A 288,358-nucleotide genomic window follows, 5' to 3' on the forward strand; every position below is an offset into this window, starting at 1 on the left:
GTTGTATGTCCCATAGCAACAGTGTGCATGTATAATCACAGCTTTCTATTCAGACAACTCCGTTTTTTATGTGAATGGGGGGAAAAATCCCATAGCTCTTTTAAAAATTTTTTGTACAGAGCTATTTGCATATCAACTTGCTTCTTTATATAGACTGCTATAAAAGTTGCATCTGAGCACGGTTTTAACTCCTGATGGAACAGACTGTTGCTGGGTAAGTGTCAGTCTCAGTGGCTGAAAGAAGGCATGGGTAGCAGCGCCCAGGTTGGTAAAGAAGGCGTCCGGGGTGGGGTGGGCCCAGCACGTTGCCAGAGCATTCCAAGGGGGTTGAGGTGGGAGGACAACTGGGCGCAGTGTCAGATTTGTGGAAGGTGTGGGGCATGTCCTGGTGGAAGAAGAGCAGCCCAGGGGGTGGTGAAGGAGCGTTAGCAGGGGCAAGATGGCACCCACATGGGAATATAGACAGACGGGTGTGGACTGGCGGCCTCCTAGCTGAGCGAGAAAGCATCCACCTGACAGGGCAACCTGGTGTAGCCCTTCAGAGTGGATCTTGATTATCTGCCAGTCATAGAAATACCACACTCCTTCACCAGGAAATGGGCATGTGACCTTGTTTGGGCCTAGGATACATGAAGAGAAGCACTCAGGGAAAGGTCTCAAGATCGGCTTCCTCTCTAGTAGGAAGGTGACAATGGAAAACAGGCCCTCTTCTTCCTCTCCACAGTGACGTGTCAGAATGTGGAACCTGCAACTGCTGCCACTGCCGTGTGATGAGGGAAGGCGGCCTGAAAAGAAAGCCAGCTTAGAGGAGCGTGGGGTTCAAAGGCAACAGAGAGCTGGCGCTCTGGCCCTGACCACATGGGGCCTAGAACTGCTCTCTTTTTGGATGTATTAATGGAGGCAAGACATTTCTTTACTGTTCAAACAAGTAGATCTTAGTGTCCTGATATTATAATGAAAGACACCCTAATTGATAAAAATAATTTACTCCAAAGTTAGCACCTATCATTGCCAATCAGTCAGTCTGCTAGTGGTTCTGTGCCTGATGAATCAGAGGGACTTATATTCTGGGTTATTGGAAGCAACAACTGGGATCATTTATAGATAAACAATATAAGATGCAGGGCTTAAAAGCTGCCCTGGGAAGAAACAGACTTTATGATTTCCTAGTGGGTCTCTCTCATGCAAAACCCCAGTCAATAGCCTCAGGGTCATTCCACCAGTTAACTTAAGTTTCTTCAATGTTCTTAATTAATATAAAATATGAACTTGTTATGTTACCATAGCTATACAGCTTAGGTGTGATCCATATCTAAGTAACAAAATGAAGTTAATAAAAAATAGTTTATGCAAATCAGAATAGTGTATGGGGGAAAAATGAGATAAGAGGAAAAATAGCTGTAAGGTAAGAAGTTAGGCTATGGAAGCCATAATTTCTTAGTAAAGAAACTGTCAAGTTTACCATTCTAAGACTGTTCTTGGTAAATTTTCTTGTCAAGGGACTTCCGAAAGGTAATTCCTGAATTTTTAGAAAAACCGGAACCAAAAAAATACCAAGAGAACATCTCAAAGAACAGAATCATTTTGATAGTAGAAATCATTTTCAGCATGGGCCACACCAAGATAAACAACTATGGGATTGTACATGTAATACCTTGAGTCATTAATTTGTAAAGGGCAATGATCGGAAATAGGGATTTTCTTCACCAAAAGACATCCTAGTTACTAAAGCTATGATACAAAACATATCAAAAGTCAACAAAAGAAAATTGAAAAGGAATGTATGTAATTACAGCAAAGACAGGATGCATGACATTTTTCAGCACCTAATATTACAATAGGTGGATGGATTAACTAACTATACAAACCGACTTAGAAAATATTGAAAAGATTATTTAAAGTAACGTCATATAAAGGGCTTAGTTGACTTCCTTTTGTCAAATGATACTCACACTTTAGTGAAAATATTTTAAAAGTTTATGAGCAAAAGTAGGAATGCAGTAAAAATAGTTTTAGACCACCTACATTTATCACACATTAAGTTACACAACACATTCCTTTTAGTAAATGCTCTTTTTTTAATTATTGATTTCAGAGACGAAGGGGAGGGATAGAGAGATAGAAACATCAACGATGAGAGAGAATCATCAATTGGCTGCCTCCTGCATGCCCCACACTGGGGATCCAGGCTGCAACCAGGGCATGTGCCCTTGACCGGAATTGAACCTGGGACCCTTCAGCCTGCAGGCCGATGCTCTATCCACCAAGCCAAACCAGCTAGGGCAGTAAATGTGCTTTTTAAACATTCATTCCAGTTACAGATAGAAAATGCAAACAGGGTTATGGTGTTTAAATTAATTTTTCAAGTTCTTGGCAGCTGTCCAATAACTTTAATGTACATATTTAGAGAGGAAAAGAGATAGAAAACAATTCTACCAGAAATAATTTCAAATGTTTCTATTAGTTCTTAGTTTGGGAGTTGGGGGTCAGGCAGGGAGGTCAATAGACACAAGCCCTAGATAAGTGTTACAGTAAAAACTAGAGCCATTGTGGGCAAGATGTAGACCAAAGAAATATGTGTACTTAAAAATGCCATGATATTATGAGGTACACCTGCAAGGAAATATTCCCACATTCACTGACTTGGTCAGACTTGATTTAAAGTAGAGGGATCTAATGCAAATCAGCTTCTAACAAAGGGGAAGTACGTTGACTTGCATAGGCAAACTGCAGTGAAGGCAAGGGGAGGAGGTAGCTAGAACCAAGACTCAAACACCATTAGAATTGGTCTCTTGCTTTGTATGTTAGTTTTATCTTCTACTGTTAGTTCCACTTTCTATATAGATAGAAACATGGCTGATGGCAGCTTCTAAGCTCACACACTAACAGCTTATTGATAAGATAATGAAAAGGTTCTAGGGAAAGATTCTGATTGGCCTGGCTTGTGTGATTGACCAATAGTGTGGCTAGGGTTGTGAGGTCTACTTAGGTTTAGATACCCACCTTTAGACCAAAAACTATGGCCAGGAAGGTGGGTCATGCAGACCCTATTCTAAATCACTGGCTCTTTAACCAAAGCTCTCATTATATGGATAAGATAGAAAAGAATACTGAAATAATAATACCTGTAGGATAAATTAGAATTAGCATTAACTAGAGAAGGGATAAAAACAATCTGTAGAAAATCATCAGGTTATAAAGACAACCTATAAAATGGGAGAAAATATTTGCAAACCATGTATCTGACAACCAGCTGGTATTCAGAATATATAAAGAGCTCTTACAACTCAACAACCAAAAAATAAAATAATTTTTAAATGGGCAAAGGTATTAAATAGGTATTTCTCCAAAGAACATATACAAATAGCCAACAAACACATGAAAAAGATACTCAATCATTAGTCATTAAGTCAATGAAAACTGAAATCATAACGTGTGGGCAAGGACTAGGGAATTTCAAACCCTCATACATTACTAGCAGAAGTAAAATGGTGAGACCACTGTAGTAAACAGTTTGGTGGCTCTTCAAAAAATTAAACATAGAAAAACCATATGACCCAGTAATTCAACTTTTAGGCACATACCTAAAAGTATTGAAAGCATGTGTTCAAACCAAGATTTGTAAATAAATGAATGTAGCAGCACTATTCTCAATAGCCAAAAGGTAGAAACAACCCAAGTGTTCATCAATGGATGATTGGATAAACAAAATGTTCATACAATGGAATATTATTCAGCCTTAAAAGGGACAAATTACTGATACATGCTAAAACTTATATGAATCTCAAAAATATTCTAAGTGAAAGAACCTAGACATAAAATGTCACATATTGTATGGTTCCATTTATATAAAATACCCATAACAAGTAAATTCATAGACATACGAAGAAGATTAGTAATTGCCAGGGTTAGGGGAAGGGAGGAATGAGGAACAGTTGCTTAATGGGTAAGGGGACTTCTTTGGGGGTGATTAAAGTGTTTTGGAACTACATAGAGGTAATGGTTGCACAACATCGACAATGCACTAACTGCCACTGAATTGTGCAATCAAAAACGGTTCATTTCTATGTTATGTGAATTTCACCTCAATAAAAAAAAAAAATGTTTTTAAATCATCAGCATATAATCTTTAAGCCCCTCTCATTTTCTAGACAGAAACACTGTAAGTCTTCAAAAAGAATTTTAGTGCTTTTAAATATAAATAGCTACTTTACAGGTAATATTCTAATTTCATAATACTTGATTTTCTCCATAGGGGTGATTCTTAGGAAGGTGATGTCTTCATTATCCCACTACAGAATATGCCTTTTGTATCCGGAATTTTTTTTTCAAATTGTAAGACAAAGCTTATTTAGAAAGTTACAGAGGTGGTAGAAATGAGCCAGCTGGGCTGTGGAGGCTCAGGAAACAAGTTACAGAAGCTAAAGAAGGGCCCTTGGAGCTTAGGAGAGGGAAAGGCCTTGCGGGAAAGAAGCGGGGAAGAGAAAAGCACTCCCCCAGAGGGAGAGCCTCTCATTTTTTCCTTGTTCATGATATTGGACTATCACTAGTTTTCTATACCTGATCTATACTCTCTCATCCTGAAAGGAATATGTAAGTCACATAATTATATACTTACTAAATAAACAGGCTATTATTTTAAATTCAAATAAAAACAAGCCAATATCATTGGCTTCACTGAATAATACTAAGGTGACTGTTAGCGGTGGAAACTCTAATCCAGTGGTTCTCAACCTTGGCTGCACATTAGAATCACCTGGGAATCTTTTTAAAATACTGATTTCTGGGCCTCATCCTCCGGAAATTCTGTTTCTTTGTTATGGGGTTAGGCCACAACATTAGTAACAAAGAAACGGAATTTCCGGAGGATGAGGCCAGGAATCTGCATTTTAAAAAGATTCCAAGGTGATTCTAATGTGCAGCCAAGGTTGAGAACCACTGCTCTAATCAAACTAGTGGAAGCAAAAAGGGGAATGTGAATGAAATCTGTAGGAAAGGCAGACCTCAGTGGTGATTGGAGCCTCCCTCTGTCTTTAGCTCCTAATTCTGTGACTCGGTGTGCTGGCTTTACTCTCAGCCCAGCTCCTTTACAAGGCTGGGAACATGCCTGGCAGCACTCAGGTTATGTCTCAGTTTGTTCTAATCACCCCTATTCACCTCTTTGGTTAGGGAGGGATTCCCACCATAGGCTTGTGGGGATGACCAAATGCACGGCACCTGACTCAGGGAAGATGAGATTGGTAGCAGTGTATCCTTCAAGTCACCTATAGTCACAGCCCAGGCAAGGAGTTCGCTGTGTACCTACCATGCAGGACCACACAGGAGTTGCACTCTCAAGCAAAGTGAACAACCAGCGGCTTTGGAGGGAACAGCCAGCAGCTGTGGGAGGCAGGCTTTGTGGTAATATGAGGGTGGGGTGCCGTGGATCCCACACAAGGATGTGATTGGGTTGCTTAAATAATTCTGTTGGCTGGCAGGGAACTTAAACCTGCTACTCAGGGATAAGCATCAATTACATCTGGTCTGTTTGATAAGGAGGGCTGCTCGTCTGGGGGACTCTGTGGGAGCAGTAGGAAGGCAGCTTGCAGTTAGGTTGGGTGAGGTCCTCCCTGTTTCAGAGATTAAGGCAGCACATAGCAAGAATTTAAGGCCTCAAACCACACAGCTTCACCACAAGGAATAGACTCCTCCTTTCCCCTTAGTTCAGATTTGAAACATCCAGGGGGGCTTATTCCCCTTACTCTGGCATGGATCGTATGCCTACCTTCAATGCCAGGAGTTTAGAGAGTGATTATCAGTGTCACTGAGCCATAAGACTGAGAATAAAGTTGTGTCCCCAAAGAATCACTTCTGTTTTCATAAGATGACTGTGATCAAAGGGCACCGTAATTTCTACCCACAACGTGTCCCTTTCCTTTGCTTTTTCTCCTCCTTTCTCTCTTACCTGTTTCTCTACATTTCTTTTCTCTTCTCTTTTCTCTTTTCTTCTCTTCAACCTCTGTCTCCTCTCCTCTTCTCTCCACCCTTCTTTTCTTTTTCTTCTCCTGTCTCTTTCTCCCTCTACTTTTCTTCTGTTTTCTCTCACTCTCCCTTATCCTCCACCCGTTTTTAAACAGTTCATGCCTGCAAACGCCACCCACAGACATCCCTTATTCGAGCAGTAGGGATCTAGTGGTCATCAGCTTGATTTCTGCTTCTTACCTGCATTATTACCCAGATCATCAGGTAAAGGGTAAAAAATTGGGCAGAGCCCAAATTAGCCATTAGTCTATCTTTTCTCCCCAAGTTTATGGAAAATTTCCAAGCTTATTAGAAAGTGTACTCTAATTGTGAAAACAAAGTTTCTTTCTTTGTTATAATCTAAAATAGATTTATAAAACAAAAATTGTTTTTTAAAACTTTAGCGGTATTAAATTTGCAGTGCAAAACCTCTCAATGCCTTTGTACTTTTCCTGAGAACGATTTCTTCTGAATTGCTTTTCAACATGTAGTACCTCTAATTGAAATGATTACTGAACCTTTCTGTCCTATTCACTTTGTGTGAAAAGGTGGTAATGAAAGCATCATTAATGAAAACCTAGCTGAAAAAAGGCCGTAAAGAGCACACAGTTAACATGGTCAATAAGGTAGTTTGGAATTATGTGCTCAGGTAATTGAAACAGTTCAAGTTCTAAGAAAATAATACAGTGGGGCCTTGACTTACGAGTTTAATTCGTTCCGTGACGGAGCTCATAACTTAAATTACTCGTGTGTCAAATCAAAAGTGAACGAGTGAGACACGTGATGCTGGGCTGATGTTGTGGCGTTCACTGTGACGTTCACTGCGCCAACTAGCGGTGGGGTATCTGAAGCTGGCTCGTACCCCAAATTTTAGCTCGCAACTCAAAGCAAAAAATCTGCCGAAAGACGGCTCATATCTCTAAAAACTCGTTAGTCGGGACACTCGTAAGTCAAGGCCCCACTGTAGTAACATCCTTAACGAACCATTTGAATGACAGCCAATATCAAGCAGAACCAAATACAATTAAAATAGGCTTAAAGCAATGGGTACCTGTACTATTTGCTTCCTCTCTCTCTTTCCTTGCAGGATGTCTTGTTCATATCCCCAGACCCTGGCCAGTGTGTGGTTTGTAGTAGGGACTCAGTGAATTTCAGTGCCTGCCTGACTGAATGAATGAATAAATGAAGAAGTCATCTAAAATAGCTTCCTTGTGCATTGAGAAGAGCACTTTTAATGGCCTGATGGCCCAAGACGGCCACACATTGAACCCAGGCTTCCTGGAGCATGTTTGGGAGTCTCTCCCTCCCTGCCACTGTACTATGCAGATAAGAGGGAAAAGGACTCTGTCCCCAAGAATCCTGGATGCTACCTCCAACGGTGAGTCTGCAAAACTAATCGAGGCCCAAAAGAAAACTTACTTCCAAGCTTAGTCATCATTCTAAAGTTTACCTAAAAAATCATAAGAATGGGAGAAGAAAATCTCAGCAGTTTCATATCCTTGAGTTAGAGAGAGTCTCAGAAGAACCCATATAATGATAGAGGTGAGGCCTAACCACAAGATAACACCTCAAATTTCACAAAATAATAGTGCTTCATACTGTTCCATTTTAAAAAATATATAGCACATTTGAAAAGTTTTCGTAAGCAGATGAGAAAAATATAAATTGACTTGGTAATAGTATTCATTCTGGCAAATGATTTTTTTTAAATCAATTCTCAATTTAGATTAAGTTGTAGCTTAGTAAAAATCTCTTTTAAATTATCCTCTAACTAAAATTTTGTCTATGATGATAAAAGAGTTTAATTTATTTTTACATTTAAACTTGTGGTTGCATGTAGATAACATTCCAAGAATAAATTTGTCTTTCCAGATTTAAATATTAATCTGAAAATTTCCAGGATGGGAATTCTGTCAAATTTTTACTATGTATAATGAAAAGGACAGGGATTCTTTTGAGAAGAATGGAATTTGACCAAAGAGGACCACCTTTTTGGTTTTCTGTATATTTTTAATTTAAATATATATGTGTGTGTGTGTGTGTACACACACACACACACCTCATGTCTATTATATAATACATAATAATATACATATATGTATAATTAGATGTCTATTGCTGCATGGCAAATTACCTCAAAATCTAGCAGCTTAAGACAACAAACTTTATTTTGTCCATTTCTGGAATCTGAGTTTGGCTCAGCTGAGTGCCTCTGGCTTAGAGTCTCGCAGAGGCTGCCATCCAGGCCAGGCCTATTGTCTTCTCAAGGCTCCACTTGGGAGGATCTGCTTCCAAACTGACTCACCTGGCTATTGTCAAGCTCCAGGTCCTCTCTGGCTGTTGGCCAGGCACATCAACACCTTGGATATGGGCCTCCCACAACATGGTAACTGGTTTAGCTCAGAGTGGACCAGAGAACAAGAGAAAAGGTGTCCAAGACAGAAGACACTGTCTTTTCTGTAACCTTCTCTCAGAAGTGATATCCCATCCTTTCTGCCATATTCCATTGATTAGAAATGAGTTCACATGCAAGGGGAGGGGATTAGTTACACAAGTATGAGAAAACCAGAAGGTAGGGGTCACTGGGTTCTTGTAGAGTTAGTCTACTGTGTGTGTACATGTGTGTATATGCATGTGAATACACACACACACACACACACACATACACACACATACCCACCTAAATAAACCCACACATTTATGGAGATAAATAATTTATGCTTCAAATACCTGGTTGTTATATCCAACGTGTGATAAAATGAAGCATTCCTGCTAGCATAACAAGACTATCTATAGAGTCTTGCAAAGCTGTCTTCCTTTGCTCTCCTCTCCCTGGCTAATGCCTGTTGCCCTTCACACTGTTAAAATAAACTTCATTTCTCTATCTCCAAAGTACCCTTTCATGAATCTCTCAGGTTCAGGACCAAGGCGCTATCACGCAGTGCTCTAAGTCTTGCCATTTTTTGAGTTATTGGCATGGTGGTGCATTCGGAGGTAATAGGGGAAGCATTAGTCTCTCCACAGCCCCATGGCACACGTCATTATCAGGGTTCTGAAGGAATACTGTCCACGTGTAGTATTTCTTAAACTCTCTCAGGAAAGCAGCCATTTCCACTTCCTTCTTACATACCTTGTTTTCTCTCAAAATGCACACACCATCCTCCAAACTTCTACCTGTATTGGAACAGGAAGTGCTTCGGGTTTGGAAACATTCCTTTACTGTCTGGAATAGCTAGAAATCTCAAGACAGAACCCCCGCTTAACCAAATAATATAATTTTGAATTCCAAACCTGTGTTTCCTTTACTGTGATTTTACATTTTCTCCCAAGTACAGTGAGCCCCCATGTCTAAGCTCTGTCTATCACTCCAAACAGCCGCTCTTTGACTACCCCTTGGGCCGAGGGGAGCACATGCCCAGAAGTGCTCCCCTAGTTACAGGGTGTGAAAAAGGTGAGGAAGGCAAGAACTCCAGGTGAGTCCATCTGCTTGGTTCATGGGATGGTGGTATTGGTGGGGGGTGAGTCCAGAGGACAGCCTTAACAGGACTCTCTAAATCATGGAGCCCAGGAAAGAAGGTCCATTACCTGAAATTAGAGATGGTACTGGGTGGAAAAGTCATATAAATCATAAAAATTATTTTTATTGTAAGATTTCATTGCATGATGTCATTTAAATTACTAACCTTTCTCTCACTTTGCTTAGTTTAGACCTGACGAGTTACTGATAGAAGTTTATCCTAAGCTGTCAGTAAGCCTGCCTGACCTTATCTTTATGATAAGGGAGAGAGACATTATCTTTATTATGCTGCACAATAAAAACAAAACACAAAAAGCATCTGCCCTTCCAAGACACTGTCTCTACCTTCCAAGCATGTTCCCTACACAAATATCCTAAAATATAGTCCTGAAAAAGGCAGTCACTGCCTCTTCTCCTAAAATGTGCAGTAACATGAAAGACTCATAGAGAATTCCATGAATTCCCAACATTCTATTGTCATTTTCATTTTGTGTAAACAGACAAAAAACGATAGCTATAATTAAAATGTTACTTTATTTAAACTTAGAACAGTGAAAATTGTGGTGCTGTGGTCATCAAATAACGTAAGAAGATATACCTTTCTTTGCATGTAAGAAGATTTTATTGTGACTGAGATATTGCTCATTCTCTGCTCCTTCTACATGGTAGAAAATGGCTGGTAATTATTATTTTATCTAATAAATATTTTTTTACTCACTTAGAAAAATAACATCCAAACTGATGACTGGAATTGTTAACAAAATTAGAAAGAGAGTTTTAAAAAATATGTAGTTTTAATGATAGCTATCATATGCACATTTTCTTCCTCATACATTTTTCACTGGGAAATTATTCTTAAAAACAATTACATATCAACATCTCAGCAAGAATCTTCTGCTCTGTGAACAATGCATACCACCTTTCTAGGAAAGTATAATTAAATAATAGATTTTTATTTTAGCTAAACTTCCCACTTCTCAATTTTCCTACTGAAGAAACTGAGGACCAGAGACATTAAGTGACTCAAAGGTGGCCAACAACTAGTTAATGTCAGAGCTGAGACTAAACCCCACATGCCCTGACTTGGAGCACAAGCTCTTTCTTCTTTTCCAAATCCACATCCATGATATGCTAGAGCTTTCAAACTGGGGTATGCATACCCCTGCAGGCAGTGGCGGCGTGCCAGAGCGGCAAAGCCACAGGATAAACACAGGGTGTCTTGCTTCAGTGTAAATATTGCTCAAAGATTGGAGGGGAGTTAGGGGGGAACCACTTTACTTTTATATTAAAACAAGATTGATTGTAAAGGAGAATGTACCTTTTACGTGAATTTTTTAAATTTCAGGCTGGATTCCTCAGGCCATAATCCCACCCCATGGAGGTAAACGTTCTCTCTGCTCACTCTGCCTGGGATGCTTCTTTTGTGAAAATTGTGTACCATCACTGTGAGGATGTCTAGGCAGGATCTTTCATCCAAAAAGTACCTTTCCTAACCTCCGTTTTTCACATCCCATAATTAAATTTGCATTATTTTAGTCCTCATGATCAGTTAAATTGTAATTTTGGGGGGAGATGGAACACATTAAGACCTTATAAGAAATGAGTTATTTTCTTAAAAACAGAGCTGGATTTGTTTATTTACTTGTTTGTTGTTTTCTCTTCTTAATCAATGTAAATTTTAAAGATTTAAACAAAAAGTCAAGGCTAAACATTTTAATGTGATTTTAGTAGAAATCAGGTGGTTAGTAGTTTACTTCTGTAAAAGACTCTCAAAGTATTTTTGCATATGATTCTAAAACTCACATTTGAGTATGAATGAAATTGATCAAGTATTATACATGTCCATGTTTCCATGTGGCTTATTCATGAATGATATCTGAAATGCTGTAACACATATTAACAGCAAAAATGGGAGACAAAAGACCAGTAAACTATCTTACACATTTTTCTCAGTGGACCATTCCTCTCATTCGATTTTTATTTATGAGATAAAAACCATTTAAATAGTAGTTCTCAGATTATTACTCTCTCCACAGTGACTTGGAGGACTTTTACCCTCCCAGCCCCACCAGGCTGAAATATTTTGTGAAGTACTAAAATAGCGTGTGCTTGATTTCTCCAGTGACATATTTTTGATGCTCTATTCTAACACTAGAATTTTTATATGCAAGTAGCCTGATTCATTTAAAAAAAAACTGTATTTAGTTCTTAGGTTTCAAGTTCAAATTGGGAACCAAGAAACCAACTGGTTCCATTAAATCAACATGTATGGAATGCAGTGTGTCAATTCCTGACAGAAGATAGCGATGGCACAGACAGAGTCCTGCCTCCTAAGCTTCCCAAGCGAGAGGGGAACCAAGTTCATATAAATAAGATCGTAAGACAGTGTGCACTAGAGGTACCAATAGAACTTGGGGAGACATCAAGTCTAGCTAAATAGTGGCTAATCGAACCCATTTTCTGCCAGAGGAAGGACTCCTCAGCTACTGAACCAATATGTGTTTACTGTTGGTCAATAAATTCAGCAAAGTGTTCTTTTTTCCTTGGCACCCGGAGCCTAGGGGTGCCTGGATACTGCCACCCCTATCTCCATCACAGGACTCTAGGGTGAGGCAGTGGCGCACACACCCCTATCTCCATCCCAGGACTCTAGGGTGAGGCAGTGGCGCACACAAAAATCAGGAAAATAAATCTTAATGCAATGTTTTTGCAAAACATCCATAATAAAAAACTTCAAAATTTTAAGTAAAGACAGGATCAACAGAACTGATTTTTTCCCCCTTTTGTCTCAAGTTCCAATAGGATTTCACCACCCCTACCCTCCACACATGACCAGTGGTCACCAGGCACATCTAATGTTAAGAATCTAAATTTTCTGATATTCTGCTCTCAAATCAATAAAATTGTTAGTATTGGGGGTCTGCCGTTGGGGTCCGCTGACCCACTCTGGCATAGCTGATCACTCGCTCTGCGGCACCCACAGAAAGCACCGCGCGCAAGGGAAACCACCACGTGGTGGGGCTGCAAGGACCCCACGTGCAAACGTCACAGAAGTCAGGATTTGGCTTCAAATCTCCCTGGTTTGGATTGGCTTTTAGTCGGCAAGATTGTGGTAACTGTTGGTAACAGTGGGAACAATGAGCTGCGGGCCAGACTGGGTCAGTCATAGGTGCCGCGGGCCGCCCTGGCGTCCTGATGGCCTGGGATCCGAAGCATCCGCCCCGCTCCTCCCGACTCTCCACGAGCCTAGCGAGGGCTCCAGGACGTGCCCTGGAGGTCAGCCACAGGGTAAGGGGCACCCCCTTCCCCAGACCAAGAGCCTCTCGGGTCCTTGCCCGAAGGGCCCAGCCAGCCTGAGGCTGCCCCAGGGGTCTGTGGCGGAGGGGGTGGAGCATTGGGACCGCACGCTTCCACTAAGGACTGGAGGCTGCCCCTGATACACACTAACCGACGTGCACGGACCTCTTCCTACTCACCACCTACTGCATATATAATTATGGCAGTTTAGAAAGTAGGTAACAGAGCCGTACATTTGGGCCTTGACTCTCCAAAATTATATATATCCCCTAAAATGTTGTCCCCCTAAAGTGCAAACTGAGGAGGGAAGGTTCTCTGAGGAATCATACAGAGTTGAAGGCAGTTAAGATAATGGCTTAAAGAATACACTCCAGTGAGGAAAAATGTCAAAAATAGGCAACATGGGAGCTAGCAAAGGGTCCTAGAGTTCTGGAACTTGTCTGCAAGGGCTGGGGACTCCCAGGAGTACAAAGCCCAGAGTTCTGTAATGAGCTGAAGGCTAAGTCCTAACTATCCAGTGGTGCATGTGTGGTGCATGACGCTATAGGAATGTATCTATTATTGCAGTACGTAAACCGTCAAAGAGAGGGTAGTTCCTTCTATGGATTGAAATACACATAGATTAAAAAGCCCACGATTTTCAAACTTTTTTCTATTTTCTCTAGATCCCAAGGTGTCAGGCAGTGGAGGAAGCTGCTACCATCCTCCCTGTTCTAGAACTACCCACACCCCAATTCTGTGTTGGATTGTTTTTTTCCCCGGTCTGTTAATCAGTTAATTTGAAATCTGACTTTTCCCCCTCATCAGGTTACTGACATTGCTTCACAAATTCAATACCTTTTCTGGGTAATATCCTCTTCCACCTTATGCAACTGCAGGTTCAAATTCTACCTTCTTGAAATTCACTCACTCAGCTCCTATTGTCTTTTTGTTTCTCCTAACTCTACAACTGTCCTTTTTCTGTCCCCTTACCAAACTTGCCTCCCTCCTCCTCTTTCTAAAGGCAGATACCTCACAAGAATCTTACCTGGGCCCCACTCTCTCCTCTGGGCTGACCTGACTTGCCAGACTGTACCTACTCTGAAATCTCTGGTGAGATCCCTCGTCCACTTGCAGCTCTCTGCTGGATACCTTAGCCTGTTTGTTCCACCAGCGCCTCAGACCCAGCATTTCCAGGCTGAATTTGTCCTCTCTAACCAATAGTCACCTTTATCATCATCATGTTACCACATTACCATCATCACCTGGGACTCCCCTGGCCTTCTTCTCCACCTCCAGCTACTTGCCAGTTCCCCTTTGCTCTCTCTGCACATCCCATGCCAGAGCTGTTCACTGCTCATTCCCACTTGCCACTATCCCAGGGCAGGCTCATCTGCTCTTGCTTTGATTTTACAGAGGCAGCCTTGCTTCCTGTCTGCACTTCTCTGCACCCGAGGCCATCATGCATGTCATTGCAAGTCATCTTCCTGGGGCCTAGTTTTTTTCCCCACATCTTTTCTCCAGTTTAAAAATTCTGTCTCCTATTTCCCTATAACTGCAGAATTGAGTCCGGTGATTTTAAAATAACTTGATAATGGATATTGTTAAAAGCATTGATGTAGTTGTCTTGGTAAAAATCAGAATCTTGTTGGACTTACACTGATTTCACCATGCAGTTAGTATATATATTTCATATACATGTGCATATATATGTATGTATATGTATATCATGAAATAAAATTAATTTTAAATGGTAAATTACATAAACTATGTGATTTTAAGTTAGAGTTTTTAGGCCTGTAAAGTTTTGCTTGCACGCTAAGTATACTCTTTGAGCTTAAATTTCAAAGTTAGCACAAATAATATGACCCCAAATCATCTTTCTTAATTTATTTCTCACAGTTGCCTTCCATGTGCCTTTCGTTGTAGCCAAAGGCTGCACAGCCCCGTACTCTTCAAATTTTCTTCCTCACATCTTCTCTTTTGTGTAATTACTTCTCTCTGACTAAAACATCCACCCATCCATATCCTAGTTCTAATTTATCCTTGCCCTTTCAAGCCCACCCCAACTGAAATCTCAGCATTCCCAGGCTGAATTCACCAGAGTATATTTGGTGAATTGTCAGAGCTCTTAACAACCTTCCTTTGCAGTGTTTGATGGATAAATGGGCAGATAAGGTGTAGTTCATACATGCAATGGAATATTATTCAGCCTTAAAAAGGAAGGAAATTCTGACACACACTACAACATAGATGATTCTTTTTAAATATATATATTTTATTGATTTTTTACAGAGAGGAAGGGAGAGGGATAGAGAGTTAGAAACATCGATGAGAGAGAAACCTTAGCTGCCTCTTACACATCCCCTACTGTGCCTGCAGCCAAGGTACATGCTTTTGACTGGAATCAAACCAGGGACCCTTGAGTCTGCAGGCTGACGCTCTATCCACTGAGCCAAACCAGTTAGGGCAACATAGATGATTCTTGAAGACATTATGCTAAGTGAAATAAGCCAGTCACAAAAGGGGAAAAACTTGTGATTCTACTTCCATGGGGTACTCAGTGTAGTCAAATTCATAGGAATGGAAAGTAGAAGGGTGGTTGCCAGGGGATGGGGAGGGAGGAAATGCGGAGTTAGTGTTTACTGGGTGCAGAGTCTCATTTGAGAAGATGAAAACCTTCTGGAAATGGATAGTGGAGATGGTTGCACAGCAGTGTGAATGTGCTGAACTGTAGGGTTAAAGTAGTAAGTTCTATATTATGTATGTTTTACCACAATAAAAAAAAAAAAAAAAACTCTCTCAGGGGAAGAATGCTTGTTGTGCTTCTTTAGATGAAAGGAATATACTGCTAATGAAGTTGTGTGTTGATTGGGAATTGGAGCTGTTCCACAGTGGAGTCACTGAAACTTGAAACCTCTTGGCCCATCTTTGTGTTCTTTGGCACTTTGGCATTAATACATGATTCCAGATTCATAGGAAATTTTTGGTTGGAAAGAAACATCATGATCAAAATCTGTGTAAATAAATAATTGATTACGCCAGTGGTTTCTGAATTATGCTGATAGTTTCAATTTCCCTTTTCATCTCTTAATTTTCAAAACTGAATTTAAATCCTTAATCATTCTGTGGCTAAACTTTTCAAAATGCGTATTAATCTCTGATTACTAAATTAATATGTGCTTATTATAAAATATTCAAACATTATTAAAAAGTATATTGTTTAGAAAGTGAAAGCTCCCCATGATCTCAAGTGATAACTGTTGTTTACAATTTGGAGTGTGTGTATTTTATGTGCATATTAATGTATAGTAATGAAAATATTGTTACTCTTTCACATATCCTGCCAATGGAATTGTTACTTAAAAATACATTTCTGATATTATTATATGATCAGATATCCATCTCATATTTTTAGCTACTGTGCAGTATTCTATTGTGAAGCTACATCTTAATTTAAATCATATACCAGTTAATGGGACATATATCATAACTCTGATAATGTATGCTGAGGTGAGCAATGATATTCAATTTTGTGTGTGTGTTTGTGTACCACTGTGTTTCTGAGTGCTAGACGTGGAATGACGGAATCAAGTTAAAAGCACATTTATAATTTTAATAGGTAGCTGATAAATTTTAATTCTACCTTGGCTGGCCTTTAACATCTCAAATACTTTGGCAAAGTTGCAATTGACCCTATATAAGCTGAAGGTTTAGATATTTCAGTTAAAGTACCCAGATGAAGATATGTAAGCCTGATGTATTGGGTTTTTCCAATTCCCAGATTCAGCTTGCTTGTTAGAGTAACAAAATACCTTGATGGAAATGCCAATACCTGATCCAATGAACTCTCTAAGTCTCAAGATTCAGCTTGCATAACAGGGTAACTAAGAAAGTTTAGGACAATAAATTAGCAGCTGTTCCCCATCCCTAGGATATCTACCTTCATCACTTCTTTAGATATGTTCTCATCCCATTAAATCTAACTCCTCTTAAAGTCCTCTACTAAATAACAAAACCATTGTCAAAACTTCATAAATCACTTACTGACATTACAACCTCACCACCCACAACAAATCCCAGTTGAAATTTGGTGATTGTTTTGACTCTGATAATTACAATGTTTGTCAGAGTCCAGAAGTGCAATGACTATACTTTCCACTTTTGTTGTGTCTTGTTAGGTTTATTCCTTCATGGAAAATTACAGACAGGCTTTAATTTTTCCATATAATCTTAGGCCATGTGGCCTATAAATGTTATTTTATAATTTAGCAAAGGACCACAAAAGAAAAACAAAGTACCTAACTAGTTGTTGTTGGATTTGTATTTTCAAAACAAAGCTTATGGGAATAAAAATTGCTTCTTCTTCACCAAAAATTCCCACGGTGCAAGATGTTAGTAATTCATGAAAATTAAAGACATGATTTCTTTGCAAAGAAAGGGCAATGACATTTATTCACTCGTTCATTCATTTGTGTGACATTTATTGAGAATTTACAGGGTGCCAGTTCCTGTATGGAAATGTACATTATAGTCCCTTCACCTCCAACCTTGATATTGTCTTCTGTAAATATGGAAAACCTACCAAATATAAATTCTTTGTGTTTGAAGGAACATTTAAGAATATTTAAAGACTAAATCACTCTACCTCATAGAGAATGAAAACTTGTTTTTGCAGTATATGTACACATATTTTTTTCTCTTTGATTAAAAATTATTTAACACATCTGTGCCCAGGGTTAAGGATAATGAAATTCAACCACAAAAATGATTAAATAATATATAATTGTAGTGTTGGAATTTATCAGTTTAGAGTGGTTGCCTCCATATTCACCTTTCCTTTGATCTCCTTGTAGACCTTATTGTTATTGACTTCAAATGTCTCCGTATTTTTGCTCAGTGGAATGTGCCTTGACAGAGTAATTATATGTTATCAGGCAGTTGAAGATCAACTAAAGATATGTGGCCACAAGAGGGATGTTGATGTCTTTGAGCTGTTCCTTTCTCAAAAGTAAGTGTACTTTAGGTAAGAAATAGAAGAGCATCGATTATAATGTTTCACAGATTCAAATGTTCTTTTCCAGTCCTACCTCACCCCCACTCACTCCTATCCAAAGACTGGATGGGAAAGTACCACACTCTAATTACTTTACCACTTATTGGAGTCACAATCTCTACTGGAGAGGCAGAACAGTGGAATGGATGAGAACAAAGATTATGGAGCCAGGCTAAGTTTAATCCCAGTTCTGCCTCTTCCATCTGGGTGATCTTTGTCAAATTTAGCAAAAAAAACTATGGAATATACAATTATATATGAACTAGAGGCCCAGTGCACTAATTCGTGCTTGGGTGTGGGGTCCTGAGGAAGGGTGAGGGTGGGAGTGGGGGAGCCCAAGACGCAATTGGCTCTCTGGGCAAGTGGTGGGACACCCTTGCTGGCCGGAATCCGTCTCGCTGACATTTTCTGACATTCCTGCCGGTTGTCAGGAGCCACTTGGCGGCCGCTTTTATATTGTTTCTTCCTTATGGAGCATCTAGGGAGGGGAAGTGGCCGCAGTGCCCAAGGCTGACTTCCAGGAGGTCATGCCAGTGGCACTGGTCTGTCAGTGCCTGGCCCATTCTCTGGAAATTGGACCTGCAGGACTACTGAGGGAGTGAGTGACTGCCACTGGGCTAGTGGGCTGCAGGGATGAGTTGGTCAGCTCAGTGGTGCTCCTGCTGTGGGAGCGCACTGACCACCAGGGGGCAGCTCCTGCATTAAGCGTCTGCCCCCTGGTGGTCAGTGCATGTCATAGCGACCAGTCGACCAGTCATTCAATCATTCGGTCACTTAGGCTTTTATATATATACTAGAGGCCCGTTGCATGAAGATTCGCGCAATAGGCCTTCCTTCCCCTGGCTGCTGGCACTGGTTTCCTCCTGCACCTGGGACCCAGGCCTTTGCTCTGGCTGCAGCAGCGAGGCTAGGCTTCTCCACTCCGGCTGCAGTGGAGAAGCCAGGCCAGAGTGGAGAAGCCAAACCTCTTCAGTCTTCAGTCATCTTCAGTCTTCGCTTGGTGCCTGCATATGCAAATTAACCGCCATCTTTGTTGGGTTAATTTGCATACTCATACTGATTGGCTGGTGGGCATAGTGGAATGACACCAATTTGCATGTTTCTCTTTTATTAGTGTAGATAGATTTTAGAGAAACAAATGAATATATATATTTTTAGGTTAAGTATGTCCCACGCTGCATTTGCTGTTACTCTGAAATTCACAAACTGGGTGTGCTATATTTTATCTGGGAATCCGATCACCTGTATACATATAACAATACTACCTGCTTCACAGGATTGTTGTGAGGATTAGGTGAATGAGTAGTTGGGGAGGGCCTGGTACACAGTAAGTATTCAATGAGCATTAGTACAGTTAATATGATTACTACTACTAGAGAAGAATGACTCATTATACCCGTATACTATAAAAATAACTCCTACCTAACAATCCCTGTACTGTTATTGGTAAGTGGGAAAACCTCTCCTTTTTATAATAACCTTCTTTGATTCCACTCCAACTCCCCAAGGTGGCACATGGCAAAAGTCACTGTGCTCTGCAGAGCAGTCGCCATGCCTGAGATAGATGCCAGGAGGAGGGGGAAGGAGAAGTTATGGGTTGGATTGGACTCTGACAGTACAGTGTGTACTAGCCAAGTGACACCTGTGCAGTCAGTTTGCATTTCAATAATGATGACCCTATTCTTCCCTTCAAGCTTTTTAATCTCTGTGACTTTTATGCATTTAAAAAAAATAAACAATAAATTTCTACTCATATGTAATTTATGGAACTCAGTTACTCTTTAAAGATAATGTTCTATTTGCTCTGGCCAGGTGGCTCAGTTGGTTGGAGCATTGTCCAGTGCACCAAAAAGGTTGTGGGTTAAATTTCTGGTTAGGGCACAGAGAGGAGGCAACCAATTGATGTTTCTCTCTCCCCCTCTCTCTCTCTTTCTCTCACTTCCTCTCTCTCTAAAATCAATAAAAACATATCCTTGGATGAGGATTTTTTTTTTTAATGTTCTACTTTATCAATGAAGTTAATCACTTTACCTCTGGTAATTGAAGGAAATTGTTTATTAATAAACATGTTTCTTTTTGTTATATATAAATATTTTTTTAATGTATTAGTGCAGAGAAAAAAATATTTATCTTTACTGTGGCCCTGAATCTCTTGGAAGCAAGGGAATAAATAACTGGCCAATTTAAGATTTTTAAATATATATTTTATTATGTTACAGGTATGGTAGATAATTCTGACACACTTAGGGTCATGCTTTGAACCTTTCTATATAGATTAGCTACTTTTACAACAACAATCAATATTTTATGTGATCAAATGATGGCACGTTGGCATTTCATGATTTTAACAACTTTACACTATTGACCTAATGGGTAAGTAGATAACAAAAAAAGATTTAAAGTATTAGGAAGAAATTAGAAATATTTATCTTCTGACAGTGGGTAATTAGTGGTCTTCTCAATTAAAGGACAACACATTTTTTATCCTAAGTTTGCCACAAAAAAACAAAAAACAAAAACCAAACCAAAAAAAGTTGCACAGTCCAGATGCCAGTAAACTGGGTTATTTGCCTGTCTCTGTTGAGCTTGGAAAATGGAAAGCATCTTACCAATGACTCCTGGAGAAATCACTGAGAACACATACTGTGGCAGATGTTCTTTAGACAATACCAGCTACTGAATGTAAAAAGGAGAGGATGACAGGTCAGCATTTTATAATACCAAATCTACTGATTCAGGCAAAGTCACCCAGAGAAGCTAAACCCATTGAATAAATAGTTATTAAGTAATGAGATATGCACATAGCCTCTGAGTTTTGCCCCACATATTACTTTTCAATGACAAAATTTGTACTTTTTATAGTGGAGAGACCTGGCAGATACAGGCTTAACCCAGTGACTGACCTTTTAGCTTCACCAACAGTGGGACAAGCAGCAGCATTTGTCTCCCGATGTGATGCGGTAATTACCTCCTTTGTTACTGAAAAATGGTCTACCTTAGATTTAATCATGAGGACGTAACCAGGCAAATCAATAATGTGAGACATTCTACCATACAGCTGTCCTGGACTCTTCAAAAGTCAATGTTAAGGGGAAAAAAGAAAAGTGGCCGCTCTAAATTTAAGACTCTGTGATTTTACCAACTGAAAAAGCCATGCATGAGTGTTGATAGGGTTATGAATTGAAACAAACTGTAAAATATAGGAGGCAACAGGGACAATTTGAATATGAACAGTATATTAGATGATATGAATGAATTCAATTTCATTTTCCTAGGTGTGATAATGGTATTGTGGTTATACAGGAGAATGTCCCTATTTAAGGATGTGCTTGAAGAATTTAGTAGTGAGAGCCCTGCAATAATAATCTGCAATTTATTTTCAAATGATTCCCCCAGGAAATGATCAACCAATAAGTAGATATGTTATATAGGTAAGAGAGGGTGAGTGGCAAAAACATTAAAAATGATAAGTGCTATATAAGCATTCATTATATGATTCCTTCACCTTTTCTTAGATTTGAAAGTTTTCAATATAAAAATTTGATAAGAGGGGCTTCTCTTGTTTAGAAATGTTTACATGATTTAAGAAATATATTTGCTTAAAAAATTAGGACAATAATTAGTCCCTCAGTGTCGCTTGGTTAAAGAAATATAAATGTGAAAGTATGTTGCCACATGAGTTAATGTAGGTAATATTAGTTAACATTAATATTTTTAAATTGCTTAGAAAAGTGCCTGGCACACAGGGTATGCTCTATATATGTGTGATAGAGACATCTGTGTGCATACTGAGCCTGGGCCCACAATTTCTGCCCTGAGAAGTAGAAGAGATCTGAATACCTTAGCCCACAGCCGCCACTCACAGGCTTTGCCTCTTTGCTGACAGCTCCCCATCCACAGCCATGCCTGTCCCTTAGCTGAGTGAGCTGCACCAACAACAAGGCCCAGTTCAAGAAGGATGGGCAATATTTTGACCTCATCCTATATAATAAATAGCTAATATGCTAATTAGACGGAACAATGGAACAACCTTCCATACGTTTTTCCGGACAACCTTCCAGACAAAGCCAGGGCTGTGAAGGCCGAGCCCCTGGCACACATTTTGTACATTGGGCCTCTAGTAGTCAATAAACAACAAAGGGAGAATAAAGCACTTTACTCCGTCTCTGTCTCTTGGTGCACTGCAATCTCCATATCTTAAACCCAGTCTGGCCAAGATCTGGGCAAACCCAAAGTAACAAGCCTGCAGACACTGTTGAAGCAGGAGCTAATGGCATTTCTCACATTTACCTGTGAGTTCAATGTCTGCTGCCCTTTTATCCCTCTCCCCTCACCCCAGTAAAATCGTTTCTTTAAATTGAGATTCCAATAAATTAAATCATAACGAGGTATCAATTTCTACTAATGTGATAAAATGCTCCCCTTTAAGTATTTGTTTTAACTGGCTAACAAAATCTTAATCCAAATGAATGAAGTATTAAAAATGGAAGTTTGGAAAATAACATGTAAGTGCCAACAATTTTGAAAGGACAAAGAAAGAAGTTGATTCAGTTACTCCAAAGTCATACTATAAATATCCTGCCTTACCTACAACTGAACTAATCATTGCTAATATTTACTTTCTTTTTCAGGGAGCTGACAGATGTTATTGATCTTTCTAGGTTTAGAAAATTAAAATACTTATGGCTGCATCATAACAAGGTAACATATTTTATCTCTAAATGTCTCTATAATTAAGTTTTAATAGAGCTAATTTTTAAAAGTATTATTTTCTATACCTAATTTAAACTTAGGTGAGAAAGTTTATATGCATATATGTATGTATTTGAATAGCACAGTTTGCGAGATATTATTATACCACAACTGCTTGTGTCTCCATGTCCTGTCAAAGCTGTTCAGAGGAGCTATTCCTTCCAGTCCCATGGCTTTTCTCACCTCTCCTATGTCATTAGAAATCTTACAGTTCATTTGAATTATAGTCACAGTTCAGAAATAAGAATGTCTAGGAGAATATATTAATCAACTTTTGATCTTCATTCATAAATGAAATATCCCCTCACCTTTTCTCCCATACCCAGCTAAGCCTGGTGGCAGAGTGCCACCTGCCTTCTTTATCAGCTTAAGGAGGTGTGGTGGGTTTTCATTCCTTCTCACCTTCACCCCAATCTTCTCCATAATTGGTATGGAATCTCTAGGAATGGGGAGATGTGGAGGTAGAGGAAAGGCAAGGGAGAAAGTTATTTGGTTTGCACCCTCTGGTACTAAAAGAAAATTGAGTTTTTTCTCTTAATGGGTTATTGAGAAGCTTTCCTACTAGGTTACTCCAACTGTAATTCCTCTCTTCTGGCCACTTCTGACCACCCCTCACCACTTATTCCAGTGGTACTTACAACTGAATGTCTCCTGGCCTTGACAACACACCCTCTTGGGCAGGGTCTCTTTTATCCTGCCCCAGATCAATATTCCTACAACTGTCTCCCATGCAGTTCCCGGGGCTCACACACCTTTGTCCTGCTATCAGGGGTTAAGGGGGGGGGAGGGTTACCCTCAGTTGCTACCCATGCTGATCTAGCCTCCTCAGTAAGTGCCACACACTAAGCTATCATGTCCCCAGCTGCAGGGACACCCTTCAAGGTCACTGAGTGTGGCCCCTATATCTTCTCTTAGAGGCTAGCATTTAGGAGGCCACACCTCCCCCAGAGTGGGAGCCTGGGGGGCTCTAAGCCATCTCCAAGTCAAAGAGCAGGACTGAACCAAAATGCAGACCCAGTCATTACAGTTAGCTGGTCAGTAAGTTGGTTATCCTCAACTTTCAAAAATTTGAGTTTCCAGCAGCTTTCATTTTACTCATTGTAAATCCATTATACCATCTTAGCATTTTGAATTTAGACTTTCAAATGCCAGCTAAATAGAAAAAGGTTTCTTGAGTTTTCAGCAATAGTGTGCTTATCAAGCAGTAGTCCAGACTCACAGCATTGAATCTTGAAGCAGCCATGTTCATGAAAGTATTTCAATATCACATTGCATTTTCAGTCTTTTTTACAACCAAGTAAAGGGAAAATGAAAGAGCTCCTAGTATTAAGTGCAAGCACAAGTCTCATAAGCTTGAAATAATTTCTAGAAGAACAAACACAAATAGCTCTGAGACCCAGCCAGCTAACGACTGAAATGGAAAGTACTTGCACTACTTAAGGGCACAGAAGTTCAAAACGCTTTATAGCACTTTGCCAAAAACCATCCTGGGTCACAGTGGTCGACCTCTGATGAGAAAAAGATGGAAATCGCAGGGCATGGCAGAAGTGACTAATCTTTGTGTCTCATGTGTGCTCCTTGTGGCGTTCAGTTTTAAAGGGAGGAACAAGTACAGCTGTTGGCAATAGGTCTAAAGAGAGAGGTGATTAGGAACTCTGTAATTTTTTTTGGAGTTCTGGCAGTGGACACCATCCAACTTCCAACCAGTCATTGAATGTTCATGCAGTTGACTGGCAGATACGTTATGTACATACGAAGGGATTATGTATACTGTCAACTGTTTTACTCTCTTTTGTTTTTGAAGGGGGATTGGTAGGGAAGGGATGTAACAACAGGCAGTATTCACTTCTTGTACTAGATTCTTTATGTTCAACAAACTAGCTATATTATTTCCGAAATCACCATCACTTAACTTTGTTTTTAGACCTATGCACCAGGAGGTCACAAGCTCAACTCCCAGTCAGGGGACATGCCTAGGTTGCGGGCTCGATCCCCAGCAGGGGACGTGCAGGAGGCAACTGATTGATGTTTCTTTCTCATGTTTCTCTCTTATCAATGTTTCTATCTCTCTCTCCCTCTCTCTTCCTCTCTCTCTCTAAAATCAATTAAAATATTTTTAAAAAATACTTTTTTAGCCCACATAACACTGAAAGGAGAGCCTACCCAAAATAAGTTTTAAGTGGTTGTGGATAAGTGAATAAGTTGTTGTGGTTTTCTTATTGGTCAATAACTTACTGGTTGCTAAGCTACCACACTTCATGAAAAATTAAAAAAAATTTTCAAGATCCAAAACTTTAATGGGCATATTAGCTATGATAGGACTTCCTCGGAGGGCCTTTGTTTCCTCTGGATATCTTCTTGCCTGGATGTGAAGCCAGGAATCATCCTGCTGACTTGAGACTGGATCCAACACTGAGAGAAAAGCAGAGCCCAGAGAAGCACTGAGAGACTAGGAGGCGGAGGCTCTCACAAGCCCTGGACCTCCTGGTGCGACATAAATGTATGTTCGAATTTAAGTGCCAGTATGCGCTGAGCTTAGGAGTTACTTGGAGCCAGTAGCATCCTATCTGGTACAGCTTCTTCTGTACTTACACTTAGGCCATTGGTAGAATCCTAAATAATAAAAGCCCAGTGACCATAATGGCAGAATGACCAGAATAACCGCTCAACCAGTCACTGTGAGGTGCACTGACCACCTCTTGGTCCCTCCCCCCCCTCCTCTCCCCGCCCCCCCCCCCCCCCCCCCCCCCCCGCAGCCAGCAGGCTCTGATTGCCGGATGGCAAACGGGGAGCCAGGATGGGTGGTGGTGGGAAGGGCAGGACTGGTGAGTAGGTGGAATGGCCGACCTCTTGGCCCCTCCCCCGGCCCGCAGGCTCCGATCACCACATGGCGAATGGGAAACTGGGGTGGGTGGCAGGGGATGTGGGAGGTGCCAGGCCAAGGCCCCTACACTGCTGGTTGCCCCACACACAGAGGCCAACCCACGGCAGGGTTGGGGCCATGAGTGGGCGGGACCAGCTGACCTCTCAGTCCCTCCCTCCCCCAGCTGTTAGGCTCCCATTGCCTGATGGCAAACAGGGAACCCGGTGGGTGGTAGCAGGGGGCAAGACTGGCTGCCAGAAGCCAGGGAAGATGGCCCTGATCAAAGGCTAGGCCTAGGGACCATACCATGCACAATTTTATGTGCCGGGCTTCTAGTTTAACAATAAATGTGATGGTACCTGTTCTAGTGATAAAAACAGGAAGTGCAGAGAGAGTGGCTGGTGAGGACATTGCATTTGCAAACTGTGTGGAGTGGAATGAGAGAAAGCAGTTGTCTTGGGAGGCAATGACTGTAGCCTGCTGTGCTTGGAGCCCTGCATACTAAAAGGGTGAATACTTCTACCCTTTAGTATCTAGTGGATGATAAACACTTCTGGTCTGACCCTGGACTAGCAAACTAAATTGGTACAGGTTGTTTCTAAGGACCTCCAATGCCCCAACTTGCCTAGGTTTGCTCAGGTGACTCTGGTTCCTTCATTATGCTCTCTGAGGGCTGGTTTTCCCCTCATACTGCATAGATATTCACTAGTTCTGCTCCTCCTCCCTTTATGGGTCACATTTTTCTAACCTCGCCTGGTTTGATAAGTGGGAGACAGCTGCACTCAGGCCATCTCAGGACTCCCTTCCATGGCCCATCTTCTAATCTAGCGGGCCTGAGTGGGGCAATTTTTGGTCCACAGTTTATCCCTTCCAACTTTTCATAAGAAGTTGAGTCTGCTTAAGCAATTGATCTAAGTGATTTATTTGTCTTTTAGACTACAGTTAAGTTGTGTTCTGGTTCATTACCTCAAAAATTTTTTCAGATATTTAATAATAAGCCTGTAATATTGCTAGCACAGTGCTAGTATTTTCCTATTTCTGGAAGAACCAGCAGTACTTTGGTAGTTTAATTTGTCTCAGATTAGAATAAGCTTTTGATTAAAAAAGCAAACAAACAAACAAACAAAAAAACACGGCATAATGCCTTACCATGCAGCTGTCCAAAATGGAATCTGAGTTTCTTCCCTGTAGCAAAAACCAGTCGACAAAGTTTACAAACTAAATTTAAATGAAAATACCTCTTCTAGCAAAGTCATTGCTTATAAACTTCATTATCTGAAAAATAATTGAAATACTTATTTATAACATTTTCCACGCAAGCTGACTAGAGAATGACTGGACTGAAGTAAACAAAATTGCCTTAAAAAAAGATCCTGAGCTTATTCTTCTACGCCATTATGATGTTGTTTCTCATTTCCCAGACATTAGTACATATTGAAAATTTGCTAGTGAGCAGAAACTTATGTGTTTTAGGAAGGAATATTGGTGTTCAAGACTAGTAAACCACAATTTTAAAATTGAAATACTTATTTTTAATGTGCTGTTTTAAGTATTTTCAAAGAATTCTTTGAATTGCAGTACTCATTTTCAGGTAGTTTTCTGAGCTTTGTATCATGAATTTTAGTTGGTTCCTTTAATCAGGTTTGGGTATACATATTTTAATTGTTTATTTATACATACCCTACCTTGTTCAAAAAAACCATTTAGAGCAGCACAAACCCCATGGTAGAGTATAAGACCTGTGAATGAATAAAACGCACTAGCATGCATTCCATATAATTTGGGTACGTGTGTGTTTCTGTTACCTCGGGGCAACATTAATTATATCCCTCATGTCAACTTTGTTAAAAGAATCATATTTTGCCAAATATTTAAAACCTCCTCAAAAAAGTAAGTCAAGGTAAATAACCTAAATAAGATCTCAATGCATGGTTGTGAAATTCATAGATATGTGCACTATATATTTGGCTATTCTTAAAAATGATTTATCTCAGGAATGTAACCTATTTTTGGAAAAGAGCTTATACAAAAATTTTAGTAACATGGAATAAAGAAGGGAAAACATGAGAATGAAAGTCTGCTTATACTGAATAAAATATTTGTAATACATTTTTATAGTATAGATTGTATTTTTAAGTATTGTACATACTTTAAACCAAGCTACACATGAACTTTTTTTGATTAACTGGATAGGAAAACCATGAAAATAAATTTAGGAATCTTGGAAATGTATTGCAATTTTTCTTTTTTATTTCCTATGTAATTTTGTATATTGCTAAAATTCTCCCCAACTAATACTTAGTTTTATGTAAATTTAAGAAATAATGTAATTCCGTTATTCCGTATACAGTAATAGATCCTTTTAAATATCACGATTATAGAATTTTTCAGAATTTCATCGTGTTGTTTAATCACTGATCTATAGTTCTTTGCTCCTAGGTGTTAACCTTAGTACCACTGACTTTTCGAACTGGATGATTCTTGATTGTGGGGGCTGTTCTATGCATTTTTGAATGTTTAGTAGCATCGCTGGCCTCTACCTGCTGCATCTAGAAAACTTCCCCCCAGAAGTGACAACTTAAAATATTTCTAGACATTCACAAATGCCCCTTGGGGAGAGATTGCCCACCCAATTCAGTGGACATAGTGATCTATAGAAGCCTAAGTCAAAACATGTCATTCTTCTGCTCCAAACCTCCAATGATTTCCTGTTAATTTCAGCCAACTTCTTACACGAACCCTCAAGGCCCCACACAAGTAGACCCTGATGACATCTGACCTCATTCCTCACCTTCGCTTCCTGGCTCACTGGGATCCAGCCACACCAGGCACTGTACTGTCCCTGGCCTGTGCACTGGCTAGACCCCAGGTGCTCCTCTTACATGCCCCTTCATCAAGAGTTTGTTCAAGCCCGGCCAGTGTGGCTCAGTGGTTGAGCACTGAGGTCACGGTTCAATTCCTAGTCAGGGCATATGCCTGGGTAGTGAACTCCATACCAGCAGAAGGCAGCCAATCAATGATTCTCTCTCTTGATGTTTCTATTCGTCTCTCCCTCTCCCCTCCTCTCTCTGAAATCAGTAAAAACGTATTTTAAAAAAGAGTTTGTTCAAATATTACCTCCTCTTTAAGGTCTAGTCTGACCAACTCATCTAGAATATAACACTACCTTAATACTAGCACTCCAAATATCTATACTTTCCAGATCCAATGAGTCTGTATAGGAAAGAATGTGCGAAATACTTTTAGAGCAAAATGTCTAGCTTTTACAGAAGCTTTGGAAACCATGCAAGGGTTCAGATATGGTAAGAGGGGTTTATATTAAATTATCTAAAAACATCCTTTATACCACACTGTCCTCAAAGACAATCGAGATGTAAATTCATAGCCCAGACCAAAGGTCACAAATAATTAAAAATAACAGCAAACATCTAATTTCTATGATCCACATAGATAAAAGCCTAATATGCAAAGTGTCCCCTCAGGAGTTCAGTCGCTCGCTATGACATGTGCTGACCACCAGGGGAAGGCTCCGGCCAGCAGCCAGAAGGCCCCGATCGGCCCTGATCACTGGCCAGGCACCAAGCCTTTAGTCTTACTATAATTTTATATGCATATGGATATATAATTATTGTAGAAAGTAAATTGTTCTCTAACTCTCATTTTCAGCTCCATGAAATAACATTTCTAACTAGAAACTATTGTCTGACAGAATTGTATCTAAACAACAATGCAATTATTGAAATAGAAGGTATGTCTAAATTTTCTCTATTGATTGAATGAATTTTCAGTTAAGTAATAACTTTTAACTTTGCCATTACTAATGGCATGCAAAAATCTGTTTTAACATTCCTGTTGAAAATATATGATGGAATCTATTAATTTTTAGCATTATATGCATTCATTTTAAGAAATGTTCTTTTAATTACAGTTTTTTTTAAAAATATATATATTTTATTGATTTTTTACAGAGAGGAAGGGTGAAGGAAAGAGAGTTAGAAACATTGATGAGAGAGAAACACCGATCAGCTGCCTCCTGCGCACTCCCTACTGGGTATGTGCCCGCAACCAAGGTACATGCCCTTGATGGGAATCAAACCGGGGACCCTTGAGTCCTCAGGCCGGTGCTCTACTTTTAATGCAATCTTGTCTTGTGTCTTGATATTCAAAAGGTAAATGAAAATTTTAACAGAAATTTTGCCATTTTATTGCACAGTTGGACACAAACTATATACCATGGAAACACATTTTAACAATATTTGGGAGCATTTATAAATATAACAACTTTATAAATAGTCTTAATGTTTTTTATTGGTTGTAATTTTTACCAGTCAAATTTTTTCATTATGAATTAATTTTATATGTGCAACAATCTCTAAACTGACAATTTCAAACCAGGTATAAAAATACATGATGTACTATGTTCATGAAATATGAAGAGGTACAACACAAAACATTTTTCTTTAATATTATTATAATAGAATCAAAATGTCAAATTTTAATATCTGCCATGTCCCATGAAGGAAGAAAATTTTGCCAATTAAGGTATGATGTGGCTATCACAAATTTAGAATCAACAAAAATGATATGAATATTTGGTTCTGTATAGTGTAAAGAAAATATTTTGGGAGGGTTTTTTTTTATTGTTGACTCTATTATAGATGTTCCCATTCTCCTCATGTTCCTTCTCCATCCAGCCCCTACACCCCACCCTTCCCTCTGACCATCACCATAGGTTGTCTGTGTCCATGGGTTATGCATATATGTTCTTTGACTAATCCCTTCACCTTTGGGGAAAGATATTGAATTGAATGAGTATTCCCTTGATTGGCATTATAAATCTAAGTAACATTGGCAAAATAGGACAAAACAAAAAAGAAAATTAAAGAAAATAACCCTTCTAAAATAAAATAAATCATTACTACAGAAAAAAAAAGCTGTAAAACAAAAACACTGAAAAGAAATTGATTCTACATTACCACTTTATACTCAATTAATTGAATTCTTATGTTTTGTTCTATTCTTAATGGTAATTCATAATATTATTGATAATAATTCTTTCACCAGCTGTAATGTATTCTTTTAGCATGTTTAATTGGCATTAAAAGTATTTAAAGTCTTGTAAAAAATTTTTTTTAGGCCTGCACTATTTGCCTTCGTTGCACATACTCCTGCTGCACCACAATGAGTTAACAAACATCGATGCAACAGTGAAGGAATTAAAGGGAATGCTAAATCTGAAGATCCTAAGTATTAATTTGCACTTTTATATGGCTATAAGTTAAAATAGTAAAACACAGGACATTTTTTAATTTTCTTATTTAAATTAGATCAATAACTAAAATACTTAGATATTCCTGAAAACAAGACTAGATCTTGTTCCTTTTAAAAATATGTTTTGGAAAGAATAATAGGTAGGAAAAAAATTTTTTGTGGAGTTATATGGCATGCCAAATGAAAGTGACAAAAGATGTTTTACACATTTACATCAGTGGTTTGGGTTTTAGCTCAGAAGTAAGTTTTAGCACATATTATATGATTCCATTTATATGACATGGCCATCTATCAAGAAAGCAATACTGACAGGGAACTATTTTAAAATTGATCAGTGTTTTCCCAGGGCAGGGGCATGAGGGGACTGGGATGTGACAGCTAAAGTACTAGGGGTGTGGGGTTTCTTTTTGTGATGATGAACATGCTCTAAAATTGACTGTGGTGATGGTTGCCCAGCTCTGTAAGTATACTAAAAAGTATGAATTATGTATACTTAAAGTGGATGAATTACATTCATAAAGCTGACAGCCCCCCCCCCCAAATAAATTTGTATTTAAGCTTTAACTGGGTGAACAGCAAACTTCATTCATGAATACTGAATCACACCCAGCAAGAAACTGGCCTCAGTATTGGAAGGAAGCATAAGTATGAAATAGATTGGAAAAACAAATAATACACGGTTCCTACTCTCAATAAGCTTATAGTATTGGAGGGTAAATAAATCCATACACAATTGCATTACAGGCCAAACGGTTCTAGATGTGCTGAGGGAAAAGACGCTCAGAACAATGAATGGGTTTTCAAACTTTAGAGTTTGAAAACTTTTTAAAATAATGTCGTGAAATGAATGTTGTTTCTCTCCTATTCATTTTCCATTCATTTCTCAAAATTGTCTGAGATAGTATTTTGAATACATGTAAACTGATATTGATGGTGGAGGTTCTAATCAGATCAATACATTAATAGTGATCAAAGTTTTCATATATTTTCAGTGTTAATCAGTTGTATGTGCTGTATTTAGGAGAAATGATTCATGTGCTTATAAGTGAATTCTTTAAACCCAAATGTTAAGATTACACCAAGTTCATGGCAATTTCATGCTTACTTTTGTGATGTGAGAAGGTCTGTGAAAGACTCAGAATTTGCTTGCAAGTTTGAATTATCTGGCCCTTCTGTGCTGAACAAATGCTTTTGTGATTAAAAGACTGGTCATGCTAGACCCGGAATTCTCACTTATCTTCACTTTTCTATAAAATGGGCTAATAGCCACTTCTCAGGATTGCTTCGACTATTCAGCTATTTCCGTAAAAGCTATTTTTTTAAAAAAGCATTTTTTTAAAATATATTTTTTATTGATTTTTCACAGAGAGGAAGGGAGAGAGAGAGAGTCAGAAACATCGATGAGAGAGAAACATCGATCAGCTGCCTCCTGCACATTTCCCACTGGGGATGTGCCCGCAGCCCAGGTACATGCCCTTGACCGGAATCGAACCTGGGACCTTTCAGTCCGCAGGCTGACACTCTATCCACTGTGCCAAACCGGTTTTGGCTTAAAAAGCATTTTTTGACATTAATGCTATTTTGAAGTAGCAACAAAAACAAAAATTACTTTATTGTGGATTTGTTAATTAGATAATGGGTTAAGATGCCCAATTTAGAAATTCTGCTGAATAGTAAATAAATTAAAAATATAACTGACCTTTTAAATAATAATCATTATAATAACATATTGAATGTCTTTCCTGTTGAGAAAATGCTTTCTTAGAATATTCTGATTCAAATCTTCGCGGAAATCCTTTGACATAATTAGAAATATTCCCTCTTTAGTGGTGAAAATACAAGGCTCAGAGCTTTAAACAAACTACTAAGAAATGCTGAAACTTACAATTGTGCCTCGTTTTTTCCCCCCATTATTATTTATTCATTCATTCAACAAATATTTATCACTTATTCATTTGTTAAATGATGATTCAATGAATATTTATCATGTATCACAATGTGGCACTCTGCTAGATGGGGACACAAAAGTGAACAGAAAAGACCTTCTCTGGACCTTTATGGAACTTGCAGTTTTATGACTCTCAGGCTAAGTATTTCTTGGAGTTGAAAGGGCTTGATTCAAAACTAATTGGATAATTTGCTCAAGGTAAGAACTCAGTCTAAGCAAACTTATTTTACAATATGGAATTTGGAGGTTAGCCATCAAGGTTTCCCCGGTCAGAGTCAACAAGATAATGTGCCGGCCCCAGGAATGAGGGGGTCTCCATCAGCCCCGGGCGGCTTGTCTGTGGAGTGTGTATTTGAACACTGAACTGTGTCAGTCCTGAGTGTGGCAAAGGAGTGCCTTTTCTCAACCTGGTAATACAATGTCCATAGTATTACCTATCACAACAGCTTAAGAGACCTCTACTCGAAATCATAATGATGGAATTCAAGTTCTAGGACGGTAATCATTCCAACTGAGAATCTTGTAGTGGAATCATATTTTAAAATGGAGAAAATGCTGTGCCCAATTAACAAATAAAAAGCATTTTTTAAAAACTTTTGGGAGCAAGTTTGCACATTTTGAGCATTTGCCCCATTTTCATTCAAGAAATTATATGGGAAAAAATATTTGCATTTACTAAACTGATAACTGTATTTGTGCAGTAATGTCCTCAGATTTTCTATAAACCTCGTTTGCAATCACAGATTAGATTCAGCTCATTAGCTATGAGAAGTTCATGTATTTTGAAATGTTTAAAATTTTTGTCTTTCCAAGTTGTAAAACCATATAAAATGCTAAAGTGTTATTATTCCACTTCAAGTGCAAGTTCTTCCGAGGGTGAGAAGATTGCCTGAAGGTAAACCTCTAATCCATTTCAGCATGCACCCTACACTGGCATTTCTGAGAACTGCCAAGAGATGGCCCAGGAGACCCACGCCTGGGAACTTCAGGGAGGCCTGAAACCAGCAGCAGAGTGTGAGGTCCTGGAAACTGGATTCCTGACTTCCTAGCTAAGTCAGGAGGGCCCCACCTCTTCTCTCCAGGCGGTCTACCTTTCCACGCCCTCTTTCCCCAGCTCCATTTCCTCCTCCCTTCCCAGCTCCAGGCTCCTACAGCAGGCTCTGCCTGTGTCATTTACTAACTTTCAGGCCCCTGCTTTTCTCCTGGCACAGAGGGAACACAACACCAACAGCAAGAAAGTCCTTACGTATTTGTGCTCTTAAACTTTCAGTCTCTGCATGTCTCTCCAATTTTCTCTGTTTCATTAGCTTCACTATTGGAGAGGATACTTAGATGCCGGCATTGCATAATGTTTAAGACTTGCTTCTTAGCACAGCTATAAGGATTCACCACTGAAAACAGAGAGTGCCCTTTCCAACATAGGGTCTTCATTTCCCACAGGTTCTGTTCTTCGAGGTTTTCTACCTCTCCTCATCGGGCAAACAGCCAGGGAATGAGGAGGGGTACTCAGAGATCAGGGTGGGACTGCGATCTCAGAGGTCTCTTCATTTAGACCTCTTTTACCTGAAATTGCCTTCAAGGTAGCCCCCCCCCCCCAATAACAAAACAGGACAGTCCCCCACTAGTAAGAGCCAGCTGGGTTTTTCACTGCTGTATGTCCTGAAGAAGAAAATATCATGACCCCTCCACTGTGTTCGGCACTACCAGGGGTCCTCAAACTACAGCCCGCGGGCCACATGCGAATACAAATATTGTATTTGTTCCCGTTTTGTTTTTTTACTTCAACATAAGATATGTGCAGTGTGCATAGGAATTTGTTCATAGTTTTTTTTTTAAACTATAGCCTGGCCCTCCAACATTCTGAGGGACAGTGAACTGGCTCCCTGTTTAAAAAGTTTGAGGACCCCTGGTTCAGATCCTGCTTTAGCGGTATTCAGTGGCCACAGAGTTTAGTTAAAGTAAGATGGTGATGATCATGGAGATGATGACCTTACTAAGTAACCTTGAACCAGAACCTTAAAATCTTGGTGTCTGATCACTGGCATCCGAACTTCCTCCATGGCTGTTCTGTGTAGGCACACAATACAGCTGCTTTCAGCTTCTCTCTATCATTTTCCCCATGTGTCAGAACAGATAGGTTGGTACATTATAAATTACATCAACTTCCTTCAAAGGTGGTCTTAAATACATTTGGGTTCATTTAAATTATGATTTTAAATTTTCTTTTAAAAGTTTAAGCACGTCCACTGAAGCCAATTAATTAGACGACCTTTTTTTTCCTCTTCTGTTTCAATAATAAGTAGATTCACACATATGACTCATGTAACTCAAGTGTGTGCAGTAAGGTAGTAGAGACATTTTGATATATTGTGTGAATGTAAATTGCTTAGACTCAGAATCCCAAATTAAGATAAGCAAGACAGTGCTGGCGCCACTGAGGTGTACTCTATAAGTAGCCTAGAGGGAAGGCGGATTAACTAGTATTAACCTATTGAAAGTGAAAGTGTAAGCAATTTTGCTTCATACTTTCTAAAGGAATGTACCCCATACATCACGGAAGGCTTTTAGAACTTTCAGACACAGGAAACCAGTTTCATATCTTAGAAACTTAATTTATGGTAATTTTAGTAACATCAATCCAAAACTCATAAATCCAAAATGTGAAATGCTTAAAAGTATAGAAGGAGAAGAAAAAAAAAAGACAGTTAAAAATAAGATTGCTTCCTTCTCAAATTGAAGACCTAAGGAAAAAGTGAAGAAGAATAAAGATGAAATGCCTTTCAAATTATTTAATTTTATTTATTTTTTTAAAGTTAATTCAAGCAGAGCGTGGGCTTAATAGCAGAGTTTTCAGACTTACTGTCACTTAGCTTTTATTTTAGGATGAGATGAATGTGGAACCATAATAAGCACATCGGATTTTTAGTATTGAGACATTTTCTTAAACTAATGTAATAGCAGTAAATCCAAATCTGAAGCCAGAAGTGGGTTTGTTTTTTTGTTTTGTTTTTTTTCATGTTTACATAAAGATGTTACTTAACTAAGCACTAGGAGAAAAAGCCAAGAAAAGAAATGAAATGGTAGCCAAGCCATTGTGGCTCAATGGTTGGGGAACATGCCCTGTTGCCACCTGGATCCCCAGTAGGGGGCATGCAGGAGTCAGCTGATCAATGAGTCTCTGTCATTAATGTTTCTATCTCTCTCTCCCTCTCCTTTTTTCTCTGAAATCAATAAATATATATATATTTTTAAAATAAAATAAAAAAGAGATGATATGGTAATGTGCTCAGAGGGAAAAGAATATATGCAAGGTAGACGGAAGTAATGTCACTGGAAGATGTTGGTACGTCTTCCATTAACTTCATATGCAAAGGCCAATTCTGCTCTCAGCTGCTATAATGAATGAGAGGATTACAAGGTGTCAGATGTGATTCTCCAAGATAGGAACCAGAGAAGACTTTTGCACTAAAGAATATGTGACTTTTTCTCCCTCCTAAACTCTCATTAAAAACAATTGTGTTTCGCTTTTATGTCCTTAAAGAGTGTCCTTTTTCTATTCTCTTTCTGGCTCAAACTACAATACATGATCCCTGTGGATCTTTTTAAATCTGTGCTTATTACTGGTTTAATATACATCCATTCTATTCCCTGTCCTGTAGTTATAATTATTTGTTACCACTTTAAATTCCTTCTCTTTTAAGATGAAAATTCAAGCCAGTTTTGCCCTACTTAAGAAATCTTGAAAATTTCATTTTTTTCCTCTCATTAACTCCCAATACATACATATTTTCTTTCTTTAGTTTTTTTTTTTTTTGTCATTCTACATTGTCTTTTATGCCTTTCCTCAGTCTTAAAACTTTTGTTTATGATGCACCAGGTGTCTTCCATTGCCTACTTTAAATCCTTCTAAAAAAAAAAACTCATGTTTTCCCCAGGGAATAGCTATATGTAATGATTTTATTAGTCATAAACGTTTGTACAACAAATATTAGAACATTTGATTAACTACCAAGACAATGCCCAGATGATTTACTTTTTTAGTTTTTATCTAAATAGTTTATTGTGTTTTAAGCATGCCCTCCCATCTTTAGGTTGCAAAAGTGTTAATAAGTTTTTTGTGGATTTCTAATGCTTAATATTTTCATGATTTTATCAAGCCTGCTTGTATTTTATAGATAGTCAGATGCTACAGCAGTGCTGCTTAGTTTAATATGTACATTAAAAGAGCCTCATTGTTGAGAGTGGACTAGTAATTGTACACTAACTGGAGCTCTTTCTGCTACTGCCATCTAGTGGTCCTCCCTAGATGTATTTTCCAGAAGTACATTTTTTAAAATTTATTTATTTTTATTTTTTTAGAAAATGCATGTAGGCAGAATTCAATAGCTCTAGATATCCAACTGGAAGTCATAAAAGTTTTATTTTACATTGTATTGAGAAACCCTGTTTAATACTACCTAAATAAGAATAGGGAAAATACCTTTTCCATTAAAATAAAACCTTCACAACTTCCTAGTTGAAGATTTTTTTAAATGTTCCAAATGCTGATACCTAAGGAATATGACGTCAGAAGTGCTAGGAACTCTTCTACACCCACATACCTCCCACACCCTGCCACTGTATTAGCCAGCATGGCTCGTGAGGTGTCCCAGCATCTGTACACAGGGAATCAGAGCCTCCTGCACCTGGCCAGAGATAGACGGGATGCAACATCCACACCTGCTCATCTCTGCTCCTGCTCAGATCAGAAGCTGCTACTGGCATTTAATATTCTGAACTATGTGCAATGGTTACTCAATGGAGAAAGAAAACTATTAGAGCAGTGCCCAGCATCTCTGCCCATCTCTACACAGGCATCCCTGTGACTTTTGACGCTGGAAGAAGAGAATCAAGTGAACAGATACTTGTATTTGATAAAGAGCAGCATCAAGACCCCTGATAGCTAGTTCTTCCTGACTAATTAGCTTATGGATGTGTTAAAAGTTTTCTCACATATTGCGGATTTCAGCCAACAATATGTCCCCTGCATTTCGCACAGTTCCTAGTAGACAAGAAGCACTCAAAATATTTGTTGAATGAATGAACTGGACAGGAAAAGTGCTCCTCTGAATAAGGAAGGTTTTGCTGAGGATATTGGTTCGGTCTGTGAAGCAGAGCTCAACATGTCCTTATGTTTTACATGCATCCTGTGATTGTCCATATTTCACCAAGTGATAAATGAAACTAATTTTGAAATCTGACATCTTTGCAGGTCTCTACCAAAACCCTTTTTGCCAGTATAACCTGTATCGTTTATATATCATCTACCACCTTCCAGGAGTAGAGTTTCTTGACCGAAATCGTAAGGACACCTTTTTCTTGCAGAGAAATATTTGAGAGGCAGTCATAATTGAGTGATTTAAAACATCTTGAATATCTTTGAAAATAAATTTCTGTGTGAATGAAAGTTTGAAGATGATCGTTGGAAGGTTTGCTCTATGAAACCTGCCCGACTTTAGGAATGTATGCCTCTTGACCACTGTCTTGGAAAGGCCATCTAATTGAGTGTGAGGCTGGGTCTCTGGATTCTGCTTTAGACACTAGTGTCTAAATCATTTACCCACTGGTACCTTAATTTCTTATTTCAAAAATGAGAGAACTGGACTAAATCTCTTAACATCTATTTAAGTTCTAAAAATCATGTCCTTTGAAATTCTGTAAACATATATATTAAAATGCATATAATCAATGATAACTTCTTTATGAATATATCTTTAGACATTGTAGATAAACCAGTATGTCTGATTCATATAAGCCACAAAAATGGTCAGTGCATTACGTTATACATTTTCGGAGGCCTGCTTTATCCATCTGTCTACTCACATTTCTGTCTCTAAGTTTGAACATTCTTAATAATTACTGAGCACCTTCTTAATGAGGATTTATCAAAACCTTATGTTTATGCCTTCTCTTCCCATAGCCTGGAGGAAAGGAGGGATATATCAGAGTTGTGATGTCAGTCATCCATGGTGATGTGTTAGAAAGGGCCTGGGAGACGTTAGGGTTGATCATGCCTATGACCTGAGGGGCATATATTGGGCTCTTGTAAGATTATGGGAATGACTGTGATAGCCCTTCACAAGTTAGTTTTGACAAGATGTTCACATATAGTAATTCAGATAAAAATACAAGTGTCCCCCCAAAAATGTATACTTTAACAGTTGTTAGCTCAATTTTAAAAACAAAATGTGTTTTAATAAACACTGCCTTTATAATTATTCAAAATGTGTGTATACATTTTTGGGGGACACCCTATATTTTTGAAGATGTTCAAATCTGTTTTGAATTACTCTGCATAACTATTTATAATGCTATGCAATAACATTACTTTTTGCATTTTTAGAAGTTACAGAAAAAGAAAGAAGATCAATGATTACCATTTTTAACCATAAAAAGGCTCATATTCTTCAGTCAATAGCATTCAGAGGAAAAGTAGATGCCTCATGGAATCCTAGATCACCTTTTAAGCAAAAACCAGCCAAGACAGTACCTACAGGTATTTTGCAAAAAAAAAAAAAAAAAAGAAATTATAATTTCTCAAACTTTTGGGTAATTTGATAATAATAGTAACTGTAATTTACAATAAGTAAAATACCAACACAGTGAAACAAATATTTTTTATTTAGTCAAATTAAAGGGATATTCAATTCTTATCTTTATTTACATAAATTAAATGAGATAATATAATAATACCAAGATATTGCACTGAATTCCTTACCCCAGTATCTAGCACAGTATAAAGGGATCAATTAGTAAGCTACAGTTGTTATTATACCACTATCACTAGACAGTTTCACCAATTAAGGCTATAAGTTTTTGATAATATAGAAAACACTAGAGGCCTGGTGCACAACATTCAGCCCAGTCTGCACCCTCTTCAATCCGGGACCCTTTGGGTGATGTCCGACTGCCAGCTTAGGCCCCCAGGGATTGGGCCTAAGCCGGCAGTCAGACATCCCTCTCACAATCCTGGACCACTGGCTCCTAACCACCCACCTGTCTGCCTGCCTGATCACGCCTAACTGCCTCCCCGCCAGCCTGGTTGCCCCACACAGCCTGCTGCTCAGTCATTTGGTCACCCCTCACTAACCCCCCTGCTGGCCTGGTCACTCTACACAGCCTGCTGCTCGGTTGTTCATTCAGTTGCGATGGTTACTTAGGCGTTTATATAGATAGATATTCAGGAGAAATAAAGATCATCCATAATTTCTCCACCCAGAAATAAGCAGTTAATATTTTGGTTATTATATGCAAGTATAACAAATATATCCTGATATTTTATTAATTGGAATTAATTTCTTGTATGTAACAAATCCAACTGTAGTGATTTACACAAATAGAGGTTTATGTTTCTCACATAGTAAAGAAGTACAAAGGTAGGGTTTCAGGTTAGTGTAAAGTTCATTGATGTCATTAGTGTTCAAGAATGTAACTATCTTTTATTCTACTATTCTTAGTGTGCTTTATGGTTAGAAGGTGGTTGCTGCACCATCAGGCATCATAAAGAGGGATTTAAAAAGATACAAAGACAAAAACCTTTTCCTCATGACACTTTGCAAGCATACATTTGAAAATGAAAATACATTCTAGAACAGATTTTCTAAAAACAAGGGGAAAAATATGAAATTGGAAAAGAGTTTTGAAGAAATTACCCAGAATGCAGCTGAGAGAAAGGTATAGAAAATTAGCTGTTGAGATAAGCAAATATTAGAAAGATAAGGTTCAATGTAAGTTTAATAATCCTGAAGGGAGAAAAACATAGATAAATTGGGCAGAAGATAATGTTTGAAGTAATAATGATGAGAATTTTCCAAATTTGGTAAATGATATAAATCCTTAGATTCATCAGACAAAATTATTCCAAAGACATAAGACTAATAACAACAAAAATCCACATCAAAGGCAAAATTATCTTAAAATAGAGAGGAAATGTAAATTTACCTACAAAAGAATAATTTGTAGATTCACAACAAGCTTCCCAACTGCAATTATGGAAGTCAGAAAATAGTGATCTAATACCTTTAAAATGCTAAGGAAAAGTGATAGTCAGCCAAGAATTTTATAACCAGCTAAATTATTATTAAAGACAGAGCAAGAAAAGAAGAAAAAAAAAATGAGGGCAAAATCGGGACTTTTCCCTTAACTATTGTGACATTTTTTAATATAGAAAAAGTTGAAAGAATGTTAAATACCTGTTTATGCCCATGTATATTCAATAGTAATATTCTGCCATATTCACCACCCTCCATTTAGACTTTGCCTTATGTAAACTGGAAAAATAAAAGTATCGTTGAACCATTTAAATACTTCAGTCACAGACATTATGACATTTCACTCCTAATTTGGCCTGGAAATTTTAAAATGACATTATCCTATAGAGCCACAATGCCATTATCACATCTAAGAAAAGTAACATTTGTATTATTGAATATGTAATCCATATTCAAATTTTCCTAGCCCCGAGATGGCTTCCATAGCTGCTTCTTCAAGCCAGAATTCAGTCAAGATTCATCATTACAGTGGGCTATTATGGCTCTCTAATCTCTTTTAATTTAGAATGGATTCCAAAATTGTTTCCCCAACTTTTGACTTTTCGAAGAGACCAGGCCAGTTATAACAATGTAATTTGCATGATTGTTTCCACCAAGTGTCATTTAACTTGTTGCGTTATCCCTACATGTCCCATAGAATAGAAGGACTGCCTGGAGGATATATTCTGGATGCAAAAGAGTATAGTGTAAAGCAGTGGTTCTCCAAGTGTGGTCCCCAAACCAGCTGCAGCAGCAACACTTAGCAACTATTGGTTACAAATGCTAATTCTTGCCCCAGATGAGAGCTACTAAGTTAGAAATTACTCCAGGTTGGGACCCAGGAAGCTGTGCTTTAACTAGCCTTCCACGTGATCTGTGCATAGTACAGTTAGAGAACAACCGGTGCAGAGGCAAGAGCACGAGCTTTGAAGTCAGATTCCCCTGGGTTTGAGCACCGTCTCTGCTAGTCAGTCAAAGTGGTATTTTGGACATTAATTTGCTTCAACTTTCTGATCTGTGGGAGACTTGAGTTGGCACTTGTTAAGGGAAGGATGCCATGAGCTCCTCTCTTAAGGAAGAGTCTGCGTGCTCCCTGCTGCTTATGGATTGGCACGAGCTCGCACTGTGGGCTTTGGTGGCCTAACAGGTGCTGCTACATTCCATCTCTAGCCTGGCATTAGGTCTTCTGAAGAGGAATAAACAACGCAATGACAGTCTCTGCAAGATACCAGAAGAAGGCCAAGCTTTGAGGACTAGCTTTTGAGCGCCAGGGCTAGGGAAGATGGAGATTCTTGTGATCTAGGATTTGTTTATTCCATTTCTTTGAAGTTAATGCCAAGAATCCAAATGGTTTAAACTGCCCTAAATATGTCTCCTCATTTGGTCTATTATTCCATTTGTAAATGCATGTGCCTATCTAAAAAAAAAAAAAAAAAAAAAAAATCCGTTTCTGTACTTGAGACTCAGTATCTCAATGATAAAAAATTCCCACTTGGATTCTATTGTTAAATAAATTGATTAAGCATTCTGTCCTCAGAGTTTTGAGAAGTATATTGCATTTACAAATCTGCCACAAAACCTAAGACAAACCAAAGGCATTATATCTAAGAGACAGTTTCAATGTAGGGTTTGGTATCAAGGTTTATTTGTTTTTGATGGATTGAATTATTCACTGAAATTCTTGCTCGAAAACCAGAGACCTGTGCTCTTGACTTTTTCTCTACAGCACTGCTCAATTGTTTTAAAATGCTAAGTAAAACATTTGAAAGATACTAATTTAGAAATTATTTTTTTTAGATTTTGCATTTGGGAATAGTGTAGACAAGTAAGTGATTTTAACTTCATTATTGGATTATTTATTTCATAATTCTGCTGACCCACCTAAATTACTCCCACTTCCCAAAGTATATTTTAAGTAAATTAAAAAAAAAAATGACTATCTCTTCAATAGATAGAAAAAAATTGCTGTCTTTCTGTGATAAATGAGTTCAAGCTATGTATTCATATTTGCCATATTTACACTTTAATGTTATTTTTATAACCTAAAATAAATGAAAATGTGCTGGATTTGTAAAAAATTAAAACAATAACTATTAGCTATTATAGATGAGAGTCTTTATCTTTCTTGTTTACTGTTCCCCTAAATATGCCCAGTGACAGCAATTATTAATATTTCATACTCACTGGAATTTACATTTTCAGAAGCAAATACTTCATTAAACTATGAAAAATATTTCAAATTTGTGAATATTGATGAATTTAAAAATCATTGCTCTCTTTTAATTTTTAACTTAGGAATTTTGTTTTAATTCAGTGTTGAAAAATATTATCCCCAAGCACATTTATAAAATATAGCACGATATAGGAACTATTCCAACAAAATATATACAAAATACTAATATGCATACAAGATCTAGAAATAGTTTAATCCTTTCATTTAACACTGGTTTAAAACATGAATGTATACATTTGTGAAACCTAAACTGTAATAGCTGATCCCAAATATGGTCAAAAACTCTATTATTAAAATAAACAATATACATAATAAAAATAGCATTACTTCTCCTGAAAGTCATTTGTCAGTAGAGCCCAAAATATATTTGTTAGTGGCACTATAGAAAATGTGGCATTGATATATTTAAATTAAAAATTCATTTTGATCTAATTGACATTTTTCTGACATAATTGCCATTTTTTCAGAATTGTGTTTGATGACCCAGAAGATGCTGTTTTTGTCAGGTCCGTGAAGAGATCAGCGATGGCTTTTACCTCTCTGAACTGGAACACAGTTCCCAAACGGGAGGAAAAATACCTCGAAGACAAAGGTGCAAAACCTGCTCAGATGCTCACAATTACACTGAGATAACCCCTGGTATTTCTCGGAACCCTGGTGGTTATCAGTTGTGTATTAAACTTCTCCATGATTAGCGTTGTTATTATGACGTTATTTGAAACATTTAAATAAAAACATAAACGCTATAATGAACAACATAAACTGATGAACAAAAACAGATCCAGAGACAGAGAAGCATGGATCAGACCATCAAACCTCAGAGGGAAAGTAGGGGAGGGGGAGGGTAAGGGGGAGAGATCAATCCAAGGACTTGTATGCATGCATATAGGCCTAACCAATGGACACAGACAACGGGGCGGTGAGTGCATGGGGCGAGGGGAGGGGGGTATTGGGGGGATAAGGACACATGTAATAATCAGTAAAGAAATTTAAAAAATAAGAAAAAGAAACGCAAATAATGAAAAATTCCTACATTTGATGTTATGTTTTCGTTGAGGTAAAACGTGTATATAGAAATGTATACAAATCATAAGAGCTCAACTCAGCAAATTTTCAAACAACGAACACGTCCATGTAACTGGACCAAGAACTAGAACATTGCCGACACTCCAAAAGCCTCCTCGTTCTTGTCACCAGTACTGTTACTCATTACTACCCACACTTCAAAAGTAATCCCTGTCCTGATTTCTAAAGTGTACATGAATTGTGTCTGTTTTTGAAAGGCATATTAATGGGATCACAAAAGTGGCATTATTTTTTTGTCTGGCTCCTTTTACTCAGCATTGTAAAATTCACCCATGTTGTTGCTAATAGCAGTAATTCCATTGTTCTCATTGCTGCACAGTCTTGCATGGTATGATTATACCACAATTCGCTAATCCAGTCTGCTGTGTTGGAGGCATTTGTCATTTGTATGTGGGCTAATAATCTGAGCTTAGCCTAGCCAGAAGAATGCTACCAGTGGAAGGAGAAACTAGAAAAGCTTTCAGCAGTTGTGTGGGACTGAGACACAAAACCGGACGGTTAAGGTAACTCAAACACATCACTGGTTGGCTCTGAGATAAAGAGCAATGATCCAAAGCTTATAAAAAGCAGGGTGACATTTCCCCCTTCGCTGGTGCTTAGAACCACCACATTCTGTTACATAGATTTAGAGGGTGCGGCAACATTCGGTTTACAGTTCTTCATGTGGAAAACAATACAATAATTAGTAAATAATAATACAAGAATAAACTCTGTTTTGCACACTCAGAGCTGGAAACCTGCTTTTGCCTCACCCTGACTATAGAAGTGGGCTGAGATCAGCATGGGCAGGGGATGGGAGCCTGGAGGGAGCAGTGAGCTGTCAGTGGGAATCTGTAATCAACATTTACCTGTGGGCCCCTAAGATCCTATGCACAGCCAGGGTCTGCAATTCCCATGTGCTCCCTGGAAGAAGGTGACAGCTGAGAGAAAGGAGTTTGGCATTGATGTGGGTGCGTGGCTGATAGCAAGGCACACATGATGGTGTGGCTTCCAAATTAGGTCACAGACAGAATCAAAATGTTCTCCTGTTCTCTCTCCTAGATCATGAAACTCTGCAGAAAGCCAGCGGCCATGTGTGAGGACACTAAGGCAGTCCTCTGAGGAGCTGCCTGAGGCCTCCTTCCCAAAGCCAGGGAGGAGCTAAGGCCTGCCCACAACGATGTCAGCTGCAAGTCATCCTCCCGACCCAGTTAAAGCCTCAGATGACTGCAGCCCTGGCTGAAAGCTGCTCTGCACCCTCCTGAGAAACCCCAAGCCAGAACCACCCAGTTAAGCGGCTCCTGTATGTCTGGCCGGCTGAAACTGTATGAGATAATGCTTACTGAGGCTTCCAATTAATAAGTTTTTGGGGTAACTGGTTACACAGTAATAAGCAATACAGTAATCACCCCGCATCATCCATGGTGCTAGAAACATTAGCTGGCAGTAAGGATGCCTTGTGAAGTGTCTGGCAAGCTCTGAGCGTCACAGTCCAGTCTTCAGGGGTTCCTGAATAAGGTCTCACCATCAGCGGCAGAGAACTAGTCACTGTTGAGTTAGGTCTAGGCATGCTACTGCATCCCTTCTAGCACTGGGAGCCTGGCCATTAGCCATCAAGTAACAGTTTGATCAAAGCTACTCCTCAGGAGCTGAGTGTATCAGACCCACCACGCAATAACGTTGGCCAGGTATAGCAACAATCCATTTCATGATGGAAATGTTTATTTAAATAGGGTCAGGTTTAAGCTGGTCCATGAGTTGCATAAGTATTAATTTTTAATTAGATTTGTAATAAGTTTAAGGATGGGATATTGTAATTTCCAGATGAACCACAAACAGAGTAGTAAAAGAATGTGTAGTTTGGTATTTTTAAGTTTATAATCACTTGAAAAGGATGAAAAGTGTATTCCAATTACAAAAATATGGTTAGGAATTTTTACTTAATCTCCTTTTAAATATTTCATTTGAATGAAAAGACTTGCTTTAAAATGCACTCAATACTGAACATTTTTATTCAATAATGAAGGGCTACTAAGTGTCTGAGATTGAAAAACACAGTACTTGGGGAGAATCACAAAATAGAAAAGACATGATTTTAGTTATATAACCTAAAACTCTACAAAATGGAAGATGCAACTGAGAGGGTGCTTTTAAGATATGTTGGAATAGTAAGACTGTGCTTAATCCTACAGGTTCTATATTTGAAATGTTTCTTAATAGCATCTACTTATATAAAAACCATGGGTGGTGTTCATCACATCCAGAAGAACTGCTGCGACCAAGCAAAAGGAAGTCAGTCCTGCAGGGGTTGTCTTGGCAACGACTGCACCCTTCCTCCTGTTTCCCAGAGCTGTTTCCTGTAAGGGCGGGGTTTGAGGCAGGAATCCGCCCTGGGAGTGTGGAGGCAGATCCTTCTAAAGTGTGCCACATGCCAGCACAGCCAGGGATGAACCTGAGTGGGGGCAGCTGAAAGGCTTAGAAAAGACAGACAAGAGAATGAAAGCCAGATCTCAGGTCTCAGTGGGACGCTGCTTCTCTGAGAGACAGCAACCATGCCCAGAGCCATGCCTTTATTTTATAGCAGATGCTACGAGACAAAGTAAGGGCATGACCAAGATGTTTGCAACATTCTCCTGGGTTTCAATCCTACTCAACTACATGCACCTGAACTCTATCAAGCCTACATCACTCAGGCACATGGGGCCACATGTTCGGACCATAGGATCAAGCTTACAACTACAGCTGTTGGCTATAATTGTGCTGGGAGGGCCCTGCCCTCCAAGTTGGGACTTGCACGTGGCAATGAGAGGACTGTGCCCTCTCATCAGTCCAAGGCTTGAACCTGTCCAAAACACTATAGCGGCTCCCCACAATAAAGTTTTAATTCTGTTTCTTTGTTACTAATGTTGCGGCCCCACCCCATAACAAAGAAACAATTTCCGGAGATGAGGCCCAGGAATCAGAATTTTTAAAAGATTCTCAGGTGTTTCTAATGTGCAGCCAAGGTTGAGAACCACTGCTATAGATAATATTAAAATATATATCTAAACGTGCAATTCTGTCCAAAAAATCAGCATGTTCAAAAATTAAATGAAGAAAATTTGGATATACTAAATGGAGATTTTCACACATATTTGAGTAATGATCCCATTGATTCCACAGATGATGCTGAAGAGAAAAATTTTCCCATCGAATTTAATAGTATTACTCCTTTGGGAATGCCGTTTCATAAATTAAAATTGAAAGTGGGTGCAATCATCATGCTATTGAGAAATCTCAATAGTAAATGGGGTCTTTGTAATGGTACCAGATTTATTATCAAAAGATTACGACCTAACATTATCGAAGCTGAAGTATTAATAGGATCTGCAGAGGGAGAGGCTGTTCTGCTTCCAAGAATTAATTTATCCCCATCTGACACTGGCCTCCCATTTAAATTGATTTGACAACGGTTTCCCGTGATGCCAGCATTTGCGATGACTATTAATAAATCACAAGGACAAACTCTAGACAGAGTAGGCATATTCCTACCTGAACCCGTTTTTGCACATGGCCAGTTATATGTTGCTTTCTCTCGAGTTTGAAGAGCATGTGATGTTAAAGTTCTAAGTACTTCATAACAAGGGAAATTAGTCAAGCACTCTGAAAGTGTTTTCACTCTTAATTTGGTGTACAGGGAGATATTAGAATAAGTTTAATCACTTTATCAGTCATTGTTTGCATCAGTTGTTTTCATAACATGTTTTTGTTGTTTTCATATCATGTTTTTGTTGTTTTCATGTTTTTGTCGTTTTTATATCATGCCTCTGTTGTTATATCCTTTTGTTACTGTTTATTAATAAGTTTACATATGATTTTCATATACATTTTACTAATTTCCTTTCATCTCTCACACTTCTATTATAGAGAAAGGGCAAATAGCAATATTAAAATATCTCTGCTAATTAAATTCCCCTTTTTAAAAAAATATATATTTTATTGATTTTTTACAGAGAGGAAGGGAGAGGGATAGAGTTAGAAACATTGATGAGAGAGAAACATCAATCAGCTGCCTCCTGCACACTCCCCACTGGGGATGTGCCCAGAACCAAAGTACATGCCCTTAACCAGAATCGAACCTGGGACTCTTGAGTCCGCAGGCCGATGGTCAATCCACTGAGCCAAACCAGTTAGGGCAATTAATTCCCTTTTAATGTGCACAAATTTCGTGCACCGGGCTACTAGTCTGTATGATAAAAGCCTAAGCGACCTTATGGCGGAACGACCAGAACGACCAGTTGCCATGATGCACACTGACCACCAGGGGCAGATGCTCAGCGCAGGAGCTGCCCCCTAGGAGTCAGTGTGCTCTCACAGGGGGAGTGCCGCTCAGCCAGAAGCTGGGCTCATAGCTGGCAAGCGCAGCAGACGTTAAGGAGCGAGGGGTCCCGAACTGCAAGAGGGCACAGGCTGGGCTGAGGGACCCCTCTTCTCCCCCCAGTGCACAAATTCCGTGCATTGAGCCTCTAGTATTGAAAAGAATTCTACATGGTTAAAAAAAAATAACTGGACTAATCACCTGTTTTGATGGTGTAATAATGGAAACATCTACTATTTTTGGTTATTTGTGACAAAGGAGTATAACCAGAACCAATCTCATTTTCTCTTAAATCCCATTTTCTGACCCCCCCTTTCCTGAAATACATTCATGGAAAAATTGTGATACTGATACCGTTTATATGTGAGGCCCTCTTTGTCCAAGTTCCTATGTTGGTTATAGCTGTGTTAGAGTTCTGGTTTATATCAACATTCATTTCAATAAGGGGAAAAGTACCTCTGCATTGCCACATTTCTGGATTTTCCTATTTCCTTCTGCTTTTTTTAGTAACTCTCCATGGTATCCAAAGACACGGACCATGATGGTAAAACAGAATGTCAACACAAATCCAAAACAACGATGAAAAATCAGGGACCTCAGGTAAAAACACATTTGTGGGCCAGGGCTGCCTGGGAGGACTATTTTACTATCCAAGGTTTATCTGTGTGCAGATGAGGTACCTTGATGGAGGCTTGTCATGACTGACAAGTTCAGACAAACTCTGCCTGCTGCATTCCTAACCACTTACCACGTTTACTCACATGCAGCATGGTATAGGATGCTCCAAAGACGTATGTGTTTTAAGGAAAGAGAGAACCAGCAAGATAGAATAATTTGATCAGTGAAGTGAAGTGAGAATTCTAGTTGTTTTTATTTGCAATTGTACATATTAAAACAATTATTGGCCCTGGCCAGGTAGCTCAGTTGGTGAGAGCATCATCCCGATATGCCAAGGTTGCTGGTTTGATTCCTGGTCAAGGCGCATAAAAGAATCAACAAATGAATGCATAAATAAGTGGAACAGCAAATCGATGTTTTTTCTCTCTCTCAAATCAATAAGTTAAAAACAAACAAAAAGCAATTACTACTTTGGTCTCCAATATCTGCTAAGTTTTCTAATCTGTGCTACCCCTGAGCAATAAACTATGAAACAAGATGTGAGTTGGTTATATTAATAGGCACAGTTTATTTTACAATCAACACAAGAAACTGTGTAACACAGCGCTGTCTTCAGCCATCGCACTCTAACTATGTTTAAATACTGCACTCTAAAAACTGATGCTGGAACATTCTATAAAGAACAATTATACGCCAGTTTCTGGACAGGAAGGGCCACATGAAAAGCTTGCAGGAAGATAAAAGTCAACCTTTCAAGTGGAATATGGCACATGAGTTAGTTTTACAATTATGGAAACTAGGTTTAGCCATTATTGAGTAAAAAATGTCTTTTACTGCACGAGCTGAGATAACTCTGGTGATGCCTTAGTGCCTCCTGGGAACCTGGTATTTCTGAAGGTACAGACACTGTATGTAGATAAAACATCACTGCAGGAAGTACATACAGTTCAGACTGCTCAGGATAATTCTATAGAAAACTATAATTAGCTGGACTCTGGCAGAAATCTTTAAACACACAGCCTTTCTTCATTTCCTTATATCCTACTACATAGAACTTCACTATTGTAAATGCTATTTATATGCATTTTATTCACACAAAAGTTATTTTTTTTAACTACCCATCTTTGTCGCTGTAACATTTTTTTCTTAAAAACTTCCTCTCTCCTACACCTGTCTGACTTCACCCTTTGTTTCCTGGAACCTCTATTTCTTCTTTAAGGAGATTTTCTTCCATTTGAGAACAACTGCTGGAAAGCTGGGCTCCGAAAGGAAGTAAAATGTTTCTCCTGTATTTTGAAAATTAATTTTTTTGCATAGGAATATCTGTCAAATTATGGAACAGAAATCAGGGGAAATTAGGGCAGGGTAGACACAGCTTTGCTGGCAAGCATCTATCTATTCTAGGAAATGCTGCCAAGGTGCTGTGCACTGTCACAGGCAATGGGGACAATCCCACGAGTTCTCCAGCCCCTGCAGGGTGAGGACTGTCTGTGGTCTGGCTTTTACTCCTCAGATGCCAGTGGACCTGCAGTAGCCTCCTGTGAGCATTCCAAGCCAGCATCACACTGCAGAGAGGCCTTCTCCCCTTCCTCAGGGCCCTTAGCATCGCAGTCCTCCTGGGGCACTGCCGGTCCGGCCTCTGGCTGCTCTTCAGTAACACCATTCGAATCGACGTCGAGTTTGCTATCTGCTAAAAAGAAAAATGTCATTTTCCTTTCACTTTCTGTATATTATTTCATCTTCATAATAACCACATGAGGGAAATTATCTCTATTATCATTATTTTATAGGTGGGGAAACTGAGGAGAGAGGGTTTAGGGTTCACTAACTTGCTCAAAGTTCCACAGCTAGAAAAGCAACAAAACTGGCATTTGAACTCAGGACTCTGGCTCTAAAGCCAGGCCTTGAAATCATGACTGTTGTTTGGGATCTGACAAAGTCTGTTTTCGAATACAGCTTCGCCATGAATTAACTTGATGCCTATAGGTTACTGTCTGTACAAAGTTGTTTCCTTACCTACAAAGTCAGGGATAGTAAAACCTATCCTACATTTGTGGCAAATAACGGTGTTTGTAACACTTAGAATAGTGTGTGGCTGTGCTGATGTTTAGCAGCTGGGAGTTCCCACACTGGCGACAATCTCAATCTCTTGCAACCTGTATAGAACATGACCAGTTGTTTCTCGCTGTCCTCGACACATAGGATACAAGTTTCATCAGAAAACAGGCAAAAGCATGGCCATCAGAAAGCCTGACTATTCTCTTCAGTTTACTTATACAAATTAGACTTAATTTTTTACCGATTATGCAATCCCACTAATTGTGTTTCTCAATCAAATGGTAAAGGGGACATGGTACCTTGAGGGGTGAAAGGAGGAAGTGTTTAGTATCAAAGTCACCTGGGCAACCTTTTCAAACTACAAGCACTCCATAGAATGCATGATATATACTCTGGGGCTCGGCATAGGAGTGGGGGCAGTTCTCCCCCAATATTACTGAAACAATTCACTGTTTCTGACCAAGATAAGTCATACACTTTTGAGAAAAAATACTATGGAACTCATTGCTCTGACACTTATAGAAATATAATCTGTGCATTATTAGATCTGCAATTCCATTGGATTTCATAAATCTGCTCTAATTTCACCTGCAGTTTTTAAATTAAGAAATGTAAAGGCTTCCAATCTTGAAATACTTGGTTAGCCATTAGGGGAAATTTAATTATTCCCTTATTCAAAGCCTTAAAATCCTTTGTGAGCAGAATGTAAGTAAATGCTCATTAAGAGTCCCACAGTTCCAGGGCAGTCAGAAAGTAGAATGTGGAATAAAATCAGAATTTTATGTCCTTTGTTTTCCAGTGACACTAGGCTGACTATATCCTATAAATTATCCCCCAAAAGCAGGGATTCAAAATAGGGACACAGTTGAGACCACACAGAAGTTTGATCCTTACACTAGTCACCCAAGCTTCATTAGTCCCCAGAGAAAACTCAGCTCCTGGGGGCCCTGTGTTAATATCATCCATCACTCCCTCCCCACTAAGCCACAGTGCCAGCTCGGCTTTTATATACGTACTGTTCTCCTCTTCACTCTTTTCTTTGGCAGCCTCCAATTGTTGCTTCTCATAAATGTCCTTGAGATTCTTACAGATTTTCTTATGTGCAAACCAGTGTGTTTTCTGGCAGGTTTGGTTGCAATATATTACCTGAAAAGCAATTTAAGGTTTATTTGCACTTAAGAGCTACGATTACAGGATTTTTCCATTATGACATTAAACCAAGAGCCTCGCTGTGAAAATATTAAGTTTTCTATACTTTGTTTTGAAACCATGATGTGTGCATGTGTACTGACTTATATTTTTAATTTTTAGCTTACACTTTATGACAATAATGGATATATAACAAACGGTCTATGAAAGACTCTTTAACAAATGATTTATCTGAGAACCTACTATGTTCCTGAATTGGTAAAGTGCAATTGTTGTCCCAGAGGAAGCTACGGTCAAAAAAGAGCAGGATGAGGCTGCATGTAGGGGCCTAGTACAGGATGAACCGCAATGGGAACACAGAGGAAGCAAGGACTCACGCTAGCTGGGAGTCAGCAGACAAAGAAATGGGAAAAGCATTCCAAGTGTAGGGACTTTCTTGTACAAAAATGCAGGAAAGGGGAAGTAAATGACATGTTCAAGGACAATAAGAGTTTTGAGTAAATGAAGCTTAGACTTTTGCAAGATAATATGCCAAGCATTTCAGTAGCCCCTTAAACATAAATGGCGTTGTAGGTTGTATTACTGGCTCTAGTTCTTCATCCAAATGCTTTCCCATGTGACTGTAAAGTTCTTATTACTTGAGAGGAAAACTGACTTTAAATTTGGCCATGTGACTTGTTTGGGCCCAAGGAATGAGATAGCATGGTAGTTTTAAGGCTAGACCTTAAGAGCCTCATATGTGTTTCTATTTGTGGACTTATACTTCTGCCATCACCACGAGAACATGCTCAGCCAGGCCTGCTGGTCCAAGGAGGATGAGCTACCTGGAACAGAATGTTTCTGGCTGAGCTCAGCCAACCACAAACATGGGAGAAATAATGATTGTTGTTTTAGATACTGAATTTCGGAGTGTTTTTATATGCAACAATAGTTAGCCTATATAGACGGTCTCATTTAATTCTCACAACTCTAGCCCATTTCACACACAAGGAAACTGAGACTCAGAGAAGTAGGAAATTACAGGAGATGAGGCTGGAGAAGTATTTTACAACAGAATGTAATGGGTTACAGAAGAATGTGCTGAAGAATGTCAACCTTAAAACAATAAGAAATTAACATTCTCTACAGGGTAAAGTGAATGTACAGACACATGCATGTGCGCAATATCTGAATGTAAGAAAAACACAAGCAGATATTACTGTAAAAAATTATCTTTACAATTTTTTCAGAAGTAGGTAGTATAGTCCAGAAAGCTTAAAGATTGGTAACCATCACAAGGAAGTTATAGTTTTATAAAGAAGAGTTGATGAAGAGATAATAAATAGTTCAAGTCAGTATCAGAATATTTAAGATTGTACACTTATGAATGAATTGTCTTATTCTAGGTTCTCTGCACAGCCTCGGTCCCCTATGTATGGCCTTTCTCTTATTTGCTCATATCCATTCATTTATTCATATCCTTTCTTCTTTGGGGTAGTCAGCACAGAAGTTGGGGCAGTCTGGGCATTTGGCAGAAGATAGAGCACAGAACTACACTTATCCTTAGCTCTCTTCCAAATTACTTTTCAGTATTAGATGCAATATTTTACAGCTAATGTATTAGAACTTATTAGAAAATTAATATCTATCACTATATTTTCAGAATATTAAAAATCAATTATCAACTTGAATGAAATCTAAACCAGTTGTCAATGAATTTCAAAGAACTTCATTCTTACCATTTTGCATACTGAGCATCTTTTACTCGCTCCCTTTTCTCCACAGGTGGTACAAAACTCAACATCCACAAAACCCACCTGACCAGTGATGGCTTGAGTAAGTACAGAGAATGCAGTGGGATCAGAACCCTAGAATGGGTATAAAGAAGAGAAAACAACTCTCTAAAACGACCATGGATAGACTACTGAGATGAAACTTCATGAACAATGTTATCTAAAAGCAGACACACAAAAGACAAAGTCATTAAGGTTAGCGACTACATTGACTTCATCAAGACAAGATGACAAACACCCTTTTGATTATACCATTTTCTACATAAAGTATATGGGAGGTAAATCATGACTCCAAATATTCACAAGAAAAAGTTGGTCCTCTTCTAGAATAAACGTTTTTTCAATTAGGATTACCCAATAAGCCCACAAAGATTTCAGATACAGGACAATGAACTCAGTGGGATTTTCTTAGAACATTGTTTTACACTGTTCTGTATACTCAAGATAGTCAAACGAAATATTCAAAAGATTTAAGAAGTATTTTAAAGTAGCACTCATTTTGAAATTGTTATGCTCCTTCTGAAAACATAATGACTGGGTTTCCTTTTATATTAAAGTGCTAAGAATTCTCTGTAGGAATGAAGATAGTGTAATGGCAAGAAAAAATGGGTGAAATGAAACCTCAGATACTAGATATTTAAGTTAATATATTTTACCAGGAATAAAGGTCTATAGAAGTTGTGCTCAAATGATGGTGTGCATTAGAGAACTTGCTTAAAATTCAAATCAATCCGTCATCCCATACCTTCTAAATTAGAATCTCTAAAGATGTGGTGGTCCACGTACTTGCTTTATTACAGATAATTCTGAAATACACTGAAAGTTTGAGAATTACTGGTACTTAATGTTACACTAAATACTTATTAGTCCATGTAATTTTATTGCCTCAAAAGTAGAGTACTGAATTAGACAATAATCTGGTCCACAAATGAACAGAATATGATATATTTAACAGATCTATAACAATTACATTTTAATGTTCAAATATTATTTCACAAAGTAACTAAGACATGTTCAAAATTTCCCCCCAAAACTGAACTTTAGTGGGAATCAGAACACAGTAACAGTCTCAGATGTAACCAAAGATAAAACTAAAGGATAGTTTGCTAGAAGAGTGGCTGTTAATCTGAATTATTGCTTCAGAAAAAAATTGATGACATAGCTGAGTAACCACATGGAATCTTTGTCACTACTGGATGACAAGAACTCTTTCTTGCTATATAAAATCTTGTCATCTACTTGTTAAATAAGAATCTGTTTAGGTATCAAAGCTCTACCCACGGAAGACAGTCAGACTAAAAACAAATAGGTTACTATATCCAGAGTATCTTATAAAATCAGAGACCTTGGCCAGCCTTCCAGAAGTTAAGACATAATCTATGAATTGATAAAGCAAATAGTTTTAACAGTATAATCTGTTACAAGGCTGGAACAACATTTCTCACACTTCCTGCTGAACTTTGTGACAGAGCCAGAACTCCACACTAGGCAGAGGGAATCAAAACCTCTGCAGCAGGGCCCTGGTGAGCACTGTGAGAAGGGGCCAGAGGTGACCCCCAAGGGAGCCAGCTAAAGAACCACCATGCTTTGAGGGAGGTTAGCACTTCAACGCTTATAAACTTGCAATATCACAAAACCCATCAGGAAGTAAACAGTGGCTATCTGGGACACTCACAACCACAGGCATTCCAGATAAGTACTTTTTCAGAGAGCAGAATATATAACTCTTAAAGAACAAAAAAATTTGAAGAGAAATTTTTCTAAAATGCACTAAATCCTACTTTATGAATAAACCTTTTATCGATGGCTCAGATCACTAGGATAAATAATCAGTGTACTCCATAAACTCTAACTACAATATTCTATAAATACAGGGCTAAGATGCATTGTTGACCCCTACACTGACCTGCTTTGACTTTTTTTTAAAGTACTCTGAACTGCTATTTTTAGTTTTTCTGTTTTCATCCTTGAAGGCAGAATGTCAACTACCACTTGTTAGTGCTGGAAATACCCCATAGCAGCCATTTCTAGTTGTTTATCTGCTAGTCATCCCCCCAACTTTCTTGCTAATAGAAGCATAATTTTGTTTGCAGCAGCAGTATTTAGACCAGCCAAAAATACTTCTTCTCCCAGACTCCTGAGCAGCTAAGAGTGGTCATGCAGCACAGGCAGCGGGGTTCTGGGACAGCCTGCTTCCCAGCCATATACCCCATTCCTTCTTTTCTGCCTGGGATAGAAATGTGAGCTCGGGAAAGAGCATCAGAAGCCTTGCAACCATGAGGCCATGAGCATGAGTATGAAAATCTATACAGCTAAAGAATATTGCGTGGGAAAATGTTTGGGTTCCCAATCTACTTATTTTTGAGCCACTGGTCCAGATCTGGTCTGCCTACTTTGGGGCTTCTAAGTAAATAAATAAATAAGTCCTTATTTACTTAATTCATGGTTAGCTGGAGTTTTAATATGTACAGTCAAACACACTCATGATTAATAAACCACCCTCATAACTAGCTAACTTTAATCTCCCAAAAGCTTAAGCATTAAATAGTCAAGTATATTAAACAGATAAAGCATCTCCATGGGAAATCATGGTGAGCTCTCATGCATTAATCAACGCATGAGATTCATGAGATCATCTTGTCTGTGCAGGTCTTTCTATTTTGTGGTTCTGAATAGGTGAAGTCTTACTGTAAAAGGAGCACCTGGAACCCATTTCTAGTCCTGATGTTATGTTTCACACTGAAAAAGATACAGCACCCTACGGATGCAGAGAAGGAGCAACATTGCCACTGGAAGGGAGGAAGCCATGGATGGGACGAGTGTCAGGATCAATTTCTTGCCTAATAGACAAAGGCTGATAAAGGATTTGACTGAAATGTATAAAAGCATGACTTGTATAGAAAAGGTGAACAGATACCTATTCAAAACAGTGAAGGCAGGAAGTGTCCTATGAAACACTGCTTAAATAAATATAGGACAAAAGGGTAGTAAGTCCTTTAAAGAGCAGATAAAGTTAAAATTTACTTCCCATAGCTGCAAAGTATAAATAGATTTCTTTTTTTAAAAATGGAAAATTTGTAAAGTCAGAGGCAGTAAGGTCGACTATAAGAATTTGGAACATACTGTGAGATAGTTTATTAGGACATACAATGAGCCACGGCTCATCCCTTCACCTCTCCACCCAAAACCATCAACCTGTCCAAAACCATCAACCTGTCCAAAACCATCAACCTGGACAATCAATTCCTACTTTCATCTAATGAGGACCTTGTCCTAGTTTTTCAAAAATTACCATGAACATGTGTGTATCTGTATGACATAGAGGATGTGTACCCACCTTTCCAGGTTCACAGAGGTATTTAAAATGCAGGTCACTATAACCATCTAGACTCCAACAGAGGGAATTACTGTTTATTAAACCACAAGATATAAATGGAAGAAAAGGATCAGAGGAGGGAAATGGATAAACAAACAGGGTTAACTGGAAAACCTATCTCCACATTTGTTCCTGAAAATTTTCTAAAATAACAATCCCTCTTATTAAATAATTAATTAATACTAAAAAGAACCTGCTTCTAATTGTACAAAATATACTGGTTAGGTCTTCCTGCTGGAGCGAACTTAGTGATAAGAGCCTTACAATTTCAACGGGAGCGATGCTTCGCACCAGCTGCTGGAGGAGTGTAGCTTCACAGTAAGGAAATTTTCTGATACTTTCTCTAATGATCTTTTCTTGATATATCGGAAAGCCATCCGAAGGTCGGCCTTTTAATAAGCTGAAAGATAGTTTTCAAACAGTAATTGGAGTTGGATCACTCAGCATTTCCTCCCAGCTGAACCCATGAACTTTTAGTAGTTTCTTCTTGGCTATTTAAGATTGTCATTGTCTATTCAAATCATGGTCAGACTAGATTCAAATTGCTGTTCTGCCGCCGGGTCAGTAGAGGCCTCGTCAGCTCTATTTATGCAAGTGACCCCTGCCATAAAGCACAAGGAACACTGCTATCAGACTCGCTAGTTACTTATTACCATGTCAGTTATTTGTACAAAGAATGAAAACTCTCAGCAAGTCACACCCTTCCGACTGAGTTCACTTTTTCTCAGGAAAACTAGAACTTGATCCTGGTGGTTAGAGAACAAAGGTAACACACAGCTGTCCCAGGTACAGTCACGGAGACACACAGTGCCGTGATGAATCCAGGGCACCACCTGTGGCACAGCACACCTGTCCTCACACTTGCACTTGGGCTACTTTCTAGCTGTCTGACCTATGCGTGCTATTTCACCTCTCCAAACCTCAGATTCCTCGCTTGTAATGGGGGATAACAAAGCCCTGTAGAGAGCACAGAACAGAATGATCAGTCTACAGTCTAAGTATAAAATTGTCCCTGTTTCTTGCAGACTGAAGGTGATCCCAACGGTAACAAACTGCTACTAAAATACTTAAACTTTAAATCTATAACGAGTCTTCATATAATGAAACATTCTGTATTTTATACGTGGCATGATAAAAACAGTACCTTTTGATCAGAGTATCCAATTTATTCTCTCCATCTTTTAAGAAGTTAATGCATTTCTGAAAGATGCAGCTGATGTAATGCATTTTCATAGCCAATACTTCATTCATGTCACTTTGCTTCATACATTTCTCACAAATCAAATCCATCACCTTGTGGCACTTGTTCAGAGCTGCTTCTTCTGCCAGCAGAGGATTCTCATTTATAAGCATCACGATCTAGAAGAAATTCTAGTGAGACTTTTCTGTATAAAAATTAGGTACTCACTTTTAGTTGATTTCCAAAGATTACCAAGGAGTCTTTCTTATAGCCACAGACTTACTACATTAATTCAAATTAGAATGCAAATGGCCTTGATCAAAGTTAAAAAACTAATACAGAAGGACCCTGATTTTTGGAATTTTTTGAACTCTTTATGTCAAAGTTACGTGAGCTGCCATCTATGGTGTTAGCTGGCTACTCAGAGTCATGGTTTTAGTATCTGTTAAAAGTACTTTATTACTAAAGATAAAAATGGTATATTTGCACACCCTTTATATATAGAATCAAATCAACAAGTGATCACTTCTTTTAGTTAACATAATTGAGCTTTAGAATTTCATGGCTAAAAGAATTACAACTCTCATTAACTCTTACTAATTTTAAGGAAATGACATTTTTATAGAAATAAGTACAAATGAAAGGTGTATTATTTTCTGATTAACTACATTTCTCTGTGGAGATTTTCTCTATATCTTCTAGCATCCATAATAATGAAAAATAGATCAAAAGGAAAGCAAAAATAGCTTTAAAAGGAGGAATATTAGAGTAATTAAATCTGATGCTTTATGAGTCCCAAACTTCCCATATATGCCCAAATTAAGCTCAAACTTAGTGTAGTGAGGAGTATTCTTTTTTTTTTTTTTACCAACTTTGTTATAGGGTAGATAACATGCAGTAGGTCTGCAGAGAACAGCTGTAAAAATCCAGTGGCATAACAGTAATGTAAACATGTGTGTAACATGGGCACAATTGCATACACTGAGCAGAAAGTCAGTATTTGTTAACCAACATGTTACAGCTAAATATCTATCCCAGATAATGTAAATGTTAGGGAAGAACAGGTAGCAGATTTCATGAATTAGATCCTTTTCTTTAGACATGAAGAAAGATAATTTGTTAACTTAAGTAAAACACAGGACTAGTCTCCTACTCAGAAGTTTTATATAGATTAGGCGTTCTTGTGAAATTAAAATTATTTTTACACTACTAGATTAATATATAATCTTTTATTTTACTTAAAATAGCACTCAATAATAAATTATTAGAGTTCATGAAATAAGTATAATCAGAATCCCTGTTGGTAAATTTGCTAACAACTTTCCCTACCATAACACATATCAAAAATTAACTGTGGTAGTGAAGACTCATGAATTAGCTGTTTATATTTCTGCAGTCAACTACAATCATTTGGAGATGTTTATTCAATACTTTTATATACAGCATTTATAATGAAAGCATAGGATCTTACACCAAGATCTTCAAGAAAACCTCAAACAGAATCTAGATTAATGTGTGTGTTTTTGTTAAGACATTAGGCTTTATTTATTCATAATATACAGCAATATATACAAAAAATGTTACATCACCACAGCTCTACCATGAGCTTACAGAAAATTTACATAGCTGCACACAAAATGATAATACTTGAACTAGTTCGCTCCCTTTAATCACTGTGATGTTATAAGTTAATACATTATAAAGAACTCCTTATTATTAATTATTATGGAGAAATAAATATATTCTTACAGGTATAAAAAGCAGATATAGCTTATCTCCCAGAGAATGGCTACTTTAGAATATGTTTAAACAATGGCATTTTGAATTCTTTTTTTCATTTTGACCAATTCTGTGCTTAAAAATCATTTAACAATTAAAAATGGGCTCATTTGCGCATATCTGCCTTCTAACAACGTAGAGGCCCTGTTCAACTCCTGTCATTTTTCCTGTGAACCTGATTTTCTCCTTTCTAACCTCTGTATTCTGGGCAGCAGCATAATTCCCAAGTCCCTGTTGAAAACAAACATCCTTATTACTGTAGCAGGCACTTAACCTCGATGCAAATGTAGCTGTGTCCGGTGCATTGTAGCAAAAAGATGAATTGCGTATTAAGGATTTCTGTGCGTATTTTTAAAGGTCTTTAGCTTTATAGAGTGGCTGTTAATTACATTTTTATAAGGCTCCCCTTGAAAACCAATGCCAGTTTGAAAAGGGGTAAAACAATGAAAATGGGCCACCACAAAAGCAACTGGGTAGCTATTATCCAAAGTGTGGGTAAAAGAAAGGTTTTCAAGTGAATAGAGCATTTATCCATATAAAAAGCCAGGTCTGCTCTGAAGGAAGGTACTATAATCATAGAATAGTAGCTCTTATAAAACCAATGCTTTAAAAAATATAATGTAGGCTATTTCAGTTTATATACTTTTATAATTTATTACCTATCTAAATATGCTCTTAATCTGATTTACTCAAAATAATTGGAGGTGCCATAATTCTTAGGACATTTAATCCTGAGAGACCAGTTTCCATGTAAACATCAAAAATTATTCCACAGGCTCCATTATTGCATAACTGAAATTACTGCAATCTCAAGGGGGTGGAAACAAAGATAAAAATGCAGGAACTTCTTCAAATCAACCTAAACCAGAATTGTCCAATAATGCTCAGGCTACTGAGGAGACAACAGGCTCTGTAAAACAACACATTCTCTACATTGAGAAATACTGTGTCCCCAAGAAAAATCCTACTTCTCATCCCAGCCTGCCTCCTCCTAATAGAAAGAATGCCATGGTGGTGTAGTTGCTGCCACCTGGGTGCTGGGTGGATAAGAACTACTGATTCAGAAGAGGCTAAATATTTGTTAAAGATTAAATTCTAAGGCCCATATACTCTCCAGTAGAAATGCAAACATGTGATTCACAGCTGAATTTCCTTTTTGCCTACATGGGATCACAAGTTTGCCTCTAGTGTTTTTTTCAGAATGTTACAGAAAACATTTAAGTTTTGAAAAATAAAAACAGCATAGACTCTACTTGTCAGTTTTATAGGAAAGATCTGCTACTTTATCATCTCTACTGATGGCTCAGAAAATTAATTGGGGTGAAGAGCCAAATAACAGGTATATTTTGTTCATTCGTTTCTTGAGCTTCAAAGTCTATAAGTAAAGGGATGCATCACTAAAGTATTAAGATTATATACAATATGGGACTTATATCTTCAAATGAGTATGCACCATCAAAAAGGCTTATGAGAATTGTCCACTTATATTAATGGTATTCCGTTTATTCCACAGATTCCTCTTTTGTACTAGGCTTGTAAGGAAATCTATTTCACTACAGTATAGCAACACCTTGTATTAAGGGAAAACCTCAATTTTTGACCCAACGTTGCTCACTAAACAGCTCTGAATTACTATCAAATCTATACGTTATGAATGAAGACTACAACAGACATTGAAATTTGATAAAGGACAGCCTTACTGTAGCACACATGGAGTTTTTTGTAATGACTCATTAAAGAAATTATACTCATTTGGCTTGATTAAACATTATTTTTCAAACAAACAGAAAGGCTGTATATAAAATATGAAGAAAACAGCAGTGAAAATAGTTCAGAACAGCTCTTGAAGTTTCCCCAGTTAAGCCATTTGAACTTCTGGGTTGGTCTACAAAGTTTAAAAATCTGTGTGATTTAATCTAAGAACTGTATTACGTAAAGTCATCAAATAGGTACTTGCGTTAAAAAATGTGTTCATGACTACATGTCAGACAGAACATTTCGTAGAAGGCCAGTTATTATAGTGGATGCTGTTGGTGCCCCGCCCAGATCCTGTCTGCAGGTCTGTGCACCAGGTCCCTGCTGCTGGGAGTGTTGGCTGCTTTGGGCTCAGAGCTGCCTCCTTCCCCAGGGACCTTCATCCAAAGGGAGCCACCTGACTTGGCACTATCTGGGAGGCCGTCCTTTCCCTCTGGGGATAGGCCTCAGCCAATGACTGATGTGAAAGCCTGGCTCCCTGCCTCTCCAGAGCCATTAACGGTGCAGAGCTCCCTGTGAGAGGGAAGCGGAGGCTTGGCTTCAGCTGAATCCACCTCTTTGCTTAGCTTTTCTTCCTCTCTAGTCTTCACTCTGCTCCAGGTTTCAAGTGAAAGCACTCCTTCACTGTATCAACTGAACAAGAGCCCATTGCAAGCTCTGCATCTACAAAACCCAACCCAAGACAATTATGATCCTACTAGAGGCCTGGTGCACAAAATTCATGCATGGGGGCGGTGGGGGGTCCCTCAGACTGGCCTGCATCCTCTCGCAATCCAGGACTCCTCGGGGGATGTCCGACTGCCGGTTTACAGGCCTAAACCAGCAGTCAGACATCCCTCTCGCAATCCGGGACACTACATGCACCAGTAACCATACTTTTCATACAGGTGAAAGGGATCTTGCTGTTGTATGGGCATCTACATTTTTTTGCCCTGATTATAAAAAGTAGTATATAACATGATCCTTCTGAGGCAATAGTACCATTTTCCCCATCCTATGGGTACAAAAACTGAAGCAGAGAGAAGTAATTGGCTTTGTCACACAGTTTTAAATGTCAGAATCAGGGCTCACCACAAAATGTGCAAGCCAGAGTCCATGCATGTCATTGCTGCATCATCCTGTTTTTTCAGTCTTGCCAGGTTTTAATTTTTAAATCTAAGAGACTATGCCCAATATATAGGGTAGGGTCCCTAGGCCTGGCCGGCGATCAGGGCTTATCTGTGGGGCAACCAGCAGGGCAATCGGGGGACCCACACTGGCACCTGCCTTGGCTGGTGGCCTGGCGCCGCTTCCTCACCAGCCCCACCCCCCGATCGCCCCACCGCTGCCGCTGGTCGCCTCCCTCTGTCCGCTGGCACCCACCTTGGCTGGCCTGGCACCACCTGCTCTCTGGCCCCGCCACCCGCCAACCAGTCGTTCTGCTGGTCATGTTCTGCTGGTCATTCTGCCGTTCGGTCAATTTGCATATTAGGGTTTTATATAGGTAGATATAAGAACAGCTTAGACTCTGAAGCAATCTACATATATAAAAGCCTAAGTGACCATTACAACGAAACAACCGGAACAACTAGTCGCTATGACACACACTGACCACCAGGGGGCACACGCTCAACACAGGAGCTGCCCCCTGGTGGTCAGTTTGCTCCCACAGCAGGAGCACCACTCAGCTAGAAGCTGGGCTCACAGCTGGCAAGCACAGCTGCAGTGGTGGGAGCCTTTCCGGCCTCCATGGCAGTACTGAGAAGCAAGTGGTAAGGAGCAAGCAACGAGTGGTTAGGAGCGCGGAGTGCCAAGCGCCGAGCACTGAGCCCTACTCGGGCTCCTCCCTAGCTGCCTGCTGCTTCCCACACTGCTACATCCGTCAAGCCAGGCCAAAACTGGCAGTCCAACATCCCCCGAGGGGTCCCAGATTGCGAGAGGGTGCAATCCAGGCTGAGGGACCCCCAACCGGTGTACAAATCCATGCACTGGGTCTCTTGTATTTAAATAAAAAGCAAATACAATAAACACTACACTACCTTGACAGGATGAAGATTTGTTGTGGTGATAACTTTGTGCAGTGGGCCTGCCAACTTTGGGGGCAGTTTTGGCTCTTTATCCAGTCCCTGGGGTTTAGTGTAATAATCCAGTCTCTCTCGAGGAAAGAAATTGTTGATTACAGTTACACAATCGTGTTGACCTTTTAACAGAAAAATAGGAAATTTGTTACTTTATTATTCACAGTAAGACATTTTCCAATTTTTAAATTAATGAATGCTGCTCTGTTTTCTTGTGTGGTAAAATGCACATACATCTTTAATTTTCAGGAAAGAAGAGAAGAGGAGGAGAGGTAAAAGGTTTGGGGGAACATTTAAAGCGTGCTTTGTGAAGTCAAGAAATAATCTCCTTTTAAAGACACAGAATCTCTACTATGTATGAAGATTATGAGGATTGCAAAAAGGGCAGTGTTCAACTTATAATTTTTTACCCCAGTTTACAAAGATTGCTTATAATTTAAATGTCTCTTCTTCCACCTTTACACAAATGATGGTCATTATTCCCTAATCACATCTGGCTTTCGTTACATAGAAATTTAAATTGATAGAGCTTTTCTTATCATAATTAGTATTCATATTAGTAACCTAACCTCCCCTCTCCTGGAATTGGAGAAAAGCTGGCCTTTATGAAATAAACTAGAGAAAAAGCTTTTGCTCCCATAAGCCTGGAATCCATATTATGGTTCTCACAGGTCTCTAAGCCACTTTTCTAAGCCATACCTAGTGGTAAAAATAGTTCTAAAAGAAAAATGTTGTGAAACCGCTCCTAAAATATATGAAAACAGACATAAGAAGATTTAAAGATAAAGGGATGAGAGGAAAATGAAGAATTAGCATGTAACTTTATCTTCTCATCAGTCCCCCAATAGCTTAGTCAGAAATAGCCCTGTAGGCAGTTGAAAATATAAAAATACTGGCTATATAATAATCACACTGTCACAGGACTGGGGGCTTCTTAAGATTACACCTTTTTTGCCGAAACTGGTTTGGCTCAGTGGATAGAGCGTCGGCCTGTGGACTGAAAGGTCCCAGGTTCGATTCCGGTCAAGGGCATGTACCTGGGTTGCGGGCACATCCCCAGTGGGAGATGTGCAGGAGGCAGCTGATCGATGTTTCTCTCTCATCGATGTTTCTAACTTTCTCTCTCTCTCCCTTCCTCTCTGTGAAAAATCAATAAAATATATTTAAAAAAAAAAAGAAAAGATTACACCTTTGGGAGAAAGAACAAATATTACGTTACTTTTTACAAGATTAATCTCTTTCATTTCAGGTAGTGCTGAGATTATTTTGACATTTAAGTTTAACTCATCTGCTAATAATTTATATAAGAATAATATATATATTAAAAGTTTATCATTATAAATATAAATTTTCACTTAATTTATATCTAAAATTTTATAGTCAAAAGTATTAAGTAGTTTTACTGATTTTTAATTTATGAGTTTTGAATGCATACTAATGAAGCAGTAATATTAACATACAAAACAAATGCTGGGAGTTGGGAGAAGCTTCCATATTGAGAAATGAATAATTTATAAAGGAAAATAAATCAAATTCTCATTTGCAAAATCAGGATTAAGAAAACTGTGGAGTAACTTCTACATGTGATTGTGAGAAAAGAACAACGGTACATGAATCATGAAACTAGCCAAGATATGACTCACATTCTCCACAGAGAAAGATAGTTTTGGTTATGATGAGTTTCAAACAAAATACAACCTACATACCATCTGAGAAGGCCTGTCACTAAAACCTAACTGGATCAAGAAGAAAGAGGAAACAGTGGAGAACAGCAGCCTTGGCAACAGAGAGCATCGGAATGGGTGGAGAGGATGACTGAGGAATTATACTGCTGACCATGGGAATTACTGAGCGAAGTAAGGAGGTACACTCTGCTAACATGTTAGTACTAAAGATGTTACACTCTCAGCAAAGTCCACAGCTAGTGGTGCTGATGGCGGAGGAAAGAAAAGTCCTGCTGCCTATAAAACCAGAATAGAGGATGTGAAGAAATAAATGAGTTTTAAGGTTTTCCTCTTATTGGGGTGGTTAAATGGGTAAATACAGGCCTTTGGGGGTGGGACACAGAGTATAGTTTGTTCTTATTTTTAGATGATAAATGAGAACTATGAGTTTAATCAGGAGTGTTGTGAATAGGAAAGCAAGCACTAGTGGAATGGGAAACATTTTTTTAAAAACTATGTATCTTTATTGTTGAAAGTATTACAGATTTCCCATTCTTTTGTCCCACTGATCTCCCCACCCTGCCCACACACACACCCCAGACCTTATCTGAACTATTGTCTGTGTCGATGGGTTATGCATATATGCATAGAAGTTTTTCCCCCATCCTGATCATTCAAGTCAATAAAAGGAGAAATAAAATGTACTCTAACATAACCAGACAATCACATTGACAAAGAAACACACACACAACTACCATGTAAAATGTAGAGTAAAAAACTGAGGTAAAAGAGTAAAAGATGAGGAGACAATTAAGTTTATCAGTATTTAAGTGAAATATGCATAAGCTAAATGAATACCTTTTAAAAGAGAGAAAATATCTTTTGAGTTATAAAACGGAATCCACCTATCTATATATATAAAAGCCTAAGTGACTGGCTGACTGTTTGACCATCCAATTGGTAGCTATGATGCGCACTGACCACCAGGGGGCAGACGCTCAATGAAGGAGTAGAAACCACAGGCATGGAAGCATGGAACAGACTGATGAATCTTAGAGAGAAGGGGGAAGGGGGGAAGTCAGGAAGAGATTAACCAAAGATCTTATATGCATACTAGAGGCCCAGTGCACAATTCATGCACTGGTGGGGTCCCTCAGCCTGGCCTGTGCCCTCTCACGATCCAGGACCCCTCAAGGGATGTCGGAGAGCTGGTTTCAGCCTGATCCCCGCTGGCCAGGCCGAGGGACCCTACCGGTGCATGAATCCGTGCACCGGGCCTCTAGTATGTTTATAAATAATATAGGTATAATACTAGTTATGAAATAATAAAAATTGAAAACAAAAGGATGGGCAAAGAGATATTGACAAAATATTAAAAACAAAAAAGAAATCAGAAATGGCTATATTATCAGAAAAATTAGAACTAAAATTTAAGACAGAGTGGAATTATGTAATGATAAAACCAAAAGCAAATCATAATAAAAAGTGAAAAGCTGAAAATATTTCCATTAAAAAAACAATACATGCCAATTATCATTATTATTATTGCTTGTTACTTTGAAGCCTGAAGCTAATTCAAATAGAAAATAAAACAAAACTGAATAGCTATAAAACCCAGGAGACTTAGAAAAAATGACAATAAAAAAATCAATAGCTATGGGAAGATAAGTATTTCTCTGAAGCTTGCACAACAAGGTCATACCTTTCTCCAATCCTTCTGAAATTGAATTAAAATAATACTTGTTCTCACGGAGCTATCATAAAGTGACTCCATGACTGTCCAACCTGATCAATGGTAGCTACTATTAGTTTTATAAATTGACAGTAAAATTTAACAAAATATACAGATATGATACCCCACATCTGACTAATTTCCATTCTATCTTACCTTAAATGTTATTTCTCTCAAAACCCCTTAGAATAAGGATAGAAGATCCCTTTTTTTGATGTGTTTCTATGGAACTCTTAAGTGGTCCCTTAGCGTATGCTGTTTCACAATGCCCATCACCACTATTGGCCTCAAGTGCCATGAACACATGAACAGCCTCTGTCTTGTTCACCAATGTAATCAAAGCACCTAGAGTGATGCAGGGTATATAGGTTGTGAACATTACGTATTTGTTTCATGAATTATTAGTCCTCACAAAGCCACTTACTGTACTCCCTATGTCAGATGTTTATAGCTTTTCTATTAATGGACTCTCCTAACTGCCAATTTAGTGTGGCCAAACTACCAATGATCAAATATTCACTCCCACTCTCTTCTAAACCCTCTACATTATTTCCAGTAACAGGATTAACACATCAAGAAATATTGACCACACACAATAAATATTTGTTGTTGATGATGATAATGAAGCAGCTATATATTATTAATGCTTCTTCCTACAAAAGAATCATATTGCTATAACTATTATTAACAACAGTAATGATGGCATTTATTCAGTTACTTGTAAAGCTCTATTGTCTCATTTGATGCTTTCCATAACCATGTAAACATATTACAATGAGGAAATTGAAGGTCAGAATCATTAAGTAACATGCAACTGAGTAACACAGCCAGAATTTAAACTGAACACTGTTGACTTCACAGTTCATGATCTTATACATTGAACTACTTCCTTTAGAGAAATAAAATATTCAAAGCATTCGACTGCAACTGAAATAACTCCACCATTCTCTGTATCTTACAAAGTGGACATTCAACAGAGCTTGTTCATTTTCTCCAAAGTATCATGAGTATTTAATTAAGTTAGACAATATCTAGTGGGCTAAAAACATTTTTTTAAAAAATAAACATGACAGTATTTGTTCTTTGAGAAGCAAAGTGGTATTCTTTCCATGGAGAAAATTTGGGGTGTAACCTCATGTAAAACTGCCATCAAATAACTCACCCACAAAGGCTGCCATCTGAGCTGCTGTCCTTCCTACGGAGTTGACAACATCTGTCTCGGCACCAGCTTCCAACATTGCCCACGTGATGTCTTTATTACCTAGGGTTTTTAAAGGGGACATATTTGTTAATATTAAGGAATGTGCAATTCAAATACTCCCTATCAAATTATCTGTAACCTTTTCGTCACCATCTTTTAGATTTTCATTTTTTTGGATATTTTCACCTTTTTCTAAAATATAAATCATAACTATAGTAAAGAGTAAAATGCTAGAAGAACCTATTAGAAATTAAACTTGTTTTCTAGAAACACATCAGGCAATACAAAAATTGAGTAGACATACCATTTTTTTTTTTAACCGAACAAAATATATTTATTTTTCCTAATGATGTTTAGTACAAAGTAAAAACAAAAACATAGATGAATAAAAGTCTTTACTTAATATCTACTAACCCACCTCATCTTTCACACCGTCAGGCCCTGGGACAACTATTAACAGTTGGGGGTATACTTTTCTATAATTTTTTCTCGATAACCATCATTTGCATTTATTCTATTTGCATTCTACCACTCATGGAATCATTACAGATATTTAGCTATTATAAATTGTACTCAGTGAACAGCATTTTTCATTAATTTTTGCAGTTTGAACTACAATTTCCTTAGGAACAGTTCCTGGAAAAATACTGTGGGAGCAAAGGTTACACATATTTTAAATGCATTTTTTCAGGCTGCCTTCCAGCAAGGCTGGGCTGATGTGCACGCCCGAAAACAGTGCAAAAAAGTTCCTATGCCAATGCTGGGCATTGTCACTCTTCCTTAACCTCTGCCAATGTGGTGAAAAATAACCTATGTTTGTTAGCCAGTTTTACTTCTTTATTCTTTTCAATTTTCTGTTTCATTTTCTACTGCAGTATTTGCCATTTCTAATTGATTTATAAAAACCTTTCATATATAATAATGTGATCCTTTAAAATGTATAATAAGTATTTTCCTTAGTTTCTCATTTGTATTTTAACTGTATATGAGGTATACCCTATATATAGAAATTTTAAAATTATATGTAATCAAAGTGGTTGTCCTTTTGAATTCTATATTTTATGTCATGCTTAGAAATGCTTTTCAATTCTAGGATTATAAAAATAGAGATTACTGCTTTTAAAATATAATATTATAGTCCATCTTCAGTTCCTTAAAAAATGGCAACAATTTCACATAACTCCATTTAATTTTAGGTAATATTTCCCAACTGTCTTTCTTTAGCAAATCATAAGCAACATGAGTCAAAGTCAGTTTCTAAATAGATCCTCCAATTTAGTAGAAAAATGCCAGTGATGCAAACACACAGCTCCAGCAGAGCAGATCTTTCCTCAAGAGAACAAGATAGACAACATCAAAAAAACCAACTTGAAAGGAATAACTGATCCAGCTCTTCAACGCTACACAAAATACAGAGTATACGGGGTGGGCAAAAGTAGGTCTACCGCTGTTCATATGGAAAGTAGTACAATAACTAACAACAATACAAGAATAAACTCTATTTCCTGTATTCACAACTGCAAATCTACTTTGTCCCACACTGTATGTTATCAATACAAAAAATTGATTGATTTAAATTAAAAAGAAATCAACAAATTAACTGTACCTTTCAGATACAATTTTTCAAAAATCAATTCCCACCATTATTTTCCATTTAGAATTGACCTTAAAATTACTATAATAAAAATGCATTTCATTGAAAAGTATATATATACTAGAGGCCTGGTGCACAAAAATTTGTGCACTCGCGGGGAAGGGGTGGTCCCTCAGCCCGGCCTGTGCCCTCTCGCAGTCTGGGACCCCTCGGGAGATAATGACCTGCTGGTTTAGGCCTGCTCCCGGGTGGCAGAGGGCAGGCCCAATCCCTAGGTGCAGCCCCTGGTCGGGCTCAGAGCAGGGCCGATTGGGGAGTTGGGGTGCCGCCCCCTGTCATGCACAGAGCAGGGCGGATTGGGAGGTTGCGATGCCACCCTCAGTTATGCTCAGGGTAGGGCCGATTGGGGGGTTGGGGCACCGCCCCGTCACACTCAAGGCAGGGTCGATGGGGAGGTTGCGGCGCCACCCCGTCACGCACAGAGCAGGGCCCATTGGGGGTTGGGGAGCTCCCCCCTGTCACTCACAGAGTAGGGCCGATAGGGGAGTTGGGGCACCGCCCTCTGTCACACACAGAGCAGGGCAGATCAGGGGGTTGGGGCGCCGCACCCTGTCACACTCAGGGCAGGGCTGATGGGGAGGTTATGGCTCTACCCCGTCACACACAGAGCAGGGCCCATCGTGGTGGTGGTGGGGGGGGGGGGGGTTGGGGCGCCGCACCCTGTCACACACAGAGCCACAGGGCGATCAGTGGGTTGGGGAGCTCCCCCCTATCAGGCACAGAGCAGGGCCGATCAGGGGGTTGGGGCACCTTCCCCTGTCACGAACAGCGCAGGGCCGATAGGGAGGTTGTGGCCCCACCCCCTGTCACACACAGAGCCACAGGGCGATCAGGGGGTTTGGGCGCTGCCCCCTGTCACGTTGATCCCGGTGCCAGGAGGCCTCGCGGCTCTGCTATCCCGGTGCTGGGAGGCATATTACCCTTTTATTATATAGGATAGAGGCCTGGTGCACGTGTGGGGGCCGGCTGGTTTGCCCTGAAGGGTGTCCTGGATCAGGGTGGGGGTCCCCACTGGGGTGCCTGGCCAGTCTGGGTGAGGGGCTGAGGGCTGTTTTCAGGCTGGCGGGTGACGGAAGCTCCCAACCGCTCCTTTTTTTCTTTCTTTTTTTTTTATTCTGGGCCAGCTTTAGCTCTAAGGCTCCAGCTCTTAGGCCTCCGCTGCTGAAAACAGGTATCTGGTCTGTTTCGGTTCTATAATCAAAACAATGTATAACTCCAGCTCTGAGATCCCGGCTTGCTGAAAGCAGGTTTCTGGGGTTTTGTTTAGCTTCTAAATTTGTTACAGTGTTTCAAACTGCAGGCTCAGAGGCCGGCAAGGCAGTCGGGGAACGTTGGTTTCCTCTGTCACTGAAGCCAGCAAGCCTCATGTTAGTTTCAAGCTGCCTGGATGCCGGCCATCATCTTGGCTGGCAGTTAATTTGCATATCGCCCTGATTAGCCAATGGGAAGGGTAGCGGTCTTACGCTAATTATCATGTTTCTCTTTTATTAGATAGGATATGTACTTACAATAAATTTGTGTAGGTAACTAACAATACTAATATTCTTATATAATAAAAGGGTAATATGCAAATTGACCCTAATAGCAGAACGATCAGAACGACTGCTTGACCAGTCACTATGAGGAGCACTGACCACCTCTCGGTCACTTTCCCAGGCTGGCAGGTTCCCATCGCCCGTTGACGAACAGGGAACTGGGGTGGGTGGCAGCAGGGATCAGGACCAACAGTCAGCAGCTCGGGAAGATGGCCCTGATCACAGGCCAGCCCTAGGGACCATACCCGTGCACGAATTTTGTGCTCCGGGCCTCTAGTATTAGAATAAATACTAAAACTTCACCAGAAAGTGCTGCAAACATGAGGGCTGTGTATCCATGTTCATGTTGATGACAATTTACGTCAGCTCCATGTCGCAAAAGTAATTTGCACATATCAAGTTTTCCTTTATATGCAGCATGCATTAAAGGAGTCATTCCATTCTGTAATAGAAAGAAAAAAATGTATTAATTTTACTTATTTGTCTTAAGTTACCTATGAGCAATTCCTGCAATTATATTAAAAACAAACATGTATTAATAAATTTATCTTTACAATCTATAAAGTATTTTTATATTTACTTTCACACTTGGATCTTCCACAAACTGCTGAGGAAAAAAGATGGTTTTATTACTTTATTATTTTATTTTTTTACAGATTAGCAAATAGACTCAGAGAAGATTTGCTCATCCTCACATAACTACTCAAATGGCCAGGGCAGGGACCAGAACCCAGGGCTCTCATCTCTACCACACATTCTTAGTTACTGGGGAAACAAATGAACAAGCAGATACAAATGCACTAAAAATAATAATAATGAGGAAAAAAACCTCAAAACAAATAGAATGCCTACCAAAGGAAAAATTGAATAAAGTATGAGAAAAACAAGATGCAGGAATGTACTTTATAGTGGTATCATTTTTAAAACAATGCTCTCTTAAACTACATTTATATTTTGATCATATACATGATTTGTTCATATATATATTGTATGAATACAGAGAAATGGTTGGTAGTATTTACACTAGACTACCCTATTAGTCTCTGCATGTTTTTGCATATCCAATAAAACAACCAACCTCACATATACTGGGTTCTGGGTACCTAATACTATTTGGTAGATAAATGAGCAAGCTGTTTCCTGTAAGTTAATTTTCTCAGTAACCAAGAATACTCTGTAAATTCTACAAGTGCTGGAATTTCTAAGTTGTTTAGGATGGAAACCTCTCTAAAACACAAAATCTCTTACCTTTGTAAATTTTAGCACACTAACATAATTTGAATTGTTCCTGATGAATGCAGATTATTATTTTGAACACAGCCATCAATATTTTCAGAGGGCTGTTGATGTGAGAATTATAGGGAAGGTAGGACCTTTCAGGTGGCTGTACAAGAGGCAACTGAATGGGAGTAGTCAAAGTTTCTTGAGAGTAGTAATGGAAAAATGTTAAGATTCCAACTTTAAGAGTCCCCTAGTTGGGTGTGTCTATAAGGATGTGGTATTTAAATGTTGGGAGTGGTTTGGGTGGGTGTGGGTAATCAGAATCTCAATGTACAGAGGCACCTTTAAGAGAGTGGGAATGGACTATATGCTCATTACCTTTTGAAGGAGATCATTAGGGTGGTAACCCCTAAAGGATGATATAACCTGTACATCAGAAGCTGGTGTGTAGCCTGGTGGGGAAGAAAGGACACAGTACAGATGGGCACTCAGTCACCCAGCAATCCAACCTACAGTGACAGGTTCTCAGGCTGAGGGAATGACTCCAAGACTACAGAACTGCCCTATAATCTAAAAAAAAGTAATAATTTTTTTTTCAAATTTAGCTTTCAACACAATGTGATAATGTGCTTATGAGCAAAGGAGATGTGCAAAGCTTTTGGATCTTATATTACAAACTGACCTCATTTTTTATGTATGCTTGTGTTTTAAACTGTCATCTCTGTTAATCACATTAGACAATTCATCTATTTGTTCCCTGCTTCCAGATATTCCCTTTCTTCTCATTAAAAAAACAAAAATGTTTTATTTCTTTCATTTTGTTTTTCTCTTTGGTGTTTCTTGTTTACCAGCTGTCTTCTTAGCAATGACTGGTTTTCAGAGTCAACCAATGAGAGAACATCTTTCCAAAGAGGCAGTGAGCTATTCCAATCATGCCATTTGCTATGCAATCTCTGAACCCGTTTGTGTCATAACACAATGTATTTTTTCCCATATCAAATTTTTTGATAGATGTAGTGTTTTCAGTTCTAAATAGTAGGAAATCTTTACTTCTATTTCTTCTTCTACCCAAGAATTAGATTTTTTTTTTTAAATTTCAGGTTATATGTTTTATTATCTGATCATATTTTTGTTCATTTTCAATGTATTCTATTGCATTTGGTGAATTTGTCTGAAATTAGCTAAAATTTCCTTTAAAAATAGTATAATACATAGACTAATTAGTAATGTTCCATGTAAAAAGAAAATGTTCTATTTTTTCTGTCTTATACATAGGACACAGACTGATAATTAGGTTATTCACATTTTCTGTTTCTGTCTCTGAATTACTTTTTTCCTACTTCATCTGTTGGTTTCTGAAAGGTGCTATTGTGGTCTTACAAATTTCTCCTTTCAATTTTCTTTTTTTATGAACATTAAAGCTTTAAAGTTCGTAAGTGAAGGCTTAAGACTGGTATGTTCTTGGTGGATTATTAATGTAATATATAAGAAAGACTTTTGACCTATTAAATATTTGTTTGCTTTAAACTTTATTTTGTGATATTAAGTTTGCTAGACATGTGCAGGTCAAGGGTTAACAAAACCCCTTCCCTTCTGCATGAGAAACCACTGAGTTAACTTTCTCGCACTAGAACTGTGCTGTATAACAGAATAACCACACACAGATATTGGCAGAGATTGGACAGCTCAGAATAGACCTTACCATCATCTCAGAGTTATTTTGGACAGCAAGTGTTCTAGAAAGCTCAGTGTAGGTTTAGTTACCTTTCCCTAGAAGTAGAGTTGCTGAATCAAAGGTACACACATTTAAAAATCACACAAATTCTAAAATTTTCTCCAGAATGTGATGCCAATTTATATCTAACTAGAGGCCCGGTGTATGAAAATTCATGTACTCAGGGCGGTCCCTCAGCCTGGCCTGCACCCTTTTGCAGACCAGGAGCCTTTGGGGAATGTCTGCCTGACAGCTTAGGTCTGCTCCCCTCGGACCTAAGCTGAAGTCTGGCATCCCTCTAAGGGAGGCGACCCATGGGCAATTGGGGCCGGCGCCAGCGGGTGGGCGAGCGGCCGGGCCCGCCCCCCATCTCCCTGCCGCCACCGCCACCACCGCTGGTGGCCTCCCTTTGCAGGAGGTGACCGGCAGGGCAATGGGGAGACAGCACCAGCCAGTGAGCAGCCAGCCCCACCCCTCCCTGATTGCCCCTCCACCACCGCCCCCCAGTCACTGTCCCCTCCCTCTGCCCACTGGCACCCGCCTTGGCTGGCCTGGTGTCGCCTACTCGCCAGCTCTGCCCCCTGACAACCAGTAATTCTGCCATTCAGTCAATTTGCATATTAGGCTTGTATTATATAGGATTCATTAGCATATAAAAGTCCACTGTTTCCCACATTTCACAAGAAATGATATAATTTTGGTTTAATTTGCAATTATTTGATTACTAATACAATTAAACATGTTTTTACATGCTTATTTGTTTTCTGTGGCCTGTGTGCTTACATTTGGTTTAGGTATAAGCATAACTTGAGAACAAATTCTAGAAAAACAATTCTTATTAGATTTTATATATTGTCCATTCTCACAGGTAGTAAGACACTTCATTAAAAATTTTACCTCATCCAAACAGTTGACACGAACATTCTTGTTGGCTAATAATGTTCCAGCTTCTTGGACAGTACCTATTAAATAAATAAGTAAATAAATAAATAAGTAAATAAATAAATAAAAGGTTACTTATCACTAGAATAGAAAAAAATCTAACATTGAAGAAATAAATTAAAGGCTTATCTGTAAAATTAAGATTAGTCAGGTTAGGTTGTTAAGGAGTATCACTCACACACTATTTATTCCACAAAGTAATTATCCAGAATAAAAAATTTATAGAAACTAAAATAGCCCCATCTTATTTTTATTCCCACTGATCTTAAAGTACATTAAATCAGCCACATTTTCCTTTTGGCAGTAATACAATAACCACAAAGCATAAGATTCTTAATACTGAAACAAATCTTAAAGTGCATCTAGTCCAACCCATCATTTAAATACCAGTCAATGTAATAATTGGAGTTAAACATATAATCACTATTTATGTACTTGGTCACCATAGGCCCTGCGAACTGATGGCATGCTTATAATAGAACTCTTGGTTTGGAAAGGCTTAGGTAAACATATCTTTAAAGGCTGGTACTACATAAAAGTGCCCTCATACTGAAAGTCCTCTGATGTAATCCTGAAGGTCAGTCCTCTGTACATTTGAAAACCAGGTGTAATTAGGCCACAACTGTCAGGTTTTTCCAGTCTTCTGTGAGGCATATGATAGAAGCACGTAGCTGCAGGAGAGAATGTTGCTATTATCATCATCATAAATGAGAGTCAGCCACATATTCTGCCAAAACAATTCTGGTTTGACTGGGAAGAGAACAATGAAACTGAATGTTCTCAGGGAGAAAGGATGAGATAAGCCTCTCTTCCAAAAGGACATAAAATAGGAACAGCACCCACTAAGAGTTATTTTTTCTCTTTAACTTTGGAATTACAGTTCAAGAATGTGCTAAATTCTGCTAGTCTTCCAGTGAAAGATGGACTACAGAATAAAGATAAGCATGCTTCTCTCTCCCTGGCCTGTTTCTACGGCAAGTCATACGGTTGCTGTTCACCAACATGGAATAGATGGAGAAATGTCTCCTTGACTGAGAAGAGAAATAGATCTGCTGGCGAAATGTCAAGTGAATCATCTCCAAGTCCCTGGATTGTGACAGCAGCTATTTTGTCAATAGTGCATTGTCTGACCCCATACCCCATCTGCAGGGTCACAAAATGAGAGGGGAAAACCTCCCAGCATGTAAGCACATGGAACCTATCCATCCATGTGACTTCCTATCAGAGCCTTTTTCACAAATATTTGTAGAGTGGAATTAAAATAATAAAAACTCCCACACCCCAGTGTTACTTGAGGAAGATGCTCCAGCTGAATCCCACTGGCCTCCAAGGAATAACAGGTTATTTTCCATCTGATCAGGAGATGATTCTGCAGTAAAGGAAGAATACTATAGGGATTGTGAGCATGTCAAGGCCTGCCAGGTATTAGGGGAGGATACAGATTACAGTTGTAAACATTTGGCTCACATTAGAGAACAGACCAATGATTTTATAAACTGTTTAGCTCAACGGCCAACAATCTAAGTTAAATCTGTCCTGTTAGGGAGTGATTAAAAATAACCAATAAAATGTGAGGCACGCACACACACCACTGCATACCAGTGAGCCTTCTGAAATGCAGGGACCAGGATGAGAATTTTTTTTCTGAAATGGTTTTGGCTTCTATAATAATAAAGGCATAATATGCTAATTAGACCAGACATCCTTCCAGGCGACCATCTGGATGAAGCCGTGGCAGCGAGGGCCTGAGCCCCTTGCACGAATTTCGTGCATCGGGCCTCTAGTATAGAGAATAAAAACATATCATGGAAAATAGATGTGCAAAATATTCAAAGAGGAAAAACTTGATGATTTCTAATTTGGTGTTCCTAATTTAATGGCATTAGTAGGAAACTAGTGATAGTCTAGAATAGCACAGAAATGTGAAACCCAGGGCTCAGGCAGAATGATTTTTACTTTTTTCATTCCTTACTGTCCACAGTAGATCCTCAAACAGTATTTTGCAATTAAGTTTAAAAGATGAATTGCTTTACTCTGGGAAAGAAATATATTAAATCTGATTTAACAAACTCTTAAGATGGGGAGGTACATCACTATAAGGGAGATATGAAATGAGCCAACAATTATCTTCGATGGAGACAAAAATTAACAGACTTATAATTGATGAAAGTAATATTTAATGATTTGTTTTCCTTTTGAGAAATTTTTCAAGTTGCTCAACCAAAGAAGAAAACACAAGCCAACCGGCCTCATTAGGGCATGATGATCAACTTATCTGACAGACCAGCATTTTAGCGAGAAGAGATGGAGCTAATAAAGATGTTTTCGCTGTTACTGCCCTCTTTTCTACCATACCACAGGACTACTGTGAAATTGAACAAGTCCGTGAAGCCCTCAATTTCCTCATCTGTGAAGTAGATAGTAGCCATCCCGTAGGGTTCAGACCGTAGGGTTCAGAGGAGGATTAAAGTCTTGTCCTCATGCCTGGCCCAGATACATCCTCAGTGCCTATCATCTAGATCAGGCATGTCAGACTCGCGGCCCACGGGTTGCATGCCTCGTTCATCTGGACCGTGTTAGCCTTTGAGTTTGACATGCTTGATCTAGATGCTCTTGTTATCTTATATGCAGAGCAGCACAATATAATTCACTGTGACATTTCTAATATCTAGATTGGAACCATTAATCTCTTAATGAAGATAAGCATATGTAGTAAAAAAAAAAAAAAAAAAAAGGAGAAACAAAAAAAATTTTTGAACATTTCTGTTTCTAGTAATCTATCAGATGACCATGAGATTTGGGTATGCATGGTATTCAGTCATTTAGTGGAATCCCCAAAAGAGATGTTTTAAGGAATCTACGATTCAAGTTAGGTAGTTGAAATACTATTTGTCTTATTAGTTGCTATCGTGTGTTTATGTAAGTAAAATCATGTTTAAAATATTTAAAGTGTCTAAATTTTAAAAATAATACATGCATTTAGATTTAATTATAGATATATAGCTATAAATGTATTTTAAAAGTAAAGACTTCTAATTATAACATATATTTTTGAAACAGTAAATTTACTGAAGTGTGCCTTTTCTAAAAGTTCTCATACTAGTATCTATTTTTAGGCTTTGTAACTAAATGGCCTTTAATTGGGATTATGAATCACTGCCTAAAAATCAAAATATCTAAAGAGCTATTTTTTTAATAAATGAAGACAATAAAACCCACAGAGGTTTCATAACCTGTTCAGTCATTGAGTTAATGGTAACTATATATTTGTTAATGTTTTCTTTGGACTCTAAACTATGATTATTAGAAGACCTGAATCTTTCTAAGCCATAAAGATACTAGAAATAATATTATTCACTGCACAGGAACTTAGTGCAGGATCTTCCTTTAACAGTCCAAAACCGGGAACTGAAATGTACACCAAAGTGAACAGATAAGCAAACAGCAGTATATCCAAACAATGAAATAAAAGAAGAAAGTGAGGAACAGACTATTGGTACAGCATAGATGAACTTCAAAATCATGTTAAGTGAAAGAAGTCATAAAAAAAGGGGATAATTTACTGTATGGTTCCACTTATATATAAAATTCTAGAATAGAAAAATTTAATCAGTAGAGACATAAACCTATCAGAGGTTGCCTGGAGACAGTGGCAGAGGAAGCGAGATTATAAAAAGGCTTGAAGAACCTAGTGGGGTGATGGAACTGTTCATTATCTGGACTGTAATGATGGGTTCATGGATGTGTACTTAAGTCAAAAACTGATTTTAAAATGTGTACACTTTAAATGTGCAGCATTTATCATACCTCAATAAAACTGATAGAATAAACCTTATTATCCAGCTTGTTTCATAGCTACTTTTACACAAGTCATGAAAAAATAGTGCTTCCTCAGTGCTTAAGGAAAAGAATATCAGAAGTTAGAAGAATGGGTCAATCTACAAGTTATAAGCAGTTCAGTGCTCTTCAGTGATTTTAATTTTCTCTTCTTAAATGTCGCAAAATGGATGCTGTCACTAACTATGATTTAAATGGGTATGTAGGAAACAGCTTCTCATCTCATCTGGAACTTCCAGGCATTTTAACAGTCTGCGAACACCTAGCATGTGAATTCACTCAGAAGAAGTTGTTCTAAAAGTGTCCAGAGGCACTGCAGGGTATTTGACTCTAAGTCCCACTTACAGTCTGCTTAACTTCTAGAGGCAGTGACTGACAGAAGGAAGACACTCAAAACTATGCGGAGTTTATTTCACAATGACCAAGATGACAGGTCACACTTGGATAAAAATGTACTGTGAGTTCCAAGTGCTAGTACTGACTAATCTAGTGCTTCTCAAAGTTGAGAAATGTAGTGAAGGGGGAAAAATTAAAAACACCTATCTCCTTTAAAAATGCTTTTAATGAGTACAAATAAAAATTTTACTTATGATCTTTATTCAACTGTGAACCAAAAAATTATTTTGTAAATTAAATGCATTTAAAACTATAAAATCAGTAACATTTAAAATTAACTTGACAGATTATAGTATTTTGCTTAAATTAAATTGTCTCTCAAAGTGAATGTGGTATGGTCTGTTATGGTGCTGGTTTCATTTTCTATTTAGTTTGTTTTCAAGTCCAACATATTTCTAGGACTACGGGCCATATGATATTTCCGTTTGGGTACTTATTACCTATGTGACATGGGGCAAGTTATCTAAATTTCTCAGTTCCTGGTTTTCTTGTCTAGAAAGTGCAGATTACCATATTACCATAATAACTCCCAATACAAATAGTATTTTAAATCCTTTACGCATACTAACTCATTTCATCCTCACAATAATGTTGTGCGGTGAGTATCATTTTTCACAGGTTGGAGAACCTGAAGCTCAAAATCAGTACCTTGCCCGAGGCCACATGACCAGCCAATGACTGAGATAAGATTCATAGTTAACCTCCTTCCCATGCTGCCTCTTACAATTTTGTAGTTTTGAAATAATTCCTAGCTCATGATGATTACATGTATTAATACATGTAAAGTGTTAATAATTATGCCTGACTCATGTTAACATTCAATCGTTGTTATTCCATCTCCGTTCTTTTCTCAGCCGCTTGGGCCAACAGAATCAGGGAAACGGCGTCTGCGCACTGGAGGTGCAACTGGAGGCACAGGCGCCAATAGCACAGTACTCGCCCCATCACAGTCACATTTATTCTCTTGTATTTAATCTTTAAAATAAAAACTGGTGGACGCCTAAGAAGATATCCAAGGATCCCCACCACCACCACCTGCCCCTTTCGGAGACCCACTTTATAAAACTGCTCAGTTGATTAGACTTCTAAAAGAAGTGATCGCTCTGGGTCGCTTAAAAACAAAATTTCCATCCCTGGTGGATCGTGAGTTGCTCCTTTATCTCCGTCATGCCCAGCACTGTACCTGGCACGTAGCTGGAACTCACATGTTTGCTGAACTGAGTCCCGCGGGGAGAAAGCACCCAGAGACAGGCGAACAGAAAGGCTGCAGTGCCAAATAGGTCAGTGAGAGCCAAAACCAAAAACACCAACTCCATGTCCCACAATCCCAGGCAAAGAACACTTACTATCAACATAGCTGTGGCTGGCTTAACATTGAGATGGAATGGGGTGGGCTCATCTCATCAGCACCTGTTAAGATCAAATCCCATTTATTTTTTCCTCTCTCTCTTTTACGTTCAGACTGTCCTTGTCAGTAGGAAGAATAATTTGCCATACTCTCTGGGGAACCAGATTTGGACCTGGCAATTAGAAAGACAGAAGGATCGAAACTGGGAAGCTCCAATGATCGGTCGCTGCAGGGGACAGGCTTGCTCATTCTTTTTTTTTTTTTTTTTAAATATATTTTATTGATTTTGTACAGAGAGGAAGGGAGAGGGATAGAGAGTTAGAAACACCGATGAGAGAGAAACATCGATCAGCCGCCTCCTACACACTCCCCACTAGGGATGTGTTCGCAACCACGGTCCATGCCCTTGACTGGGATCGAACCCGGGACCCTTGGGTCCACAGGCCGGTGCTCTATCCACTGAGCCAAACCGGTCAGGGCTGGCTTGCTCCTTCTTGAGCAGAAAACCCCACAAACCAAGCCCGCGGCCTCCCGCACCCCCATCCCTGCGCCGTGAGCGTGCAGGAGCCACACAGTCACGCTGATGTCACCTGCCAGGTAATGGGACTCGGCAGGGAACTCCTCTGGGACATCCACTTGGGAAGGAGGGGGAAACATGGCTTCTAGCTGTTCCGGGGCCTGCGCCTCCCTCCCCAGGACACCGGGCGGCGGAAGCGGGACACAGGTCGCGGGAGGGGAAGGGAAAGCGCGGAAGCGCGCCTGGAAGGCCGCGGCCGCGCAGAGGGCGCTCAGAGGCGGGGGCGCCCGGCCCCTCCCCTCCCCGCCCGCTCAGGGCTCCGGCGGCGGCGGGGGCTCCCAGAAGGAAGCCAGGGCGGCCCTGCGCGCAGCCGACTCCGAGGGGCAACTTGCAAAACTAGTTTAGCGCCCGGAGAAAGAGCCCTTCCCCTTAGGAGCGCCCTGCACCCCCGGCGGGGCGGGCACGGCCCAGGAATCCAGACCTTTCGGCCTCCGGAAGTCGAAACGGCCCTTTGGGCTCCAGCCCGAGAACCTGCGACCTCCGGGCCACGGTCGCCCGGAAGGACGGCGGTCCCAGCCCCGTTAGGAGAGCGGGAGGATGAACGCTCTGGAACCCACGCCCCGGGGCGGCTCGCTGTAACGGAGCTGGGGCCTGGGCGTGTGTGCCTTTCCCAAAGCAGATGCCGGGTTCGGACCTCGGCAACCTCCACTACGGTCCCAGCCGTGCGGGTCCCGCCCCAGCTCTCCGCTCCCACAACCCGCCAACATCAAAGGGAGAGACGCTGATTCCCGGTCCTCGCAGCCCCGCAGCCCGGGGTCCGCTGGGCCCGCGCTCCGCCACGCCTGCGGGCCGGGCGGGCAGCGCTTCCGTCGCAGCCCAGCGCCCGTACCTTTTCCGATGACTTCCAGCAGCGCCTTTTCCTCCGGGGCCAGCTCGCCTTTCTTGATGTGAACCATGGCTCCCGCCAGCTTGGAGGCTGTTGTTTCTCGGCGAGTGTGGAGAGGAAACGCGGTGTCTGTGTGAGGGACGCTAGCCGCCGAGGGGCAGCGCGAGACCAGGACGCCGGGAAGCGTTCGAATTCTCTCTCCTCTCCCGCGGGCAGGCGAGCAGCCCGCGAGCTCGGGCGAGCCGGGGGGTGGGGGGGTTGGGGGGGGGACGGCTCCGCAGGCCCCGCCTTCTCGCGCGCGTTATTGGCCCAGCCAGTGGGAGGAGCTTCCGGAGGCGGCAGCCAAAGACTCCCATTGGAGGAACCAGGGAAGACAAAACCAAGTGGCAAAAACCAGAGGGGGGAGTTGAATTCTCACACGTTTTCCACCCTCCAACCTGTCTGCCTCCTATCTTTAGGATCCCGCAATATTTAAATTATCCAGCTCTCAGTTCTGTGTTCGGCAGTGGCTGCATGGGGCGTTTAGAGGTGTCCGGCTCTCGCCACCCCCCCTCCATTACCTAAGAAGTGGTGCGGCCCCAGCCAGGGGCGGGCTGGGAGGCGGGACGGGGCGGGCCGGGAGGCGGGGCTGCGCCGGGCTCTGTGTGTCGATGTCAATGTGTCCGTCCTTCACTCCTCCATTGTCTGCCGCCGCCAGTGCTGCTGCCGCCCCTGCCGCTGCCGGAATCGCCGCAGCTCCCAGCCTCGCGCGTCGCCGCTACCTTCTTGGACAGGTGAGGAGCAACCCCGGGGGGGCCGGGGGAGCAGGAGAGGCTGCGGGAAGCGCGGTCGTCGCCCCCGGGGGCTTCCCCTCGGGCCGGGAGGAAGCATGTGCCTGCTGGGGCGGCTTCCTGCTGCTCGGTGGGGAAGCAGCCCCTCCACCCCGTGGACCTCGCTTCCCGTGTATCCGTGCCGCGGAGTAAAGACCCGCCGCTCGGGGAGACCCGGGGACCGCGAATGGGTGGGGGCCCGCCACGCGGTGGAAGTGGCGGGTGCGCATCGTCTCGTGCGTGGCGCCGCCAGATGCGGATTCCGGAGGCCGGGGCTGAGGCTGGGAGCGAGGGGTGGGCTGGGCAGGGAGAAGGTGGCTATCTTTGGGCAAGCCTCCCCCTCGCCACCACCACACACGCACGCACGCCACTTGTCATCTCCTCTGGCCTCCGCGGAAGCTGCCAAAGAAAACCGGGTCTGGTTCGCCCTGCGGTGCCTGCGAAGGATGTTTGGAAGCAATTTGCACGGCACTAATGCTCCTTGGAGGAGGGAGGGCCTGGCGGGAGGGGAGGGAGGGCCTCGGCGCTCTGCTGGAGTTCCCAGTCTCTTTGTAACTCGGATCTTGAGATTTATGGAATTAGGGAGGGGAAAGGAAGAGGACGGATATTAAACTGGTGCTGCTGCCTGTGCATAGCTGTGGATGAGCGTCTTGATCCCGTCCTCCACTGTAATATGTACCCTGGGGCTTCGAGCACAGGGTAGCTAGGGGCGTAGATACAAGTGTGGACCTTCTGGTGGCTCAGGAGATAGACCTGCTGGCTAGTATGAAGCCGCTCATCCCTCCAAGGCGCACATCCATAGCATTTACAGCATCAGTACGAGCTTTAGAAATTAGTGGGTATGTTATGTCGTTGTTTCTCTACAGCCTGGTATTGGTGTTTCTCTCAAGACCCATCTGCTGCAAAGAGAAATATTTGAATAATGATCTGAATGGCTTTTGTTATCCATCCCACCATTCTTTCTCCCCACAGTGCTGTGTATGAAGTGAAATGCATTTTCCCCAGGCCTTACGCCTTTTTTTCTTTTCTTTTCTTTTTTTTTTTTTTTGAAGCATTCACCAACACTTCCGAAATTCTGGAAGATGTTTATCATTATTTCCTGCCTTTCACAAAAATATTTCTTAAACCCCAGCTATTTTCTTTGCAAAGGCTTCTTCATTTTACAGGCTGGGGCAAATCTGAGCCAGAACATCTCACATGAAAATGGTTTGCAATTATTCATCTCAACCTATAACAAAGAAACTTTTGTTTGATGATGCTTTAATAATGATGTGACTGTTCAGACAATGTGTAGTAAGACTTTTGAGAGTGACCACTATTTTGTAACACTTAGGATGCTGTTGCTGCCACAGTCTCAATTGATTTTAACCATAGTATTATACAGAGGAAACCCACCTGAAAAAAATGTTTGCAGAGTGAACTTCTCCTAACATGTGACTTGACATCTTACAGCAAATGCATGGCCAGAATTGGGTGCTTCATTGCCAGTATTTCCATCTCTTCTGCCAGATCTGGGACATGGTTACTTGAAGGTCACACCTGTTTGTCTCACTGAGGTTTGTCAGTTCTTAGAGGGTAGCGACTTATTATTCTTTCTTGGTGCCCTGTGGCATCTAGTTTGTATTTAGTAGTCCTCTGTGCATACACGACTTCAGTAAATATAGTGTCAGTAGCATTTAAAGACAAAAACTAACCTCTACGTAGAAAGGCAGGTAAATAATGTTAAGTTTAAATTTCTAGAAACAGGTATGTAATGGATAGTGCTCATCTGATGGATTACATTAGTCGTTTTGTACAATGTAAATTTTTAATGTAGGAATAAGATTAGCTAATGAGCACACCTGAAACTAGATCGAGGAACTTTTATTATTCTAAGACTATACTCATATCAAGGAAATTTTGTTGATAATAAAATAGCTGCTACTTATTGAGTATTTAGTCTATGCTAGTTATTGTACCAGATGCTTTGTGTAGGATTCTTTTAAATATTGTTACAGTGACCCAGGAATTAGCCAGTATTATCTCTATTTCTGCAAATAAGAGGACAGAAAATAAAAGAACTTAGTTTGTCCATGCCCCACAGTTAGGAAGAGTCAGAGCTAGAATGGAACCTCTCTCTTGTCTCTAAAACCTGTTCTCTTTTTCCAATTTTCTGCCTATGTGGTTGACAGTAAGGAAGAAATTATATATTCTTTTAACTGGCCAATAGGTAATCATGTGGTTCAGCCTACCAGAGAGACAATCTCTCTCCTACCTCTGCCAATCCTTTTTCCATGCCCTACAACCAGTGGTATCTATTTCTTCCATATCTTTCCTATGGTATTTTGCATTTTATAGCTTTTTTTTTTTCTTTCCAGAAATGGGACCATACTAACACTGTTCTGCACTATGTAATAGAATTTTTATGATGCTTTGGTCTTGCTTATGTTTCTTTTTTCACTTTTTAAAAAATAATGATTTCTAAAATGTCTGAAATGTCCCCTCATCTCTTTTCTACAACTGTCACTCTGGACCTCTCCTGGCTTTATTGCAATTGATTCCTGAATAGCCTGCTTCTCTCTCACCTCACCCCATCCAGCTAATTCAAGGCACCACCAGTTCAATAAACTTTGGGCACCCATCCGCCTAAGGGTGAGACATACTCTGTAAAGATAGAACCAGTTCAGTGAAAATGTGTTGATGGCTTTTCTCTGGGCACAGAATATAGGCTCAGTTCTGGCCTGGGAGGCTCCAGCTTCTGGTCCCAGCAGGCATTTCCAGTCAGCCAGCCCCACCCACACGCTGCTGGAAGGCCACCACGCTGCTGGTTCCCTACCATGCCAGTAATTTCCACTCATTCGCTCCTGCTCTTTCTCCTCCTGGAATGCTTCCCTTCTCTCTTCATGGAGTCTCTCCTCTCCAGATCTAAAGAATTGTTCAGTTTCTAAATACTAGTTACATTAACCTCTTCTCGCCAGTTTCATAAGCACCTCTCCCACCCTACCCAGTGAGTGGGGTACAGAACACATTTATTCATGCTAGGGGTGTAAGGAAGATCTTCAGACAGGAGTTGATGGTACAGTTCTTGACATCTTCTACAACTCTCTTCTATCTTATGACCCCTGGTTGTCGTCCTCCCCCCCCCCCCCCCCCCCAAGTAACATCATTGCTTTTTCATTTGGATCCCCATGAGTATACCTACAGCAGGCATCTTTTTCATGACATTCTATTATAGCTATATTAATCTGTTGAATCCCCTCTCCTTCTAAACTATAAATTCACTAGAACTAATTTACTTTTGTTTATCAAGAATGTAACCCATTGTCTTGCATCTACTGTATGCTCAGTGAATGCTGAGTTGAATTCAGTTTGATCGCGGTTATTTTAGATGGATTTGTTTCCCTATTTGACTAATTCTTACAGACACAGTGAAGTGATTGGCACAATCACGCAATCATAACCAAGGGCAGAAGTTCTTTAAATGTTTTCAGTCTCAAGCTGTTTGACATTCTGATGATGACATTCTGATGAATGCTATCAACCAAGAAAAAAAAATTTTCATATGCATATGTTACAAATTGTACATACCATTCCTGGATTCCCCCCTATAGCCCCTGACCTTCAGCTCTCTGCTATAAGAGAATGCTGTTCCCTTTTTCTTGAAGGGGAGTAGCTTGCTCATTTTTGAGTATTACATCTTTTGAAGTAATGTTTTTCTTTGACATTTGACTTTCTTAGATTTGGGTATATTTCTTGAGTGATTGGATATTTGATGATATTAAAGAATTTTACTTTCTTTTAGGTGTGAAAATAATATGGCTATATTTTTAAAAGATTCCCTATCTCTTAAAATATGTACTGAATTATTTAAGGAGGGAATGATATGACATCTGAGATTTGCTTCAGTATAATTCTGTGACAGTGGGGGACAGGGACTGAGTAAGGGTATACTAGCAGATGAGACACCATTGACTGTGATGGAAGCTGGGCAATGAATTCATTGGCTTCATTCTATTGCTCTCTCTACTTTTGGATATGGCTGACATTTTCCATAATGAAGTTTTTAAAGTAAAATTTGGAAGTATTACAGCCTCTGAAAAATTGTTGTAGTTTTTTAACAAAGCATAAGAAAGTAATTTGAATGCAAATGCTCTTTATACTTGGAGTTTAGCTTATGCAATTATTCATTTAAATCTGAAAACAGTTACACCTAAATCTACCAGAGACTTATCTTGTGAACAATGCATTTCTATAAACTGTTCACATTACATTTTAACTTCTCCACAAAACAAAAGTAGGTGGCATTTCTCAGTGCTTGGTCACAGGCAGATAAATATCTTACTGGCAGCTAATCTTTTTTGGAAACTGACAAAGTATTCAGACAAGTCTGAACAAGGGTTGTAACTATATTTCGTTTAACTGAGAAAAATCAAGATGTGAATGAAGTGGAGATACTGATTTTCTTCTGTGTCTCATAAACCAAGTCAGAAGGCATTTCCAAAAACAAAGGGTGCACCACCATGGTTGTGAGCAATATCAGCATTGTTAGAATAAGTATATTAATATAGGAAAACCAGGGCCAGATTCACAGCAGAGTGTGCCCGCCAGATTCTGACTCAGGGCTTGCTTGACTCAATGCTTACTTTGTCACCCACTTTCTGGATTTTTACAGCTTCATAGCATACACTTCTTGATATTTAAGTTTCTTTTATTAGGTCTCAAACTTATTGAATGTCAATGTTTCCAAACCCAACATGTAAAATTTGTGTATCATTTATAACATGCCTTCCTAGGCTTTGTTTCAAGGGTTTTTAAAGACTATTTAATTCAGCTTCAAAGTCAAGTCTTCATGGTGTCTAAAGGCAGTGTAGCGAACCCAGCATCACTGCCAGGTGAGGTTGAAGCGCACATTAGTATGAATCCAGTTTAGACTCATGTTTATATTAGACTAGAGGCCCGATGCACGAAATTCGTGCAAGGGGCCCGGCCCTCGCAGCCCCAGCTGCCTCGGCTGGCCCTCGCAGCCCCGGGTTTGTCCGGAAGGTCGTCTGGCTGTTTGGTCTAATTAGCATATTAGCTCTTTATTATATAGGATATGTCACTGTGGAATTTAAAACCCTAAGCAGATGCCCCTTGTCTCAGTATAATAAAACTGTTCCAGTAATTAAAAATAGGAAGCTATGTCTGCAATAGGAAGGAAAAGGTAGCATTCACCTTCCCAATGAATACATTTACCCTAGAAAATGGGAGCTTATAGCTCTTGTCAAGTGGTGATCTATGGTGGGATTATGTTAGAGTCCGCAGACAAAGCAGCCCTGAAACCTACATTCATCCACTTCTGAGTAAAGTCTCTCCCTGGTGTGTGGATTGGTAGAGTAAAGCAGTCCCATTAAGTAGCCTCTTCTGACCAAGTGGGAAATAGTTATGGATGGTCCCTGGGAGACAGTCAAGCACCCCAGGGAACTGGGAAAATCAAGGCTCCAACCTCCAGGGTGAGGTTTATTTTCCAAGGCAATCTCTCTTGCTTTCAGTTTCCTCATCTATAAAACAGGGCGTTAACCCAATTTATAGGGTGACTTTGAGAATCCTTGAGGATGCCCTGTGGACTGTAAATGTTATACAAAAAGGAATTGTTATTTTTAGGACCAATCCTATTTTTGCAGTTGGAAAATATATGAATAACATAATTATGGGCCTAGCTGATAAATCAATTCAGAGTAAAATTGAATAGATATTAGTATTTGCCATGAGATTGACTATCTTGCTACATTTTGGAAGATAAAATTTATCTTTAAAAGTAAAGAAAGACTGTCATGAACACATAATTCTAGTAATTATATCTCAGGATTGACATTATTTTTTACATGAATAAGAAACTTATTCCTCTGTTATATTCAGTGAGTCACAAAGGATTTCACTGGTCTTTGTCCTCGAAGCTTAGACTATCCTCCGGGAGACAGGCCAGCCCTGAAACCATAGGGACTAAAGGAATCATCCTACAGCTCTGCCTGGTTAGGTCAGCCCAGAGCGTAGGCACCTTTAAGGACTTCCCTTGGCATGTTTAAGTGGCTGTCTGGCTCCTGCCAATCTTTCAGCTCTAATTTCAACAATGTTGCTACTCTTCTACCCACCCACCCTGCTTCTTGCTCCTGGAATGCCCTCCTCCACCCATTTCTGCATATTAAATTTTACTCAAATCCTTCTCCGCTCCAATGGCCCCTCCTCCACAGAGCCTTCTCCAGTCCCCAACCAAAGCACTGCAGACACAAGGGTGGAGAGCTCAGTGAAGGGCTGATTCCTGGAGAAAGTGAAATTTTGAAGGGAATCTTAGAAGGATTGGTGAATTAGGACAGGCAAGCCAGAAAATGGAGAGCCTTAAAGGGAGAACAGTAATACTTTAAACAATAAAGAATTTTTTTTAATTATACTAATAATAAAATAAAGGGAGAATGCCCCCCCCCCCAAGAAAACTATAAAATAAATATTTTAAAAGTAAATATTGGTGGTAATTTTATGGCCAACCATACTGGATCTAGAAATGATTTTATTCAAAGGTATGCTTTCCTCAGTATGTCAACTTTAAAAATCATAAATGTGATAGAGTATATTTTAAAGAACACTGTGATGGTATGTTCTTGTTCTCAAGTAATGTATAAAATGTGACATTACAAGGCTAAATTGGAGATTACAAACCAGTATCTTCAGAATTGGTGGAAGTAGGAAAGTTGGTAATGGACATAAAAAGAAACAATGGAAGAGAAAAACATAAACTTACTAGAATATTTTGTACAAAATGATTTGAAATTATCCAAAAATAGCTGATATATAAATAGCCAAAACAGCTAGAAAAGAAAATGGGGAGGAAATTCTTTGTGATGTTTATTTTGCAAGTGAAATGTCTGGGTAAATATTCAGACGTGGAACCTGATCTCCTACATCTTAAAGGAATTTCTGGGACTCATTATTCTCTTAATTTGACTTTTATCCAATTGGACTTCCTTTTTTTTTTTTTTTCCTTTTACTTTTGTGGTAAGTGTAATAAAGACATTGCTGAAGCAGTTAAACCTGAGAGATACAACTCAGGGATTTAATAATCGGATGAACACGAATCATTTTAACACAGGATTGTGGTTGTCATTAAGAGTTTCCACAGCATTTTTTCTTTGTACCTTTTAGGGGGGAAACACATGATTTCGAAGAATTCCTAGCTTTTTAAAATATAAAATCTACCAAGATTAGCAGAGTCTGCACAACAATACTTTTCATTGTTAGCTCACTCCAATGTCTATATTGAGGCCAAGGGTCTCTTTAACAAGTATCTTTTGGCCAGTGAAATGCCAACCGGGATGATTTTGCCTGTTCTAAGTTTGGCATGTGTTAAGTGAAGAACGCCAAGAAATGTTCTGATAGTCATATTTGTTAACTACCTAACTTTGAAAATAAAGGTTTAGGTAACTCACTGAATGAACCATTCTTTTGGCAAATGCCAAGGAGACAGTGCTCCCATTATTTCTTGATTTTTAATATCAGGTGTATCTTTTTTTTAGTTTGTGTCAAAAAAGAAAGGAAACATGTAATGGTTCCATATAAGGAAGAATAATACACGCATACTAATATTAGTGACTAATCCTTTGGCTCTCTTTAATTCTCTTATGGAAATAATTTCAGTAGGAAAACAATAATTACTTAGGTCTGTGAAAGATGTAAAATGATGTCTTTTCTTGTGTCAACTTATTTTTAGGTTGGATGAAGACTTAAACAACAATTGTTAGGTGTACTGTTATTTTGGAGGACTTCTAACTAAATCTCAAGAAAACCACTGGCAGAGGTGGTAACAATAAGGAATACTAACTCTGCACTAGGGAGACTGTATCATGAGCCACTATGGGCTCTGCAGTTTTATGATATTCTCTCGCCCTCTTCTTTTTGTGTATTCACACAAAGGACTCTAATACTTTCCAAACTAACCTCGATGGCTTCCTGGATTTGTGATTATTTCTAAGGGGGGGAAAGAAACCTGACATGTGTTTTTCTCAGTATGCATGGTAATAGAATGAGGTTATTATAAACAGGAAAGAGAACCCCAAGGTGGTGGTGCAGAGGAAGCTGCTGGCTAAAGGAAAGGGATGCAGCATTGGTGCTCAGGAGTGTGAAGATGGTGTTTTTGTTCAAGCTGGGCTGCCGGAGGAAGCAGTGTGATAACTGGCTCCTGTAGTACTAGAAACCGTGGTGCCACAAATTTCCTACTATTTACGTGTCCCTAAGGGGCAGGACTTTTGTTCTGTACTCTCATTAAAGACTTCTTTTTTCTTAACAGTCATGTAGAAAAAATACGCTGACCCAGTTTATCCAGGTGCTGGATAGACTTTAAAATTAATATTTGTGCTTTACTCTAACTCTAAAACCATAAACTCTAGGGGCTAATGAAAAAGCTGCCTTGGAGAATCATCTAAACAATTACCCAAGACACTGCAGCAACATCGGGTGGCTTTGGGGGAAGTGCTCTGAGTGGAGGCTGGGCTGATCAGAATCCGGCCCTGACTCGCCCAGGCACCCGAGCCCCTGAGGGGGAGGGGGGCTTTCTTGGCTTTGATCTCTGCTGTGTCACCCATGCTGGAATGCAATGCCTGGCCTCAAGCTAGTGGCTGCCTGGCCTCAAGCTAGTGGCGTGACCTTTCAGAGCCTGATTGGAGTGTGGGATGAGGGTCAGGGTTTAGGTTCATGGTTTCCAGTCATGGAAAACATAAACAACTGCCCCTCAAGACATCATGTGATGTACTTTAACATGCTGGAGATTACTGATGCTTGTTAACTCGCTGCCAGATTTTGTGTGCAGTCCTTGGATCAAACCTCTACCTGCTAGAAAGTGAGCACCATGCACCTTGTCTGATTGGTCCCTGCTGCATCCCTGTTGGCTAGTATCAGATGTAGGCTTGGTAAATGAATACAAATGACAAATTCTCTATATGTTTGAATTTATTTCCAAAAGTATACATGAGAGAGTTGGTAGTGCTTTGCTGTTTGGGTTTTTTTGTTTGTTTGTTTTGTGTTTTTTTCTCTTTTAATGTAAGTTTGTGCTGTCCACTCCTATAAAATTGTGTCAGGGAGTACAGCCCCCTACTAGCAGTGTGCTGGGTGCCATTGAGTCCTAGGCTGGGGTGTCGTATTTCTATCAAATTCACGTTCTCCTCCTTGTGAGAGAGGCTTGTGTAAGTAACTTTTTGGTGTGTACAACCCTTCAAATAAAACTTAGACAGGCTTCAGCAGGTCCCCTCCTGGGAAGATGGGAATAGAGGCTTGGTTCAGAGGACTGGTAAGTGAGGAGATGTTTGGACGCCTGCCTACCACCACCTTTGAGCATCCGGAAGGCCCATTGCCATGTTTTATAGTTGCTCCAAAGCAAATCATCTCACCAGCTACAGACTAGGGTCTTATATCCCCCCCCCCCCCCCCCGAATGTTCTGTTTTCCTCTCCTGCTTGACTAAAATGCTAAGAAGAGAGGGACACACTTCCATCATCCTTAACTTAATAATTTATCTCCTAATTTCCTATTTGAACGAGTAGTCATGGACACCCCCATCAGTTTTGTGTCTGACACAAAATTAGCCTTAATAAACTGACTTTCGTAAAGATTATGTTTTAGTACTGTTTTAGGTTCACAGCAAAATTAAGAGGAAGATACAGAGATTTCCCATATATCCTCTGGCCCCATGTAAATATAACTTTCCCCATTATCAACATCCCCTACTAGAGTATTTATAGTAGAGTGTCTATTGATGAATTTATGGACTGCTTGATAGCACGTGGTTAGTACATAGTGGGTGGCTGATATGAGTATTCAGCTCATTTTCTGTACATATACTCGCGTACCTGTTGTCATTTATGCAAAAACCATGTTCTTAAAGGAAACGTAAGACAGTGTTAAAGTGTTAAACATATTATTACTTCCATGGAGTAGGACTCACTCCATGAACATGAGATTAGGAGTGAAAGGTTGGGAGGTGGACTTTATTTTTTACTTCATATTCTTTCGTACTGTGTTAGTTTTTTTGTTTGTGTTGTTCGTTTTTTTTGCAAACAGTACTTATAGTTTAAATGAGCCAATTAAAATAAAATAATATAGAGAGACTATCTTGTTTTTTATAAGCTTAAGACTATAATATGATTAATAAATTTCAAGGACATTTCCCTCTTCAAAAAAGGTTTCTTGTTTTCCTAAAGTGATGCATTGGAACATATGACTTTTAAAATAAACAGGCTGGTGTTCAGTTTCCTCTTTTTCTACCCCCCTCTTTAAATCCCAGATTGTTGCCTCTTCCACGCTCCACCTAAATACCAGAGTCTCTAAAATCACATGGAAGTACGTAAATCAGTATCGAAGACTGTGGGAAGTACTTTTTTGTATTCTAAATATACTTTTGATTTTAGCTGTGACAAGCTCCTCAGTGATAAATTTGTGTTCTTTAACATTGACGTCAGTGTTTGGCAAACAGAAACAAGTCATTCAAGGAAATATCTGCCTGCTTACTACTCTGGTATGTTCAGAGCAGTGCATGCAGTTTTTAACTCTTGAGAGCAAGCACCATCTTTGGTTTTGCTCAACATTGTTTCCTCTTTAGTGCAGGGTTTTCAATAGTTTTGGAACTGTTGAAATTTTGGAATAGATAACCCTTCATTGTTGGGGGCTGTCTGCACATTGTGTCCAGCAATACTGACTCCACACCGAGTTTCACTTTGAAGTTTGGTCCTTCTTTTCTTTTGCTGCTATAGCCATGTGGTTTTGAAATTGGGGCAAAATGCTCCTCAGGGCTACTTTATTTGAAAAATATTAATTAAAAATTCCTACTTTTGGATATATTTTTATCTTTTTTTTTAAATCAAATTTATGAGTTTTGGGCAATAAGGAATATTTCAGAACTGGGTTGCCTAACATGATAGCCACTAGCCACATAGGCAATTTCCATTTTAATTTTACCGAACAAAAATGAAGTAAAATGAGACATTCAGTTTTTCAGTCACCCCAAGTCACATTTCAAGAGCTCCATAGCCACATGTCTAGTAGCTACAAGGAGACTGCATCAGAACATTTCCACCATCTCAGACAGTTCTGCTAGTTACAGTGGCTCTAGAATGGGGTTGGCAAACCATGACCTAGGACTCACTCTAACCCCCCCCCCCACACACACACACACACACATACACACACACTTGCTTTGTAAATAAAATTTTCTTGAAATACAGCCAAATGTCTCCATGTTGTCTATGGTTGTTTTTAGTCTGTAACAACAGAATTGAGTAGTTGGAATAGAGACCATATGACTCACAGAGCCTGAAATATTTTCTTTCTAGCCCTTTGTAGAAGAAGATTGTGACCCCCCCTGTAGAGTATACCTGTTCATAAGGTTGAGGTTGTTTGTGTAACGTAGTTGTTATGTATGAGCATATGTTAGTAGTGTAACAGGTTATCTGAGCCAGGTTATCAAAATTCAAAGATGAGCGGGGTCAGAAGAACATTGAGAATAGAGTTATCAGGCCAAACCTCTGAATTACTAGCTAAGAACAGTTGTACCTTTGTAGGGGCAACTAGAATGCATGTCCCTCTGGGAGATCAGATTCTTTCCAAAAATGAGAGAATTAAAGACTATCAGGCAAGACAACATGCAAACAGGCAATCTTCTCAGGGTGGGCTGCACATTGGGCAGAATTAGTCCACAGTTGCCATGAGGCCCGTCTGTGCTGCTGGCCCACTGTCACTCCTGGGCCACAGCCTGGCTGGGAGTATGTGATGGAGTCTACAAAGGAATGAAGACAGTTAGAAAATTCAGAGTGAAATAGGGGGACGTTTATCTGTTAGACCTAAACACCTTTCAATTAAGTCTTTCAATTTGGACTTAAATAGGAATTTATTCAAAAATGTTTATTTCATTAATAAAGTAACTACTTTCCAATTTTTGATTGATTGGCTCATTTAGTATTTGTATGGTCTTTTATCTTGTGGAATAGCTAAGGAATTTAGTCTGTTAGATAACAAGTAAAATACTTAAATTTGGTTTTAGCATTTTACATATAATTTTTTTAAATAATGTTTTATACCATGGAGTTTTTCCATTTTGATGGGACATGAGCTTACTTTGTCTGTGTGTCTTCGGCTGATGGTTTTTTTAATGGAGGCCAAATCATGATGTATAAGTTATACCCCAGACAAATTTATTTTTGAAGATTCTGTTAAATGCTGGTTTTTTAAAATGTATTTTTAGTTAGTTGATTTTAAGTTGTAAATTATAATGCAATCTAATGGAAGTAAGTTTTTGACATTGGCCTGATAGAACTGGCTTTGCGGCTCTCTCTTTGTTACTTTCCCAGGTTAAAGCTAGCAGTTTCTTAGTCAAGTGCCCTTGCTTCTGTGGCCAGGGCTTCGGTGAGTGCCTTATAAAGGCTGACCTTCACTAGAGCAGATTATAATGTGGCAGAGAGAGCTAAATTTAGAGGGAAAGCAAGCCTCTGCTCCAAATAGTAACAGCTAAACGATAGAGACTTCTGGTGAACAGAATATCTTCATTTAGTCTTTCAATACCAGTAGGTCAGTCTCTGTGTTTGTTTGTTTTAACTTTTGGTGTGTACATCAAAATCTTCCCATCTTTTTTATGTTTACAATTTATTGTGTTATTTTCCACATAAAATATATTGAGGGTGCAATGCCATATAATTAGGCTATGAAGAAACAAAGGTTTGTGTTTAAGTACAAAGGTAGAGTTAATTGGGGGATCCCAGTTGTTTATATTCTGGGTCCTAAAATACAACTTTTAAAATATTTTTTATTCCAAAATATAAACATCCTTGGCAAAGTGTAACTCCTTCCTTGCAGGTTTACCTACTCGAGGAGTTTCAGGCTAGTTGTTCTTTATTTTTCCTATTTTTGTTTTTGCATCTCTGGTGTGAGAACCCAGCTCTGTAACAGGTATTTTTGTTTACTAACACAAGAAAACATTTTATATAAAAATGTGTTGTTTAAGGGGAGGTGTGGATACAAGGAGAATACATGTACACGTCTGTGTACACGCATGTGTTTATATGTATTACCTGTTCCTTGATGCTTGCTGATCCAGAGTAAATCCATTGAAAATGCCAAGAGGGAAATTTCTGAATGAAAGAGTTTAGCAGTGAGTATAAATAATGCATTAGAAGCTCCATTTCCAACATCTATCAAATGAAATGAGATTTCATCAATTACATTTATAACTATTTAAAGCGTAGCGGCTGCCGCATCCACATATAGCAATCAGTCACTTTTTCGGCCCTTATTCTGGGACTATACTACTGTTTTCCCACCTATCTCATTGCATTGTAAATGTTGAGATTTTATCTCCAGAGTCTGCTTTTTTGAGGGCATGGCTTCTGCCTTAGTCACCTTTATTTTGCAAAGCAAGGTGGATTAAGTTCACTTTATAGAATTGATAAAAGTCATCTTTATTTAAGCCATATTATTGTTTTGGTTTGTTACCTTATTTTAAATTAGTTTCATTTTTTTAAGTTATGATTAAAGTTTTCAATGATAAACAGATTGCTTTCTATGTGAAAATAGAAGTTTCTCTTCTTTAGTGGGTTTGAAGGAAGTTTTTGCAATAAATTGAATAATAATTTTTCCATGCTTAAGAATTTTTTTAAAACTTTGAGACATAAATAATTTACTTGAGGGGAAACCAAGATGGTGGCATAGGTAAACACCGGAGTTTACTGCATCGAACAACCACTTCAAAAATACAACTAAAAGACAGGAACGGACATCATCCAGAACCACAGGAAGGCTGGCTGAGTGGAAGCTCTACAACTAGGAGGAAAGAGAAAGCATACCGAGACTCAGAGGAGGTGCAATGCTGAAGTAAAATACTAAGGTGTGGAGTGCATGCGGAGCGGGCTGGTGGCTGAGGGCGCGGTTGTCTGTTTCAATCGGGAGGGAGTCTCAGGCTCTGAGCTCCAGTTCCGGGTGAGTCTCTAGGGACCCAGACTCATACGGGAGAAGCTGGACTGTCTGGCATTGCTCAGAACCCTAGGGGAGCTTTCTCTCCATGGGGCTTGCAGCGATTACTGGGACACTGAGAAGCAGAGCCTCTGAGGGCAAGACTGAGAGCAGCCATAATTGCTAACCCCACCCTGTTGATCCTGTGGGACCCACCCTGCCCAAGCCCTGCAGGGAGACTTTTGCTGGATAGCCTCAGGCAAAGGCTAGATTAGCACCTCCCTAGAGATCCAGGAGCCAGGAAGCCCAGAGGTCAGAGTGGGACCATCTAGTTTGCAGCTCCATGGAACCATAAAAGACACACTCAGGGGGCAGACTCAGTGAGCACCAAAGCCCCATTGAAGCAAGTCTAGCCCCAGAGGGGTGTCTCCAGCACAGAAGTTCTCCCACTGCAGACACAGCTGATTCTCACAGCCAATTGGCCTGGAAGTCAATTCCTCACAGTGATAACTGCAACAATCAAGGCTTCACTACAACAGGACTCTGCACAAAGCCCACAAGGGGGTGCACCAAGAGTGTCTACCTCAGGTAATTGGGACACTCAGCACAGAAAGGCACTCTATCAACACAGCGAAGCATAAAAAATGCTGAGACAAAGAAATAGGACACAAACGAAAGAATTGGAGGAAAGCAAACTGTTGGATATAGAGTTCAAAACCACACTTTTAAGGTCTTTAAAGAACTGTCTAGAAGCCACAGATAAACTTAATAAGGCCCTCGAAAAGACTGGTGAGACCGCCGATAAATGTAGTGAGATCTTCAAGAAGACTGGTGAGACCGCCGATAAATGTAGTGAGATCATCAAAAAATCTAATAAGACCCTCAATGTTGTGATAAAGAACCAACTAGAAATTAAGCATACACTGACTGAAATAAAGAATATTATACAGACTCCCAACAGCAGACCAGAGGGTCGCAAGAATCAAGTCAAAGATTTGAAATACGAAGAAGCAAAAAACACCCAACCGGAAAAGCAAAATGAAAAAAGAACCCAAAAATACGAAGATAGTGTAAGGAGCCTCTGGGACAGCTTCAAGCGTACCAACATCCGAATTATAGGGGTGCCTGAAGATGAGAGAGAGCAAGATATTGAAAACCTATTTGAAGAAATAATGACAGAAAACTTCCCCTACCTGGTGAAAGAAAAAGACTTCCAAGTCCAGGAAGCGCAGAGAACCCCAAACAAAAGGAATCCAAAGAGGACCACACCAAGAGACATCATAATTAAAATGCCAAGAGCAAAAGACAAAGAGAGAATCCTAAAAGCAGCAAGAGAAAGAAACTCAGTTAACTACAAGGGAATACCCATACGACTGTCAGCTGATTTCTCAACAGAAACTTTGCAGGCCAGAAGGGAGTGGCAAGAAATATTCAAAGTGATGAATACCAAGAACCTACAACCAAGACTACTTTATCCAACAAAGCTATCATTCAGAAGTGAAGGTCAGATAAAGAGCTTCACAGATAAGGAAAAGCTAAAGGAGTTCATCACCACCAAACCAGTATTATATAAAATGCTGAAAGGTATCCTTTAAGAAGAGGAAGAAGAAGAAAAAGGTAAAGATACAAACTATGAACAACAAATAACACAACTATCAACAAGTGAATCTAAAAATCAAGGGAATAAATAATCTGATGAACAGTATGAACTGGTGATTGTAATAGAGTCAGGGGCATAGAAAGGGAATGGACTGACTATTCTTGGTGGGGGAAAGGGGTGGGGGGGGGGTGAGGGAAGAGACTGGACAAAAATCGTGCACCTATGGATGAGGACAGTGGGTGGGGAGTGAGGGCGGAGGGTGGGGTGGGAACTGGGTGGAGGGGAGTTATGGTGGGGAAAAAGAGGAACTAATGTAATAATCTGAACAATAAAGATTTAATTAAAAAAAATAATTTACTTGAATAGTACAAATTTTCTTGATTGTTTATAATGGTGTAAGTATTGGAGAAAATCTGGACATTTTCAAGTCATAATTGTTGAACACTTTGAAAGATAATTAAATAATTTGCTTGATATCTTAATTGTTAGTTCTTATAATTTAGGTGATCTAGACATTTTCAGATTGTAATATTCATGCCAGCAAACATTATTTTTTTGCTTTTTTCAAAGCTAATTTAATATATTTTTTAGTTGTGTATTAAATCCAATAAGATAATATAGAATACCCAAATCTCTGCCCTGTGAGGTAAACAAATACAAGACTTTTAGCAGTTTTTGGTATCTTTTTGATGTTTTGCTTGCATAGAAAAGTAGAATATATATATCACCATTTTAACCAAAAAATTCTGTTTTACACTTTTATTCCACTTGTTTTTTTCCATCAGCAATGCCTTGGCACAGCTCATTTGACAATGTCAGTGTCACAGCTTATGGGACATTATTTAGTAAATCTTACTCTTTACTCAGAATTATTTTAGGTGCTACAGACACACTATAGAGTAAACCTATGAAGTCCCTACCTGCATGGAGGTTACATCCTCAAGGAAGAAATAGACCAGAGGCAAACAGACATGATAAAATGGCAGGGCCTGCTTAGCGCCATGGAGAGAAGGAAGCCTCACTGCACAGGACGCATTTGATTGGGTGTAGAGAGAAAACCAAGGGAATGACCGGGATAGCATCCTTCCCAGAAGAGAGGTGACCACGCTGGCACATTGGAGGAGAAAGGGCAGTGTGGCTGGAGCACAGTGAGTGATGGGAAGAGATGTAGATGTAGGAAACATAATCGAAATGTACCAGGGCTAATTCCTTCATTTGTAAAGCTTCATGAAATTCCATTTGATCATTTGATGGCTTATTATAACTTGTTTAACCAGCCTCATGAGCATTAAGTTCCCATTTCTTTATGCATCCAACAATGCTCAACTGAATTCTTTCTATACACACACTCACAAAATATATTTACATATTTGTGTGGGTATAAATTCCTAGTACAGAAATTGCTGAACACAGGTTGTGCACATGTAAATATTTATAGGTATTCAACAAATGCTGCCCAGTAGTATTGCATGGAGTTTCTCCCTTATGCCAAAGTTTATGCCTGAGGTTGTTTCCCTTATGTGTTTTGTCAACACTAGATATTATTAAACTTTAAAACTTTTGCTAATTCAGTAGTTAAAATTATCTCATTTTTTAAAAGTATATTCAATTTTTTATAAGTATATTTAAGAATAATTGAGCTAATACTTCTTAGAGAAACGTTTTAAAATACAAAACAAATGAGATTAAACATATGCTTATTAGTCCCATTATGCTTAATAGGACCATTTTTATTTGAACTGCTTAATTGAATTACATAATCTTTATTTTCTTTGTTTTCAGAAATTTTATGAATAAGCATCAGAAGCCAGTGCTAACAGGCCAGCGGTTCAAAACTCGGAAAAGGGGTAGGTTGTGTTGTGTGTTTGTGTGTGTGTGTGGGGGGGGGGGGTATGTATATGTGTAGGTGTGCTTAAAGTTCCAATCAAAATATCAAAGTAGAGAAGATTTAGAATTATATCCTTGTTTCCAGCTAACCTCACTAATTCCTGTCTTTTGAACTCTGGATGGAGAATCTGAAGGTCTGAGATCCAGCCTTAGAATTGCCAGTCATTTAGCTGTTTGATTTTGGACAAGTCATCTAACTTGGCTGAGCTTTGTGTTGTTATCTATAAAATGAGGATAATTATATCTGGTCAGGTTGCCTCACCCTCAAGTGAAGATAATTAACTTTAGTGTTTTGACATCCTCATTTGTATTTGTTTTTTGCTTTCTTTGTTATTTTTTAAAAAGTATAAATAGCAAGGATGCTACAACTAAAAGAAAAGTAAGTTAGGGAAAGAGTTTTTACCTTTTCAGAATTTAGGAAGTCAAATTAAACTTACTGCCCTAAATATCTTTAAAACTCGGGATATTTTCAAGGATCTTTTAAGTGTTTATATTTAATCAGTTTTGCATATTTATGTAGAGATCCTCTTGGATTTAAGAATAATTGAGCTAATACTTGATAGAGAAACTTTTTAAAATACAAAACAAATGAAATTATTGTGTTGACTAACCCTGAGGAAAGTGACTGACAATATTTAAGGAAGTATCATGTACAAAGATAAATGATGGCTGAATATCTTCCTGATTATGAAGCATCATGCCGTTTAGTGGTTATCAGGTGCTACACTGTTGAATTGATTACCCAGAATGTATGCCTTTGGCGTGTTCCGTTGAGGTGTTGAGGCAGCACCTGCTGCTGATGTCCCCTTGCAGTGCTGTGTCTGGGTTAGGATAAATGTAGTCATTTAGAAAGTAAAGAAGTCTCAGTACTATTGGTCAATTGGATGAGAAGTGTTTCCAAGAGTCACTAGGTTGCTCTAAGGCTGAATTTAACTGTAAATGCTGCCCCCTGGAAAGCTTCACGCTCCCACTAAACAATGAAAATTTAAAAATGTTGCCGAAACCGGTTTGGCTCAGTGGATAGAGCGTCAGCCTTCGGACTGAAAGGTCCCAGGTTCGATTCCGGTCAAGGGCATGTACCTTGGTTGCGGGCACATCCCCAGTAGGAGATGTGTAGGAGGCAGCTGATCAATGTTTCTCTCTCATCAATGTTTCTAACTCTCTCTCTCCCTTCCTTTCTGTAAAAAATCAATAAAATATATTTTAAAAAAAAAATTTAAAAATGTTTAAAGTAACCAAATGGTTATTTTGTACAGTATTTCTGTTTGCACTCTTCTTCTTTCAATGTGTTTTGTTGTTGTTTGTGTGTTTGTTTTTTAATCACTGGCTCATCCCCATAAACTGTCTAAGTAAAAGCATAGCCTGAGCCACCGCCCTCTACTGAGTCCTCTAACAAAGTGATTTCCCCATTAAAATTTGGAAACTGGTACAAGGCACTACAACCAACATGCATTCGTTGTCTTATTGTTTAAAGTAGTCTTGGGCGGATGGGACTATAAAAATCATCATAGTTGATTTCAAAAGGGCTTCATAATTAAGGAACAATATAGTCCAGAAACCTAATTACAGTTAAGGTGTTGTTGGGCCTGGTAATGTGATAATATTTAATATATGCCCTACTGTGAGGTGCAGAAAGGTTTGCCACGTCCTGCCCACAGAGGAACCGTGTTAATCTCAGACTGGATCTCCAGCTCTAGCAGCTTTATTAGTGACGCTGATTCACACACGGTAACAGCACCAAAGCCAAGAGCCGGCCCAAGAATGTGTTGCACAACAGCAGACATGATTCCACAAGCAAGCTGGTCTTGCAGTCTTTGAAACCGGAAAGGTCCTCTAATTCTGAGCTGGTTTGCCTCTGATTCATTCGGTGGGCGAGATCGTGCCTGAGCCTTATTGCAGCTGGAGCACTCAGAGCCCCGCAGTCTATTGTATATCATTGCTCAGTTGATCTGGATTTATAGGCTCAAGTCTGCCGGGGATTTAAGCAGCACTTGAGCCATTTCGTGCCAGACTGCTGACAGGAGAAAAATAGAGTCAACCTCATTTTATATTCTTTGTAATAGTAAATTGCCTCCTGACGATTTATAGTGCTCTGGCTTTTCTTTTGCTATTATGACGGGGCCGACTTCAGATAAATGGTTGGCAGTTTTGTTAAGCTGAGGAAAAATCTACTGAGGCTGTTTCAAGGTCATTTTGATAGGCTGTCTTCTGAAAATCTGTCTTCCATTTGAAATTAGTTCCTGGCAAAGCTAATGCTCTTCTCTGTACAAGTTGGTACCAAAAAACTGTATTTCTTATTACTGAACATCAAAATTCAACATTATGGCAGGACGCATCATATAGAGCTCCTTTCAGACTGTCTTTTCCTTTATGAAATATGCATAACTAATTTTCTCCAAAGAAGTTATGTTTTCCATTGTGGTTTGTGGGAATCTAAAAAGATGAAAATTTCTCCTCTGAACCACTGTTATGCTTAGCTAAATGAAATATTCAATGACTGAAATGACCTCCCTGAAAATTTTGTAGAGAAATTGGATTAAAATGAATGAAAATAGGAGACAAAATAAATGACCCAATTGCAGGCATCCAGAGTGACCACAATCTGAGGTTTCTCCCTGAGCCTTTACACCTGTGCTAATGGTTTTACATTACTCAGCTTTACAATAAGTAGTGGGAGCAACTAATCAAGTAAAGCTTTAAATGTGCAAATATATATGTGTGTGTATGATTAGAAAATTCATGACAATATTCACTTACCACAGAGAGGAATGTAGGTTATGTTGTTTATCACTTAACTAGGGGCCCAGTGCACGAAATTCGTGCGCTGGGTGTGTGTGTGGGGGGGGAGTGTCCCTCAGCCCAGCCTGCCCCCTCTCACATACTGGGAGCCCTCAGGCGTTGACCCCCATCACCCTCCGATCGCCTGATCGGCCCCTTGCCCAGGCCTGACGCCTCCGCCAGAGGTGTCAGGCTTGGACAGGGGACCCCCATCTCCCCCCGATCACTGGCTCTGGCCCCCGCCCAGGCCTGAGGCCTCTGGCCCAGGAATCATGCCTGGGCAGGGGACCCCCATCTCCCTCTGATCGCTTGCTCCACCCCCCACCCAAGCCTGACGCCTCTGACCCAGGCTTCAGGCCTGGGCAAGGGGACCATCATATCCCCCCAATCCCCGGCTCCGCCCCCCACCCAGGCCTGATGCCTCAGCCAGAGGAGTTGACCCTCATCACCCTCCGATCACCAATCACCGGATCGGCCCCTTGACCAGGCCTGAGGCCTCCGGCAGAGGTGTCAGGCCTGGGCAGGGGACCCCCAGCTCCCCGTGGTTGCAGGCTCCGCCCCTGCCCAGGCCTAACACCTCTGGCCTAGGCGTCTGGCCCGGGAAGCGGGGACCGGCAGTGGCAGCGGGGGGACCGCGATCGTGGGCTTCGCTTTAGGCCCAGGCAAGGGACCCCTAGCTCCTGGGACTGCCAGCTTCGACCGTGCCCAGCTCCCATCGCTGGGTCCACCCCTACTTCCTGCTATCACTGGCCAGGGCGGCAAAGGCGCCTGATTCTCCGATCATGGCTGGGGGGCAGGGCAAAGGCGGCCCCAGGGCCGCCTTTGCCCTGCCCCCCAGCTCTTAGCTCCCCCCTGGGTTTCCCATCACTATCAGTGGCAGGGGTCTTCTTCCTGCTTTCCCTTTCGCCTCCCTGCATTGTGCCTACATATGCAAATTAGCCGCCATCTTGTTGGCAGTTAACTGCCAATCTTAGTTGGCAGTTAATTTGCATATAGCCCTGATTAGCCAATGAAAACGGTATTGCCGTACGCCAATTACCATTTTTCTCTTTTATTAGTGTAGATTATCAACAGGTTAAAAAAATGCTATATTAACCAATTACCATAATTCCCCGAGAAAACAATGCATCTAGATAACTTACAGGCATATTTGAGTGTCAGAAATAGGCTCATTTCTCCATGTCAGCTTAAGAGTTATTCTGATTAACTCCTCCGTGTCTCACTTGTGATTCACCGACATAGTATAAATTTGAGGCCCTAATTATATGTTCCCACTTGGAGGGAGATTTGACCTGCCAAATGGAAACTCAGGGAAGCAATGGCATATTTTTGTTAGGATTTGTTAGCCTGTCCTCAAATTAAATATGTAATATACTGTTATCTCAGATGGAAAAGAACCTTTTGGTAAAATGTCTTATTTCCTCAAACTTCCATCCATGTTCTTGCCATGCTCCTGTACAAGAAGTTTGTATTCCTCTGTATGGACACTTATCTTAGCAGGTGGGAATTTGTTTTTCAGTCTACAAAAGAATTATTAATCCCATCATGCCTCATGACTTTTCAAGATTCCCAAGCTGTAAGTGATCATTTTGACCTAATTACTTGCTGTTGAGAATCTCTGGCCATGGTATGCTATCTTCCTCCTCTTGCTTCTCCTCTTCCTTGGCAGATCTTTTGGAAAATATAACTGGAGGATGAAAGCTCTTACAAAAAGCTTTTCAGTTGTCTCTTAGATTCAAAACAAAGTCCTCAGCATGAATTCGTAGCATCGTCTGGGTTTTACCTTATTAACCAACTTATATTTTCCAATGCCTTGAATTTATAATTTTTGATCGTCAAAGTCTATTCTGCCACCTGCGTCAACATCCTAGCAGGTTGGGTGTCATTGTAGGGATGGCCTCAATTGATTTTGGAAGCTGGTCATAAGACTTCATAAACAGCCCGTGGTCTTTGGGCTTCTTTATTTCTTGTGATCTTTACTGCTCATTTCTCATATTTCAGGAAAAGAGACCTTTTCTCTGTGAGGAGAGGAAAATTACCCTTTAGCTGGACCCTGAGTAAGGGATGCTGTTTTCTTTCCTTGCCCATGAATTCCACCTACTCAGAGTCAGTTAGTAATCCACCCACTACTCTAGCACCTCATAATCTGCCTCTAGAGTTCCCATTCTCCCCTTCCCGTTTAAAAAATTATATTTTTTTCTGTAGTCAATATTTGCATGTTCTTCGTGGCATAATGTTTTGCTTATAGCATCAAAAGGACCTTTATTTCTTGTTCATGAGGAATATTATTCAAGTTCATTTACATCTGACTATGATATCTTACACCGCTTGAAGCTGACTGGTACTGGGAATGCCGTTCTTCTCTGGTTCTGAGGCTGTGGTGTTAACCCCTTATGAAACCAGTAAATCTCTTAATACAAACCACTAGGAATTCTAACATCATTATATTGAAGGAATTTTACATTATGCTATTGAAAAACGCTCTCCCAGCATTCTTCTTTATTTTCTTTATTTTGTTTTTTATATATAGTCTTCTTTATTTTTAGGTGCTTTTCCCTGGATCTTTTTTTTCTTTTACTGTCTCAGATAAAACAAAATTTTAAGTTTTGAATGTTATACTCTATTTTTTCTCAGATAGTTAGGGTTAGTGAATTACATTGGCCCATTCTATGAATGAAACAAATGATCAATCATCATTGTTTTATGTATTAGAGTTACAAATTTTTGTGCCCTTTTTAAACAGAAATAAATTGCTTGAATAAGTGTTTGAACAAGGGGTTTTAGAACGTAGACATCTAGTAGAAAAACTTAATTGCACTTGAATTTTTAAATACAATATCAAACATAGTATGGTTGCATTTGGGAATGTAATATGTAAATAAAGGAATAATTTTATGACTTTTTTTTTTTATTTGAGATGAAAAAGAGAAATTCGAACCCACAGTCTTCAGGGATACACTTGTCCAGGGGCTTAATGAAGCTGGTGATGACCTTGAAGCTGTAGCCAAGTTTCTGGACTCTACAGGCTCAAGACTAGATTATCGTCGCTATGCAGACACACTCTTCGATATCCTGGTAGCTGGCAGTATGCTTGGTAAGCCTTGCATTATAGCATCTTCTTGTAGTGTATCTACTTTTAATTCTATTGAAATATTTTTTTACAAGATAGAATTTTTTTAAGTTTACATTTGTGGGAGTCTCACCAATTTTTATCTAGATTACAATTTGGAATAGTATTAATGTGGCTGTGAAATGATTAGTAATTTAAAAAGGCATAGAATTGAGGCTTTTTTGTTGACATTAAAAATGGCTTTAGGTAGAAGCCAACTTTCCCATGTGTTCCTAATCCTTAAATGTTTCTGGAGCATTTAACATAGGAAGAATAATTTCTGCAATATATTAGAACTTTGTATATGTCATCTAGATCCTTCCAGTATGTTTATTTAACCCCCATTACCATGCCAACTTTTCTTTTGAGCCCACTTTTTTTGGGGGGAAGGGGGTGCAATAAAATGTAACTGTCAACAAATTTCAAAAATAATTGCTAGTGTTTCTCTAAATGCCATTTCATCCATAAATAAAATATCGAAGAAATATAGTTTAAATCTAGTTTTTAAAACATCTTTATAACTGAGTTTATAGCTAAAAGGATTAAAGAGAGATTTTGAAAGTATTAAAGATAAGTAGAAAAGGAAAATAAAAACTTACCTAATAGAGCAGAGGCGTCAGGGAAGAAGGCTGCAGAAGACTATTTTAGTGACATAGTGTCTTTATCTAAATGTTTATTAGGTATCATAACCACCCTTTGTTTCTTTCATAGTTATTCTTAGTAAGAACCTAGTTTTGATCATAGGTTTCTGTAGTAGCCATAAATCACTGGAGTGGTCAAATTCCCTAGGCCAGCGATTTTCAACTGCCATAGGAACATTTGCAGATGTGTGGAAGTGATTTGGTTGCTCTGTAGACTTAGGAGTGGAGGTCATGTATGCTTCCTACTTTACCATACAAAGGACAGTCAATACAATGAGAAATTGCGCTGCCCTACCCACTGTAGTGCCTTTCATTGAGAAGCAGTGCTTAAGCCAGCCTACTGTAAGACAAGTATATACATTTCTCCATTCTGAAGTAGACTCACCCTTTAATTTCTCCCTCTGAGCTCATGTATTTATTACAGTATTTGCCCCATTTACTACAGGCCCCTTTTTGATTTGTACTGATGGTTTTCACTGTATAACAAATTAATTTTGTTGTTATTGTTTATAAATTATCTCACATCATCACTGTAGGTAATTCAAGTCCACACATAAAAGCTACTATAGGTAGTGTTCAAACCCAGAGGTGACAATTTTTAATATTTTGCTTAATTCCCTTCTCTACCTAAATACACAAACTTTTGAGAATGGATTAGTATACAAATATGATACAGTATATGTTATTTTGGATTTACTCTGCAATATGTTACTGCCTTTTATGTCCATGAGTGTTATTTTGGATGATTCTAAAGAGAATTAAAACCCTACTGATTTTTAAGAATATTCAACTCCTTTCTGATTTTCATTATTATAAACAACAATGTAATCAGTATCTGTTTACACATATTTGTGCTTTTATTTGGTCACATCTTTATGTACTTAGCAAGGGATTAATGAATTGATGGATGGAAATATCTATGTCTGTCTATGTCTATCAAACTCTCTGAGAGAGAGAAAATTAGCCCAAAAAAGGAATGTCAACGTTTTATCAAAAATCATATGTTCCTAGCCCTGGCCAGGCAGCTCAGTTGGTTGGAGCATTGTCTTGATGTGCCAAGGTTGCAGTTTCAATCCCTCGTCAGGGCACATACAAGAATCAACCAATGAATGCATAAATAGGTGGAACAACAAATCAATAAATGAAAAAAATCCTGTGTTCCTATTTACCTACACCTTTAGCAATGTTAGGTACTCTCAATTTTGTCAGGTTTTTGGATTTTTGTCGGGTAAGTGATACATACTTTCATTTAAGAGTTTTAAATTAATTATGAAGCTGAATATTTTCTGATATGATTATTTTTTTTGTGTGTGTTTCATTCATTGTGATATACTTTTATTGATACACTGGTAAATTCCATGCAAAAATAATCTTCAGCAAAATTTGATTCTTGCCAAAGTGACACATGACTTCATTAGTCAATGATATGGACCCTTTTCCGGTCTCTGCGCCTCCTGGCAGCATCGTTGACCCTTTGTTGTGCTTGAAATGTTTTATGTTTTTCCCTTACATGAACCATTTAGACTTTCTCCAACATCTGGATGTCACTTCTTACATGACTCCTGGGTTTCTGTACTTACTCTCCCCACATATGTATTAAATTATCTGTATGCTTTGCATTGATCATCTCAATGCTTCATTTACCATGTGTATAATGATAATCAGCAAATTTACATCTGCAGGCCAGGGTTCACTCCTTCATGCCTCATCCATACATCCGAGAAGAGGGTAGAGCACAATGTTTGGTACAACTACGAGCACAGGCCATACACCCCTGGATGTCTACTGACGCCAGACCTATGATGTAATGACTGAAGCCAGTCAGGTGCATTCTTTTTATATAAACACTTTGTTTACTTATCAACTATGTGAGAATTTTCTTCCCACCCACAAAAATATTTACCTTCTCCCATTGTTCTTAGAGCAACATTTCCTTGGTATTTCAATTCTACCCTTTGAAGAATAGATATAAGAAATAGTTCACTGGTTTTACTTCTACTTTGAGAAAAACAGCAAGCTTACCAAAATCTTTAGAAATAGCAATTAATACTTGGTCCCAATATCAGGGAAAATAATATTTAATGTTGCAATATTAATGTGTAACAAATGTTTTGTAAAAGAATGCAATTTTAAAAAATTGCCACTTTAAAAAAAAAGACTGTAGTTTCAAAATCAGGCATTTCTGTTATGTAACTTCCACCAGGTTGGAATTATTAGTGCAGGATTGTTAGGAGATTATCATCTTAATAAAATGTTGGTCCAGGTGGTTGAATTCATTACAGAGAGCTAATTAAATCTTATGCATAATTATTTGAATGAAAATAGACTCTTGAAGGAGCTGACTTTTCTAAAAACTAATTTACTTATAAAACTGTATGCTGAGGTTAAGAAAAAGTTGGCTTTGGCTATGTGTAGACCTTTTCATCCAAAGATTTGAAATCACAAATTAAATCAAGGCATTTATACACTTAAACAAAGTGGCGGTAGAAGTATGTAATCTATAAATATTTGTTGAGTGTATAAAAGATAGTAATCTAACTTGGCTTACTCAAACATTCTACTCTAATTAAAGTGAAGTAGAATCAGGAAACAGAAATACCTGCTGTTCCCCTTCTGTTCTTCTAATCAACCCATGTTTTAATGGCCACCATTAAAACTTGCAGGAGGAGACGTGCACTGTGGAAAGTTGAGTCGTAGAAAAATGGCATTCTTTTGTTCTAGTCCATTTATTTTATGACACCATATCAGCCATGGGAAAAAGAAGAGGAGAGGGAATAAAGCACACTCGTGCCTTGCCAATGTAGCTACAGAGTGACCAAATACAAATGGCAAGGAGTCAGAGTGTGCACGGCCCAACCTGCATGGAAAACTGGATTAGTGGAGGAGGGAACAGTTTTATTACCTACTCCAGTGGAAACCCACAAGACCTATACTATAAAAGCCAGGTGTGGTCAATGCCTGTGTTGGTGAACTAGAGTCCGACAAAATATTATCAAGAGTGAAAAGTGGACAGTGTCCTGGTATGGGAAACATCAGGAATTGCATTGAGAACAATTAAGTTCAGTGAATAAATATTATTGCTTAGCTGCCATGATTAAGGATATAGTTGGGAAAGACCATACTTATAGTGATAGAATCTAGTGAAGGCAAGAATGTAGAACAACAATCTCATAAGTGGTGGGAGTTTAAAATGGAGCAACCAATTTGCATTGTATTAGAGCAGTGGTTCTCAACCTCCCTAATGCTGCGACCCTTTAATACAGTTCCTCATGTTGTGGTGACCCCCAACCATAAAATTATTTTCGTTGCTACTTCATAACTGTAATTTTGCTACTGTTATGAATCGTAGTGTAAATATCTGATATGCAGGATGTATTTTCAGTGTTACAAATTGAACATAATTAAAGCATAGTGATTAATCACAAAAACAATATGTAATTATATATGTGTTTTCCGATGGTCTTAGGCGACCCCTGTGAAAGGGTCGTTTGACCCCCAAAGGGGTCGCAACCCACAGGTTGAGAACCGCTGTATTAGAGGAACATAAACAAATAGATAAGAACATTTGTATTGCTCTGTATGCCCATCACTCTATGAAATGTTATGTTACTCTTAGAGTTGACATCTACTTTTATTGTTTCCCTCGAGGTGCAGGGTTGATCTGTTCTGCCCATTACCTTTCTCTTTTTTAGCCCCTGGAGGGACACGCATAGATGATGGTGACAAGACCAAGATGACCAACCACTGTGTGTTTTCAGCAAAAGAAGATCATGAAACCATCCGAAACCATGCTCAGGTAGAGCCTATCATGTTTTGTTAGAAGGGAAACATTTGAACAGGATTCAGGGAAATATTAGGTTCAGGGTTTCTACAGGCCACTTTTTAAATAGGAATAGTTTATAGCTTATAACATTGAGAGATACTCAGTTCTTGTAATGGGCATCAAAATATTAAGAAGGTCGAGATTTATACCTCTCACCTGTAAGGGAAGTGGGGAATTGAATAGTCATATATTTTCTAGTGAGAGTATAAATTAGACCAACGTTTAAGGAGAGCAATTTGGTAGTATCTTTCAAAACGAAAACTATATATTTTTTTGACCCAGGAATTCCACTTCTAGTATGCATACAGTGTTAATTATCATAGTGTTGCTTATAAAAATCTCAAGGGATTAAAAACAGTGTAATAGTGGACCAATAGAGTATAATTAAGTAAAGTTTGGTAATTCATATTAAGAGACTATCATGTACCTGTTAGAAAAGGAAGAGTAAGAAGATATTTGTGATACATAAAACCTATTAAGGATTCATATCCAGATTAAATAAGGAACTGCAAGTCAGTAAGAAAAAGATAAGCAGCCTATTAGGAAAAGACACCTAGACATTTCAAAGAAGAGGAAATACAATTCCCCCAAAAAACAGATGAAGACAAATTCATTGAAATTATGAAATATCCTTCTGCATTCATTAGATTGGTGAAAAAGTTAAGTCTTTAGGCCCTAGTGAGGGTCAGGAAGTGGCAAAAATGTAAGAAACAACATTATCGTCTAAAGCTGAAGACAGCATGATTAGCCCCTGAGAATTGGTGTGTTCCTATTCTGATTCTATCTTGGACCCTTCTTAAAAGTCACTTTTTATTTCCAACTATATGTTGTGGTTGAGTCCAAGATCACCCAAGTCTTGTTATACACATTTCAGTATGTTCATGAAAAAGGCCATAGGACTTACTGACAACTAAGTGACTGGATTTCAGATGCTAGAAACTGTCTTTACTTTGGTTTTTAAAATGTGAAAGCCAACTACTATGAGATATGTGGCCACTAAGAATTTTAACTTCAAAAAATCATTCCAATCTCATGGCATTTTAGCAAAGGTATTTGTTTCCTTTTTATATATAAGAAATATGTAACAGACAACTTAAAAATAGTTTTAAGGATTGAGTGGGCCCTGGCCAGTTTTGTTAAGTGGTTAGAGCGTCAGCCCTTGGACCAAAGGGTTGTGGGTTTGATTCCCCATCAATGGCACATAACTGGGTTGCAGACTCGATCCCTGGTCCATGTCGGGGTGCGAACAGGAGGCAACCAATTGAAATGTCTCTCTTGCATCAATGTTTATCTCTCTGTCCGCCCCCCCTCCCTTCCTTTCACTCTTTCTAAAAAAATCAATGGAAAAAGTAAAATATCCTTAAGTGAGATTAAAAAAATCTTTGTTTCTCCTCTGTGTGTAAATTGCCTACAGAGCCCTGAGCAGGTGTGTACTGAAGCAAATGTATTCAATTCAAAAACTGGACTTTTATATTTCCCACTCAGCCTTTGGTTTATCAAATAAGTATAGTTCACTAAGGACCAGAATTTCTGAATTCTGTTCCTGCTCTCATACTTAATAGCAGTTCCTGGATCTGCCTAATATCACGTTAATGCCCACCTTATCTTCCTCACAGAACTTTTGTTAGAATTAAATTCATGCAAGTCACAAGGTGTATTATTTGCTAATTGAGTTTCACTGGGAAAGAAAGATAAGAAGGCCTGAAAGAAAAATCATACTCCTCAATCCCATGCCTGGGCCATTATTCTTTCCCCATAAAGGGCAGCACTGTAATATTTACTCTTGGACCCTGTCTTGACTGTATTATTATGGAATAAACACTGGAAGTTTTAGATGAAAATATATTATGTGGATATAAGAGAAAGGAATTAGATGCAGGAATCATTTTCACAGTTATCAAAATCCTATATAATAAAAAGCTAATATGCAAATTGTCTCCTTGACCGGGAGTTCAATCAGGGGCAGGGCCGCTGGCCAACCACCTGCAGCCCCTCCTCCTGGCCGGCCCAGGACAAGCCGGCTGGACCCCACCCGTGCACGAATTCGTGCACTGGGCCTTTAGTAGTATTTATAAAACCCTACTTAAATAGAGCATTGTATAGTTTTATTGAGCTGTTATAGCTCTATAAGATTGGGTGACTTAAAGAACAGAATTTTATTGCTCAGTTTGGAAGGCTGGGAAGTTCAAGGTGCTAGCTGATTTGCTTTCTAGGGAGGTGTTCTTTCTGGCTCTTATAAGTCCTATCAGATTAGGGCCAAGCCCTTAGGACTTCATTTAACCACCTCCTAAAGTCCCTATGTCCAAATGCAGTCACAACTAAGAGTTAGAACTTCAACATATGAGTTTGAGGAGAACACAAACATTCAGTCCAATAACAAGCATCACTCCACTTAAAAAACAGTCTAGAATTCCACTGACACAGTTACATACCCTGTCAGAGAGTTCTAACTGGATTGTGGTGGTCAGTAATCCTTTTTTGCCATTAAGTAAAAACAATTTTGCTCATCTGCTAAAAACATGTTTGTGTCTACATAGAGTATAAGCTCCCCTGATCTCTGATCTCCTTGCCAGCATACCTACCATCTATGTGATGATATATGTAACCCCCTTCATTCAGGGTTGATATTTTACTTAAAAATAGTTGTATTTATATTTCCCAATTTGTTCAAATACTGGATTTCATAACAAATTCCTACAGGATATTTTTAAACACAGTCTTCAGATTGTACTCTATTGCCTATGACTTACGGAATTTCAAGGAAATACTTTTATTTGTTTTTATAGCTTAATTTGTACTAAAGGGATGGCAGGTGACATGTTAATCCCACATGGACTGCACATTTCAGTTATTTCAATCTCTGCATCTCACCGTTTTAAAATTTATTTTCTTTTTCATCAAAGTTATTTTTGGTTGCTCACCTGTTATGTTCTTCAATGAATTTATTTTATTTAACATGTACATTTTGATGCTGTTTTTCCCCCTAGGCCAGTATAACTCCTTTGAAATGCTTATAGTTCTCATATCACAGCATGAGTATGTTTAAATACACATTTTTTATTGTAGATCTATGTTGTGGTTTGAGTGAGTTTCTACACCTCCTCCTATTGCCTTTTAAAATTGTTTGCAAAATATTGAATGGTTCTCTTTTATGTTTAGGTCTTCAATAAACTCATCAGGAGATATAAGTATTTGGAAAAGGCTTTTGAGGATGCAATGAAAAAGGTAAAAATTCAAATGTAATGTCTTATTTGTTTAAGTTTTTTTATTAAATGTTTGTTGAATGAATGAATGGCTATAACAAATCATTAGCTAATACCTATAGGAAGAAATACATGATTAGCCTAGATTTTTCATGCATATTTAATATAAGCATGCTTTGTTCAATAGGAAGTTTTATAGAATATGATCTCTGGCCTTACAGAGCTTAAAATAAAAAACAGAAATATGCAAGAAAAAGAAATATATCCAGGGAGGAATCAAGATAAAGTGATATAATTAGTTGAAGTATATGAAATAGCACTGCACAGTAGCTAATACTCAGTAAATTTCTTAAATTTAAAAAATACGCTTTAGCAAAAGGGATAAAACACATTTTGGAGATAATGTATAGGAGTAAATCTCAGTGATTTTTCTCATCTGCAAAATAGCTGTAACAAGAGTGCAAACCTTATGGTAATTGTGGGAATAAATGATATCTATATATATAAAAGCCCAAGCGACCTGCCAACCGTCCAGTAGCTATGACGTGCACTGACCACCAGGGGGAAGACACTCGACGCAGGAGCTGCCAAGTGACAGCAACTTTGCAGAGCGCCCTCTCACACTCCGGGACCCCTCGGGGGATGTCAGACTGCCGGTTTTGGCCTGATCCCTGCAGGCCAGGCTGAGGGACCCCACCGGTGCACGAATCCATGTACTGGGCCTCTGCTGGGGTCCAACCCCAGCAGGTCCAGGGGTCCCCAAAGGCGTAGACGGAGTCGGCGAAGAAGGAAGGACACGGAGACAGTGTTCAGTTGATCAGCAGCCTAGCCAGGATCTCCAGCCAAGTTCTGGTCTGGATCTCCAGAGAGGTTCTGCTTAGGATCTCCAGCCAGGTTCTGTGTCCATGTTCTCTTGCTAGGTTCTCCAGGTTCTCCAGCCAGGTTCTGTAGCCATGTTCCCTCGCTAGGTTCTCCAGCCAGGTTCTGTCCAGGTTCTCCAGCCAGGTTCAGTCACCAGGTTCTAGTCAGGTTCTCTTGCCAATTTCTGTAGTCAGGTTCAGTCCAGGATCTTTTGCCATGTTCTCTCCAGCGAAGTTCTTCTGTCTCTAGGTTCTGTGTAGGTTCTGTCTTCTAAGTTCTGTGTTATTACATCTGTATTTATACCAGTTGATTCCAATCCTATCAATCTCTATTCCAAAGGTTAGGGCGTTTCTTATCTTCATTCCAGGGAGTAAAGATTATGTAGCTTAAGCATGATTGTTCGTAGTTAAAGTGATTAATTACCCGCCTGGCACTTAGTTAAGGAGTTTCATCCTCTCCCTAACTTCAGGGAAAAATCCCTACCTGGGGAAACAACCTTTCTTGGAGAGGTGACCTTGGTTAAAACACACAGTGCCAAGAAGGTGAGCAAACATATTAAGAACAGTATGCCATATATGCCAGGTCCCTTGAAACAGCAAGGATGGACCGGCTCCCAGCAGGCCTCTAGTACAGTGATGGCGAACCTTTTGAGCTTGGCGTGTCAGCACTTTGAAAAACCCTAACTTAACTCTGGTGCCGTGTCACATATAGAAATTTTTTGATATTTGCAACCATAGTAAAACAAAGACTTTTATTTTTGATATTTATTTTATATATTTAAATGCCATTTAGCAAAGAAAAATCAACCAAAAAAATGAGTTCGCGTGTCACCTCTGACACGTGTGTCATAGGTTCACCATCACTGCTCTAGTAACATATAAAGTACTTAACATAGTGACTGGCCTCCAGTGAGTAGTGAAATAATAGTAGCACCTTATTAAAAAGTCCTCTTTTTCAGTAATTGCAGCATGTTCCCTCTTCCAATTTGTAGTTCCTCTGTGTTTATATGTAGCAGTCACCATATTAACTTGTTACAAATTTGTATGTTTCTTTGCCATTGTTTCCAGTTTTAGACATCTGCCTAAATTATAAAGGAACCATAACATCTATTTTGCTATTTACTTAAACATTTGGGCTGTAAAATCCTTTTTTTTTAAATTAACATTCTCAATGACCCAACTTTCTATTTATGAGTCCTTCAGCAAGGATACCTGAAACTATATGCTTAAAGGTGTTCATCACAGTATTGAGGAATTACCTAAATGTGCATTGGTGGGCATCTGATTAAATTATGGTAACTCTATACAGGGGCATACTATGCAGTATTTCAAAGAATGAGGCATAGCCACATGAATTGATTGGAGAAAATGTACATGATAGATTGATAAATGAAATAGCAAGGTGCAGAGCAACCATTGCAACTAGTTTAACCTTGGCAAATCACTTAATTTTTTGTGCCTGTTTCCCTTTCTGTAAAGTAAAGATCAAGGCTGTTGTAGATATTAATACACATAAACTGTTCAGAAGAGTAGCTAGTCCACTCTACTAGTTTTAGTTATTATCAATGTACAGTTCAGTAAAAGCAACCTGTATTATACATATAGTTATTTGTAATATGCAGACATTCAGAGTTAATGTGAATTCTAAAGGAGTATGAATAGAGAAGAGGTTTTTTACATTTTTATGTTATTCTTTGTTAGATTTTATTCTACTGGCAGTATTACTTTTTTAATATGAAAAATTTAAATGGAAAGGCATGTGATCCATTATATTGCTAGATGCTTAGAAAAATGAGTGCTTGATTAAGTAAAGAAATGAATGTGATGAAAAAATGATGTAAAGCATTCAGATAAATTAAACATCTTACTGCTTTGTCTAATAATATCACTCATGTTTTTACTTACCTTAGCTCATTTCAGCCGTGAAAACTTCCTTAATTATTTCATTCATGTAATGAATATGCTTTCAAGAATGATTTATATTTCACAGTATTCTATTTTTTAATAAAAATGCTACTGCAATATATGCAGCATATGAATCTAATGTTGATTAATAGAATTGAGCAATGTGAATATTAATTTTAAAAGAATGATCTAACTTTTGCACCATTTTGTTGTAATGGAATATTTTTAATGAATATAGGTATTTTAATGTCTTTAAACAAGTAGTGTTAACATTTTTATTTTGGAAGCCATTTTACATTATTCACTTGAATCCTACTCAAGATGGATCTAAAGTGTCTGTGATTTTGTCAGTGTTTATCCTGCCCATTTCCGGTGCTCCCTGGAGCTTTAACCATTCGTGCTCTCATCCCTCACTCCTGTTTTCTTGTGAACTTAGAAGGTGACTTCATTTTAATTCATCAACACTTGAACAGGCATAAATTGAGGTGAAATGTATTGGTTTGATTCCATTTCTGCCACTTATTCACAATATAAATATTTGGAGAGTCACATAACCTTTTTGTAATGTAATAATCCTTTAACTGTTAGGGATAGTAAATTAATATTGCCATACCCACCACACAGAACTAATGGAACTTCATTGGCACTTAAGCTTATATTGGTGCCAGTGACTTTTCTTTGGAGCCAAGTAATGAACAAGTCAGCAGGGCTGGATAGTGATATTGAGCCCTGGGGAGCTGAGTCGCATGCCTAAGGACTGATGTAACTAAGGAAATAGCCCGGGGACACAGTCAACGCTGTCAGCGGAGGGGGGGTCAGGAGCAAGGGGAGAGCGGTCCACAGACTCAGTACTCTTGCAGTTCATAATGAGGAGGGTCTTGGCTTTCCTGCAGCCTTTCTGGGATTGTTACTTTTTTAATTACCTCTCCAAATTGCTCTTTCCACCTCACATCAGAAGCCTCTCACCGGTCAGGAACTTTTCTTTACGGCATTAGCTCATCACCAGGGCTGGTGGTACACCTGCAGGACCCAAGAAATACGAAGTGTGAATCTTGTTATTTGTAATAGCAAGAACTTTGAAAACCCCTTTCTCACTCAACAGTCTTCTACTGAAGAGTATATATGCTGTGAACTCAGAAAAAGTATATGCAGGATGTCAAAGCTTATTGACTCTTTCCTAGTTTTCATGTATTTGTTTTGCTTTAATAAACCCAAAGAAAGTAGGTAGATGAGGGGGGGGAGGGTGGGCGACCCAAAGAAGTGGGGGGGAAATGTGACAGTAATGTATTTCAGAAAACATTACTCTCATTATGTAATGTACAAAAAGTCAAATGTGTAAATTATTTATGTAACTATTCACACTGTTCTCCAAATGTTCTCTTCCTTCCCGTGAATGTTATCTGTCGTTATATGTAAGTGAACTTGGAAGAAAGGAACTATACCTGCTAAAGTCACTCTTTCTAGTATCCAACTGGTAACCAAACATCCCCATGTGTTTCCAATGCATGAGGACTATGCTTTGCACAGGACCTGCTGGTTGTGTACCATGGATGTGCATTCTGTGCCTGTTAGTCCTTTGCTTTATGGACATGGTTTCTTTTGTTTGACCCACAGCTTCTCCTCTTCCTTAAAGCCTTTACCGAAACAGAGCAGACAAAGTTGGCAATGCTGTCGGGGATCCTCCTAGGCAACGGCACCCTTCCTCCCACCATCCTCACCAGTCTCTTCACCGACAACTTAGTCAAAGAAGGTAATTGCTCTCATGTTTTTCTTACCTGTCAGATGGGGAAGGAAAGCCACAGATATTTAGAAAAATGTTAGCATCTCTTCTTAGTGTCCTCCCCTCCCCCATGTAAGAGAATGTACATGTTCGGTGTCTTAAAAAATAAGAGAATTGTACATGTGTATTGTAGAAAATTAGACAAAAAATCTGCACACCTAAACAAAGACAAATAAAGACTAGTAATAAACCAGGATTTTTGGTGTAACACTCAATGCCTTGGTCAAACACCCTGAAATTGATTTGGTCCAAACTACTTTTCTCAACTTACACGCTACTGGCGTATTTTGGGGGGACAGTGCTTCATTGTGCAGGACTCATTTGTGCTTTCTTGGACATTTAACCTTTTTGTCCTCAGACACAAAATGCCAGCCTGTAGCACCCGCCTCCTTTAGTACAACAACCAAAAATGCCCCTTCACTTTCCCCAATGCCCCCAGGCTGCTCTTTCCCTGATGAGGACCTTGCTTCTCGGCTGTTACCTCAAAAGCTTGTGCCGAGATGTCCACTTTGAGCACATTTTTAAGACATTGATTGTGTTTGTTTTGAAAGTCCAGATGGCTGCATCAGAACTTAGCTTTCATGTTAAGGCATTAAGAGTTTGACAGACAGACATACAATTACTTGGTTATAGAATAAAACAGAAGTAGGCATTTTTCTTTTTTGTAGGAGGATAATGATTTTCAAGTTATAATAGAACACAAAGCAAAGAGTTATTTAAAAATAAATTAGAAGAGTTTTTATGAAAACATCTGTTTCTTCTTAGAGCTTAAAGTTTTTCTCTTATAAATGTGAAATCCAGCCTCATTCATGCCCGCAGTGAAAAGGTTTGTAGTTTCCAAGGAAAGAATAGGTTCTCTGTGTTTTTCAGCTTAAAGCAGTTCAGATTTATAACAGTTCAGACTCTGTAATTGTATTGTTGATAGTATAACATTTTAAAGTAGTTCTCTGAAGAGAATTCACTAGAAAAACACAACAAAATGTAAACAGTAAATATAATTACATCAGATTATTTTAGCCCTTATAGCAGAAAAGGATTGCCTTTCTGGTTGTATTAAAAACCTAACTTCTTTTGAAACATATAAAAAAAATAAATTATTGCATGGATAGATGGACAGACATGGGATAAACCAAATTTTGCAAAATGTTAACAGCTTAGAATCTAGGTGAGTATATATGAGTTTTATTGTTGAATTTGTTCAGCTTTTCTGTATATTCGAAAATTTTTATATTAAAATGTTAGTGGGTAGGGAAGGAGAAGAAAAATACCTTTGCTATGGAAGTGACATGGTTTTTCTTTATACTCCACCATCTTTAGAAATTAAAGGATTAAACTCTGGCTTATTAAATAGGAAAGGATTAAATCACACCTTTTTGCCAGTCTCTCACCCAACAAATGGCTAAGGGGGATTAGGTCATCCCACCAGATAGAATCTCTAATACAAAGAGATTTCTCTAACTTTCCCACCAAGAGCCACTTTTAATGCAGTGTTATAGATTCAAGCCTAGATGTTGGACTCCTGGTTTCAAGCATACTTTCTTTTCTTACTTAGAACACAGATTACATCATCTGCCATTTTAAACAATTTAATTGCAAACATTTATATTAAATGTTATATTGACTTTATGAACTAATCAAAGTATTAAAAATCCATGTCAACAAGTTTAGAACATAAAATTCTCCAGCTTATAAGATATGTATTATAGTCATGGCCATAATTGGGATGGGGTGGGAGGGTGCTCCATTACTCTGATATTCAAATGAAGAAAATTTGGTAAAGTTAGTGTCTGCATAAATGATAGAGCAATTGAATGTATTTACCTGCAAGTAACTAGAAGATGGGACCCGAATTTGTTTATGAGGACATAATTCTTATGTAACAATCAGTATAAAAGTATTGCAGACTTGCCCTGGCTGGTGCCGCTCAGTGGTTAGAGTGTCAGCTGCATAGCAGGGTTTTGGGTTGGATCCCACAATTGAGGCACATGGGAGGCAACCTATCAATGTGTCTCTCTCATGTCAATGTTTTTCTCTCTCCCCACCTTACCTCCCTTCCACTCTTTCTAAAAAAAAAATCAATGGAAAAGATCCTCTGATGAGGATTAACAACAACAAAAAAGTATAGCAGACTTCAGGGTGAACAGCAGTATCATTTAGGACTGGGGTATTTTCCTTCATTTTTCCTCATTACTCTCTGTAGCATCAATTTCGCCCCAAGGATGGTTTCCTGGTCATCAAAAGAAGTCTGGTACAGTTATGTGTGGCACATGCTTCCCAGTCAGGTTCAGTGGATATAGGATAATAAAATAAATTATCTTGCCTTCTGCTGATTGGCTGAAATTGGCCATGTGATCAGTTTCAGCCCAGTAGTAGTTGCCATGGGGATGCTTTGGACAGATGAGCTTAAGCTGAGGTCACTAAGCTAATCATTGCAGAAGGAGGTAATGCCAGGACTTAGACTAGTAGAAGTCACCTGGCTTGAGCAAATGGGAATTCTCTTAGGCAAGAGGAAATCGTAATTGAGTCTGCTTAGGCCAACAGCAATAATAAAGCCTACAATTCAGAAAAATCAGCTTAATATTTCAACTGCACCTTAATTCTTCATTATAAAAGAGGAACATTAATTTAGAAATTTGAAGTTTTCACAGAAGAGCTATCTCCTAATTATCTGATTGTTTATATTAGGAAATAAATCCCAATTTAAATATGGATATCTATTCGAGTGGTTTCCTGATTAACATAGCTATTTTAGAAATATCTTAAAATATTAAGAATTCAACTCATAACAGCATTAATATTTTTATAGCTTAATTCATGAATATTTTTAAATATTTTAAAATTGATTTTAGAGAGAGAAGAAGGGAGAGGGATAGAAAGATGGAAACATCAATGAGAGAGACATTGATCTGCTGCTTCCTGCACACCCTCAGTGGGGACCAAGCCCAAAACCCAGGCGTGTGCCCTGGCTGGGAATTGAACAGGGGACCTCTTTGTTCATGGGGCAACACTCACCACTGAGCACACTGGCCGGGTAAATTCGTGAATATTTTAAAATGCTTTTTACAAAAAGTACAATTGTAAATGATGCATGTTTATCTATAGCTTTATATCTGCTGCTGCTAATTCTCTTTCACTGGTGTCATTTATCAGCAAATTAGTTGACATTTTAATTTTATGTCTCATGATTTATTTGTTGTACCTCAGGATCACTGTTATAAACATGAAATATTGGTGAACCACAGGGTGATATATGCAGGCAAAAATACTAGGAAGTACTTGGTTTTAAGTTCGGTTTTGACCAAAAATAATATATAGGTATACTAGATTGGAATTAGGAAGTCCAACTTTGAAAAATATTGTACCTTTTTTAAAGTGTTCAAAAGTGAAAACGCTCCCTTTTTAGCACTGAATGGCACTGTGCCTAGAAATGTATCCATGTTTCCTTTGTACCAAGTCAAGTTGTGGAGTTATTTACTCTTTTCTGGAATCCTGATGAGAAATGTTGCCTTGACCATCATCACGAGAGGTTTTACTTATAAAAGCAACTACACTCTCTCTTTTTTAAACAGGCATTGCGGCCTCATTTGCTGTCAAGCTTTTTAAAGCCTGGATGGCAGAAAAAGATGCCAACTCTGTTACCTCTTCTTTGAGAAAAGCCAACTTAGACAAGAGGCTGCTTGTAAGTCTTATCTGGACAAAGGTGTTGCCTGCTTCATCCTCTGGCATGGCCTGGCAGCATCTGCAGTATAGTGCATGGCCAAAAAGCCGGGTCTGTGCTGAGTTGAAGCATGGTTCCTCTTATTTCTATGTTATGGTAGATAGAAACTAATTCCAATTTAATCTTTCTTTTATAAATGAAATGATTAAAGACTCAAAGAAAACAAACTTTCAAATTTGGAAGTGTGTTGACATAGTGTTAACATTTATCAGAACACTTTCTTTTTTAACGAGTAACTATAGAAATTTGAATTTTTCCTATAGTACAGTCCCATTGAGCCCACCTAATTAGACGTTTGTGATATGTTGGGTTAGAGTTGAATAACACTTATCTGAAATGCATGTCGTTGTGTTGACAAAATAAAAATTTAAACAACAGTCCTTGTTTATACCAAGATCCATTGGGAATACTAAGCTACTTAAGCAAGCAAACAAGTTAATTGTCGTTCATTCAAAACTCCTATTATCACAATTGCTTGATTATACTTTCACTAGAGGCCCAATGCATGAAATTCGTGCAAGAGTAGGCCTTCCTTCCCCCAGCTGCTGGCACCGGCTTCCCTCCGGCACCGGGGACCCTGGCTTCTCTCGCAGAGGGAGGCCCCGGCCACCCACCGCAGCCCACTGGCTTGCCTCGGCTCTCTCAGCCCCAGCTTTATCTGGAAGGTTGTCTGGAAGGATGACTGGCCTAATTAGCATATTGTGCTTTTTTTAAATTATGGATTTCTCTATTTTTATATCTTTCCCCCCAAAAAAGTCAAGAACAATATATTGTCCTCCTAATTTCTATCTGCTGCCTATTATTTCTTTCTTCTAGAGCAACAGCTGTCCAAATGGCAGAGATTTCTACAAGTGAAATTGCTTTTACAATTTTAGGACAAAGTCTAAAATTAAAAGACACCCAGCCATCTTCTCCTTACCTAGCCTCTCAGCTGGTTTTCTCTTCCAATGTATTCTATCATGCAGAGGTGCCAATTCATGGAATAATTCTAAAACTGTCTCATTGCATTTCCAATGACTTCATGCTCCTTTGTCTCTTGAAATTTGCCTTAAAATAGCCCTACTTGTGTCTTTAAAGTCTTTAAGATATGATAGAAAAGAACATTTAAGTTTCTCGTTAATTTCTGCCACTGACAATAGATTTCATTTAGCATGAGTGTCTGCTCGGGGCCAGCACAGCCCTAGAAGCTCTGCAGCCAGCAGAGAACAGGATAGAAAGTTAAAGTTCCTTGTCCTCGTGGAACCTACTTGAGGACTTGGGGTAATCTCTGTGTAGAGAAGTCTTTGAGGCATGGCATGCTGAAGACTGCAAGAGCATTTGGTAAGAGCTAGAGCATAGGAGATCAGCTCAGAGGAGCATCAGAGCCCATGTCATCGGGGGACTTTGGCTTTTATTCTGAAAAGATAGGAATCCTTTGAAGAATTCTCTGCAGATTTGTGCATGATGTTATTTAGGGCAGTGGTCACCAACCAATGGTCCATGGACCACTGGTGGCCCATGAGATCCGAAAGGTTGGCGACCTCTGGTTTAAGGAAACCTTTGGAGCAGTGGTCGCCAACTGGTGGTCCACGGACCACTGGTGGTCTGTGAGGTCCAAAAGGTTGGCAACCACTGATTTAGGGTACTAACAGGATGATTCTGACTGTTGCACTGGGAATAGACTCAAGAGCAAGGCTACAGTAGACCAGGCTACAGTAAATGTCATGATACAGTTTAGATAGATTTTGCCTCAGTTTAATCTGAATGATAAGTTTCAATACATTATGTAACATTCATGAGGACTTTGGATATAGTTCATATATAAACCATGAGTAATATGTTTGATGACATATTGTTCTGAACATAATTTTAGATCAGATTCCTTAGTCACATTCTTTCTAAATGCAATATTAAATGCCAGCGAAGAATAATGGAATAAGGATTGATCTTAAGGTCACACAACTCTGTCCTTAAATATTTCTGGCTGTGCCCTAGCCGGTTTGGCTCAGTGGATAGAGTGTCGGCCTGTGGACTAAAGGGTTCCAGGTTCAATTCTGGTCAAGGGCATGTACCTTGGTTGCAGGCACATCCCCAGTAGCGGGTGTGCAGGAGGCAGCTGATCAATGTTTCTCTCTCATCGATGTTTCTAACTCTATCCCTCTCCCTCTCTGTAAAAAATCAATAATATATATATATATATATATATATATATATATATTATTTTTTAAAAATATTTCTGGCTGCATAATCTGAGTCAAACTGCTTAACCTTGTTGGCTCAATTTGTCATCTATAAAAATTTCAACTTTACACAATTATGAACAACAGACCTGCCCCATCTTGATTCATAGCAGAAATTCAAAACAAATTAGTCCCCTGTCCCCAAATTTGAAAGACTTTTCGAATGTTAGCATAGATGTCAGTGACAAAATTTCAGTCTGGTATGAAATGTTTGCTTTAACATGAATGCGTGCTTGGTAACTGTTCCCACCAACTCTGTCCTGACATTTTGAAACTCATGACTCAACAAGGGAAACTATGGAATGATGATATTAAAATATTGAAACTTGAGCCATAACTTAGAAGCCATCTGCTCATGTCCCTATACATGGGGACAGTCCAGATCTTTCTACTGAGATGTTTATTGGAGCCATATAGCCATTGACCATATATATGCAAATCAAACCAACATAAAGGTTTAGATCTAATTTTTAGACTGTAGCAGTCTGAAAAATGTGAGAACTTTGAAAATTGCCTGAATTTCTTAGTTGGGTGTTAAAAGTCACACAGAATTAGAACATGACTAAGTGTTACTGAGACTGCCAAGCTGTGTACGGTAAAATGGAAATGAGGTAAAAATAAGAGTGGCAATGGTATCATTGCTCTTTTTAAATTTTCCAACAAATTATGTAATGAACTGAAAAGTCGCTAGAGTGGGTTTAGTTTAGATCTTGCCATGAATGTGAGAGCCACCGTCATTAACAGATTTAATAAAACTCTCTAGTTCCCAAGCTAGTATCTATAATAATAAAAGTGTAATATGTTAATTAGAGTGGACATCCTTCCGGACACCCTTCCTTCCAGACAAAATCGCAGTGGGTGGGGGGCTGAGGCAGAGGTGGCAGAGGCCCCTGGACGTAGAGGCGGCAGGCAGGGTCCATGGCTTTTGCACGAATTTTGTGCATTGGGCCTCTGGTTTTAGAATAATAGCATTTTCTCAGAATGTGAATAGAGGTCCTTGAGATGACAATAGTCAATGTCATTTTTCTAATGTTAGCTCAAATCATCTCAGCATTATTAAAACTGACCTGCCTATTCATAGTTAAGGACACCTTGTGGCTGGCTACCTAATGATTTCAATCTTTTTCTTGTCACTTTAAAACAATCCAAATATTCAAGACCCTGAAGGTACAGGGTCTTCATAAGGGACAGTCTCTGCTGTGGGCCAAGTCAGTGTGTCTGATGTGCATTTTATTTAGCAAGTTTAGTTCTGTATTTACACATGCTATACTTTGATTAAAGTAAAAGAAAAATAAATAATGGTCAAAATGAGTGAAGCTAGTTTATCTAAGTTGCTTAACTTTTCTCTTTCTTTGAAAAACTGCCTAATTTTAGAAAGTGCTTAGTAAATACTGAAGAAATATACCCGAGATTTATTCTTTTTAAAATCAGTCTTTGTTCTTTCCTCCAAAATATGAGATATTCTGAGCACTGTTTTCATATTAGAATGTTGTCCTCTGTTTGCTGAAATGTGAGTAGCTTGTTGCATAACAGCCTCTCTTCTCTCTCAGGAACTCTTTCCTGTTAACAGACAGAGTGTAGATCACTTTGCTAAGTACTTCACCGACGCGGGGCTGAAGGAGCTCTCCGACTTCCTGCGAGTGCAGCAGTCGCTGGGCACCAGGAAGGAGCTGCAGAAGGAGCTGCAGGAGCGCCTGTCTCAGGAATGCCCGATCAAGGAGGTGAGAAACCCGGCCGACCGCACTCCTGACACACCGAGCCGAGGAGTGACGCAGACCGCGTGGCACAAGCTTCACCTTCCTAAGGGGACCTTTATGCAATGAAGTTAGGCGGACCCATATTTCATACTGTGGGACTTGAGGATAACTGTACACATTTAAACTTAATTCTTAGGGGTAAATAATCTGCTGAGTGGTGCTGCGTTGATACATAGCGTATAAAAATGCCTTTGCGCCGTACAACTTATTTACAAATTAACATTTCACTGAGATGGGGCGTGAGATCATCAAAAGTAATAACTAAAGAATGAATTGTGGACAGCGGCTTTATTTAAACCCGAGATATTATCCATCAAGAGCTTTAAAGGTGAGGGTTAGAGGTAAAAATTAACAGCTGGGTTGCCTTTTTTCAAACCTCAAGGAAGTCAGACTGGCTCAGGTGAGCCCTCCTCTGCTGGGCTCCGGAGATCCCTGCACGGAAAAGAGTCGCTCCTAGAAGCAGGGATGCTCTCTTGTTCTCTGTTGTCCAGCAGCTCCTGGCCAGAGCGAGGCCTATTACTTTTTGGACTAAAAATAAATCTGCTTTGAAAACAAAACATCGTGTTTTCTGTCCCTGTTGTAATCTGACAATAAGTACCAGGAAGGGAGGGACTGAGTCGAGTGTTTATCTGCCAAACCTTTCACTCCCCAGGACGGTGAGAGGGAACTCCCCATCTGCCTGTTATTCTGACGACTCCCTTTCCGTGAAATTTAGGTGGTGCTCTATGTGAAAGAAGAAATGAAGAGGAATGACCTCCCGGAAACAGCAGTGATAGGCCTGCTGTGGACCTGCATCATGAATGCTGTGGAGTGGAACAAGAAGGAAGAACTTGTGGCAGAGCAGGCCCTCAAGCACCTGAAGGTACAGGGTCTTCATAAGGGACAGTCTCTGCTGTGGGCCAAGTGCTGCGTGTGACAGGATGGCCGTCATTGCAGCCTCATTCACCCAGACTCAGGCCAAACATACAGCTCCTAATTTTTTTCTTTTCAAATTCTCCGCTACCTAAAATGTTTCGGGTCTGAGCCTATGAAATTCCTAAGGGTAAGTTTTTACTAGAAACCATGTTCGAAAAGCCACAGAATAGTCATACATTCAGTATTTAAAGTTAAAGAGGAATACTGTCTATTGGTTTTCTTTCTGTTCTACACAAGGGAAATTCTTAGTGAATCTTTTTGTTTAAGTAAACTACAAATTAACGTTAGAATTTGAAAAGCATCTGATGGAAGAAATCAGCTGACTCTGTAAATTATCTTTTGTGCATGGATACGTATGTTTTTACTTCCGTGAATTGTCTTCTTGCTATAAAACTATTAAGAAAAGTGGGAGACAGGTCTGCCTTCAGAGTTGATACTTGAATTGGGCAGTGAAAGACCTCCGAGTATAAAGTAGGTTGGGATGGAAATTAGAGATAGCTCTCAGAGACTGAGAGCAGCGCAGGGGGAAACTGCAGGCTCCATTCCCCGGGGAAGGCTCCTGGGAGGAGATGACCGCTGAACTGAGGGGGTCGTAGAGGAAACAGTGGCCCTCCCTCAGTGACTCAGGCCATGGAAGCTGAGGCAGAGGGAGCAATATGAGCCAAGCCATAAAGATGGCCTGGGAGGGGGTCTGAATGTCGGGAAGGAGAGCCTCACACCTTGTCCCATTTTCCCCATATCCAATAGACAGGATTTATCATCAGCACAGCATTTATCATCAGAAGTTCACATTTGCCTCCCGTTGGTAGGTACACTGAGAGAGAGCTGATAAGATGCCGGGATAAAAAATTCATTTTGATCCGACACAATGTTGTAATAAGAAGATAATCCAAAAAGTGAATGTTTTCTAAGCAACTCTCCAGGTTACTGTTGTGATTCAAGTGTTGTCCAGTCTGTCCCTCCCCAGAAAGTTAATGTCTTCACTCCCACTCCCCCTGCAGCAATACGCTCCCCTGCTGGCCGTGTTCAGCTCCCAAGGCCAGTCAGAGCTGATCCTCCTGCAGAAGGTCCAGGAGTACTGCTACGACAACATCCACTTCATGAAGGCGTTTCAGAAGATCGTGGTTCTCTTTTATAAAGGTATCCGCCCCCGTGGCTCCACCGCTGTGTGTCCACGTTCTGTGGCAGTTCCTTGAGATGTAGGGCGGGGGGTCAGACAGAGGGCAACATGGGATTACGCTAATCTTTGCTAGTTTTAGGGAGGCAGCCACATTATGTGTAGAGAGAAGAGGCAAATGCTGTACATGCTGCCCTTAGGAACCAGCCCAGTCAGGCCCCGTTCTCATTGGTGGAATTGGTGATGAACTAGTTATTATTGGAGGGTGTGTGTGAAAAATGTAATTACATAAAGTAATTAGGTCTGTTTTTTAATTATAAGGATTAGCCCTAATAACAGTGATTATTAAAATGTTAAGTTATATTCAGACTGTTTCAGATACCATAAAGCTGACTTTAAAATCTCTGAAATAATTAGCCCTTTTACTTTCTATTTTAGTTATTTGTCCCAGCCATTCTCCTATTTTCCAAGGAAATGGCTATTTTTAGATATTCACATTTACTGTTCTTTTCATTGTATTTTTAAGGATTAAGTTTGCCGTGACAATTGGCACTGCCTTTAATGAATGCTAGGGTTTTAACCAATTTCAATCTGTACCGACAGCATATAAAAATGATCCTGGACTATCCTTTGGTCTGTGTTTATGTACTTTTATCAGGAGAAGAATGTGATAACTGGCAAGTCCCACTTGAAGTTCAGGAGTTGATGTTTTTCTCTGGCCAGATCTGAATTAGGTCCTCTTGGATGTAGTCATTAGATAACAATGTCTTGAAATGAAAGCTTAAATGTTACGCAGGGTGACCCATGAGAACCAAACCTGCAGCTCATGTTACCAGCCCACCTATGGTACCCAGCAGCCAAGAAAAAGAAGCAGGGCCCCCCACCCAGTGGGCATTCTGTCCCCACTGTCACTGCCGGCTCCTTATAGAAACTGGTAGAGATGGGTTCTACATTGGCTTTATGGGTGGTCAGTATTTTCTGCTATAAAAAAAAAAAAATCAAATTGTTTATAAACGGGTAGCCTAAGCATACATTTTCCTTTCTTGCTGTTTAATTGCTAACCCCACCAACCAGTTTCTCTAACCAAATTTTTTAAAACTTAGACATAGTTGTTGAGCCTCATCTATAGAAGCACCTAATTTTATTATTGTATTTAATTTACAACAGAATAAACAAACTACTTTTTATCAGTAATGACCTCTAGGTTGCATATTGTTAGTACACAGAGACCCAGGGAAAAGCCCCAAGACTGAGAATCTACCTTCATAAGCAGAGGGCAGGGAAAGACTGGAGAAAGAGGCAGGCCACTCCAGGCTGGTAATTAAGAGTTTATTAGGGGAAACTTCCCTAGGAGGTGTGTCCTGGGCAGCTGCAAGATGAAGTGGATTTCCTCCCTGCCACTTGGCAGGCATCAAAGAATTATATATGATTCCGGTGTGGGGGGTGGGGGGGGGGGGATTTAGTATGTGAATGCTACCAAAGAATTATATAGGGAAAAGGGGGGATAGTCATGGGTACTAGTACTGAGTGCTACCAGGAACAGGTAATTACTTACTTGACCAGGTCAGGGCATTGGCCTGTTCCAGGGACCAGCACGTTACAGGAGGTAGTGGAGGGGACTGAGTTGTTGGCAGAATGAACATTGACTATGATCCAGTCATCTCTAAGGTGAGGGATTGTGGTAAGCAGTCTCCGTTCTGGCCTGGGTCCATCTCATAGGACAGACAGTGGCCATCATGGAATAGTCTCTCCTCCACACATGTGAGCTTTTACAGTTCTTCAGATTTCTCATTTTAATCGTTAATGTCAACATTTTTCCCCATTGTACTCCTTTTAAGTAATCTAAAGTTAGTAAGGTCTGTGACAAGTATGAGCAGGCCCAAGGGAACACAGGAAGGTAAGTATTAACATCATTTTATTCTTGCCTAGTTGCTTTTGGAAATGAAATCAGGAAACTTTTAAATATATCACTGAGGTGTTTAAATTGAATGTCATTTTTTTTTAGGTAATTACATAATTTTCAGATTTATGCATACAGTCTGTTGTCTGCATGAAATGTTTACACGTTTTCTCCTGAGAGCAGGAGCCCCAGGAGTGATTGTTCCATACCACTGTTAAGAAAGTTATGTGTTTACCTTCTTTCCTTATTTGAAAGGTGGTTTTTACTCTGACCTTATTTCATCCCACAAACACGTAGGCACCAAGAGACATTTATTTTTATTGCTTTTATAAGGATTTGGACGCTTTTTGCATGTATTTTGCATGTCTAGAAATGCTTGATGAAAGTCCATTAAAGCACTCCTTTCCTAGCTCTGATTTACAAATGAATCACATGGGGAGCTTGTTAAAAGCCCAGATCTTCAGGGGTTCTAATGCCCTAAGTCCCGGATTAGGGTTGAGAATTCACTTCTTAATAGATTTCCTGGTGGTACTGTGACATTGGTCTGGGGCCACCACCTAAAAGGTGTTTGATGTCAGAGGAATAAATTCCATGAACTATGGTAGCACATTTAAGATCATACTTACCACTGATTCCATGCACACATATACATTTTACAAATAACCAAACTGTGTCTGTTTGCTCTAGTGATATGGATTCCTTTTATTTATTACTAGAGGCCCGTTGCATGAAGAGATTCAAGCAATAGGCCTTACCTTCCCTTGGCTGCTGGCACCGGTTTGCCTCTGGCACCTGGGACCCAGGCCTTCGCTCTGGCCGGGCTCTGGCCAGAGCCGGCCCCGGGGCCGTCAGGCTTCGCTCCGCCACTTGGAGCCTATGTATGCAAATTAACCACCATCTTTGTTGGGTTAATTTGCATACTCTCCTGATTGGCTGGTTGGTGTGAAGGTACGGTCAATTTACATGTTTGTCTATTATTAGGTAAGATAAGGAACATCTTTGCTTCAATGCAAGTTTTAAAATTATGAAACTCCTCCTTTTCTATTTTAATCTCTCTCATTACTCTCTCTCTCTCCTCTCTCTCTCTCTCTCTCACACACACAACTTCCCCATAAATCCAGAGCAAGAGGACAACAGATAGTTGAGGATGTGGTTACTCATGTCCCCTTTGACAAACCTAGTTATTTTAATGAATGTCATTATTGAAAGATTTTAAAATATTTTATATAAATAACAGTGTAATAAAAGTGAATAAACTACAATAATGCTTTTCAGCAATGAAAAAAAAAAAGGTAATTGTTCATTTAATGAAAATTCACTTTCTGTATTAAAACCTGGATTTTTATGTTTCTGAGACACTAAGGAAAAATAGTAAATTTATCATTAATTTTCAAACATCACATTATTCACTTTAAATAATAATGTCTCTTCCTTCTTGAAGCTAAGTACCCTAGTCTCAGCATGGAGGTCTGAAAGTAGAATACCAAATTCTCAAGGACTGTTATTTCCATTGTGGGTTTTATCAGGTGCAGAAATTTCTTAGGTTAAACTCGGTCTTTCATGCAAACTTTCCTAAAATGTTTCTTATTCTTGTTCTAAAGAAAGGTGAATGGCCTTCTCACCATATATTCCCAGCATTCTTAAGATAAATTATTTTTTTACTTTGTTCCAGTATAGCATCTCTAATAAAATTCCTGAATTTCCTGAGTTCCAAATGACATAGTATTCAACTTTAATATCTAAATAACTAATGTTGCCTAAAGCTTTGCAATTCTCAAACCACTTTTACAATGTTGTCTCTTTGATCCTAATGAAAACCTGAGATTTAAATTATAACTGTAGATTGAGAATTACTTAGTTTTTCTCAAGTGAATGAATTTGTCCATTACACATGGGTTGAATGTAGTCCTAACTGACAGTTTGACAGTTGTTTTGTCAAATGCTAGAAATTAAATAGTCCCTGACTTCCTGAATTTCAGTGTAGGAGAAAGCCAGGAACTAGAGTCAGCATGTCAGTTGCTGAAATAAGGCTCCCACAGAGGGCTGAGGAGTGGTGGGGTGCCCTTGAAAGGGCACCCAGCTCACAGGTGAAGCTAATTTGGAGGGAAAAGAAAGGGCTGGGATGAAGAAGCTAGCCAGCTAGGAGAGAAATGTATTTTAATCTCGGAACTCTGCAGTTGGATGTCTGTCTTAGTACTTCTATTGACATATATTCTTAGTAGGCATTTCTGGGAAATCCTAACAAAGACTTTATAGTCTCCCAATTTTGTTTTATTTTATTTTTTAAATCTTTATTGTTGAAAGTATTACATATGTCCCCTTTTTACCCATTGACCCCTTCTAGCCTGCCCCCCACCCCAGGCCTCCATCACCCTATTGTCTGTGTCCATGGGTTACACATATCTATACTAATAAAAGGGTAATATGCTAATTAGACTGGACATCTTCCAGACATCCTTCTGGACAAAGCCACAGTGGCGGGGGCCAAGACAGAGACGGTTAGTGGCGACCAGGCCGGCAGGGGAGGGCAGTTAGGGCCGACCAGGCAGGCAGAGGAGGGCAGTTAGGGGCAACGAGGCAGGTAGGTGAGTGGTTAGGAGCCAGTGGTCCCAGATTGCAAGAGGGATGTCCAACTGCCAGTTTGGGCCCAATCCCGCAGTCGGACATCCCCCAAGGGGGTCCAGATTGGAGAGGGTGCAGGCTGGGCTGAGGGACCCCCCCATCCTGTGCATGAATTTCATGCACTGGGCCTCTAGTATGTATAGAAGTTCTTTGGTTGATCTCTTCCCACTACCCCTGCCTTCCCTCTGAGATTCATCAGTCTGCTCCATGCTTCTGTGTTTCTGGATCTATTTTGTTCATCAGTTTATTTTGTTCATTAGATTCCACATATGAGTGAGATAATGTGATATTTATCTTTCTCTGACTGGCTTATTTTGCTTAGCATAATCCTCTAGTCTCCCAATTTTAATTGATTCTTCTCCACTCTTCTTTAGAGGGAAAAAAATATATGCCTTTTTTTTCATTCTCAAGGAGTTTCCTTCCTTTTTAGATTAGACTTTTCACTAAACAAAAGTTGAATTTCTTAAATGATGTTCATGTTTTGCCTCATAAGTTGCCCTGTGTGATTGCTTCTGGCCCATGTTTATTATTTATTACCAGACACTAGAAATTTAGTCTAGCAGCAAGTGTTTATTACTAACTTAGGTTCTTCTGCAAACTCAAACTTACACTGTCTGGTTTTTAATGGACAACACATCTGGTAAGTTTTACTGAGTGTCCTCTTCACAATTGTCCTTGACAAGCGTTTCAGTAATTGCATGGCCTCTTTCAGCCTCTGGGGGGCAGTAAAACACAGGAATGAGCTCTGAACTTCAGGAGGAAATACCCAAATACTATTACTAAACGCAGTCTTAACCAGCTTTCCAACATGTATGTTGTACCAGAAGTAATTCATTAAGGTGAGCAGAAAAATAGAATGTCCCTTTACATGTTTGCCACACTTTTAATTCTATTTTTTGTTTTATGACATTAATAATAATAGTTCTATAGGACATACATACAATTTACAAACTGAAAAATATACACATGTTGGGTGTACATGCTCAAAACTGTCTCATAGGGGAGCATGATCCAAACAATTGGGAGATGGCTGTTCTAAATCAAGCATCTTAAAGATGTCAGAGCGATAGATTATATAAGAGAGACTTTAAATCCATGTTTAAGCTAAGTAGTTGAAAAATCTCTGTAAAGCATTCTTGCACAGAAACAAGTCACTTCCTCAGGCTCCTCGCTTCTAGAAAAACTAGGTTTTGATGGAAAGTGGGTGGGGAAGTTTTCTCATCGTTGTGAGTGGAGGATGTGGAGGTGGGAACAGAAGAAGCTAAAAGACTAGAAGCTAAGAGTAATTCCATAGGACTCCTGATTCAATCTTTTATATCCAGTTTTTATATCCAGACTTCCTCTTTCCTTCGCAAAATGTAGTATATTTAATTATTAAAATAAATAAAAACCTTATATTGTCTAAGACCAATTGTGTGCATTTTTAGCCAATTTGATTTCCTCAGTTGAATACAAGAGCCACTTATTAATTTAGAAAAAATAAGATTTTGTTATAAAAAGATCAGTGATATTTTAAATAAAAATTATGAAATCATTTATCTTGTTTTCATAAGTTAAATTATATTTTGACTGCAAATACATTATTAGAGTAATTTATCAGTATTGTAATGGATTGGATAGGTATTAGGGACAATAATAAATCCTTTTTATTGGCTTTGCCTCTCATTTCCCACTCAAATCCCCAAAACCAACCCATTAGATCATTGGTAATGTATGTATGCTATTATTTTGATATTCCCCTTCCCATTCTTAACATTACATTTTTCTAAATTAACCATAACTTTATGCTATCAAGGCATATTCATGTAATTTAAAGTTTTAGGTAATTGATAGGTAATAGATAATACTTTTTGTTAGAAACCTGTAGAAAATTGGTCTAATATGTCTGTTTTTCTCTTAATAGAGTACAAGGAAAACATTACTATTGCAGTTTAGAATATGATACTGTAGGAAAATCAGTAATTTAGCGATAGGTTGAGTGTAGAACTTTGGGTTATGTGTGTATTGGTCCCATGATACACCTAGGAAGCTCATCTTTATATCTAATTATTACTATCATTATTGCATCCTGTCTACATTTTTTTATTTGCCCTTCTTTTCTCCTAAAATAGTAAATCCCCCTAAAAAGTCCAGTCATTGAGGTTGCTGCTTAATCAAGATCTGTTTGAAGTTGGCAGGATACAGAGTGTTCTGAAATGCTGACATTGCTGAGTCATTTGCAAAATTACAAAATATCTACACTGTTTCCTACCAGCAAATTTGGACTTTAAGAGGTTTCCAAGTCCCAGTGTGACTTGCATATAGGCCTGCATTATATCATGACTGATGAGAGGTATCATCATCATCACTACTTACTAAGCTAAAATGCCAAAATATGCCACTGTTCTATATGGAAATGAGCTTGGTTCCTGTCTTCTAGTAAGTTTCAGGTATGGATTTCTTTTATAACAGAGCGTTCAATGTTAAAGTGATTGCTTTCTATTAAAGTAGATGTCAGGAAGTTGCTTTAAACCATGACATTTGTGTAGTAACTGAAGTCTTTGATTTGAAATTGCAGCTGATGTGCTGAGTGAAGAAGCGATCTTGAAATGGTACAAAGAAGCACACGTGGCCAAAGGCAAAAGTGTTTTTCTTGACCAGATGAAGAAATTTGTTGAGTGGTTGCAAAACGCAGAAGAAGGTATGATTCCATTGAACAACTTTGGTGGCCATTTAGCAAATCCTATCTCATTATAATTCAAGACAGCTGGTCTTCCACAGATTTTTCTTGCTTTCCTAAAACTAAAGGTCTTGAAGTGTCTTCCATATCAAACACTCAGCCTACATCTTAGCCTTTGTTTCTGAATCAAGGCAATGAAAATCTCTACATGGCAAAAAAAGAAACGGCCCTCTTAAATTATCCACTCTAATGGAGAACAAAGAGGAAGAAATAATTAGATCTGAAAGGGAAAACAATACATTTATTTTAATCACATTATGGGATTATATAGATTTTTATAAGGACCTTCACCAGTTGACTGATATTTGAAATGGGAACACAAATTGTAAGAATAATGTATGAGATTAAATGCAAGTAAGAATGAAAAGTTTATTTTAGCTGATTTAAAAAATAAAAGTAGTTATATTCTCTAAAAGTATTTACCAGTATAAGGATATTGCATTTTTAGAAAGGCCAAGTTCATTTCAAAGCAAAGGGAACAAAAGTTTGCTACCTGCCCTCATATCTAACTATGTTACTTAGAAAATGGATACCTGGGACAACAATGTCTTGGGAGTGGGGAGGGGGTCAGGGGAGAGAAGTGCAGTAGAGACTCTCCTGGCCTTATTTAAAAGAAAGAAAACAACAACAATCATGACTTTCCTTTCTTCTCCCCTAGAATCTGAATCGGAAGGTGAGGACAATTAGATGGCCGGAGAAGCACAATGCCTAGGTCATCACACAACACTTGGATTGGGAATGCTGAACCATTTGAGAAGAGAAACTTGGCTTGTTTTCACAAAGGAAAAAAAAAAATAGGATAGGTTTCCCTTGTGCAGAGGGGGCAAATGGTTTTTGTTTTTGTTTTGTTTTTAAATGGAGCCCTGAGGCATCAGCTATTATACTTGGGACTCTACCTCTCACTCACTATATGCTAACTTAAAGCCATTCAACCAGGAGTCCAGTAGGAATCTGAATTACTCAACAGACTCCTCTTTTTTAGCTGTATTTTTCAGGTACTGTGTGGTGAACGCCCCACTGGTGTCTATTACAGGGCCACTTTGGTAGTTGTGTATCTGCTTGTGTATGTGATTTGACAAACCAGTTTTTTTAAATAAATGGCTTTATAAAAATCTGTGCCTATATTCTCAGAACTCTTATTTCTTTACCTAACATGACTTCCTACACAGATGACATTTCAGCTAATATTTTGACAAAAATATATTTAAAGATAAGATGTTAAAAATTACATGCCAACTTTCATGTTTTATATTTTTTTATATTTAATTTTATGTGCCAACATGTACAAGGGTTTCCCTTTATTTTAGGGGGTGATGAGTAAAAGGTAAGAAGGTTACTTCACTGGAGGATATCTGACTTTGCCCCATAATTTCGAAGGTGACCAAGGTCATCAAGTTGGTGACTAAGACGGAACTCAATTTCCCATCTTTAGCGTCCATATCTGCTTTTTTTTCTATGTTCTGTTGTCAAATTATTTTTTATAACAATATAAGTTTCTAACAGTTTAAGCCAGGGGTGGGCAAACTTTTTGACTCGAGGGCCACAATGGGTTCTTAAACTGGACCGGAGGGCCGGAACAAAAGCATGGATGGAGTGTTTGTGTGAACTAATATAAATTCAAAGTAAACATCATTACATAAAAGGGTACGGTCTCTTTCTTTTTTTTAGTTTTATTCATTTCAAACGGGCGGATCCAGCCCTCGGGCCGTAGTTTGCCCATGGCTGGTTTAAGCAAAAGTTTTTAAAACCAGCACTGCTAATGAATAAACATCTGGAAAATCTATTTCTAATCTATAAACGTAGCAATTACAGAATACTAAATATTTAACATTTTCTAGCACAGAGTATTTTTCCAAAAGGAACTTGAGATAGTGATCTTAAGTAAGCAGCCAAGAGAGGGACGATTACTCATATAGCAAGGACTTAGTGAATCCTCAAACCCAAAGCGCTTTCTTTCTCTGAAAGACTCTGTTTTCTTTTTTTAAAAAAGAAACTTTCAATTATCAAAGGAGTTACATTAGCTATCTATTGCTGTGTAACAAATTATCCCCCAATTTAGCAGCTTAACAACAAACTTACTATGTCATAGTTTCTGTGGGCCAGGAACCCAGGTGGGGCTTAGCTAGGGAATTTGTAGCCCAGGGCCTTTCCCTTAGTTGCAGTCAATCTGTTGGCTGGAGCTGCTGTCATCTGGAGCCTCTAGGACAGCCGTGGGTAAACTACGGCCCGAGGGCCGGATCTAGCCCGTTTGAAATGAATAAAACTAAAAAAAAAAAAAAGACCGTACCCTTTTATGTAATGATGTTTACTTTGAATTTATATTAGTTCACACAAACACTCCATCCATGCTTTTGTTCTGGCCCTCTGGTCCAGTTTAAGAACCCACTGTGGCCCTCGAGTCAAAAAGTTTGCCCACCCCTGCTCTAGGAGCTGCCTCCAGGCTGACAGTGGTGACTCATGGGCCTTAGTTTCTTGCTAACTTTTAGCCAGAGGGTTCAGTCTCTCAACATAGGGTCCTCTACTTAGGCTGCCTGGGTGTCTTCATGTCTTAACAGGTGGCTTCCCCCAGAATGAATGGTCTGAGGAAAGGAAGCCATCTGTAACCTAATATTGGAAGTGATATAACATCTCTGCCATATTCTATTCCTCATTGATCAACCCTGGTACAGCATAGATGGGACTCCAGGAGGTGGAATAATCAATCATCATACTAGCCATTTCAGAGGCTGGCTACCAGAGTAGTACATACTAACATAGTTCCTGGAGAGTTTTAAAATCTTCACCTAGTGTTAAAACAAAGCAGTAAAAGGAGATGTCAGAAATATCTTGATAAATTTTTATAAATATAACCAGAGGCCTGGTGCACAAAAATTTGTGCACTGGGGGGGGGGGGGGGGGAGCTGGGAGGGGAGTCCCTCAGCCCAGCCTGTGCCCTCTCGCAGTCTGGGACCCCTCGAAAGATAATTACCTGCTGGCTTAGGACTGCTCCTGGGTGGCAGAGGGCAGGCCTAATCCCTAGGTACAGCCCCTGGTCGGGCTCAGAGCAGGGCTGATTGGGGAGTTGGGGCGCCGCCCCCTGTCATGCACAGAGCAGGGCAGATCAGGAGGTTGCGATGCCACCCTCAGTCACACTCAGGGTAGGGCCGATTGGGGGGTTGGGGCACCGCCCCCTGTCACACTCAAGGCAGGGTTGATGGGGAGGTTGCAGCGCCACCCCCTGTCATGCACAGAGCAGGGCCAATCGGGGTTGGGGCGCTGCCCCCTTTCACTCACAGAGCAGGGCCCATAAGGGGGGTTGGGGCTCCATACCCTGTCATGCACAGAGCAGGGTCGATCAGGGGGTTGGGGAGCTCCCCCTGTCACTCACAGAGTAGGGCCGATAGGGGAGTTGGGGTGCCTCCCTCTATCACTCACAGAGCAGGGCCGATCAGGGGGTTGGGGCGCGCCGCCACTGTCACACTCAAGGCAGGGCCGATGGGAAGGTTATGACTCTACCCTGTCACACACAGAGCAGGGCCCGTTTTGGGGGGGGGGGGGCGGGTTGGGGCGCTGCCCCCTGTCACGCTGATCCCGGTGCCAGGAGGCCTCGCGGCTCTGCTGATCCCGGTGCTGGGAGGCATATTACCCTTTTACTATATAGGTTAGAGGCCTGGTGCACGGGTGGGGGCTGGCTGGTTTGCCCTGAAGGGTGTCCTGGATCAGGGTGGGGGTCCCCACTGGGGTGCCTGGCCAGCCTGGATGAGGGGATGATGGCTGTTTGCAGCTGGTCACACACCCTTCAGGGTTGGGGTCCCCACTGGGGTGCCTGGCCAGTCTGGGTGAGGGGCTGAGGGCAGTTTTCATGCTGGCAGGTGACTGAAGCTCCCAACCACTCCTTTTTTTCTTTTTTTTTTATTCTGGGCCAGCTTTAGCTCTGAGGCTTGGCTCCTGCTCTTAGGCCTTGGCCGCTGAAAGCAGGTATATGGTTTGTTTGGGTTCTATAACCGAAACACTGTTTCAACTCCAGCTCTGAGATCCTGGCTGGCTGAAAGCAGGTTTCTGGGGTTTTGTTTAGCTTCTATATTTGTAACAATGTTTCAAACTGCAAGCTCAGAGGCCGGCAGTGGCAGGCGGGGAACTTTGGAGTCCTGCGTCACTGAAGCAAGCAAGTTTCATGTTCGCTTCAAGCTGCCTGGCTGCTGCCGCCATCTTTGCTGGCAGTTAATTTGCATATTGCCCTGATTAGCCAATGGGAAGGGTAGCGGAGGTATGGCTAATTACCATCTTTCTCTTTTATTAGATAGGATTTGCTTAATTCTTTAAAAATTAAGTCCATTGTATATGTTTTATATCCTGATCTTTATTAAATAATATTCTTTAACATTTTACTATATCGATAACTATTCTTCAAAAGCATGTTTTAAAAATACATTTTGTTTTTGGTATGGATGAGGCATAATCTTTATTACAGGCAGTCCTCGGGTTACACGGACTCAACGTACGTTGTTTTGTGGTTACATTGCCATCTCCCATTTAGTTATTAAAAAAAAAAAGTTCCGTCATTTTGATGTATGTACATACGTGCTTTATGTTTTTTATTATTTATTTACCACAGTAAAGGTCAGGAATTGTTATTTCTTTTAATTTTTTTTTTTTTTTTTACTTTTTACTTCATTACTGCTGTGTATGTGCTCCATGTGAGTGATGTAGGTATTATGTAATTATTTAGAAAAAAAAATGGAAATGTGATGTGAGTCAAAGGATTTGACTATTTAAACACAAAATTTTATTTACTGAATTTGCATATATACATTTGAATGCATTTTATACCTATTTGGGGCATAGTCCAAGGCAATATTATTTTGACAAGAAATCAAAAATTTATCTGCTAACCTCTACAAATATGAAAGTGAAATTTCTGGAATTTAGCAGGTCCCATTTGTAAAATTGTAGGGACAAGGAAGATTAAAATATTTCATTTTCAAGCCAAGAAAACCAGCAGTCTAGAAACGGGTCAGGCCCTGCATGTCGATGGAATCATCTGGGGTGAGCCAGTGTGTCCCTGGCTCTGATGATTCACCATCTCTGACCTCAGCTTCGAGCTAGTGGAAATTAATTCCCTCTGCTTTCTGTACCTTGGAAAATGGTAGATTTTAAGGTCCATCCTGAGAGATGCCCCTACACTGCCATGGCCCTCTACTTGGGGAATAGGTGCGAGTAAAATGTTTCTTCTGGCCAAACACCTTTTTAGAGCTAGACTTTGCATATTTAAACCTCTGCACCTTGCCGTGTGTGTGTGTGTGTGTGTGTGTGTGTGTGTGTTAACTATTGACAGAGAAAAACGCCTAGTCTGTGCTTATGTATTGAATAGAAACAGCACACTTGTTTAACCAGTAACAAGTGGCCGTGAACATGAGCAGTCTCGGAAGCCCCCCGTCAGTAAAGCATTATCCTGAGTTCTGACAGCATCACCTCATTTGCCTGTGCTTAGGATGGATGCAGCAACAATGTGTTCATGCCTTTTACTCAACTTTGCTTCACCTCCTTTTGTTGTTCTTTGTGTTTCGTTCCTTTCTGGTAAGTGATTAAATAGATACTGTCAATCTGCCAACAGTAATAACCAGCTCTCTCAGCAAGCACATACGAAACAAGAATGTTATTTTTTAATTAGCCAAAATGTTGCACTGTTCTCTTTTGGCAGAGAGAATGATTCCTAGGCACCTTTCTTTTTCAGAGATGGTTTTGGAACACAAGCGTTTCCTCATATAGCATTCATTACAAAAAAAGAAAGTCATTCCCAGCCTTCTCTTTTGTATGGACAACACAGTTTTTGTTTTGTTTTATTAAATCATAATTTACAGGGAGCCCTAACTGTTGTGGCTCAGTGAATAGAGCATTGGGCTGTGGACTGAAGGGTCCCAGGTTCAGTTCCAGTCAAGGGCACATGCCTCAGTTGCAGGCTGGGTTCCCAAATAATTGATGTGTCTCTCACACTGATGTTTCTCCTCCTCTGTCTCTTCCCCTCCCTTCCACTCTAAAAACCAATGGAAAAGTATCCTCAAGTGAGGATTAACTAAAAAAAGAAAAAAATATATCCTCAGGTGAGGAGTAACAAAAAAAAAAAAATAGTTACTGTGGCTTCACTTGTTTGTATGACTTCCACGTTTTGCTTTATCTGCTGTGCAAGCGGATGAGTGGAGAGATGTACTTGTTTGGCCTGAGCTTGGAGGCACCATTAGTCAGCCCTTTCACTAATTAGCCTGTCACTTAACTCAGTATTTACTATGCTTAATTGTAAAATAAGGGCCTGGACAAGATCAGTCCGTAAACTGGGACTTCACAGTTCACATCACCCAAAGTTAAACAAATGCAAGACTGTTCTCATCAGATCCTCAGAGTTTCTTGTGACCGAAGAAAGGTAAAATAATTGGGCTAAATTGCAGGTTCTCAAATCCCAGCATGCATCAGGATCACCCAAAGGACCTAAAATTGATTGCTGGCCAGACCTCCCACTAAGTTTCAGACTCTGTAGGAGTGGGGCAAGGTCTGAGAACTAGTTTCCGGGTGGTAGCTGATCCTCAAACCATTGGGCCAGATAGTTACTAAGATTCACTCCTTGCTGATTTTCTGCAGCCATTCTGTCTTCAATAAAGGAGGTGGGTTTTATTTTTCCTCATATCTATGTGTTTGATTGCCATTCCTCACAATGCATAGCTTGGCAAGAAATGGTGTTCAGTAAATGGGAGAGATTGTGCATTAAGAATTCCTTTTAAAGGAATTTATAAAGGTTGATTATAAATTCATCTAACATATTCCTATACCTTCTTTAAAAGTTCAGCATTGGGATCACAGCCGGACTGCTACTTACCAGTAGTAAGAATTTGGATTAATGCACCAAGTAGAAATGCATCCTAATTGATTGTGTCATTCTCTGCAACAGCCAATAGAAGGTGGGCCCACACTTTATAAAATGATCCTTGTAAAAGAAGCAAATATACTTTTCTCATAAAAGTACTCTATGAAGATTGCCTAGTCGGGTTCTGTAAGAGCAAATTGTGGGTGTTGACCACAGAATGGTGACCAACTCTGTGGCCCCCTTTTGTTTCCCCCCTCCATTCTAGAACAGGCCTCTGAAAAAGGTAAAATAGCTTTGGGCTAGTTTACTGGTTCTCAAACTGGAGTATGATTGGAATCCCCTGGAAGGGCTTGTTTATTACAAATTGCTGACCATAGCTCCAGAGTTTCTGACTGAGCATGTCTGGGGTGGGACGGGAGGATTTGCATTTTTAACAAGTTCCCAGGGCCTGTTGCTGCTGCTGGTCTAGTAACTACACATTGAGAGCCACTGGGATGGAAGGTTCCTAATCCCTTAGGAACAGGTATGTTGAAACAACCAAGCCCGTGGGATGGAACCTTGATTTAGACCTGCTTGAAGGCTATTGATGCATTTGTTAGGAATGGGATACCTAAAAAAAAAAACACAAGAAAAACGGCTGAATTTCTATAATTTCTTCCCTAGCTCTCTCAACCTCCTGTTTCTTCTGAAACCCTAAAGTATTCTTAAAAGGTACAGCAGGGTTTGAAAGATCTCAATTTGGACACTTCTTAAAATTAAAAGAATCCTTTGAGTTCATCCTGGAACCATTCTCAACATTCTCTTTCTCCTTTCCCAGGAAAACCCAATGGTTTTCCAAGTGTACAGCCCAACCAGTTGCGTCAGCATCACCTGGGAGGAGCTAGAAATGCAAATTGTCAGGCTCTGCCTCAGACCCACTAAATCAGAAACTCGTGGGTAGACCCAGCAATCTATTTTACCAAGCCCTCCTGGTGATTCTGGTGATGCATGCTCAGGTGTCAGAACCATTGGGAAGGAGACATCTGTAATATTTTCAATAATAAGTATTTTTTTTAAAATGTTGAATTAATAAAAAAAGACTGCAGACTCTGCCTTGGAATCGTAAATCCCTCATTTTTAAGATAAGAGAATGAGAAATCATCCTAACTAAGAAGAGGAGATTCTCCTCTCCTTGGGAAAATGTAACAATTTGTCATTTAAAAGACTCATTTGTAAAGCAGGACTAGGAGTTGTTTGACCCCACTTACTGACCACAGGTTTTATCCTGAAAGGGATACATGGCTTCATGTTGGGGACTGTATTATAAATCAGTGCTTCTAAGAGCGGGCCTAAGTTGGCAGGCAGACATCCCTCTGGCAGCCCGGGAGCCCTCGGGGGATGTCCACTTGTCAGTGGGAGCAGGCCTAAGCTGCAATCAGACATTCTTAGCGCTGCTGAGGAGGCCGGAGAGGCTCCCACCACCACCGCTGTACTGGCAGCCGTCAGCCTGGCTTGTGGCTGAGCAGAGCTCCCACACTGATCACCAGGGGACAGCTCCTGAATTGAGCATCTGCCCCCTGGTGGTCAGTGTGTGTCATAGTGACCAGTCATTCCCAGTCGTTCTGCTGTTGGGGTCAATTTGCATACTACCCTTTTATTACATAGGAGTGCCTGGACAGCTTGGGTGGGGGGCTGATGGCTGTTAGCGGGCTGACCACAGCCCCTTCAGGGTGGGGGTCCCCCCTAGGGTGCCTGGCCAGCCTGGGTGAGGGGCTGATGGCTGTTTGCAGGCTGGCCACAACCCCCAGCCACCCAAGCTCCCAGTGGAGGCTGGCTGGAAGCAGGTATCTGGGATTTATTTATCTTCTATAATTGAAACTGTTGCCATGAGCGGAGGCCACAGCCAGCTCAGAGGAGGCGGGAAGCTTGGCTTCCTCCATCACCCCGGCAACCAAGCCTCCTCCTCTCGCTCTCTTGCTGTCTCACTGTGTCGCTCTCTCACTGTCTCGTTCTCTCGCTCATCCTTGACTGGAATCGAACCACCGGCCTTTCATCCCTGGGCCAACACTCTATCCACTGAGCCAAACCAATCTACTCTCTTCTCTCTTTTTTTTTTTTTAGGGCATAAGACAGAGGGTTTTCAAGCCGTACCAAAAGGAGGGATTAAAGAACTCTACTTCTCTACTTGGACACAGAGCAGTCCAAGTAAGACCCCAGAGGCTTGAAATAGTGTACAAGTTGGGCAATTATGATGTGTTCCAACCATAAAGTCAAAGAAAGGATAGAAGGACATGAGGTTGGAGAAAGGGGTCCCAGGCTGTCCTCACATGGAAGTCATTACAAAGCCTCTCTTTCCCACACTCCCTCTTCACTCTCTTTCTCCCTTTCACCAGGTTCACCTATTTGCTTTAAAATAACCCCCTCAATTGAAAACTGAAAACAATTTAGGCCTTAGTCAGGATTTTCACCTTTATCCTGAGAACAATAAGAAACCATTTGGCAGACTTAATTAAATGAGTGGTCACAGCAGGTTTTCTTTTTAAGTTTATTCTGGATGCTGCATTGAGAACGGTCTGAGAAGGAATGGACAAGAAAGATTTGGACAGAGCAGTCAGGTGGTGATGGGTAAGAGAGATCATGGTGAACTGAAGTGGTGGTAGCAATAAGATAGAAGGAGTATTGGACAGGTGTGGAAAGTATTTCTAAGGTAGAATTGGTAGGTCTTGCTGATGGGTTGAATGATCTTTTACCCTCTCTGCATCCACCCGCTTGGGCATTTAACTTTGAAGTGTCCTCTGCCTCTGGACTTGACCATGAGCCTGGCTTTGGGTAATAGAATGAAGCAGAAGTGCAAGTATGGTGCTTCTAAGTCTACAACTCGGGAGGCCTTGCTCTTGTGTTTCTGTCATCTCCATGAAGACATTACTGAGGTAGCCTACTGGCATGGAACAGATACATGGCAGAGACTTGAAGTGCCCAGTCAGCCCAGTTGAGACTCGTCTAGATCAGTGGTCAGCAAACTCATTAGTCAACAGAGCCAAATATCAACAGTACAATTGAAATTTCTTTTGAGAGCCAAATTTTTTAAACTTAAACTATATAGGTAGGTCCATTGTTATTAACTTAATTAGGGCACTCCTAAGGCATAGGAAGAGCCACACTCAAGGGGCCAAAGAGTCGCATGTGGCTCGCAAGCCGCAGTTTGCCAACCACGGGCTAAACTTCAGCTGTCAAACCATCTTAGAACCACATCCATAAAATGACAAGAAGGTGGGAGGATAATTAGAATAGAGGGAGGACCCGCTGTGGGGTGAGTGAGATGGTAGATTTCAGTTTTGTTGAAGGCTGATCAGAAACTGGACAATATCTCTAGGGCATGATAATGTGGCAGCCTGCCATGGTTTTTAGCTAACATAAGGGAATAGATGTCAATGCCTGTTAGCTATATGACTCAGCTCAAGCTGTGGGAGCAGCTGGCAGATAATATGAACTTTTTCCCAAGTGCGTGGGAACACCTTCTGAAAGGTTCTGAAAGCTGGTTTTTCTCGGTCTTTTTTCATTCTCATGGAGTAGTGAACGGAAAATGTACTGGGGTTTTAATTCTTCTTTCCAGTATGCTCATTAACAACACAACAGCAGGTCTTGCAGTAACGAGCAGCAGCTTTTCTAAGTACAATGGCATCTGGAAGGTGAGTGTTCTCAGCATATCTCAAAATAGCCTTCTGGATAATAGCAGCACAGAGGCAACGGAGTAGTGAAAATGAGTTTTATGTGTCCATGCATATAGGAGTCTAGGTAAGAGGGTTTCCCTTTAGGCTAACTAGCTTGTAACAAAGATTTTAAATTCTGACACAGCATGGATGCTGGGGAGAAAACAGCAGATGAAATATCTGATCATTTATCCTTTGGGGTCAAACCTAAAAGCTTTTCCATAAGTTTCATATATTTTTTTAATTTTATTTTTTAATTTTAGAGAGGAGGGAGAGGGAGAGAGAAAAAAATATCAATGATGAGAGATAATCATTGATCGGTTGCCTCCTGCATGCCCCACACTGGGGATCAACCCGGGCTTATGCTAAATGGTTTCTGAAATACTATGAACAATGACAGTGACCTATGGATAAGTACATTTTTTGATTTCCAGATGCTTGAATGTTTCTGACATTGTGACTGCTATCAACCACCATGACCTCATCGATATTTATAGGACACTCCGCTCAACAAATGCAGAATACATTCACTCTATTTTCAAGTGCACATGGTACATTCACCAAGATAGACCATCTGTTAGGCTATGAAACAAGCCTCAATAAACTTAAAAGCTTTGAAATCATGCTGTGTATGTTCTCTGGCCACAAAGAAAATAAATTGGAAAGCTGAAAAGCATGTTTTGATGTGAACAAAAGAGCAGAGGACATATGACAAAAGTAGAAAGCTTTTCAAAAATTCATGGAAGCCCAGCCATCGTGGCTCAGTGTTTGAGCGTTGACCTATGACTCAAGAGGTCACGATTCGATTCCTAGTCAGGGCTCTTGAAAATGTGGCCTTCAGGAATAATCCTACCTCAAAAATCTACTAAGGAAAGTATATCATTTTCTAACCACTATGCTGTACACTGGAAACTAATACAAAATTAATATTGAATGTAAACTGCAATTGAAAAAAAAGTTTCAAAAAGTAAAAAGAAAAAAAAGTTTCAAATAGTAAAAAAAAAAAAAGAAAGAAAGAAATCTACTTAGGAACTAAGAAGCCAAAAGATGATTCTGTCCTCTCTGTTCCCCCTTAAATTATGCCATAAACATTATCCTCTCTATCCAGTTTTAATGGTGGAATAGATGCAAAATTAAAAACAAATTATCAAGAAGAAAATATATATCAGACGAGATTTCAAAATATAATTCTTATCCATAGGCAAAAAAACAGTGGGGAAATGTCATTATTGTTGTTGTTATTATTATTAAATGACTGCTTCTTGGAAGCTTGGATATCAACATTGAGAAAACTCATTTTTTATCTAATATATTTCAGTTAGATTAAAGGCTAAGTATAATCACATAAGAAAATGAAAATGTATAGATCAAAGGACTGAAGACAACATTGTTGATGCTTTGGAAAAAATAGGGATACTCATGCTAATTATAAAATCAAGCTATCAACACATGTGAAAGGCCTGTTGATCTTTTTTGATAAAATAATCTGCTTTGTGGAAATTAATACCAAAAATGAAAAAAATTAATAACAAAGAAGAAAAAAATAAAAGGAAGAAAACAAAACCCAAAAAGTGTAAGTAGTAAGGTATTTTGCTGTACAACTAAAACATTGTAGAAACCCCCTGAACAACATACATATTTAGTAATAGGGAAGTGATTATTTAGTTTTTTATGGCATATTAATTCTATGTTAATTTCATTCAATCAGTAAAAGTGATGAACATGAAAATTTTAGTTGGTAAATCATCTGCACATATGAAAAATAAACAAGTATGGATTGCATATACTTTGATTACAATTCTGTATATAAAATCTTTGTTTACACATTGATAAGAATTGGAAGAGATCAGAGAAGCATTAATATAAAATAATGCTTATCATTTCTTTTAAATAAGCACCTTATTTAAAAAGTGTGCAAATTAAAGTTATAGCGAAACTAGCAAGTAATTACTCAGTTACTTTTCATTGAAAAATATATTAAGAACCAGAAAATAAGCAAAAACATATTTAAGGAACAAAAAAAGGGGGGAAAAATTGGGCCTTTGAATTATAGGCACCTTTAAAACCTGGCATGCCTTATTATGTTCTAGTTGATCAGAAAAATACACAATTACAAATATTGGCATATTCCTGGTAGTTTTAGTATCACCTCTGTTGGCAGCTTGTTTAAGCACTTAAAAGATAATGTTGATAAACCACTTTAGAAGTAGATTGTGGGTTTCATTATATTCCATAACTTAGTCAATGATTCAGTGTTTTTTATTATAGTACTAGATGCCTGTTGCACAAAATTTGTAGAGTCCCTAGGCCTGGCCAGCAATCAGGCCAATCAAGGCATTCCAGCTGCTGGCTGGGGCCTCCCTTCCCCAGCTGCTGGTTGCTGGCCAGGGCCTTCCTTCGTTCTGTGCCGCCCCCTGGTGGTCAGCACACTTCATAGCTAGCAATCAAACTCCTGGTCTCCCAGTTGAACTCCCGAGGGGACACTTTGCATATTAGCCTTTTATATAAAGAGAGGATGACCTCAAATATAAGGTAAATCTGTATTGGTCAGAGTTCCAACAAAGAAAGAACCAGTAAGATATACAGACATGCACACTCACACACAAACACACACAGTTATACACCTTCATATGGGAGCTACATAAAATAAAAAAATGTATTATTTAATCTGATTTTAAAGTGCTGCAACTATTGATTCAATTTCTCTTCAAATCGAAATAATACCCCTCAAACTGTCAAGGAAAATCTCTAAAGTACGTATTTTCATTCTTTTACTAATTTTTGGTGAACTGCATTTATTTGTGTTCAACATCTGAAGTAACAGTTTTGGGTACAAGTGCATCAGATTAGGATTCAAGAACCAAAGTATCCTATTTTTGTTTTTTTAATTTTATAAAGGACTAGAGGCCTGGTGCATGAATTGATGCACCAGTGGGGTCCCTTGGCCTAGCCTACAGGACCAGGCTGAAACTGGCTCTCAGACATCCCCCGAGGGGTCCCAGATTGTGAGAGGGGGTAGGCCAGGCCGAGGGACCACACTGGTACACAATCGAGGCTGGGGAGGGACCACAGGAGGGCTCCCGGGCATGTCCAGCCCATCTCGCTCAGTCCCGCTTGGCCGGACTCCAGCAGGAAACTAATGTACCGGTCAGAGCGCCTGTCCCCTGGTGGTCAGTGGATGTTGTAATGACTGGTTGACTGGTCGAATGTCTGCCTTCTGTTGGTCAGTGCATATCATAGCAACTGGTTGACCAGTCGACTGCTCCCTGATGGTCAGTGCACATCATAGTGAGTGGTTGAGTGGCCTTAGCATATCATTAGCATATTATACTTTGGTTGGTTGAACTGACAACCGGATGACAGGACATTTAGCATATTAGACTTTTATTACGTAGGATACCAGTGGTTCTCAACCTTCTGGCCCTTTAAATACAGTTCCTCATGTTATGACCCAACCATAAAATTATTTTCATTGCTACTTCATAACTGTAATGTTGCTACTGTTATGAATTGTAATGTAAATATCTGTTATACAGGATGGTCTTAGGCAACCCCTGTGAAAGGGTCGTTTGACCACCAAAGGGGTCGCGACTCACAGGTTGAGAACCGCTGGGATAGACCATAGTCTCTCTATTCTTCATTCTTCTCTTGACTTGGGTTTCTTCTCTTGCAAAATCATATGGTTAGACAGGATACCCTGAAAGAGCACATCACCTTCTGAGCATCGGATGATCCCATAATTCTATACATAGGACCTAAGACTTGGAGATGCTCCAAAACTGCCCTCTGGCCTCTATGGGCCCTATTCATATCCTCTCAGAAAGCCCTAAAGAAAACTGTTTATCATAGAAAGATTTAAAGATTTGCTAATACCACAAATCACAGTTTGTTAATGCTCAATAAAATTCATAAAGGTCACTGCTACATTTATTCACCGTACTGTGGTTAAAAATAATCATTTAAGTCGAATGTTAATTCCTAAAGTCATTTTGCTTAGATGGAATCCAAAGGTTTGTTTATTTTTCCCCTGTTTATAATATTTAAAAAAAGTTATTTCCATATACAATGACCAACAACGTTTCCAGCAAACAATTAAACTCCCCAGAGGTTTTTATGATTTGTGCATTGTTTCAGATGTGGTGGAAATATTCTTGTTCCCAAGAGCATACTCAAAATAGTGATTCTAATAGTGAGAAATTTGCAAGGAACTATATGAATACAGTGGATACCTCTGAAGATTGGACTGCAAAATGTATTAGAAATGTGTGCTTTCAGGAAAATGACATAGAACTCATGAAAGAATATTCTGCTTCCTAAAAAAAAAAAAAAATAGCAGCCAGATGAGAAGGACTTGAATAATTATTGTGTGAAGGTAACTCAGGTCAGGTAGTTACAGCCCTACAGCCCAACTCCCATATGAAATGACAATGCCATTATCATTATCAGAGTTCCCTACTAACATCTCATTTTTGTCCTGGGGGCCATTCTTCCTTCCTCAGCATATTCTCACAATGGAAAGATGAAGAGGAAAGGGAAGTCAAGGTATGGAGGATTGAAGGGACAGGAAAAGGAAGAATTGGGGCTGATTTAATGAAGTGCCTGCTCCAATGACCCACTTACTTTTTGTTCATCTCTCTTAGCAGTTAGTCTCTGAACACTACATGGTAGTGTTTTTTTAAAAAAAAAGTAATAGCCTATTTTCCAGGAAATATGGATCAGTTTAGATAACTCACTGTACATTGTTTTTTAAACCTTGGGTATTAAACTTGAACACACAACAGCCAACGCAGAAATGAATGGTCTGTTAGTATCTGTTTTGGAGGGCAGCTACGCCCAGTATTTTGCCACCAACGCTGCACATATTAGTGTCTGTTTGAATGAATTCATTTTCCACACTTTGCTTCATAAACATTGAAAAAGAAAAGTTAAAAGTAAAACACATGGTGCTAAAGATCTAATTTTTAAAACTTGATTGGAATGTTTAGGGTGATACTAGCCTCTCGACATTTAAAAAAAATATATATATATATTTTAATTGATTTCAGAGAGGAAGGGAGAGGGAGAGAGAGATAGAAACTTCAGGAATGAGAGGGAATCACTGATCTGTTGCCTCCCACACGCCCCACACTGACAATCAAGCCTGCAACCCTGGCATGTGCCCTGACTGGGAATCAAACAGTGACCTCTTGGTTCCTGGGTCCTCATTCAACCACTGAGCCACGCCGGCCGGGGCTAGCCTCTCGACGTTTAAGTGAATATTCAGAATGCTTCCAGTATCTTCTCGGCTTTTTTATCTCATCAGTGACCCGATAAGCTGCCAGCTTTTTCTAAAGACAGATTGATACAAAAAAGTAAAGTCAAATTAGTATTTTGAATTTCCCCTGAGGGTTGTGTACCTAAAGGCCCAACCTGTAGAATGTTACTTGCTAGTTTTCTTTCTAAATCATTTGAGCACACTGTGTGGGACGTAAATAATTGAACAGTGTCTTTTAAGTAAGGCTCTGTAGTGAAAGCTGCTTTATGCAAAATTAAATGCTTTTTAATAGCTAATTTAGAAACCACTTTTAAACACTCCAAGCACCATACCAAGGAACTGAGCAAGTGGCTAATTTGATTTGGCAAAGTGTTCTCAGATGACACTTAGGATTTGATTTTTCATTTGTTTGTTTTTGTTTATTTTTGGCTTTTTTTTTTGGTAAATGAATATTCCTTTTTGTTCACAAAGCTTGGAATTGTATTTCAATATTGCCAATACTTTTCACAGAAGAGAATATATCAAGTGAGAAAACACATACACACCATCCTATATACAATGACATATCCTATTCTTTTTCCACATGGTGAAAAAGGCTGGGGAACAGATATTGCATTAAGACTCAGAGACAACAGTGTAATCAACAATAATACTAGACAAAATGTAAGGACGCGAGTCACACAAATGCAGTATTATGGATTTCATCTCTCTGTGTGGGACACATTCAATCCTATTTTAAATGCAGAAAAATTAACTCAAGTTTATCGTGGATTCATATTAAAAAATGGAGGCCAATCGGATAAATTTCATCAAAGCAAGCCAATCTAAGTTGAGAGTTGAAAAATATAGTGGTTTGATGGATTATCTCAAATCTAGATCTGAAAAGGACAATGTGCAGATTGGTAAAATGATAATAGTTCCGTCATCTTTTGAGGGTAGTCCCAGAAATATGCAGCAGTGATGTCAGGATGCTATGGCAATTGTAATGAGGTATGGTTACGATTTATTTGTAACCATGACATGCAACCCTAAATGGGCAGATATTGCAAACAATTTACAATGCTGGCAAAAAGTTGAAAACAGACCTGACTTGGTAGCCAGAGTTTTTAATATTAAGCTGAATGCTCTTTTAAATGAGCATCTGTAAATTCCATTTATTTGTCAAAGTAATAGCTAAAATTCATGTCATTGAATTTCAGAAATGCAGACTGCCTCACGCTCACATGTTATTGATATTAGTGAGTCCAAGTTACGTTCCTCTAATTAATTCCCTTTCAATGTGCACGAATTTTGTGCACTGGGCTACTAGTATATTAAATAATGTTTTATATTAATGTGAAAAAATAATGTAGCTTCCGAAAACTTGGGAGCTAAGTGATGTTTCATATCCTTATCTAAGCTTTATTGACATTAAAGGCATGATGTACTGAATTGCATTCCCCACCCAACGTCCTATAACTGATGTCCTAAACCCCAATACCTTAGAATGTGACCTTACTTGGAAATAGGATCATTGCAGATATAATTAGTAAAGACAGGGTCATTCTGGAGTAGGCTGGGCTCAACTTCAATACGACTGCTGCCCCTATTGAAAGGGGAAACTTGGACACACAGCCACAGAGAGACAGGAAACATGTGAAGATGAGGGCCGAGGTCAGGGGGATGCAGCAGAAGCCGCGGAACGCCAGTGGTCGCCAGTAAACCGCCAGATGCTGAGAAACTGAGTGACACGGAACAGAGTCTCCTGCACAGCCCTCAGCAGGAACCAACCCCACTGACTCCCAGCCTCCATAACTGAGACGATCCATGTCTCTTACTGAAGCCACGCAGTGTGTGGTGCTTTGCCGTGGTAGCTCTAGCCAAATATTAGGGATTGAATGTCTGCGTCCCCCCAGATTCATATGTGGAAGCCCCTACCCCAATGTGATGGTATTTGGATATAGGACTTTGAGAGGTAATTAGCTATGGGCAATTATGCAGTGCTATCTTCCTTCGTAGTTCTAAGTATTATGGTCACACTTTGTTTTTGACTGATTACCATAAAACTGTAGATTGTTGTTGTTTTTTTTAAAAAAAGAGTAGATTGTTTTTTAAAAATATGTATATTTTTATTGATTTTTAAAGAGGAAGGGAGAGATAGAAACATCAATGATGAGAGAGAATCATTGAGTGGTTGCCTCCTGCATGCCCCCTACTGAGGATCAAGCCCACAACCCAGGCATTTGCCCTTGATTGGAATTGAACCTGGGACTCTTCAGTCTGCAGGCCAACGCTCTATCCACTGAGCCAAACTAGCCAGGGCTAGATTGCTTTTTGATTATTTTAATATCATATATATTAAATCACACACATATACTTGGGCCAGAACAAGAGTGGAGAAGCATTTCATATTTCTGTGAGTAGCCTTAGAAACAGAAATGATTTAGTTGCTGGACCAAGGGATGAAATACCTGAGGTGTGTTAGTGATTGGAAATCTCTGGTTCAACAGGTGTCAGTGGGAGACCCAGGTGGTATTTTAGGCTGTCATATGCCCCCACTGCTCATGTCCCACGATCTACACCATAACCTGCAGGCCAGACTAACTAACACTGTTTTAAAATAACACTGCAGCAGCCCTGTCTGGTGTGGCTGAGTTGCTTGAGCGTCCTCCTGTGCATCAAAAGGTCACTGGTTTGACTCCCCCTCCGGACACATGCCTGGGTTGCAGGTTTGATCCCCGGAAGGGGGCATGCAGGAGGTGGCCAATTGATGTTTCTCTCCCTCTTCCTCTCTCTCTCTCTCAAAAAAAAAATCAATAAAAAACATATTTAAGAAAAAACAAGAAACACTCCAACAGCAATCCACCAGGACCCATTGAGCAAACAAGAGCATGCTTTCATCGAGGAAGACAATATAGCAAACACAGACAGAGTGAGAGGGCACAGATTATTAGGAAACCCAAACGCTACACCAATAGGATCCAATAGAAAGTTTCTTATCATCCCGAGCTCCTCACCCTCAGCTCCTCTCTGTGAGAACCGAGCTGGAACCCATGAGTGCTCATCAATCTCCCAGAGTTAAGAAAAATATATGGAAAGAGGACATTCCCATGTTAATCATTTGTTCTTTAAATATTTAGTGTTTGAGGGACACAAGACCCACATTGTGATACGTTGTGTGCATTTCGCACTAACAAGACAGACCTAGTCCATGACTTTGTGGAGCTTGTATTCTACTGGGAAGGAGAAATACATAAATATACAAGTAAATGTTTCATTGCAAGTATTGGAAATGTTTTGATGGAACAATACAGTGTATTTGAGCATTCAGTAAGTGGACCTAATCTAGAATGAGGGAAATATGGAGCTTGAGAATGAAAGAGTGAATAGAATTTAGTCAGGCCAAAATGACAGGGAATGGTGTGGGGAACTGGGGTGGGGTTCAGAGGAAAGCTGTGAGGACAGACAGTTCAGGCAGAAGAACAATGATGCTGTGTGAGGCCCCCTTTCCCTGGGAGACGAGATTTGATGTGGCCTAGAAACAAAAAAAGAAAAACGGTTGGTGGAGACATAGAAGCAAGGCGTGTGAGGGGAGGGGAGTGGGAAATGAGACTGTAGTAGATCAAATTAAACAATTTGCATTTTACCCTTAGAGCGAAAGAAACATTTTTTTTCCCTCTTCAGCTTCATGGAGATATAACTGGGATATAAGATTATGTAAGTTTAAGTTGTGCAGCATGTTGATCTGATACCTTTATATAATGCAAGAGGCTTATCCCCACAGCATTAGCTAACACCTCCATCCCGTCACATAATTCCCATTTTGTTCTTGTGGTGAGAACATTTAAGATCTATTCTCTTAACAACCTTCCAGTACATAGTGCAGTATTATTAGCTCTAATCACCATGCTGTCCATTTAATCCACAAGAATGTGTTAATCTTACAACTGGAAGTTTGTGCCCTTGGACCAATATGTTGCTATTTCCCCACCCAGTCCCTGGGAACCAGCACTCCAAGGAAGATCTCGAATGCTCTTCAGCAAAACGTCATAAACACTTCTATGTGGAGCATGAATTGTAGGAGAAGGAGAGTGGAAGAAGGAAACTGGTTCAGAGACCATATCTGGTAACTCAGATGTACTACGAGGGAGGCTTGCGAAGGGAGTGGGGATACAGAGAAGTGGACGGATCCCCTCACAGTAAATTCAGCAGGACGGCATGGCGGAGTGTGAGGGTGGTGTGAGGTACAGGAGGCGTTAGGAGGTTTTTCCCACAGTCAGTCCTGATGACGTTGTATTCGCAGTGATGGAGGACTTGGTGGGAGGAGAATGCTGAAGAATGAAGTTGGATTTGCGGGAGGTGGGTGTGCAAATCAAGGCTTAAGTTTAAAGAAAATAACATATGAAGTTGTCATGTGTAAATCAGAAAAGCACTGTGGTTGTGCACATAGTATTCAGTGCAACAGGAGACGAGCAGATCACCTTGAGCAGAGGCACTCAATTCTGGATTTTCATTAAAATCACCTGAAAAGAGGGTTGTGTGTGTTTAAAATGGATGTGGAGGACTCCCCCTCTGAAGCAATCGAATCAAAGTATGTGGAAATGAGGCCAAGAAATCAGTATTTTAAAACACGTTCTCAGTGATTCCAACAAGCAGCCAAGAATAAGAATTACTGCCTAACCTTTTGCGACAGCATGGATGGGCCTAGCAGGGAATTATACAGTGAAATAAGTCAAACAGAGAAAGACAAATACTGTATGATTTTGATAGGGGGAAGGACATGCAACAAGAATAGGACCACGTTGTTTAATGATTATTCACCTTACTAACTACAGATAGGAGGTTTTCTTACAGACCCTGGGAAACTGGAGGATGTGTTGCAAGAAGAAAACAGGGCTGTAGGCCCAGCTGGCGTGGCTCAGTGGTTGAGCATCGATCTATGAACCAGGAGGTCACGGTTCGATTCCAGGTCGGGGCATATGCCTGGGTTGCAGGCTCCATCCCCAGTGTGGGGTATGCAGAAGGCAGTCAATCAATGATTCTCTCTCATCGTTGATGTTTCTATCTCCCTCTCCCTTCCTCTGTGAAATCAATAAAAATATATATTCAAAAGAAAAAAAGAAAGAAAAACAGGGCTGTAAAAAGATAAGAGATGCCTTGAGGCTGATGGGCCCATTGCTCAGAAAAGAAAATTCATTCTGAGAACAAAGGACAAGACATGCTCTGATTTGGTTGCTGTGCCTGGACCCTGACCCTCTCTGGGAGTTTGCCTCAGGAATGCTGACCATTCTCGGGTCCAGGAACTGGAGGAGCTGGGTTTTAACACCATTGAAAATTAACTACCTTATTATCGGACTTCAAAATCATTGAAGAAGACACATGGACCGCGGACCCTGCAGCCATTATCCTGCTCGCCCTTCCCCCTTGCATGTACAAGCCTTACTTCCTTATCCATATGTAATCAGTGGGTTAGTAGCAGAGGTTAGAAGAGATTTATAGGATGATCTGCTGCTCTCTCCATACTGCCGGCATTATTGGAATAGACACTCATATATGATTCAACCTTGTCTCTGCTTAATTTGGCTCAAGAAATGACAGGCAACCTGGACCCATTTTGTGTCCGGTTTCAATTTCACTTATATGCAAAATCTAAAGAATAAAAAAAACAACAAAAACAGACTCATAGTTACAGAGGGGCTGGGGGCGGGAGGCCGGGTGAAAATGGTGAAGGGATTCAGAAGTACAAGCTGGTAGCTACAGAATAGTCCTGGGGCTGTAAAGTACAGCACAGGAATAGAGTCAGTGCTATTGGAATAACTATGCATGGGGCCAGGTGGGTACTGGAAACAACAGGGGAGCCACTCTGTAAAGTACACGATTTTCTAACCACCATGCTGTACCTCTGAAATGATTTTAACCACTAACCTGTACATCTGAAACGAATACAGAATAATATTGAATGTTAACTGTAACTGAAAAAAAATAATTTAAAAAAGAATTAGTGCCCGGCTGGCGTGGCTCAGTGGCTGAGCATCGACCCATGAACCAGGAGGCAGGCATGGATGATTATTTTCATTGATGTTCCTAGCTCTCTCTCCCTGCCTCTTTTTGAAATCAATTATATATATATATATATATATATATATATATATATATATAGATATAGATATAGATATAGATATAGATATAGATATAGATATAGTTATATATATAGTTATATAGTTATATAGTTATAAAAGAGTTACTGGTTATGATGAGAAATAAGCTAAAATTAAATTGTTGCTTTTTACCCAATCTTCAAATTTTCTCTTGTTCTTATGAATCTTAACATTACTTAACTGACAGATCATTTGTTTTTGACTGTATTATCCCTATACCTGCTCTTCACTATTGCCTACATTAAATAACCTTGGGTCAATCAAAAGAGGGGACAACTTCAAAGGAACATTTTAAAGGTCAAGGGATGCTCTGAGTAATTTAATATTCAGAGGTCTCTTTAGAGCAGCGGTTCTCACCCTGTGGGTTGCGACCCCTTCTTCACAGGGGTCGCCTAAGACCATCGGAAAACACATATATAATTACATATTGTTTTGTGGTTAATCACTATGCTTTAATTATGTTCAATTTGTAACAATGAAATTGGGGGTCACCACAACATGAGGAACTGTATTAAAGGGTCGCGGCATTAGAAGGTTGAGAACCACTGCCTTAGAGAATGAATGCCTGTGGATGGCATTAGCAAACAAAAAGAATCGTGTGGGAAACGACAATGTTATTGCACAACTGTATCTTTTAAAATGCAAACATCAGATGCTGGGGTATCTTCTACTTATTCTAAAAAAGAGCCGACAGCCTCAGATCTTGGCAGGACTTCGACCCATCACCCTGGCTCTTCCATCACTGGCAGTGCAGCCAAAAGAATCATTTCCCACCTGGTGGGCAGTTGTGGACTGAAAATTTAAGTTTAAATAACAAGTGGTGGGAAGCCTTTAATCACTGAATTAGCATTTCAAGTATCAAAGATAATAAATAGACCTCTGACATCTCCCAGCTTTACTGAGCTGTCACCAGGCCGAGTTCAAAGACTCCTGGCCTCTCTCTTTTCTTTCTCTTTCAATCTGTTCTGTGGTTTGGTGTGCTACTGCAGCTCTCTCTCTCTCTCTCTCTCTCTCTCTCTCTCTCTCTCTCTCTCTCTCCTTCTATCTCTGTCTCTAACTCTATCTCTCTCCTCCAGTTTTAGGAATATGCTGTTTCTTCCTTTTCCCTTGGAAGATATCCCGTAAGTATGCGTGTATGTTTATTTTCTGTGCTTGTCCAGCTGTCTTTCCTCCTGTTCCTCTCATTACACAAATATTTACTGAGCTTTTACTTTGTATCAGGCTATGTGCTAAAATCTAGATATTTAACCAAAAATAAAACAACTGTGATTTTCCCCTCATATGTATATATTTTCCCTTTCTTTCCTTCAATCTGTTTACTTTTTCTTTTTTTCTTTTTACTTCTTTGAACTCCATTAACTGGGTATAAGATGGGATGCTCAGTCAACTTTAAACTCCTTCCTAGTATAATTTTTGTTTGTTAATGATAAATGTCAGTTAATGTTACATTAAGTCTGTATAAAGTATAACGTATGGGCAGTTGGCAGGTGTCACTTGTAAAGCAATATGTGTACTCCTTACATATTGCAGCATAAGACAGAGACTGCTGTGAGGAGCAGTATTTGATGAATTTGAAGGAAGAAATGATAAGAAGGATATATCTACAGTCAACAGCAAAAGCTTCCTGTATAGCCAAACCCGGTGGCTCAGACCCCATTTCTCTTGTATTCTATTGTCTGTGCCTTCGCTGTGTTCCCCTTATTCGCAGGCTGCTTTCCCTTACACCCTCTGCTCCCTGTTTGGCATCTACCTACTACAAGAGGAAACTTTCGCCCCAATACTTCAGGAGAGACTCCGGAGACGCCCCTTAATCAGACATCTTAGTTTACAAGTTAAGCTTTTAAGTACAAATCTCATGGGTAAGTTCAAGTACCTCCCATGACAGGGTACGCTTACAGGCAGAGCTTCTTAAGAGCATAAACGAACTACCCTGAAAATATAACTTTGTTGCCACTCAGTTGAGAATGTATAATGTTTTACATTCACATACTGCTTTAATATTTCCAGATGTTTTTCATATGCTTGATCTCTTTTCCTCCTCACCCTGATTGAAGGAGGTATTGAAAGAGGGATTGTCATTGCAGGTAATAGATGCGTAAACTGAAGATCAGGTGTACCTAAAGCCTAATCCGTGGCTAAGACAAAATTGGCTGACTCCCAAATCGGTGTTTGCATCATGCAACATGTCAAAACCACTTCTGTGAATACATATATTAATCGTATTTCCTATGACTTTCTAAAAAGAAGAAACAATAATCAGCCTTACTTCTAATAGCATAAACTAATTTATAGCATTTTGCCTTAAGATACTTGGTTAGAGCAGGGTATTTATGATTTCTAAGAAACATAAGATGATTTTAAAACTCCCTTATTTGTGCTATTTAGTGAGTTTGTTGTTTTTTTAAGCAACCTCCAAATCTAAAACGCGGTATCCCTGGAAACAGCACAGGAATGTTTTATTGTAAAGAAGTCAATTATAAAAAGCATTTATTTCCCAAGTTAAAACCTAAGTTTACAGCATATTCTAGAACTTAGCAAGGCCTGGTAGCATGGTGAGATATTGTTCTGGGAGTCACCTCGTCCACTCTCAGGCTCCATGTATCATTAAAATGCACCGTAACTGTTTATTACAATGCAAGGATAGGGATTAAAACAAGCAAAGGGAAAAAGAGCATGAGAAGAGGCCCACGAGGGATCAAGCAAGTTTCCAGGTGTTCCCTCCCTGTGGGTTGCACAAGGACACTCTTAATTCTCCCAGCAATGATGTGTGACAATACGTGCAAAGCGTTGCAAACCATGGAAGCTCACCTTAGCCTTGGATATCCAGGGTTTGTATTAGGGGTCAGTCATGGAGGCATGGGACCCAGGGTGAGTGATCACAACTCAGACTCCATTTTCCCACTGCCCCACCTCCAGCCTGTGCCAGAGCAAAACAAGCATTCACTAGACCCGTGGTCGGCAAACCGTGGCTCGCGAGCCACATGCGGCTCTTTGGTTCCTTGAGCGTGGCTCTTCCACAAAATACCACATGCAGGTGTGCACATACAGTGTGATTGAAACTTCGTGGCCCATGCGCAGAAGTCGGTATTTTGTGGAAGAGCCACAGTCATGGGGCCAAAGAGCCACATGAGGCTCGCGAGCTGCGGTTTGCCGAGCCGCAGTTTGCCGACCACTGCACTAGACTAACAGCATGGCCCAAGGCCTCATCATACTAAAACACTTCCAGGTAAAATATTCCGTTGGCTCAAGTCATTTCCCAGGAACTGGACAAGAACAGTCCTGAAGACTGGCCTTTCTTTGGAATGCGCAGGGTTTGAGAAACTCAAACCTGCTGAGGGACCTTTCTGTGCCTGGTATATAATGGGACCGGGAATTAAAATAAAGCCACTCTGCTGTATGACCAGTAACAAATTCCTTGCGCCAGTAGCAAATTCCTTACACCTCAACTTTATGATCTTTAAAATGGAGTTAATAACACAAAGAAGCATGATGATCTTATTGGCAAATAATAAAAACCAGGGGAGGAGTTCATGTTGGGGTTAGAAGTCTTGTAATCAACTTTTATAGCTTCAATGTTAGTGCATTTATTTATTCATTTAATAAACATTCATTGGATGCCTAGAATTTGCTGGGTACCAGGAAGGAAAAAATTTTAAACTATACTTACATAGTTCTTCCTCTCACAGAGAATAGAGAGATACGGGAATAGACCTGGGCAAAGGTGTGAAAAGATGATGATAATGGGGTTCGTAGAAGGTGGTAGAAATGGAAGTAGCTAGATGGGTAATGTTACTGGTGGAAGTGGAGTTCTTGGGGTGCCTCTGGGAAAATAATTTCCTGAGGCCCCCACAGGAAGATGGGGTTTTGTGGAAAGCTTTATCGATTATGTGAAATAAGGGGATTCTCCTCCAAGATTCCCTTCTCTGTCCATCTCACCATGGGAAATCCAATCCTCTCTTCAGCAGGGCCAGAAAAAAGGCCACTGCTCAGATCTAATGGAAGATTATACAAGCTTACAAAATGAACAAAGTACAAATTTTCATAAAGAAAATATCTGGAATCAGAATGGCTTTGGACTTTTTAACAGCACTGCAAGATAAAAATTTAATAAAGTCCTTCAAACTTCTAGGGAAAGATCAGTTCCAACCTAGAATTCAGCAGAGTGAGTGGAAGACCCTCAATAAAATGAGACAGAAAAATAAGAATATTTTCTGACCAATGTATAAAGTTAGAATATTTACCATGCTCCTTATTTCAGGAACATGCTAAACAGTATGTTCTAGTATATTTGAACTTGTGTAAACAGGATATGCTTTAGCTCTGACACACTTTTCTTTCTAAAACTGTCTGTTTGCCCTAAATTGTACCTGGTAGACTTTGCCAAAAAACAAAACAAAACATGAAGTCATGAAGACAAAATTGTCACTTTATGGCAGTACCAGCCAAGATACAAAGTCCTCTAAAATGAAATGACAAAGGTCACCTTATTAGCCATGTTTCTTCACAGTTACTGTTCTAAAGAAAAATATGTGCAAAAATAAATTGAAAAATTTGTAGATGGTTTTACTATTTTTTCTATAATAACATTGTTTAGTAATATAAAATCACAGATTAGGGTGTGTCTCCCTCCACCCAACTAATCATCCAGGAACATTCAACACCCAAGAGTATCCCTCTCAGCCTTTTCACACACATCCCCAAATGCATGACTACCTGACCTTTATGGCCATCAATCCCTCACTTTCGTTTATAGTTTTACTCTTTAGCATTCATCCAAAATGCTGTCATTAAAATTTATGTTTTTGAGTTTTATATAAATGGAATCATGCAAAAATACATTCTTGTATTTCTGGTTTCTTTTACTCGGTTCTATGTTTGTGAGACACATTCTTATGGAGGGAGCTGTATTTTGGTCATTTTTGGTCTTGGGTAGGTTTCCATTATGTGAAATGCACCGTGATTTAGTTATCCATTTCCGTATTGATGGATGCCTGGGTGGTTTCCAGCTTGGGTGATTTCCAGTGCACTAGGAGCTGCATTAGGCTACATCAATCTCACTTTTAGAACTCAAGCTGTTTATATAGTAAGAGACAGAGGGCACATTTTATAAAATTTAAGAACACTTAGTCATCCTGATAAACGTCAAGTTTTCTTCCATTTCCTCAAATATAATGAAGGCTTATTTAAATAAACTTAGTTGGCCACCCTAATTGCTCCTCTTCCTGTTTCTTCTGATTTATTTGGATTAATTAAGACAGTATTATTAGCTTTCAGATACAAAAAATAATGTACTGACTGAAGTTATTGGATTAAATAACTGCAACTCATATTGGTCTACATACTCAAAAAGAAGAGATTCAGGACTCGGAATCAAAATAGGGTAGATTTCCAGAAAATGTTTTTAGCTATACTGTAACATTAAAACTATCGGCAATTCTCTCTAAATTGTAATCTCATTCATACATAACAAATAAGGAAAAATCGGAAGAGAGGATGTGGGTGGAGGGAGAGAGGCAAAGAGTAAGCAGATTACCACATCATTAAAGCTACCGTCCCCTCATTAAAGTCAGCTGATCAGTGGTCAAGTGGGATTTATTTGGCCATCAAGCTGGATTTGCCCATTAGGCCTTGGAATCTATCTATATAAAAGCCTAAGTGACCATCGCAACCGAACGGATGACCAAACAGGCTATGTGGGCGACCAGGCCAGCAGGGCAGGGCGGGGGGGGGGGGGCAGTTAGGGGTGATCAAGCAGGCAGGCAGGTGAGCAGTTAGGAGCCAGCGGTCCAGGATTGTGAGAAGGATGTCTGCCGGTTTAGGCCCAATCCCAGGGATCTCCTGGGGGTCCCGGATTGGAGAGGGTGCAGGCTGGGCTGAGGGGACCCCCCCCCCCAGCACGAATTTCATGCACCGGGCCTCTAGTCTGTAATAATAAAAGTGTAATATGCTAATTAGACCAGATGTCCCTCCGGACAAAGCCAAGGTTGTGAGGGAAGCCCGGGTCCCAGGTGCCAGAGGGAAGCTGGTGCCGGCAGCCAGGAGAAGGAAGGCCTACTCTTGCACGTATTTCATGCAATGGGCCTCTAGTTGTATATAATGCTGTAAGAGCTGACTAGGCCACTAAAAATAGACACAAATTCAGGATTGAGATTTTAGTCTCATATTATACAACAAAGTCCATATATATGCATATGTTTTAGTCCCATTGGCATCATATGGAGGAGGGCAAAAAACCTTGGTAAAAGCAAGAAGAAAAAAAGAACCTTCCAGTTTCATTTGTGATGGAAAGAAAAGCATTTTCTGAAATTGAATTATGATTTGAAGGCCTTTGGCATGAATAGTGAAACATCCTGCATAGCAAAAGGGAAACTATTATTGTAGGAGGGAAGAATGTGTTGCATTTAATTGCTAAAGTTTGGCAAAACAACAAAAAGAATAACAGAGAAAATAGACATGGAAGGAGAGAGGTGGCTATTAACAGCTTCTTTGTTTTATTCTTGGCCAAGAAACTCCCTTCTCATGATTCACTGAATCCAAAAGATTACAAATCATGAGGAATAATGGACAAGAAAAATCTGTAATAAAAATATCTATTTATCATTAGAAATAATTTAACTGGATCAATTTTAGTTAAAAGTACTGACAAACACTTTTTAAATTGGCATTTAATTTATTTAATTCTATGACAATGTCTATATATATATGTTAGAGGCCTGATGCAGGAAATTCATGCAAGAGTAGGCCTTTCTTCCCCCAGCTGCTGGCACCAGCTTCCCTCTGGCACCCGGGACCCGGGCTTCCCTTGTAGCCCCGGCTTCATCCGGAAGGTCATCTAATTAGCATATTATGCTTTTATTATTATAGATATGCATATGTTTCAGTCCCATTGGCACCATATGGAGGAGGGCAAGTGCATTATTTTTTGTATTTGAAAACCAATGACTGAACGTGGCAGGGTTACTAAAGCAGGCTCATTACAGGGAGGTGTGTTGGATATCTCTGATATCAGACTTTGGCTCAGACTCCCTGCTGGCCTTGCCATATTTTCTTAAAACTGCACTGCAGTCTAAGACCGTTTACCATCCCTCACTCACTCCGTCTTCCTCCCTCTCTCCTTTCTTCCTTCCTACTCTCTTCACAGAGGTCAGACCTGAATTGTGTTCTTTTAGCTCTCCCAGCCTCCCTACAGCTCCTTTCCTGTTTTCCCTCACAGACGTTTCTCCCAATAAATCTCTTGCACATCTGATCAGTCTTGCTGTCTACTTCTCAGAGCATCTGGACTAATGCACAAAAATTCTGTTTGTCTTGGCTCAAAAAACATATAAAACAAAGGAGAAGAAGGAGGAATTCGTGTCACAATCTCCTAAATTGTGCTATGTAAATTAAATGTAAGAAATATATGTAAAACTGATTAGATTGTTTGTCTTTGTCTTAAAACTATTTTAAAAAAACAGTTTGCTTAAAGACCCACTTCAAAAAAATCAATTATCCATTCTATTGATTTTATGGGCAAATTGCTAATAAACATAAAACTTCCTCTTTCACTTAATAAAATATACAGTCTCTTAGCTTAGTCTTCATGTAACTCTCTGAGCCTTGGAGGATTTCTGTGCTTTACAATCTGGTTGCTACCTTTTTGCTTGCTGTGGAATATTCTTTGGTCTCTAGTTATGTCCTTGGCTCTAGTCACAACCTATGAGATCTCTTCCTCCTGCTGTTTTACCCCAGCCTTGAAGGGCTCTTCTCTTTTTGCTACTCCCTTAGCCTGTGGCAGCCACTACCTTAGGTGAAGACAAAACTAGATAAAGACACAGATTTCTTTGTAGGAGTTTTCTCACATCTCCTGTCCTGACTCCAGCTTTCAGTTACTGTCATACACCTGGAGAAGGCCTGTATGCCTTGATATAGTTGGGGAGGGAGCACTGTTGTCTGACCACAGTCTTTGGGCGTTCTAACCCTTGTACTAAGTGAACACCCATGTGTTAGAGCTGGCAAGTAATTGTAGACTCACGTTATGGCTGGGGTTCTTTGTGTAACAAAATGCTTGGTCTCTCTGACTCCATCTTGTTCAAGCTTGCTTCGTTCCCATGGCCTTCAGAATAATAGCTTCTTTTTAGTCTTCCATATAGACTTGCTTATCATTAGAGGAATTTTGCTTTCGGCTTGAGGAGATAAGGGAAATATGCATTGTTTATCAACGATTTGCAAGAACCTCCTGGCCAGACTCACATCAACTAGCACAATCTTCCTTGGACCCTCGCTGGTCCCCACATGTCTGCGATGGCCAATCACCTCTCTTCCCTCCCATTTCCCTTTCCTTTGACATAAAATAAGCCTGAAATCTTTACTTACTTAGGATAGATTTGGAGTTCCACTAGGGTGCCCATCTTCTCAGTTGGGGCCTTCTTGATCAATAAAACTTTCCTTACTCCAAACTCTGACATTTTGAGTTTTGTCCTTTCGAAGCATCAGACTGGTAACACTGGATTATAAACTGTCACACTAGTCCACATTAGGGCATTAAAAGATCAATTAGTTGCTTTCTTTGTTTAAAAATATTTTTTTATTGGTTTCAGAGAGGAAAGGAGAGGGAGAGAGAGATAGAAACATCAATGATGAGAGAGAATCATTTATTGGCTGCATGCCCCCACACTGGGGATCGAGCCTGCAACCAGGACATGTGCCCTGACCACCATTTCCTCCTGGCTCATAGATTGACACTCAACCAATGAGCCATGCCAGCTGGGCTTTGGTCAAACATTTAACTAACTCACCCCTAGTGCCTTTGCAGGGCCAGACCAAATGATTTTGAGGGCCTTATATTCTCCAGGGGCTGGCCATTCCTCACCCCTACTTTAGTTAGATATCTCTGGGGCCTCAGTTCTCTGATAGGATTTTTTTTTTTTAAGCTATGCTTTTGTAGTTTATTTAGCTCCTTGTTAACATGGACTAAATAATCTTTTGTGAAATTCTACCTCCCAATCCTAAGGAGAAATCATTGGTTTCCTTCCCCAATTTGCAGTAGTTTCTCTGTTTTCTCTTAAAGGCCACAACTCCTATCAACTACAATTGCTTCTGCAACTGCTCCCTTAATTTGCCGCTCAGACTTAAGGGGAACCACGAGTACTTGCTTTTGCGAGGTATGAGCTGCTTCACCATTCATGTTGGCTTCCTTTGACTTCGTCCACACTTTTGAAAAGAGTGCCTTTATTAAAAACTCTTTTCAATTACACTACTTGAATGAACCACCTCCTTCCTGCTGGATCCCTGACTTATAGGTGGCATGTCTCTGAGAAAAATAGAGATTAAACCCAGGGGGAGATGGTTGAAAGTATATTGAAGAAAACATAGAGAGCTGCCATAGTTGGATGAATATGTTGAAGTGGTGGCAATGTTGGTGATGCCCAGAAATGGGAAGAGGAAGACTAGACGCCCCTGCTAATACTTCTTTAGTAAGCCTCTGCCTTTTAAAATGAAAGTCAGAGCATCAAAGTATTGTTGGAGATAGAGGGTAATTTTCCAGATTGGTTTTTGGCATCCTTCTTGGTGTAGACAGGTTAATGTGGAGTACAAAAGCTAAAGAATCAATGGGGCCTTCTTAATGTGGTGGGGTTAGGAGAGGTAAGGAAAGGGTATAAAGGGGAGCAGAGAATTCCAAGGGGACAAATTATTTTAATCAGCTGATATATTTTATTTAGCATATACTTAGCATTTACTATCATATAGTTTACTCAGCATCAATTCTTAGATTCCATGTATGTATCAGAAAATGTCTTTATAAGAACCTTTTTTTGGTAGCAGATTTGGTAAATAACCAAATCTTTTTTGGTTTATTATCTTAGTGCCTGGAACACTGTAGGTATTACAAACGATTAGATTTACTAATATAGATGTCACTTATGGAGCACTTACCCTGTGCCAGATACTGCAAAAAGCTTGACATAGTATTAGTATCCCAATTTATAGGTCAGGAATCTGAGGATACTAGACGCATTTCTACCGTAGACAATAAAGTGATAATTAATTGACTGAGGCGAAGAATGTCATTAAAATTTTTTCAGTTATTTGTGAAAAAAATCTTATTAAAATTCAGGATCCGTAAACAAAACAAAACAAAAATCTCTCTTGATTTTCTTTTGCATGCACGTATTCACAAGTTTATTAATATTTTGCAAATCTCTAGGATAAATCTGACCTGACAAGACTCCCAAGTATCTTTCCCAGTTTCTGAGAGGAGCAGAGATTTCATCTTCTTATTCTTTCAGTCATTCCCTTCCTTTCGCTTTCCTCCACTTCGCTCTCTCTTTTAAATGCTTGCCATTCATTCATTGATTGACTCAGTGACTTATGCCTTCCTTCCTGAATTCAAACAAGGTTTGGTGCTTAACTTTAAAATCTCATTCAAAATGGTGCCACGTCACCCGCCGGGGCCCAGCACCGCGAGCAGCTGTCCGCTTCTCCCGCATCCAGCCCCGCCCGCCTCCTCACCTGCTCCCCAGGAAGCCGCGGCGAGGCCGAGTCACACGCTCCCGCCCGCGGCTCCCTCCCCTGCGCCCCAGGGCCGCCCCGCCCCTCCCGGATCCCGACTGGCTGAGCGCACCGATTTGCATATTCCTACCTTTGTTCCCCGCTGGCGGCCAATCAGCGCGCGGGGCGAGGCGGGGGTGCTGGGCGGGGCTCGGGCTCCAGCTGCTGCGGCCGCAGGTTCCCGAGCGGGTCGCAGCCGCCCAGGGCGCGCCGCGCACAGCTCCCCAGCCCCGGGTCCTCCGCCGGTGTCCGCGCGGCTCTCCCGGCTCGGCCAGGCCCCGGAGGCCAAGACAAAGAGGCTGTTCGCGAGCGCGGGCCAGATTTACCTGCCGTGGCCGGGCACCGCAGAATCCAAGATGGTTTGCGGAGGCTTCGCGTGTTCCAAGAACTGCCTGTGCGCACTCAACCTGCTCTACACCGTGAGTCTCCCGAGTCCCTTCCTGCCGGCCGGGGGCTTTGCACCTGCTCGGGCCGGTGCTGCTCGGCTTCCCAGCCCGGCCAGCGGCTCTCTTCCTGCAGCCCACGCCCCCTCCCCGTCTTCCCACGCTCTGCGCGCACCGGGCCTCGCCTTCGCCCCCCGAGGGCGACCAGGAGCCGACGCTTGTCGCAGTCTCTTCTTTCCCCTTATTGTGCAGCCGCGGTCTTTGTGGCTCGCTGGCCCGGGCCCTGCCACATTGCTCCACCCCGCCCCCTCTCCCACCTCCTTGCCTTTCAGTTATCTGCCCAGACCTCCCCTCTCGCTGACCCTTCTGATACTCCCCCCGGGTTTCCAAAGCCCATCTGGGGCGGGTTAGGAGGCGGGGGAGTGGGCTCGGGTTTGAGGACCGTTTTTTGCAAAAGAGCGTGATCTGCAACTGACAAGGTGGCCCGTGGCCCCTGTGCATCTAGGTCAGCTCTACGTGCTCCGCTGGTTTTCATTGAGGCCACAGAGGAGGTTCGCAGGATATCCGCAGCTTCCGAAGTTTGTTTTGTGTTTACATAAAGGGACGTCTTTTTTGGGGGGGCCTGTTTTGCTCCTACTGGATGCTTTTTCCATATGTCTTCCCCTCTTATCAATATCCGAACTCCATTTTAAACGAAATCCTTCGGTAAATAGGCGAGCCTCCACCCAAGTCGTTTCTCTCCCTGCCAACCAGCTTGGGCCTTTCAGGGCTCATGCTGCAGTCTCTCTTTGTGATTTTTGAGCTCAGTTCTTGGTGAACCGGAGGATGGGAGAGCAGGTTTCCGTTTATCGACTGCGTACCACGTCCTGGGCTTGACATAGGAGATTTTTGTTCATCATACTGACATGCATCCCAGGCAAGGGGTATTGTTTAAATCCATCGGATCACAGACCAGAAGGGTCTTAGTACGTTTACATAGCTGGTAGCTGGCGAGTCAGGAGTAGAACCCAGGCCTTGGAATCCGGATCTTCCCAGAGGGGAGATACTTCCTCTGCTGTCATCATCCCTCCATCATAGAGGCTTGCTTCCTTCTATAAATACACCTGGCGTCTTGCAGCCCCCACCCTGAAAACAAACCCAGCTCCCCTGCAGTAGCAGCGAGCTAGGCCATCTGTGCCAGCTTAGGTTACGTCTTTGGAATGAAGAGGCTGCCTTGTGGTCACCGAGAGGAGCGGGAGGCTGGGTCAGTTTACCAGCACTGGCCCTTTGTATGTGAACAGGACTGCGAAGCTTTGAAGGCAGGACAGAAGCTGGAATAAAATAGGCTTTTTCTGGTTAGTTAGGAATCTAATCAACATGGTCACTCATGGTCGGCTTGGGGAAAACAGTTCTAGAACACCTCACGTGATACAGCGCCTTGTAATCGGAGATCCGTGGCAAGTTTCAGATTAAAATCCACCTTTGTCTTACCTGAAGCTTGCTTATCACGTTGATTATTAATTAAGTAAATGCTGACCAATTCCCCAGGTATTTCCTTTAATTAGCATGGATGGGCTGCTTAGAACTTCAGATTCATCGTTTTGTGCCCTGGCCTCTGCCACCCCCCGAATGATTTAGTCACCTGTTCACCAGACACCTAACCTTATAGTGTCTGTTTATAACAGGAAGGTCTACTTTGCATATTACTTGACTGAGATGTCTGTATATAATGGGCAATATGTACATTTTTAAATCTAATCCTATTGTTTTCAAATTATATCATTTCTACTTGTATTTACTGTATATCAGGAAAGCAAGGAGAAAGGTAATTCTAAAGGAACATATTAAGACTTTTATACCTACTCTAAATTATTGAGCATTAAAGTGTATTGTGTTGATTTTAATAGCTATGCAGTAAAACTTAATTAATTGGGAATTCACAGGACTATAAAAATGGTTAGCCCTTTTAAATCCTAGGCTTTGTAGACTAAAGGATCTTTCTTTAAATGAATTAGTGTCTATTTCTTATACACGGTGAACAAGCTAATATAACTTAAGCAGTTTAAGTTGGAGATGAACGAAAAGTAAAGTAAGGCCTGGAGATGGACCAGGTCGTAAATAGATGCTGAAAGTGTACCAGGGCTATTATTTATATTCTGGATTTTCCCTGGTTTCTCCCTCAACATTTTATGATGAGAAATGTGAGGTGGTTTGGGGGGGCGGGGGAAGGGGGATTTGAGATTGAAGACTTGAAAGACATGCTTTTTTTTTTTTTTTTTTTTTTTTTTAAGGCAAGTATAGGAGGACCCTTAGATAGGTTCTGATCCCACCTGAGTCACATCTCTCACACATGCTCAGAAATGCAGGATTAGGCCTGAAGTCATTTCTGAAAGTGTTTAGTAAAATCAGAATTGTATTAGGAGTGGCAAGGGTAAAGGCCACGGCTTGCTGTGTCATCTCTCTTGTGTTGAAGATTTTCTTGAGGAACTTAGGACTCTACCAGCCAAACTGTCCTTGTACGCAGGTGGCCTGCTAATAAGCCTGAGATTAGAGCAGGAATTCTGATCAGTTCAGAAAGCATGTCACTAAAACAGGTTGGAAGGAACGTTCCCCAAACCTGTCATGGACATTTGATCACTAGACGAAGGTGCATGTTGTCCTGGTTGTTATGGTTTGGTTGTTTTAATTAATAAGATCCTTAGTACTGAGCCACTGTAAATGTTGTAATATAAACAGTTTAGAAGTATGGGAAGAAAGGAAGAAGCTAGCCTCATTGTGCTCCTTCATGAGAAAGAGAAGGACTTCCTTCAGTTGTTCACATTTAAAGAAACTGAGCCCCGGGTGGTTTGGCTCAGTGGATAGAATGTCCGGCTAGGGACTGAAGGGTCCCGGGTGCGATTCCAGTCAAGGGCCCTTGCATGGGTTATGGGCTCCATCCTCAGTAGGGGGCCTGTAGGAGGCAGCCGATCAATGATTCTCTCTCATCACTGATGTTTCTGTCTCTGTCTCCCTCTCCCTTCCTCTCTGAAATCAATAAAATAGTTTTTAAAAATAGTTTTAAAAAAATAAACTGAAAGTTTCTTCTTGAGTACCTACTGTGTGCTAAGCACTGTTCTCAGTCTGGGAACACAACAGTGAACCAAACTGGGCTTTAAAAGCAATATGCTTTTATTAAGTCTCTTTGTTTACTTGCTACGTATGATCTCAAGAGTTTTATTCAGTCAGTAAACATTTACCTACTGGGTGCTGAAAACTGTGGGAAATAATAAACACATACATAGGCAAATACGAACCCATTCTGGGAAGACTGGTCTAGTTGAGATGCATGGAGTGGGAAAATTAAATGCTGTAGATGGGAAGAACTGCCTTCAGGTGATGTAACATTCAGGGGAGATCTTGAGGGTTAGAGAAATTAGGGGAGTAATGGTATGGTTGAATTGGGGAGATGTAGAAATGGCATGGGTCTTTTTTTACACAGTTTTGGATAGAAATACAAATTAAAATTACTTTGGCAAATGATTTATTTTACCTTTAATAGTTTTTAAACAAATAAGTTTGATTGAAAATATTTTGGCAAATAGTGAAAAATAACCTTTAAAAAGTTATACTAGTGACTTGTGGGGAATTTTAGGAAATATGAAATAAATGATGTATTACAATATGTATAACATTTTGAAGATTTATAAAATATCTCTTTGTGCTTCTTAAGCAGAGTAAAGACTTTTACGAATTGCACTGTTGAGATTATATGTAGTTGAGATTATATGTAGATTATATATGTAGTTTTAATTAAGAATGTAAGGAACAGAAAATAAGTTAAAATGTGTTCTTAACAGGAAAAAGGCAACTTCAGAAGTTTCAGTTTTGTGTCTTTTTCCATAATCATTCTTACTTCTAAAATTTTTCCAAGTTATTTTATTGATTTTTTTGTTGCGATTTTTTCCCTATGACTTCGAGTGCTTTAATAAAAATTTCCCCCCAAAATAAAACAAAATTTCCATGCAGCACCAAAAATTATACTGATTTCTGTTTCTTCTAAGATACACATTGTAAAATGGGTAAACATATCATCTTTATCAGATAAAAACATATCTATCTATGCAATTTATGGGGAGAAAAAGCACTGGATTCAGGAAGAATTCAAACTCAAGTTTGAACACTAACTCTACAACTTGTTTGGAATGTAACCTTGGGCAAACAGTTTATTTGAGCTTCAGGTTTTTATTCATTTATGAACTGGTGATATTTTTTACTCTTCCCTTATGGGGTTGTAGTGAGGATAAAATGAGAGATGTGGATGTACTACAGAAAAGAAAAATTAAATTGTTATAAGTGGAACAATTGAATTATCTTAAATTTCTGAATTATAAACTTGCATATTATCATGAAGAAATTTTCAAACTATCAGGCTAATAGTAATAGTGTTAACTGATGCAGACACTAAGCAACCAAGAGTTTATAGCTCAAAATAGTAATAATCTTGTTTGACATTTTAGTGTGTGGTTAGGTTTATGTTATTTTTCTCTCTGCCCTTGTTCAAACTACTGGATGAATTAAAAATATTTAAGTGGTTGCTGAATATTTACTTGCATTTTGAATTTAAAAATGATCCATTATTTACAGAACCTGGAATTTTCACATGATGCTGTTGTGCTGATATTTATAGGCTGCCTTTGTGCCTTTTATGTTTGTAAAGTTTCCCAGCTTTTGATTTTAAAACACAGTGACAAAAATGTGCCACTTATGTCATTTCTCACTTGAAATGAGATTATCGACTTTCACAAAATTTGACTACATAATTTAGAGCAGCGGTTCTCAACCTTTGGGTCACGACCCCTTTGGGGATCGAACGACCCTTTCACAGGGGTCGCCTAAGACCATTGGAAAACACATATATAATTACATATTGTTTTTATGATTAATCACTATGCTTTAATTATGTTCAATTTGTAACTGAAATTGGGGGTCACTACAACGTGAGGGGAACTGTATTAAAGGGTCACGGCATTAGGAAGGTTGAGAACCACTGATTTAGAGGCATTTACAAAGAAACAGTTAATTTTGGGGAAAAATGTATTTCAGCCTATTTTTGTAAAGTGAGATTTGAATATTTCAGTGGCTTAATTTTACATACAGTTTTAGGTGGTTTAAAAGTGGGCCATCATCACTTCAAATACATTTGAATTACTTTTTTTTTTTAAAGTATTTATATTACCTGAATTTATCCTCCAGACTTTCTTACCATACTAAAATGAGTAACCCAAACCCATTTGTAATAATGGATGAAACTCTTGGAAAATAAACCCAAACCCACTTGTAATAATGGATGAAACTCTTGGAAAATAAACCCAAATTCTTTAGCATGCCACGCACGATCTGTCACCATCTGCTCCTCCCATCTGCATCCCTTTATAGATTTCACCCACAGAGAATTTCCCAAATATTTTGCCCTTTCTTGATTTTCTGTCTCTGCTGATCTTCTGCTGACAGCCATTAATGCCTTGCTCTGTCTTTGTGAAGTTACTCAAATAGAGCCTTTTCTTCCTTTAGTCAGATGACTTGTTTCCTTAAATTTTCACTTGAGAATCTTAATACTTGAATGCCACCCTAAAGTAGTTCAGTCAGGATTCAGGCAGAGGGGAAGAGCATGTGATTTTGAAAAAGTAAGTTATCTATCTATCTTTCTCACCATATATATCTTTCTAGCTACAGAAATTACAGCGAAGAGAGCCCATGTTGTAAGACTTTGTTTTACTTTGGCTTTGCCATTGACTCTACCAATGCTCCGTATTGTAGATAGCTGTGTGCTTGCTTTTCCCCAACTAGATCACTAACCTTTTGTTGGTGGACATTATAGCTTCCTGTTTGTTGCATCTTTCAGTGAGCAGCATTTTTTAACAAATACGTTTTTTATTGATTTTTAGAAAGAGAGAGGAAGGAAGAGGGAAAGAGAGAGACCCACACATCAATGTGAGAGAGAAACATCAATTGGCTCTCTCGAACACTCCCCTACTGTGGATGAACCAGCAACCTGGGCATGTGCCCTGACGGGGAATTGAACCAGTGACCTTTCGATGCCTGGGAGGACACTCACCAAGGAGCCACACTGGCCAGGGCACATGTTTTTTGTTTGTTTGTTTGTTTTGTTTTTTTTAACACAGAACCTATACTCTCTAAATATTTCCTGAATTGAATTTGCAGAATTGGCTGCCTCCTTTCACTAGAGATCAAGCATACCTCATGGTGTATGAACATGATAATTTGATCAAAATTAAATGTGGAAGACAACCAAATATTTTAAAACATGAAAATTATCATTGTGTTGAAAATAATAAAATGTAGGAATTACCTTTATCTATCTACTTATAGAATCTAATATGTTTCTTGAACTACTATTTTTTTTCTTTCATTGTTGGCCAACTTTCTATATATTTCTGAGGTTTTCCTGAAACTTTTCCCAACGTCCTGTAAAATTGTACTATAGTTATAGTTGGCTAGGGTTGTTAATATTATTAGTCTGTTGTATTATTATTAGTCTAATATAAATGTATTACCAGGTGAATTAAAATAATTTTCTTTTATTCATTCTCATAATAAATATTGATTGGGCATCAGCAGCAGTGAACAAAACCAAAATGAAACATCCTGCCTTCATGAATCTTACATTTATGGGGGAGATAAATGATAACCAAATAAGTAAATAAATTATATATCATAGTAGAAGGTAAAAACTTGCTATGAATTAAAGTGGAGTCAAAAGAATGAAGAGTCGTAGGGGTGTGTAGGGGAGGATAAGTACATAGTTATATATTGTGGTCAGGATTAACCTGCTTGAATCAAAGACTTGAAGGAAATGGAAGGACAGATGGGAAAGTATTTAAGGTCGAGTGTCTGGCCTTTGGAAGGAGCCTGGAGGAGTATTCCTGGTTTATGCAAGAGGCAGAAAGGAGTGTGACTGGGACAGAGTGATCAGGGGGAGGAGTCGTAGGAAATGAGTCAGAAGTTCTGGGACCGAGAGTACGAAGGGTCTTCAGAGCACTATAAGGACTTTGTGCTTTTACACCAAGTAAAATTGGTGCGTTTGGACCTGATTTTCATTTAACAGATTATCTGACTAGTGAATTGAGAATAGCTTATAGCAGGCAAAAATGGAAGCAGTGAGATCACATGTTACAATTTAGGCGAGAGTGACGGTGGCTTGGACCAGTATGATAGCAATGGAAGTAAGAGAAATAGTCAGATGTGGGGTATATTTTGAAGGTGGGGTCAACATAATTTCCTGATGGATTGGAATGGGGTATGAGAGAAAGAGACAGGTCACAGATTACCCATGTTTATGGCCTAAGCAACTGGCAGGATAGATCTGCCATTAATGGGAATGGGGAAGACTGTGGTGGAGCAGATTTTTGGAGGAAAATTAGGGTTTCACTATTAGATGGGATGCCAATCAGATACCTAAGTGGCGATCTCAAGTAGCAGTTAGACTAACAACAATGGAGTTCAGGGGAGAGGAATAGCTGGAGGTTTAAATTCATGAAGCCATTAGCATTAAGCATGATATTAAGAGTTGAGCCTAGATAAAATAGACAAGTTAGGATAGATGGAGAAGGCCAGTGGTCCATGGATTGAACCAAGGATGCTCTGATAATAGAAGCTTTGGGAGACAAGGAGGAGCCAGCAAAGGAGTCTGAGAAGGAATGGCTGGTCAGGCAGGAGGAAAACCCGGTAGAGTTTGGTGTCCTAGAAGCCAAGTGCAAATTATTTCAAGGAGATAGAATTGAACATCTGTGTCAAATGCCGCTAAGTATTTAGATGAGGACTAAAACTTGATACTTGAATTGATCAGTGAAGTAGTCATTAAAAAGGGCAATTACCCTTTTATTTTTCATATTATAGACTATGTACCCCTCAACAGTAAAGATCTGCTTTCCTGAGTGCCCAGCACATGGCTTGCGTATGATTGACATTAAGTTAAGGAACGAAAGAATCACTGCAGGGCTCTTCTGCCCACAGCTCCACTGCTTGTTGCCCAGACTGCTGCAAAGAAGTAAGGGATAGTGTTGGAAGTTTGTTGGTAGCTGTAGGTACCATCTCAAACTAGTTATCCTTGGAAAATGGCAAGTCAGGGCCCCTTACTTTTGAATTCCCTCTGTATAATTTCCTCTCAGCAGTTATTACTTACTATAAGCGTAAAGTAATCTGCTTGGCACAGCGAAGAAAGATATGTGACAGAGGCCTCGTAGGCTTCTGGTGTCATTTGAAGAAGGAAAATTAAATGGAGAATTGAGGTCTTGGCGTCAACACTAAATGTCTGGATGTTTAGCAATATCTAGATTTATTTATAGAATTTTCAAATTTCCACCCAGATGTTTGGCATTGCAGAAACACGTGCTTCATCACTGCTGGCATTTTCTTTAGTTTCCGCATTAAGCAGAAGTTCAGAGGGATAGGTCAGTATTCAAGTATAATTCCTCATTGGGAATGTTGGACCTTAGAGAGGCAGATTGTCTGTGGCCTTTGTTTTTGTTTTTTTTTTAAGGTCTTTTATTGATTTTTTAGAAAGGGAGAGTGGGGCGGGGGGGGGGGGGAGAGAGAGAGAGAGAGAGAGAGAGAGAGAGAGAGAGAGAGAGAGAGAGATTAATTGAACCCACAACCCTGGTATGTGCTCTGACCGGGAATCAAACCCACGACCTTCCAGTGCACAGGATGACCCTCTGGTCAGGGCTGGAGCCTTTGATTTCTTCCTTTTTAAAAAAATATATTTTATTGATTTTTTTTACAGAGAGGGAAGGAGAGGGATAGAGAGTTTGAAACATCGATGAGAGAGAAACATCGATTAGCTGCCTCCTGCACACCTCCCACTGGGGATGTGCCTGCAACCCAGGTACATGCCCTTGACCGGAATCGAACCTAGGACCCCTCAGTCCACAGGCTGACGCTCTATCCACTGAGCCAAACTGGTTAGGGCCTTTGATTTCTTTATACATGTGTGGATACAGTTACATTTTAGTGGTGTAATCCTTCTACCAGTAAATTTTATTACTGTTCTATATTTTTCACCCTCCACTACCACCACCACGTCTCTCTTGCTTTTGTGCTGTCAAAACATTTTTGAATCATTTAACAACAGCATCAAATCCAGTTTTTTCAATTGTTCCCCATTCCCTTTTATCCTCAAAGTTACTTACTTGCCCTGGTAGAATTTGGATGCTCAGAAGAAAAAAAAAAGTAACTGTTGTAGAAATAATTCCACTCTTTCTTCGCATCTTGTTTTTGAAATGTAGATATTCAGTGAAAGAATGAAAATATTTTTATAGGTTTCATAGAGGAAGAATAATCTGGAACATTACGAGGCTGGATTTCTTCTCTGCAAATATTGTATAGGTTAGGGAATAAGCTTTTGCTGGTCCTTACCGCATTATGAGTGATCTTATGAGTTCTTTTCTCCAGCAGTATATTTTGAGTACCTTTTTCTGTGCCAGGCACTTAGCCAGGTGCTAAGACCACCAGGCCTACATGAGCCTTGATTGTATGGCACTTAAAGTGTAGAAGAATTCCAAGTATGGCTGGAGGTGGGCAAGTGACTCATGAATCACCTCAGAGGTAATCCAGACCCTTTGCATTCTTGGACTTGTCAAGCTGGGATTTGGACTTTATGTTAAAATTAGAAACAAAAGATAGCCAGTGTGGATATGACCTGATCTTACTGGCTTTAAGAAAAAGACCATTAGAGAACACCATATTAGGAACAGAGTTCAAATGTAAGTAATAGAAACCCAGTTATTGCTACTCAGTACTAAGCTTTATTATTTTCATGAAGCAACATGTCCAGAGCAGGTGCACAATTCAAGCATGTTGTCTAGTCCTAGTCTTCATCTGTTTTCCTGCTCCATCATCCTTGGATGTCACTTTCTTCCTCGGCACCAAATTGCATCTGTAATGCTAGCCATCATGATCTGTTCCATACCAGAAGAAGGATGATGCTGTAAAATGCTATTGTCTGGTAAAGTTGAGTCATTTTTTTGGGGGGGGGATGGTAGTGGGGGAACAGTTTAATTGAGGTATGATTGACATATGATAAGCTGCCCATTAAGATATAAATGTAATGAATTTTGACATATACACCTGTGAACCCATCATCACACTCAAGACCTTGAAGATTTCCATCACCCCCCAAAGTTGTCTTATCCTCCTTTGAAATCCCTCCCTCTGCTCCCAGTCTGCAGTCAACCACTGACCTGCTCAGCAGTGAAATTTAGGCTGGAGTTAAATTTGGTAAGTGTAGGAAGGGTGCTTGCAGAAGATGGCCTAGGACATTTCTCTGAGTCATTAATTTCCTTGTTGTTTGGAAAGGTGGTCACAGTGGTGAAGGTAGACAGAGTCAAAGCAAATTTGCAGGCATTTAAAAAATTTATGGTAAGTGCTTGCAAAACAGAGCCTATGTTAATCAGAATTCTTCATGGGTTATAGATGAGCTTAAAAGAATGTGTTGGCAAGGTAGCATAAGCTCTTAAATATAATTGGACACCCAGTAGTTGTATCATCAAGTGTGACTGGATCAAGGAGCTCAGAAAAGGCCAGAATTCTCTTGCTCCTTCTATCATTTCTCAGCTCACCTTGTCTCTGCTTAGATTATTTTTGAGGCTAGATCTTTATATTGTGCAAGATGGCAGAATCAATTTTAATTATCCTGATAGCTTGCTATGCCAGAGGAGCCCATTTTCAAAAATCTTTACATATCCCTGTATTATCATCCGAGAGGCCGGGTGCATGGATGGATTTGTGCACCAATGGGACCCCTCAGCCTGGCCTGCGGGGATCGGGCCGAAACCGGCAGTCCAACAACCTCCCGAGGGGTCCTGGAGTGTGAGAGGGCACTCTGCAAAGTTGCTGTCGCTCAGCAGTTCCTGCATTGAGCGTCTTCCCCCTGGTGGTCAGTGCATGTCATAGTTACTGGCCGGTTGGCCGGTCACTTAGGCTTTTATATATATATAGCTAGATGGGACATCCTGATTGACCCTATTAGTTTATGGACCCATTAAATGGATCAATCACTGTGGATAGGAGGGTGAGCAACTATGATTGATGGGCCAAAATCTTGTGTCTCTGCTGTTGGTAGTGGTAGGAGGGGGCTGGTGAGACACTATGATTAAGAGTTTTACAAGAAGTGTATGAGCTGGGTTGTAAAAGCAACAGATGTCCACTACAGAGCTCACTTCTCCGGGCAGCAATTTATCTGGTTCTTCTATTCCTAATTCTAAAACATTTGGGTAACTCCTTTATTATTTGAAAGGGTTAGTGTAGTGGTTTAATACTGCAGCACCCACTGAAACTGAATTATGAAGAACATTATGCACAATGTACTTTTTTTAAAATTCTATAATGGCATTGCATATATCAACTCAGAAGGTGCAAAAATACATGTTTATTAGTTTTAAACAATTTTATTTGCTAGAGTGAGTGAAAAGGTAAAAGGCTTTTAATCCAGAGTAGAACTTCTGGCTCCCCTACTCCAGGTAATACACTGTGTACTTGTGTGTGAATGTATTGTATGTGCCAACATTTCTAGGTCAGGCAAAAGAAAAAGCACAAAATGAACCTGGTAGTTGACTCAAAGAAAGGTCGTTTGAGTTAGAGGACTTCATTGTTCCTTTATTCCTGACCATACAGCCAGGTTTAATAGGGAGTAAATTAAAGAGATGCTATATTTGAATATAGCATCTCAATCTGGCTGCAAAGAAAAATAAACTACACTTTCTTAGGCAATATAATATTGTCTTTAGTATTATACCTCAGTGTTAAAAATTACTTCGCTGTATTGTTAGGCACTATGATATAATCCTACAGGGACAAAAAATGCACCGAGCAAAAAGTTTCCCACCGTCGTGCCTCTGTGTCACTGGGCATGTCATTCTACTACTTTGATTTATCACCTCTAACATGAAGGGGCGATGAAGATCACTGGCCGCAGCTTTGTGCCTCGATGTTCTCGTGAGCATGGACTGAGAATTGCTATGTCCTTTCCACTAGTGCCCTCTGTTTCTCCCCAGTCATAATCTAGCCATGTGTGTGTACAATGGTTTTGCCTCCCCCTCCTCTTAGGATTTGCTTGGGGAAGCAATGCCAGTTGTAGACACTTTATAATCTGGCTTTGGCATGATTATAGTTCTTGTAATCTCTCCTTGAAAAGCTCTTTTCATGATTCACTTTTCTTTGTTTTAAAGGGAAAACAGGAAAGGTTGGCGCTTCCTGCTCATAAAAACATTGCTATCAACGAGTTAACAGGTCCACAATCTGTTTTTATCAGCATCTGTCTCAAGGGAAGGAAACTATTTGTCATGGGTCTAAATTTACTTTCTATTACAATTGTCTCATAAGGAAACTGTTGTTGAACAAAAGATTCCTGCAGCTTCGGTGTCTACCAAGTTCCAGTGACAAACAGAGGCTTTTAAATTATACACTTAGAATTAATTTTATTGGAAGTTAACAATGGTTAGATTGCTAGTTTGGGAGACTTCATTATAATCCCATTCTCTTAAAAATTACAAACCGACCATAACATAATTACCACTACCCAGAAATAGTTTAATTATTATCTTTAAAGAGTTCCTTTATAGTAGCAGTTAAAGAGGCTAATAATCAAATCTATTTAGTTGCATATCACAAATCCTCAGGTTTTACTTCCAATTTAAAAAGTGAATTATGACTACTTGGGGGATTTTTGTTATCATGTGTTGAAAATACTGGTCACATTCAAGAAAACATTTATGTTGTTTTCAAATTTTAAGTAAAAAAACCTGACATACTTTGCAGGTTTATCAGAAAATGATTAATTAGCTCAAATGAGTTTATGTTTGGACAGTTTCATAGTTGTAGTAATAAATGCAAAATTTGTTGTGCATTGAACAGTTAAAGCTACCTTCTTTCCCACCTTACAAATGAGAATGTATATTTGTGTGTGTGTGTGTGAGTGTGTGTGTGTGTGTGTGTGAGTGTGTGTGTGTGTGTGTGTGTGAGTGTGTGAGTGTGTGTGTGTGTGTGAGTGTGTGAGTGTGTGTGTGTGAGTGTGTGTGTGTGAGTGTGTGTGTGTGTGAGTGTGAGTGTGTGTGTGAGTGTGTGTGCGTGTGTGTGTGAGTGTGTGTGTGTGTGAGTGTGTGTGTGTGTGTGTGTGTGCGCGCGCAGGCGGGTGCGTGTGCTTGGGAATTGGGTATGAGAAGGGGGTGCAGTGGTGTGGTATCTTGTTCCATACGTAACAGCACCCAAGTATGACCTACAGCTTTGCTTTCTGTCATAAACAAGTGGATATGCAATGAATCATTACCTACTGATTTCAGGTGTATACCACCTTTTCAAAAGCCTTTCTTTTCCCTAAATGGAGCAAATGATAGGAGAGAATGAGGACAGTACTTGGAGATGCACAGATAGGAATTAATGTGAAATATCTGAGAGACATATGAGATCTTAATGTAGGTAGCTGTGTTTCGGGAATAGTGAGAACAAAGGCTGAATAAGAAAGCTGGACCAATTTTCAGAGGAAAGCAGCAGCAGAAGTTAAAATTGGTTCTGTTAAATTTTTGAAGCTAGTTTTAATCAGGAAATATTTCATATGCACGGAAAATAATATGCGCTCTCCATCCCATTTCCCATTTTTCTCCTCTCAAAGAAGTTACCATCTTGAAACCAACATCTGTCATTTCCACACATATTTATATGTTTATGACAGCTTCACCTATTAATCAACCACAAAAAATATATATGGTATTGTTTGTGTTTGAAAACTTATACATATATACATGCTTTATCAATATTTATACAGTTTCTTTTCAGATCTTTTATGTTTGAAATTTATCAACTTAATAGAAATGGATCAAAGTCATTTGTATTCTACTGTGTGATCACACCAGTTTATGAATTCCCTTGTCATGGTGTTGAGGTTTTCAGCTTTTTACTATTACAAGTAAGGCTGCGGAAATCCTCTTTTTCTTAAAAAATGATTTTGCTGAAAGCTTATCAATTTTTTCTTTTTTTAATGAAGCTTTATTTATCCTTCCTATTACATGTTTCTCTTCTTTCTGTTTTTATTGGATTTGCTCTGCTTGGCTCTTTTTCAGACCTGCATTTTTAAATATAGTTTTACTTTTTCCCCCATGTTGTTTTTATTCCTTTTATCTTTTTAGTGAGTTTAATTTTACTCCTATTTATTTGGTTCTATTACCTCAGGTTCTTGGGAATGCTAATTCTATTTTTGCATCTCCATTAGATTTTTTTTCTTTGTGTTTTGTGATTTTTTTATTGACAACAAAGTTTTTGTTTTGTTTTCTTTCTTTGGGAATGGTATCAGGACTGGGATTCAGAAGTGCCCCTCCTGAGTCATTTTGGATTTGTTTCTGTGAGTTTTTCTCTCCTAATTTCATGACAGCCTGCAATCAGCTTTTATCTAAATTGCTTGACTTGAAGGTTGCTGCATGCCTGGGCAGTGTACATTCAGACTCTAGACATGGGCATGGTAGTCTTGGCGTTTCTCTTTCTTGCAGAAGGCTTTTTGCAGAGACTGAACAATCTTTACTGTCTTCTGGGTGTAGTGGTGTGGCTTTTCTATAACCCCTTACACTGGAATAAGCTTTCTGGAGGTCCTCCTGTGTAAGGGCCGTAGTTCCACTTCCTAGTTCTTCTGGTTTAAAACTCAAATCCTTCTCCTTTAAGGACTGGAAGTCCTTCCCACCCTCTCCTGGGCCCCCCACAGCCCCAGTTGTTTGCTTCTAGTTCTGACTTTCAGTTCTCCCTTTCTGGCCTGTGGGAATTTCTCACGGTTTCTCTGTGCTCAGCTATATGTTTAAATTAAATGTTACAGCCTTCCTCCATCTCTTAAAGTATCCGTAGCAGGAAGGATTCTGTGATGACATGGGGGCCCACCTGATAATCCAGGATAAGATCCTAATTTAGTCACATCTTTTGCCATATAAAATACTCTTTATTCTGTTGCTATGTAAGGTAATATTTACAGTGTGGATGGACATTTTTCAGCCTGCTACCTGCTCCTTTACTGTATCTTTGGCCTCTTCTAGCTATCTGAATGTTTTGGATTATTCTCTAAACTCTGACCCATCTTTAGAAAAATCTCTGACATCGCAATTATTTGTAGGGACTTGTAAGTTTTCATTTTCTCCTGCACTGATTTCTAGAACGAGAGTCCACAAATTACAGCCCACGGGCCACATCCATTCCATTGCCTATGATGGAATAGCCTGCCAGCTGAGAATGGTTTTACATTTTTAAATGGTTGAAAAAAATCAAAGGAAGAATATTTTCATTACACATGAAAATTACATGAATTTACATTTCACATCTTTAAGTGAAGTGTTCTTGGAACCTTGCCCTGCTCATTTATGTGGATATTTTCTATTGCTACTTTCCTGTGACAGCTGAATAGTGATCCACAAAGCCAGATGGAAATATCTGCCCCTTTACAGAGAAAGTTTCCAACCTTTGTTCTAGTCGGGATGTCTTGTCTTTGGCTTTAGGGAACAGTGGACATCAACTGTTGGTTGGTGAATATTTAACTCGTGGTCAGAACTTCATTAATATAGTAAGGATTTGGTATGAGTCCCAAAGGATTCTTTAAAACTATAGGGTTGGAAGACTTTTAGGTATCATATCATTCATGCTTCACAACTTTTTGTCTCTAAGACTCAAAGAAAGATAGAGTGATAGTCCTGCCCCTGAAATTAATTGAATTAAGACCCAGAGATCATATCCAGGACTTGAAGTTGGCGCGTGTGCTGGTTAATTTTATATGTCAACTTGGCTAGGCTCTGATGCTCAGGTGTTTGTGTAAGCGCTAGTCTAAATGTTGCTAGATGGTATTTTTTAGATGTGATTAACATTTACATTCAATTGATTTTAAGTAAAGCAAATTATCCTCCATATTGTGGGCCTCATTCACAATATTAAAAAAAAAGAAAGCATTAAGAACAAAGACTCAGGTTTCCTGAGGAAGAAGGAATCCTGTCTAAAGACTGTATCATAGAGATCCTACCTGCATTTCCAACCTGCCACCCTGCCCTATAAACTTCAGACTTAACAAGTCCCCACAATTGCATGAACCAAGTCCTTAAAGTAAATCTCTTTCTAAATGTATATCCCATTAGTTCTGGTTCCCTGGAGACCCTGGCTGATACAGCAAGGCACCTTGATGTGTGGACCGTCTTCAGTGTTTGGTTCGATGGTGCAGGAACGATGCTAAGCGTAGCCCTCCCTCCTCACTGAGGTGAGGCCTGTCCCTGCATCCTCTCGCCCTTCTTGCTTCACACCTTCTTCCCGTTCTGCCTTTTTCACCTCGTGAAAGGAAACGTGCTATATTTGGATGCCACAGAGTCAGAAATAAGCTCACTTGTGATGGGGCAGAGAGGACTTTTTCTCAACCCAAGGTGGTTTGAAGTGCTGAGAAGATTGTGAGTAAAATGATAAAAATGAGAAGCAAATGGACCTGCTGATAGGAAGCCGTTGAGAAAATGAGAAGGACTTGCACATGTCTGGGTAGCAAAATCTGTGAGAATATTTTCCTCCCCCTCTCCTTCTAAAAAGAAAAGCTTTCTGTGTGAACTAACTGCCCTGGAAGAGAAGTCTGTGTACTCCCATAGCTGTGTTTGTCATGCTTCTGATAGTTACTTTTCTTCTCAAGTTTTGCTTCTTTATAACAAATGGATAAAAATACAAGTATTTGTACTGTTTGTCAACATTTAGGAGTTTGACTTGTATCTCTACATGTGTGCGAAGTTTTATATGCCAAGTCATTTGAAATTTGTGACTAATAAACTATGATCATATGTATCAAAAATTATACATTTGAGTATAAAAAGACTCATTGGAATAAGTGGTGATTTATTTTTTATTTCGAAAGTTTTTATTAAGCCTTGAAATGGTGCTAAAAATATTACATTTTATTCATTTTGATTTCTCCCAACTGGGTTTTATACTATCAACTTGTTCCAGGAAATGGTGGACTCTCCACTGAATTGAAGATCCTATCTCATTCCTGTTCTCTCACCCCCATCTTTCCCACAGAGCTGTCTAAGCTATATCTTCCATCAGCTAATTACAATCTTCATATGCATGCTATTTATTTACATGTTATTTTAAAGAAATAATTGTAACTGAGTTTTTTAGGTAATGACCGATTTTTGAGGCATGTGTTCTCTCTCTTCACTTGGTTTAGTTTTATAATGCACAAAAGTGGGCAAAAGTTGGTTTACAGTTATTCATAAGGAAAAAGACATGCAGGTTAAGAAGAATACAGTAGCTTTATGAGCTCAGAAGAATGTCACAATGCAACTGTAAATCTACTTCTGCCTACTCCTGTATAAATAAAATTATTGGAATATAAAATAATTTATACTCAGAATGCCATTTTTACTCTGAATACATAAAGTCTCTTATATTCCTTTCATCCGGAAAGTTCTAACGGTTTCTCTCCATACAGTGGGCCCTTGAATAATGCAGGGGTTGGGGTACTGACCCCCAAACAGTTAAAAATATACGTATAAGTTTTGACTCCCCTAGAACTAAACCACTAACAGCCTACTGTTGACCAGAAGCCTTACTGATAACATAAACAGTTGATTAACACATATTTTGTATGTTATATGTATTATGTACTGTATTCTTACAACAAAGTAAGCTAGAGAAAAGAAAATGTTAACAAGAAAATAGTAAGGAAGAGAATGCATTTGCAGTACTGTAGGTATTTATTAAGAAGAGTCTTTGTGTAAGTGGGCCCACACAGTTCAAATCTGTGTGTTGCTCAAGGGTCAAGTGTATATGAATTCTAATAGAATAGGTAATAGCACCTAAAGCACTTTATTTCAGCAACAAGTCTGTGAGAAACTTTTGGTTGTCCCCAATGACCAGGTTCTGTGATAGGTTCTGCGGAGATAAATGAAGAGATGGAAAGATGAGGGGGAGGCTTATTCTCAAGTTGCCCAGAGAAGAGTGAGATTAATTTAGTTTGTTGGGGAGTTGGAAGGCATGACAGGGAAGGGTGCAGTCCAGCTGGAAAGATACGTGATTTCCATGTGAAGCAATCAGTATGTTAGAATGAAATGTATTGGTGTCTAGAAGCTTTATATGTGCTATTATTTCAAAAACTTAAGTAGAAATTAGTTAGACTTAGTATAAACCAGAGGAGGCTCCATAATAATTTTGTAGGTTATTGTTAGCTTTTTTTTTAAAGCATGCCTGAGGGTTGATATAATTTGCTAAAACAATACTATCAACTGAGATCTTGTGTGCATTCTAGTATTGAGTATTAATCATTTATAAGAAACTAAGTGGGTGCCTGAAAAATGTTCTTGATATTATAATATCAAATTGATGCTATTCCCTCTCTCTCTTCTCCCTTTTTGTTTGCGTTTGCAGCTGGTTAGTCTGCTGCTCATTGGAATTGCTGCATGGGGCATTGGCTTCGGGCTGATTTCCAGTCTCCGGGTGGTCGGCGTGGTCATTGCAGTGGGCATCTTCTTGTTCCTGATTGCCTTAGTGGGGCTGATCGGAGCTGTGAAACACCATCAGGTGTTGCTCTTTTTTGTATCCTTTCTTAAAAGAGGATTTTTACTCCAGTTGGGTTTGTTCTTACTTTTATCGATTATTCTTTAATCACTATGACTATTTAAATTATCATTAGGAAATTGTCAGAAACTCCTAGCAAGCCCCATAGGCATTTGTTCAACGAACATTAGGAGCATTTCTTAAGGTGAAATTATTGTGTATTTGCATATTTCCAGTATCTGCTTTGCATATCATGAAGAATATATTTTGCAAGTTCACTATAGTTCTGTTTATGTATCGCAGGTTCAGTTATACTGAACTAATTCAATAACTTCTTAGCTTTTTCCAACATATGAATATTTGGTTGAGAATTTTACAGTGATATACTGTATATGTTTACCTATTCCTATTTTATATATGTAAGAATTTAAATCTCAATGAAATTCTTATAGGTCGGCTTTTAGTTAAATAATTATCATTGCTGTCAATATTTTTCTATATGAACTTGCAACTACAGTGTATTATCAAAATAATAATAATTATGTGTATTCTATTTAAATTTTCTCTAATTGCCATTTGTTCTGCTTTCTGGCTAAATTCCTTCCGGTACATTCTAAAGTTGTCAGTACCTCTGTTTGATGTTGTTTTAACAGTGTCGAGAAATAACCTTAACTTGAATTCTCAGTACATGATCATTCTCTTACTTGTATTTATTGTTCAGTTTTCTGTATCGTGTGCTTGTTTAGCCCTGAACGAGGAGCAACAGGTAAGCAAAGACTTTTCCCATTTACTTTATTATGCCACATAGTATGTGTAGGAAAAAAGGGGAAGGAATAATTGAAAAATAATCTCTTCTTACACAAAATGCCATTGCACTTGATATAGCTAAAATATTTTGTTCCTGATTGCATCAGTCCATTGATTTTCAACCTTTTTCATCTCAGGGCACATATAAACTAATTACTAAAATTCTGCGGCACCCTAAAAAATATAATTTTTGCCTATCAGACAAAAAAAAGTATAGTTTTGATTCACTCACACCAGATGGATATTGTTGTGTTGGCTGTTGTTATTTTTTTATTTGGCAATTTAAGGGAAAAGAGGTCATTGTCGCTGATAAATAGTCAGGTATTGCATGTTTTGAAAATTCTTGCGACGTGCCAGTTGAAAATGACTATATTAGTGGGGCTGATTGGAACCCTAGAACTGTTGCTGTATTTTTGCATCTTTTAAAAGGATTTTGCCCCACTGGGTAAAAAAGCAATAACGCTAACAGATGTTCACCCATTCTTTCCTCACCATTATGCAGTGAAACATTTACTCCAGAATGTTTATGGTTCCATTCTACAATTAATCTTTTCAGAGTACTTTGTAGAAGCATATGGTCTCAGTCTTGGGGCAATGGAAAATTTTTCTTATTATACTCTGAGGATTATGCCTTTCAACCAACCGGTTCTTTTAAATTGCATGTAAAATTTAAGAGTTTTTATTCTTGGGATAGAAACAGTGCCTTAATTTTTGTTGCAGATTGAAGTATAACCCTTTGAAAAATTTTAAGGATCTTCAAAAGAATATTTATTTTAAGTCAAGGGTGGGGTACCTTTTGCTGCCCAGGGCCATTTGGATATTTATAGCCCATTTGGATATTCATGGGCCATACAAAATTATCAACTTAAAAATTAGCCTGCTCTATTTGGTCAAACATTTAATTAACTCACCCCTAATGCCTTGGTAGGGCCAGACCCAATGATTTCATGGGCCTTATACAGCCTACAGGCGGGACGTGCCCCACCCCTGTTTTAGGTACATGCAGTATTAAAAATTGCAGGCTGTAGATTTATACATTTTTTTCAGGGATGACACATTTTAATGTGTATGTTCAATGGCTGTTCTAGGGTCAGCTTCTGGAAGTTGGTTGGAACAATACAGCAAGTGCTCGTGATGACATCCAGAGAAATTTGAACTGCTGTGGGTTCCGAAGTGTTAACGCAAATGATACCTGTCTGGCTGTAAGTACAAAGTATAAGACATTTTTTGGAGACAATACTACATACATATGAATAATGACGAACATAGGAGAAATGGACTTTCTCATGCTGAATTGTATTTTAAAAATGCTTTGCATGTGCCTAAATTATATGCCATGTATCATTTGTCCTCAAATATCTACTGAGATTGCTGAATACTCCAGGGTCCTGCTAAACACAGATGCTTTTAGGCCTTTGCCCCTAATTCTTTCTTATTCACCTCCTCCTAGAACAGGGTGTGAAAGGGAAATAACAGCAGATCAGCCTTAAAGGTCAGAGGAGGCGTCTAAATATGTTTGGAAAAATATCGGGGTGGTAGGTGGGCTATGCTAAAATGGACTTTTTAATTACTCCCTCTGTCCCATAATAATAGTAGCAGTTGATGAATGTAATTTGTCCCATAATAATAGTAGCAAAAGAAAATAAATATAGAACGTAACATTTATTATCAAAAAACTAGATTAAATTAAACAATAAATTAAAAATAGTACTCCTGATTTTTATTTTGAGTGTTCAGATAGTTTCTGGATTTTTCAATAATTTCGTTACTGCATTTTAAACTTGTAGGCAGGATCCCTTGGCTGCGAAGCTTTGCTTTCCCTGTGTGCGTGAGCTTAAAGTTATTGGAGCCATCGTTCTTCATTGCTTCCAGCATAACTTGTTGAAGTGACAGAAACGTATTATCCAGTATTTCGGGAGAAATATTATCAAAGGCTAATATGGTGCCTCTTCTGCTGAGAGGAATATGTCCAAGTTTTTCAAGTTTTTCTCCATAATCTTTGCATTTATGTCCACAGTTTTGTTTTTTCAAAGAATCAGCATTAGCATAAGATTCTCCTTGACAATTATTTTCGGAAGCACGTTTCCAAGTTCTTGATATGGTCATTCTGTTGCACTTAAATTGTTTTGCAGCTAACGAAATTGCACCTTTCTGCAACTTTTCCTTTTTCTTTTGATCCTTCAAGAACTGGACATTCGCAACTCGATCTTTGCTTGAAAACTCTCTTTTTTTCAATCTTACTTTTACAATGGGTTGATATTCAACTGAAATAAAACAATTGATTTCGATCAGCGGATGAAATTAGAAAAATAGTTATAATTCATAATAATTAGATTAACCTAAAAATTGAAAGATGTGTCAAAACAAATGACAGATGTCATGAAACATTGATTTTGATCGAAGGCTTCGCAATTCTGCGCTACAACATAACTTATAGCTGCATTCGCCAATAATTCCTGTTTAAATACTCACTTGCTACTATTATTATGGGACAGAGGGAGTACTAAACATCCTCAGGGTGGAAGGCACATGGAACTGTCTTTTTCCCTCCCTTCTTCCCCATCACAACTTCTCGCTTTTTCTTTTTGGGAGCTGAGCTAGTGATGGACCAATGAGAGCCACCCTTCTGTCCAGGCCAGCCCCAGTACCACCCTGATCCTGTATGAGGATGGACTTGGAGTTTGGCTCTCTTAGAACATTCACATGTGTTTATATTTGGGGGAAACTCCTATTACCACCCCTCTGAGCCCTGAGCTTGATATGTCCTCAATGAGGTTTTTTCTGTGGAATTATTATTATTTTTTTTTTATTGCTGTGTACTATGTCATCACAAATTTAGTGGCTTAAAACAACACCCATTTATTATCTAAGCTTCCATTGGTCAGGAATCTGGGTATGACTTCACTGGGTCCTCTGCTCAGTATCTCACCAGGATGAAATCCAGGTGTTGGCTGGGGCTGCAGTCTCATCTGAGGCTGGGGTCCTCTGCCAAGCTCAGGAGATGTTGGCAGAAATCAGCTCCTGGTGATCGAAGGACTGTAGTCTTGTTTTTTTTCTGGGTGTCTCTCCACTTCCAGAGGCTACTCTCAGGTCTGACTGTGCAGCCATCTCATGATGTGGTGGCCTCAACGTCGGCATGGCGATCTCTCTGTTCTGTGAAGACAGTTACTGATGTAATGCAACATAAACACGAGCCTGACTATCCATAGTATTCAAACACCCCATCCACACTCAAGAGGGTGATCCTTCAGGGCGTGGGCACTGGGAGGGGGAATCTTAAGAGCCGTCTTCGAATTTCGGATGCTACTGAAGAACCAAGGCCCCAAATGGGATAGAATTCTCCAGGCATTCACTTATTTTTGTGGGTGTAGTTTTTATCTGCTCTGTATGAATGTACTTTGAAACAGAAGTTCTTCTCTTTACTTGATTCAGAGCTGTAAGACAAGCGGCCACTCCTGCTCACCGTGTGCTCCGATAATAGGAAAATATGCGGGAGAGGTTTTGAGTTTTGTCGGGGGCATTGGCCTGTTCTTCAGTTTCACAGAGGTACGTGCAAATGACTCGGTGCCTTCCCTCCTTTGTCATACGGTTTCTTGTTGTATATGGCATTTTACCTTAACATGTCACTTAACCTGGCCAGTGTGGCTCAGTTGGTTGAGCATAGTCCCATGTACTCAAAAGGTCCCTGGTTTGATTCCTGGTCAGGGCACATGCCCTGGTTGTGAGCTTGATCCCCAGTAGGAGGCAGCCAATCCATGTTTCTCTCTCCTCCTTTCCCTTCTGTTTAAAATCAATAAAAACATATTAAAAACAAAAACAAACAAGAAAACACGAACTTTAGTCATGAGAACTTAATGCAGATGCAGAAAAACTGGAATGAGCATTCTCTGCGTACGTCACTAACCAGAGTTCTGCTGCATGGTTTCTTTATATCTGGAAATTTTTTGAGAATTTTTTTCTTTTGAGCAGCTCCGTTTCTTCTCATCAGATTACACGACCTTCAGTTATGCCTATTTTCTTTAAACTGGGCTAGTTTTTTTAAAGAACAGTTTTGAGGTCATAGCAAAATTGAGAGAAAGGTACAGAGGTTTCCCACATACCCCTTGCCCTATATATATGCATAGCCTCCTCCATTATCACTATGACTCACCATTACTGATACATTTGTTACAGCGAATGAACCTACAATGACACGTCATAATCACCCAAAGTCCATAGTTTATATTGGGGTTCACTCCGGATATACCTTCTGTGGGTTTGAACAAATGAATGACACATATCCATCATTGTAGTATCTTACAGAGTATTTCCACTGCCCTAAAAATCCTCTGTGCTCTGTCTATGCATCTCCTCTCCTACTGTTTTTTAAAAAATTAAAATTTTTAAGAACTTGTCAAGAATATAAACTCATGAGTCTTAGATTTCTAAAGTGTTCTTTCATGGAATCCTGTTCTATACTTTATATACCATGTCCTTTAGAAACCCAGGTAGAAATTTTAATAATAATTTATATAACCTGATATTTTCTGGATAATGAATATTTTATAGGCTCTGTCAGTTTAAACTTTTTAAAATTTTATTCAGTATTTCACAGAATCACAGATTCTCAGAGTTTCAAGGGATGAGGCTAACTGATTGATGATGTCCTATCATAGGTGAAACAATGATTTGATTCGAACTATTAATACTTGAAAATAAATTTAAACTACCAAAGAAGCATTGATTTAGAATCTGAAAAAAAAATTATGACAACTAGTACATGTTCTTTGTTAGAAGCTTTAGAAAATACAGAAAATTATGAAGATGAAAGATTAAATATATCTACTAACTAAAATGACCTACTCAGAAATAGTGAATATTTCTATTTTGGCATATTTCCTTTCTGCCTTTCTATATTTATACTTAGTAGAATGAGTATAGGTTTATTCCTGCATACTCAACATTTCTATGTTATCAACAACACTCTGGCAACTCACGGTTACTGGGTGTAGGTTCCAGAGTCAACCGAGTTCACCATTAGGGCAAGTCATGAGCATGTTTGTAAGCTCAAAACCCTATTGATTCTAACTTAGATCTTGTTGCATTTTGGGTGTAGCCTACCTTCCAGGCTCTCGTCCTGGGGATTGTGGGAGGAGCTACTGGTTCAGCACTGGGGCAAAAGAAGGGATTGGCCTGTTTCCTCACTTAAAGCTGAATTGGAAGGATTCAATTCTGGTATAATATGGCTCCAGATTATGAGTATTTTTACTCAACGGCTTTGTTTTCCCAAAGGACCATAGCTTACACAATCGGCATATATCCAGGGATGATAATAAGAATATTTAACAATCTCAGAATTCTAACCAGAAGGTCCCCGGGTGCCAGTGCTTCCGAGGCAGGGTCAGGGAAATGATGCTGGGGCAGGTTGGGAGGTGCCAGAGAAGTAACTGTTTGACAACAGGGGGTGTAAGTATTGTCAGTATTGTAGTAACCAGCATAGCTGAAATATAGATGAAATGTCACCGGGAGAACAGCCAGTTAACACATCAGATTCTCACATAAAACCACAAACTCGATTAAGAGCATGGACTCCAGATTGGAACCCGGTTCTGCCACTTAGGACCTGTGTGACTCTTACCCACTATTTAACCTCTCTGTGCCTCAGTTCCCACACTGGTGAAATGAGGAGAATGAGAGTGCCTACCTTTGTAGGGGTGTGGGGAGGAGGGTATGAATTTGTAGAACAGAGCCTGTCACAAAGTACTCTTAGTGTTTAAGTAAATTCCCTTTCCCCTGGTCATGCAGACTTCACGCCAGACATTCCGTTCTTTAAATTAGGCTTATTTTTTTTTATTCAATTCATAAAGCATAGTTCCATAAGCCCCCATGCGTTGTACTATACACATGGCCAGTCGTGATTATACAGCAGCTCAGCAATTATCATTATGGTAAATGGAGAAAATTTGGGACTTACCATGATTCTCCAGAAGTAATTTAAGGAACTAATGAGTAGTTAGGAAATCAGATAAACAAAATGTAGATTAAAAGTTGGCACAGATAAAAAGTGGGAAATATAATTTGAAATTCATTTTGCCCCTTAAAATTTTGTATTTTTTTTTCCAAAAAAATTTGTATTACTTGGTAACAGACATTTGGTAACAGAAACAGAACTAACACATTTTTAAATTTAAAAAAATAAAGTTATATTGGTTTAAGTCTTTAGTGAACCTGGTGTGGGACATGGCATAATAACAACTTATTTTCTAAAATTATAGCCTTCCCTTCCCCTCACCCCCCATTGCCCTTGGAGAGGTAGGAATTATAACATATTTAAAAAAGTTATCTTTATTGTTGAAAGTATTACAGATGTCTCCCCTTTTCCCCCCATTGACTACCTCTACCTCGCACCCCCCCCCCCACCTTCACAGCACTATTGTTTATGTCCCTGGTTATTCATATATGCATGTAAGTTGTTTGGTTAATCTCTTTCTATCCCCCCTCTTCTCTCTGAGATTTGTCAGTTATGATCTGTGTAGGAAAATTATTATACTAGGGGCCCAGTGCACAAATTCGTGCACCTTGAAAGGAACTGTGAGCGGCGAGGCTGCAGTTGGCATAGGGGCGGGTCTTGGCCCATCCTCCATGCCCCCACCTGGCCCCTCCTGCCACAGCTCCTGGTCCCCTGTCTGCCAGCAGCCCTGCTCCTGCTGCCGCCGCTCCCAGGTGCTGACAGCGGCGCAGAGGATTGGGGCCAGTGCCGTCAGCAGGTGAGAGCAGCAGCTGCTATCCTGATCATCCTTCAGGAGCAGGGGGAGGTGGAGAAGCCCTCAGTGGGGATCAGGGCTGCAGCCACCACTCACATCCACTGATGGCGCTGGCGCCGGGTGCCAGCAGCAGATGCAAGCGGGGCTGGCGTCGGCAGCAGGTGCAAGTGCCAGGCAGGGCCACAGCACACGGGAGCAAAGAATTTTCAGTAACCACCAAAGGTTCACCCCAATGACAGTGACCAGCGCCCTGCCTTGGTCTGGTGCCCCCACTCACCTGCTTCACCATCCTGCTGAGGCCAACCAATGCCTGCTATGTTCCTCACTCTGCCACCTGCTGCTGACGCCCACCATGTTCTGCACGTGCCCCCTGGTGGTCAGCAGATGTCATAGTGACCGGTTGTTCAGTTGTTCTGCTGTTCGGTCTATTTTCATATTAGGTAGTTTTTTGTTATTGTTTAATTGTTGCTGAGCCCAGCTTGTTTCTGAATTATCCAAATATTTGATATTTTAGCTATTCAAACAAGTTAGTGTTTGTGTTAGCTTTTTATTGCTGCTCTAACTGATGAACACAGAGGTAGTAGCTTAAAGCAGCACACATTTATTATCTTACACTTCTGGAGGTCCAAAGCTTACAATGGAGACTCTTCTGGAGGCTCTAGGGGAGATCCTGTTCCCTTGCCTTTTCCAGCTTCTACGGGTGGCCTGCACTCCTTAGTTCCTGGCCCTTTTCTCCATCTTCAGAGCCAGCAGGCTAGCATCTTCTCTCCCTGACTCTGCATCCAGCTGCTTCAAGATGTCATCACGTCACCTTTTCTCTATATCTCTGACTTTATCCTTTCTGTCTCTCTCTTATAAGAGGCCTTGTGATTATATCACTGAGCCCACCCAGATAATCTCCCAATCTCAAGATCTTTAGCTCAGTCACTTCTGTAGAGTCCATGTTACTACCTCAGGTGACATTTGCAGGTTCTGGGGATTATGATCTGGACATCCTTGGAGGGCCATAGTCATCCTACCACAGTGTTTATATTACTGTTTCTTAGGGCCTCCCTTTTGGATTACTGATTACATTTCTTTTTTTGGGGGGGGGGGGAGTGGATCTTCTATTTTGAACAAATAATACTAAGCACTTTAGAGATTTTTGAATAAATATACACAACTGTTACTTTCTCTTTCTCTTTTTTTTTCTGCTATTCCAGATTCTGGGTGTTTGGCTGACCTACAGATACAGGAACCAGAAAGATCCTCGTGCTAATCCTAGTGCATTCCTTTGATGAGAAAACCAGGAAGAATTTTCACATTCTGATCTTGTTCACAGCTAACTTTAAGTTACATTAATTTGCCTGTTTTAAGGAAACAGTATCTGAAAAATTTCATTATTGACAGTGGATTTGTATATTTTTACTCTTATGTCTCTCTGAATGTTTTTCTTTTTCCATTGCTGAAAAACAAAAAGAAACTTGTGGTCTCCTCTGAACCTCAGTGGTACCTGTAATCTACTGTATTCACAGTGTCTGGCACTGTCCACTGTGGCCTTTCTTAGCTTTTTTATCTGCAGAAACACTTTGTATGGCACTACTGTGTTAATCATATTGTGATTCTAGATATACATCTGACTGGAATAACTCATTGTATGTAGCACTGTGCTGTGTAGATAGTTCCTATTGGAAAAAAAGAGTTCAAGTTTATTAAAGCCAGTAAGTATGAGATTCTATTATGTTAAGTCAGAACGGGAAATCAAATTCCCAAACTTTTTGTGTTTTTAGAAGGTATGTTTTGTGGTGAAAATTAACATAAAAGTGATAATGTAGTTCTAGTGGTCTTTTATGATTACACTAATGCATTCTAGAAATAGCTCTGTCTTTAGAAAAGTTTGGTTTAGTTTATGATTTTTGCAGGTAAGTGCGAAGGAGAAATGGTCTCATGAATGTTCTAACGTGTAACATATGCCTTCAGCCTCCAAAATGGAATGTGTTGGAGAAATTCAGCAAGTATATCCGTATAATCTTGATATTCTTTTATAGTGATTTGAAGTCCAAAAAACTGCATTTTTAAACAAGTTACTGTTAATGCTTTGGCCCACGTAGCAAAAAGATATTTGATTATCTACAAATTGTTAAATAAATTTTTCATGAAATTTTTCAGTATTGTAACAGCAGCTTGTCAAATCCAAGCATATTTCAATGTGACCTCCCATAATTTGAAATTGAAATAGTATTGTGGGTTCTGTATATTATATTAAAAAATTAAAGGAAGGTAACCTTTCTTCGTGTATGAGTGCTTGAGTTAAAAGAAAGTAATGGAAGAATTGAACACGTGAATTAAGTGAAATGGGTTTTTGTGTTTTTTTTACTTTTCTTTTTACTTTGGGTTCTCTTTGATTTGGAGTATTGCCATTTTAGTGTATTATCCAGCCATGGAAATGAACTTCTAGCGCTAATATTTACTGTGGTCATCTCCAAATCCTTCCTTAAAATGTTTCAGTGTTTAGTATCTTCTCCATGGTGAGAATTGTTTTGTAAAAGGGAAGTCATTCATATTTATATGGGAAAAATATGTAAGTTCTCTCCTATTACTGAAAATTACTCATTTCTTGTCTTGCATTCTATATATGGTATTTTATTGGTAATTGTCTTGATGGTTTTTAGACCAAGAAAGAGGGTAAATGGTTGATCTATAGAATTTTAGAGTAGAGCGAGAGAGAGAGAGAGAGAGAGAGAGAGAGAGAGAGAGAGTGTGTGTGTGTGTGTGTGTGTGTGTGTGTGTGTGTGACTTCCAGGATGGAAGGCTGGCTAATCTTTCAAGAAAACTGAATCATACAATTCCCATAATGTGGGGGAGGAAAATAATTTCCCTGTACTTTTCTGAGTTCTTATCTGAGACCCCATGTAATAAAAGACAGGTTAACAAGAGGAAATCAGAAGTTTATTCACATTGTATGCCTCATGTATACATAAAGGATACCCAGAAAGACTGTAACTCCCTGAGATGACTTAGGCCACCATCTTAAATACCCTCTGTAGTTAAAGGCAAAAGAAAGGTGTGTGTGTGCGCACGCATGCCAGTTATGGGGGCTACCAGGAGCAGCACAGTAAACAAAGGACAGGTAACGTTTGACATGCAGAACTACATCAGTCACTTCTACATTTTGATAAGAGTTTCTTGTAATTTAGAGTCATCTTTCCTGGTACAGAGAAGGGACACCCTACAAAAGGAGATTTCCACTGTAAATGTAAATTTCCCCCACAGAAGGATACACTTCTCAGTTTTCAGAGCTTCTCCTGTGTCTGCTGTTTCTCAGACATAATCAGCTCAAAATAATCTTTCTGCCTAGGAGGCATATGGTGGGGTAGCATATTCTGTTATCCTTCCATGTCATATTAAGCACTGGCCAACCTAACAAAGTTCCCTCTTATGCCATCAGATGAGATTCTAGGTGACACACGAAGGAAGTGAAACTTTTGAACCATGTCTTTTTGTTTCCCTGTTTACCTTGTGACATTTTGAACCTCACAGGAGTTTCTGGAATCTTCTCACATATTAATTTTCTTGGTACAAATGACTATATGTTGAAAGGGCTATTTCAGAGAGAAGAAAAAAACAAAAAACCCATAGCCTTGGTTTGTGCTCTAATTTCAATGGCCTTTATTTGGGTCAACCTAACTACAAATCAGAGCTGGGAAGCACGCATCTTTAGGGCTGTAAACTATAGAATTATTTTTAAAAAGAAACTATAATACCTTTATACATTTCTCTTTATGCCTTATTCACATAGTCCATTTATAGTAGAGGACTGTTTCTCAGAACATCTGCCCAGTCAGCCTTGAAGTTAAAGGTGAAATTTTCATTAGATAATATAGTGCTAATATGAAGGAAAAATGTTAAACTATAATTTCTAAAATCTGAGCTCACGTGATATTAATTCATCCCAGATACTCTGTTTTCTAAGCCGCAGTGAGTTTGGTATGAAAGCCAGTTCTGCGTGGTCTCCCTCAGTAATATCCTGCTGAATGGAACCCTTCAGAGAAAGAAAAGAAACCAGTGTGGCTTAGTTTTTCGTGTCCTTACGCCAAAAACCTCCTTCTATAATTTTCATAAATATTTGTTGAACCCTATGAAAGTTTATTCACCCTTTTGAAAATGCACTGAGTAAATGTATGAAACTACTTTACATTTTAGCTGGTACGGAAAAGTTAGAATCACATTTTTACATAATATTTCATAGGAGAAAAACACGTTCAGGCATTGCAGTCGTACAAATATGATCACCTGTGTGTCCATTGTTTTATTAGAGATGACAGTAAGGTTAGAGGCCAAGCTTCCTCGGTTTCTGGGAAAGTGAGGGGATTTGTGTAAAGTTGTTCTGCACTTGGTATGTTTGGGGCAGTTAATTTTTACTCCTGGGTCTCTGTGCCAAGTGCAATGACAAGATGTGTTGTTGGTGAATATTTTCCAAACAAGTAACTGCACCAGGTGTGTGTGTGTGTGTGTGTGTGTGTGTGTGTGTGTGTGTGTGTGTAAGAGAGAGAGAGAGAGAGAGAGAGAGAGAGAGAGAGAGAGAGAGAGAGAGAGAGAGAGAGCTCTTCATATTGAAGTGTTTCTGGAATGTCAGGTCATATCCTGGCAATTGTACTCATTGAAATCCCTCTTGAGACAGCCCCTCCAGCCATATGCCTGGCTAGCTCTCAACTGCTCACCTCAGGAAAACCAGCTTTTAAAATTCATTTTCAAATGAGGGCCTGAAGGAGTTGATTTTGAATTAAAAATTTGTGTCAGAGAATGGACTTAGATATCACTTGGAGGGTGAAAGTACTTTTGTTTACTTTCAGATCTTGCTCTTTACAGGTAGGTGAGGCCACAACATGACAAGTGGCTTTTTAATAAGTTAGGCTGCCTTGACTTGGAGTTTGAAGTCCACCTCGTTGGTAAGGCACTGAAAAAAGTTGTGTTTTTGCCTTTGAGCTTTTTCTGTTCTTCCCCCAGCGCCCACTCTCACCAGTGGTTGCTAAATATAAGGACCCCAGGAGCTATTTAGGATTACTGAATGCATAAAACAAGCAAAAAACGCCCCACACAAACAACGCAGAGTTAGACGATCATAAACAATTATTTGAAGATGACTATGGCTCTAAAACAGGTAAAAATAGTTTAATCAAGCATGTTGATCATCCATGTAAATGACCTTTACAGATGATTTATGTTAAACCAACTTTTCTATAAGTTATGGGGCCTCAGATAAATCTGGTAAAAAAAATTTAATGTGGTAAAACATACATAACAAACCCTATCATTGTAACCATTTTTAAGAGTATAATTCAGTGTCATTAAGTGCATTCCCATTGTTCCACAGCCACCACCACTGTCCAATTCCAGACTTTCATTTTCATTTTCAAAATCTGCACCTGTTCAACAGTAACTCCCTTCAGACCCGACAACATCAGTCTCTTTTCTATGAATTTGGCTACAGTAGGTACCTCATATAAGTGGAATCATATAGTATTTGTCCCTTTGTGACTGGTTTACTTACCATCATGTCCTCAAAGTTCATCCATGTTGTAACATAGGTCAGAATTTCCTTCCCTTTAGAGTCTAAATAATACTCCACTGTATGTATGTAGTACATTTTATTTATCCATTCATCCATCGATGGATATGTGGGGTGCTTCCACCTCCTGGCTATTGTGAATAATGCTGCTGTGGCTGTGAGTATACATATACTTTTCCCTTGCTTTTAGTTGCTTCGGGTACATTCTCAGAATTGGAATTACTGAAACATATGGTTATTCTGTATGTCAGCTTTGAGGGTCACTCATATTTTTTTTTCTATAGTGGCTACACCATTTTACATTCTCACTATGGTGCCAACATTTTTAGTCAGCTGTTTGAAATAATACTCTCTCCTCTTACAGCATTCTTTGTAGTCAGAGAAGTAGTCAAGATATGCTTTCATTTAAATTTATTTGAACACAAAGGAAAAATTGTGAGATGCCTATAAAGGGTTTGATAGACTAGACCTTGCTAATATTTCCATGAACTTAAACAACAGTTTTGATGTTTGCATCTTCACTTCTCTAACTTGTGTATATACATATTTCCTATAGTTGCAAAAATCATAAAAACTCTTAAAATTCTTTCTCACTTATCCTTTTGTTTCTCCATAATGTTTATTACTTTCATAGACAACAATACACTGCACTATGTGTTAATAAATATGTAATCATTATATTTGGATATTGCCTTTTGGGGAGGGTATGTTTAGTGTTGCCATTGGCATCTTCACAACTCTATTTCTCTTGAGTGATTTATCTTCTTAGGACAAATTCTCAGAAGTTGAGGAAATGGGGTTAAAGTTAGTTGTTGTTGTTTTCAATGACTATTGCTCTGTGTTTAATACTTTTCTAAGGGAGATTCATTTTTTCTTGCAACCTTGGCATTTGACTTCCCAAAGACTTATATTTTTTAAATTATGTGTGTTGTTAAAATAGCATTTTGTCATTCAATAAATTTTAAGGACTACTCTTATGTAGCATCAGCCCAATAAAAAAGTAAACGTTATTTTGCTAGACTACAGATAAAGCCTGAATAACTCAGAAGTTGTCATTCAAATATTTGTTTATACAGTGAAAACTCTTTTTTTTTCTCCTCATTAACCCTCAGAGAACTTTCTAAGTGGAATATTTTTCCTCTTTATGCACATGTAGGTTACCTGCTAATGTGTAGGGAGCCCAATCCCTCTGTTGACATATTTGCTGAAGATTTGTATGCCATTCAATCAACAATATATGCTCAGAACTCATTAGTGAATAGCTCTGTCAGAGTACTGTGAGTGAGAAAAGTATTTAAAATTTATTATCTGCCCTGGAAAAGTTAATAACGCCAAGGAATCTATTCAGAAAAGGATCTGTCTAAAAAAAGGTGCTCAAGACAAGCAATAGGTAATCAATACGCAAAGCGTTGCACTGACCACCACAGTCACTGAGGGGCTGAAGAAGTCAAGTGGGGGCTGGGTAATAAGAGAATTCCATGTAATAATAAATGTGAGAGTATTCAGTATGTCGTGAAGAAATGAACACAGTCCTAATTTTTGGCAGATCAGAGTTAAAAGCAGCTGACTCTGCTGCTCCACCGGATACCACACCCTCTCTCAACTTTTCCAGGGAGAAATAATGACCTCTGATCTGTCCCCATGGACAGGACATCACTGCCCTTTGCTTTTCTCCTAGGCAGTCATATTTTGGTCACGAAGATGGGAGCAGTTCAACTGAGTTTGTTCCAGGCCAGGACTCGAGGCCTTGATAGACCCAGTGTATCATCAGGTCAATTCTCAGTATTTCTTTAGCATGTGTTCGTGGGTACAGATGTTCTTTGAATGACCTTACCTTCTCACAAAATCAGTCTTCTGAAGGAGAAAGCCACCTGCCAGAGGCTCTTTCTCTGAGAGCATTGAGTTGGGCAAAATCTAACCAAAATTCAATTATTAAAGTGTGTACATAGAAGTTTCTGTGGGGGGGGGGGGTGTCTTCCATTTAGGTACCTGGTTTTCTTGGGGATGCTTTTCTACATGTTCTTTCAGAAGAATGCATATTCTGTTTGATACTGCTGGTGATTAAGCTAATGTGTACATTAGTTACCCAGTGAAAAATGAGTGAGCTGAGGTGATAACTTGACTGTCCTTGGTCTTCATTGCTTGAACTATTTTTTTCTTGTCTCTGCACAGCCCACCCCAAACATTATGTGTGTCCAAAAGTCCTATTTGGTCAATGAACCCAACAGCTTTTCTGTGAAAGACCAAGTTGGGGGAAAAAAGAACAGTTTAACACCCCCAAAGGATTTATTTTTTTAAAAAGTATGGCTTGCTATGGTAGTACACAATATTGTTTTCATACATGTATACTTGAAAACAAATTTTAAAAAATAGCTGTTGTAACATTAAACCATAACCCAATGAGCATGCCCACTGCGCTCCTGCCTTCTGCAGGGTCTTCTGAAATCCCCTCTGGTTCCAGGTCATGGCCAGAAACAGAGGGAAGAGCTTGCAAATTTTGTTTTTTCTCTACAATTCAGTCTTTAGCAACTTGAGTGCTTTCTTCATGTTGTCAACAACTAATGGGCAAAAAAAGTTACGAGAATCAGGACGTGACCAGAAATCACATTAATAGATATAGTAAACCCCCAAACTTCTGTATTCTATTGATTGTTTAATGGGGTGCTATTATATCATAGGGTAAAATGTTGGAAATCTTATTGTAATTTTTTTCTAAAATTATGTAAAATGGCTTTTATTGCAATCCAGTTCTCTTCCAATATTTATTAAATGCCTTTTCTATAAGGTACTATGATATTACCTGTGCAGGATACCTGCTTTTAAGGAATCCACGCTCTCATTAAGATACTAGAGGCCTGATGCACAAAAATTCGTGCAAGAGTAGGCCTTCCTTCCCCCAGCTGCTGGCACCAGCTTCCCCCTGGCACTAGGGAGTGGGGCTGCTTCCTTCCTCTGGCTGCTGGCAGGCACCCAGAACCCAGGCTGCTTCCCCCCTCCGGCCGCCGGCAGACACCTGGGACCTGGGCTGGCTTCCCTCCGGCCCCGGCTTTGTCAGGAAGAACTTCCGGAATGACGTCCGGAAGACGACCGGTCTAATGAGCATATTGCCCTTTATTATTATAGATATGCGACTACTTTGAGAATGGCGAATACTTTGAATGTGCTTCCCCTGGTTCTCCTAGTACCCATGAAGGCATTGCTAATGGACCACGATAATTTTCCAGCCGCCCAGACACAGCCTCAAAATCCTTTCCAAAATAATGAGAATCTTTATGTGCCGCCCAATGAGAATTTCTGTGATAATGAAAACTATTCAGTGCCTTTGCCTTGAGTGCTTGAAGTGTGATCAGTATGACAGGAACTGAGTCTTAAATTGTAAGTAATTTAAGTTTGCTATTCAACAGCTGCCTGTGGCTAAAGGCTAACATGGGCGGTACAGTTCTAGGCAGCCACTAGTCATTGAGCAGCACTGGAACTAACTAATCCAGAAGGATTAGTTGGATGTCACAGTAGGTGCAGGCTCTTATTGAGGTACCGCATCTTCCTTGAGAGTCTCTCTCGGAAGTGAGTCTCTTGGCAACTATTTGGAGCCATCTTTCCTACTGATCTTTAAAATTGAACTTGAATTTAGTGTCCACAAAGACTACATTATTTCACTTTCATTATTTGGAAAAACCACATTTAACAAAGCATGCAGATTACTACAACTATTGCACTCAATTCTGTGACATGTTAGTGTGCCTAAGAGAAAAACCTGAAACGCAGGTAACATGTCATAGAATCCTCCTGGAGAAAAGCAATACCTAATGTAAATGATTCATCTTCACTTACAATTTTTAAAAAATGAGATTACAGTGATGAGACTAGTTGGTCAAACTGATTTCCCGGGGCCCCTGAGCAGCTTTCCCTGCCTTCGTTGGAGTCCTGGGGCCTCTACTCCCGCAGGACCACATAGAGATGGTCAAAGGAGGCCATACTTACGCAGAGCTGCGTCCGAAGGTTCATAAGCATAGAGACGATTTGAGTATCTTCCAGTGATGTCGGCTCTAACTGTCAGGGATGGGTCTACAAAAGAAAAGCAAAAGGGGATGTTGGGCTGGAGTGCTGTGTTTGCGCCATCGCGGGAGGAAGCACGTGGATTTGTCCACGTTCTCTGAAAGGAGTACAGTGTGTGTCCCGGCAGATCTACCCCATCCGCTCTGCAGCAGCCTTGGGCAGGCAGGACCCCACGCCGGGCTGAGAGCCATCAACAGCTGTGTGTGGCTATTTGTGGGAAAGGCTATGAACCCCGCTGTGCTATCTATAGCAACCTGAAAACAGGATAATACACATTGTTGGGCTGGTGTTTTCATTTTGGGTGAAAACAATAGCATTCTCTACCAAGGAATTGTTTTAAGCTTTTGAAATGATTATGTTGTAATTTAAGTGTGTTGTTACCAGGAGCAACCTGGTTCATCAGAAACCCATATCTAATGCTGGTGTTCAAAACCAACATATATTTTTTAATGAATAAAAGAAGATGAGTCCTAAGAGCATCAAAGGTCAAATAAGCATACAGTAGCCCTCTCTTATTTAAAAAAAAAATGCAGATTTAGGAGTCATCCCTTATGCGTTGTTTAAATTATTTTTTTCAGGTTTTATACTAACTTGAAGTTATTAATGAGACAGAAAGGTATTTTTTAAAATAAGGCACACACCCAGCCCGGCCAGCATGGCTCAGTGGTTGAGTGTCAACTTATGAACCAGGGGGTGAGGTTCAGTCCCGGTCAGGGCACATGCCCAGGTTGCGGGCTTGATCCCCAGTATGGGGTATGCAGGAGGTCGATCAATGATTCTTTCTCATCATTGATGTTTCTATCTCTCCTTCTCCCTTCCTCTCTGAAATCAATAAAAATGTATTTAAAAAATAAAATAAATCAAATAAAGCACATCCAAAAGGGAGGTGTTATGGGATGTACAAAGGCCTTACCTCCAGAGAGGTGACTGAAGGAGCCTAAGATATATGTCCTGGAATCTGGGTGAAGAGGGCACGCACAAGCACTGCAGGTTTGCAATGTCTGTCGCTAGTCTTTGACGGCCAGTCTCTGTCATTTCAGAATATTGGACTAGGACCAACGCAATTTACAAAACGCAGACATTCTTTTGTTCAACAAAGACTAAAGACCTGCTACTGCTTGGTGCAGAGGATACAAACACCGGACCGTGGTAATAAGTTAACACAGTGGTTCTCAACCTTGGCTGCACATTAGAATCACCTGGGAATCGTTTTAAAATCCTGATTTCTGGGCCCCATCCTCCGGAAATTCTGTTTCTTTGTTATGGGGGTGGGGCCACAACATTAGTAACAAAGAAACAGAATTTCTGGAGGATGAGGCCCAGAAATCAGGATTTTAAAACGATTCCCAGGTGATTCTAACGTGCAGCCAAGGCTGAGAACCACTGAGTTAACATAGGCTTTTCAATACCCAGCCATTGGCTTACAACTCTGGCTGCACCATGGAATCACCTGGAGAGCTTTAAAAAAAATCCCGATGCCTTTGTCGTGCACCCAGGCATTCTGTTTAATTGGGTTGAGGTGGCCTGGGAAGCTTGGTTTTAAAGATCGCCCAGGTGATTCTCATGTGCAGGCACGTGGGGAAGGGGCTGAGAGCAAGCTGCCTCGGAGTCGGAGTTGGTTCTCATGACTTAAGGGACGTGACGCGAGTTAAAACTGTCTGAGATGGGAATGCTGTGAACAGAATTTGCGCACAAGGTAAGACTGGATGGCCTGTAAGGTCTCAAGTTCAAGGATTCCAAATGTTCTAAATCCTAACAAAATCAAGTCTATGAAACTCTAGTTCAGCCTCCCTCCTTCCTTCACTTTTCCCCCTCCCGTTTTGTACATTTAGTGTGAACGTGGGGGAATTACATCGGTGAGCCACTTGATTAGCGTGAGCTCTTTTTTCTGTGCTGGATTTAATCATGGGCTATCTATTTTCCTTTTTTATTGAACTTATTGGGGGTGGCAATGGTTAATAAAATTCTCTAGGTTTCAGATGCACAATTCTATAATACATCATCCGTATACTGTATTGTGTGTGCACCACCCCCAGTCAAGCCTCCTTCCATCACCATTGATCCCCTTTTACCCTGTTTTCCCTCCCTCACCCCCTTTCCCTCTGGCAATCACCATACAGTTGTCGTGGACTGTCTTTAAATCAGTATGATTTTGATCAGAGCCACACTAAATTAATTTGTTCAGTCATCTAAGGAATATCTTTTTTTTGTGAGCCCACCACAGGGTCATGCTGAAAAAATAATGGTGAGCAGAAGCAGCTTCGTCCCTGCTACATGGAGTTTATAGTCCCATGAGGGAAAATATTTATTTAACAAATACCAATAATTATAAAATTATAACTGAGGACAGTGTGACCATTGAAAGAAACCCGGAGCCACAAGAGCATGTGTTCGTGGGCTTTGGCAGGTCAGTGAAAGACAGAGATGCTGGGGAGGGAACAGGTGGCAGGTAGCTGCAGAAGGGGAGGCAAGGCAAGCTCCCAGCAGCATATAAAATGTCCCGGTGCAGGCAGGGGCACGGTAACTTTGATTTTTAGAAAAAAACTTCACATTCTTAACTTTCCTAAAATAATTATCAACAGTATCAGAAAGAACTATCCAAGACACAAATTGGAAGTTTGCCTGATTAATAAGTGTTTACAGGCCTGAGGTACAGAGATGGGCAGAAAGTAGTTTTACAGCTGAGAGGCTGTGAAACAGTTAATTCTTGAATTATTACTTATTAACCATTGTATTGTTTGTTACTATTATTCCTAACCTACTTTTGCCCGCCCCTGTACCTCATTGGAGCCACGGTGGAGTGGTGGAGTGGACCTGAGGGTAGGGGAGGGCAAAGGGGAGATATGGAAGCGCTTGGGTCATTGCGTGTGTTTCATGTCATTGTCTCTTACCAATAAACATGATCCTGGGGACATACTGGCCGTCAGGAGAAAGGTGCTTGTCAGTCGTTTCATACTAAGATTAAAAAAAAATGCAGCTTTTTAGTTTGTTTACTCTTTAGTTATTTTCAAACTATTTAATATAAACATGTGTCTGTTACTGGGCTAGGCATCTTAAGATACTGAAGGCACATCTCTCCCTCAGAGAGTAATAAAACAGATGCAGAGATAAGTTATATGACTGCAAACAAGCTAGTGGAGAATGTGATACAAAACAGGCGGTAAAGAGCTGAATGTATGTGATAAAGAGCAGAAATGAAGGGAGAATTAGGAAGAAGTTATAGTGTTTGTTGAAGACATCTTTCATGAGGCAGGAGAAGTAGATTAATGAAAAAATAAACACAGAAGTCATTTTTGGAGAAATTACAGAAAGAAACATAGGATTATCTTGAGCATTCAGCTACCCATTTATTATATTTTTATTTAGAAGTTTTTTGTGTAGCAATATACATTACTTATCTCTCATAGGTGCACACTCTTTTGGGAGATGCAGGTAGGAAAATGAGTACTGGAGACCCAGTGTCTGACATATTAATGATGGAGGAAGACAGATGCCAGGGCTGCCCTGAGCAGGACATGTAACCCCGTATGCAAGTTCTGTTCAGACTTTATGAAGTGGGTAATGAGGAACCATTAAAAATGAAAACAAGTCAGTTCCACGGAAAAGGAGGTCATTCAGGCAGAGGGGAGAGATTGTGCAGGGAGGGGGAAATGCGTAGCACTTTCTGACATGACCAAGTGTTGGGAAAGGACTAAACTAGAGGGAATGCAGGGGGTGGCGGTGAGAGAAGATGCTGGAGAGCCGCTTCGGGGGCCAGCTCATGTAGTTTCTTGCACAGCATGACACTGTGTTTGCATTTGTTCATAAATAGCTAAGAAGTAGTGGAGGGATGTGCGAAGAGCACTGTGATCCCAATTTGGTCTTCAAAGTGATCATGCTCATGGCATGTGGGGTTAGATGGAATTTATCGTGTAGGCAGGGAGCCGTTTAATAATACCGCAGTAAGCTAAGCAAAGTGAACACCTCTCACTAAAATGGTGGTTTTCAGTGTGTAGCAGCGGTTCTCAACCTGTGGGTCGCGACCCATTTAGCGGTTGAACGACCCTTTCACAGGGGTCGCCTAAGACCATCCTGCTTATCAGATATTTACATTACGATTCATAACAGTAGCAACATTACAGTTATTAAGTAGCAACGAAAATAATTTTATGGTTGGGTCACAACATGAGGAACTCTATTTAAAGGGCCAGAAGGTTGAGAACCACTGGTTTATAGGGAAGTGACCAATAACAAAAATATTTACAAGTTAGAACCATAGGTCTTGCCCAGCCAACGTGGCTCAGTGGTTGATCATTGACCTATGAACCAGAAGGTCACAGATTCGATTCCCAGTCAGGGCACATGCCCAGGTTGCAGGCTTGATCCCCAGTGTGTGACTTACAGGAGGCAGCCGATCAATGATTCTCCCTCATCATTGATGTTTCTATCTCTTTTCCCTTCTTCCTTCCTCTCTGAAATCAATAAAATATATTTTATAAAAAAAAGAGTTCACTGTGGGAAATATTAAATATGAGATACTCATTGAACATCCAGGGAGAAATTTCCTGTAAGTAATTGATCATATATATGTATGTATGTATGTATGTATATATCCTACATAATAAAAAGCTAATATGCAAATTTTCCCCTCAACTGGAAGTTCAACCGGGAGTTCGACCAGGGGCCCCTCCCCCCTGGCCCTAATCAGCACCCCCAACCCTGATCAGGGCGGGTCGACCAGACCCCACCCACCCACAAATTTGTGCACTGGGCCTCTAGTATATATATATATGTGTGTATGTGTGTGGGATATATATATATATACCATAGGCTTGACTGCTGCAGGTTAGTAGGAGAGTCCAGTCTAGAAGAACACTTCTGATGAAATAGGAACTAGAGAAAGAAGAGCAATTTGAAAAGCCTGGACCAAGCTGAGAAATGCAGTGGAACATGTTGAGTTTAAGTGAATTATGGGATGTCTGGAACATAGCTGTATATACCAGTTGGGCGTTGCTTGTGGGAATTGTCACTGTGTGAACATTGATTAAAGACACATATAGATGATGTTGTCCATAAAGAATATAAAATATAAAAATAAGAGAGCAGGCCAAATAGAGATTCACCAAATCACTTAATATTTAGGGGGAGGAAGAGGAGCCTGTGGAAGGGAGTTGAGGAAGAAATACTGGTGTGGATGGTCTTAAAAGAAGCCCACCTGTGAATATATGAAGAGAGAGAGAGAGAGAGAGAGAGAGAGAGAGAGAGAGAGACAGACAGACACTCTGACTCCAGTTGAGAGTTATGATAGAGTAAGCAGAAAAGCTTGGGCACCAGGAAGGGTGGTGATGGTGAAGTCAGTGGGAATGCAGGAGGCTAAATTTGGACAACCAGAGAGCTCTCTCTACCAGGGAGAGAGGAGACAAGGACCAAGAATGGGTGTGGAGCAGCCAGAACCGCAGGAAGGGGCACAGGAGGTAATTTGCAAAATACAAAAACCTTCTAGTTATTACAGCAACAGAGAAAATCCTGATCACAGGAGAGTACTTTTCAGACAACCTGAAGTTATTAATTACTAAATAAATTAAACAACATGAAAGGCGGATTATTAATAAAATAAAGTATCATTTTTCTCTCCAGTCTTTGAGATGAGTATTTGGGGCAGATCCTAGTTCATCCCAAACATGATTACGATGCACAGGAGAAATGAATCATCCATTTTGAATAATGAGAAAGGTCAGTGATGATGGAAAGGAAACTTACAACTAGATTGAGGAGGATGAACTGCTCTGCCAATTTCTGGATTTCTTTATTTTCAGCAAACACTTTCTTTAAAGCTATAATATAAAGAAAAATCATTAAGCATCCATCTCAGCACCATTGCTCTCTGGTATATTTTAAGTTGAACTGTAATTCTTAGTGCAGTGTTCAACTTTGCTCTTTCAGCAAGTGATTAGTGTAGTAATATTTAGGCTATTGACTACCTCTACTTCTTCCCATTCATCCACCCATCTATCCATCCATTTTTTTTAGCCTATTTTTATTGAGTGGCTACTCTATGGTAGGCACTGTTTTATACCCTGGAAATAGAGCAGTGAAAAAAAAAAAGAAGTAATGTGCTTTCTTCAAGGGGCTCAAATGCCTGTGTAGGAGACATCACAAATAAGCAAACAAATACCTAATAATTTCAGGTGGAGATGTGTACTCTGAAGAAAAATGAAGCAAAGCAAGAGGTTTAAGAGCTATAGAGTGCCCAGGGTAGGTCTCCCTGAGGAGCTGACATTGATGTGAGAGAGTGACCCATTCTAAGATTTTGGAGGTATGTCATACTAAGTGGAGGGGACTGACTCTAAGAGCAGTAGTCCTGAGGTGAAAATGAACTTAGATGTTTGAGTCAAAGCACAAAGGCCAGGCTAGATGGAGTGGAGAGAAAATAAGAGGGAGTGTAAGAAAGGGAGGAGCCAGATGCCAGATCGTGTCTAGCCTTGTAGCCCTGGGTCAGGAATCTGGATTTAATTGTACATCTGAGTAGAAGCCACTCGAACACATGACTGATAGGATCTGACTTATGTTTAACAGATTTATTTTGGCATCTGTATGGAGAACTGACTCTAGGGTGGCCAGGTAGGTGGCTGTTATGGCACCTAGCTCTTGGTTTGGATCATGGCAGTGACAGTGAGACAGCAGGAAGTGGTTGGAGTTGGGCAGGAGCTACATGATATATGGAGCCCAATGCAAAATAGAAACATGAGCCCCTTGTTCAAAAGTTATTAAGAATTTGCAGACAATGACGACAGAATGTTAAACCAAGCGTGGGAACTGTTAAGCACTGGGCCCTGTGCAGCTGCACAGGTTGTATGAAGCCCACACTGGCTTTGAGGTATATTTTGGAGGCACAGCCAATGTTATTTGCTGATGTATTGGACACGGGGTAAAAGAAAAAGATGTCAAGGATGAATTCAAGAGCTTGTTTTTCAAAATATGCAGCAATGGTTAACATAAAACGTGGAAATATTTGAAGTTGCCTTAAATATCTTTTTACTGCATGAAATATCATTAAGTATTCAGCTGTGCTAAATGCTAAGGATACCGAGATGAGTGATCGGACCGTGGCCCTAAAGCTAAAAGCCTATAAAGGAAATTATATTTAGAAGAATAAATTACCTTGACTGTGTGGGCATTCATCCAGGTGATGAATAATCATCAAGGGTTTGTTGCTTGAAAAGAAAAGAGAGATTGGATCATTTTTACTGAGTAGATTTCATGTGCAGCTAAACATCACTAGATGGTGCTCTTGAGAGCTTTGAGGGAGCTGCTGTCACCCTCATCTTTACCTTGACTTGGATTTGTACAAAGCTTCCTCGTATGTCTGGGTCCAGATGAGCTGATCACCCCAACCTAGGACAAAATGAACCAGTAAATTTAAAGCTATTATAATTTCAGATCCAAAGCTGTTGAAAAGCAATGATGACTGAGATACATACTTGATACTAAAGACATATACTTGATACTAAAACCTCTAGAGAAAGTAGAAATAATTATCAATTTTGATAAATCTAGAAGGAACACATACAAAAAATATGTTCAGCACAAAAGTCTCAGCTTCCCAATTAGGCAGTATTGGAAGCTGACGAGACACGGACTCCTACCTCTGGAGAGGGTCTGGGGCAGTTTGGGTGGAGAGACCTTTGTGTCCTTGGTGTCCTTCTTAGCCCCCGGTTTGACTGTGGTATCTTTGGCCAGGGTGTAGGAGAGGGCCACAAGGAGGAGGAATGTTGACACTGAAATCTTCTCCATGGCAAACCTGATCATGAAAACAAGCAAAAAGTCAGCAAGACAAAAGAGAATTATCAGTCTCCAAAATCTTCAGACTTCATCTATCTATCACCTATCTTTCTGTCTCTATACAGATATAAATATACTGATGTAGAGCTCCATAGGCATCTACAATATAAATATAGATATATTTTAAGAAAATAAATAGATATATATACTCTTATAGCTAAAGGATTTAAAACATGTAGTACTGGAAGATACCATATCGGTTACCTCCTCTTTTCCCACCTCCCCAGTGCCTCATTTATAGATGAAGAATCTGACATTCAGAGAGATGAAGATTTATGAGATGGGTGCGAACCAAGGTTCCTAAATCTTGCCCTTTTGCAGTGCTGGCTCCCATTTTCCCATCCTGAGACAATTACCCTAAACATCGATACTTCTTTAGCTTTTTGTTAAAATGGGAACATTGCCCTTGAAGAATAAGATCTGAGTAAAGTAATTCCTTACTTGATTTAATACCTGGCAACTTTGTCATCTAACTGAAAACTTGCACCCTCATAATTCTCTCCCCCGAGTAATATTTATTCAAACTCTATATATTAGTTCTGAATTGACTGAAATATATCAATGCAAGTTCCTTCTACTGAAACAACTGTGCCTCTTGCAGTGGGCCTGGTATAGCTAATGTTCTGGGCGCACACTTGTGCACAAAAGTATTCTATGGGACTCATAACACACAGAGAAAGCAACCTGATGAGTGTTTTTGTTAGGCTTTTTTTTGTTTGCTTGTTTTTTCTAGTATTTTGCAGTTAATTCTTAGGGAAGGTCACGATGCTGTGAAGAAGATTCCCATGAATAGGAGAGTGAATGACAGGAGAACATCCCGGAGTGAGTGAGGGAAAGCAAGCAGCAAAGTGAACGGCACCAGCAAATCGCTATGGTTATCCAGGGACTACAACACTCAAAGCAGGAGACCTGGGGTTTTAGTAAAGCCAAAGAAAATTGTTTGAAAAGAAAATCTAGCTCTAATATTGGTGGAGGTTTGAAATTAAATAACTGCAAAGGAAGCAGGATGGACTGTCAAAGCTTAGTATTTTTAAGGGGAAAGTTTTCCATGTTCTGATAGCTTAAGTGGGAACCTTTGCTGATTGAAAAAAAAAAAAAAGTGTTGCTAAGTCATCAAACCAGATGATACCTTATATAAAACTGGCCCATTATATGCGAATAGTAGTATGTAGCCACAAAACATCTCACTCAAAAATACATAAAAGGCAAGGGTGCATTTCTTTACTTTCTACACTGATAAAGATTTTCTTTAGTTTCTACACTGGAAAAGCCAATAACAAATTTTGTATCCTACCCTTCTGCAAAAACAACTCACGTGCACTGTAAGTCAATGCTTCCCAGCCCTCTTAGTACAAAGACTTGTGTAGTGTTTAAAAAATCCAGGAACTTTCATGTGAGAATACTTGTACTTTTTGAATATTAATTGATTTAGAAACATCATGGCAAATAGCGACTTTGAGTTTATCAACATTCATTTGATTCCCTATTTTATTTAGAGCTACAGCATCTGTGTATATTTAGAAAATCATAAACTGGCGGTGAAGCATTTTACCTATTTAATCCATTGACAATTCTGGTTGTTCAAGCAGCTATTAGGAGCCCTTGCGATAGCCCCACCACTTACAGGTCGGAACTATTGATATCTTACTTGTGTTTTATGGCAGGATGGCAGAATTTTGTCTAATGTAACTCCTGCTGTTCAAACATCCTGCTGAGACTCACTCTATCGACTTTTCATAATACGAATAGACTCTGCCCTGCAAACTTCCTCCAGAATGCTAACTGTGGGAGACATTGACCGTTTGGTGCCTCTCTCTCTCTCTCTCTCTCTCTCTCTCTCTCTCTCTCTCTTTCTCTCTCTCTCTCCCTCCTCTCACCAATGCTTTTTATTGGCCACTCTATCTCTGCCCTCTTATCTTTAGCGAGGAATAAACTTGCAGGAAGTTTCGGTGTCCCTATTCATAAATGCTTTAAGAAAGCACCCAGATTTCTCTTATAGTTTATCCCATGAATTTAAAACTTGAAGATGCAACAAGAATCTCTACACCAGACAGAGAAAGAGCACCAGACTGTTTTTCTGCTTTTCAGTCACATTCTAAACTGCAGTTGCCAGCAGGCAATCTGAGGGAGGGTTCCCCGGGCTGCGGCCTCGGCTTTAGGCAGTGGGAGACCAGCAGAGCATCGATGGTGACCAGTGCACAGAAACAGAGGATGCAGGCCCTGTCCCACCTTGGAAACACCTAGAGTTATCCACTCCAACCTCCTGTGTCCCAAGGGAGAAAGCATGCCCTTGAACCGGCTCAGGAAGGTAGACCACTACCCACTCAGGCCAAAGAAAGGCCCCAGCAAACCTTTGGTGAAAGCTCCATTTATTCCCTCTCCAAACCCCATTTCATTGCCCTTGAAACTCTCTTTCACAAGGTAACCAGAGGCCAGAACGTAGTGCCCTTCCAACATGCGCTATGGTCAGGAGCCTTACCTGGCTTTCCCCACCCACCTGTCTGTGCGAGCCAGGTGGCCTTGATGCGTCCAAGCTTCCTAGTGTGCCAGCTCAGCCCGGCCTGTATTTATGCACCGGAGCACACCTCAGTCCCACCCACTGATCTCTGATTTACATGCTGCAAACCCAGAAAGGAACTTTCCTTTTCCCAAGCAAATGCCTTTCCTAGGCCAAAGAGTTCCTTTTCTTAAAAACCAATGTTGCAAATAGTATGCTGTTTCAGTATGCATGTTTTCAACTGTGAAAGCATGTTGTTAAGAGATTTGGAAAAGATGGGCAGAGTGCCAAGTCCAGGTAAGCTTTAAATGAAGATATTTGATTCGCCTGAAGGCTGATTTGTCTCTTTGTGATTGGATGTGGAGTGTGTGGTTTGTAGATGGTTTCCCCTCCCCTTTGGGCAAACTGCCCTTACTTAGTTAAAAAAGCACACAAGAGAAGATTCACAATTCTAACCCCTACAGTCATATAACCTGCTAAGCTCCATTACGGTACACATGACTTTCCATGGTTTGCCTCTTCCTGGCAAACAAAATATGCCTTCACCATAGGTATGAACAACATGCAAAGCAGGCACTCACACGATATTTCAAAACTGAGGAGATTATTTTAAAAAGATGCCTTAACACTATGAGTTTTTAATGAATTATCTTGCAGCAACTTCCCTCCAAAGAGTACAAAGGTATTTCTCAGATATTCTCATTCATTTAATGGCACACTGTCCCTCCAGGCATGCGGAAGCTCTTTACACCATTTCTCAGATTTAGAAACTGGGGTCTGCAACTCCTCCTCCCCGCCCCCCTCACTCAAGATTATGCAATTGTTCACTGAAGATTTTAAGCCTGAATTCAGATTTTCTGTGAAAAAACTCAGTCCAGTGTTTTGTTCATGAAGTTATGTGCAATTCTTAAAAGCTTAGAGTGCAGAAATCTTTAAAAACAGAAATTAACTAATGGGATGCAAGCCCTTTAAACATTACTTTTTAAAAGATGAGTTAAGTTCATAATATTTCAGAACATTTTTAAGTGTCTATATATTTTTGTGAGAGAGAGATCATTTCTGTGGGCAAAATAGTAAGTGATTCCCAAAATATTGACTTTTCTTTTGATTCTAAGTGAGTTTACAGAGCCAGTTTCTTTAGGAGTTTGGAAACAATGACTTGAGCTACATGCTTAAAATGGGGAAGGCGTTATATAGATCTTAGAATATTTAATTCAATCCCCTCATTTTGCAGATGAAAGAAACAAAGATGTTAAAAAGTAATGACACTGAAGGTCTCATAATGAGTTTAGGGCACTGCTGGGACCACAGCCCAGGTGTCCGGTCATCCGCCACCTGCTGAGAGTGGAAGGCCAGAAGGACTGGGGACAGAGACTCTACTCGAGTCCTGCCTCCTGGTGCTCAACCACCGGGTGATCTCAGAGAGCATTCAACATCTCTGGGATGTCGGTTTCCCTGTCTATAAAAATGTGAAAATATTACCATCCGTGAATGTTTTGAGTATAAATTAGATTTAATGAATCAAGAAGTGAGAAGGTACTTGGTGTCTTACTGTGCTAGGGCTGCTGTGACAAAGTACCGCAGACTGGGTAGCTCAGACAACAGATATTTAGTTTCTCACCATCTGGAAGCTAGAAGTTTGAGGTGAAGGTATCTGCAAATTTGAGTTCTCCTGAGGCCTCCTCGCTCCTTCGCTTCTAGATGCTGTCTCCTCCCTCTGTCTTCATGTGGTCTTCCTTCTGTGTCCCAATGTCCTCTTCTTATAAGGATACCAGTCATCTTGGATTAGAGCCCATCCTGATGATTTATTTTAACTCACCTCTTTAGAGACACTATCTCCAAGTATAGTCATATTCTGTGACACTGAAGGTTAGGACTTCAACAGGCGAATTCTGGAGGGACACAACTCAACCTATAAACCTCTCTGGCTTATTGTAATTAATTATGATGGTGTTATAATTTTCTACTGTATTCCTGTGCCTACTCTCATGTCAGTAAAAGCCCAGGATTAGTTTTAGTGGCTAAGGTATAGCAAGGAGGAAGTAATTATTAGAACATGGTCTACACGCACCATGGTGGCTGGCATCCTTGGCACCCACAACTGTCTTGGTTTGAAGCAACTAGGGTTTTATAGACAGTACAAGTTTTTCTTATATTTTATTAAACATCATTACTTTTAGGTGAGGTCATATGATCAGTCTTTGAGATTTGCCTGCTGTTCTAAAAATCTGTTGTTACTATTTTTTTAAAATATATTTTTATTGATTTCAGAAAGGAAGGGAGAGAGAGGGAGAAATAGAAACATCAATAATGAGAGAGAATCATTGATCTGCTGCCTCCATCACACCCCACATTGTGGTCTGAGCCTGCAATCCGGCACATGCCCTGACCGGGAATCGAACCATGACCTCTTGGTTCCTTGGTCAATACTCAACCCCTGAGCCACGCCAGCCGGTTGCTCTTTTTGATTAATTTTTTCCGCTGAGTAGTATTTGAAAATCTGATATATAAAACAATATTTGGTAGTGAAATTCAGCTTAGTACTAATGATCCTAACAATGGCCTAATTACGTAGCTGCTATACCTTTGTGTTTTCTATATTTGTGTCACTGTAATTTTAGAGGCTTTTATTCAAGCAGATTTTAAAGTGGGTTATTTTTTATTTTTGAATAAAAGTTGGAGACTTATAGTAATAATATCTAGCAAATATTACTAAATAGTATCATTTTACTTTAGCTTTTAAAATTTTTTATTGAATATTGGTGTGACATTGGTTAATAAAATTCTCTAGGTTTCAGATGTACAATTCTATAATACATCATCTGTATATTGTATTGTGTATTCACCACCCCAAGTCAAGTCTCCTTCCATCACCATTTATCCCCTCACACCCTCTTCTAACACCCCCAACTCCCCTTCCCTCTGGTAATCACCATACTGTTGTCTGTGTCTGAGTGTTGTTGTTTTTCCTTAATCACTTTACCTTTTTCACCCAGCACACAACCCCCCTCATCAACTATCCATTGAACCTATTTATGTAGCAAATATTACACCAGGCATTAGAGATATAAAGAAGAAAAAGACATTGCCAGTTACAGAGGTAGCCAGATTCATACAGAGATAATTGTAAGGACAGCCCTAGATGGTTTGGCTCAGTGGATAGAACTCCAGCCAGCTTGATTCTGGTCAAAGGTACATGCCTGGGTTGCAGGCTTGTGCAGAGGGTGTGCAGGAGGCAGCCAATCAATGATTCCCTCTCATCATTGATGTTTCTATCTCTCTCTCTTCCTCTCTCCTCCTCTCTGAAATCAATAAAAAAAAATAAAAAAAGTAGTAAGGACACAACCTGTAAGCAAATGTTAACCTCACAAAACTGAATAATTGATGAGCCATATGAAGAGGAAAAGGAGAATAGCTTCTAAGTACTCTAGGATTTTGCCCCTGAAAGGACCTTTTTAAAAACATATAGTCAGCCCTTGATATCTGTGGGTTCTACATCCATGAATTCAACCGATCACAGATGGAAAATATTTGAAAAATAATATTACATTGTTGCTGATGCGTACTATGTAGTTAGACCTATGATAGCTGTGTCTGTACTAAACATGTACAGACTGTTTTGCCTTGTACAATCAACTATTTGCATAGCATTTACATTGTATTAGGTATTACATGTAATCTAGAGGTGATTAAAGTACAAGAGCGGGTATACATAGGTTATATGCAAATACTGTGCCCTTTTATATAAGGGACTTGAACATCCTTGGAGTTTTGGTGTCCATGGGGGTCCTGGAACTGATACCCTCCAGATACCAAGGGAGCCTCACTGTTCATCTGACTGCAAACCAAGTTGCTGGTTAAATGAGCTCACCTCAAACTCTAGCTTGGAGAAAGAGACAGCATTAGTGTTTGACATTTAGGAAGACTTGCCTGCCATTGGAGTTTATCTTAATGTCTGATGGGGCTTTTGTGTACAAAAGTAATCTGAGTTCTACTATTCATGTAACTATTGCTCACAAACTATGAAATATAACATACTTGTCAAGTGAAAATCCTAACTCTAGTTACATTATTTTATTAGAGCCACAGACTAATATTCAGATTCTCTGAAACGTAAGCTTCTATCTTGCAAACGCATAAAGGTTATTCCAATATTTTAAAAACTTTTCCCTCAACTTCACATAGAAGACTCAATACTATAGTTTGAGTAACTTCATCAGCTTACTCCTCAGGGAGACAGAGGTTCCTGGGTCTAGTTTGGGACTCTGACGCGAACCATCAGCTGTGAATCAGTCACTGGTATATGCTGTTGAAAGTTGTATAATTAGATCTGTTTCTCAAGGGAAAGTGTAGAGCAGAAGGCTCAGCCCCAACCGTGGTAATGCTCATTCATTTAGGAGGATGAAAAGAAGCACTTGTGAAGCAGAAAAAGAACCAGAGACGAAGTGTGAGGACATCCAGGCCAGTGCCATGTCCTGAACCCAAGTTTGGTAGGAAGGGCAAAGCACACAGTAACAGCCAGAGTCAAGGGCAGGTGAGAGAGTCGGACTGGAGAGGAGAACCTGCAGGCTTAAATCCTTTGGGATGGTTTCCAAAAGCCATCTGATATGTTTCCAGACACTTGCAGAGTATATCTGATTGTGTAAAAGTCAACTGCCATGATTGAAAATCCATGAGTGGTTCTTGAGTTAAAATAATGAAAAGCTGAATTCTCTGGTATAGTGGGGTATTACCTTCTTGGGTTACTGATAAAGTGATTATACTTCCCATTTTGCCCTTAAAAGTCTCATTTTAAGCCTGTTGCTGAGGGCAATAATCGAGACTATTCCATTTCACTTTTAAAAGTATTATAATTTGAACAATAAATTATATGGTCTAGATGATGAGATCTATCTATCAATGCTTTTCTCCAGGAAGAATGCACACACACACACACACACACACAATTTTACAATTATTTTACAGGGCTCATTTATATACTGAACCAAATCCAAGGAGCCCTTTGAGGCATCCATAGACCCAGGTTAAAAAACTCTTGCTTGAGTGTTCAGGTCTCCATCTCAAGGATTAGAATTTGGCATTTAGCTCTTTGTTCTTGTTTTGTAGCTTGATCTAGTATTTCTTCTTGTCCATCAGAAATGTTATACTTTGTACTAATCTGGAAGGAACACTAGTCTCACAGCCATTCAAATCTCTTGTTTTACCTGAATAAAGGCCCACATTTAGAAATCATTTTATTTTTTAAAATCTCACCCAAGGATATTTTTCTATTGATTTTTAGAGGGAGTGGAAAGGAGGGGTAAGGGGGGGGAGAGACAGAGAAAGGGAGAGAAAAAGAGAGAGAGAGAGAGAGAGAGAGAGAGAGAGAGAGAGAGAGAGAGAGAGAAACCATCAATGTGAGAGAGACACATCCGATTGCTTGCTTCCCCCATGTGCCCCAACCAGGGCCAAGGATCAAGCCTACAACAGAGGTATGTGCCCTTGACCTGAATTGAACCCAGGACCCAGGACCCTTCAGTTCTTGGGCCGATGCTCTATCCACTGAGCCATTTAGGCCAGGGCTGGAAATCATTTTAAATCATGGCGGAGGTAGTCCTTACAGGGAAAAAGAAATAAAAAGTAATTTAAACTGTGTCAGCATGCAGATTGGTTAAGTAATTTCTCCATGAACTCTCATCTTTTTGAAGATAGGTATTTATAAAGGGCACATTAACATTCTTTAGGAATTTGAAGTGAATAATCTCATAAATACTAGTACGTACTTAGAACTGCCCATTGAAATGACATGCTACTAAGGAGTTTGGATAGGCTGTCATTGAAAAAAATACATTTGGATCTAGTGACTACTTTAGCTGTATGTGAAAGAAGGGTTTCTTATACATTAAGGAGACGTGTTCTTAGCAGTTGGAGTCTGACCCTAGAGTCAATATTGTTACATGACAAATACACTCCTTAGGGTGGGGCCCTGAGCAAGCAAGGATGCTGTCAGGAGCTGTCAGCCTCTGTAAGCATGCCAGTGAGCTTTTATGAAGCATAATCCCACCTTCGGAGATAGCTTTACTTTGACTTAAGGCCTATGAATTTTTTTCTAATAATTCTTTACACATTTACTCCTTTGAAAAACTATTCTATCATGATTTTATTATCCAATGTAAGCCGATTGTCCTGTGGTCATGACTACAGCTTCTATCTTTTTGCTTGTTGCCGTCTGTATATTGAAATGGCAGGTGTTTTATAAGAGTATCAAAGTAGTACAAACTTAATATGTAAGAACAAATACATTACACATCAGTATTGTCTTGGTAAACGTAACAAATGGTGTACTATATCATGTAATAGAGTATTGCAAAGTTTGTAATGTTTTTTGTAACAAGCAAAACCACATAAATTTTAATATTTTGGATCCACAGCAGAAAACAAATTAAGCAAATGGACTCGAAAGGAAAGTACTATTATGCTTCTAATCTTTTCATCTGTCAAATAGTAATAAGTTAACTTTCTAAGACTCTAACTGTTGTCTGCATACAATTGAATATATTTCTTGGAAGATCAAAATAATCTGTCTGATCTATGATTTCAAATATGCCTTGGGTGTTCTCCTATGTGTCTTTAATGCTAATTGATTCTGTGACGTTATTTCTCCAAGTGAAAAAAATTGGTTTTAAAATCAGAGTTTGGGTAATTGGGGTGTTTTCAGAGAAAGTCCTATGGTTATTCAAAGGAATACAATACCTTATTGCTTTCAAAAATTATCTTTTGGGGATACTTTTCCCTATTCAATTTTTAGATTTTATCCTTAAAGTTAATTACCAGTGAAAGAATAACACGTACTTACATTCTCAGTGTTCTTCTGTTTGCCTGTGTTTTCCATCTGACTCATTCTGTAATAGCCTTACTCTCATAGTCCTCAGCCATAGGTCAGCCCTAAAAGCAAACAGAAAATAAACCTGCCCCACGTACTTTCTTCCTGATTTCTTTAAGACCTCGTCATCATTTCAAGACTAAGCTTTGCCGTGTCCACCACATTGCATTTTTTTTCCAATCTGTACCTATAAGAAAATATCACATTGTTCATTATTTATAGGCTCTTAGACTGCATGATTGGGATAAATGGGTTCCAATTCAGTGACTATTTAGGATGTAATTTTAGAAGTGTGTCTTAATTACAGTTAAACCCATTTTCTATTATTCCTATTTTACATTGGGTTGCCAAGTAAAAGTCTCCCAGTACGAGAAATTCTACCAACTAATTCCTATAAATATTAAGCCATTTGGTGAATTTACTGAGGCTCTAAACATGGTGTGAGGAATGTTCAGCTGTTTCCAGGGCATGAAAAATAGGTATTTTATAAGGAGATTTCCATTATGCAATCAATTAGGTCACTTTGTTTAAAACAATAGAATTGGGACTAGGATGATTATTGTTCTTTTAAGCACCAAACTATGGATAGGAAATTTTTTAAAATTTCATATAAATACATGGACATCTTGTTTGTGACTTAAAGATTAATCTTATCTGATTCATTTCACTAGCCCAGCTCAGGCTCATTTTATACTGCTCTTAAATGAAAACCTTCATTTCCTCAAAGTGCTTTCAAAAGACTTCTATGTGACATGCCCCAAAAGTGTATCATTTGCAGCTCAGAATATTTTAGAAAACTGGGATTAATGGGTTTCCTTAAGATGGAAAAGAAAAGAAAAGAAGCAAAACAAGCTGTAAAATTATTAAAATTTCTAAAAGACTACGTTTTGGTGGATGTCTTAAATTGCTGTTAATAGTTACAGCTATGATTTTTGAAATTTTATTAAGCATGATATTCTCAAAAAATAATTGGCCCCTCATCTTATGTTCCATATTCTCCTTATTCTTTGTAGTGAATTGGTTGCCATAGTAACACCACTTTTCCTGCAGTTCCATTTTTTGACTTTTATCACAAGCTTTTCTGCATAATTTTGCCTGTTAGAGTCATTTAGTTAGTTTAGTACTAATTGGACTATGGAAAGGACCATAAAATCGAATAAAAGGACCTAAAATAATTTCTTTGGAATTACTAAACTAACACATGAATTTTAATGAAGATTTTTTTTCCTTACAGAATTACTTTCATAATTAAAAATAAAATTTTATTTCTGTTGGTTTGGGGGGGTTACTTTTGTAACTGTTTCAAACAGTATACATTTATGAATCTTGGCAAAACTGCCTCCCGCTGTTGACTGACCACATAGTTTGAGCTAGCGTGAAGCAGTGACTCTGTACGAAGTATAATAATATTTATTCTGGCACATGTGATCCAAGTAAGATTAAACCAAAAAAAAAACAAACCCACACTAATCCCCAAAGCATATCAGAGCAGAAACAATAGTACTTCCCTTGGCATCTTGCTACTCCCAAGCACTGCAGGTTTCATGGGAACGAAAGATCGAACTCGCTCACAATTTTAAAAAACGACAGCTTTCACGGGGAGCTCTGCACACCACGCTGAGGTTCTGATTTTGCGGTCGTTTCCCCCTTGCTGGGCACAATGCGGGACCATTTCAGGTTAGGCAACAACGCATGAAGGTTTATTAAGCTCGGAAAAAGGAAGCTTGGCATGCAAAAGTTGTGCCCAAGGGCCAGTTATGCTAGCTCACTGCCAGGATTCCCACGCACTGGGTAAATTCAAAGAGTTTTATGTCTCATTTCTAACCGCAGGTCAGCATCAAAGATACTGCCACCAATATGCACTGTCTTGTTATCTGAAGCCCAAGAAACAAGTGGTCCCAGGGTCACATCTGCACCCAGTACTTAAGGCAAGAGAAGAAGTAATAAGGTAGGGCTTCCTTCATCTAAGGCAGTGGTTCTCAACCTTGGCTGCACATTAGAATCACCTGGGAATCTTTTTAAAGTCCTGATTTCTGGGCCTCATCCTCCAGAAATTCTGTTTCTTTGTTACTAATGTTGTGGCCCCACCCCATAACAAAGAAACAGAATTTCCGGAGGATGAGGCCCAGAAATCAGGATGATTCTAATCCTGATTAGAATGATTCTAATGTGCAGCCAAGGTTGAGAACCACTGATCTAAGGAGACCCTGAAGACCCCTTGTCCCTCTTTGTAGTCTCAGCATCCGTGATGGCAGCCAGGCTCGCCCTCCTCTAAGCTGCTCTTCCAAGGATGCCTGTGTATTCAGTCGGCCCAGCGCTATGTAGACGTGCAGTTGTATAAACAGCACCGAGACAGGACGCCTATGCCCTTCCTGTTAGCACGATGCCCCTGGGCGCTGAAGGATTGCGCCTTCTCGTTGCCAGAATTGGAGCAGAGTGCGTCCTTCTGACATCCTGGGAAAGTTTTCCTTTTATCGAGTGTAAATGGAATCACGTGAAGTCCTGCCAAGGCCACCTGGGTGATGGCTCCACTTTGACAGCTCCAGTTCATGAGCCTGGTATGCTCTGGTCATTTTAAAAAATAATTTATATTTTTATTTTTGGAAGTTTTTTATTTCCTTTTTGTTATTCCTCACCCGAGGATATTTTTCCATTGATCGATTTTTAGAGAGAGTGGGAAGGAAGGGGAGAAAGAGAGAAACATCAATGTGAGAGAGAGACACGGATTAGTTGCCTCCCTCATGTGCCCCACAATGGTTGTGAGACCTTGACCAGAATTGAACCTAGGGACCCTTCAGTCCCCAGGCCGATGCTCTATCCACTGATCCAAACCAGCTAGGGCTATTTTTAGAAGTTTCATTGTGGTGTTTCTTAATCCACCTGTTTATTTTGATAGCATCCTACCTTTCTCCTTTCCTTTTAAACATTTATTTGATAATTTTAAACAGACTTATTTGGATTGGCAGTGCTAAGGAAAGCAATTTATTTTGCTTGTTGACTCTTGCTTGGGGGGGATTTATTTTCGCAAAGGTCTATACTTTTATTTGTGAACTCATCATCCATTGGGCGGATTTTTCCGCAGGAGCGCAGTGTGCTGGGTGACAGACAGGTTTCCATGGAGGATTTCTGAATTCCTGTCTGGCAGCTCCTGAGTGGGATCTCTGGTTCAGGGCCATGTCTTCTAGAAGATTCTAGCACAATGAGGATACTGTAAACTTCCTCTCCACGCTCACGCCTAGGGCTGGCATAGAGTTCCTTTTTCACAAGATCATGCCTATTTTATTTTAATTTTTTCTCTCAGGTCTTTGCAAACCAAAAACAAAACCAAAAACACCCAAGTTGCTTTCCCTTGTTTCTTGGCCATGGGGGGAATTTTCTAGCCCCTTTCCCTAGGGCCCTAGTTTCAGCAGAGTTCTCAGTTTCAGCTCTCTTCCTCGCAGCAAAATCACTTTTCCTAAACCCATTTGGCACATCTGAATGGTCCTGGAACTCTCAGTTGGATATGGGGGTGGGTGTGTGTGCGGGAGTGGGAGTGTGTGCAGGAGTGGGAGGTTATAAAAGCAGCCCAGGCTCCTGCAATATCCAGGCCTGAATCGATTTGTGTTCATGCACGCTCTCATGATTACTCTTCACTCATCGTTGCTCCCTGGAAAAGAGCGCCCAGCGGGACAGCATAAAGACTTGTCTCAGGAATGATGATTAGGGAGCGATTATTGCCATGGTGACGTGGGAGCGACTCTATCTAAGGTTCTGGTGGAGCCATCCTGGGCTTTACGCTTATTGATTGGTGAGAGGGAGAGGAAGAAAGGGATGTAGGGGAGGTGGGAGCTTGGCAGCAAGCCTGGGAGAATCAGGCAGTGATTAAAGTGTACGGGGCAGCAGATGGGTGCCCAGACAGAGGCCTGATGGGGGGCGGGGAGAATGACAATGCTGCCTAATTCTGGAGAGGTAGAAGAAGGCTCTACTTCCTGCTTTTATACATTCATTCTCACAGCGAGAAGCGATAACATTCAGGATATGTGTACCCTGGTGTAAACATCTAAGAAAGGAAGCTGATTGAATAGAGGGTGAATTAGGAAATTTCACAGGCTGTGCAAGAACACTCCGTGTTTAATATTAACCATGTTCTAAATCGGATATAGTATCCAGGGGGTGTATGTGTATACATATATATGTGTATGGGTATGTGTAAATCTATGTCTGTCTGTATCTGGGTCTGTATTAGTATCTCATCTATACCTATGCCTCTGCACATACCAGGTGCCTAAGTGTCTTTGGTGGTCATGGATCATTTAGTAAAGGTGAAGGAGTCTTCATTCAATTAAGAAATAATTGTCACGTGCTGCCATTTCCAGGTACTTTTATAGGTACTACAGAAAATTCAGTAGTGACTAAAAGCAAGTGAAATTCCTGGCCTCGTGGAATTGACATTTTAGTACAGAAAGGCAGACAATAAACAAAATATGTTAATAAAACATATAGTGTATTAGGTGGAGGTTGGTAGGACAGAAGAAAATAAAGCTAGTGAGGGGAACATGGCGTGTCGATGGTAGGTGTCTGTAATTCTAAATAGGCTGCTTAGGGAAGGCCTCACAGAGATGGAGAGAGGGAGGTAGAGGCGGCACCCGGCAGCGACAGGGCTCCCCAGGGGGAGGAGGCAGGAGCTCAGTGAGGTAGAAGGGAGGGGTCGGAGATGGAGTCCTAGAGACTGCAAGAGGCCACGTTCATCTAATGGTGCGGCGGGATGCAGACATCCAATGTCCATGGAATCGAAACTCTGAGCCAAAGCGCTGTGATGTTCAGTGAACTGGTTCTCTGGATTGAAGGGCAGAGCAGGATTCTGGGCCGGGCAGCCTAGGAATGGCTGAGCCCATGGAGCTTCACTCTGAAGGCTACCTCACCTCCTACCTCCATCCCTCCTGCCCCTTCTGCGTCCCCATAGCATTGCCTCCGGATCCTGTGCTCTGTAGCGATGCCTCCAGTCGTCACCTGATAAACTTGTCCCTGACCCTGACCTGGCTGTACTGGTTTCAGGTTGTCACCTACTTTGCCTCTCCAGGATGTTCAAGGAAAAAGTTCCTTTAAGACTCAAAAATAACTGAGTCTGTTAGGATAATGGGAAGGGGATCACAAAGGGCTGGAGGAATTGAAGGGAGACAGGGAGGCATGGTGAGACAGTGGAGGGAATTTGCTGGAGGGTTTCGCTTGACAAGGAAGTGGAATATCTTTCCTTTAGCAGCAGGCAGAAATTTGAAGTGCGGGGAGGAAGCTGGTGGAGAGTGGTGTGGTTGGTTTCTGTCTGCTCTGCGAAAAGGAGATTTTTTTTGTCTGCTTAAGTGAGTTGGGAATTAGAAAAGGAGGCGATGTAAAGCAGTACTTGTAGCCTGACCTGCCTGGCTCAGAGGTTGAGTGTGGACCTATGAACCAGGAGGTCAGGGTTCAATTCCTGGTCAGAGCACATGCCCAGGGGGTCCTGCAGGAAACAACTAATCCGTGATTCTCTCTCATTATTGATGTTTCTATCTCTCTTTTTCCTTTCCTCGCTGAAATCAATAACAATATATTAAAAAATAAAGTAGTAATTGTGAAAAGATGAGACAGTAAGGGCCCAGCTGAGGTCAGAGAGCATGTCTTTGAAGGGTCCTCAGATAGCTGGGGTTTATGATGTTTTTCCCTCCAGAAAAACAAATTGCTTTTGAATAAGGGAACTCACACAGTAGAGGCTGTGGAGTGGCAATTCATTCTTAGTGACACTTCCCATTTGGTTTTAACCTAAGTGTTTTAGTTACCCTTTGTTTGTACAGTTTTATGTTCATATGAGATAAGGTGATGGCATATTTTATGGGCAATTTTAGCAGATCATTGGGATAAGGGGGGAGAATATTGAAGAGAAAGAAGGATTTCTTTCATATTAAATAACAGTAATATTTTTATTGTTTGTCACTGGATTCATGTTCTATCTGGGCCTTTTTTTTTCTTCTTGCTGGGAACACATCTTTTAAATTATACTTGTGTACAAAATAAAAAAGAAGCTAAACATGTTACTCAACTTGGTGACTTCTCAGTTGACCAAGAGAGTACGGACAACATGGGTGGTCACAAACTTGATAGATGGTGTACGCACGGGGTCCCCAGCTTCTCCATTTCTAAAAAGAGTACAGTAGCAATGGATTGCATTGAATTGCTAGGAGGAAAATACACAGCGAGATGGTAAAGAGTTGGCTAAACATTAAATGCTGTACAAATATCCTTGGTACTGCTACTCAGGAAGGACTCATGACCTTTTAGATAAAGTTTATTAGACTTCCAAGGCAAGGAAACGAATGAACAACAAAGCAGGCATTGCATTTGGAAATCAGTCCCCTCACAGTTTACTGATAAGTGGACTGGTTTTCAGTTATACTTTCCTTTTGAGGAAGTGCAAACAGTTTAGGAACATGACCTTATGAATAGCCCTCATCTCAGGAAGCAGAGTCTTTTTTTACATAGAAGGAAGCTAGAGAAAAGGCTTGGTGACTTGATAAGGATCAGCAATATGGCAGGTGCAAGGGAAAATTTACATTAACATCTTCTTGTGTGGGTAATGAGTCATGTACTCCACCATTCAACCAGGGCTGCCCCAAGAACAGCTCCCGGTCCCTAGTAGGTGCTCAGTAAATGTTTGGTGCATGAGTGAGTCTTGTTCGAAAATGTCCTTAGTACATGTAACAACCAGTCTGCTAATGAGTGTGAAGTGTGTTCTCATTTCCTCTGCAACAAAATATGTGTCTGTGACTCTGGGTTTTAAGATCAGGACTGTAATTCTGAGGTTATAGCCCACAAATAACATACGCAATGGTCTAATGACGAACAGTTTTGTTCCTGAGTGATATTTGCTGCTGTTTGCAGAACACGTTTATATTCATTTTCTCTGTCGACCCCACTGGGTAAGAAGGGTAGTATTTGTTCCACTTTTCCAAAGAAGAAAAAGAAACTTCAGACGTTATGTCCCTGCCTAATGTGTCATGATTAATACTTTGCAGATTTGAGACTAGAAATGAGGTTCATATCCCCATATTCGTTTTTCCTTCCTAAAAAGGTCCTCTGATAAGAACAAATAATGATTACATAAGTAACATATGAGTGTCAGACCTTTAATATAATTTTCAATTAAAATGCGAGAGGCTCTGTGAAATAAAAATAAGTTGCCTAGAAGAGGTCTAGCATTAATACTCCTATGGAATATCATGTCATATTAGCTGGAATAATAGGAATAGCAAATACTAGGTGCCAGACACTCTCATAAGTGCTTAATATATATTAAATAATCTACTCCTCACAACTCTATGATACAGGTACCACCAGTATTGCTTACTATCAGGTCTACTTAGTTATTGAGTTTGGGTTTCAAAGTTTGATAACAACGACTATCATACTGTTCACATCACTTTGGTTCCTGACAGCAAGTAGTGGGAGTTTGTATAGCAAGTGATCTATTCAATTTATTCAGTTCTTAGACTTAAATAGTGGGGATACCTATGTTGTTATATTTACTCAACCCTGGAGGAAAGTGAAGTAACTTGCCCATGGCCATCCAGCTGGTAAATTGTGGATGCTGGCCTGGCCGGTGTGGCTCAGTGGTTGAGTGTCGACCTATGAACTAGGAGGTCACTGTCCTATTCCTGGTCAGGGTACATGCCCAGGCCGTGGGCTCAATCCCCAGTGTGGGATGTGTAGGAGGCAGCCAATCAATGATTCTCTCTCATCCCTCTCCCTTCCTCCTGTTGGGTCCTACTTATTCCAAATCAGTAAAAATATTTTAAAAATTGTAGATGCCATACCTTGGACTTGAATTAGGCAGTCTGGCTGCCAAGTAAGTTCTTAGTTATTATGGATCTCCTATTATGTTCCAGAAAGTTTAGGGTCTTAAGTTTTGAATAGAGAAGAGAAGGAAATAGAACATGGGATATTTCAATATGAGTAGGGGGTGAGAACACAGAACATCGCTGTTGATATGAGTGGGTGAATTGGGGCCTGATGACATCTGCTTACTTGTGGTTTCACTTTCATACTTGGGGATCAAAATTTGTCGTTTCTAAAATATCTGCTGCCCAGAAGCTCTATTTATTTTAATGTTACGAGAAGAGTGATGAACTCAGCTGGAGCCAGTGCTAGCCACTGTGCCATCTTTCTGTGGGTCTGTCTGGAATTCAAGCTCGAGGTGTAAGCTGAATGGGTTTGGCTTCATTAGGCAAGTTCTACAAGAAAAACATTTCATTAGTGCTCTGTTTCCTAATGATACTCGCTGGGCATTATTACTAAGAGACGTTCCTAGGAAAACAGCTCTATAGTCAAATAAGCCTAGAACTCACTGTGTTACACAGTGCCCATGGAGAATTGCACAGTAGATAATAAAGTCTTCAACAAGTTCTGGAGCAAAGAAGTCTGTTTAACTTCGTCTCACCAAGCATTTTTTCAGACTACTTGATAAGAAAAAGATTGGAAATGGTTTTATTGTTGTTATTTGCATAATATCTATGAACAGTCCATGGTACACACTTCAGTCAATCTTGAATTAATGTAAAAAAAAGTTTCACCAAAATAGATATTTCATATTAGACCACTACTTAGTCCATATGATAATGTGCAACCTATTCCTAGAAAGATAGATCTGTTTATACATTTCCACGTCAATATGCTTTTGTGTGCACAAAATTTTTATGTGTGCATATCATGTCATCTGACTTAAAACCACTGTTTGGGAAAGTAGGAAGTAACCTTATCCCACTTGACACAAGGAAAAATGTGGCTCAAAAGGGTAGTGTCACGCTCCTCAGACATCCAGAGCGCACTGATGCAGTCACTGTCGAGTCACTATTGGGAATATTTGTACTTTGAGTTGTATTTTTCATCGTGGTGATGGACTTGTATTGATTTCTCATCTTTTGTGGTGCAAGATATCTTCTATAACATCTGGCTGCTGTGGAAAGAGAAGTTTATGGCCTTGGAACCAAAAGGTAGAAAAATACATTTTCTTTAGAAAACAGTAGTGTTACACTAGTAGTGTTCGAGATAGTTAAAATAACTAAACAACGCTAACACACTAAAAACATTATCAAGATTGGTCATTGTGAAGTTGTGTTAACTATCACAAGAATTACTGGACATTATGTACTAACCCAGAAGCCAACAGGAATGATAAATGACACATTCTTCAAACAATCAGGACTGTAGGTCTCTAAAATATTTTCAATGGGATCATGGGATTTTAAATATATATATATTTATTATTAGTTGAGGTATTACAAATGTGTCCACATCCCCCCCCATTAACCCCCAACCCCCCCCCCCCCCACACACACACACACACAAACTCATGCTCCCATCCCCCTGTTGTCCATGTCCATTGGTTTGGCTTATATACATGTATACAAGTCCTTCGGTTGATCTCTTCCCCTTACCCCCGCCCTCCCCTACTATCCTTCTGGGGATTGATAGCCTGATCGCTGTTTCTCAGTCTTTGGGTCTGTCCCTTTTCATCAGTCTATGTTGTTCTCTATAATCCACAAATGAGTGAGATCATGTGGTATTTATCTTTCTCTGACTGGCTTATTTCACTTAGCATAATGCTCTCCAGTTCCATCCATGCTGTTGCAAAAGGCAAGAGTTCCTTTTTTTTTTTTACCGCAGCATAGTATTCCATTGTGTATATGTACCACAGTTTTCTAATCCACTCATCTGCTGATGGGCACTTAGGCTGTTTCCAAATCTTAGCTATGGTGAATTGTGCTGCTATGAACATAGGGGTGCATATATCCTTTCTGATTGGCGTTTCTGGTTTCTTGGGATATATTCCTAGTAGTGGGATCACTGGGTCAAATGGGAGTTCCATTTTTAGTCTTCTGAGGTAGCTCCATACTGTTCTCCACAGTGGCTGCACCAGTCTGCATTCCCACCAGCAGTGCAGAAGGGTTCCTTTTTCTCCACATCCTCTCCAACACTTGTTGTTTGTTGATTTGTTGATGATAGCCATTCTGACAGGTGTGAGATGATACTGCATTGTCGTTTTGATTTGCATCTCTCGTATAATTAGTGACTTTGAGCAGGTTTTCATATGTCTTTCGGCCTTCTGTATGTCCTCTTTCGAAAAGTGTCTATCTAGGTCCGTTGCCCATTTTTTTATTGGATTGTTTATCTTCCTTTTGTTAAGTTTCATGAGGTCCCTGTAAATGTTGGAAATTAAACCCTTATCGGTGGTATCATTGGCAAGTATGTTCTCCCATGTAGTGGGTCTTCTTGTTGTTTTGTTGATGGTTTCCTTTGCTGTGCAAAAGCTTTTTATTTTGATGTAGTCCCATTTGTTTATTTTCTCTTTAGTTTCCATTGCCCTAGGACCATTATCAGAGAAGAAATTTCTTCGGCATATGTTTGCGATTTCGCTGCCTGTGGATTCCTCTAGTATTTTTATGGTTTCCCGTCTTACGTTTAAGTCTTTTATCCATTTTGAGTTTATTTTTGTGTATGGTGTGAGTTGGTGATCTAGTTTCATCCTTTTGCATGTATCTGTCCAATTTTCCCAACACCATTTGTTGAAAAGACTGTCTTGACTCCATTGAATGCTCTTGCCTCCTTTGTTGAATAGGGGATCATGGGATTTTACCTTTGAGAATAATTAGAGAGATAAATTCCTCCAGATTCCTTATTTTAGAAATGGTGAAATAGGCTCAGAGTAGTTAAGGGGCCTGACACACACTCACTGGACAAAATCCCAAACTGTCTCACTTTTCCTTAAAATTTTTTTAAAATTTATTTCAGAGAGGAAGAGAGAGGGAGAGAGAGATAGAAACATCAATGGTGAGAGAGAATCCTTGATCAGCTGCCTCCTGCACGCCCCACACCAGGGATTGAGCCCACAACCCAGACATGTGCTCTGACCGGGAATAGAACCATGACCTCCTGGTTCATAGGTTGATGCTCAACCACTGGGCCCCACCAACTGGGCCAAAACTGTTTCACTTTTCAAGAAACTTTGGGTTGATGCCTCCCTCTCTTTCTTCCTGGTGTCTGTAAGGATTTTTCTCTAGTTCCATCTTTTACTGGGTGTTGGTAGATTCAGTCCACTCTCTTGGCTACACATCCTAATTAGTTTAGGTTGCCAAGCCTTTTGATTATAATTTGTGTTAACAATTATTTTCTCACCTAAACTCAGAATTTCCCCCTGGTATCTCCTCCTAATGAGAATACTGTGAAGACATAAAAAATTCTTGCAATAAAATTCTTTATGTAGTCACAATCTCAGAGGATTGTTTTAAGGATTAATGGTAATTTATACAAGATGTCTGGTATACAAGAGATACTCAATCAATGGAAGATACCTCTATTCTCTCTAGGGCGGGTGGTAGTTTTTCATGAGGATAAGACGCAAAGACATTTGCTCCACGTTTACCTTGCTGTGTTAGTTCTCTCTTGAAAGCCTTGAGGTAGCTTCAGGACTCACAAGGAGAAGGCTTCATTATTACATACCAGTATCATTACTTCTCTTTGGTCCCTTTTTGTTTTTTTATCCAAATCTTGACCATTGATGAGTCTGAATTTTTAGAAAAAGCAGAGTGAATAGACACTTTGCATTGAAAACTTTTTATAATGCAACTGTATAAATGATAAGCACCACTTTCATAAGCAGTGCCTTCCTGTTGCCATGAAGTCATATGTCAATTATCATTAATTTGGACTTGATAATGTATATCCGGCTAGTTTGACATTAAACTTTGATATGCCTTTGGAAAAGTAAGTCTCTGCCAAAAAATGGTGTAAATAAGATTTCAAGTGGGTACATTTACTTACTTAAGACAAAAGACTAGTTAAAAACTTGAGCAGTTTAACATAAAACCTAGTATCAGTAGGTTGAGATAAAAAAGAAGGAACTATTACCATTTGCAACGGCATGGATGGAACTGGAGAGCATTATGCTAAGTGAAACAAGCCAGTTCAATGAAGGAAAAATACCACATGATCTCACTCATTCATGGATAATAAAGACCATTATAAACTTATGAACAATAATAGATACAGAGGCAGAGCTGCCTCAAACTGATTGTCAAACTGCAGCGGAAGGCCAGGGAGGGTTGGGGGGGCAGGAGGGAGGGGGGTAAGAGATCAACCGAAGGACTTGTATGCATGCATATAAGCATAACCAATGGACATAAGACACTGGGGGATAGGGGAGGCCAGGGGATTGTCAAGGGCGGGGGGAAAAAAAGGACACATATGTAATACCCTTTGTAATACTTTAAGCAATAAAACAATAAAAAAATGCCTCTTATGCCATTTATCTTACATATTAAAAACAGACTGATTTATCCATTTACTGAAGTGAAACCTTCTATAGCAGTTGGATACGCTAGATCTAGTTGCTATCTAAACTTGAAAATAAACTATATTAAGTCTATTTTATATTGTTTCCTACAGTATGAATGAAGCATTGAGTATTTGGGGGGAGTTCCAGATCTGTTGTCCATTTTAACAGTCTACATCAGTCTACTGACTAATGGTGTGGAGAGGTGTCTTTAATGCTCGGAAGGTAACAAACAAAAACAATATAAAATCTTTTTTTGCAGCCCAGCTGGTGTGGCTCTGTGGTTGAGCGTTGACCTATGAACCAGGAGGTCATGGTTCGATTCCTGGTCAGGGCACATGCCTGGGTTTCAGGTTCAGTCCCCAGTGTGGGGCATGCAGGAGGCATCCGATCAATGATTCTCTCTCATTATTGATATTTCTATCTCTCTCTCCCTCTCTGAAATAAATAAAAACATATTAAAAATACTTTTTTTGTAGGAAATGGATAGGAAGACCTCAAAGTATTTATAACCCAAGGGGACCCTCCATATTCTTTTAGTGTTTATAGTTTCTTCTAAAGCATCCTTTGTTTTATATGAAGCTGTGTGCAGCAGATGAGAGTGAGGTTTTGCTAAACACCTAGTTACCTTCCTGTTGGGTCCTACTTATCATTCCAAATCAAAGCTTGAAAGAAGTACTCAAATTATTTCCTACTCAATAATGGACTTGAATTTAGATCCTTAGGTGCAAATGAATAATGTTGTTCATTTCAAAAAAAGAGCATTTTCCCTAATCTTGAAGATAAGTTGAAGATGATGAAGTGTGGCCCTTTGAGCCACCATTTATAGGATCATAAAGATTTATCAAGTGTCAGGGTCTGAAATTACTATTTCTCTTTTTAGGGAGTAAGTTATGACAGCTATAACATTTGCATAAGTCAGGAAGCACTGGATAGGTCTCTGGTGATTTGGGTCAAGTCTATCCATCCTGGGTTAGAAGTCAAGGGCACAGACAGATTTCCTGGGAATCTCTTGAGAGCTGTAAAAATATTTTAATTGCATTTCTCCCTATAAATGATTTGGTTTTGTTCATTGTTTCTAGACACAGGCTAGCTGAATTTCTCTCCTTAGGTAGTTTAGGATGGGTCCTGAGAATCTATATATCCAACAACAACTTTATTGTATTGTTCCATCTGCTCTACTTAGTTTGAGAAGCAGCTTTGAAAATTTTGGTATGGTCTTCTCTCTTTCAGAGTACATGAGCCTAATAAACTTTTTTTTAAAAATATATTTTATTGATTTTTTACAGAGAGGAAGGGAGAGAGATAGAGAGTCAGAAACATCGATGAGAGAGAAACATCAATCAGCTGCCTCCTGCACACCCCCTACTGGGGATGTGCCCGCAACCAAGGTACATGCCCTTGACCGGAATCGAACCTGGAACCTTTCAGTCCGCAGGCCGACGCTCTATCCACTGAGCCAAACCGGTTTCGGCCTAATAAACTTTTGATAGTTCTGAATGAGTCTCTGTGCTTGGGCAGTGTTATATGACACTTCAAAATGAAATGCCTCTCCAATTTGTTTGGCTATGCCAAAGACATACTCATCAAAAAAACAAAAAACAAAAACAAACAAACAAACAAAAAACAAAGACATATTCATCTTTCAGGTCGTCTTAAAAGTTTGTCTCTCTCTCACTCTTCTTGGCACATAGCATTTTCCAAATAGTTTGCAACAAATATCTCCCATTCCACATGCTCTTCTTTCAATGTGCTGTTGACACTTCTCCCATTAAAACATGAGGTCTATGTTTCCTCTTAGTAATGAACCTGTGGTGCTTTGTGCCTTCCACACCTAGGTCATGAAAGCGACACAACTGTTGTCTGGTTCTCTTGGGATGCTTGCTCTTGGAACCCAGCCTCCATGCTGTGAGGACACCCACACTAGTCCACATAGGGAAAACACAAGGAGAATACACATGTGTGACTTGTGGTGGACAGACCAGCTGAGGTCCCAGCCGACATCCAGCATCAACTGCCAGACATACAAGACAACTTACTGTTACCATTCTCAGCTGATGGGTTACCTTTCATCATCTTCAAGTCTTCCCAGCCTAGGCCCCCAACATTGTGGAGCTGTGCTCTGTGTGAAGTCCTAACCCACAGAACCAGTGCACATAATAAAATAGCTCCTTTTATATGCTCAAGTTTGAGGTGGTTTGTAAATTGGCAATAGTATGTAGACCACTTTTCTTCCCTTTCCCACCCACTTCCTGTGAGCATGTCAATAGAGCATAATTCCATATTACTACTTATATGTATAGTTTGAGTGGATGTGAATTGCTTACATTTATTCAGTGCTTGCTATGTGCTAGGCACCATTCATTCTAAGCACTTTACACATCTTATTTAAGTCTTCCAACAGTACTATAAAAGAAACACTAGAATTGTCATCCTCATTTACAAATGAAAAAAGCCCAGAAGTTATATAACTTGTCCAAAGTCAAACATCTATTAAGCATTGACTCCAAAACCTTCATTCTGCACCCAAAGGTGCAAAGGCAAGTGAAAGTAGTAAGATATAATTTGAAGTCAGAGAGATCTTGATTTATTTTTTAGGAATATACATTGAAAATGTTAAATTCCAAATATACTGAAAACATTTTATTCATTGAACACTACTTCTTTTTGAACTTACAATATACAGGTTACCTTTTCTTTTAGGAACTTAGTTACTGGGATGCAGGGAACTTTGAAGTAGTAAGTACTAAGTTTAGAAATCATGATTAGCATTACATGCCATCTTTTACAAACATATTTCTTCTATTTTATGTACTTTTCAACATTTTACCGTTTCTGAAATTGGCCTTTCTTTTACAAATAATCATGTGCTGTTTGAACTGGCAAAATTTAAAAAAAATTTAGTGTTATATATAAAATAATGATCTTTCTTACAATAGATTGTGTTTTAATAATTGATGCAACACTGAATTGAACAGTCATACATACTGTCAAAAAATCCAGAAGGCTTTTAAATGAGGCCAGCGTTAGTATTCCATGATTGTCTGACACTGTCTTGCATATAGACGCTTGGTCACCAGTATTACGTGGGTTTCTCCTGGAGTGAGCATTCATGGGAACACAGCCAAGACCCATTGAGATTTACTGGGGCAATTGTTCCTGTTGTCAATTACTCCCTGGTTCTGCAAATAAAGGCATCTCCTGTATCAAAGCTATCTGGTACCTCATTTTATCCTGACATTTTCCTTGTAAAATTTAATTTTTCTTAACCAGTTATCATTAATTTAGCTTTTTATCAAAATATCATAGCACATTTCCACACTTTAATACCAATGTATAGTTTTTTTTAATCAGTGCAGCAGCAATGTACTTAATGTTGCTGATTCTTGTTTTCATCCACAGTATCTAATTTTCAAAGATCACTTATGCTCTAAAGGTTTACATAGAGATCTCATAGACCACCATGGACTAGTCTGAGTTCTTAATATTCATGAAAAAAATGACCACAGGATTGTAAGAGTTGGAAATCCTTTAGACAGCGCTTCTGAAAGAAAGACATCACATTGCACTGAGCAGGTGGTGAAATGACTGCCTGCAATAAGCCCTGTTGCCTCTGTGGCCACCACAGGTATGTCCATGACTCGATGGCTCCAAGTTTGTTAGTTTCTTTTCCTTCTTTTAGTGAGGTGGCTGCTCAAATAAACAGAATTTTTTGTCTGTCGAGAAAGCGAGGTTTCAAGATTGGTTCCTTTTATGCTCCTCTAAGAGTTTCCGTTCATTTCAAAGGGGAAATAGCAAATAACTAATTTTTTTTTTAAATTAAATGAAGCTTCTATTGCTATCAGGGCTGACAATAAAATTTTCGTCATTGGCTCATCAGATTTTAAAGAAATGGAATTAGAGGAGGTAACTTGCAGAGAGACCGTAAAGAAAAAATGAAGGAGGGTCTAGTATGGAGCCTCAGTACTTTGGAAGTGTGGAGGTTGACTAGAGAGCATCGGAGGACCAAAGGGAAGACCGGTCAGAAAGGCAGGTGGAAAATCTGCAGTATGAAGAGTTTAAGTAACCAAAAGGGGAAATATTTCAAGAGAGGCATCAACTCTGTGGAATTCTCCTGAGCGTCTGAGTAGTCAGGGAGAGGCCACTGTCCATTTGTTGGGGCCTAATGGAATCTGTGATACTGGAAGGATCTCAATAATCAAAGAATAATAGTTTTCTTCACGTAAGACAGGTATGCTGTAATATCTATGTTTTAAATATAAATTTCATGGATTGTGAATCATAATGAAGCAGAATGTTTGATGAAAGTAATAATTCCATTTCAGATAACTCTCAGGCCTGTAAAGCTTCATCCAACAAGAAGAATTAAACTTGATTTCCATTTTACTTGAACTTCTCAAAGAACATTCATGAAGATCTATGTCATAACTCACAGCCTCATTTCTAAGTCTCTTTTCCTTTTTTTTTTAATTTTATATTTTTTATTGATTAAGATGTTACATATGTGTACCCTCTACCCCCCCCCCCCCCTCCGCTCATGCCCTCACCCCCCCCCGTTGTCCGTGTCCATTGGTTAGGCCTATATGCTTGCATATAAGTCCTTTGGTTGATCTTTCCTCCTTGCCCCCACCCTCCCCTACCTTCCCTCCAAGGCCCGACAGTCCAACCAATGCCTCTCCGTCTCTGGATCAGTCCTTGTTCATCAGTTTATGTGGTTCATTATATTCCACAAATGAGTGAGATCATGTGGTATTTATCCGCTCTCCAGTTCCATCGATGCTGTGGCAAATGGTAAGAGTTCCTTTTTCTTCTTCCTCTTCTTAAAGAATACCTTTCAGCATTTCATATAATGCTGGTTTGGTGGTGATGAACTCCTTTAGCTTTTTCTTATCCGTGAAGCTCTTTCTCTGACCTTCCATTCTGAACGATAGCTTTGCTAGATAAAGTAATCTTTGTTGCAGGTTCTTGCTATTCATCTCTTTGAATATTTCTTGCCACTCTCTTCTGGCCTGCATGGTTTCTGTTGAGAAATCAGCTGACAGTCGAATGGGTACTCCCTTGTAGGTAACTGACTGTCTTTCTCTTGCTGCTTTTAAGATTCTCTCTTTATCTTTTGCTCTTGGCATTTTAATTATGATGTGTCTTGGTGTGGTCCTCTTTGGATTCCTTTTGTTTGGGGTTCTCTGTGCTTCCTGGACTTGTAAGTCCATTTCTTTCACCAGGTGAGGGAAGTTTTCTGTCATTATTTCTTCAAAAAGGTTTTCAATATCTTGCCCTCTCTCTCCTTCTGGTAGCCCTATAATTCTGATGTTGGTACGCTTGAAGTTGTCCCAGAGGTTCCTTACACTATCTTCATATTTTTTGAATCTCTTTTCTTTTTTCTTTTTCGGTTGGGTATTTTTTGTTTCTTTGTATTTCAAATCTTTGACTTGATTCTTGGGATCCTCTTGTCTGCTGTTGGAGCTCTGTAAAGTATTCTTTATTTCAGTCAGTGTATGCTTAATTTCTAGTTGGTCCTTTTTCATGTCCTCCATGGTCTCACTATACTCCTTGAGGGATTCATTAAATTTATCGGCGGTTTCCATAAAATTCTTGACAAACCTTATAAACGTGGCCTTGAACTCTATATCCAGTCGTCTGGCCTCCTCCGTTTCTGCCATTCGTGACCTGTTTCTTTGTCTCCGCATTTTGGCTGCTTCCCTGTGTTGATAGAGTGGCCCTGCGCGCCAGGTGTCCTGTAGGGCCCAGTGGCTCAGCCTCCCCAGTTACCTGGGGTGGACACTCTTGGTGCACTCTTGGTGCCTTGGTTGTTGTAGGATCACTGGGGAGAATTGACCTCCAGGCCAACCGGCTGTGGGAATCAGCCGTGTCTGAAGTGGGAGAATGGTCCCCCTCTGACCACTGGGCACAGTGGCTCCTGGATCTAAGGAGGTGCTAATTCAGCCACTGCCTGAGGCCACACAGCAAGAGCCATGAAGAGGCTCAGCTGTGAAGCAATGCAAGCCGCTGCGTGGCCCTGGGCCTTCTCTTGGAAGTTCCGGGTCTGTCTGGCTCGGCTGCAATTAGGTACATTCACATGCAAAAGCCTCTGCCGCAGCCTGGGTGGGGCGGGGTCTCAGGGAGTCAAAGGGTGGAGAAAGAAGCAATGGCTGATTCTCCGCCTGGAGTCGCGCGTCTCAGTGTCCTGGTAACGGCTGCAAGCACCTCTGAGGGAAATCCGCCCTCAAGTTCGCCCACTGCCGCCTGACAGACCAGCTTCTCCCCGTATGAGTCCTGGGTCCCCAGAGACTCGCCGGAACCGGAGTTCAGAGCAGTCGGGAGCTTGTGATTCAAAAAGACAGCCGCGTCCTCAGGTGCCACCCCCTTTCCGCGCGCGTGAGCCGCCGCCGTACCTCTGCACTTCACCTCCGCAGCTCCTCTGGCTCTCAGCATGCTTTTCTTTTCTTCTAGTTGTAGAATTTACACTCAGCCAGCCTTCCTGTTGTTCTGGATGATGTTTGCTCCGTCCTTTGTGGTATTTTTCAATTGTTGTGTGAGGCGACAATTTCCCGGTGTTTATCTATGCTGCCATCTTAGTTTCTCCTCTTTTCCTTTTTTTAAATATATTTTTATTGATTTCAGATAGGAAGGGAGAGAGAGAGATAGAAACATCCATGATGAGAGAGAATCGTGGATCGGCTGCCTCCTGCACGCTCCCTACTGGGGATCAAGCCCACAACCCAGGCATGTGCCCTTGACCGGAATCGAACCCAGGACCCTTTGGTCCACAGGCCGACACTCTATCCACTGAGCCAGACCAGTTAGGGCTCCTTTTGTTTTTTAATTATCTAAAACTGTAGCAGGGAGGTGGGGGGTTGTGGGGAGAAAGAGAGAGAGAGAGAGACAGAGAGACAGAGAAAGAATGTGTGTGCTATTGTCACTCCCCTAATATTTTCACTAACTCTTTCCCAAATATCCAACCTTGACTTTTCTTTTATTCTACCTTCCTCCATGCTCACTACACTGCCTTCTCATGGTTACTGAGAGTTTTGGTCCTAGTACTAGCCATCTTTGGCCATTGTTGAATGATTGGAAGGGAAATGCAAGAAGCCCCTTGGAAATTGTATCTTACCCCGATTGCTTTTTCCTTGTGGAGAAATGAATCAAATTATCTTCCTTCTAAAATGTAATTTTCCACTTATGGTGGATGAGGTTTATGGATCTAACTATTTTGATTTTTGGAGGGGTAGTCATTTAAATAGGTTTTCCCACTGTTACTAATTTTCAAAAGTCAAAATACCACATTTTAGAGGGCTTAAGACATTGACCGCATTTGTGAAGTTTATAATCATTCCAGTGGTTGACTCTTGCTTTTCTTCTGTTGCTGCTTTGGAGAAGGTTATGTGTTTTCCATAATGCCATCACCCCTTGAAATCCATTTGTCTCATTCCCTCTGCAATGGGGCAGCTCTCTCAGGTTTAGCAGGGAAGCTAAACCAAATACTAATCCCTGCCCTAGCTGGTTTGGCTCAATGGATAGAGCAACAGCCTGTGGACTAAAGTGTTCTGGGTTCGAGTCTGGTCAAGGGCACATGCCTGGGTTGTGGGCTCGATCTCCAGTGAGAGGTGTGCAGGAGGCAGCCGATCAATGATTCTCTCTCATCATTGATGTTTCTATCTCTCTCTTCCTTTCTCTTCCACTCTGAAATCAATAAAAATATATTTAAAAAATTTATACTAATCCAAGCTTTTCAATTTGTATGTAAAAAGCAAAATAAAAAGTAAAAAAAAAAAAAAAATCAAAATGGGCCCACGTGGAGGAGACGGCTTTGCATACTTGTGCTGTAAAAATAGAATGTGAAACCGACATTCTGTTAAACCTGTTGAACATTTACTCAAATTCCTTCATCAGCATATTCACATGTAAGATGAAATGTGATATAGCATACTGTGGAAAGAAACTATAAATTACTACAGAGAGAAAACCAGATAGGCCACCTTTTTGGCTCAAATTGGAAACTTGACTAGCACCTTTTTTAAAATTAGAGCTAAAGTATGCTTACACTGTACACTTTAAAGAGCAAATTCAGTAATTTCCAAATGCACCCCATTGCATTCTGCCTTCTAACCTTTTTCCTTGATTGCTCAGGGCAGGTTTTGAGCAGAAGAGAAATGAAAGATAGGACTCACAGTTCATTCACCCACTTCCTACAATAGTTTCAATGCTGAGGTGTCCTAAAACTTTGGCTAGTCTTTGGAAACGAAGCTGAGGAATTTTTTTTCTTGTTTATTCTGGTCCAGTGCAAATATTTGCCTATTGAGAAATATATAATACATTAGAGTCGTAGACCCACCATCTGCTTAAAGCGAGCCAACACCCACATGCAAGGAGACGGATACAGGTCGGCATCCTGTTCCGTCACCGGAGGGTGACAGCAGCTGACGCTCTGCAGCCCGCGTTTGTTTGAGCTGCCCCATGCTAAGATTTCCTGATAAAATTACAAAGGGTGTGTACATTTTTCAACCCATAAAGATTATCTTTAGGTTCTCTGTGTGTAATCTTGTGACAGCAATGGGGTCAAAAGGAGGCTAAAAATACCACCAGCTTTGGGTACACGGGCGCATTTGTGAATTCTTCATGCTTAGGATCTAGCACAAGGAATGAAGTGGATACATAAGTCGTGTTTTGTTAGTATGACAGCCGGTTGGACTGTCCACAGTAGCTGAGAGAGAAAGAGATCTTCATTCGTGGAGAGGGTGTTGGCACAAAGGGACGCTATAAGGTATTTGTCTGTTTGAGTGACAGGAAGTCCTCATTTTAATTGACAAAGACATTTGGTGGACACTTGACCTTAGACTTGCTTGCTCTCCCTACATAGCAATAAGCTGATAGAACGCGGGAGATGAATCTGTAGTGGAGCCCAGTGTCATTGCTTCTTCAAGAAGCCCTCTAGAGGACAAACATTGCAGGATGATCATCACACCCGATGGAGTGTCTCCCCCAGGGCTCGCCTCTGCGACCTTTCTTCTTTGGGAAGACTCTAATACAAAATGAAGACAGAAAGATGACTACTTATACGTTAGAGTTTGAAAGCTTTGAAACAAATGACCAAGGAATTTTAATGAAGGTTTTAGACTGGCATTAACATGTATGATCCAAGAAACATGATTGTCTCCGACGCCTGGGGTGATCTGTAAAGGTTATTTGTCAAATCTAGTCATGAAAGCAATCAAGCTGCCCCTGCTCTTTTGGGGCACAGGGATTTACTCTGCCATGTTTGTTAGGGTACCAAAGAGTTCTATGATGCATGCATATAAAATACTTCAGCACCCCTTAGGATTAATACAATGAGAAGAGAGTGACTTCAAAGTGGTACCAGGGGCAGATTTTTAGGTAAACAGGTGGTTTTAAGAGGTCATTGAAAGAACACTTACGGTAAGTATCTGGAACCTCTAAAACAGTGGTTCTCAACCTTCCTAATGCCGCGACCCTTTAATACAGTTCCTCATGTTGTGGTGACCCCCAACCATAAAATTATTTTCGTTGCTACTTCATAACTGTAATTTTGCTACTGTTATGAATCGTAATGTAAATATCTGATATGTAGGATGTATTTTCATTGTTACAAATGGAACATAATTAAAACATAGTGATTAAGCACAAAAACAATATGTAATTATATATGTGTTTTCCGATGGTCTTAGGTGACCCCCGTGAAAGCATCATTTGACCCCCAAAGGGGTCGCGACCCACAGGTTGAGAACCGCTGCTCTAAAACTTTGACATCTCTAGCTTCCCATCATGAAACATGGAAATACAGGTGACAATACTGATCACGAGTATCTTATGGGAGACAGCAAAAGCTGCTACCGTAGGGATTTGCCTAAGTAGGGAGAAGCCTTGGTAGTGGTTAATGTCAAGATGATACTGTGTAACTCGGGGAGAGATTTTAGGAACATGAAAAAGTACAGTGTCTTCTTAAAAATTGACCTCTGGGAACAGTGCATTACATGATAAAGTGAGAAGAATGGGTCAAGATGACAATGTGTAACCTGGGAAGAGATTTTGAGAACATGCCAAAGGTACAGTGTCTTCTTTAAAATTGTCCTCTGGGTACAGTGCATGATAGAGTAAGAAGAACAGGTCATTTAGATCAGGAGCTTTAATGAGGGGGTGTGTTGAGACTATTGGAATTACACTATTCTGTCCCTCCTCTCCTGGCCCCCAAGATTCTCAAGTTGAGCATCAAAGTTACCCTAAGTCACCAAAAGCCAATGGAACCTTGTCCTTTGGTCTGTTGGGGGTGTAGGGTCCAAGCTGAGAATGGCAGCAGTGTCTACAATTTTCCTATAAAATGTTACTTGAAATCAGTGAGAACTGTTCTTTGTAAAAGGATAGACTGTTCTTCTTTTATAAAGGATATACTCTGAATATTTTCAGTTGTTGCACATTAGTTTTGGTTAAATCTTAGGGTTTGACAACCTAAAACTCTAAAGCAGAATATTATGGTGGTGAAGTGTGCTGACTTGGGATTTGAGTACTGGCTCCATAATTAGCTGTGACCTTTATTTAAAAAAAAAAGTTATAGGGCACCTTCAGGACTCAACTAACGCATTAGTGAAGTGAGAATAACAGCGTTTCACATTTGTGATGGTATTAATGAGATAATCCAGGCAAGGACCTCAGCACAGTGACCAGAACATAGAAAGCGTTCAACTTATGTTTGCTTTAATAATAACTAAAAGGACCAAATATAAGAATCAGCTCTTTCTCTGGGAATGACTTTTGCTTTTGAATTAAGAACCACAGCATTGGCTTTAGGTATTTCATAAACCCGACTAAATGAACTTAATTTATAAAACTCTTTGACTACTGAGCTAGCATGTAATTGGGCAGAAATTTGTTTGGAGGGTAGAACTGGAACCTGACAAACCTATTGTGAGACGTGGTTCTTCTGTTCTAGCAGGGCTTCTTTTAAAGTGTGTGATGGGAAGTGTTGGTGTTCCCTCACCCATGGAAATCATGCAAATTGGGGGAAGGAGGGAAAAGCATCTGCATTGGTTTACTAGTGCTGTCATGACAAAATACCACACGCAGGGAGACTTAACAACAGAAGTTTATTGCCTCGTAGTTCCAGAGGCTAGAAGTCTCAGATCAAGTGATGCCAAGACTGGTTCCTTCTTAGGCTGTGAGGGAGAATGTGTTCCATGCCTCTCACCAACCTTCTGGTGGTCCCATGGCTTCCCTTGCCTGGCCCAGATCTCTGCCTTCATCTCCGTAAGATGTTCTCTTTGAGTGCAAGTCTCTGTGCCTAAGTTCCCTCTTTTCATGGGGACACCAGTCATATCAGATCTTACTCTAATATGACCTCATCTTAACATAATTAATTCTATCTTCAATGACTCTATTACCAAGCAAGGTCATATTCTGAGGTGCAGGGGGTTTAGTACATAGGCCTATGAAGATTTGGGGCAGGGGCAGGTTGCATAAAATTTAAATTGTAACAATGACTTGTCCTGGAAATAATGCTAATATACTTCCATAATTTACAGGAATCGGTATTGAAAAAAATCCAGTTGCATGGTTACAAAGTTGTAGACAGTGGATTTGTTTCACCTGTTATGAAATGATGTTTACAAACTAGATTCATAAAGTTAATCACTGAAAACACTAGGGGAGTTACACATCTAATGGCATCCTACTGTGGATGCTTGCTCAAAATTCACAGTTTGTTCAGTGAGCTCGTGTGTGTGTGTGTGTGTGTGTGTGTGAGAGAGAGAGAGAGAGAGAGAGAGAGAGAGAGAGAGAGAGAGAGAGAACTTTCTTTCAAGGGCTTTCCATTTAGTGAAAAAGACATTGTATAAGAAACATCTTTTTAAAATCCTCACCTGAGGATATTTTTTTAGAGAGAGTGGAGGGGAGGGGGAGAGACACAGGGAGAAACATCAATGTGAGAGAGAGAGACACATGTATTGGTTGCCTCCTGCACACGCCTCAGCAGAGGTTGAACCTACAACCGAGGTACATGCCCTTGACCAGAATCAAACCCAAGACGCTTCAGTCCATGGGCAGGGACTCTAACCACTGAGAAAACCAGCTAGGACAAGAAACAATTCTTAAAAAAAAACAGGGAAAAAAAGCTTCCCTTTTACTCAGTAAGGATGTTTGTGAATATACAGACTGTGCATTATGCATCATTTTAAGTGCAATGTGTTTTAAAGATTACTACTGTAAACTCACAAGCAAATCTCTATAAATCTTTATAGGCTGTAAATCAGTTTGTTAAAAAGGTAAGCTTTTCTGAGCTGGGCACAGTATCTTTTAAGCCTAATTGAAACTTTTGAGAGACTACCAAGAAAACCCTGCCTACTTTTGTATTTTAGAATTAACCCAGTGAATTCACTGAGCCCCTGCAGTATGCCTTATTCTCTGTTTCATTGTACTGATTTCTACATGGTGGGGTACATCCCCGTATCATTCAAGATTCACAGGTGCTGCATCTGTGTGAAGCCTCACAACCCTTCTAGAAGGTTGGGCCATCTCTCCGCTGCTCCCACATCGTCCTGTTACATTATTTAATATGGAGTTATTTCCATCAGTTATAGATCTTACCCCTAACCTATGAATGCTGCAGGGGAACAAAATTGCCTATTTTGATCTAGTTCATCTTTTGGTCCACAATACCAAACACAGTGTCTGGTGAAGAGTAGAAATTAAATGTTTGAATATTGGGGAAATATTAAATGCTATAAAATAATTGAGTATTTCTTCAAACTCAGAAATTGAGAGGTTGAATTGAAATATAAAAGAAATGTTGCTATTTTAGGCAAAAAATAAGGGGAAAGGGAATGAGGAGAAGGAGGAGCATCTAGGACAGTAATTCTAAGTGAGGGTTGCTGTGGTTAGCAAATGAAAGTTCAGGTCTCCCAGTTAAATTTGAATTTCACATAAAGGAATATATTTTTAGTATAAGTAGGTTCCAATATTGCACAGTATATACTTATATTAAAACATTTTTGTTTATCTTCAATTTAAATCGAACTGATATCCTTTACTGACTATTCTAATTTTTTTTTGAATCTGTAACTTTTTTGACTGCTATATCTCTTTAAAATGCAAATGAGAGCTCTGAACACTCCTTTGTAAATATCCCTATACACAGAGATGTGCATGCTATTTCAGGTAGTTGATGTTAGTAATTTAATTCTTAACACTGGATGCATTGGAAAAGGAATAATTTTTGGAGGCTACAAGGCAAAGAGAAGTGGAAATCATACAGGGTGCGGCAAAAGTAGTTTTATATCTGTGAGTATGTGAAACACAGTTTAGAATTGTCTTATTATTTATTAGTGTATTATTGTCCATATGAACAACTGTAAACCAACTTTTGCTCCACCTGTATATATATTCTAAAGACAGTTCTACATTTCAAAGTTAGGGGTAACCTCAGAATTGATAAAATTTAAACCACTAATTTCATAAAGTGAAGAAATTATATAGAAATATCAACTCTAGGATTTAGAGTTAAATCGTTAAAGTAGGGCAGAGAACAAAACTGAATTGGTTGCAAGATTATACTGGCTAATGTAACTAACCAAATAATTTTGTATATGTATATTAAATATTAGCCTATATGATTATATCCACAACTAAATTGTATACAATAACTTTTAATTATATGTATATTAAAATACAAAAGGCACATATATTTTTATGATAAAGAAGAATAAATTTATCATTTAGTAACATTTTTATGTACACTAATTGAGGAAAAATAATGAACATTTTATTTTACTTATTAGTTCTTAAAAGAGCAACTGACCTTTTCTTACTTCATGGCAAATGACCACTGACATTTTCTGCCTCTGTATTACCATTGCAACAATGGAATCAGCTATATTACTTTAGTCATCATACTTTAAATCATTAAGTTAGAGAATGCCAATGCACTTGGGTATCTTAGCATTCATTAAAAACATCAACTTTCAGACTTTGGTATAAAATTTTAAAAATTAAATATAAGATATTTAATATTCTTTTCCACATGGCTATCTAGCGCTGATATCTAGTTATTGGTCAGGTAGCCTCCTCATATCCAAATAAGTCAGATACTAAATCGGCTTAAAATGAATGGAATAGTGATAAAATAAAACCTGGGAAAACTTTTTTTTTTCTCTGAATCAGGAAACATTGGAATTAATAAAAAATCTATATCATATACATTGTATTTTTACACATCTATTTCATATTAAAGTGCACGTTTATATCTCAAAATAATTAAAATTTTTTCAGTGCAATCAAATCCTATAGGTTGGAAAAATTTTGGTCTATCTCAAACATTCTCTCACCTCTGAGAATTACTCCCAGCTGATTCTGGGAAGATTTTCCGTAAAAAATTAGGAATTTAAAGGAATAGAAGACATGGTACTGACCCTCCAGAGCTTCCTGTGAAGATTGAATTGGCAGTTGTGTGTTTGATAATTTCAGAAGGGATGTAATCCTCTCTTGCTAGTTACCTGGGAAACATTTTCAGTCTTCTAGAGGCAGTTGGTACACTTTTCTTAAAATTATTAAAAGTATTAAATATCCACCCAATAATTAAGGAAAACACATTGTTAAAATTTTAAAGTATATCTTTAATTTATTATAATTAGTTTTTAAATTTAAGGTAAGAAAAGAAGTAAAAGGCTAATTCTGAAATACGCTGTTAAAAGTTCAAATGGTAAGTGCACAGAAGTGTCTCCATTTGCTCTGGCAGCGTGCACATTCCTTATGATTTATGCCGGCAGGTTCAGTACAGTGGAGGAGCAGAATTAAGGTGAGATCACATGGTGGAGGATAGGGAGGTGAGGAAATAAAGACAACCAGTGTATAGAGGTATCTCTTCTGGAGGCCCTTTCTCTACCCTAACCTAACTCCCAGTTCGTGGCCAGCTTCCTTTGCTACTGATGCAGACAGAAGTCAAGCTGCTACCACATTGTTATGCTCAGATTGTGACCTTTATTGAAATCTAACTTTACCTTCATAAGACTATACCAAGCACATTAAAAAGCTAAATGGTAACATTACAGAGTCCATGTAGTTGCACATTTAGTATTAGTGAGTTCACCAGAAGGTCGTCTTCATGACATTTGACCTCCTTGAGGTAATCTCTTATAACTCTGATTGAATAAGTTTCAATGCTTTCTTCATGTTTTCTATCACTGCAATAAAAACATATTATTCTGTTAGTAAATGAAAATACCAGATATTATACTCTTTTAACCCCTGAAATCTAAAATTGGCCCGTTTAAATTAATGGCTATGAAAATGTGGGAATTTATTTACAACATTAAAGAATACTGTGCCTTCATGGACCTCATTTGAACTCCTGACATCCAATATAGTTCCTTTTCTCACACCACACACACACACACACACACACACACACACACACACACACACTATGCTAAAGGTGTATATTTATATTTAGGGATTATACCATTCAGATAGGGTTAATCGACTTTCTTTATGTTAAACAGTTTTATAAGAGGTTTTGAGAGAGTGTCTATTTTTTAAATTAATCATTTTGTATCGTATCATTGGATTTGACATGCAGAGTTGTCTTATCCTATCTAATAGAAGCCTAATATGCTAAGTGTCTGGTTGTCTGGTCGACCGTACAACCAATCAAAGCATAATATGCTAATGATATGCTAAAGCCACTCAACTGCTCACTATGATGTGCACTGACCACCAGGAGGCAGATGCTCTGACCAGTAGGTTAGCTTGCTCCTGGGGTCCTGCTGATTGGGACTGAGTGAGACGGGCTGGACATGCCCTGGAGCCCTCCTGCGGAACCTCCCCGGCTGGCCAACCTCCCGGGTCTTGATTGTGCACTCGTGGGGTCCCTCGGCCTAGCCTGCACCCTCGTGCAATCCGGGACCCCTCGAGGGATGTCAGAGAGAGCTGGTTTCAGCCTGATCCACAGGCCAGGCCAAGGGGACCCCACTGGTGCACGAATTCATGCACCGGGCCTCTAATTAAACATAATTGACAATGAATGTTGTAAAAATTAGATTAAAATCTCAAAACAGACTGTATCTCCTTGCTTACAGGCATTAAAGGGAGATAAAAAGATTTAATTATTACCACTGTGAGGAAATCATATATGATTGCTGGCTTTCTTAAAGTTGAATTTTAATGTGTATTCTATTCTTTTTAGTGGTCTCCAAATTAGTGATTGTGGAAATTATTACACATCCCTGTTAAAAAAGAGATTCTGAGGTGCCTAGAAATTCTGATTTTGATGGGAGATAAGGGTTTGCATTGTTTAAAATATATTTTTTTATTGATTTCAGAGAGAAAGGAAGAGAGAGAGAAGATAGAAATGCCAATGATGAGAGAGAATCACTAATTGGCTGCCTCCTGCATGCTCCCACTGCGGGTCAAGCCCACAATCTGAGCATGTGCCCTGACTGGGAATTGAACCAAACCACGACCTCCTGGTTCATAGGTTGTCCCTTAACCACTGAGCCATACTGGTTGTGCAAGGATTTGCAGTTTTAAACACTACTACCATCATCTAACCCAATGATTCTGATTTGTTGATGGTACTGTTTGTGGGGAAGCACTGACGTAGGGCATCACTGACCTTTCTAACAGTCAAGTGTCAGCTAGTACCACTGTTCAAGATAATCTGTGAATACTTACATATCGGTAAATCCTGTGGTTCATATGTGTACAGTCTATTAGAGTATCTTCCAGTTATATCAGCTCTGACTGTTAAAGAAGGATCTGCAAAGAAAAAAATAATTCACTAATGCATTATCTAAATGTTTTAAAAATCATTCTTGACTCTTAATCTAAAACAAATAAATGTTAAACAAATTTATGATGAGTTATCATAAATTTTTCCATTTTAGTGTGTCATAGTTTTCTGTCAATACAGTTTGGGGAACTTTACTGACAGTATATGGGGCTATTGATTTAATAGATGCAGTGAATTTCAATTATAGAACTAACAAGAGCTATTATTTACTGGGTTAGACATGACTTCCCTTGAACTAGCATTTAAAAATAAATAAAATAAGAATGCTATTGATTTTGTAAATCTGATGGAATGAGATTATACACATACCCACAAACATGATCCTAGGCACATATTGCCCATCTGGTGATAAATTTTTATCTGTGGTCTCATGCTAGGAAGAAAATAAAAAAAATAATTGGTATTGGATTGCATTGTTTTTGACAGTTGTTTTTGAAAATATATTATGTGAACAAGGTTTTCATTAAATTGTATATTTTGGCTTTTTCAAGTTCATATAATCTTTTATACCTACCAATTTTTTATACCTCTTTTTGTCTCAAAAATAGATTTTAAAAAAGGGATTTAAGCTTTCCATTGAATTGTGATATTAAGAAAACATTGTAGAAGTCAAGTACCATGAGATTCAGCATGATGAAATTATTCTGAGCCATTTCTTGTATTTCTTCATTTTGGGCAAACACTTTTTTGAGTTCTGTTGGGGAAAACATAATGAACACCAGTCAGCTTTAAAGATAAAGACACCTTCAATATAAATAACATAGCGAAGTCAAACTAGTATTTTCTACTTGTTTGTATTTATATCTTAGATGCAAACTGTTTATTAGCCTATGGCCACTTTGTCTCTCACTGAGAAGCAATGATGGACAGAGTCTGCCAATGAAGATATCAGAGTATAATCCAATTAATGAAGCCACCAATTTTATAATTTCATGTAACCATTGGTGCAAATAGCAAGTTTTTCCACCCCCTCTTTTTTTTTTTTTTTGTGGGAGGAATAGGGAAATAAAATTCTGAAGAACATATACACATATTCAATAGATTTCTAACAATCATTGTAGTCTTTAAGCACTGAGTAAAACGGTGATATAGCAGTTGTCTTTTTCTTTTTTTTAAATGGGATTGTCTGAGTGCTGTCTTAACAATTTTTACCAGGTCACTTTTTCTAGTTCTCTTAGAAATATAATACGATGTGAGGAGCTGAAATTACCTTGGCAGTATTGACAATCCTCCAAGTGATGAATGACCATCAATGGCTTGTTACTAAACAGAAAGAGTGTGGAGTTGAGTCAGGTGACTAACTCTGAGTCAGAATGTACATTCAAATTAGATTTAAAGTTTTCACACTTTCAACAAGATTTAGAGTAAAAATCTGATTGACACAGCATAGCAATGTAGTCTGCAGAAGTGTTACCCAGTGCCTGGCCACAGAACTTTAGCATAACCAGGTAGCTCAATAGAAGTGGAAATTCTCAGGCTCCCTCCCAGGCCCACTCAGGATCTCTGGGATGGGGTCCAGGAACCTGTAGCTTAAGAAGCTTACCAGCAGATTGCTATGTACACTGTAGTAGTTATAATAATAAAAATCAATTCTGTCTCCAGAGATGAAAGGATATAATAAACAAGATATTAATTTCCAATGAACATCTGGTGTAAGAGCTCAGGAGAGTCAAAGTTTTTATGTCACTTTTTTAAAAAATTTTCACCAAAATGCTATTAATATTTGACTATTTTCACATCCTGTCATTCTTTTAACAACTCACAGTTTACAAACAATCTCAGTGAGAGTTCCCTCTCTATACATTTTTCGGTTTCATTTTGGTTTTAACTCTCTAAGAAAAAGTTTTTGTGGTAGCTAGTTGACTTTCCTGCTTGTTAGAGTTAGAAAGAAATTAGAATATTAACTATTATGAAGGAGAAAGGAATTATGATTTAGATATATAGGATGTTTTTAAAATGTTTCTTTAATTTTGAGAGGATGCTGGGTACAAAAATAGACCCTAAATCTTTTTAAAAACAACAGAGATAATCATGTGACATACTTGTCATTGAATAACCCTATTTTTAACTTTAGTCTTAAAAGTGTTAAATAGCAAACTTATGATAAAAAAGCAAAATGCAAAAACATATGCATAGTGCACTCATATTTGTATCTATATGGTCTGTCAAAGTTAACTGAGAGGGGTTTTACCTTTTTTGAATATGGAAGAGACCTTCTTCATAAGTCTGTACCCAAGTGATGTCATCTCCCCATCCTAGAATAGAAGAGAAATCAATGCATTAATTCAGGACCACAGGGGAGCTCTGAAGTAGGCATGTGACAAGCAGATATCTCTCTACAGATACTAGTAAGCTACCAAGCACTTGCCTGATATATGGTAAAGAGGATGTCTCTCTATATAAAAGCCTAAGCGACTGTTACGACAAACAACCGGAACGACTGGTTGACCAATCGCTATGATGCGCACTGACCACCAGGGGGCAGATGCTCAATGCAGAAGCTGCCCCCTGATGGTCAGTGCACTCCCACAGCCAACTTCCAGCAGATAGCCAACCACCTGCAGTCCCTCCCCCCTGGCCAGCCAACCTCTTGCGGTCTGTCCCCCGCTCCCCTCCCCAAATTTGTGCACTGGGCCTCTAGTATAATTATAATTAGATATGAAGAGGTGGTATCCTTCCAGATCATAGAGCTGAGATTTTGTGATTGTGTTTCCACCCTTAAGGTCCATGGCCTTGAACCCAGTAAGTTCTCAATAAATGCTATTATTAGTGATGATTGAAAGGACATCTCTGGACTGTGCAAAACCTCTGGTTTCAGAATGAACAACAGGAAATAGCAGTTAATCTTTGTACACTTTGTAAGTCTAGTAGGAATACCTTTGAACAATACCATACAGTGCCCTTGTATTTTGAGTGCCAAGAAATGCCGACCCCTTCTAAGTCCTTAAACATCGTGAAAATCAAAAAATGAATTCCAAATTTTTGCTTTGAATTTTGATTCAGAAAAAATTCTGGTGTTTCATGTTTGAGACACACAATAAAACACAGGTGTTCTGGAAGCATCCAGAAGAGTGAAGGCCAGAGAAACAGAGAGCAATGAGTAGAGAGAAACCCACTATCTTTTAAAAAAGTGATACAGGTAGTTGGGAATGTGTATTAGAGATTAAAGAATAAGATCATTGAGGAGTAGAACGCACAAAAAACATTCAGAAATACTACAGGGTATTTTCAGAAAATGTCTTAGTTTATGGATAAGAAAGATTGAATCAACTTGAAAATAGAAATATTTCTAGGCTAATTTAGACCCAGATTTTCTTGTATGTTTCCCATGTTGTCAGACTGCAGTTTCTGGTTTTGATACCATGGCTACAAGATGGCCAAAAATTATGAAGCAGAATTATAAAGTAAGATAAACACATTTCCATGATTTTGCTTATTGGTTTGTTTTTGCTTTGTCTGCTTTTTGGTAACCACTGTATTAAAATATAATTCACATGTAAATAAAATTTATCCATTGAAAGTGCACCCTCTTTTTGTATATACACAGTTGTACAACCATCACTGTAATCAATTCTAGAACATTTTCATAGCTTCAAATAAAACCCCTGTACCCTTTAGCTATCACCCCCTCAGCCCTAAAAAATAATCTACTTTATGTCTCTATACATTTCTTATTCTTAATATTTCATATAAATGGAATCATATAATATGTAGTCTTGTGACTGGATGTTTTTACTTAATATAATGTTTTCAAGATTCATCTGTGTTGTGTCATGTATTAGCACTTCATTCCTTTATACGGCCAAATATTATTCCATGGTATGGATATATCACATTTTATTTATCCATTCATCAGTTGAGGGACACGGGTTGTTTCTACTTTTTGCTTTTTATGAATAATGCTGCTGTGAACATTAGTATATAAGCTTTGTATGGACATATTGTTATCTTGGGCTATCTACTTAGGAGTAGAATTGCTGGGTCACATGGTATCTACATTTAATCAGTTGAGGAACTGTCAGATTTTTATTCAAATGATTGCACTATTTTGTACTCTTAATAGTAATGTTATTGGTTTGTTTTTGCCTGATTTTAGTATCTTAACATTGGAAGACATATTATGTTGGTTTAATACCCCTTCTATCTGTAATAATCCTGAAAGATTTTCTTTATAGCTTTGCTCAAATCTATGTAGTAACTTCACACCATATTTTGCACTAACTAAGAGTTATTCAGAAACAGCCAGTGGGACTGGGATCCTATTTAATTTTTCTATTGTCAGTCCCAATCGGGAGAGGCTCGCACCGCTGCAGCAGCGCTCACCAGTCGTGAACACACACCCTCCCGAGGGGAAGGGCCTGTGGGGTCAGGCCAAAACCGGCTCTCCAACATCCCCCGAAGGGGTCCCGGATTGCGAGAGGGTGCAGGCCAGGCCGAGGGACCCCACCGGTGCATGATTGGGGCCGGGAAGGACCGTTGGAGGGCTCCAGGGCCTGTCCGGCCACATCTCGCTCAGTCCCGATCTGGACCCCAGCAGCAAGCTAATCTACTAGTCTGAGTGTCTGCCCCTTTGTGGTCAGTGCACATCATAGCAAGTGGTTGAGTGGCCTTAGCATATCATTAGCATATTACGCTTTGATTGGTTGAACAGTCGACTGGACGACTGGACACTTAGCATATTAGGCTTTTATTATATAGGACTGAGTACCTACTATATGCCAGGCACTGAGCTGGGTGTTTGGGTGCTGGGCAATTCTTTTGACTCAAAAGGAAGTTAGGCTTTTGGGGTCACTGTTGCTTTTTTTCTTGAAATTTCTATTACCTTTTCCCAATAATCTTCCCTCTTCTTCCTAACACACTCTCTATTTAATTGTTTGGTGTTGCCCCCTTCTCTAAGGGGCTCCATGTACGACTCTGTACACTGTATCCAAACTCTTTCCTCTTATCCCTACCTTTAAGCCTCATTTATTCTGAGCCATATTCTCTCAATTGTTTCCTATATGCTGACAGATGCTAAAAGGCTTAACCAAATGTAAACCAGTTCTTAATAATAGAATTCACAGCTGATATCAGCCATCTTCCTATTAAAGTAGTGTTAAATAATGGAATTAGCAGACTTATCAAGTTTTTTAAAATTTACCATGTATGTTGAGTATATTTCTCATGAAATTCACCAATTTTTAAAAAATCTTCCCCCAAGAATATATTTTCGTTGCCCTTTTTTTTTTTTTGAGAGAGAGAGAGAGAGAGAGAGAGAGAGAGAGAGAGAGAGAGAGAGACATCGATGGGCCAATGGGCTGCCTCCTGACCTGGGATCAAACCCACAATGTAGGTATATGCCCTGATGGGGAGTTGAACCCACAACCTTTTGGTGTATAGGGTGACATTCTAACCAACGAGCCACACAGCCAGGGCCACGAATGTTGGTGCTTTATGGTACAGTTGTTTAACTTAGTCCTGGAAGGTCTGTAGGGGCAATGATAAGTTTAGTATTCCACTCCAAGACTACTGAGCTCATTGCTTTATAACTATTGTGTTTATACAGAGAGATTCATGATAAGTTATACTTAGAAAAATATTTCCTTCTTTTAATTTACTTCTTTTTCAAAACTCACTAGTCTTTTTAGTTTATAGTTTTTGTGGTTTTGAACTAAAGTAGAATGAATTAACTTGGCTGAACTTTGATGGGTAATTATACATCTGCTAAGAAATGATGAACTTGGAAAGTCAATATTTTAAAATTTGAAATTATGTTATAATCCATTTGTTTGCTCCATTCATATACTATTCCAAGTGGTGGTCAAGTGTTTTGAGGTTTGTACTACTATTTTTAAATTAGCTATATGGAGACAAATGATTTTCCTCCCATTTTTGTTACCTGGAAATGTAGGAGCTGATTTTGAGAATTTTCTCTACAAACTGTTTCTTTACAGATGAAGATATATTTGTTTCTTAGGTCAAAGGAAAGTACTAAGTACAAAATAGAAATGTTTTCTAAACATGTAGCCAATGATAGACCTGGATTATGATGTCAAAAACCACTGCAGTTGTTTTTTGGAGTCAGTATAACAAACACTTGGATACCCAAACTTTTCAGAGGATGGAATAAAATATAACTTTCTGGGGGTTCTTGTATAAAATCATTCCAAATCATCATTTTTGCATGAATAGAAGACAGGGAATTGGAGCAGATTTTGAGAGATCTTAATTCCCTTTAAGATATCATTATGACACATCAATTATTATTTTCTAGGACTCTGGTTACCAAAGTTAGAGCAACCAAACCAATTTATCACCATTTCTATAAACACTATAACAAATTATTATTGGTTTTCAATTGCTTTGATTCACTCTTTTTTTTACTTAAAAAATATGTTTTTATTGACTTTAGAGACAGAGGAAGGGAGATGGAGAAAAACATCAATTGGCTGCCTCTTGCATGGCCCCAACTGGGGATTGAGCTGGCAACCCAAGCCCTACCCGGAAACTGGCTGCCTCTTGGTGTATGGGTCAATGCTCAACCAACTGAGACACAACAGCTAGGGCTGGTTCAGTCTTTAAAATCAACTAGTCTTTTCTGGGTTTTGCTTTTGCCTACTTTAATGTGGTAAACAACAAAATATTGCAGTTAATTGAGTTTGCTTTAAATGTGGAATATGGGTAAGAGACGAGGGATTTGGAAACCATTCAAATGGCTGAGTTTAGAGAATAAAATGAGATTCTAGTACCTCTTGAGAGTGTCTGAGGAGGCCTCTTCTCTTTTTTGATGGCAATGGCAAGGTTGGAAGACACTGCAACCAGGAAGAGGCAGAGGGCCAAAGCCGAGTGTAACATCACGTGTTCTTGAGAATCCCTCCGACGAAGCTAGGTGGTAGAAAATAATGTTCAGAATCTAGTAGGTTACTTCAAGCAGTCATTTAAGAATCAGACAGCTTGCTCTGCTTGTGTGAGTTGACATGGTACAACCTCCCAGAACTTTCATTCACTTGCTATTTATAAAATATTTTAAAAATGCTATCAACTCAATAATGTCCACTTGGTGAAAAGCCACATTCTGGGCATGCTGGGAGCAGTACAATGACGTTGAAAGAAAACTGATTGGGGCACTCAAAGCTCACATCTGACTGTGTTTCAGTGCTCACAGCATTACAGTGAAGCTCATATAAAATCAGGTTTACTAAAGGCCTTTCAACTCTAAAGTGCAATGCAAAGGTGATGTGCGGGCATGCATATTCATTTGATTCTTCTTGATCTCTGTGCCAAGATAATAAGATTAGGCATGAACACTTATTGCTTACAATTGAGTTCAGAGGGAAAAATAGAATATGGAGATTCTTGTTTTTCAGGTCTTCTGTAGTCATTCATCATTTTCATTCTTCCATCAGTGACTCAGCCTTTTGCCCTTCAGCTTACAAACCAGCTCTTTTAGAAATCAAATTTATTGTCACATTGCTATAAATTAAATATATGTGTAAAGAAGAACAGGCTTGTTGCATCTATAGTTATCCCTTGGTTAGCTAGGATTCAAGTGGATTTTTAAGTCAATGTACTATTCCTTATACTCTGCACGTTAAGATATAATCAACAGTCTAGAGTTGGATCTAAGCTGGACTTCAACCACTTGATTAATATCTTACATGATATGTTTAATGCTTGTTAGATGTACAGTTTCAGCATTTGTAGCATATAAAACCCACGTGAAAAGTAGTTAACATGTGCAGTTTTGAAATCACTGTAAAATATAAAATAAATGTACAGACATCTTTCATGTTTATTTAAAACTAGAGGCCTGGTGTATGGAATTTGTGCACTTGGGGGGGGGGGCGGTGTCCCTCGGTCTGGCCTTTGCCTTCTCGCAGTCCGGGACCTCTCAGGGGATATCTGACTGATGGCTTAGGCCTGGGGAGTTGGCCTAAGTTGGCAGCCAGACATCCTTATTGCTGCTGTGGAGGCAGGAGAAGCTCCTGCCACTGCTGCTGTGCTCACCAGCTGTGAGCCCGGCTTCTGACCGAGCAGCGCTCCTCCTGTGGGAGTGCACTGACCACCAGGACCAGCTCCTGGTCAAGTGTCTGCCCCCTGGTGGTCAGTGTATGTCATAGTGACCGGTTGTTCCGCTGTTTGGTCAGTTTGCATATTAGCCTTTTATTATATAGATTCCTTCAGAACAGTTTTCCTGTTGACTTACATTATTTAATAGTGAATTCCCCACCAAAATAAGAGAATGACCGGTTTGCAATTCTGCACGAACATGAATATTGCTATATGTAATTGTATTAGGCATTGCGGAAAATTGAAAGATTAATAAGACAAATGCACCTTAAAATAACTTACTGTTTGACAGTGTTAAAGGTTCATTATATATTATAGCAATCATAGTCAGGGAGAGAACAGTTTGGTGGTGGGAAGTTTATAGATTCTAGGGTTCTCTAGACATTCCCTTATTCCCCTCATCTAGTATCTTTTCCTTGTCAGTGGTCTCTCCCTGCAGTCCCCCTCTATTTAAATCAATTCCCTTCCTAATCTGCAATGAACCCATTTTTTTTTATTTCTTTGGCCTTAATTATTAAAAAACCCTGTTAAAAAAGGAACCACGGTGCCTGATAAGAATGACAAGTCAGGTTCTTGTAAGTTATTAATACCATAAAGCATTAAGAATGCCTTCTTGTACCTCAAGGACTGGTCATCTTATACCTTAAAGACTGAAACAAAGGGAAGGTAGATTTTAGTAGGGGAAAGAGGCTGCTGAATCTGGACCACAGAGTCCGAGGTGGGGCGAGTAGTCTCTGTCAGGCTGAAAATGGCAGCAGAGAAATTGAAGCAACCCTGACCCAGTGACCTCTCAAAAGTCTATGATTGAGTGACAAGAGGCTCAAAACACCCTGAAATTCTACGTAAAGTTTTATGGGCCTCAGTTCACTTTCCTGGGGAAGATCTGCCTGAAGACCTGCCTGAAGAGTCTCCCAAGGGTCTTGGATAGAAAGCAGAGTTAGGGAAAGCTAATCTGAAGGCAGCATCAGGAATGGTTCTCGTTGGTAGAGACAGATGCGTAGGTGAAATCTGTATTGAAACAGAGAAAGTGTAACTTCATGCCTTCCTGACTGAGAGCTGCCAAGTTTATAGTAGCATGGGAATCACACTTCTCTTTTCACATTTCAAGTTATTATGTATTACTGTTAAAGACAGTTCTTAAAAAATAATCAAAATATTGAATTTTTGTTTTACATTCTCTGGTGAAAGAATGTAAAATAGATATGAAATATATTCTATGATAAAGCTGATCAATTTATATATTGTTATTTTTGGACGAACATGTTTTCCTTGGGAAAACAGGATGCTGACTACTGAGGGTTCCCTAACCCCAGGTGCAAGGTTAAGCTGCTCGGGGAACCAATGAAAATGCCATGGTTACAGCCTTACGGCAGCCTACAGCAATGCACTCAGGAGGCAATAACCTGATGTCTACAATTAGATGTTATAAACATTGGCCAGTGAGCATCTTATGACACCAATATTTTACTTTTCAAAAGTAAGTTAACATAAGTCATTTACTTAGATGTCATAAAATTTCTATTTTAAAAATAAAACATTTAAAAAGCAACAGGGAAAAACAAGTGTTACTTGTAGCATACTTTCTTTGAGGGATCATTTTTGGTCAATGCTAGTTTATTGCAATATCATTAAGAGAGAAAATAAAAGTATGAAGCCAGCAAAGGAAACCCAGTGCCTTAAAAGAAAAACATACAATTGCATAGAATGTTCCCTACCCTTTACTGAAACCCTCACGGTGGAATAGCAATACGTGGAACACTTAAGTACAGCAGAGCTTGGCCACTGGTTAAATAATCGAGAAGCTTCGCTTGCTTACCTGAACTAGCCAGTGCTCTCGCTGGAAGTGTATTCTGGATGTTTCTGGTTAAAAATGGGCGTGGATTTATAGACCCAGACAAGCACACACACCCACACCCCTGACCTGCAGCCCCACCTGCATGGAAACAAGAGCACATTCACCTGCAAACTTACAAAAACAGGCTTGTCTGAAGAACCTGGGACCCCTCTCCAGTTCTCATGCTCCTCACGCTAAAACCTCTTCTCTTGTTCTCCAAATTCAGATTGAGTGTCCTTATAAAATGAGGCCAAATACAACCTTTGGGTTTTTTTTTTTTCCCCTCTTCTACCTTTTACTTCCCATGGTAACTTAATGTTTGGTTGGAGTTCAACACCAGAAAAAAAAAATCAGGGGGAAGAAAGGAGCTGGTCTGAATGCAGGAGCTGTGTGTACACCATTGTTCTCAATGAAAGCTCAGCGAGGCTTGCAGATTAGATATAAAGCAAACAGAAATTCCTAAGGCTTACTCTGTTGACAGGAATGCAATTAACAGCTAAAGCGACCGGGTCCTTTTTAACCGAGAGAGAAAAGAAAACGCTGTTTTAAAATTCAACGTTTTTATAATTTGAATAAAAAATTTGTACTCTTTACAGAGTAATTTGTACTCTTTACAGTCTTTCTAGAAAACCCTTTTCCTTACTATGCAAAAAAATAGGCAATTAGATAAGTATGATTATATTTATGTTAGATGTAAATTTTTTTTATAATTAAGCCATAATTATGGTCCAACATCTTCCAAGTATAGAGTTGAATCAAAACAAAAAGTAAAATTCTTTTTCCCCTTCAGTACTGAGTTTCCTTGGGCACCCCACCCAACACACACACACACACACACACACACACACACACACACACACACCTCTCAAGTTCCACTTCCCCAAGTTAATCACTGTTAAAACGATCTAGGGTAGGGTTACCAAATCTGCCTCATCTGTTTTTGGGCAATGCAGGAGCTAAGAATTATTTTTACATTTTTAAATGGTTGGGGGGGGGGATCAAAGGAAGAATAATATTTTGTGACATGTGAAAATTACATGGAATTGAAATTTCAGTGTCCATAGTGGAGATTTCTGGATGGAACCCAGCCGTGTTCCTTTCCTTAGGTTTTGCGTATGGCAATGTCTGCAGAGTAACTGCAATGCTGAGTCCTAGGACAGGGACTGTGTGTCCTGTACGCCCTAAAATATTCAGTCTGGCCTTTTACAGAAAATGTTTGCTGATCCCTAATCAAGGATATTGTTCCATAAATTTTTCTTTCTTCTCTTCTTCCCTTCTCTTCCTCCCTTGATTTTCTCCTCCCTCCTTCCTCTCTTTCTCTCCTTTTGTCTAATTACTCAATATATTAACAAATGCACTGCTAAAGCGGGGTGATGCTGGTCTTGCTTCTGACATTGAAGTGAGTGTGCCTCCAGTATTTTAACTTTAGACATAGTGCGGGTCTGATTGCCCCTGTTAAGAAAGGAGCCATTAGGTGTTCCTATGCTACACCTCTCAAAATCGGGAATGCTGGATTTTTGTCTCTATAGATGGACAAATGGGTTTTCTCATTTCACATAGGATATGCATAGTTTTCCTCACTGAACCTTCCTCTGATCCTGAGAGGAACCCCGCATCGCCGGGTTGTAGTATTCTAGTTCTATACCCCTGACTTGTGGATTTTTAAGATTCTGCTTCCTTTCTTATGAAGGACTCTCAAAGGGAACCTTCCTGGAACAGGCTATTCAAGTGGAATTCTACCTGCTGAAGGTTAATGAACTTGACCTACAATTTTAATTTGAAGTCCAGAATTTGCAAAGCGAGGAGTGAGCTGGGCAGTGATTCACGTTTTCCTCTTTCAGAGGAGGGTGGGAACGCTTTCACCTTGTTTTTGACTGGGAGCGGATTACAGAAAAATCTCAAAAATGCCTGACCTCCCTGTTCAACCCCTGACATATTATTTGTCTTAGTGGATGATGAGATGAGAATGAGAAAGAAGTCAAGTATCTGTGGGGTAGTGAAACTAGGTTCCATGGGGTCTGAGCTGATCAACATCATTGATTCTCTCCCACTAGTGTGACCGTGTCATGTATTTTCTAAACCAAGGCAACTTTGAGAATAAAAAGAGGTAATAAAATTGATTGGAATTACATAAGTTTTTAAAAGAATTTATTTTTAGAGAGAGAAGAAGGAAGAGGGAGAGAGAGAGAAAAAACACATTGATATAAGAGTGAAACATTGATGGGCTGCCTCCTGCATCCCCCCTACTGGGGATCAGGCCTGCAACCCAGGCCTGTGCCCTGACTAAGAATTGGGCCAGCAACCTTACAGCCCACAGGATGATGCCCAACTAACTGAGCCACACTGGCCAGGGTGAGTTACAACATTTTAAAATAATATTTGAAATATGTATAGGTCAGGTAAAACTGTTTTTGTACTATAATAGATCACAAATAGTTCTATTAGAGATTATTCTTAACTAAAAAAAATTAAAAGTACTACATGTACATTATGTCAAAAATTAAAAAATTATTCTTTGTATATGTTTATGTTAATTAGTTTCTTAACCATGCTTGTCTCTAATACCAGGTGGCTGGCATTTTTTCTGAGTATTTTTCTGGTATTATCAGTCTTTTATTTTTCCAATGAGATCTTATATTTACTTTTTCATAAAATTGCCTGCACTCACCTACAAAGTTGTCCTTATGCTAAGTATATTTGGGATTTTCATCAGCTTCAATTGGCACTTCTCTATAGACCATACTATTTTTAATTAAGAAAACACTCTTGCCTGGCCAGTGTAGCTCAGTGGTTGAGCATCCACCTATGAACCAGGAGGTCACGGTTTGATTCCTGGTCAGGGCACATAACCGGGTTGTGAGCTCGGTCCCCAGTAGGGTGCGTGCAAGAGGCAGCTGATCAATGTTTCTCTCTCATCATTGATATTTCTACTATTCTCTGCCTCTCCTTTTCTGAAATCAATAAAAAAATATTTTTTAAAAAAGGAAAATACTCTTTCTGTAGAAGCTTGGTTACCTAGTAAGCCTGAGAAAATTTATTTCAATGGAGGGTAGTTTCAAGTTGAATTTTAATCTTATTGAAAAATTACCTTAAATACTGACTTTAGTATCTTTTTAGAGTCCCTTCTTCAAGAGAATTTTATAAGATAAAACATGTAAAATAAGTTATTTTTCTTTATCATTATTTTAAATGTTTCATTAAATTTCCAAGCTATAAAATGTAGTTCTTTTCTTTTTCATTATATTTAGAAACAGAATATAAATTTATCCAATTTAATAAAGACTCTTTTAGTAAATCAAGATATTCCATACTTGGGGCTAATTTTTTCAAGACTAGTGACTCATATTTTTATAAGATTACTTGGTCACATAGTCATAAATTCAATTTAGAGTTAGGATTACCTATCCACTTTCTGTATGTGTGTATGTATGTGTACTTGTCCAGCTTTATGCATATGTTTGAGTGTCTCTCAGAATATATATTAAAAATACACAGTACAAACAGGCCAACAGTAGAAAATAGATCTTCCTCCCATCTATCTTCCAGTCTATGAGTCTCCTAAGTAGAGACAATAATTACCAACTTCTTGAGCCTTCTTCCAGAAATGTGTTCTCTGTATTCAAGCATGTCCTTATCCAGTTATTACCTATGTATCTATCTATTTATCATCTCTGTATATACCCACCTATGTACTTTTTTATTATTAACATAAATGGTGCCATTCTATCAATATTTTTAACCCTCTACTTTTGTTTAATAATAGTGCTTAGTGTACCATATCAGAACAAGTATTTGTGAAACTATTTAGTAAATCAAAGAGAAACAATATTCTGTAGAGAAATTTATCTGTATTTTCTAAGACTTGTAGATGCAAATACTAACTTAAATGTGGTGGTTTCTGGGGACAAAAGACATACCAGATGTTTGGAATAAAGGACAGATATCTAGGAATTGTTATTTTATGCTAAACATTTAAAATCATAGTGTTTTTTATAAGCCTGTCATGTTTAGTGTTTGCAACCTATAGATTCCTGCTCTCTCAAGAATGGCTACATTTCCCATTGCAAAGTAATAACCCTTTCGTGAAGCATCTCAAGTCTCTTTCAGGTTAGTGAAACAAAACACATCATAGTCATGTAGTATTTTCACAATATGAATGTAAATGGAATTTATCCCTTTTCTTGGCTCTTGTCCTGTGGGCCAGATAAGATTAAATAGAATTGTGAATTCAGCTTTTGGATTAAAGATTCAAGTCCTTCAATTAGGCTCTTGCCTGTAGCCTGGGGGGTAACATTTTATGTTTACCCATAAAGAAGACTCTGTGCCTGGGCGAGGCAGAGCAGTTTTCCTCCCATGGAGGGAAGGAGATCAGGGACCTGGACTGGCCACTCAGTTCCCCCAGGTCCAGTTGGGAGAGAGCCAGTTTTGGAAATCATGGTGAAATTAAAATGGAGAGTGCACTCTGGCCAGATAGCTCAATTGATTAGACCATCATCCAGATGCGCCAAGGTTGTAGGTTCAGGTTCAGTCCCTGGTCTGGGCACATATAAGAATCAACCAATGAATGCATAAATAAATGGGACAACTAACCTCTCTCTCTCTCTCTCTCTCTCTCTCTCTCTCTCTCTCTCTCTCTCTCTCTTTCTTCCTCTCTCTCCTCTCTCTCTCATCAATAAGTTAAAAAAAATACATTTGGCCGAAACCAGTTTGGCTCAGTTGATAGAGCGTCGGCCTGCGGACTGAAAGGTCCCAGGTTCGATTCCGGTCAAGGGCATGTACCTGGGTTGCGGGCACATCCCCAGTGGGAGATGTGCAGGAGGCGGCTGATCGATGTTTCTCTCTCATCGATGTTTCTAACTCTCTATCTCTCTCCCTTCCTCTCTGTAAAAAATCAATAAAATATATTAAAAAAAATACATTTGGAAAAAAATAGAGAGTTCAGAGTTGGGAAGTAGCTATGGCAAGTCTGCCAAGGTATCCAAAAATGGTTTTCAAATGGGTGAAGAGCAGTTCAGACAATGGGAAAAAGAAAGAGCCAGTGTGCCCCAGGACCCGGGAAGGGGAGGAGGAGGCAGTGGGTCTGGGGGTAAACAGAGGTGGAAGCTTTCGCCGTGTGTGGGAGGGACAGCTGGCTCCATTTAAAGAGCGGGAGGGGTGTGGATATGGCCTTGTCATGAGGTTAGAGAATAAAGAAACTTAAGATGGCAACTAGAATGCTTATAATGAGATACATTTGAGTTTAAAAGCTTATGATTTAATCTTTCAAAACTAAATTATATTCATAAGCTGCAGACATGAAAGCACCAGACCACAGAGCAAATTATGTTTCTGGGGGAATTACACATCTTTGTGTAGGGAATCGCTTTAGTTTCATAACTTCAAAAAAATGAATAGAAGAATGTACCCTGAAAGAAGATACAGCTCCTCCAGCCGATCTTTCACTTCATAAAGCCAAATGGAATACTTGGTCACGGTTCTTAGGGACGAAGTATTGTAAATACAAATCCACCGTGAAAATTAATGCTTGAAGACATTCTACAAGTCAACTGAATTGCTTATTATAGTATCTAAGTGCAGACTTAGATTTTGTGTGCTTGATGAGTGAACCATTCACTAATGGTCCTCAGTCCTGCTAAAGCTCTTATTTTCCATTTTGTTTCAGGTAATACAGGGTACTGATTTCATATTTTAAATGAGCTGTCTATCCCTTTTAAAGAATTACTATATTAAATGCCAGTGGTTACTTACTTAGGACACTTTTCTTTCATACAGACCTCTTTTGTGAAAGAGGCTGATTTTGTTCAGAGAGTCCCTTTTCTCTGTGCTGCTGTAAATTGCGGGGAGGTGGGCCCCATGGAGACGCTTTTGATGGTCACGACTGGAGAGGGTGCTACTGGCATTCAGTAGCTAGAGGCCAGGGATGATTTGAAGTACCCTGCAAAGAGCAGGACAGCTCCCACAACAAGGAATGATCCAGCCCAATGTCAGTAGTGCTGTGGCTGAGAAACCCTGGTCTATTTTCATCCAATCACGGTGGTCCCACTTTAAACCAGTGTTGGTTTAGCCTGAGCCTGTGATATGATTCTCACCAATTAAAATATGAGGGGAAGTAAAAGAAAGTCCTCCCCACTTAATAAAAATCAATAAAATAAAGAAAATGCCCCCTTTTCCATTGTGTAGAGTCATGTCTGGATGCAATGGATGGAACTGTGGCAGTTATAATGAGGGCGGTTAAGATGGACAAAGTTGACGTGCTTTAAAATTCCTGATAGGAAAATGGAAAGAATCCCTGTGTGTGTGTGTGTGTGTGTGTGTGTGTGTGTGTGTGTAAATATCAGACTCACTGCTTTAACTATTTTTGGAACCATCGAGACTTAGGGCTTATTCTACAAAAGGATACCTTTGTTTCTATTGTTTAAGCCAGCTAAGTCAGAGTTTTCTGTCCCTTAGCAGCATTCTAATTGACACAATTATGTAGAATCCGGTTGTTTCATAATTAAACTCTTAACCTTTTTTGACATTTCACTTAACAGGTTTCGCTTCTCTTTGGCATTTCTCATGTCATATCTTTCTCACGGATTTTTTTGGTTTATTTTATAGATTTTTAGAGCAAGAGTATGTGGGTGATATATATTGATCTGTGTAAGTCTGGGATGTCTTTCTGTTCCTCTCATGGGAGCGAGAGCTTGCTCAGATATAAAATTATTTGTGGTTCAGTTAATTCTGGATGTAGCTGATTAGTGTTGTGCTTGTTTTATGTCTTCTCTGTTTAGTGTTTAGTGTAGAAGAAACATTTGAGGCCAATTCGAGTCTCTTGAAATTAAAACAAATTAATGAAGATATTGTAACGTATAAATTTCTACCCTTTAATGTTGCCTGGAACTCAATGCATTTGTTTAACGTAAACACCCAAATCTGTGTTCAGTTTCTAGAAGTTTTTTTTTTTTCTTCTTCTTATTTGGTAGCTAGTTATTGATTTAACATATTTATATATTTCATTTCCTAGACATATATATTTTCATCTCTTTATCCTTCCTCAGAGGCCAGAATTCCTCAAGTTTGTTTTCTAACTAACTGGCATGATTCTTGTAGTGTTTGATTTATTATTAATTCTTCCATTTATAGTATAAAAGTTAGTAAGCACACTTTTCAGTTATAAACCTCTTTCTGTTTTTAAATTGTTCTCTGTTTATAACTACAGATATGGATTTTATACATTTAAGGTAAGGTGCCTCCAAAGAGGTGTGTCCAGCCAGGTGTGAGGCCTTGGGGGTGACTGCAGGTTCCTAAGCCTGATTTACACCATCCCATGACTTAGCCTTAGTCTCAGGCGTCCCTGCAAACTGTCTAGAGGGGTCCCTTCATTTATGCCCCCAAAGGCTTTCCTTCATGTATTTTAGCTTATGGGCATATCTTTCCTTCGTTCATTCTGATGATCTTGCTTGTACTGCCTTATAGAGATTCTTTGACTATTCGGTTTGGCTGAAGATCCCTTTCTCTAGTTTACAAAGAGGCAAAAACGTTTCTCCTAAAATATTCAACGGTGAGTTTAGACAAATATGGGTTCAGCTTGCCTTGGAATTGAAAGTTACCATTTACTTCACTTCCAGTTGAGCCTAAAATGGGTTCAGGGATTTGCCCAACCTCACAGTGACAAAGACTGATTTCTAATTTAGATCTTTGGAAGCCAAATTTGGTGTGTTTTTTTGTTTGTTTGTTTGTTTGTTTTCTATTAAGGAGATAAACATAGCGGTTAAGAGTATAGGCCACAGGGAAGAGGAATCGACAGGTTCCAACATCTGGAAGAGCGGTCCTGTGGTGGGGAACTTGTTCTCCAAGGAAGATTAGAGGGAAAGCAAGAACCTGAGAGGGGAATGTGTTTTATTATGCACTGCACACTGGGGCCACTGATTGTAATCCCGTATTTCATAACGCTTCATCTAACGTTGCCTTAATGCCAACTTGTTACTTATGGGAGTCACTGGAGGAACAACGATCATGGGGCCGTTCACCCTCTGCACCCAGCCCCCACTCGTCCTACTCTAGGGCCATGATGTCTGGCTTCCAACACCAGATTAGCAACCACTGTTCAAACAAGCTATTCATAGAAATAGAAATGATAATGATGTTCATTCGTCTTACAGAGTTCTTTTGAAGATTAAATGAGAGTGAACATCAAAAGGGACAGAAAGTACCTTTCCAGACATGTAATGCTCTGGACCAGGCTTCTTGGAATTACTGGAGATAAGACAGAGAGTACCAAGGTCAACTTGCTTTCTGTTTTGGAAGCGATAATACATAAACATAAAAATTATGTTTGATGAATTCACAGTAACTATTAGTTTTCTTATTTATTGTTACAACTATTATTACAATGAGCCCACTGAAACTAGGAACTAAGTAAGAAAACTATCAATAAGGTGGACTGATTAGGTTTTAGGTATAAAGGTAATTAGGTAAAAAGGAGATGGCTCAAAAAAACAGTCAATGTTTAAAAAATATGATTCAAATAGTTTCAAGCAGTAATTCTATTTTCATTTTAAACAAACGTGATGCGCAGTTTTGGTCATGTTTTCATGGCCCAACAAGTTATTCTAATGAGCTCCTAACCTGAAGAGCCCAGTCAGCTGGGGAGCTTGACAGCGGCTGAACTGAAGATATTCTCTGATTCTGACATTAGGTGTCACTACAATCAAGGGAAAGCCAAGCAAGCAAATGAGCAGTGAAGGGGAACTTGAATGTGGAGGGGAAAGTATATTTATATTGTGGTACAAAGTATTTGGAGAAGAACCGGTGATGTCAAGATTTACATATCCACATTGCCATGGCAGAAAAAAGAACATCTTTTTTAAAAATATATTTTATTGATTTTTTACAGAGAGGAAGGGAGAGAGATAGAGAGCTAGAAACATTGATGAGAGAGAAACATCAATCGGGTGCCTTCTGCACACCCTCCACTGGGGATGTGCCCACAACCGAGGTACATGTCCTTGACTGGAATCGAACCTAGGACCCTTCAGTCCGCAGGCCAACGCTCTATCCACTGAGCCAAACCGGCTAGGGCAAGAACATCTTAACATAGACATGGCAAAAACATCCATTTTGCTAAAATATTGATTAGACCCAACTACTAACTGCTTTGTATATCTTACTATTTCTTCTCCTAATCAATGATAAAATTGATAAAGGCCCCCCAAGAATTTTCAAAGCAGAATAATCCTAATAGGTTATAAGTGAGAATTTCACAGACTACCTCCCCAGGCATCTAATTCTTCTACTGAGCGTAAAGCTTAAACTTTAAATTTTCCCTTAAATATTTTTAAATCATATAACTTACCAAATGTTTAAGAAGTTCTTTTGCTTAATAAAGGTGTGAAGAACCAAGAGATTCAATGACTTTAAATTAAAAATTTGTTTCCTACTAGGAAGGAAGTTCTAATATTCCGGTGTTAAGTGTACAGTTACCAGGTAATTCACATTTGTTTAAGCAAAATATCTACAAACTATTGGAGAGAATGGAGCCCATCTAATGTTTCCTTTTATTATTAGGCAAAATGGTAAAATCTATCCTCCCAAGAGATGTTGTATTACGTGTATTTCCCATGTGTATGAGTTGGCATATACTGTTGGCACAGATTCAGGGTATCTAATGATCCATATGCCATAGGTACTGACGAATCAATGGATGCTAACTCTAGTGGTGGCTAGGAGTCCTAGGGGCAAAGAAGGGAGCTCCACGTGTGTGTGGGAGGGGACTTGTGGCAGCACCTACTCATCAACTCATGGAGGAAGCTATTCAACATATTAACAACTGGAATGACGGTATCAGTACCTGCTGGCTGAATATCAGTCTTGTGTGTATATTGCTCGACTTATCAAGGGCTCACAAGATCTCTGGGTTAGCCTCTACACACATGTATCAAAGGTTCAGTTTGTTTCCCTCTTGATAATGGTCCCTACTGCCAATTTTTGCAGAGAAATGGCTTTAGTGATGGGAAGGTTGCACCTGGGGAAAAACTGAAAGATTTAGGGAGAAGCTTAATCTGTCTATCTCTACAACATCTTCCTTCCACAAGCGATGATGGAGGCCTTGATTCATCTCCTCTCATGATTCCAGTGGGCATCATGAGTTTATACATTGCTGAAAATTCAGAAAGCCAGATGAGTATCTGACACGATGGCGTGACCTTGGGCAACCCAAGGAGTGTGCTGATATCGGGGATAGGAAGAGCATTCTCATTACTGGTGACAAATACAGTTTATTTTAAAGTGTCTTGAGCCTAGCCGGTGCGTGGCTCAGTGGTCGAGCATTGATCTATGAACCAGGAGGTCATGGTTCTATTCCTGGTCAGGGCATATGCCCAGTTGTGGGCTCAGTCTCCAGTGTGAGGTGTGCAGGAGGCAGCCAACCTATCTTTCTCTCCCTCTCCCTTCCTCTCTGAAATCAATAAAGATATATTTAAGGTGTCTTTAAAATGGACTTATTTCCTTTGTTGTTCCTGATAACTGACATACCAACTTGCCTTATGTACAAACTGATGTAGGTGTATTGGTTGAGAGGAAAGACTACATGTTTGGAGCCCGGAGGACAGGGGTTATCGCGTCCAAGGTGTTCCTGCCTCATTTGCAGGGCTTCGACTATGAGCCCACAGGAGTTGTCCTACTCTTATTCCATAGTTGAGCAATACTTCTGTTTTCTGCTGACTGTTCTCATTATATTTTGAATACAATTTGATTTATGCGTAGCCAGCACACCAGAAATAATATCTAAAAGAGGAAAACTGGTGGGCTGGGCTGCTCGGGGTGGGGAGGGCAGTGTGAGGAATGAATAAATTAGAACTCATGCTTTTGTGCACTGGGGCCTCTTGGGGTTGCTTTTGTCCCCAAGTCCCTGCCTGGGGTTGGTGTCATAGGTTATGCCTAGAAGGGCCTCGCTGTCCTGGGAAAGCCAGAGAGCGCGTTCTCTCATCTCAGGTCTGTCCTGATTTGCTTCTGGAAGGTAAAATGTCATGGGCCCGTGGTCAGGTGTACTTTCTGGTAAAGGGAGTCATTTGGCTTTTGTGTTACGCCAGAGAAACAAGAGAAACAACCTGATCCAGTCTAGCTCACTAGAGTCTATCCTAGGTCCCTGGGGAGGAAAACTTATTCCATGTTTTAGAATAGCGTTCACAAGCCGGGAGTGTCCCTTCTCCTCCTGAAAGGCGGGGCATTAAATGATGGAATGGGAATATGGAGTGCTGGGTTACGACAAGCTCCCAGTCCATCGTTACTTCAGACATGACTAGCATTTGTTGTTTTACTAGTAGATGGAGGGGAACACTCTTCCTGTGTTGATTTCATTTTTTATCAGCTAACCTTTATAAACCAACACATGGGAACTGTTTATCAGAAAAGTCTAGAAGGATTACTTCCTGTGCCTTTCCTGCTTTTTCTTCAACTTTTGCCTCATGTATCTTACTTTTTACTCAGGAGAGTGTCACAACAAACGACTGGTTTGTCCCCTGAAACGTTCAGAAAAACATCTGATCATGAAAAGGGAGAGGGAGAGAGAGACAGAAGCATCAAGGATGAGAGAGAATCACTGATGGGCTGGCTGCCTCCTGCATGCCCCACACTGAGAATGGAGCCTACAGCCCAGGCACGTGCCCTGACTGGGGAGCCAAACGGTGACCTCCTGGTTCATAAGCCAATGCCCAACCACTGAGCCATACTGGCCAGGCTTCACCAGTACTTTTTTTAGTATAGCCATCCTAATGTGTGTGAAGTAGTATCATTGTACTTTTGATTTGCATTTCGCTAATGACTTTGAGCATCTTTTTCAGTGTTTATTGGCTATTTGTATAGCTTCTTTGAAGAAATGTCAATTGCTTTGTCCTCAATAATCTTTTAAGAGGATGAGACTTAGGGCAGAGAGAATCTTGATTAAGCTCTTTATGATGATAGAGAACAGAGTCTACTCAGGTCACCTCAGGTAGGGTCAGGTCATTTACAGCTACATGGGAAATAAGAAAACACAAGAACCAATCTCAGTAGCAATCCAGGTCTCATGAGAACTGAATGCAGTGTACTGCTGTTCATCCACTTAACAGGTATTTGCGCAGCTTCCTGTGCTGGGCCATGCGAGGCCTGGGAACCATGGAGAAGCGTGGCTACCTGGCCCCTAGAATTTGGTGTCCTCTACTCCCTCTTCTACTCACTGGGTCCTCTTTATCTCTCTTTGTTACTGCTTTCTTGGTGTCTTGCACCCATAACATCCTGGGAGAGAATCTGATTGGTTGGTCACTGTCCCTGCTGGACCATCTCACCAGGCAGACTGGTTGCACCAGCCTTCCGGATACCCGTAGGCCTCTGTGAGTGCAACTCTAGGTGGTCCAATCAGATGTATCTGGGCCAGTGGACAGCTTATACCCGCGGAACTGTCTGAGCACCGTGCTCTCAAAAAGTGGGAAGGGGTGAGGCCGACACGGAGGGTGTTCTATGGGCTGTTTGCCATGTTTCAAACTTTTCATACATTTACAAGTGGGTCTGGTCTAGGTTTTCTTGTGGCTGTGTACCCTCCTGGCTTAAAACAACACAAATGTTTCGTCTTACAGTTCTGGAGGTTAGAAGTCTGAAATGAGTCTTACAGACGTAACACCAAGCTGCTGGAATGGCTGGTTCCTTCGGAAGAATCTGTTCTTTGGTTCTTCCAGCTGCTGGAGGCTGCCTATTGTTGGCTGGAGACTGCGTCACGTCACTCCAACCTCTGCCTCCATCTCCTACTTGCCTTCTTCTGTCCTTGACCTTCCTCTTAGGAGGATCCTTTGATGAGATCGGTCCCAGCAGGATAATCCAGCACAATCTCCCTGACACAAAACCCTTGACTTAATCATATCTGCATAATCCCTACTCCACTTACGGTCACGTCCACGGAATTAGGTGGTGGACATCTTTGGAGAGTTACTCCTTAATCTCCCGCAGAGGCATTTACATCCATTGCAGCTTAGATCAAGGGGTTTTACTCTTTAAAGCATTCCCTGGAACAGTCCAGGAGGGTGAATGTAATTCAAAGTTTCTGGTGTTTCTTTTAATGTTTTATTTGCCACACTGTGATTTGCAAACAGTGTTGTTGCCTTAATGTTAACATTTTGGAAATGAGCCATGAAAGGTCTAACACAGCCTAAGTGTTGCTTGGCAACATTAATGAAGTGGGTTAGGGACAGGAACGAAGCCATTCTAAAAGCAATTAGGCCGCCCCCAGGGTTCTCTGTAGCTTGTGGCTTCATTAATATTTAACAGATCCCCCTGCAGGAGGCCCAGTGGTGTCCTCTGGCTCAGCACACACAGGTACACCTGCCTCTCTGAACGCGCGCAGTAGTCCTGCGTCTCAGAAGTTACCTTCACCACTGAGGCTGGTTTCTCATTTCCCTCGTGATTTACCTTTTCCACCAGCTAGTCCAAGTCCCCACGCCATGAGGAGATGTGGTCAAATTATACAATTGAGCAGTGATCCGTGGCGTTCGATTGGTTAGACCTTTTCTAGAGCCAGTCCGTCTTAGAGAAATGGGGTGGAGTGTTATCTACACAAGGGAGATTTCTTTCTTTCTGTATGTTCTAAATATTTGTCTAGGGAGTAGGCAGGAAGTGTATTTTATTGGAATATCTTATAACTTCAAAGAGTTTCTCTAGTGAAAGACTGATTTTTGTTTCTGCTTATGTATCACCCCACCTCCACTCCCCAGAACTAGAGGACGTCTAGCCCAAATGTAAATGCTTTTTCAACACACACACACACACACACACACACACACACACACAGCTACACAACCTTTCATTTCTTTTATTTTTTTAATTTATTTTATTTTTATTGCTTAAAGTGTTACAAAGGGTATTACATATGTGTCCTTCCCCCCCCCCCCCCCCCGCCCTTGACAGTCCCCTAGCCTCCCCTACCCCCCAGTGTCTTATGTCCATTGACAACCTTTCATTTCAGGTGGGTCACATTTGTCCTCTGCACACCTCCACCTACCTAAACCCAAACCTGCATGGACAAAACTGTCCTCTCTCTCTGCTCTAATAGCTGGGGGCTTGGTTTGGTCTCTAAATCCCTGTCTCTTACAAGCAAATGGGAACCGGTGGTGTCAGCCTGCCTATCGCCAGAGCGTGCTTTGTTGTAAAATCAACCTTTTGTTGCTTTCCTCAGCTAAGATCCATTTCCTCAAGCAACACAACTCCCACTCTGAGACACCCTCGGCCCACCTCTCCGCTTGCCCCCAAAGCTGTCTTAGCCAGCTTTACACAGAACCCAGTATGGCAGCACAGGTCTGTCCCAAGGCCGAGTTCAAATTCCCACTTCTGGTAAATACGCCTTTCAGTTTCTATTCCTCCTACTACCTCTTTTGTGGTCTCCACGATAATTAGTCACCGGATAGGGTCGAGGTGCTGGCTTTCTTCACTCCTGCGGTGTTTGCATGATAAATGCGGGCTCTGACACACCCAGCCTGGGAACGAGACCCCAGCTGGAATCCTGCTGCCTTTTCTCCTCCCTTTGCAGTTTATAAGAGGTGATGGCAACATGATGGGAGTCGCCAGGATTTCTGCAGGAACTAGAGCTTGAGGGGTGTCTCCAGTGACTGGCTCCCTGGCCCATGAACACAAAAGCTTCGCTGTTACCAGAGTTTGAAGTGTCGGACATTTGACATCACTCTTAGAGCTGGACTTGCAGGGACTAATTCACAAGCAAAGCTCCTGAGAGACTCGCGTGTAAAAGCGGAATGCCAGTGTATTACTTGACCATGAAAAAGAAATTATGCAGTAAAGCAGGTTAAGAGACCAGTGGTGTCTCTGACCAGCACATTAACAACTTCTCCAGACCTTGGTTTAGCCAAATGGGAATAGTGTAGTGCCGTCAGCTCTCCTTATCCTTGGGTTTTGTATCCACAGATGCAACCAACTGTATATGGAAAACATTGGGGAAAAAATACCAGGAAGTTCCAAAAAAACAAAAGTTGAATTTGGCATGCGCCGAGCACAAAGCTAAACCCATGCGGCTAAAGTGAGGTGTAGGCGTACCCTGCGGGAGCCCATATGCAAATGTGGGTTATATGCAAAAACTGTGCTGTTTTATATAAGAACCAACCATCAGCATCCTTAGAGTTTGGTATCTGTGGGGGTCCAGAAACCAGTTCTCCGTGGATACTGAGAGACAACTGTACCTACATAACAGGACTGTGTGCAGAATGATTGAGAGGTGCATGCAAAATCTGGTTGACATAAGTGGAGTCACCTCATTACTCACACCACGTTACAATGGAGGAGACTGAGGTTGAGAGCACTTGACTAGCTCCCGAGTGGCAGGGTAGGGCTGGAACCAGGATTGCGGGTGCTATTTAGAGCTGGGTAGTCCTGAGTGTCAGCAGTGAGCTTCAGATGAGGGTCTTTCCACTCCCTGTCCCATGCTGCCTGTCATTATCCCACTCTACATGAAAGAGCCAATCTAGCTTCCAAACTTGATTAGTCACCAGACTGGAAGGCTGTGGCTCTAGAATTTTCACCTGTCTCGTACTCTTTTGTTACTAAATATAAAATCTCCAGGCAAGTGGCATTTTTATAGACCAGACTATTTTTCTCAGGCCAGTAATTGCGGAAAAATGTGTGGCAATTGAAGTCTAAATTCACTGACATACTTTCAGACTTCCTCCATTTCTTTTCTTTTTTTTTAAAAATATATTTTATTATTTTTTTTACAGAGAGGAAGGGAAAGGGATAGAGAGTTGGAAACATCAATGAGAGAGAAACATTGATCAGCTGCCTCCTGCACACTCCCTACTGGGTATGTGCCCATAACCAAGGTACCTACCCTTGGCAGGAATAGAACCTGGGACGCTTGAGTCCGCAGGCTGACGCTCTATCCACTGAGCCAAACCGATTAGGGCCATTTCTTTTCTTTATTGTCTTCTAACTCATTAACCTGCACAGACATTTTTTTTCTTTAATGTATGACTTCAACGTATGACTTTTGTGCCCTGGCTGGTGTGGCTCAGTTGGTTGGACATTTTCCTGTGCACCTAAAGGTTGCCAGTTGGTTTGATTTCCAGTCAAGGAATATGCGTAGGTTTTTAGCTCAATCCCTAGTAGGGGCTGTGCAGGAGATAGCTGAGCGATGCTTCATTCTCACACTGATGTTTCTCTCCCTCTCCCTCTCCCTCTCCCTCTCCCTCTCCCTCTCCCTCTCCCTCTCCCTTTCTCTCACTCTAAAAATCAATAAGAAAATAAAGTATGATTTTTGTGCATATGCCCTTTTTACTCTTTCTGATGATTGTGTGTAAATATTATAACAAATAGTTTCCATTTTTAGTCCCACTTTTTCTTAGGAAAAAGTCTATCTAATTATGTTTCCCAATTTCTTTGGGTCTTTTAGTCACTTCAGCTTTTATTCTTATAGTAGATGACATAAAAAGTATAGATTGTAGCAGAAAAGAATGGTAGGGAGGTAAACTGGGTTAGAGTTTTACTCCCAGCTCTAGCTCTGGCTGACCTTAGGCAAATTACTTCCCCCTTTAATGCCAGTTTTTAAATGGTTAATTAGCAATGATGTCTTCTTTACCCATCTTGCAGGAGTCCTGGGAAAAGTAAAAGAAATACTGTGGTGCTTTAAAAACTCAACTTTCACCTGATTATTGCTGAGAGGAGCAGCTTGGCCTGTTCCTAGCTGTCAGCTCTTGGCCACCAACTAATAATTTATTTTCTCTGAAAGAATTAGTCTTCTTAACTCTAAATGAGGAGGTGCATCTCTCTTTTTGATTGATTGATTGATTGATTGATTGATTAGAGAGAGAGAGGAAAGGAGGGAGGGAGGTAAGGAAAGAGAGAGAGACAGAGACAGAGAGAGAGAGAAAGAGAGAGAGAGAGAGAGAAGAGAAGAGGAGAGGAGAGGAGAGGAGAGGAGAGGAGAGGAGAGGAGAGGAGAGGAGAGGAGAGTTTTTCCATTTATTTATGTATTTATTGGTTGATTCTTGCATGTGCCCTGACTGGGGATTGAACCGGCAATCTTGGTGTGTATTTTTCTTAATAATAGCAATACTTCAGACTCTGAAATACTGTGATTTTTATCCTTTCGTTAAATTCCGGAAAAGTTTAACAAATGAATTCCCTGAGTCATGGACTTCATTAATCAAAAGGTGTGCTTGAAGCTTGATCCTCTCCATGTAAACAGCCAGCCTGGTCTCTGGGCGGGAGTTTGCAATCAAGTGACATCTTGGGATGCAGCACTGCCTGGCCACGGGGGGGTGCTCTTGACAGGACAATGCTCTCTTCTTAAAAAGAAAAAAAAAAAAGACATCTTCACAGCTGTGACATTTTAGTTCAGCTCCACTGAACAGAAAGCTGCCCAGTTCCAAATCTGATCCTCAGTGGAAACCACAGTGTGCAATAAAACATCGAACATCCTGTGAGAACAGACGAAGGTGGAGCTTGTGCAGTTCCAGAGCAGTCTTCTGTCAACAGCCTCTTCTCACATTTAATGTGTGGCCAAAGGTATTTGGACATGTCACGTCCAGGCAAACCATAGCTAGCATTCTGATGACTTGCTGGAGTTAGAGAAATGGCCAAAAAGTTAAAGGATGAAGTTCACGAGCAGCAGCGAACACAGTCCCTTCCTCGCTCAGTAAGCCCAGTGACAGCGAGGATTCAGCAATCCCAGGGAACGCAGGCAGGCTATGCCCCTTGCATGAGGCCTGTTTTAAAAACACAAAGTGAGCACAGCCTGCACAGTTTTCCTAAACATAGTTTTGTGTTTTTTTTGTTTTTGTTTCTTACTTTTTTAATTGAATTTATTGGGGTGATATTGGTTAATAAAATTATATAAGTTTCAGGTGTATCATTCTGTAAATACACCATCTGTATATTGTATTGTGTATTCACATGTCTCTTTCTATCACTGTTTACCACCCCCCATGCCCTCTTCTACCTCCCCACTCCTTCCTTTCCCTCTTGTAATCACTGTACTATTGTCTTAAGAACAGTTTTGATTTGTCTGTAAGTAAATATTGGACACAAGGATTCATATATATATGTGTGCATCATACTAGTATATCATACTAGTAGCAGCTGTTTGCCTGTATGCTTTATGTATAAAGAAAATATGAGACTTAACCCCCCCCCCCCCTTCCCAATACAGTTTCTATCAACTGCTCATAAAAACCTGATTTTTTTCTCACATGGAACTGAAGTGACATTCTTTAAAAGCAAAACCGGATAAAACCCTGGTGGCTCACCAGTGACTTATAATAATATCCAAATCCTTATCAGGCCAGCGCAACCTCTGCCTGTTTCTCAGAACTACCTCATCTCTCAAGGCACGTCCCTTTATCCGTGAGCTCCAGATTTACCGGTCTTCCCCCGGCTCCTCCGATTAGCCCGGATCCTCTGACCACAGGGCATAGGCACATGCTTGCCCCTCTCCCTGGAATGCCCCTTTAGAGGACTCCTTTCCATTCTTCAGTTTTCAGGTGAAATGTGGTCTCTTCGGAGAGGCCTTCCCTTTTGACCTTATCTTAAGCAGGCGTTTCCTTTATCCACAGCATTTAGCCACTCACCAGAGCTTGCACTTGTTTTTGTTGTTTGTTTTTCAAAAAGAATTTTTTTCTAGGTCTACCTGGGTTCAAACTGTGGCTATCCATACTTTGAATTGTGCACCTTGACGCATCACGGGCTGCTCCATACCTCAGCTTCCTCACCTGTAAAGTGAGCATAATATTGACCACACAGGGCTGTCATGAAGCCTGTTAATACATGCAAAGTGTGTGGAACACTGCCTGGCACATAACAAGGCCTCTGTGTCTGTCACCGGTTATTAGTGCTGTCATCACCATCTCTTCCCTGTCTCCCTTCCTTCTGGGAAGGCTCCCCTGACCATCTATAATAATAAAAGCATAATATGCTAATTAGACCGAACGTCCTTCCTTCTGGACAAAGCCGCAGCGGGCGGGGGCTGCTGCGGGGGCTGAGGCCAAGGCCCTTGCACGAATTTCGTGCATCCGGCCTCTAGTTCTATATACATTCATGCCAGACACCTCCCTCCCCCAGGTTTCTTTCTTTCTTTTTTTTTTTTTTAAATATATTTTATTGATTTTTTACAGAAAGGAAGGGAGAGGGATAGAGAGCTAGAAACATCTGTGAGAAACATCAATCAGCTGCTTCCTGCACGCCCCCTACTGGGGATGTGCCCGCAACCAAGGTACATGCCCTTTACTGGAATTAAACCCGGGACCCTTCAGTCCACAGGCCGACGCTCTATCCACTGAGCCAAACCAGTCTATTTCCTGTCCCATGGCCCTGCTTTATTTATCTCTGGTGCATTTTTAAACTCTTCCTATACTTACCTTTTTATTGATGGCATCTCTTTGTCACTGTAATTTAAATTCCATGGAAACAAGAGGTTTGTGTGTCTGTTCACTGCTATATTTCAAGGGTCCAGTAGAGTCAGGTAGGAGGCACTCAATGACTATCTGTGGCACGAGGGATTAATTGAGAAACCCTCACCCTCATCATCTGTCTCCCTCTCTGAAAAGTTAGCAGGGATTGTGTCTGCCTTGCTTATGTGCATGCACCTGGAATGAATCTTAGTCCTCAGCAAAAGGTCCTCTATAAATGTTTGTTAAAAGACTATATTTAAAAAAGGGAAAATTATATTTTGAGACATTGCCCAAATCGTAGACACAGGAAATCTTAGCAATAAATACATTAGTGATTATCACCCTTTCATTTATTGGTGGTAATTGGGATGTTTTGTGGTCAAATCTGTTTTTTAAAGAACTATGTCCATTTTTAAAATCATGTTGCCTAAGTTTCATTTTCTCACATTTCCTTTCAATCCAATTTGTATACATAGAGAGATATTCCCTGTCTTTTTCTTTTTTTCACACTTGAGAAGAGAGGATGACTTAAATCTTATGATTCAATCACATTAGGTTTACCAAGAACTTGGTGCAATGCACATGCCTGTGTCCTTATTTTTTTTTTTTTACCTAGTTTTTAAAATCTCTCAACTGGATTCCATTTAAAGTTTGGTCATTGTATATCTATTGAACATCAAGCATTTTCCTCTTAATTTTAAAGCTGCCTTTATAGGTAAATACAGTATTCTCCATTAATGTTGTAAGGGATACCACTAACACCAAACAAACACCATTTCCCTCTACATAGTAAAGGCTGAACGTCCAGAAATAGAAGACATTCTTTGCAACTGTAGACTCTCCAAGTCTATTGGTAGAGCTTAGACACCTGTCCAAAGAGGGTTAAACATGTTAAGGAGAACACTCAGGGCTAACAGTTGGCAGAGAAAGAAGGAGCTGTACAGTTCAGAAGAGGTCCTCCAATGCCATGGGCCACAGGGTGCCAACCTCAGCATGCTAGCATCTGTGCCTGTGTTTTCCCATCTAAGAATACAAGTTCCAGAATTTCTTCATTTTTAAAAATATTTTTAATTGATTTTTTAGAGAGAGAGGAAGGGAGAGAGAGAGATAGAAACATTGATAAGAGAGGAAAACATCAACTGGCTGCCCCCTGCACACTCCCCACTGAGGATTGAGCCCACAACCTGTGTATGTGACCTGACTGGGAATCAAACCTGTGGCCTTTTGGTTTATAGGTCAACTCTCAACCACTGAGCCATACCAGCTGTTGTTTTTTTTAAATCAATCAATCAGTCAATCAGGTGGTACTCCTTTTCTAATCCACTATTTAAATTCCTTAAAAAAATTAATGCTTTCACTACCTTTGTTGTAGATAGCATTATGATTGTCCAGACTAAATTGAGATATCATTCATGAATTCCCTATGCACTCTTTTGAATATGATTTTCCAGTGTGCTTTTCTTCTTTAGTCCTCATTATGTCAGACAACTGACAATGTCACGGAAAATTTCCCATGACTTATTTCCAAGCTCTCCTTCACTTTCACTCCAAATATGAATTTACTTTTTTTTTTTTTGCCTAGCCAATATTAAATGCTGCTTTATTTTTGAGTAATCTTATTTCCCTTTAGATGTTTGGCAAAGTAGATGTTCAACCACTAATTATTCCCGCCCATCCCCAAACTTTTATTTTAAAGTCAAGTTACAAATAGAGGAGTGAAACATTGAGGCCACTATATTAAAAGTTGGGAAGTCTTCCCACTCCACTCCCTTTAGCTATGTAAGATACTCGGTGAAGGGGAGGTCCATAGGGGATCATTAGCATTCACTTCTAACTTCCTTATTTGAAGTGTTTTATTAGAAATCCAAGCTTTTCTTTTTTTCTAAAGGTCTTGATCTAACTGATATAATACATTTTCCTCTTACTAGAAAGAAATATAAACAAATTTAGCCATTTTCCTACTAAACCCTGTAATGATTAAGAGAAATAATATTGACACTCTTATGAAGGTGGATGTATGAGGAAGTGAGAGAAAGGTTTTTGGAGAGAAAGTTTTTTTCCCTTCAAAACTTTCAATTCATCTAGAAATTTCAACATTTAATAATTATTTTTTTCATATTTTAACATTACTTTCAAAATGCTTTATGTTTGCCCTGTGCAGGATTTTGAATTTAAAAGCAGAACTAACTCTACAGTGATGCGACAGAAACAAACAAAAAAATCTTTTATATAAAATTAAAATGTTTTCTAAAATTATCTATAATAAATATATATATTTAACAAATAATAGTGTCAACATTTTTTAAAATATACTTTTATTGATTTCAGAGAGGAAGGGAGAGGGAGAGAGAGATAGAAACATCAATGGTGAGAGAGAATCATTGATTGGCTGCCTCCTCCACACCCCCCACTGGGGAATGTGCTCTTGACTAGAATTGAGGAATCAACCTGGGACCCTTCTGTCCCCAGGCCGATGTTCTATCCACTGAGCCAAACCAGCTAGGGCTTTTTTTTGTGTGTGTGTATGTCAACATTTTTTAGGTATAGGTTGAGATGGCAAATGCATTAGTTTTTTCCTTTAGTTGAATTTACTTTTTTAACCTCAGAGATGATAGGCATTTCTGAGTTTATAAGTGGTTATGACTATAAAGGTTTGAAACACAATGAAAACTGTAATTTCTTTTAAATATATTTTTATTGATTTCAGAGATGAAAAGAAAGGGTGAGAGAGATAGAAACATCAATGATGAGAGGGAATCATTGATTGGCTGCCCCCTGCACACCCCGCACTGGGGATGGAGCCCACAACCAGGCATGTGCCCTGACTGGGAATAGAACCGTGACCTCCTGGTTCATAGCTTGATGCTCAACCACCTCAACCATCAGGCGGTAATTTCTTTTTTACTTCAGAAGGCCCCTCAGTGCAGAGTGCTTTGGACAGTTTGGGCATGCTTGCTCTTAGGCCAGTGGTTCCCAACCTTGCCTGCCCATTAGAATCACCTGAGAACCTTTTTAAAATCCTGATTTCTGGGCCTCATCCTCCGGAAATTCTGTTTCTTTGTTATGGGGTGGGGCGACAACATTAGTAACAAAGAAACAGCATTTCCGAAGGATGAGGCCCGGAAATCAGGATTTTAGAAAGATTCCCAGGTGATTCTAATGGGCAGGCAAGGTTGGGAACCACTGTCTTAGGCAGAGCTTTGCATTGCTCCTGGTCCTCTTGGCAACTGCTTCAACCTTATTAATGGGAGGGTCTTTTCCTGTGCTGTTACCAGGCAGGGCTGGGTGAACACCTGAAGGCACGAGTATGACTGTTGCTGTGGGTTTGTGAAGACTGTGCGTGCGTGTGTGTGTGTGTGTGCCGGGGGGGGGGGGGGGGGGGCGGGGGGGGGGGGGCGGCGGGCGGAGGGAGTAAGGAGAGACTTCCCAACTTTTAAAATATACTTTTATATCTCGGCTGATGGGAAAAGGTACCGGCATGGGATCTGCTGTGAGTTCGTTTTTGCTTGATACAACTTTTTGTTTCTTTCTGCCAACAGTCCTATATTGCTCTGATTTATTTTGGAAACAGGAGCTAAAAATAAAAAATAATTTCTTCGTTACTTGTCTCAGGAGGAATGTGGCATGTGTGTCTCAAGTAGGACAGAATGAATTGCTTTCTCTCTAAGCAGAAGTGGGGGAAAAAAGGAGATATGGCTTCTACCTTAGAGAAACAACAAAGACAGCTGTTAAAAAATCCTCAGTAGATTATAAAATTTGTAAAGTTATATTAATGAAATCTCTTTTTTCATAAATTAACTAGAATTTAGGATGGTGAGATCAAATAAAAAGTGACCCCTCAGTACTAGGAGCTGTGGCTTTTTATATCCCGTCTCCTATCCTCATGGTACTTTCCTCTTGCTTCTCCACTTTGAGGACCATGTGATAAGATTGGAGTAAGTGATGCCTCTCCAAGGCAGCGGTTCTCAACCTGTGGGTCACGACCCCTTTGGAGGTCAAACGACCTTTTCATAGGGGTCGCCTAAGGCCATCCTGCACATCAGATAATTACATTACGATTCGTAACAGTAGCAACATTACAGTTATGAAGTAGCAACGAAAATAATTTTATGGTTGGGTCACAACATGAGGAACTGTATTTAAAGGGCCAGAAGGTTGAGAACCACTGCTCCAATGTGTTTGCATTGCTCCTGCCAACAATAAAATGGACCGACAACACAAAGAACAACTAAAATCTTCTATACCCAGGCTCTTGCAGGTTTTCATCTGCATGAGAAAACACTGTCAAAACAGTAGACATCTTGCCTGGCTGGTGTGGCTCAGTGGTTGAGCATCAACCTCTGAACCAGGAGGTCATGGTTCGATTTCTGCTCAGGGCACATGCCTGGGTTTCAGGATTGATACCCAGTAGGGAGTGTGCAGAAGGCATCCGATCAACGATTCTCTCGCATCATTGATGTTTCTATCTCTCTCTCTCCCTCTCCCTGAAATAAATAAAAATATACTTAAAAACAAAACAAAACAAAACAAACAAAAAGAGTAGACATTTTTATGGTGCTCCCTCCTTTTTTTTGTTTTTAAACCAAATGTATAAAGGGACAACCAATGGGTCTAGGCTGCCTGCACTAAATTGAGCCAATTAAGCAGAGACAGGATTGAATCATATACGAGCTTTTATTCTAATGTTGCCAGCTGTATGGGAGAGCAGCAGGTCATCCACAAAATCTGCTCTGCATCCCACCATAAACCAGCCGCTTATATAGGGCAGGAGGACAAAGAGTACATGGGGAAGTAGACAAAGGGGATGCAAAATGGGCAGTTTACAGGTAATGTGGGCTGGAGATTTGCAAAGGCCTGTGGGTATGCAAAGGCTGGGGGTCTTCAAAGAGCTGGCGGCTCCAGTTGGTTTCTGCAACAAGGTTGTTAATTTTTCCATAATAATAGGCAGCTCCCTGATGGGGAGATGGGCTACATTTCCAGGTGAACTCCCAGGTCCAACGTGCAACTCCCAGCCAGGTTAGAATGTGCCTTCTTTAATCAGAACCACACAAAACAATCACAGTTAACAGACCATGATGAATATTTCTTACAAGTCTAGCTGGTCCCCAATATTCTATTTCTGCCCCTACCAAGAGGGCAGAGAACAGCTGTTTCAGCTGTAGTGTGATGAGCCATGGAAAATGGTGCCACTTTTCAGCATCTGTATCTTAAAACATGGGTAGTAGGCTGCAGGGATGTTTGTCTCTCGGGTCCATGGCTGTGAGACGGGGGCAGGCCCAGCTACTTCCTCTGCTGTACTCCCTCTTCCTGTGTCTTTCTAGTTCTTCCGAGCTGTTTCCCATTTTGATATCCAGCTTCCTCTTTCCTTTGAGCTTCTCCTTCTAAGTGCAATTCTTTCCTTCCGCTATCCATAATGTTGGTGACAGTATACTGACTCATATTTTAATTTAACATTTGAAAAATTCATTTTGTTTCATCAGAATCCATGCTTTCAAAAGAACACTGAAGTCATTATGAGGTTGTTGTCAGGATATTAAAATGCCCATTCACTTACATGAGCTTCCACCTTAAACTAACCCACCGCTTTTGCTGGTACTTTTTTGGAACATGGGAGGTAATAGGACTGCACATTTGGCGGTGAGGGTGGGGCTGTTTGCTCACTGTTTATGTATATTTACGTCTCAGCAGTCCCAAGGTCTAAACCAAAACAAACCTCTTTTCTCCCCTTTAAGGAAGGAAATCAACATTTTCATCTAAACAAAAAATGTAATGTTTACTCTTCCCAGGAGTATTTTCCCCATGCCTGGCTAGTTAATTCTCCGTCTATGTGCACACTTTCAGCCCTGAACTACCTGGCCCTGCTAGAAAATATTAGTGAGACGCTAACTCACCTGGTAAGCAGGGAGGAATGGATGTTGTCTTTGTGTGTGTGTAGTTTACTCTAAGGTAAACTTAAAGAGGAAACAATAGACTCCTAATTAAGAAATTGCTAATGGTGACCAATACTTTTTCTTATTGTTGTCCAGGCTTATCCTTGTCAAAACCTGGACCCAACACTCAATCTCATGGGCTTTTCCAAGCTGACACTCCCACAATGGCAACTCCATTCAAGAGGCCTAAGGCCTTTGGGACCATTGAGTGTACAGCTGCTATTGACATTCCCTTTGCACTTGGCAATGAAGGGCTATGGGCTTCTCTTGCCAGTTTCTAGTCCTCACAACACAGGGTGGTCAGGGTAGTCTTTTGCATCCCCTACAGTACTTAATTATGCACATAAATATTCATAAAGAGCTAATGCATCACCCTGGGTACACATGTTAAAATGCAGATGCGCAGGAGGCCCATTTTATTTTATTTTATTTTATTTTATTTTATTTTTAATATATTTTATTGATTTTTTACAGAGAGGAAGGGAGAGATATAGAGAGTTAGAAACATCGATGGGAGAGAAACATCGATCAGCCGCCTCCTGCACATCTCCCACTGGGGATGTGCCCGCAACCCAGGTACATGCCCTTGACTGGAATCGAACCTGGGACCCCTCAGTCCACAGGCCGACGCTCTATCCACTGAGCCAAACCGGTTTCGGCATGGAGGCCCATTTTAATAGCCTGGGTTTGGAGAAACTTTCCAGGAGACTCCTTTGTCATCAAGCGCCTCTGTTTTTGGAGTCACAGACAACACTTTGTGAAATCTTGATTTAGGAAAATATTCAAAAAGTTAAAAAATCCCATCAGATTTTCCAGGGGCTAAAGAGTAAGCAAATGATAAAGACATACATTTATAATAAATATGTAATATAGAGACATCCTATATATGTAAGAGCTTATAAAAATAAAGTCATACATTTTCATACTGTTACAATAATTCCAAATAATACTGTGTACCTAATGTATGTAATTGGAAGGACAAATAACATGATCAGAATTAGAAGCTGCTCCCAGCCCGACTCCAATTTTTGCAACTTCCTTATGGAGTTCAGCTTTGTAAGGCTGTGGTGATATAAATGTTAACGGAGCCAAGATTCTGCCCCTCCCAGGAGTCAGGGCCTTGCCAGCAGGTAAGGACATGCATAGGCCACTCTGACCTGTGCTGTAGTCTTCTGAGAGGCAGGAGCAGGAAGAAAACTCTTTAGTTAGATTGTTGAAGTCAGAAGTAAGAAGAATTACTCACCTATAATCAAGTTAAAAAGTAGATCTAAGCACAGAGAGTGCTCATTTGTAATTTATTAAATGATTGAGCCCTTTGATAAATTTTATTCCCTGGGTACCACTTTCCTTTTTACATTTTTTCCCCCTCATTCACAGCTACTGAGGCTGCCTGATGTTTCCTCAGGAGGCTCTCTGGTTATGGTTTTTCCCACCCACCCTTCCTCTAAACATCCTCAGTAGGTAGATCTCCATTTTTCTACAACTGTCTCATCCTTAAGCTCTTTGCCTTCCCTCTGTTTTTGTCTTTGTGTTCAGAGCAGGCAAAAAAAAAAAAAGGGAGTTCCTGTTCTGAAATGTAAGGTTCCCAGGGTGGGCACCTCTGCCCTAGATTAAATCCTCCCCAAATCTGGCACTTGGAGGACTTTCTCACCTAAAGCTTGGTTTCCTAGCTGAGGACCCAAGCAAACGCAGTGAGTTCCAAGTCCTGCCCATGTACACACATTCCTACACACTGAAAAGAACTAGAATTAAAGAATAAATGCATATATTTATTTATCCAAGTGAAGGAAGTTAACACATACCAGGCAGAGGAAACCTACCAACTATTTGGGAATACAACCCAGGCCCTCATTCTTAAATTTGGAAAACATCCCAGATACATGAAGATGGCCAATAGCATGAAAGAGAAAAAACAACAAAAAGAAATAGAATAGATTCCAAAAGAAACAGATAATTCATAAACAGAGGATAATGTAGTGAAAAAAAATCAAGAACATATGAAAAATTAGAGAATAAGAAGGAAGTTTTAGAAATGAAACATGTCTTTACTAAAGTGAAATCTTTCAGACAAGTGTTTGAATGCTAAAGAAATTGCCTAGAAAATGAGGCAATGACAAAAATCAAGGAAACTTGAAAGAAAAGATAAAACAGAGACAAGTCAACCTTAATGTTATAGGAGGTCCAGAAATGGGGAACAAAGAAAAGTGTGGGGTGAAAAGTTTCAAAGAAATGTGAGAAAGGAACTTCCCA

General features: G+C 39.7%; 6 protein-coding genes across 21 annotated transcripts; 3 read left to right on the plus strand and 3 right to left on the minus strand.

Moving 5' to 3' along the window:
- Positions 1-12,712: 12,712 nt before the first annotated feature.
- Positions 12,713-43,618, plus strand: LRRC72 (leucine rich repeat containing 72; the record flags this gene model as incomplete). Its single annotated transcript, XM_081102000.1, has 9 exons — positions 12,713-12,805; positions 17,650-17,804; positions 22,481-22,550; positions 29,131-29,212; positions 30,601-30,711; positions 37,935-38,024; positions 39,066-39,218; positions 42,550-42,577; positions 43,453-43,618. 9 exons carry the CDS (start codon positions 12,713-12,715, stop codon positions 43,616-43,618), a joined length of 948 nt encoding a protein of 315 aa, XP_080958126.1.
- A 5,641-nt stretch (positions 43,619-49,259) lies between these two features.
- Positions 49,260-83,008, minus strand: ANKMY2 (ankyrin repeat and MYND domain containing 2). Of its 12 annotated transcripts, none has more exons than XM_081101924.1 (13): positions 82,802-82,907; positions 81,394-81,457; positions 77,095-77,183; positions 76,324-76,485; positions 75,770-75,834; positions 72,241-72,379; positions 68,710-68,808; positions 64,113-64,273; positions 58,525-58,739; positions 57,645-57,780; positions 53,951-54,079; positions 52,100-52,229; positions 49,260-50,712 (listed from the first exon to the last, which is right to left on the minus strand). In XM_081101924.1, the coding sequence occupies exons 6-13, from the start codon at positions 72,371-72,373 to the stop codon at positions 50,528-50,530; spliced, it is 1,188 nt and encodes a 395-aa protein (XP_080958050.1). In that variant the 5' UTR covers positions 72,374-72,379; positions 75,770-75,834; positions 76,324-76,485; positions 77,095-77,183; positions 81,394-81,457; positions 82,802-82,907; the 3' UTR covers positions 49,260-50,527. The 12 variants fall into 12 exon arrangements, with proteins under 12 accessions (XP_080958050.1, XP_080958058.1, XP_080958057.1 ...); XM_081101932.1 differs by having other exon boundaries at positions 49,260-50,715; positions 76,365-76,485; positions 77,106-77,183; positions 82,802-82,836; XM_081101931.1 differs by lacking the exon at positions 81,394-81,457 and having other exon boundaries at positions 49,260-50,715; positions 77,106-77,183; positions 82,802-83,008.
- Positions 81,943-137,213, plus strand: BZW2 (basic leucine zipper and W2 domains 2; the record flags this gene model as incomplete). 5 transcript variants are annotated; one of them, XM_081101938.1, is made up of 12 exons in its annotated part: positions 83,435-83,571; positions 100,927-100,991; positions 106,727-106,903; positions 111,252-111,355; positions 114,542-114,607; positions 118,965-119,100; positions 122,700-122,809; positions 126,618-126,788; positions 127,540-127,686; positions 128,741-128,879; positions 135,936-136,058; positions 136,756-137,213. In XM_081101938.1, the coding sequence occupies exons 2-12, from the start codon at positions 100,934-100,936 to the stop codon at positions 136,782-136,784; spliced, it is 1,260 nt and encodes a 419-aa protein (XP_080958064.1). In that variant the 5' UTR covers positions 83,435-83,571; positions 100,927-100,933. The 5 variants fall into 5 exon arrangements, with proteins under 5 accessions (XP_080958061.1, XP_080958064.1, XP_080958062.1 ...); XM_081101939.1 differs by lacking the exon at positions 83,435-83,571 and adding an exon at positions 99,848-100,292; XM_081101935.1 differs by lacking the exons at positions 83,435-83,571; positions 136,756-137,213 and adding an exon at positions 81,943-81,992 and having other exon boundaries at positions 135,936-136,114.
- A 31,455-nt stretch (positions 137,214-168,668) lies between these two features.
- TSPAN13 (tetraspanin 13) lies at positions 168,669-197,262 on the plus strand. Its single transcript, XM_081101773.1, has 6 exons — positions 168,669-168,958; positions 187,316-187,483; positions 188,130-188,210; positions 189,340-189,453; positions 191,684-191,797; positions 196,197-197,262. The coding sequence occupies exons 1-6, from the start codon at positions 168,896-168,898 to the stop codon at positions 196,269-196,271; spliced, it is 615 nt and encodes a 204-aa protein (XP_080957899.1). The 5' UTR covers positions 168,669-168,895; the 3' UTR covers positions 196,272-197,262.
- A 5,651-nt stretch (positions 197,263-202,913) lies between these two features.
- AGR2 (anterior gradient 2, protein disulphide isomerase family member) lies at positions 202,914-212,371 on the minus strand (the record flags this gene model as incomplete). The annotated part of the gene is made up of 7 exons (XM_081101774.1): positions 202,914-203,100; positions 204,524-204,607; positions 207,490-207,553; positions 210,338-210,411; positions 211,739-211,791; positions 211,909-211,972; positions 212,224-212,371. 7 exons carry the CDS (start codon positions 212,369-212,371, stop codon positions 203,051-203,053), a joined length of 537 nt encoding a protein of 178 aa, XP_080957900.1. The 3' UTR covers positions 202,914-203,050.
- Positions 212,372-249,244: 36,873 nt separating this feature from the next.
- Positions 249,245-257,735, minus strand: AGR3 (anterior gradient 3, protein disulphide isomerase family member; the record flags this gene model as incomplete). The annotated part of the gene is made up of 7 exons (XM_081101655.1): positions 249,245-249,294; positions 250,784-250,867; positions 251,211-251,274; positions 251,519-251,595; positions 252,112-252,164; positions 253,093-253,156; positions 257,630-257,735. The coding sequence occupies 7 exons, from the start codon at positions 257,733-257,735 to the stop codon at positions 249,245-249,247; spliced, it is 498 nt and encodes a 165-aa protein (XP_080957781.1).
- Between the last annotated feature and the right edge of the window lie 30,623 nt (positions 257,736-288,358).

This window comes from Myotis nattereri (genome assembly GCF_964212035.1).
Source record: "Myotis nattereri genome assembly, chromosome: 11".
Classification (NCBI taxonomy): Eukaryota; Metazoa; Chordata; class Mammalia; order Chiroptera; family Vespertilionidae; genus Myotis; species Myotis nattereri.

What these genes read in the sequence shown, in the direction of transcription:
- ANKMY2 (XM_081101922.1), bottom strand. Translation starts at nt 82,868, where the DNA reads ATGGTTCACATCAAGAAAGGCGAGCTGGCCCCGGAGGAAAAGGCGCTG. An exon ending in CATGTTTGCAGCACTTTCTG is followed by an intron (nt 68,809 to 72,240) that starts GTGAAGTTTTAG and finishes TAAAAACCCTAG; the next exon opens with GTAATAAAGACATCACGTGG. An exon ending in TCAGATGGCAGCCTTTGTGG is followed by an intron (nt 64,274 to 68,709) that starts GTGAGTTATTTG and finishes TTCTGTTAAAAG; the next exon opens with GTCAACACGATTGTGTAACT.
- TSPAN13 (XM_081101773.1), top strand. Translation starts at nt 168,896, where the DNA reads ATGGTTTGCGGAGGCTTCGCGTGTTCCAAGAACTGCCTGTGCGCACTC. An exon ending in CACTCAACCTGCTCTACACC is followed by an intron (nt 168,959 to 187,315) that starts GTGAGTCTCCCG and finishes TTGCGTTTGCAG; the next exon opens with CTGGTTAGTCTGCTGCTCAT. An exon ending in TGTTCTTCAGTTTCACAGAG is followed by an intron (nt 191,798 to 196,196) that starts GTACGTGCAAAT and finishes CTGCTATTCCAG; the next exon opens with ATTCTGGGTGTTTGGCTGAC.